Source organism: Triturus cristatus, chromosome 7, assembly GCF_964204655.1.
Source record: "Triturus cristatus chromosome 7, aTriCri1.1, whole genome shotgun sequence".
Lineage (NCBI taxonomy): Eukaryota > Metazoa > Chordata > Amphibia > Caudata > Salamandridae > Triturus > Triturus cristatus.
The window spans coordinates 1102743290-1103031647 of NC_140590.1; positions in this window are offsets into that span (position 1 = coordinate 1102743290).

Genomic DNA, 288358 nt, shown 5'->3' on the forward strand with positions numbered 1-288358 from the left:
ATCCAGGTTAGGGTATCAGAGACCTTTACAATGAGAGCACAGTACGAATGAGACAGCAAAGCATAGCATACAAAGAATCAATATACCATGTTTTGATAAAGTTCGGAGGGTCGTAGCATAGTTCTGAGACCTAGGCTCAGGTCGGGAGGCGAGGGTATCCTTACTGGGATAGAGGAGGCAAGTTTGAAGATGTGGAACTGGAGTGTAGAACTGGAATGGTCCATGTGAGTGTTTATGGGAGGAATTTACACATCAGGAATGATTTTGCTTCCCTTTTGAATACGGGAGTAGAACAGATTTTTCTGATTTGTGCGGGAAGCGAGTTCATATTCTTGGTGCTGCTCCGGAGAATGCTCTGTGATAGGTTTTTTTCTTGCTGAAACAGGAGGGTTTCAGCAGTAGATTATCAGTGCTTCTTGAGTGTCTAAGACCCCCAGATAGGGTGCGTTTTTGGGAAAGGTACTGGGGGAATTGTGGTGTAGCGCTTTGTGAGTGATGCATGCCATTTTCAGGTGGATTTGAGCTTCATAACGTAGTCAGTTGAGCGATTTTAGGTGTGGCGATATGTGTTCATATTTCCTGGATCCAGTTAGGAGTCTTGCTGCGGCGTTGAGACAGGCTTCTAATGGGGCGGTTGAAATTTTGGGTAGCCCCAAGAGGGTGGTGCATCCGTACTCCAGCCTTGAGATGACTAAGGACTGAACTCCATGTTTGAGGTCTTGGTTCTCGATGAAAGGCTTCATTTTTCTAAGATAGCTGGCGTGAACGCGTCCTTTTTTAGCTAACAGGTTAATGTGTGTTTGCATGTTAAGGTTCTTATCTAGGGTAATTCCAAGTGATTTGGTAGAGTCCACCAAGGTTGGCTTGCAGTTTAGAGCAGTGATCAGCTTAGTCCATTCCTTTGTCTCCTGGGAATTATTAGGGGGGGAGGTTAGAACAAATTCAGTTTTTTGCAAAGTTAGCTTGAGGAAGTTGCTCGATAGCCAGTGGACAGTCTTTTTGAGTGCTAGATTCATCGTCTTTATGTCTTCTATAATCTTGATGTAAAGTTGAGTGTTCTCTGCATACATGTGGTAGGCGATGTTTGCCTGCTGTAGTAGTTTGGTTAGTGGTTTGACATACAGGTTGAATAGGGTGGGGGATAAGGTAGAACCTTGTGGTACTCCTAAAGGATTCAGTGAGGAGGGAGAAAGATTTTTGTTCACCATGAATGATTGCGTTCTGTTTTCTAGAAAGGATTTGAACCATTTAAGGACTGTGCCCGATAAACCCATCCTGTTTTCCAGTCTTCTTAGCATTTTGTCGTGATTGGCCGTGTCCAATGCAGAGGAGAGATCGAGCAGGACTCGTAGGCATGTTTTGTTGCAGTCAAGAGCTAGGAGGGGTGCGTCGTCAACTATATGCAGAACGGCCTTTTCTGTGCTATGGGCAGGTCTGAAACCCGATTGATGGATGTTCAGAAGATTGAAGTCCATGATGTGTTGGTTCAGTTGTTGCTGAACACATTTTTCCAAGACCTTAGCTAGCAAGGGAATGTTGATTATGGGTCAAAAGTTATAGGGGTCAGCTTTGTTTGCTGTTGGTTTCCTCAGTATAGGGGAGGCCATTTTTAGGCAATCCGGGATGTGACCTTGTGCTAGTAAGGCGTTGATGGATTTGGTCCAGAAAGTTGAGATGACTTGGTAGATGTGGGGAAGGCAATTTGAGGGGACTGAATCGTTGAAGTGGTTGTTGAGTTTGATAGTTGTTAACGTTTTGGTGATGTCATTGAGATCATACAGTTTGAAAGAGTAAAGTAATCTAGAAATTATCCCAAGGGCCACACTTACCAGTGGCCCACAATGTTAAGTTAAATAATAAGCAGTTGGCAACGTAGAAGGTTCAAGCGTTTATTTGGCCACAATAGAATTCTATATAGAGGAGCCTCATCGACCCTCACCCATCAGGTGCGCCGAGGAAGACTGACGACTTACAGTCAAGACCAGACAGATATACTTTCAGTGAACCCATGAAGTCAGCACATGGAAATCTACAAGTTGGCTCAGAGAGAAAGGAAGGTCCATATATGGCACACATAATTAGCTCAGAGCTGGGAAGGTCAGGAAGGTGCCTCCCTGTTCTATCTCAGGCATGGGAGTCCAGGAACAGGGACTTACAAGAATGTGCTTATCATAGGCTCAAGGCCAGACACGGCCTTGGGCCTCAGAGACAGTTCACTTTCAGCTGCTCTCAGTAAATCACACTCCAAGAGGGGGGGAACTGTGCCATGCTCGGAGCTGCAGAACAAGTGTCTGCATCAGAGGTCTTTCTGCCATTAACAAGCCTCTATTTCTTATAACAGAAACATACAGAAACATCCATATTATAGACTTAACTGGAGGAAAGCAATGTAGCATAACAGGTCTCTTACTGAGAAGGCAAGAATAAGATAAAAGCTTCCACATTACAGAAACAATTCTATATGCCTGAAGCTTGCACATTACAAATATAGCTCAGTGGGTTGCAGCACATGAATAACAAACTGCGAATTCATATTGATTAAACATCATAGATACATTGTGCTAACATTACATTGTATGAACAAACAGAATCCTACAGAACGGCCCTTTTAGCACAATGTAGCTAACATGCCGAATTAATCTTAAAAATACCTTCATCTACCTGCATCATGTTGTATATTTCATTCTGTGCTGATTGAGTACCTATCTTTGCTGGGTTTATTTTAGGTTCAGGGAGGGCAAGACAAATTTGATCAGCACAATAAGAACAGCAGGCAGGTCCACATTGTATGCAGACACAACAGGTGAAAAGGACACCTGTTATTCCTAAGAGAGTCATGAATATTTTCCATCCCCAAGTGGTAAGGAGACCCCAAAACCAACCAGAAATAGACCAGGTACCTGTATCTGCATGAATTTCAGATGCTAGTCAGTGCAGCCTTTGAATGGGATCGGCCCTTTTTGGCGTGATGTAGCCAATATTCAAACAAAAACTAAACAGAGAACACTCCCTCATCCGTAAGTGCCACTGGAACTACGAATCGGACATTCCACTGTCTGCAGAGGGTGAGATCACCACTACTTTGCACTAAACCAACATTCATTTAATTAATCATGTCTCTGAAAGCCAAAGAGATGGCATAAGGAAAATTCAAATTGAGGCCTAAAGCCTAGGCCAACCTATACTCTTGGATGACATATATGGAATGATATGTTCTGCATTATTATATACAGGTACTCAGATACATTTTGTAATAAAGACATTCTCACACTATATACATCTAACTGATTCAAATGAATGCACACATTGTTACACAAAATCACTGCCTTGCTCAAAGGAAACATTCTGCTCAAGGGAAAGAACCAGCATACTCAGTGAGGTTGAACCATTGGAATCCTACACTTCATTTTCATATCTGTTAAGGAAAATTCATGCTTCCCTCATTACATTTGGACAGGCATTTAGATGCATAATACCTTGTTACTGTTCTCTCAAGATCTATCTCTGATGCAATACACTATACGTCAGGACATCTTCATAACCCAATTTACTTCACTTTGGAGCACGATAAATATTTGTATTACCATGATTAGGCCCATCTACCTATACACGTATAACAAGATTAGGGACAAAACCAGATAATCCTTTACTAGACAGAGTGGGAAGCAATCCGTGGACCCTACAACTAATAAATACTATCATTACTCCCTCTGTGGCAGTCTTTGTGTGGAATCAAACAAGTCATAGACATATTCCAGTGAGACAGTGACATTCCTCATTACTATTTTCAGGTGAAAAAGGGGGGTACATTTCATCCTAGGATGAGTTTAACGCTACTTCCACTAATCAGAACACTATTCTAAAACAGTGCCAGCAAAACAGTAAGAATCAGTCTCATAACACCCAACTGCTCGTGCAAATACGACTATGCCCAGAGTCCGTTCGAAGCCTCTCTGGCAGGCTTCTATTGTTCATCCAGTCTGCTTCCATCTTCATATTGGGCCTCTTGATCAGGCCCTCCATGAAAATAGTTCTTCGTAGTATCCATTGGAGTGCCCTCCTGGCAAACACTCACAGCTCACTCGAAAGTCTCAATGTCTCTAGGCAGTGCGCCAACATCTTTCCTCTGTGGCAGGCACTATCATGGACACAGATCATATCGTGCAGAAAGTTTCAAGTTCAGCTACACCCTCAGGCTCCAACACTCGTCATTCAGTGTCAGAGGACATTCGGGCTGCTGTTTCATGGGTACCACAATATAGTGCCTTTTGCCAATCGTAGATTCTCCGGTGCACTGCCTTTCCATTGATACAAAGGAAAAGGGGGTTGGCCAAAACTCAGGCCAAGGGGATCAGGGGACCGCGCGCTGTCAGAGGTTACTAGCACATGACAGGTAGAAAACTGAAGAAACTGAACGACGGCCCTGCCATCAACAACAGGGATCACTCTCCTTCGTACTTTTGCACTGAAATTCTGCGGCCAACAGGCCTTCTCCTTCTCTGATGTCCGACGCCATCCAATGAAGCAAGCGCGATGCTGCAGTTGATGAAGCATTGGCAATCACGGTCCAATTTTACTACTTTCTGGGTGTTGAGACTGTAGGGCCAGGACATGTAGCCCTCATCTGTAGCTGACACTGATGGGAAATTAGGACTCATCTTTATCACCGTTCTGCAGGGTATCATTCTCCCTTTTACTCTGGAAGATCCCGCAGAACCTATTGGTGCAGGAAATGTAACATAGTGGTTAATTTTCTTCCAAGTACAGAAAAACAATTCCTAGTATTTATCAAGGTGACTGAAAGCAGGCGGCCTGCAATCTTTGAGGGAGTGGCCATACGCCATGGGACTAATCTAAAATGTACTGTTTTTCAATTGGGCACTTTATATTATCTTCTGTCATCTAGGGGTAGATAGCTACAGGGGAATTCTATCTGTATGTATGTCTTCACACATAGTAGCATCGTATAATGGGGTAAACATCTCTTGAAATACTACATCTGTGTGCTCCTATAGTTCTTATCTGGAAAATATCAAAAAGGAAACGTATGGAACGACTTATCAGAGGCATACAGATACCTTTCCTTAAATAATAGTGTATTAGGTGCATGATGTAATGCAGGCTGATGATCAGAAATGTGGGAACAAAAGACAAGGACTAGAGAGTCCTGGTATTTCCACTATTGAAACCCATCTGATCCCACCAACATTCAAAACAGCAGGAACATACAGGTAAGAATCAACTGAAATAAGCATTGTAATTATGCCATGTTCCAGAAATAAGCGTAAGGTATTCTCTATTGAGGTGAAGAACTTGTCTACTATAGTCCAAGTGGACATAAACCCATCTGGTCATACAAAAATAATCATACATGATATGGGGGTCCATGGTACATAGCCCTGGAATGCGTACTTGAACAACGTACCAAGGGCCGTAAAAAGACAAAACTGCTTTTCCCTAATCCAAATTACTCAGCTTCTACTAAGGACTGTGAGTGTATTCACACAGACTAGTTAATGAAGAACTAGCCATGTCGCCTAAGATTAGTAGAACGAAAACTACCCACAACTAATTCCCCTTAAAGATCACAATAAAACATGAGAAAAGGGAAGAGCAACATACATATTACCTCGGCTTAATTTCTAAGGGGGCTAGCAGGAAGCTAACCTCCTCCTCCCTCCCCCTGGTATGACAGGAGGAATTCTGAAACAGATTTCAATGCTGTCAACACTATCAATCCTTGTGTGTAGCAACTGGGCATAAGCAAAATTATAGGAGATACATAGCATTTTTGAAATGGCGAGAAATCCTTCTAGCAAAATGTACAAATCTCATTGCCTTAGCTTATAGGCTGGCCAAATGACATCTCATTTGCAAATGTCCCTATTATGTGATACTACACTAACCTGAAGTAAATATTAATGCTAGGAGGCCATAATACGAATTTTAAGCTTCCTAAATATTTTAGAAAACAAATTTTAAAAGCACTTATTAATTTTAATAATTTCATAATTAATAATTTATCTATTAAAGAAACCAATCGTTTTTCTATAATTCCACAAAGGGGGATGGCGGCCCGACACTGGGTAATCCCAAGACGTCAGCGTGCACAGCATGCGCCAACGTCATCAGGAGCAGCCGGGCGCGCTGAAAGCCATTTGCTTCCAGGTGTCCAGCAGGAAAACTGTAAGTTTCCTTGCTCCGGTGGGGTGGGGGAGGGGGCAAATCGGGAAGCATTGAGGCATTAGGGGAGAGGAAAGAGCTTTTCCTCTCCCCTTATGTCTTTTTGCAGGGCATTCCCACTGCACGATCGTGCATGGTGTCCCGATCATGCAGCAGGAATGCCCCCACTAGGCACCAGGGATTTATTTTTTATTTAAAGGAACCGACCCCTTGCGTAAGGGTCGCTTCCTAAAGGAGCATAATAAAAGTTTTCTGCCCCCCAGGGACAGATCGGCTGGGTTTTTTGGCCTTTCTGCCCCTCTTGAGGGCAGAAAAAACCACTAGAGCCAGGGATGATTTTAAAGTAGGATTGGTGGCGATCCCTTGGGCAAGGATCGCACCCCATTTTTTGGGGCAGTAGCTGCTGTTTTTTGCTTTCCCTGGAGGAAATTTGGCCTGCTTTTTTAGCCAATCAACCCCCAGGGGGGGTATAAAACAGCAACAATGACTTAAAGCAGTGATTATTTTTTTGTTTTATAATGGAAGCGACCCCTTGGACAAGGGTCGCTTCCAAGGGGGGGTAACATTTGTCAATGTATTTTCTTCCCCCCCGGGGACAGATCAGCCCTTTTTTTTGCCTTTCTGACCCCAGCGGGGCAGAAAAACCCACTAGTGCCAGGGATTAATTTATATTAGGATTGGGCACAATTCCTTGGGCAAGGATCAGACCCTATTTTTTTGGGCAATGGTGGCTGCCCCTGGGAGAAGTTTGGACCATTTTATAGGCCAATCTACCCCAGGGGGGCAGAAAACAGCAACAATCACTGAATCTGGTGATTGTTTTTTTTAATGGAAGCGACCCCTTGGTCAAGGGCTGATTCCAAGGGGGCGGTAACAACTGTCAAAGTATTTTCATGCCCCCCCTGGGGACAGATCAGCCCGGTTTTCTGGCCTTTCTGTCCCCGGGGGGCAGAAAGCCCCATTAGAGCCAGGGATTGTTTATATTGGGCATGAGGGGATCCCTTAGTCAAGGAGCGCCCACAATGTTTTTTGAGGCACTTTTGGCTGTTTTCTGCTCCCCCTGGGTGCAGTTTGGCCCGTGTTTTAGGCCAATTTGCCCCGGGGGTGGGGGGCAGAAAAGAGTCTCAATCCCTAAATCCATTGATTTTTTATTGTTTTTTTTATGGAAGTGACCCCTTGGGCAAGGGTCACTTCCAAGGGGGTAACATTTGTCTATTAATTTTCTACCCCCCCCCTGGGGACAGATCAGCCCTGTCTTTGTGCCTTTCTGTCCCCAAGGGGGCAGAAAACCTCACTAAAGCCAGTGATTTGTTTTTGTAGTGCATGGAGGCAATCCCTTAGGAAAGGATTGTCCCTATTTTTTTTTATATTTGTGGCTAGATTCTGTCCCCCTCCACCTCCACCGGGGGGGTCAGTCCTATTTGAAGACCCATCTGCCCTTGGGGGAGTAGAACACCCACTTGCACCAGGGATATGTGGCATGGCCCCTTGGGTAAGAGTTGCCCCAATGGGATAGAGCATGAGTTATCATTTATTTTGGCTTTTTTTCTGTCCCCCCTTGGTGGTAGATTGGCCATTTGAGTAGTGACATAGCATGTTATATTGTTAATTGTTTAATTCTTGTGAATTGAGATTGTAATGATTACTTCTCCTTTTTGTTCTAGTTTGAGGCTTTTGACTGTTGTTCCAGGTTGCGGTTTCATCACTGGTGGCTCTGCAGTTTGTGTAGTTGCATGTGTTTGGTAAGAAAATGTTTTTTGTACTATTTACTCTAAATGAGTTTCATTTCCCTGCATGAATGTCTTTTTGTAAATGGTGTATTAATAGCTGAATGTTTAGCTTCTATTTTATTGAGTGTGGAAAACTTTTTGCATTTGTGCTTAATGTGTATTTTGCTGTCTTGTGAGAAATTGGTTTTGTTTTTTTCTTTCTAGTGGGATATTGTTGGATTTTGTTGTGTCCCTGCAGAGTAGATGCTGGTGAGTGTAGCTGTCTCTTGCTAGTGAATCATATAGTTTTTGAGTATATAGTTTTTTGTGATAAAGGCACACTTTTTTTACCTACTTATTTTGCACAGTATTGGTTGTTGTTGACTTGTTTGTGCAGCCTCCTTTCTTAGTAAGGATTATGGCTAGCGGCAGGATTACTGCTAAGCAGGCTATTTGTATGTTTTTTGAGTCTTCCTCTGACAATGGTTCTGAGACTGACTCTGCATCTGAGGCAGAGGAGGGAGTAAAAGATTCAGGCAGTGAGCTTTCTGTCCACGACAAATCATCGGATGATGACGCTACTCTCAGTGCGGATGAAGCTATTCCTAGTGTGCATGAAATGTCTGTTTTAGAGGACATTGATGTGCCGATACTGCAGCAAGAGGCATCTGGCCTGCAGCCTGGGGTTACAAATCTCTGCGTTGGAAGTGCTGACCTCTGGGTTGCCCCAGGCATGGTGCAGCCGGCATTGCCAGACTTTACTGGTGTTCCAGGGTATAGAGTGAATACTGAAAACATTATGCCGATAAATCTTTTTCAGTTGTTTATGGACGATGTATTTTTGGCAGAGATTGTTAGACAGACTAATTTGTATGCGAAAAAGTATTTGGGAGATAGCAGTGCCAGCCTCAGGCCCCACTCTAGACCTGCCTGCTAGACTCCCACAAATCTGGATGAGTTGAAGAAGTTCTTGGGGTTAACTTTTTTGATGGGCTTGCTAAGGAAGCCTTCAATGTCTTCCTATTGGTCTACTAGTCCCTTGAAGGCTACAGCTTCATTTCCGGCAGTCATGAGTCGTGAAAGATATTTGCTTCTGCTTTGGATGCTGAATTTTGTCAATAATGGTTTAGCAGTGCCACAAGATCACCCTGATTGTACCGTCTGTTTAAGATTTGGCCTGTCATTGATCAAACTATGCAGATCGATTTTCTGAGATCTGTGCTCCAGGGAAAGAAATAGCAGTGGATGAGTCTTTGGTCTTGTTCAAGGGCCGCATGGTTTTTAGGCAATACATTCCTAGTAAGAGGGCATGCTATGGAATTAAGATGTATATGCTGTGTGACAGTAGGACTGGATATGTCTCTAATTTCAGGATATACACCAGTAGGGATTCCGAAATTGACCCACCTGGTTGTCCTTCCACTTTTGGAGTGACTGAGAATATTGTGTGGGAACTTGGTAGATGACTTTTTAAGAAAGGTCACCATTTATATGTCGATAACTTCTACACTGGTGTGCAGTTGTTCAGAGAATTGGCCAAAGTGGACACTGTTGCTTGTGGCACAATCTGCTTTAATTGTAAAGGTTTTTCAAAAGAACTTGTTTGTCAAAATCTTGTGCGGGGACAGTGCAGTGCAGTGCATAGCGAGGAACTTCTAGCTGTGAAGTTTTCAGACAGGAGAGATGTCTACATGCTGACTACCATCCATGATAAAAGCTCTTCACTTGTGACTGTCTGGGGTCAGGTTGCTGAAGCGCGCAAACCTGAGTGCATTTTAGATTATAATACGCACATGGGTGAGTAGATCAGAGGTTGAAACCTTACACTGCTCTTCGTATGGCTTACATTTGGTATAAGAAGTTGGCTATCCATCTTTTCCACTTAGCAACTTGCAATGCTTTTGTTGTATTCAAGGATTGTTGTCCTGAGTGAAAGATTACGCTAAGTTTCAGGAGTCTATAATAGGCAGCCTTGTTGTATTGAACAGGCAAGTGTACCTAGAGTTGGAGTGGTGGAAGATGTGGCTATATTGAAAGATCGCCACTTTCCTGATCACATTCCTCCCACACCCTCAAAAGACTTTCCCAGTAGGAGATGTAGAGTCTGTTGGCAAAGAGGTACACAGATGGAGACTTGTATGTACTATCCCAAGTGTCCTTCTAACTGAGCGCTGTGTGTGCCTGCTTGTTTTAGAATGTAGCACACGCAAAATAATTGTTGGGAGCATCAATGAGTAGTAAAGTGAACTGCCTAGTCTGTATTGTTTTATATTTTTTGTTCAATTTCAGGATGGCATTTGTGCAATGTAGTTAGTTTCGGATTTTGTGTTAGTAGATTTGTATCTATTTACAATTTGTTTGTGTTTTCTTTTTTGTATAAAAAAACATAAATGTGATGGCAGTGTGTGTAGGCTGATGCTTGGCTGGTGGTGTGCGTGGACTGGTGCTTGGCTGGCGATGTAGGTGGACTGGCACTTGGCTGGTGGTGAGCATGGACTGGCACATGGCTGGCGCTGTGCGTGGACTGCTGCTTGATTGGTGGTGTAAATGGACTGGTGCTTGGCTGCCAGTGTGTGTAGGATGACGCTTGGCTGGCTGTGTGTGTGGACTGGCACTTGGCTGGCGGTGTGCATGGACTGGTGCTCAGCTGACAGTGTGAATGGACTGGTGCTTGGTTGGTGATGTGCGTGGACTGGCACTTGGCTGATGGTGTGTGAGTAGTGACTTGCTGCTGTTCACTAAACACACTGCTAGACAAACGCCAGTCCGCGCAATCCATCAGCTGGTGTGGTTGCTGTGTCAGGAATGTGGGCATGTGAAAGTGATGGGCCCCATGAATGGCGCTGTCTGCTGGTGTGAGTGTTGTAATGTGATGGGCCCGCGTCTGGTGGTGTATGAATGGCCTGTAAAGAGGTTGGTGCCTTGTCATGGCTTTACAGCTCAAGATCTGAGAGACAATGGTTTAGTTTCTCATCCTTTCAATTATTAACAGTGCATTCATTTTTGTGAAATTTCTTTTTTATACAATTGTATATACTGAACCATCACTCACCCTTGTGCCAAATCCAACCGGTATGTATGTGTACTTGAGGAATAAATGGTTCTGCAGTAATATTTGTCTTTTCTGTCTTTCTCAAGCAGGGTGTACCTTGTCATTTTTTGTGATTGTTGTAATGTGTTAGTTCTATGCCTGGTGGTGTGAATGGTCTTGTGTGTATCACATACAAAAGGTGTGTGAATGTCCTGTAAAAGGAAAGCGGCCTAGACGTGGCTTTACAGCTCATGAGCTGTGAGTCATTGGTTCCGTTTTTTGTCCTTTCAATTGTTGATGGTGCATTTTATTTTTGTGAAATTTCTTGTTCATAAAATGTTATATACTGATCTATCACTCGCCCTTGTGCCAAATACAACCAGTATGAGTGTGTGCTTGAGGAATAGATGTTTGTGCAGTAGTATTTGTCTTTTTTGTATCTCTACCAAGGTGTACATTCCATCTAAGAAAAACCTACCAACTGTAGATATTGTAATAAACTAAACACCCATGTGAGAACATGGTGATGTGTCTCTTGTGGATCCCAACAAGTTATCCTATCCACAATGCCCTGCAAACCTCAAAATGTGATTGTCACATTTTCCTTGCATTACTGTGCCAAACTTTTCATGCTTCAGAAAGAAACAACACATTTCCTACCGCCCAGCATTTCCCCAAGTATCCCGAATAGAAATGGTACCTCACTTGTGTGGGTGGGCGAAGTACCCGCGGTAGGGAAGGCCCCAAAACATATTATGGAGACATCAAAATTACCTATTTTGTACAATGATAGCTCACTTGTGTGGCTGTCCAATGCAAAATTGGCTAAAAACATATTTTTCAAAAAATGTAGCACTTAGAATTCTCGGTGCTATAACCTTAATCCCTATGTTTTGGGCTCTTCCCAGTCACAGGCATTTGGCCCACCCACACAAGTGAGATATAATTTTACTTGGGAGAACAAGAGGAATGCTGGGTGGTCAGACATTTGTGCTGGCACACTAATCCCAAGCAAAAATGTATAGAAAAAGTGATTTTTTTCAGCCAAATTGGAGGTTGGCAGGGGATTCTGGGTAGGGGAACGTTAGGGGATCCATGCAAGCCATAGCTTATTAAACTCCCCAGGGTGTCTAGTTTTCAGAAATGTGTGGGTTTGGTAGGTTTCCCAAGATGGCCGCAGAGCCCAGGGCCAAAAACTCATGGGACTCCCTTAGCAAAACCAGGTTGTTTTGTTATAGGTAATTTTGATGTCTCCTCAATACATTTTGGGCCCATGCCTGTTGTGGGCACATGACCCACTCACACAAGTGAGGAACAATTTTTCTCAGAAGACTTTGGGGAATGTGGGGTAGGTGGAATTTTGTGGTTCCATGCAGATTCCAGAAATTTCCACCACAGTAATGAGAGGAAAATGTATTTTTTTGGGACAAATTCTTAGGTTTGCAAGGGATTCTGGGTAACAGAACTTGGTGAGAACCAGACAAGTCACCCCGTCCTGGATTCCCCTGGGTGTCTAGATTTAAAAAATGAATAGGTTTGCCCAGGTGCCGGCAGAGCTAGTTTTCAAAATACACAGCTAGGCACTTTGAAAACAAATGGTCAGTTTTCACTGTGAAAATGAGGAGTGTCACGTTGCGTTTTGGGCCATTTGCTGTTGCGGGCACTAGGCCTACCCATACAAGTGAGGACACAAGTAGATTTCAGAAATTTCCACCACAGAAATGAGAGGAAAATGTGTTTTTTTTGACAAATTTTGAGGTTTGTAAGAGATTCTGGGTAACAGAACCTGATGAGAGCCAGACAAGTCACCCCATCCTTGATTCCCCTGGAAGTCTAGTTTTAAAAATGTACAGGTTCGCTAGGTTTCCTGGAGGCCAGCAGAGCTAGTGTTCAAAATATAATGGTAGGTACTTTGCAAAAAAAGTGTCTGTTTTCACTGTGAAAATGTGGTGGTTCTATGTTGCGTGTTGGGCCATTTCCTGTTGCGGGCACTAGGCCTACCCACACAAGTGAGCACCATTTTTCTCAGAAGACTTTGGGGAATGCGGGGTGGGTGGAATTTTGTGGATCCACATAGATTTCAGAACTTTCCACCACAGAAATGTGATGAAAATTTGTTTTTTGGACAAATGTTGAGGTTTGCAAGAGATTCTAGGTAACAGGATCTAGTGAGACCCAGTGATGGAGCGGGTAGTTCAACATTTTGTATACACCCCCATTCTGCATGTTTATATTAATCTGAATAATTAACTAATAGTAATCTTATTAATTGGTTTACAGTGGAAGATTTATCAATCATATTAACAAAGAATTACACGTGGGAATTGCAATTTGCATGGCTATATTATTTGTAAACTAACTTATGTACGCATACTAATAGTAGAAAATTAGAAAATTGCATGATATATGTTGCCTTGGTGATGTATTTGTGATTTGTGCTTTATTAAGTGAGTATAAACCGCTTTGAGTGTTGCTTTTGCTAGATAAATACACACACATATGGGTTTTAGCGAAGGGATAACATATTATTAGTCATTTATATGTTTTAATTACGTTTTTGTGTTTCTTTTGCTTAAGTTGACCATTTCGGCCTAGACAAGATGGCTGAACGAGACGTTGAATGTGACTGCCCTAACAAACACAAGGTTCTTGGTGAAGTGCACATGCGTCACCGCCAGCAGCAGTGGCCTGGACCTGACCCCAGGAGAACATGTACCATTCAAGGTCTCTCCGGTAACGTCGCCAGTACCAAAGACAATGACCGATTTAAAAACCGGAACCAGCAAGTGCGATGAGTTCATCTCACAGATACCCTGAGAACTTTACCTCACGACCCCAAGTCGACCAATCAGGACATTCTAAACCCCGATCTTGATGCTTTTTGACATTATTTTCATTATAAAAGTAGGTAGGGAATTGAACTAAAAAACGCTCTTCTTTGACAAACTCGATTTCCTGACGTTATGCTGACGGAGAGGACGGTGACACTGCTGGACAGCTGTTATCCTGAATCTTTGAGAGACTGAATTGCGGCCTAACTTTGCTGAATAAAATTCTTTTGACCTGACTGACTTAGAGGACGACTTAGGTAAATATGATGCTCTGAAATGCTGATGATGATTTCTAACAATTTTTGCAATATTTCTTAGATAAAGAATATTTGATTCATTGACAAATGTGTTGTGTCGATTATTTAAAGAAGAGTATTTAGTTTAGTATGTATAAAGTAGATAAATGATTATCACTAAACCATAGAGAACAACTAAATGATTCATCTTCTTATGAGAGGAATATCTTAGGGGAAGTAAATGTATTAGATATTTGGTCTGTGGCGAAGGGGGAATTTGATGTTCCACGCTGCAACACCAGACAAGTCACCCTGCCGTGGATTCCCCAGGGTGTCTAGTTTTAACAAATGTATAGGTTTATAGGTATGCACAGGTGCTGACAGAGCTAGGGTTCGAAATCTACAGATAGGCATGTTTGCAAAAAAAGGGCCTGTTTTCACTGTGAAAATGTGGTGTGTCCATGTTGCGTTTTAGGCCGTTGGCTGTCGCTGGTACTAGGCCTACCCACACAAGTGAGGTACTATTTTTCTCAGAAGACTTTGTGGAATGCGGAGTGGATTGAATTTTGTGTATTCACGTAGATTCCAGAAATTTCCAGCACAGAAATGTGAGGAAAATGTGTTTTTATAGACACAATTTAAAGGTTTGCAAGAGATTCTGGGTAACAGAACCTGATGAGAACCAGAAAAGTCACCCCATCCTGGATTCCCCTTGGTGTCTAGTTTTAAAAAATGTATAGGTTTTCTGTTTCCCTAGGTGCCGGCAGAGCTAGGGTTTAAAATCTAGGCACTTTGCAAAAAAAGGGTCTGTTTTCAATTGTGAAAATGTGGTGTGTCCACGTTGCGTTTTGGGCCATTTCCTGTTTTGGGCACTATCCCTACCCACGCAAGTGAGGTACAATTTTTCACAGAAGACTTTGGGGAATGCGGAGTGGGTGGAATTTTGTGGACTCACGTAGATTCCAGAAATTTCCAGCACAAAAATGAGAGGAGAATATGTTATTTTGGACACATTTTGAGGTTTGAAAGAGATTCTGAGTAACAGAATGTGATGAGAACCAGACAAGTCACCCTATCCTGTATTCCCCTTGGTGTCTAGCTTTTAAAAATGTACAGGTTTTCTCTGTTTCCCTAGCTGCCGGCAGATCGAGGGTTCAAAATATACAGCTAGGCTTTTTGCAAAAAAAGGGTTTGTTTTCAATTTATTAAATGTGGTGTGTCCACTTTGCGTTTTGGGCCGTTTCCTATTGCGGGCACTATCTCTACCCACACAAGTGAGGTAACATTTCTCTCTGAAGACTTTGGGGGATGCCGGGTGTGTGGAATTTTGTGGATCCATGCAGATTCCATAGCTTTCCACCACAGAAATGTGAGGAAAATGTGTTTTTTGTTGACAGATTTTGAGGTATGCAAGGCATTCTGGGTAACAGAACTATTGAGAGCCAGACAAATCACCCCATCCTTGATTCCTTTTGGTGTCTAGTTTTCAAAGATGTATAGGTTTCTAGATTTCCCTGTGTCCAGCAGAGCTAGGGTTCAAAATATAAAGCTAGGCACTTTGCAAAAAAAGTGCCTGTTTTCACTGTGAAAATGAGGAGTTTCTATGTTTCGTTTTGGGTCATTTCCTGTCACCGGCACTAGGTCTACCCACACAAGTGAGGTACCATTTTTCTCGAAAGGCTTTACAGAGAGGGGGGTGATTGGAATTTTGTGCATTCATACAGAGTCCAGAACTTCCCACCACAAAAATGTGAGGAAAGTAGGTTTTTTGGACACCTTTTGAGGTTTGCAAGGGAGTCTAGCTAACAGAACCTAGTGATTACCAGACAAGTCACCCCACCTTGGATTCCCCTGGGCGTCTAGCTCTAAAAAATGTATAGTTTTCTAGGTATCCACAGGTGCCGGCAGAGCTAGGGTTCAAAATCTACAGCTAGGCACTTTGCAAATATAGGGTCTGTTTTCACTGTGAAAATGTGGTATGTCCATGTTGTGTTTTAGGCCGTTTGCTGTTGCGGGCACTAGGACTACCCACACAAGTGAGGTACAATTTTTCACAGAAGACTTTGGGGAATGCGGAGTGGGTGGAATTTTGTGCATCCACGTAGATTCCAGAAACTTTCAGCACACAAATGAGAGGAAAATGTGTCTTTTTGAACAAATTTTGAGGTTTGCAAGAGATTCTGGGTAACAGAACGTGATGAGAACCAAACATGTCACCCTATCCTGTATTCCCCTTGGTGTCTAGTTTTAAAAAATATATAGGTTTTCTCCATTTCCCTAGGAGCCGGCAGAGCTTGGGTTCAAAATATACAGCTAGACACTTTGCAAAAATAGTATCTGATTTCATTTTTGAAAATGTGGTGTGTCCACGTTGCGTTTTGGGCCGTTTCCTGTTGCGGGCACTATCCCTACCCACACAGGTGAGGTAAAATTTCTCTCTGAAGTCTATGGCGGTTGCTGGGTGTGTAGAATTTTGTGGATCCACGCAGATTCCATAACTTTCCACCACAGAAATGTGAGGAAAATGTGTTTTTGTTGACAGATGTTGAGGTATGCAAGGAATTCTGGGTAACAGAACCTATTGAGAGCCAGACAAATCACCCCATCCTTGATTCCCCTTGGTATCTAGTTTTCAAAGATGTATAGGTTTCTAAGTTTCCCTGAGTCCGGCAGAGCTAGGGTTCAAAATATAATGCTAGGGACTTTGCAAAAAAAGTGTCTGTTTTCACTGTGAAAATCAGGAGTTTCTTTGTTGCATTTTGGGCCATTTCCTGTCACCGGCACTAGGCCTACCCACACAAATGAGGTACCATTTTTCTCAGAAGGCTTCAGGGAGAGGGGGATGGGTGGAATTTTGTGCATTTATGCATATTCAAGAACTTTTCACCACAAAAATGTGCAGATTATTTTTTTTTTACAAATTCTTAGGTTTGCAAGGGATTCTGGGTAACAGAACTTGGTGAGAACCAGACAAGTCACCCCGTCCTGGATTCCCCTGGGTGTCTAGATTTAAAAAATGAATAGGTTTGCCCAGGTGCCGGCAGAGCTAGTTTTCAAAATATACAGCTAGGCACTTTGAAAAAAAATGGTCAGTTTTCACTGTGAAAATGAGGAGTGTCCACGTTGCGTTTTGGACCATTTGCTGTTGCGGGCACTAGGCCTACCCATACAAGTGAGGTACCATTTTCCTAAGTCTTTGGGGAATGCAGAGTGGGTGGAATTTTTGTGGACACAAGTAGATTTCAGAAATTTCCACCACAGAAATGAGAGGAAAATGTGTTTTTTTGGACAAATTTTGAGGTTTGTAAGAGATTCTGGGTAACAGAACCTGATGAGAGCCAGACAAGTCACCCCATCCTTGATTCCCCTGGAAGTCTAGTTTTAAAAATGTACAGGTTCGCTAGGTTTCCTGGAGGCCAGCAGAGCTAGTGTTCAAAATATAATGGTAGGTACTTTTCAAAAAAAGTGTCTGTTTTCACTGTGAAAATGTGGTGGTTCTATGTTGCGTGTTGGGCCATTTCCTGTTGCGGGCACTAGGCCTACCCACACAAGTGAGCACCATTTTTTCTCAGAAGACTTTGGGGAATGCGGGGTGGGTGGAATTTTGTGGATCCACATAGATTTCAGAACTTTCCACCACAGAAATGTGATGAAAATTTGTTTTTTTGGACAAATGTTGAGGTTTGCAAGAGATTCTAGGTAACAGGATCTAGTGAGACCCAGTGATGGAGCGGGTAGTTCAAAATTTTGTATACCCCCCCATTCTGCATGTTTATATTAATCTGAATAATTAACTAATAGTAATCTTATTAATTGGTTTACAGTGGAAGATTTATCAATCATATTAACAAAGAATTACACGTGGGAATTGCAATTTGCATGGCTATATTATTTGTAAACTAACTTATGTACGCATACTAATAGTAGAAAATTAGAAAATTGCATGATATATGTTGCCTTGGTGATGTATTTGTGATTTGTGCTTTATTAAGTGAGTATAAACCGCTTTGAGTGTTGCTTTTGCTAGATAAATACACACACATATGGGTTTTAGCAAAGGGATAACATATTATTAGCCATTTCTATGTTTTAATTACGTTTTTGTGTTTCTTTTGCTTAAGTTGACCATTTCGGCCTAGACAAGATGGCTGAACGAGACGTTGAATGTGACTGCCCTAACAAACACGAGGTTCTTGGTGAAGTGCACATGCGTCACCGCCAGCAGCAGTGGCCTGGACCTGACCCCGGGGGAACATGTACCATTCAAGGTCTCTCCGGGAACGTCGCCAGTACCAAAGACAATGACCGATTTAAAAACCGGAACCAGCAAGTGCGATGAGTTCATCTCACAGATACCCTGAGAAATTTACCTCACGACCCCAAGTCGACCAATCAGGACATTCTAAACCCCGATCTTGATGCTTTTTGACATTATTTTCATTATAAAAGTAGGTAGGGAATTGAACTAAAAAACGCTCTTCTTTGACAAACTCGATTTCCTGACGTTATGCTGACGGAGAGGACGGTGACACTGCTGGACAGCTGTTATCCTGAATCTTTGAGAGACTGAATTGCGGCCTAACTTTGCTGAATAAAATTCTTTTGACCTGACTGACTTAGAGGACGACTTAGGTAAATATGATGCTCTGAAATGCTGATGATGATTTCTAACAATTTTTGCAATATTTCTTAGATAAAGAATATTTGATTAATTGACAAATGTGTTGTGTCGATTATTTAAAGAAGAGTATTTAGTTTAGTATGTATAAAGTAGATAAATGATTATCACTAAACCATAGAGAACAACTAAATGATTCATCTTCTTATGAGAGGAATATCTTAGGGGAAGTCAATGTATTTAGAGTAAGGTATAGATATTCCTTTCATGTCAGCATTTGGAAGCTTATTCCTCTAAGAAAACAGATCAACTGAGTGTGAGTATTGGCGTCATGGGCCCCACCAATGAATGTCTTTGAGTGAATTTGCTGTTGAGATATTTGGTCTGTGGCGAAGGGGGAATTTGATGTTCCACGCTGCAACACCAGACAAGTCACCCTGCCGTGGATTCCCCACGGTGTCTAGTTTTAACAAATGTATAGGTTTATAGGTATGCACAGGTGCTGACAGAGCTAGGGTTCGAAATCTACAGATAGGCATGTTTGCAAAAAAAGGGCCTGTTTTCACTGTGAAAATGTGGTGTGTCCATGTTGCGTTTTAGGCCGTTTGCTGTCGCTGGTACTAGGCCTACCCACACAAGTGAGGTACTATTTTTCTCAGAAGACTTTGTGGAATGCGGAGTGGAAGGAATTTTGTGTATTCACGTAGATTCCAGAAATTTCCAGCACAGAAATGTGAGGAAAATGTGTTTTTATAGACACAATTTAAAGGTTTGCAAGAGACTCTGGGTAACAGAACCTGATGAGAACCAGAAAAGTCACCCCATCCTGGATTCCCCTTGGTGTCTAGTTTTAAAAAATGTATAGGTTTTCTGTTTCCCTAGGTGCCGGCAGAGCTAGGGTTTAAAATCTAGGCACTTTGCAAAAAAAGGGTCTGTTTTCAATTGTGAAAATGTGGTGTGTCCACGTTGCGTTTTGGGCCATTTCCTGTTTTGGGCATTATCCCTACCCACGCAAGTGAGGTACAATTTTTCACAGAAGACTTTGGGGAATGCGGAGTGGGTGGAATTTTGTGGACTCACGTAGATTCCAGAAATTTCCAGCACAAAAATGAGAGGAGAATGTGTTATTTTGGACACATTTTGAGGTTTGAAAGAGATTCTGAGTAACAGAATGTGATGAGAACCAGACAAGTCACCCTATCCTGTATTCCCCTTGGTGTCTAGCTTTTAAAAATGTACAGGTTTTCTCTGTTTCCCTAGCTGCCGGCAGATCGAGGGTTCAAAATATACAGCTAGGCTTTTTGCAAAAAAAGGGTTTGTTTTCACTTTATAAAATGTGGTGTGTCCACTTTGCGTTTTGGGCCGTTTCCTATTGCGGGCACTATCTCTACCCACACAAGTGAGGTAAAATTTCTCTCTGAAGACTTTGGGGGATGCCGGGTGTGTGGAATTTTGTGGATCCATGCAGATTCCATAGCTTTCCACCACAGAAATGTGAGGAAAATGTGTTTTTTGTTGACAGATTTTGAGGTATGCAAGGCATTCTGGGTAACAGAACTATTGAGAGCCAGACAAATCACCCCATCCTTGATTCCTTTTGGTGTCTAGTTTTCAAAGATGTATAGGTTTCTAGATTTCCCTGTGTCCAGCAGAGCTAGGGTTCAAAATATAAAGCTAGGCACTTTGCAAAAAAAGTGCCTGTTTTCACTGTGAAAATGAGGAGTTTCTATGTTTCGTTTTGGGTCATTTCCTGTCACCGGCACTAGGTCTACCCACACAAGTGAGGTACCATTTTTCTCGAAAGGCTTTACAGAGAGGGGGATGATTGGAATTTTGTGCATTCATACAGAGTCCAGAACTTCCCACCACAAAAATGTGAGGAAAGTAGGTTTTTTGGACACCTTTTGAGGTTTGCAAGGGAGTCTAGGTAACAGAACCTAGTGATTACCAGACACAAGTCACCCCACCTTGGATTCCCCTGGGCGTCTAGCTCTAAAAAATGTATAGTTTTCTAGGTATCCACAGGTGCCGGCAGAACTAGGGTTCAAAATCTACAGCTAGGCACTTTGCAAATATAGGTTCTGTTTTCACTGTGAAAATGTGGTATGTCCATGTTGTGTTTTAGGCCGTTTGCTGTTGCGGGCACTAGGACTACCCACACAAGTGAGGTACAATTTTTCACAGAAGACTTTGGGGAATGCGGAGTGGGTGGAATTTTGTGCATCCACGTAGATTCCAGAAACTTTCAGCACAAAAATGAGAGGAAAATTTGTCTTTTTGAACAAATTTTGAGGTTTGCAAGAGATTCTGGGTAACAGAACGTGATGAGAACCAAACATGTCACCCTATCCTGTATTCCCTTTGGTGTCTAGTTTTAAAAAATATATAGGTTTTCTCCATTTCCCTAGGAGCCGGCAGAGCTTGGGTTCAAAATATACAGCTAGACACTTTGCAAAAATTCATTCACATTTTTGAAAATGTGGTGTGTCCACATTGCGTTTTGGGCCGTTTCCTGTTGCGGGCACTATCCCTACCCACACAGGTGAGGTAAAATTTCTCTCTGAAGTCTATGGCGGTTGCTGGGTGTGTAGAATTTTGTGGATCCACGCAGATTCCATAACTTTCCACCACAGAAATGTGAGGAAAATGTGTTTTTGTTGACAGATGTTGAGGTATGCAAGGAATTCTGGGTAACAGAACCTATTGAGAGCCAGACAAATCACCCCATCCTTGATTCCCCTTGGTATCTAGTTTTCAAAGATGTATAGGTTTCTAGGTTTCCCTGAGTCCGGCAGAGCTAGGGTTCAAAATATAATGCTAGGGACTTTGCAAAAAAAGTGTCTGTTTTCACTGTGAAAATCAGGAGTTTCTTTGTTGCGTTTTGGGCCATTTCCTGTCACCGGCACTAGGCCTACCCACACAAATGAGGTACCATTTTTCTCAGAAGGCTTCAGGGAGAGGGGGATGGGTGGAATTTTGTGCATTTATGCATATTCCAGAACTTTTCACCACAAAAATGTGCAGATTATTTTTTTTTTACAGATTTTGAGGTTTGCAAGGGATTCTGTGTAACAGAACCTGGTGAGAGCTAGACAATTCACCCCATCCTGGATTCCCCTGGATGTCTAGTTTTCACAAATGTATAGGTTTTCTAGGTATCCTTAGGCGGTGGCAGAGCTAGGGTTCAAAATCTACAGCTAGTCACTTTGCAAAAATGGGTCAGTTTTCCCTGTGAAAATGTTGTGTTTCCACGTTGCGTTTTGGGTCATTTGCTGTCGCTGGCACTAGGCCTACCCACACAAGTGAGATACCATTTTTCTCAGAACACTTTGGGGAATGCGGAGTGTGTGGAATTTGTGGATCCACGTAGATTCCATAACTTTCCACCACAGAAATTTGAGGAAAATGTGTTTTTTTATGACAGATTTTCAGGTATGCAAGGCATTCTGGGTAACAGAACCTATTGAGAGCCAGACAATTCACCCCATCCTTGATTTCCCTGGGTGTCTAGCTTTCTAAAATGTATAGGTTTCTAGGTTTCCCTGAGTCTGGCAGAGCTAGGGTTCAAAATATAAAGCTTGACACTTTGCAAAAAAAGGGTCTGTTTTCACTGTGATAATGTGGTGTTTCCACATTGCATTTTGGGTTGTTTGCTGTCGCAGGCACTAGGACTACCCACACAAGTGAGGTACAATTTTTCTCGGAAGACTTAGGGAGAGCTGGGTGATTGGAATTTTGTGCAGTCACGCAGATTGATAGGTTTCTAGGTTTGCCTGAGTCTGGCAGACCTAGGGTTCAAAATCTACAGCTAGGCATTTTGCAAAAAAGGGTCTGTTTTCACTGTGCAAATTTGGTGTTTCCACGTTGCGTTTTGGGTTGTTTGCTGTCGCGGGCACTAGGCTTACCCACACAAGTGAGGTATCATTTTTCTCAGAAGACTTTGAGGTTTGCAAGGGATTCTGGGTATCAGAACCTGGTGAGAGCCAGACAAGTCACCTCATCCTGGATTCCCCTGGGTATCTAGTTTGCCAAAATGTATAGGTTTGCTAGGTTTCCCTAGGTGCAGGCAGAACTAGGGTTTAAAATCTACAGCTAGGCACTTTGCAAAAGAAATGTCTGTTCTAATTGTGAAAATGTGTTTTTTTCCATGTTGCGTTTTGGGCGTTTCCTATCGCGGGCACTACACCTACCCACACAATTGTGGTACCATTTTTCTTGGGAGACTTAGGTAAACACAAAATTGCAGAGCACCTATTATTACCTATTGACTTTTAATGCATTTATTCCTTACAAATATAAGACAATGTGTAAGAAAAAAAATGTCACTTCGAAAAATGACCTATAATTCACATGCTGGATCGGGTAGCTACAATTTTGGAGATGTACAAATCGCTACTTTTTGTAAACTCTCTATATATTTTTTTCCCATTACTGAAACACAAAGGTGACTTTCATACCATTTTTTCCCTGTTTATATTTTCTCAAATAAATTGCTATGTATGCTGTACACAAAAAAAAAACATTGCAAGATGCTGCTCAGTTATTGGCTCTGGGTTCCTTAGGTTCCTGGTGAACCTACAAATCCTATATATGTCCACAACCAGAAGGATGCTGCGGATCTAACGTTTTTTTGCTTTCAAACATCTGTCATACATAGTAGAAGTTACAGGTGAAATCGTTGGCCCAAATGGCTCTATTTTTAAACTCATTTTCAATTTTTTCTATTTTCAACTGTTAGTTTCTATACAAAAACCTTGAAGGATATACACAAATGACCCCTTGCTGAAGTCAAAATGTTGTCTACTTTTCAGAAATGTATGGCTTTCCAGGATCCATTATTGCTTTCATACCCATTTTTACCATTAACTTAACATAAATAGGCTATGACCCAGAAAAATGCCAAAACTGTGTAAAAAATGTTGGTTTTCTGACAAAAGTGTGCTAGTCTCTGAAAGCTGGGAAAATGGTGATTTAAGCAACACAGCCCCTTTGCTGATACCATTTGCAGGGAAAAAAACAGACGCTTTCATCTGTAGCCCTTTTTTTTATTTTCCCGAAAAAAAAATAATGTAACTCTATTTTGGCTAATCTCTGGGTCCTCTCCAGGGGAATTAACAAACATTTGGTACCTTTAAAATCCTCATGATGTTGGAAGAAAAGGACACACATTTGGTGTGGATACCTTATGTGGTCAAAAAGTTACAGGGGCCTAAGCGCAAACTACCCCAAATAGCCAAAAAAAGGCGTAGCACAGGGGGGGGGGAAAGCCCTAGCAGCAAAGTGGTTAAACTATATTATCTCTAGTCTTCAGTAACCATTTTCTAGATTCCTGTTTCAAGGACTTTCATACATCAACACTTAATTGATGATGTATCTAAACCTCCTTGAATATATTATTTTTCCTTTTGGAGCTTCCATACTAATAGTAATATGTTTTGCTCTTTTGTTTCACTGATGATATGTACTCTATGATTTTTGTAGATAGAGAGGTAAATAGATAGATAGTTTATTCAAACAATGAAGATCATTCACATTTAAAAACAGCTACCATCATGTATTAGGACATCAAAATAAAAAAAGTTATATTTTCATCAATAAAAACTTTCTGCCCATCATTAAAAAGTAATATATACAGTGTGTATCTGACTAAAATTAATGTAAACCTCATAAAGCAATTTAAAATTGTCATTTTGAAACTTCCAAAGGGGGCACCAAGCGAGTTTGATCACATAAATATTTACAATATTCCTCAGTTTTAAGCGCCTGTTTTCACTGTGAAATGCCTGTTTTCACTGTGAAAATGAGGAGTTTCTATGTTTCGTTTTGGGTCATTTCCTGTCACCGGCACTAGGTCTACCCACACAAGTGAGGTACCATTTTTCTCGAAAGGCTTTACAGAGAGGGGGGTGATTGGAATTTTGTGCATTCATACAGAGTCCAGAACTTCCCACCACAAAAATGTGAGGAAAGTAGGTTTTTTGGACACCTTTTGAGGTTTGCAAGGGAGTCTAGCTAACAGAACCTAGTGATTACCAGACAAGTCACCCCACCTTGGATTCCCCTGGGCGTCTAGCTCTAAAAAATGTATAGTTTTCTAGGTATCCACAGGTGCCGGCAGAGCTAGGGTTCAAAATCTACAGCTAGGCACTTTGCAAATATAGGGTCTGTTTTCACTGTGAAAATGTGGTATGTCCATGTTGTGTTTTAGGCCGTTTGCTGTTGCGGGCACTAGGACTACCCACACAAGTGAGGTACAATTTTTCACAGAAGACTTTGGGGAATGCGGAGTGGGTGGAATTTTGTGCATCCACGTAGATTCCAGAAACTTTCAGCACACAAATGAGAGGAAAATGTGTCTTTTTGAACACATTTTGAGGTTTGCAAGAGATTCTGGGTAACAGAACGTGATGAGAAGCAAACATGTCACCCTATCCTGTATTCCCCTTGGTGTCTAGTTTTAAAAAATATATAGGTTTTCTCCATTTCCCTAGGAGCCGGCAGAGCTTGGGTTCAAAATATACAGCTAGACACTTTGCAAAAATAGTATCTGATTTCATTTTTGAAAATGTGGTGTGTCCACGTTGCGTTTTGGGCCGTTTCCTGTTGCGGGCACTATCCCTACCCACACAGGTGAGGTAAAATTTCTCTCTGAAGTCTATGGCGGTTGCTGGGTGTGTAGAATTTTGTGGATCCACGCAGATTCCATAACTTTCCACCACAGAAATGTGAGGAAAATGTGTTTTTGTTGACAGATGTTGAGGTATGCAAGGAATTCTGGGTAACAGAACCTATTGAGAGCCAGACAAATCACCCCATCCTTGATTCCCCTTGGTATCTAGTTTTCAAAGATGTATAGGTTTCTAGGTTTCCCTGAGTCCGGCAGAGCTAGGGTTCAAAATATAATGCTAGGGACTTTGCAAAAAAAGTGTCTGTTTTCACTGTGAAAATCAGGAGTTTCTTTGTTGCGTTTTGGGCTATTTCCTGTCACCGGCACTAGGCCTACCCACACAAATGAGGTACCATTTTTCTCAGAAGGCTTCAGGGAGAGGGGGATGGGTGGAATTTTGTGCATTTATGCATATTCCAGAACTTTTCACCACAAAAATGTGCAGATTATTTTTTTTTTACAAATTCTTAGGTTTGCAAGGGATTCTGGGTAACAGAACTTGGTGAGAACCAGACAAGTCACCCCGTCCTGGATTCCCCTGGGTGTCTAGATTTAAAAAATGAATAGGTTTGCCCAGGTGCCGGCAGAGCTAGTTTTCAAAATATACAGCTAGGCACTTTGAAAAAAAATGGTCAGTTTTCACTGTGAAAATGAGGAGTGTCCACGTTGCGTTTTGGGCCATTTGCTGTTGCGGGCACTAGGCCTACCCATACAAGTGAGGTACCATTTTCCTAAGTCTTTGGGGAATGCAGAGTGGGTGGAATTTTTGTGGACACAAGTAGATTTCAGAAATTTCCACCACAGAAATGAGAGGAAAATGTGTTTTTTTGGACAAATTTTGAGGTTTGTAAGAGATTCTGGGTAACAGAACCTGATGAGAGCCAGACAAGTCACCCCATCCTTGATTCCCCTGGAAGTCTAGTTTTAAAAATGTACAGGTTCGCTAGGTTTCCTGGAGGCCAGCAGAGCTAGTGTTCAAAATATAATGGTAGGTACTTTGCAAAAAAAGTGTCTGTTTTCACTGTGAAAATGCGGTGGTTCTATGTTGCGTGTTGGGCCATTTCCTGTTGCGGGCACTAGGCCTACCCACACAAGTGAGCACCATTTTTCTCAGAAGACTTTGGGGAATGCGGGGTGGGTGGAATTTTGTGGATCCACATAGATTTCAGAACTTTCCACCACAGAAATGTGATGAAAATGTGTTTTTTGGACAAATGTTGAGGTTTGCAAGAGATTCTAGGTAACAGGATCTAGTGAGACCCAGTGATGGAGCGGGTAGTTCAAAATTTTGTATACCCCCCCATTCTGCATGTTTATATTCATCTGAATAATTAACTAATAGTAATCTTATTAATTGGTTTACAGTGGAAGATTTATCAATCATATTAACAAAGAATTACACGTGGGAATTGCAATTTGCATGGCTATATTATTTGTAAACTAACTTATGTACGCATACTAATAGTAGAAAATTAGAAAATTGCATGATATATGTTGCCTTGGTGATGTATTTGTGATTTGTGCTTTATTAAGTGAGTATAAACCGCTTTGAGTGTTGCTTTTGCTAGATAAATACACACACATATGGGTTTTAGCGAAGGGATAACATATTATTAGCCATTTCTATGTTTTAATTACGTTTTTGTGTTTCTTTTGCTTAAGTTGACCATTTCGGCCTAGACAAGATGGCTGAACGAGACGTTGAATGTGACTGCCCTAACAAACACGAGGTTCTTGGTGAAGTGCACATGCGTCACCGCCAGCAGCAGTGGCCTGGACCTGACCCCGGGAGAACATGTACCATTCAAGGTCTCTCCGGGAACGTCGCCAGTACCAAAGACAATGACCGATTTAAAAACCGGAACCAGCAAGTGCGATGAGTTCATCTCACAGATACCCTGAGAACTTTACCTCACGACCCCGAGTCGACCAATCAGGACATTCTAAACCCCGATCTTGAAGCTTTTTGACATTATTTTCATTATAAAAGTAGGTAGGGAATTGAACTAAAAAACGCTCTTCTTTGACAAACTCGATTTCCTGACGTTATGCTGACGGAGAGGACGGTGACACTGCTGGACAGCTGTTATCCTGAATCTTTGAGAGACTGAATTGCGGCCTAACTTTGCTGAATAAAATTCTTTTGACCTGACTGACTTAGAGGACGACTTAGGTAAATATGATGCTCTGAAATGCTGATGATGATTTCTAACAATTTTTGCAATATTTCTTAGATAAAGAATATTTGATTAATTGACAAATGTGTTGTGTCGATTATTTAAAGAAGAGTATTTAGTTTAGTATGTATAAAGTAGATAAATGATTATCACTAAACCATAGAGAACAACTAAATGATTCATCTTCTTATGAGAGGAATATCTTAGGGGAAGTCAATGTATTTAGAGTAAGGTATAGATATTCCTTTCATGTCAGCATTTGGAAGCTTATTCCTCTAAGAAAACAGATCAACTGAGTGTGAGTATTGGCGTCATGGGCCCCACCAATGAATGTCTTTGAGTGAATTTGCTGTTGAGATATTTGGTCTGTGGCGAAGGGGGAATTTGATGTTCCACGCTGCAACACCAGACAAGTCACCCTGCCGTGGATTCCCCAGGGTGTCTAGTTTTAACAAATGTATAGGTTTATAGGTATGCACAGGTGCTGACAGAGCTAGGGTTCGAAATCTACAGATAGGCATGTTTGCAAAAAAAGGGCCTGTTTTCACTGTGAAAATGTGGTGTGTCCATGTTGCGTTTTAGGCCGTTTGCTGTCGCTGGTACTAGGCCTACCCACACAAGTGAGGTACTATTTTTCTCAGAAGACTTTGTGGAATGCGGAGTGGAAGGAATTTTGTGTATTCACGTAGATTCCAGAAATTTCCAGCACAGAAATGTGAGGAAAATGTGTTTTTATAGACACAATTTAAAGGTTTGCAAGAGATTCTGGGTAACAGAACCTGATGAGAACCAGAAAAGTCACGTTGCGTTTTGGGTTGTTTGCTGTCGCGGGCACTAGGCTTACCCACACAAGTGAGGTACCATTTTTCTCAGAAGACTTTGAGGTTTGCAAGGGATTCTGGGTATCAGAACCTGGTGAGAGCCAGACAAGTCACCTCATCCTGGATTCCCCTGGGTATCTAGTTTGCCAAAATGTATAGGTTTGCTAGGTTTCCCTAGGTGCAGGCAGAACTAGGGTTTAAAATCTACAGCTAGGCACTTTGCAAAAGAATTGTCTGTTCTAATTGTGAAAATGTGTTTTTTTCCATGTTGCGTTTTGGGCGTTTCCTATCGCGGGCACTACACCTACCCACACAATTGTGGTACCATTTTTCTTGGGAGACTTAGGTAAACACAAAATTGCAGAGCACCTATTATTACCTATTGACTTTTAATGCATTTATTCCTTACAAATATAAGACAATGTGTAAGAAAAAAAATGTCACTTCGAAAAATGACCTATAATTCACATGCTGGATCGGGTAGCTACAATTTTGGAGATGTACAAATCGCTACTTTTTGTAAACTCTCTATATATTTTTTTCCCATTACTGAAACACAAAGGTGACTTTCATACCATTTTTTCCCTGTTTATATTTTCTCAAATAAATTGCTATGTATGCTGTACACAAAAAAAAAACATTGCAAGATGCTGCTCAGTTATTGGCTCTGGGTTCCTTAGGTTCCTGGTGAACCTACAAATCCTATATATGTCCACAACCAGAAGGATGCTGCGGATCTAACGGTTTTTTGCTTTCAAACATCTGTCATACATAGTAGAAGTTACAGGTGAAATCGTTGGCCCAAATGGCTCTATTTTTAAACTCATTTTCAATTTTTTCTATTTTCAACTGTTAGTTTCTATACAAAAACCTTGAAGGATATACACAAATTACCCCTTGCTGAAGTCAAAATGTTGTCTACTTTTCAGAAATGTATGGCTTTCCAGGATCCATTATTGCTTTCATACCCATTTTTACCATTAACTTAACATAAATAGGCTATGACCCAGAAAAATGCCAAAACTGTGTAAAAAATGTTGGTTTTCTGACAAAAGTGTGCTAGTCTCTGAAAGCTGGGAAAATGGTGATTTAAGCAACACAGCCCCTTTGCTGATACCATTTGCAGGGAAAAAAACAGACGCTTTCATCTGTAGCCCTTTTTTTTATTTTCCCGAAAAAAAAATAATGTAACTCTATTTTGGCTAATCTCTGGGTCCTCTCCAGGGGAATTAACAAACATTTGGTACCTTTAAAATCCTCATGATGTTGGAAGAAAAGGACACACATTTGGTGTGGATACCTTATGTGGTCAAAAAGTTACAGGGGCCTAAGCGCAAACTACCCCAAATAGCCAAAAAAAGGCGTAGCACAGGGGGGGGGAAAGCCCTAGCAGCAAAGTGGTTAAACTATATTATCTCTAGTCTTCAGTAACCATTTTCTAGATTCCTGTTTCAAGGACTTTCATACATCAACACTTAATTGATGATGTATCTAAACCTCCTTGAATATATTATTTTTCCTTTTGGAGCTTCCATACTAATAGTAATATGTTTTGCTCTTTTGTTTCACTGATGATATGTACTCTATGATTTTTGTAGATAGAGAGGTAAATAGATAGATAGTTTATTCAAACAATGAAGATCATTCACATTTAAAAACAGCTACCATCATGTATTAGGACATCAAAATAAAAAAAGTAATATTTTCATCAATAAAAACTTTCTGCCCATCATTAAAAAGTAATATATACAGTGTGTATCTGACTAAAATTAATGTAAACCTCATAAAGCAATTTAAAATGGTCATTTTGAAACTTCCAAAGGGGGCACCAAGCGAGTTTGATCACATAAATATTTACAATATTCCTCAGTTTTAAGCGCTGGAAATTTCCTCTCTGCAGTATTCATCCACATGACCTAATAAATAACTCAGGACTTAGACCTGAGCCACCAAGTATACAGCAAGTATCTACATATTGTAAACACAAACCACTTAGTTGTGTCTGATCTAAACACATGTAGTACATCTATGGATCGCGTAAATGACAACAAACGACAAGCGGGTATGATCTACCTTTTTAAAAATGTTCTATGGTTTCAGGGCTTAAGCCACAAACCGGGCACAGTGGGGTTAAATTAGCATTCGCCCAGCTCCTTTTCATATTGTAAATAAACAAGGGAACCCAAGTAAGGTCTGCCAGGGACCTCGGGAATTAAGCTATTTTTAAGAACAGTGGTCCCTAGAGAAACAACAGTAAAAAGGGGGGGGGGAAATGAATATAGACCCAGTCAGTACTAAATTTGTATAACTTGTCCAGTTGGACAGAGGTCAGATATTTAATATTTTAAATTCAAATAGAAACAATACAGACAAAACATGCGGCTCCCTCCCCAATTGTAATACTCAAGTTATCACGCCTTCCCCTTTCCATCACTGGATGGGTCTCACTAATACCACGCCATTACTTTTGATGCTGTAAGCGGTCCGGTTCCCCTACACCTCTTATTCTATTTTTCTTGGTCTGGTTGTTCACCATTCGTGCCCTCAGTTCCATATCCATTACTATCCATGCGGGTGTTTCCAACATTTATTACAGGCAATTGCACAGAGGCATGCTTATTCTAAATGTCCTGATGATGATCCATTTATTTTATATATGGATCGAAATACCGTCGAAACCCGATACACCTTTTACACTGCTCTAAATTGTCATTTAATGTGTAAAGGTGTTCTCTTGCAATTTGATTGTTACATTGAAAATTGTGTGTTTAACAAACCTACAGCTTTGCCTGAGCCTATTGTGTTCTTCATTGTTGCTGGGCCAAATTCTCACCCAAATTCTCACCCAAAACCTTCAAGACAGTAGTATGAATGATAGACTTTAGTCCAAGATCAAGACGTACAGGTAGTAATGAGGTGTTAATTGGTAAGTTTAGAATTGACCTTAGACATTTGTTTTCGGCAACATCTAATTGATTAAGTTTTTCCTGTCCGCATAATTCAGCACCATAGAGGGATGTACCCAGCTCTCTAGACCGATGTACTTCTACTGCCGGGAAAATTGGACAGAAAGCTGATGGTTTGATTTTCTTCACGATTGCAATATCCACCTGCTGAAGTTTGAGGGTGCACTTTTGTATCTGTGATGATCATGCCAGGTTGCCAGCAAGTCTAACACCCAGGTAATCAAAATACTTGATCTGATCTAAAAAATTTGAACCCAGCCTCAGTTCCCCCTTGAAAAATGTATGAGAATTGAAAGCCATGACCTTCATTTTAGAACAAATAATTTCAAGGCCTTGATCCTCACATGCTTCTGCAACCCTATTAACCCCTTCCATGCTGCGCAAATTCCGCCGCTGTGCTGACGGAATCTTGCGCGGGCGTGGTCATGACGGAACGGTTCCGTCATGAGCACAGCTCAACCGTGGCTCATGACGGAACCGTTCCGTCATGAGCACCGAAGGGGTTAAAGTCATTCTGAATGCCCAGTGTAGTTTTCGAAATAAGGTGCATGTCATCTTCAAATAAGAGGTAGGGAATGAGTTTTCTGTCTAGTTTTAGAGGGATCCCCTCCACAGTCATATAATTCATAGATATTTTTTTTGTAAATAGCTTTATTAGCTTTTTTCCTTTTATTATTACATACAGTTTGAGTGACAATACCTACTGCGTCAATATCAACATTTTCCGTTTTTACCACTGTGGACTTGAATCAACATGTTACTCGCGCACTGTTTCTAACACTTTATGTGTCCATGGTGTAGAGGTATTTGTACACACATATCTTATCATTAGTAACTATAACTGGCACATGCTGTCATCTCCAATCGGTGGGCAGGTTGCGACCATCCAATGCATCTATACATGTCTACCCCCACTCATATATATGCATAGCATTGTAATTATGAAGCATAGTACTAACGTGCCATTAGGTTTTAAAGCTACTTTTGACACTGCTATATATCAGATATTTGTTTTCCTATTCTTTTATAAACAGAACATTTTAATCACATCTAATAAAATTTAAAGAAAAGGAAAACAAAAAACAAATCAACAAGGCTTACCATCTAGCCGGAACAGTCCGGGTAGTGGTGCCCCTGTCTGAGCCTCGACAGAGCGCCACTGCTAGTTGGAAGACTCAAAATTGAAATGTTCCCGGACTGCTGAGAGCTAGAACCCCCGCTATGGGAAGAGTGGGAATGAGAAAGGAAAACCAAAAAAAAAACATAACTTAAAAAAAATCTTCTATGCCCAGCTTAATAAGCCGAACAATTAAATAACAAGAGAAAAAAAAATACTGGAACTAAGCCCAGACACCCTGAGAGAGTAAAGTCCCCCCTTTTTTTCTCTTCTCCTCCCGTCTTTTCTAATTTCTTCCTGTTTTGCCACAACCTTTTTTTTTTTTTCTTTTTTTCTCTCTTTCCTCCCCCCCTTTCATTAATCCATTGATCTACACTATTCTTTCCCTTTTTCTCTCTTCCCTTTGTAACTTATTCTTCACTTTATTGACCTTACAGATGTTATGGCTATACCCTTCCCACCTTCCCCAGGAAGAAGGGAGACAAGCAGAAATCTGGGGAGATGAAATGGGTCATGCAAGAGAAAAGAAGCCACCCAAGAAGGCGTTCCATCTATCAGACTGAACCCCCCACGGCCCCCCTCATGATCCTAAGTAAATCATGAGCTGCTTCTACTGAACGGATGTTATGCATCTTGTTATTTAACATTATCTTCAGGGCTGCTGGAAAGTTCATCTGCACAGTCGCCCCTAGTTTCCTAAAGGCCTCCATTCTCCTGCCCAGCTCCCATTGTCTGTCTAGCGTAACCGTAGACAGATCAGATCTTACTTGGAAGGTGAAACCAGAACCTGTAAGTGATTTTTGTTTAAGAGCCAGATTCAGGATAGATTCCTTTAAGGCATAGGTGTGGAAATTCACTAGAATTTTACGGGGCTTAATCCTCTGCGAGGAGCGTCTGAATGTATCTCTATGGATCCGTTGGATGTCCGTGGCGAGGAGCTCTTCAGAGTGATCAAAGTTGAGAGACTTCTTTAAAAGTTGGATGATATATGTCTTAATATCCTGCCCTTCGTTACCTTCCGGCACGTTCAGGATGCGGATATTATTTCGCCTCGCGTTGTTTTCCAACACCTCCATCCTGTCTATTAGGGCTGAGTCCACCTTTTTCAATTTGTCAATCTCCTCCTTTACGCGGTCCATTTCTACAGACAACCCTACGACTGTCTCTTCCAGTGCACCAGTCCTGGTCAGGAGGCCATCTATCTTATTGTCCAAGGACTCGCAGTATGAACGGATCTCTTTCTAAATGATCGTAGATTCTTCAAACCCTCTTTTGATGTCGGCAGATAGAATCGAGAACATCGACAATAGTGAGGGGGCTGAGAGATCAGGTGATGTGCTCGCAATAGGGATAGAAGAAAAGGAAGCGGTGAGGGCATTGGAGATCGAAGGAAGAGAAGCCTGAAGAACATTTTGCTGCTCATCATTAGATTTTAAGATCAAGTGCCCCCCTGACATCTGGTGCTCCGAATCTTCACAGAATCAACACCATCATGGCGTATTTCCAAGTTAGAGACATCTGCGTCCTCAACAGCTGGATTAATGAGGGCAGGAAGGATTAATCGTTGATCCTGAGATAGTGCATTATACGTTATCGGATTAGCTGAAAAGCTGGTACTTAAGGTAGAGACTGCAAGCGCTGGAAGGAGAGAGTGTGGTGCCTCAGGTAAGCTGGTAGCTGTGGAGTTAACCTGAGTTGACTCAGACATAGTCATAGAAGTATCTGGGGGGGTAGATACTGTAGAGAGGTTATTCTGGGCCAAATCTAAGACCTGAGGTATGACTTTAAAGTAGGAGCGCAAAGAGGGCGTGATCCTAGAACCAAAGTCAATAACAGGTCTGACAGTTTTCCTGGACTTCTTGGTACGTTTATCCTTAACCTCGGTGGAGAGGTAGGAAGAATTTCTAATGGGCGATGTTATGTCTGATTGAGAAGATGCTTTGGGTGTCAGCTCGTGCCTGGCTCTTGTTAAGTCTTGAGTGGTAGCATGGATGGGTACTACAGCCTCCAATGTTTGCAGTGAGGAGGCTGTGCGTCCATTCCTGTCCTCCTTGTCTTTAACTTGTCTTCCCCCCTTACTTTGCGCCTGACCGCCTCTCTTGATGTTGCTGAAGTCTCTTGACCCACTCCGCCCCCTCCGCCCCCTGCTAATTGTGGGTGTAGGTTGTCTAGGGCATTGAAGTGGGGGCTGTCTGGGGTGAGGGCGAGGGTGAAGGCTAGAGTTGCTAAAAATACTTCCTTCTAGAGCGGTATCTAAGGTAACTTCTGTGGTTACCACACCACTGTGGCCTCCCCACTCACTTAATTGGGAGGGAACCAAACAGGATGACGCGCTATTGGGAGCTGAAAAATATCCGTAGCCTCCTGCTCCCCCCTTGCCTGCACCCGCTTCCTCCCTTGCCTGATCCGTAGGTGCTGCGGATACTTTAAACGCAACTAGTGGGGCTTTTCTGGCTTTCCCGGTAATTACACTCACTTTTGAAATATCTGATGGATCTCTCCGTCGGGTAGAGCTGTCAGCGAAGAGATCCTTCTGGAGATATCGCGCCCGCCTCCCACGGCGAAGCTCCAGGGCGGCCAAATGCCACAGGCTCAATACCTGTGGCAGAGCCGCGCCGACCGGCCGCCAGGCGATGTAAGGTTCAGGGGCAGCTGAAACGCCCTTCTCTAAACACGTTAAACACATGCAACATGGGAAGGGGGGCCAGCGAACACAGCGAAATCTCCAATGCACCAATCTAACAAAATACAAAAGGATTGAGATCGAAATCGAGCTCGTAGAAAGGCAGCGTAGACCCCAGAGAGCGCCGGAGAAAGGTTCACACGCTCAGCATTTCCAATTCACTGCTGAAGGCGTGGCGTTCTGGTGAGAGCTCAGAGCTCGGAGCAGAGTACCGCGACAGCTAGCCTGCTGACGCCATGGGTGGGGGGTGGGGCTCTCTAGGTTTTGGGGGGGGGGGGCAAAAATTCACTATAAAATTTTCCTCATTTTCTGCCAGGCTGATAATCCTCTTCTTTTTACTCTTTAAAGCAAGGACAAACCATATATGTGGTTACAGGGGTCACAGGTCACCCTACTTTCCTATCCATCAGTATCTATTGAGTACGTATGGCTAATCAAAGGATTTTCTCCTGGAATGTTAATGGTCTGTGCACCAAACCTAGAGCAAATAGGATTCTCCAATACCTACGTGATATGGATGCGCAGATCATTATACTCCAGGAGACACACTTAGTTGCAACCGAGATGCTCGAGATCGTAAACAAAAACAGATGGATAGATCAGTTAGTTTGCACGTCCCAATCTTTAAACACTAGGGGAGTTTCTATTCTCTTCAAAAAGGCGAGCAATGCTAGATTAATCTTGCAGAAAACTGACCCCGCAGGTAGATGGGCAATTGTCTCATTGATTATAGGAGGTACATCTCTTACTATAGCCGGGTTTTATGGGCCCAATAGAGACGACCCCTCTGCCTTGGAAGCATTATTTTCTGAACTTCTGCACTTCCCTGAGCCTGTTATTCTAGCAGGGGATTTTAACATCGTGCTTGATCCCTTATGGGATAAAACCCCCTCTAGTCGTCAGCAGGGGATGTCTAGGTCTAGAGTGTTCCTGCTTAAACGCATGGACCAATATGGATATATTGACATCTGGAGAGCAATAGCTGGTTTGAAACCTGGATATTCATTCCGAAATTTTAAATATCGTCATAGTTCCAGGATTGATTTCTTTTTGATTAACAGAGCTCTCTGTGATTCAGTAAAAAATATCAGTTATCTTCCTTCTCATTTGTCAGACATTTCTGCTTGTGGACCTGATCCAATCTTCGACCAGGTCTTGGTCCTTTGATCGTTCCTTTCTTTCGTCACCTGATGATATTACATCTCTGAGACTAGAAACACAGGAATTTCTCCAAGCTAACATTGGTTCAGCCTGCTCCTCTATGGTATGGGACGCTTTTAAGTGTTTTCTGAGAGGGGTTATAAAGAGCAAGACTGTATACCGTAGGAGGCAATACACTCAGGAAGTCTCAAGTATAGAGGCTAATTTGTCATCATTACAGAATGAGTTAGATTCCTGCAGTAATGGCCCCAATTCCAACATATTGGCAAAGCGTGAGAAGCTCGCTGTACTTAGGGGTGAATTGGCCTCGGTGCTCAATCAGCGTATTTACCAGAGGTGGGAAGCAAGTAAACTTGCCCATTTTGAATTTGGAGCATTGGCGGGTAAACTGTTAGCCTGGAAACCTAGAACGGACAGGTCACGTAATAACATAAATTCTATCATAACCAGAGCTGGGAAGGTATCCTCAGACCTAGAGATAAGATCTGCCTTTAAAAATTTCTTTCAAAACATCTATCAGGAGGATAAAAACATCTCCCCTGAGAAAATAAAAGGATTGGCTAAATGGCATTACGTTACCATCATTATCTTTAGAGCAGAGCTCCTTTCTAGAAAGTGCAATCACTGTAGATGAAGTTGTAGGGGTGATCCAAAGCTGTAAGGGGGGTAAAGCGGCGGGGCCTGATGGCTTGCCCGCCGAGATATATTAACATCTTGTGGTAGAGGTTGCGCCCTTTCTTGCAGTATTATTCAATCAAATCCTGCAAGAAGGGGTTCTACCACCCTCCTCTTGGAATAATGCCTCCATCACTCTCATCCTTAAGCCAGGCAAAGTCGCAACCGACTGTGGCTCATACCACCCAATCTCAATACTTAATGCAGATTATAAAATCTTTGCATCACTGCTGGCTAAGAGACTGGGTCAGGTTGCCCCCTCCGTTTTGCATCTTAACCAGAAAGGCTTTATTAGGGGTCGCCAGCTCTATGAGCTGACGTATGACCTTATAGGAGCTATGGACATGGCCACAAGCTCATCTTCACCTCTAGCTATCTTGACGTTGGATGCCACCAAGGCCTTCGACAGGGTCAACTGGTTGTACCTGTTGGGGGCCTTGGAGAGGTTTGGCATTGGTGGCGCTTTCCGCAGAGCTGTAGAACTCCTATACCATAACCCCCTTGCATCCGTTTTGGTTAATGGAGGCCTGAACGATCCTTTTACCATTACAAGAGGAACGCGACAGGGTTGCCCACTTTCTCCGCTCCTTTTCGATATATTTATCGAGCCTTTTTCCCAAAAAATTAGAGAGGATAACAACATCAAATCCTTTAAATATAGGGATTGGGAAAAAAGGGTGTCTTTATATGCCGACGATATTTTGATCATGACATCGGAGATCAGTACGGCATTCCCTGCAATGATTAACTTAGCTTTCGAATTTGGAAGTATCTCAGGTTATGAGGTCAATTCTGCCAAAACTGAAATCATGGCATGGAACAGCGACCTTTCTGGATTTAATGAGCAAATGAGCAACAACTTGAGGTATTTAGGTCTGAGAATTATTAAAGATATAAACAAGATCGCCTCTATGAACTTCTCCATTGTTGCTAAAGAATGCCGGAAGTTAATGGGATCTTGGGTCCATCTCCCCCTAACAGTTTTGGGCCGTGCAAACTTAGTAAAGATGTCCATTTTGCCTAAGCTGACCTACATCTTTAACACCATTCCACTATATTTCGAGGCAACGCTCATTAATAAGATGCAGAGCGATATTTCCTCATTCATCTGGAAAAATGAAAATGTGAGGATAGCATGGAAAAAAATCAGACGGCACAGGGAGAAAGGTGGACTGGCTGGTCCGGACCTCCAGATATATGCTTGGGCCTTTCAAATGACACATGCTCGAATGTTGCTAAAAATTCCGTCATCCCATGGAATAGGGAATGTGTTTTCAGCCTTATTACAGGGTGAAGGAGCTGGGCAGTCAGGTTTTCTATTTAAGTTTGGGGACCCCAAGTTTTAAAAAAAAATCAAATTGAAGGTGATCCATGGCTTAGCTAAAACCTGGTCTAACCTTAGGGCTGCTATCAAACTAGGGTACTTTTCAAATAGATCTCCAATATGGAACCTTCCATCTCCCCCTGGCTGGACTAATGACGCCTTGGTAACTCCACTAAAGGATGCCGGAATTCAATCATGGGGCGATCTGTTCTCGGAAGGGTCAGTGTTTCCTTGGGAGTATCTGCTTAACAAGGTCGGTCCAAACCTTTCTAGATTAAAGTACATACAGATCTCAAGTTGGGCCCAGTCACATCCGTCCAGTGCCCCTCGGAGCTACAATATGGCCCTAGGAGGAAATAGCCATCTTGTGTCAACGTTGTTGGACAGAGCACCTCAACCTAAAGAAGTTTCCCTTTGGTACAATTTAATTCTGGATGAGATAGATGGGGAATTTCTTCTCCCTGATCATCTGTGGGGCACCTTATTGCCTAATGAAAATCTGAATGAACTTTGGCGTATGTCTTGTAACATCATGTGGGACCTGGTTAAGCCTGCCTGGCTCCGCAGAAATCATCTCTTCACGATCCATAGGGCCTAATATTCTCCTCAGAGGCTCTCTAAATTTACTCCGGGTGTTCTGGTGGCATGTCCCCGCTGTGGTTTAGTCGAGGCTTCTGATGCCCACATGTTTTTTGAGTGTACCCATTTGTCATCTTTTTGGGATTCCATCAGCACTAAACTTTCTTCTGCTGTGGGTTTCACAGTTGTTGTGGACTTGCGATTAGTAATATTTGGGATTGTGGATCAGAAGCGAAGTCCAGCAAAAAATCTTGTGTTTTATTTCATCCTGACGGCTCGAAGGGAAATATGTAAGCGCTGGAAAGAGGCATCTCCACCCTCTTTATATGACTGGCAGTCGGCGATGTTACAAATCTCGAAAATGGACCTCCTCAGGTCCGGCAATTTGAGTAAAAGAGCCTTTTGGCACTTACTCGATTGGTGTCAATGACAGACTGGGGCGTTTTTTTTTTTTCCCCAGGTCCTATGATTATGAAGCCATGGTTCATTCTCCCTGCTAATGCCGCATGGCATTGATGCCAATTTTCCTGCGGATTTTAGCTATGGTGGAAGTGGTTGTGGTTGACGTGTGCTGAGTCCACTACAAGATGTTAAGATTGGCTGGACGTGAGACATAGCTGTGGGGTCATGGTCAACATTTATTTTCCTTAAGACCTCTCCCAACTACCCGTTGAGTCAGCTGGTCAATGCCCTATATGCCTTTCTTTCTGTTTTGGCTTACGCAAGTTTCAGCCTTGGTGAAGATGAGGACAAAAAATAAAAAAAAAATTTAAAAAACCAAGGCTTACCATCGAGCGTTTGCAAATATCTACAGCTAGTCTGCGGAGGGCCATAACATATGATTTCAATTGGGGCTGCTCATGTGTGGCAAGTGTTGGCTGCTGTTACTGTTGTGCAGTCTGCTGTTGGGATACTAGAGTAGCACATGGTGTTAACTGTGCCTATATAATAGACCGTGAGGAATGCAAGGTCTGGGGCTTAACCGATCTCAAGTATTGGGGTATCATTGGGGTGTAACATATCTTCTATTCCTGGGCGGCATGTCAGGTATTGTCTCCCATGTGTTGCGTGGGTGCCGCCTGCAGTGCAGCATCCGAACGCACAAGGGCTTTGAGCATGTCATCCCAGGTACCCGCTATAGGATATTTCCGTAACACTGCTGTTTCTTCCCTATGTAGGGAGGTGCTCTCTGCGTGTGCCCAGACCTTCAGGGACATCACCCAGTGTGATGCTTCCGGTGGGTGTCTGCGCTTCCACCTTTTAGTTATCAATCATTTAGCCGTTATGAGGCCTAGGTCCCGGAATCTGGAACTTACTTTGTTTGCCTTAGTGCACGTATAAAACCCCAGGATACAAACCTCCCATGTGGCAGGCACTGCAACCTTAGTGCATTTTGTAAGCGTGTCTAGTACTGTGCGCCAATAAGGCAATAACAAGTGGCGAAACCATAGCATGTGTAATAAGTCAGCACCTAAGAGACGGCATCATGGGCATTCAGATGTATTAATACTAAAATATCTATTAATCTTATCTGGGGAGAGATACAGCCTATGCAGTATATATGTCTGGATAAGTTTAAAGCGTGCATTGCGTGGTGTGTGCGTGGCTCCGGATTGAACGCGTTCCCACTCCTTATCAGTCCAGGGAAAGCCCCTATCTATAGTCCAGTGCATGTGAAGTCTCTGCAAGGGTCGTAGAACATGGGTGTGCATAGCCTGTACCAACCAGTGTATCACATGTGACCCCTCCCCCATTACATGTAGGTATTGCAACAGTTGGTGCGTCGGCGGCTCAGTACCTAAGTCTCCCCATGCTAGTGTCAACGTCTGTGTGATGGAGGCATGCAAGAGGAACTGTCCCGCCAGTAAATTATTCTCTGCCATTAATGTTGCAAAAGGCAATAAGTTACCATCAGCATATAGGTCTCCTAGCGTCTCCACTCCTGCCTCAGCCCAAGGCATCAATGCCGTGTCACTTATAAAGTCTTTACCTCTGGGCGTCCCGGCAATTGGCAGTACTGAGGCATAGGGAATCGTATCTGTCGTAAGTTGAAGGCTTCTCTTGTAGCATCTATGGGCCAGCTTAATATTTAATCACGTGAACAGCCCAAGCAGCATGACACGCTGAGCTCCTCTCCCAAGACTTTCCAAATATGAACTGGGAGTGACTTTAACTAAACTTATTGGCAGCAAATCATTAAGCGCAATTTATACAGCTGACCCTGCCTTTCAAGTTTACACACACGTGATATTCTCACGCTCGTACCTTCAGCGAATTAATCTGGGTGAACTCGTCTACCCTCAGCTGTTTTCTGCAGCCCTCAATTGCTCTTCCTTGCGCTATGAATAATTGCATCAATTCAGCTTGCTCACCTGTTATATGTCCTGATGATGATCTCGAACAGTTGAGATCGACACGCCGTTGACCCTTTACAACAAAACTCTTCCTATTCTAGAAAGTTGTTTGAGGAGTTTTACACTATTGTTGTCAATGCAATGCTGTTATTTTAAACTTCACCATCTCTCTGCACCTCATGCCTCTTTCACTTATTGTGTGAGCACCTGAATTCTATTGGTGTGGAAATAAATGTTTCACATGAACTGACTTATGTCCCTATGTACATTATTCATTTTTTTGCTCCTTTAAAATAATTAATCTTCAACTCTCTAACCATAAGTGCTCTCCTTAGGATCACTTTAATTTTGGACCTTTTGGCCACACCCGAACCATTGTTTTTTTACCGCATCATTACATTTAGCGGCAGAGTCTTCCAGAATTGCATTTGTGCTCTAAGTGCGGAGATGGCACGCACTAAATTGCCCTCTAATATCTGTGCTGGGGACCTGTAGACATATATGCCCAGGTATCGAAACGTATTTTGATACCAAGCATGCGGCGTTTCGTTTAAAACTACGTCCCCAGTAGCCGCATCCTCGTTGAAGGAGTAGGCACCTGACTTAGCCCAATTGACCCTAAGTCCCGACACTTCCTCGAAGTTGTGAAACAATGTTGATATCACCGGCGGTATTTCGTGCAAGCCCCTTATATACAACAGTAAGTCATCCGCGTACAAGGACACCGCATGAAGTCCATCACTCAAGGGAATGCCCCAGTCCACGCCAAAGACTCCATGGCTAGAGAGAAAAGGAGCGGGGACAGAGGGCATCCCTGTCTTTTACCACGCCTAACCCTGATTGTATCAGACAGAATCTTGCCCGTTCGCACTCTCACTGTGGGGCGTTGATACAGTAGCTGCCCCAGTTGTAAATACCCGTCACCTAACCCGTATTTACACAGAGCGGCTGCTAGATAGGGCCATTCCAGCGAATCAAAGGCCTTTTCCAGATCTAACACTAGACAGCCAGATCGAGGCCATCTCACCGTTGCATATTTTTGAAGTCTAAATAGCCTGCGGATGTTCAAAGAAGTGCTCCTAGTCGGAACAAACCCATTTTGGTCAGCGTGTATTAAAGTCGGGACTTTCGGGCTATTCGTTTAGCAAGAGTGGAAGCAAGGATTTTGTTGTCCGTGTTTAACAGAGCCGACGGGTCGATAAGAGCCTAGAAGTTCCGGGCTTCTGCCCGGCTTTAGAAGAGAGATCAGCGTCACCTCATTCTGCGTAGGTGTCAGCGCAGAGTGTTCAAGAGCCGCCTCATACACCCGCAGCAGTTCGGGGATTAAAATGTCTGAGTAGGCCTTGTAAAATTCAACCGGCAGTCCATCTGGACCTGGCGCTTTACCATTCGAGAGGGAATAAATGCTGTCTCTTATTTCCTCCGACAATAGCGGAGCACCCAGTTCCTCTTGTTGATGTCCTGTCAGTTGTGGCAGTGTTATAGCGGAGAGAAAGTGCTGTATGCCAGTGTCTGTAGCCGCCAGATGTGATCTGCATACCATGGAATAATATTCCACAAAAGCATTGTGTATTTCACTCTGGGTGCACACCGGGACTCCCTGTGCAATGTGCAGCAATGTCACTGGCACAATGGTGGCTTCGTGACGTATCAGCCATGACAGTAACCTACCAGATTTGTCCCCCATATGATGGGTGCGTGCGGAGTGTGCCGCATAATTGATATTACGGAGTCGATCCAATCATATAATTCATTGATAAGCCCATCAATATATAGGGTAAACAGGGTTGCACCTATCTTTAGCATAATTATCTTGGTGCAGTCGGACAGGAAGTTGAAGTGCCACCAGGTAGCCCAAGATCCCTAGGAACCGTCCGTAACTTGTGGCGATTAATAGAATCAAATACTGATCTAAGATCAACAAACACAATGTACAGGTGTCCCTTCATGATCATAACTTCCTTCCAAATAAGAATAGGGAAGCGGAACACCTGCTCCAGTGTGATTGGAGAAGCCCTAAAACCAGCCTGCAGATGGGAGGGTATGCTTTTTTCCTCTATCCAACAGTGAAGATGTGTCAGAATCATTTTACTAAAAACTAACATCTATAAGGCTAATAGGATCTATAGTTTGAGGGATCCACTTTGTCCAATTTCTTAAATATGAGATTATTTCTGCAAACTTCCAGGTCTCAGGGATGTCCCCTCCCTGTGTAACGGTATTTAAAACAATAGGGCCGATTACGATGCCGGATGGACTAGAGTCTGTCCGGCATCGCTCTGGAACTGGAACCGAACGACCTCAAGTCGTCGGTTCCAGCTCAGAAAGTAGGATGCGATTGAACTCTGTTCGGTTGCAATCCCATACTGTGCTAGGAGAGCATGCATTCCAAACGGCATGCATGCTCTCATAGCAAAGAGCAGGGGTGCAGTTCATTCCTGCACCCAGCAGCAGGTGACTTAAGGTCCCTGCTACCGGGTGCAGGGATCAACAGGGGGCACCATAAGTGCCCCCTAGGCTGCCATTCAGCAGCCTTGCACCCATGGGGCCCCTGCTGGGTGTCCCCAATTCTGTTTCCCAATGCCTTAGGAAACTGCCATTTTAATCCCTCAGCCAGAAAGAGCCGGCCGGGTGATTACTATGGGTCTTCAGAATGGCAGACGGGCTCTCTGAGCCGGTCATAAGCCATTTGGAAGCCTGATTCAGATTCCCTTCCCACTGAGCCCATTGAAATTGCTCAGTCAGAAAAGAATCCGAATCAGTGATTACAATGCGGGCAGGAGGGCTCTGACCGACGGTCGAAGCCCTTCCTGCCTGCATTGTACCTAAGTGGTGTAACTGGCCCCATATATTTGGCTCAGAGCAATATAAATCTCCCACTATTCTATCCACCCTGGTGCTTTCCATGGCTGAAGTGTGCTAATTGCAGTCACAGTTTAATCTAGGGTGAAGCTGACTATGTCCCATACTACTGTCTCTAAGGGGAATTCCTTCCAACCAATGCATTCTCAGACTCAGACACACAGTCCTATCCTGAATATAATTTACAAAAGTGATCTTCCCAGACATGGGGCTGTATGTAAAAGTCCTCTTTTTTTAACAAATGTGTTACCCCTTTAGAGAGTAAATGCCAAAGTAGCTGGCAATCCTTCACTCTGGAAGCCTCCACTAGGGTGCACCAGTTCTCTACCTCCCAGTTCCTTCTTACCTCGTTCTGCATCTTCCTATAAGTTTTTCTTCTCTCTATTATGTTGCTCCTAATTTGCTTCTTTACAGATGCAATTAGCTCTATTATAGCTTGCCTACATTCCTCATTATACCAAGGTGCAATATTTTGCCTACTTATATTTATTTTACACTGACTTTTGAAGTGGCACTTTAATCTATTTAGTAATTTAGAAAAGCTACTCATAATGCTTCCATCATTTAGATTAGAATTTCCCAAAGCAGTAAGAGTTTGAGCCACCGCTGTATAAATGCCAGAAAGAGACTTCTTATCAGTGGCTACTTGGGGCCATTTAATCCTCCTATTATTTTTGGTAGTAACAACAGGAGCCAACACTGGGTTGGTCTGGGATGGCAAGGTTGGGATACGGGCCAACCTCAGGATCAATGCATTGTGGTCACTATCCTGACGAACAACCATATCAAAAACGTTAGTCCACTGATCCAAATCCACCATAATAAAATCAATCCTACTCTTGTCATTTCCTCTTTTAAAGGCAATATTAACTTCTAGATCTGAGAGTGTCCACCCATTACAAGGTGCACCCCATGATTAAGTGTAAAGGACAAGACTTGATGACCAACCTTTGTGCATGTTTTAATGGGAGATATCTGTAATCTTTTAATTCCTCTATCTAGCTCTTCCGCCTGCACTATTTCCTGGACAAAGTCTATGGGTTCATATGTTGTGTTAAAATCCCCGGCCACTATAAGATGGTACTCTTTTCTTGAGCTCTCCGGAAAGCTAGATAGCAATGCTATTGTGTCTGAGACCTTGTCTTGGCTACTAAAATGATTATTTATAGTAATCAATCTTATATTAAAATTCCCTTTTAGGAGTACCAAATATATTCCCATTGTCTTGTTAGACTATTTCAAGCCTATTTAAAAATGTTCATGCCAAGCTAATCTTAATCCAGATTCAAAAGCCTCCAGGGGTCTACCTGCAGTTCATGGTCTTGTTTCAACACTAAATGTGGTATGCCTCACCCTTCGTGCTTCAGGTCAAGACCTTCCTCCTCACTACTATCATCGTCACTGGGCATGTTAGGATTTGTAGCTGGGGGCTCCTGCTGCTCACCATAATCCTGATTCAGGGAGATCTCCTTGTGCAAGGCCAGGTTGTAGAGCATGCAGCATGTGACTATGATCTGACACACCTTCTGGGGGAAGTAGAGGAGTGCACCAATGTTCTTGTCCAGACAGCTAAAGCTTGCCTTCATGAGATCAAAAGCCCACTCTACTACCCAACATGTCCTCCCATGGGTATCAGTGAAGCGGAACTTGCCTGGCATCCTTCGGTTCCTCAGTGGGCTTAGCAACCAAGACCGGTTGGGATACCTAGTTGTGGGAAACACAGAGGCATAATGTAATTGAAGTATTGAGGAGGAGGAAAGCATGTCACACATATACCACAAATATTGACAGATCTCACCCACCAAGAAGCCAGGCCATCTCTGGATGAAGATTTGCCATCAACTGTGGGATGATGCTATTCCCATTATGTAGGAGTCATGTGCAGACCCTGGACATTTGGCAACATGTACGATAATATCAGATTAGCTTGGTATACCACTTGCACCTTTATAGAATGGTTATTCTTCCTGTTTTGGTAGATGTGCTCCCATGCCTGTGGTGGAACAAGGGCAATGTGTGTGCCGTCATTGGCTCCAACAACATGTGGGATGTGACCAAGGTCATAAAATTCCCCCTTCACATTTGGCAAATCATTGGAAACTGGATGTTGCTGTCCTTGCATGTTAACAATGCAGACAGGACATCATGTAACACCATGCTGAACATAGGTTGAGACATCTCACCTGTGATGGCTACCGTGTACTGAAACAAACCTGAAGTAATGCAGGCTGGCCATCACCTTCACTGTTGTTGTCAAAGCTGTTGGAAAGGTGCACTGAGGCCTTAAATGGGGCTCAAACTGAGTACATAGCTCTTGAAGGGTAAGCCGATTGATATGGAATTTCTTTATGACATCTCTCTCCTCCATTGTCAACAGGTCCGGTAAAGGCCGATACAATGGTGGTCTTCTTCTTCACACTCTGGCAGGGGACACATGTGTGAAAACAGGCAAAGATGAGATGTTGGTAACAGCGCACACAATAACTCACACAAGCACAACATTGGCAGAACTGTTGAATCAGTGTAATGCACAAGTGACATGCATACACAACTTGATCCCCTGCAGTCATTTAGGTAGCTAGGGCGTACATACTAACTACTGTGAATTCAAAATTAGCCTATGTGTCAGGCATGTGGTACATTTCTAAATAATGTGTACCCAGCCCTGTGGGTAGATGACATATCACAGGTGGCAAACAGCATTGATGCAGATTCTATTTAGCTGCTGTCACTTCACAAAATACACCTTGAGTCCCAACAAAGCACAACATCATACCAAAATGCTGCCAGTGAGTGGAAACTGGACAAGACTTGATTAATCCACAGCACTACGATAAACAACAAGAGAGAGAGGGTATGTCCACACTCTTGGTCCCCCAAAAACAATATAACAACAACAAAAGAGCGTGACGCGGTAAAAAAATCGAATATACAATGATTCACTATGTGCTTGGGAAAAGTGTGAAGGAAACAGAATCCATCTGATGAAAAATAAAACCCTCACTCACCAACATAGTTGGTGACATGCTTCATCATGGGGTTTTATCCAGAGTAGCCTTATGCACCTCTGGTGTGCTTCAACGCTTGAAATTAAGGCGGAGCAACAATTTCAGACTAGAATAAAGTGAAGTGATAAGTGTGGAATAAGTGAAAGGGAGAAAAGATTTTTTAAAAATCATGTATCGTACACCAAAACATTTTTAATAGTGACGAGACAGGAATATGTTAAAAACTGTGAAGGATAATTGCTACTGACATTAATTTGGTCAGATTTATCCTATGGGTGGTCAAGCGGTCGACATGTTTCAGCTTATCAAATGTTTGTTCACTAAGCTTTCATCAGGACCTAATTATACAACAGAAAAAGGCACCTTGGCGGTGTAGGCTCGCTAAGGCCTACCCTAACCTCAGGTGCAAAGAACCGATAGACTCACGGTTGCAGTAGAGGTCTCCCACTGTTCTGGAAACAGACCTCGTATTTCTGAAAGAAAGTGTATTTCATTAAGTTGACAGACATAATAGTTGCCTTATATTCATCAGATATACATGAAACCAAGCAGAAGAGACTGAATTAGTCCCCACGTTATTAACATAGTCTATGTAAACTTATAGCCATTTCTATGTTGCAATCAGAACAACTAAATAAATGTGATTACAAAATTTGTAAACATGCCAAAATCCATATACTCAGACAATATATAGATAGAGTATTTTAACAATTTGGTCAATACTCTGGCAAAACATGATTTATAGTATTAATAGCGATCACATGTATCGTAGGCACTGTTAAAAATGCTTTACACCTTCAAGGAAGGAAAGCAAAAATACGAAATGATAAAAAGAAACACTGGTAGCTTACGTATAAAAAAGTGGGTGTGCCCTCCTTGGGCAAGAAGGCAGATTGCGGGACTACAGAACAACTGTGGCAACAGAAGGAGAGAAATGCGGGGCAAGCGTTAGATGTAGCAACACACCGTCCCTCACACAGATTGTTTGCCACATTATTCCGTATAGCGTGATTTTTAGGGATCGCATTTATTGAAAAGTTAGTACTTACATCATCCAAGTCCACAGCCAGCAGTCTGCACCTAAAAGGTCCGCCGAGCCCGGAGGTAAATGCGTAATGGCGGGCTCGTGTTTAAATGCAGATAGTCAGCCGCTGCCGAACCGGAAGTGAATGTGTAAGTCTTTCCCACACGCCTCTGAGGTTGAGACAGTGAAGAGGGACTACATGGCTGCAATCCTCTGAAAATGCTAGAGCGCTAAAGGCTCCCTTCAACCTAAAGCTTTATTCAACAAAGATAGTCGTACATCGGCAAATCAACAAAGGTGGTAAACACCACTTCTGTCGACTACCCTCTGTTACTCAAAGTAATTTCCACGGATGACCATTTCTTTCATAGATTCATTCGCCCAGAGACTCCTCAAAATAAAGGATTTCGTGACAAATCAAAAACCCTATTTAGCCAAATTTATATATGGGACATGAGCAAACTCATCCTCAGAATTTATGATTTGCAAATTCAAGTCAACAGGTCCGGTAAAGGCCGATACAATGGTGGTCTTCTTCTTCACACTCTGGCAGGGGACACATGTGTGAAAACAGGCAAAGATGAGATGTTGGTAACAGCGCACACAGTAACTCACACAAGCACAACATTGGCAGAACTGTTGAATCAGTGTAATGCACAAGTGACATGCATACACAACTTGATCCCCTACAGTCATTTAGGTAGCTAGGGCGTACATACTAACTACTGTGAATTCAAAATTAGCCTATGTGTCAGGCATGTGGTACATTTCTAAATAATGTGTACCCAGCCCTGTGGGTAGATGACATATCACAGGTGGCAAACAGCATTGATGCAGATTCTATTTAGCTGCTGTCACTTCACAAAATACACCTTGAGTCCCAAAAAAGCACAGCATCATACCAAAATGCTGCCAGTGAGTGGAAACTGGACAAGACTTGATTAATCCACAGCACTGTCTATAAAAACATATGCACATTACATGGTCAGACCATCATGCCTGTGTGATGAGTCTGCATTACACACATTTCCATATGCCCAACAATGAAACACAAATCCAATGGAAATTCTTCTACAAGGCCACATGAATGACAGTGGTCTGTGAGGTCGTACAACCAATGTTTTGGAACCCATGTGTAATTCCATTACATGTGTGAGAAGACAAAAGGTAAATGTCACACTCCCCAATTCCTTTACAAGGTGCACTTCATATTAAAAATTGTGGTGGTATTACTGATGCAATTTTCAAATCGAGAATGCAAATGTACAATGTATTTACCCACACGGTAGGTGACAGCCACTGCGTTCACATGCATTGGTCGCAATTGAAAACATGCAGGGAGCAATGGAGACATTTAGACGCCCGCAGTGTGATACCGCCTATGCAAATAACATAGTAGCCAAGCCAATGGGAACTGCCATAGTGGTAGAGCTTTTCTTTTTTTAACATCATGGCAGGCGTGCTCAGCCTCTACCGTTACAGGCATTGGTCCCAATTGAAAAATGCATGGTAGTGGTGGAGACAATCTGACCCCCGCCGTGTGACACCACCTATGTGAATAGCATAGCAGCCAATGGGAACTGCCATCATGGTAAAGTTTTTCTTTTTTTAACATTGCGGTAGGAGTGCTGAACCACTGTAGTCACAGGCATTGGCCACAATTGAAAAATGCAGGGTAGAGGTGGAGACAATCTGACCCCCGCGATGTGACACTACCTATGTGAATAACATAGCAGCCAAAGGGAACTGACATCGCAGTAAAGCTTTTCATTTTTTAACACTGCGGTAGGCGTGCTCAGCCACTGAGGTTACATCCATTGGAAACAATTGGAAAATGCTTCCCAGGCAGACCAATTACCTTAGCAGAATAACCCTGAAACCACCCTAGGGGCCTATATATGTGTTTGAAATGGACATACTTGTCTTTTACCTACAGACACTGCTGCCTGCTATTCCAACCCATCAACTGCTGCTGTACTTCATCTCTTGGACCATTCATAGCTCGTACTGAGAAAATCAGGGCTCGTCCCTTAACTACAGAGGAGCTGGAACCCCTGGTGGATGAGGTCCTTGGCCAGTATGGGCAGATATATGGTGCTCCAGACGTGCTGGTAAGTGAATGTATAACTTCTCTGGAATGATTAGATTGCTGACCCTATGTAACTGGACACTAGCATGTACCTCTGAGAGCAAGCCAATGTATATACCTTTAGATAATGACATATACATGGCCAATACATGATGTACACGTTGTTGCACTTAAGTATGTGGGGAGGATGGCACCATTGTCACTGGTGCAGCTCCTTTGGACACTTCCATCACAGATATTGTTTTCTGCACGGGCAATATTAATGTGTAAGACTCTGCCTTGCAGAATGACTTCCCGGTAATGGTGCGTTGAGCCTTAATCCCCATGATATCTGATGGCATGCAATGAAGATTTGTACATAACAATGTTTAGCAATTGTACTGTTACACTGTTGACTGGAGCATTGTCACTTTGTGCGCCTGTTCCCTGTGGGATGTCATGAAAATACATTAGTAAGTTTACTTTTAAACATTACGGAGATGGTACCTGTTGATTGGGCAGATTTTACAGATTAGTGGACGAAATGAGTTGACAGTGACACTATGGAGATTAGTCTAGTCTGCCAGAGAGTTCAAGGCCTGTATCTGTCTTGATTAGTGGAAACTCACCTCTTACACATTTGCAACATGTACAGTGAACATCTCATCATTGTTTTGGTGCCATAATGTGTTGATTCTCACATGCGTATGTACTGTGTCATCATTCTCATTCCACATGCATGTGAATCTTGTGATGGACCACACTTCTCATCTTAAAATACCCTAAATGCCTGTCCTGTAAATGCACAATGTATAATGGCCACATCACACAAATACTTGGCAATACATATGAGCAGTGCACCCTCCTATTTAAAAAGAGGCAAATAGAGGTATGAAGAGTACACAATACAGGCCTACACCTTGTCACATGAGTGGGAGAATGTAGTGTCAGGGACCTTCCCGTGACCTCAATAACATGTGTTGCTATGCAACGGTCTTGGACTTTAAGGGGTGTGTAGTGTCAGACACAGTGAGTATTTCCAGTAGGTATCAATTACAGTGTATTGTCTGTCAGGCTCACTTACATCATGCATCACAGATGAGGCCCTGTTTCACCATGATGTTAGTACACACCCTCTGCATGAGAATGAGATGCCCAGGTAGTTGGTCCATCCTCATAGATGTTGACAATGTACTCATCAAGCTTGGTCAGGGTGTAGTATGTGACATGGTCTATAGACTCTGCTGTCCATTGATCAATGTGTGTGGTATGTGTATAAATGCTTCTGGACTGGCACACAATGTTCCATGGCATATTGTTTACAAATCCTTATTTTTGTCTCCCATGCCTACAACTTAAGGTCCATTAACGTAAGGTCATATGGAGGGCCATCGCGTGCAAGGGGTGGACCCTGGGGGTCTCCAACCAGTGACAAAACCATAGCCACAAGAGATGGGATTACAGCTGCCAACTCAGCAAAAACATTGCCGAAATGACGCTGGGTCTGGTCCCTCGAAGTGGCAGGTTGGCATGCCCCACTAAAGGCCCACATCCTGGCAGTGACACAGCCAGAGCTGGATGGACGCTTGAGGGCCAAACAGCAACAAGTTGGGGTGAGTATTGGGCTAAGTGGGACTTAGTGCATGATTGACTGTCTTAATCCCAGCCATGAGCAGCCCAGGAACCTCAGAGATGTCTCTGGTGTGATGCAATCGGTTCAAAGTTGCCTCAGGGGTAAAGGGATGAGGTGCTTGATGTGTACAACAGTTGGATTTTCATGTATGAAATACATGACCAGTGTCAGTGAAAATCATCTTGACATGTTCCATTTGGAAAATGGTGTCTGAACTGAGCTATTCCTATGCAGGAAAAGAAGTTGTGTGAATTGTCTAGCTCTGTACGAGCTTTCTCAGTGTCCAGGATGAGGTAGAAGCCCAGAAGACTGGCAAAGCGGCTGACGACTGGTGGCTGCATTTTTTACCTGACAGGGAAACGTGGCTAAAATTAATTTTTGTTCCCCTATTTGAGTGTGTTGCTGGTAGGAGTCCACCTTGCAACCACTGTATTGTTCTTGAAGTATCAGCAAGGTGGAGATACGTCCCCGAGCCCTGATGAAATTGCCAACAAAAAATTGCAAGGCAATGAAACATGTCGGCCGTTCCAATTAAAATGATCTAAATATGGAGTTTTTTTTAAATCTGAGTGAGGTCACTGCGAAAAATAAAGTATGTATAACAGCAAGTGAGCCACAAGTCATTTTAGCTTGGAAAAGCATTTTCCTTTATTCATGTTACGGGGTACAGATGGTTGATGGATGATATAATCATCAACACCATATCTTTATCTTTCTTTACCTTTTCTCACACAATTTTAAGATTTGGGCATACATTTTTCACTTTCCCTTATCTCTTTTGGTCATGAAAGTTACCCACGATGACAAAATTAGCAAACAGGTGAGTACCATCCAGCAGCTCCTTGGGTGATGTTATGTGAGGTACTTTCTGACCTCTCACACCTTTTTTCTCTCTATTTTTGATGTGAGTCTGTGTATGGTGGGTTGACAATCTATAATTATTTTTAAACGCAGGACACTCAAAGTTGGGCACGACTGTTAAGTAAGCGGAGACTGACCTAGGGCCAGATAGATTAGGAAACTGCCCCTTTTTCTGAAATGTAAATCATATTCAAGGTTTGTAGTTTTCTATATAATCAAGTCATTTGTGTAAGGATCAGTGAGTGGAGGGTGACCTGATTACTAGCCCTCTGTTGCTCCTCCTTATTTGATGATTAGCATAGTACACTTGTCAGCCTTGTGTGTGCCCTGTGACTCCCAGAGTATTGTGACTCATGTGATGATGTGCAAGTGGATTGAGACATTGACAAAGGAGGACTCAGGATGATGTGACTTAGCAGAGGTTACTCTTGTCCCATGTGTTATTTGGAGCCAAATAATAAAGATGACAGCATCATAGCAAAACATTTGGCGAATATCAGCAGCATGGCATCACATTATTTCATTTCAAGCCACACTGACAGCAACTGCACACATGCACTGATGGTGCAGAGGTGACGAGTTCAGTGATGCATTGAATGATCTGCATTTGTTCATTGTGCACATGGCAACATGACTTTGCAATGGTTTGACAGTGGAAGGTTGAAGCTATGGAGCAAAATGTGGCTGTTGGGAGATTGTGTTTGCACTAGGACTTTACACAGTTGTATGTGATCAGTATATATGACAATGTGTGATGTATCTGTAGTGTTGTACTTTAACTTATGATAAAAAACCCAATGTCACTCTGAGTGGCACTAATTACTGAGTGTGCATTGAGGAAGGGTGTACATATGCATCAGTGCATGGGCAAGTTATATCTACTGGTTAACATCAGTGAGCGATCTCTTGTGACATTGATGTGTCCTGGGTGTCAGCAGTGAACACATCATAGGAATGTCAGATGCCAGACACTTGCTTTTGGCACACATTCCCTGTCCTTATAAAAGCCACTCAAAGCTTCATCTAAAAAGGCACTCTGATGCCTCGGATCATTGAAGGCTTGCCCTGACATTAAAATATTGTTGCAATGTGACATGTCAACATACGCAAATGTCCTTGCGTCACATTGCCCTAGTCATGCAAATGTGCATTGTCTTTTTGTCAACATTTGTACATGGTGGCTCGTAGCAGTTTATCACTTAAAATGTGTCCATGAGAAGTAGGCAGAGGTGTAAGTCTCAAAGACATCAAGTGGAAGTGAACAGCAGTGAGCATCATGTTAGGGTTCATTGAGATATTTGTGGTGTGCACTTCCATGTCAGTGATGCGTCTACAAATCTGATTTCAATGATCACCAGTAGGTGTGCTGCAGTACTAATAAAGTTTTATGGAAGGATGTAAGGTTACTTACCAATTTGCATGTTTCAGTTTGTATTTGTGGTATTTAGGGAACATATTCTTCAAAGTGAGACAAACACAACACAATTGGATGTGTAGCTCTCTTGACAAAAGGCATGTAGGTGCAGCCTCACACAATAGAATGTGATGTTGAAATGTTGACACATGCACAGCAATTTTGAAGTGTAAATGCATCATGGAGCATCAATGTCCAAAATTCATGTGTCAATACATCATGTAATCAAGACAAAGATTTGGCTTTTGCTGCCTGTACATGTGCAAGTACATTTTTGGTCTTAACTCAAAATCATTCTGTTTGCATTTCATATCATATTTGTGAGCAGGCCATTTTACTGAACCTATTTCTATGGCTCTTACAGCATCTATCAAGGGCAGGAAAGGAGAGGGGCCCGACACAGTTCGGGAAGCAGCTAGAATTATTGGTCCTTGGGAGTAGAGTGACACTAAGGGGACCAATGCTTCTTCATCTGCCACACCCCGTCTTGTGTCCATCCTCCCTGCTGCTCCAAAACTGATATCCGGGCCTGAAAGCCTAAAAAGGGTAGAGTTTCTTTCCCCCTAGGCACTGCTTCCCCTGTCCCTGCCACCCAACTACCTTCAGTGTGGAGACCATAGACGTCCTGTGGCAGCTGACTGTGGGTCAGACTGCACTGCTGGATGCCCTCCAGAATCATGGCAACAAGTTGTTGCATTCCTGAAGAGCATTCATTTGGACCTGGGTGGCCTGTACAGGACTGTCCAGTCTTTGACCTCCACAGTGACGGCAGCCATTCAGTAGTACAACCTTTCAGTCCAGCTCCTGTCACTTCTACCTCCACCATCCCAGTGCCCCCACCTGACCAGAGCACACACATACCAGAGTACTCAGGCACCCAGATATCCACACCCACCACACATCAACACCACTCAAGGCTACACAAACACAACACACCATCCCCAAAATACAAATAAGGCACACATGACACTACAACAACAAAACCATCAAAGGACACTCAGAAAAATAAAGCCAAAAAACGTGCATCCACATCGCATACCTCAGATTCCTTGCCCTCCTAGAGCCTTCCCTTTCCAGCACCTCATTCCAAAGCCCCCAAGACTCTTACCCTGGCTGCCCTGGACCTGTGGCCTGCCACTACTGCCCCCCTCGTAGTAGCGCTACGCGTAGCTACATGAAGTGCACATCGCACTACGCGAGATGCGCGTAGCGCTACGCGAACTGCGTAGTACGCTGTTCTTGATGATTGCACAGTGCTGGATGCTTGTCCGCACTGTGCAATCATTGCAAACGGCATCTTGCACAGTGCAAGCGGTTGTTTTCTGCTGCTCGAGTAGATTTTTACTCGAGCTGCAGCTTTCTCAACGCGGACTGGTAGTTTCTCATCGCGAGCATATGTGACCACTCGCAATGAGAAACCTGACCTACCCACGTTGAGAATCTCACCGGGAGGTTTATTTTCCACACTTGCGATCGGCAATTTGATGTTGCTAATCGCGAACAAGGAAAAAGTCTTGCCGGGATGTCATTTTGCTCGCTCGCAGTCGCCAACTTGACGCTGAGGACCGCGAGCTATCAAAAATGGCAACTACGCTATGCTACGTGATTTTGTACTGTGATACGTGCAATTTGCAGAGCACGAAGTAGCTCAAACTACGCAAACTTCACGATCATAGCGCAGTTGTCCACCAAGGGTTATTGCGGCTACCTCATTCCTCCCTTGGCCCAAGAGGCTTAGTGGATATCAGATACCCAAACTAGTCAAACCCAGCCCTCCACATGCAACATCAACCACTGACCCTCCCCCCAGCATTTCTCTGCCTCCATGTGCCATGCCTCCTCCTGTTCCAGCCAGCTCTCACCCTCCCACATCCAGTGATCCCACTGTGTCAGCCAGTTCTCCCCCTTCCAGGTCCAGTCCTCCCACTACCCCAGACAGTCTCCCCCTTCCATTCCAGTTTTCCCCAATTTTGAACCAGACTCCCCCTTCCCACCCCAATCCTCCCTGAGCGGTACCTGAACTGCCCATTTGATGCCCCTATCCTGGGGAGATTTCCATGGCAGTGGACTGTAGTGCAAGTTTGTAGTGCAAGGTTTCAGGCACACTAGTGCAGACTCTATTTTGGACTGGCCATTGGCCTAGTTGTTTGGCACTTTACTTACAAATACAGAGTTTATATATAAAAGCTTTATTTTTGTTCAGAGCTTTGTCGTTGCCCTTCCTAATGATGTGGAAAAATGTATGTGTATATGATCATCTGTTCCATGCTCTGAATGCAACATTCACAGTGGCATGTACTTAATTTGCAGTTGCAGGTGTACCCAGAGGTTGCAGCAGGTAATGTGTAATGTGCTGATTGTGTCAGAGGGTTAATGGGGCCAGGAAGCTTATCTGTGATGGTCTATTCTTGACCCCTACATTAATTTGTCTGAGGTCTGCTTTTGTAAAAATATCATTTTGGGTCCTCTATATCAACAACAGCTATTGTGATTTACAGGATGACTTGAGGGGTTGACACAGTGCATCATATGTGAGAGATCTATCTTGATGTGTACACCAGCGTAGGTGTAAAGTTAACTTGGATAGGTATTGCTTCATAGTCACATGGGTACATTTACATGTGTGCACTTGACTACTCATGCAGTGTGATTGTCATGTCAAAAGCAGATGTATTATTGTGTATGTGGCCTTGAGCATGACCCTTTCACACATGCACAATCCAGTTTATGAGTTCCTGTTTGTTTGAAAGCTCAGACACATTCAAGAGGATGTGTGCACATGTTGAAATTGTTGCTGGAGCAATGTGCAGTGTGTGAGTATGACCTCACAGTCTTAGGGTACACCTACTTTTGGCCATGCCATTTGGGAGTATGCATAGTGTGTCCATTCAATGTGTTAGGAGAGAGTTTGGGGATCAGACATAGGTCTTGCTTACCTTTGAGATCACTGTGCTGACTGACTGTGGCAAACATACCTACTATGTGCCATTAGCCATTCATTGATGTCACATTACACTTTATCTACTCCACAATGTTGTATTCTAAAACATATCAGTCTTGTACACAAGTCCAGTCTCTGTAACTCCAATGTGTGCTGTTACAGTGCACCTGTCACCACTGTGTGACACTACAGTCACCAGAAGACCATTTGAGGCCAAGACAGTGTGAGATACTCCACTGTGTCATTTTGCTCTGTACACACCTCACATGTGCAATACTCCTGTATACACCAATTTACTCAACAATATCCCACTCTATGCCATGCCAGTGTGTGACCTTCCCCACCACTCCATACTGTGACACTATACGGTGGGAGAATCATTTGTGTCCAAAACCATTGTGCCCCTGAGCACCGTTTTCCAATTCGATATGTGTTATTTGAGTATACTTAATTGCAGTCATAGGTATTCCTGTATTGTACAGTTGATTTTACCACATGGTCCTCTAGTCTTCTACCATGCATATGTGGGTGTCCCAGTTGTGGAGCAGTAGGTGATATTGAAAGTGTCTAGGTGTTTGCTGAGGCACTGCCAACAACCCTGTGTGGGGAGTGATCTGTGGATGTGATGATTTGTGATGTTTGTGATGGTGATTTCAGATATGGGTGTCCCTGGTTTTAGTGGTGTTCACACACTGCTTACTGTGCATGCACTGCTGTCAGCGGCTGATTCATTATCCTTGACAATTGTGAGGCCCCCTTGTGTCTAGCTTAGTTTGCTGTGGGATGTATTAGGATGCGAATAGGTTATGAAGTTGTTGGGGAGGGATGCAGTCTTTGGCCTGTATTGGCTCTTTCTACAAACAAGTGAATGTGTGTGTTATGTTGCTATTGCATGAGATTGTGTGTAAGGAGTGTGTGTCTTTAAATGCATTTAGATGGGTGTGTATTTGATACTGTGCATTTCTTGTGTGCATGTCACATAAGGCAATGTGGAGTCTTGTTTATTTGCTGACTTTGTGCTATGGTCCCCTAACTTTGAGCAGTCACTTGTCAAGATTGTGCCTCAAAATGCTTGGGAGGCACACTGACACCATGGTCCCTTTGTGACCGGTGGAGTGCCTATGGCAGTGTTGCCAGATTTGTCTGGATGCAACAAAATTTGTGGTTATATGTGTCATTTAGTTATGTATAATTTGCTTTGGATGGCTTAAGCAGTCTGTGCAGTAAGACTATATCAGTTCCAGGATGGACTGGGAGCAGATTGGGCTATCCACTCTTTTGTGCACATGGCCCTGCTTGTAGGACTTATTTTGGGGTGTTCTGTGATAAACTTACTGGATTACATCAGGCATCCTTGACCTGGACTCAGAGATTTGAAGGTACAAACCAAGGTGTAGCATTGTGGAACAGGGAACTCATAAGAGTAGATTGGCACCTGTATCAGAGAATGTCCTAGCTGTGGAGCAGGAAAGGAGGTAGATGGGTAGATTAGGAGTTAGTGTGAAGGGTATTTTTAAGTTTGACTGTCAGGAAAGGTCACAGTGAGGCATTAGTTGTGTGCCAGTGGCATAGACATGACAGATTAGTTATGACAAATGAACTGCTGGTCACTGGATGCCTAATGAGAGGTCATCTTACTCTGGTCCAATGACGTACTTGCATTGCTATATCACTGTGATACTGAACTGATGATATCTTTCATATTATTTGAATTTCTCTGCCACACATGGATTAGTTGATGTCCTAAGTCTAGTGTCATTTAGGAGACCTCTTACATTCCATGAACATATGCTACCACTCATTTCTCCAGAAATGTCTTGCACAGGTTCCTCCACTTTTTGATAGTTTACTTGTTCTTATACAGTGTTGGTGACTTATATTTTGCGGAGGAGGCAAAGTCGGAAGGTTTGTAGTCTTACAGAGAGCTGAATCAAGAAGTTGATATGCAAACTAACCAGTTAAAAGGTTTGCAATCTGCACCACAACTCTTTATTTATTCAATTACTCAAATGTATTCACATGAGTGGAAGGCAGGTGTAAGGAAGAAGAGTTTTGTCATAGGTCTTAGGTCAGAGTTCACTGCATTCAAGATGGCCTCTTCATGACACATTGGCATCCAGTCCAGTTTTTTTATTTAGTGCTACATTCGGAGAGGGGGAGTGATGGTTTGGAGGAGTTCAATGGATTGGTAGGATAGTCAGTGTTATTGATGTACAGGACATACCCACATGGGGTCATTTAGTGCAGCATTACAAAAATCAGACAATTGCCCACTGGTGTTCACTTTAAGTTTGCAGTTCAAGTTAAAAGTATTCTACGGTGTTGAATGGTATGGTAGGTCATTATGGAGTATGGTCTGGCATTGTATGGTATGAGCCTGTCTATGTCTGCTAAGGATGTGGGCAGACCTGTGATTATATGGCAGTAGTAACTCTCTTAATGCGTCTTCTGCTTTTGCTCTCTGACTCATCCCACACCTTATTGTACAACTGTGAACTCCGCAAACACATACTGTTTGCTCTTGCCTCATCTGTTCATCCTTGGAACTGGTCTAACCCTGATTTGACTAGAATGATCGCTATTGTCCCTTTCAGGTGACTCTTGTCTCATCCATCAGTCCTGCTGTTTATTCCTTTTATCATGATCCTACTGATATGTCACTGTGAACACTGGGCCTGCACATCACACCTTGCAGTAGATATGTTGTGCTAATTGGAGGTTCTTGCTATCCTGAAATCAAGTGCTGAACTTATCCATCCATATGGGCAAGTTTGGACACTGCTTTACCGCTGCTGTGAAGTGACCCCCAAGGCCAGCCTAGATGGCATCATTTCTATTGAGAAGGGTTCCCCCGATGCTGAGGTGACAATGTACCTTCGTGTGAGGAATTGTTACTTTAACTGTGGTATATATTCCTGTTTCCATCAGGGTGTCTGATGTTGACAGCCAAGTTATACATCAACGGTTGCTGTGTATTGTTGGTGTCAAGGGGTTGCATACAGGCAGATGTTTTGGACTTACCTCTATTGTGGGCCGTAATGGCATCGTATTTGCTGGTAGAGCCGCAGCAGGGCTTATAGAGTAGAATCCATGACGAACAGGAACGTGGAGAGGTATCTCCGACTCGAGTTTCCAGCTCCGTTGTTGACTTTCCGTCATCTCTGATGAGCTGGTTTTACTGCGGCGTTCAGATGGCCTGATTGACACATCGTGTTCTGGTGGGCAGTTGGAGCATCCTTCCGCATGGCTGCCTTTCTCTATTGGCTCCCTCTGGCACCGTTGCGGAAGTAAATTTCTGCCGCATCCGGAAACACTTTGACGGAAGGAAAATGGGCTATCTTTGCCCACTGTCTTATGGTGGTCGCCATGACCACTTCTGGAGTAACTAAATCAACGTTTTCAGTCTCTGCCTGCACCATGGAAGTGCCTATGACCACCATCATAATCAGCCCCTAAATTTCATCATTCAAAAAGGATTCTCCAAAATCAATTTCTCCTTCACTTCCTTTTTTAGCTTTCAAAACCAATACCAGCGCAGTTATCTGTGATGTAGTCCACATATCACAGCACAGTATTACACCAACCGACTAATACCAGCACAGCACTGTGTGAATTCAAACTCACTCCTTACAGTGCCTATCCCTCCTTTACAATCCATCATATGCATTGTCCTTCTTCGCAAAAATCCTTACACAATGCAAGCTAACTACAATAAACTCTGCCTGATATAGTAAAGAAGTTACAAATCCTTTGGCACAAGAAGTTTAACTAGACTCAACATTCTGATCTAATTTAACATACTCTTCAAGTGAAACCTTGACCAGCACAATCTCACCCAGGTAGACACAATTACACCCTGTGCACTAAGAGCAATCATTACAACCATGACCCTCAATCTCACATAGAAAATGTCCTATGTCTTGGTGGTACTATCAATTACATCTCATAAACAACACCTTCGAAACACATAGAGACAACTTACTCATCATCATCATCAATGAAATGTATTTAATCCAAATAAAACATAGATCAAAAGAGTACAATATAAGTTAAAAATATCAGTACATGCAATCTTAGGGTCAAATTATCCTTTCTGCCAAATATAGTCCCAGAAAGTATTTAATAAAATAAAATATCTAAAAATAAATATGGAAAATAATACCATCACATTAAAAAGCCCTAAGACAGACACTGATTGTCTTATAAAAGCAAACATTGTAAAATGATAACAATTCCCCCCTCAGAATATCCTCATGTTAACTTCTATAGAGTGCTGGGTAATAAATTATGCAAATCAATTAGCCTCTATGAGCATCTGCGATTTCTCAACTAGACACAGATTCATCCTTCTCATACAAGCCCAAAGGAGCATGGCTGACAAAAGTTTATTACGGGGCAACATTAAAATTCATTTTGAGCAACACAGCCATCAGATTAAAACCCCTGGACAGGTACTTATAATCTCTAAAGAACATTTATTTTATAACAATACCCCCCTCACAACTGCTCACTAATAATTTGTGTGGGCCAGTTATCCACTTAGAGCATCTGTGGTTTCTCAGCTACATACAATTTCATCCTTCTCATACAGGCCCAAAGAAATATGGACAATGAAAAACATACAAATGGGTCATCAAATTTCTTTAGAAAGTACAGATCAGGGCAGCTTTGGCTAAAATTATATTGTTGCAGAAGAGGTAGAACATAGCTTGATCTTTGTTCCTTATAAAAATCACAAAAGAAGAATAGGTGAAGATCAAACTGCTAAAATCTATTATTACATGGACAGGTTGTTAGTTCAGTGAAACAAAACCTCTTTGTGTAGAAACCCAATATCAAAGGAATTAAATTCATTCGGAGCCTCATCAGGATGAATCTATACTGTGGATTCCCAACCCTTTCTAAATACGAGAACTCTCCTTCTGACAGAGGAGGAGTCAATTGGTATAACTATACTGATGATTTTGCATAATTTTTTTCCTTTCTCTCATAATATGTCTTGAATAAAAATATGGCATTTACTCTCATTTTGTGCAAGCAAAAACTGGGGTTAATAAATAGTTTGTCTTGTCCTAATGAAGTCAGGTTGGTCCTTACATAATGCAGCCATGTAATTTTAAGTACATAATCTAATTGTAAACTTTTTTATTATAGTTTGGGTTAGATAACTGTATCCCTCCTCCAAATTGAATGTCATAGCATGATGGGTGCGAGCCTTATAGTGTCAGTCACATATGGTAAAACAAGCTCTAGATGAGAGATTTAGTTGGAGCAAGAACCAGGAAGGGACACAATATTCTTAACGAATCCAGCCTATATTCTTTGGGGAAAGTTTTTTGGCACCGTACCCCAAACCTCTGCCCCATATGTTGCAGCTGAGATGATCTTGGCAATATAAATATTTTTTTTATGGGGTCAAGTGGTTTTGATCCCAATTTTTTAGCACAGCTAAAACTGGCTGCCATACTTCTCTTCATTACTAAAGCCCTGCTGTCAACCATTTTTGTCCAGGGCTGTTTTTATTGAACAATACCCCTAGATAGGGAAAGGTTTCCACCACATCCAATCTTCAGCTCCCTATATAAAAAGATTGCACTTTTTTGGAGGGTGGTGCCCCTGTTACCAATACAAAAGATTTAGATTAATTTACCCTCAAATCCAATTTTGTCATTAAATTCTCATGGGCCACTGTAAGGTGTGGTAAAGTCACCCCAGTTCAAGCTATTAAAACCGCATAATCTGCGTAGGCCAATATCGGGAGTGTAAATCAGTTAAAAGAGGGACATCCGGTGTAGATCCTACAGGTGCGGCCTCAATCCCATTTGTGTAGATTGAAAATAAAAAAATGGCAAGGACGCAACCTTGTCTAACTCCCCTCGTAATCTGGAAGGTTCATGTACATTCCCCATTTTTACCATAGCGCACACATGCCGTGGCTTTTGAATACGACTGGCGGATAACATTGACTATTCCCGGATCAATGCCCTTTACTTCCATCATACTCAACAGTTTAGAAAGGCTGAAACAGTAAAACGCAGCTGTTAAATCCATAAAGGCTGTAAAAGTCTGACCATCCTTAGCTGTTGTGTATTTTGCAATAGTCAGACTCAAATTCAGGCATTGGTCTATTGTCCCTCTGCCCCTTTGGAAGCCATACTGGGCTGGGATCAAGACGTTATTTGCACTTTCCCACTCCTCCAGCCTATTTAACTGTAGGCAGCCCATCAACTTTGAGGTGCTATGCAAAAGGGAGATAAATCTATAGATCTGAGGATTCCCCTTAGCTCACTTTTTATAGATTGGAATCATTATGCATGTTTTCCAGGAGGTTAAAGGACTTGACTTAAAATTTAGCATTAAATACATTTGTTAGAAATGGGGCCCATTCATCTTGATGCCCTAAAAATCTTTTAATAGAAGCTCATTTGGGCCCTCAACTTTTGCACTGCTACACCTACCCAGCCCATTTCTTATTTCTTCCAAATGGAATAGCAAGTACTCTGTTGGAGCTGGTAATTCTCTATCTAAGCAAACAAAAGGACATGTTAGGCGGAGAACTAACCATTTTTACCCCCAGTCACAGATCTGGGTTTAATCCATCATTGTTCTTTAGCTCACTTCTCCACCCCAGTTCAGACCCAGCCATATGCAAATCAGGCTTGGCTCTGTTCCTTATGGGAACAGTCCAGCCCAAACTGCCGATGTAGGTCTTCTCTGAACCAGAAACAAGCATCCTGCTCTATCAGGTACATTCAATGATTTATCCTTTGCCCCACAAACCTGTTCAAAGTGGGTCACACAGGCATTCATGCTGACATGGTTGTCCAAAGTTATCTTGTTGGAATGTTTTAAAAAGGGGGCATTTATCACATTCCAGATTTCCCTGCTATTCTTGGTGATTGCTGCTGGTGACAATGTTTCCCAGACGGCTTCCCTCAAAATCCTTTTCCTAGATTTCCGAGCAGTCTTATACACCTTGATACCTGCCTTTATCTAGACCTGATCTCTGGTTTGTGCTTTAAGAGCTCTATGCAAATCTTTTAGGGAATTTGAGCAAGCTTGATCCAACCAATGATTTATTGGGGCCTCATTATGAAATTTAAATTGAGTCAAGGCAAATTTAATTTCCCCAAGTAATTCCAGAAACAATAATGGCAATGAATCAGGGCATAGCTCAAGATCCAGACACTTTAATACCTGCTCCAACTTATTAAATAAAACCTGTGGGACTACGTTCACCTTGTCAATGTTATTCACCCAGTTATTCACCCAAATATCTACACCCAGCCCTAAGACACAATACATTTCTGGCACTGGGGGACCTAAACATACATTTTGAGGATACACAATACCAAGAAATAAGGGCAATTTGCAAGGATATGTTGACACTGAATCTAATGCAAAAAGTGGAATCACCAACCCATCAAGGGGGCCACATCTTAGACCCTATTTTGTCAAGCTTTTCTGAGGTTGAAGTTGGAGCACCATGGCCAGTCCCGTGATCGTACCCCTACTTAGTCCCCTTCACAGTACCATCTCATAGAAGGATGGCACAACACACAAAAAAGGATATCACTACTAGAAAGTGGAACAAATTCAATTCTGCATCATTCACTCGAGCTCTTAGGGAGAATAATCTAACGCTGGATAAAGACATTAATCTAGCCAATAATCAGATTGAGACATGGATTACTGATGCGCTAGATAAGGTAGCACCATGGAGCATTAGAATCCCTAAGAGACAAAAAGTAACAGCACCCTGGTTCAATGATGAACTAAGGAAGGCCAAAAAAAGGTGTAAAAAATCAGAACGATTCTGGAGGAAAAGTTATTGTAATAGGTCCAAAGATGATTATAAAAAAGAACTAAAGGAATATTATTCACTAATTAAGAAAATCAGATGTGGATTCTATCCGGATAAAATAGAAAAAGCCAGCAACTCTAATAAAGAAATGTTCACAATTCTGAAATCTCTCAAAAATCAAGAAGAGAATAAGGATATAAGAGCCTCCATAGAGAGCTGTAATAAGGTGGCAGAATTTTTTGCAAATAAAGTAACAAAAATATAAGAGACCTTCCCAATAGAAGTACAGCAGGGCACCAATCTATCTGGTATAAGCCTTGGGAACTTTGTAAGAACAACGCTGGATGAATTTAGAATACAGGATATTGAGGAACTCAAAGCCACAGTGGAAGGAATAAAATCTGGTTCCCCTTTAGATCCTGCACGACCAGAGAGAGTAATGGAGGGGGCAGACATGATCATGCCGTACATCGCGGAACTTATCCTCTGCTCCTTCCAGAGGGGAGTAGTCCCAACCAAATGGAAACAGGCCATCGTCAGACCACTCAGGAAAAAAACATTGCTGGAGTATACAGTATTAGAAAATATTCGCCCAATCTCATTACTACCATTCGTGGCTAAAATCGCAGAAAAAATCACAAACAGCTGGTTGACCACATCAATACTAACAACCTATTACACGCATCTCAATCTGCCTTTAGAATGGCACACTCCTCAGAATCAGCACCACTGATTTCCACAGAGACACTAAGAAAATATGCGGACGAAGGGCAAATGGCCGTGCTGATCCTATTGGACCTTAGCACTGTGTTTGACACCGTCTCGCACCAACTACTCCCCCAAAGACTAGAAGCCTATTGCATTAGGAGGAACACTCTGAAGTGGCTGACATCGTTTTTATCCGAACGGAGCTTCCAAGTTGCACAACAGATGCATCTGTCTGATAGCTTCCCTTTGCCCCAGAGGATCCCTCAGGGATCAATTTTGAGTCCCACCCTTTTCAACCTGTATGTGGGACCACTAGCAGAATGTGTAGAGAAACATGAGGTGTCGATAGTGTCATATGTGGATGACACGCATATAATTGTAATGCTGTCCCAAGACAAAGATCAGGCAGCGATCCATTTCTCTAGATGTCTAGAGGAGGTGGCTGACTGGATATCAAACCATTGCCTCAAGCTAAATAGGAATAAGATGGAGTTTATGGTGGTAGGCAAGACACCAACCATATGGTCATCCGCTTGGTGGCCAGAATCACTGGGCCAAGTCCCTTCCCCAAAAACAGAGGTGAAAAATCTCTGGATCTGGTTCGATTCCAAACTGTCATTTGACAATCAGATTCAGAGGGTAGCTGGTAAGTGCTATGGGGCCATGAAAATCCTGAGGAAAGTTATAGACCTGTCTCCATCTAATGCCAGTAAAACCATAGTACATGCAGTAATTACTTCCCAACTGGACTATGGAAATGTACTATACCTCGGCGTCTCCAAAAAAGCCCTATCCAGATTGCAGAGGGTACAAAACGCGGCAGCACATTTGGTTTTCAGCCTTCCAAGAAGAGCAAATATGAAGAAATCCCTGACAGCCTTACACTGGCTGCAAGTGGAGCAGAGAGTCGTGTTTAAGGCGATGTGCCACTGTCACCGAATCCTCTCCAATAAAAGTCCTAGATACCTTCATCCACTACTGACTAAATACACCCCAGGACGCAATCTAAGATCCATGGGAATGGCACTGGTGTTGATTCCAAGAATACTCAGAGCACGTATAGGGGCGCGCTCCTTCAGGTACTTAGCAGCTAAAATCTGGAATACCCTGCCAATCGCGAACGGAACCAAGCAAAAGTATCTTCCGCAGACATCTGAAGACATGGCTGTTCACAAAAAGTGGAATATAATACAGTTTTACCGGCCATAATGGGGGCAGCAGCAGACTCATTAGATATGTCTCAGTGTGCTCTACAAATGTATAAATAAAATAAATTTTCCATTTTAATTGGTAGCCCTTCTTTCTTGTCAAAATTGGCTTTGGTACCTTTACTGTTGCCAATGAACTGACACCATCCACAATCATTAGTAAAAAGAGAATTGCATGATCACTGAACATTTTGAGTCCATTTGAGTAATCTTTCCTCAGAGAGGTTCAGAAGCTATTGCAAAATCAATTGTAGAATCATACTATTTATATAGAGGTCTTTAAGACACCTCCTGTGTGTGGATCTACCTTATTAATTATTTCCAACTTTCTACAGGATATCATCTGATTTAGGTTATTGCCATATTAGTGAGGTGCAAAGAGATAAATTGTATTGCCCACCATTCCACTGAACCACAAACAATGCCCATTGACTGTTTACATGTCTGGACATTCGAGTCACCTACCCACAAAATATTAAGGCATTTTTTGGCAGAACTCCACTGATTTTGTTAATCTCTTTTTTATAGTGAGGCCAGCACCGATGACATATTCCCACCAAAGTTACTGTTACAGAAATGTAACAGAAGCCAGTCCTAATTGCCTTTCCCGTCCTATAACAAAAAATTGAAGTAGCGATATGGGCTCTCTTGATGGGCAATGTATCTATAAATATTGGGTCGACAGCCCATGTCTCCTGTAAATGTAATATGTCCTGATTCTGCCAAAGGGACATCAAATGTACCTTTAGTCCTATGACCGCAACATTCCAAGTTGCTAATTTTACCCCTTATATACATTCCCCTGTGAACACGTCTGGGGACAATATCTCTATTTGGTTTGTTGTCTCATTACCATCACCCAAGTTATAATTTGGGTCACCAGGGCATAGTCAAACACAAGACTGTAGATCAATGAAAGGGGTTAAGCGATTCTCTACTCCTGGTCTGATCTAACCAATCTGTCAGAACCTAAGTTGCCAAAAGGGCAGGCCATACCAGTAAGGCTCAAAAAAAGATAATAAAGTGGATCTATAAAAATAATCCAATGGGAACACAGAAATCTGGGTACCTGATAAGAAGGCATATGAGAATTCCCTTAGCAAATTCTTGACCACATATTGGTGGTTGAAATTAATGACTACACAATCGCCCATTACCTCTTTTTAGAGCGACCCACCCACCCCATTCTCCTTGCCACGATAATGTGTCTGTCCAAGCCACCACCCCCTCTTGCATGGCTTCTAGTGTGGGTAGTCAGCCAGTGGAGTGCTTTATCCATGAGCTGTCCCATCAGCAGTTGTGATCCCCCAAATCTGGAACAAGTTGCCGGACAAAATGCGTAGGAAAACAATGATACTTCTGTTCAGGAAGGAACTCAAAACCAGCCTGTTTACTGAGGTATTCGGTTAAATCCACCGATCACGCACTGAATATTGTTGCAACCAGGGGACTTCTGGCTCATGGTCCACGCTGCAAGCACCTAGGGACCGTTGATGATTGGCGATCTATAAAAATAATCTAACATCACTTCCCTTTGTCCCTCTCTCAGCTCCAGGGCATTTACCAAAACCAGAACGAATGGTGAGACAGTTGGTGCGAGATCTAATGATTGATACCATTTCTTACTTTGCCCTGCCACTCATGGAAGCCTCGCCCCTTTCACTTTCCCTCCTATTTTCATTTCCACATAGGTTAATATATGGTCTTAATGGCTCTGTTATTTTATCTACTGCATTGGTTTTATCAAAACATGCAAGAGTCAAGGAGGGTTGGAAGGTTTGGATAGGAGAGTCTGGGGCCAGATGCCGGCCTGATAGATTAGGTAGGTTAGAGGCAATTTCCCACCTATGACGTTCCCTTGTGCTTGCAGGACTCCCTAGTTCTGGATATGATGATGTATTCATTTCTCTTTCCCTTCCCATATAATCCCACCATTTATGATCCTTGTTAATCTTTGCAGTAATGGTTGGCGCAATACGGAGACCATGTTTTCCAATCTTAGACATAAGTCCTAATTTTTCATCATCAAGGAGTCTTTATCAGACACAGTGAGGTCCAAGATCTTTGCCCCTTCAATAGTTCTGGTTCTTCTCGTGGCCTTCAAGCTCTTTAACTTCTTCTCTTAACTGCTGACTCTATTATTGAATCTGCTAGTAAAGGGGACCCAGCTTCACGCAAAGTTACTGAGGGGCAACTAGAGGGTACGCAGGAGTCTTTCCTCCCAACCAATCTAGGCCGGGCCTCAGGGAGGGGTACTAACAAGTCTGTTGCTCTTTTGAGCACCTCCAATGAAAGACTGCGCTCTGTCAGTTCCATCTCTTTAGACATTAGACATTAGCAGAACATTAGCTGCCCTTGACAAAAAAGAATCAAGGCTATTGACTATCCCGCCCCCCGGCTGCTGGTTCATCACCTTTGCCTTACACAGTGTGAGCGATTGCCTTCAAGGCAGGTCCAGATTGTAAACTCCCTCAGAGATGCACAGCATAGAGGGAGGGGCCCAGCCCAGCCTCCTCTGGACGATGACAGGCGTGGACGTCCCGCAGGGGAAGATGGGAGCTGCAGTCCACACGGAAGCCAGTGTCTGTGGCACTGCTTCTCCCAGTCCAGGCAAGGCACAAATAAGGACCGTTGGCAGCAACACCAGCCGAGGGCAGACATCATTCGTATGAGCGCATTCTGCAGCAGGGTAAAATGGGAGCTGTAGTCCCCAGTGGAGCCCAGTCTCAGTGGCGCGGCTACTCCCCCTCCAGGCAAGGCACAAAGCAGGATTCTTTGCATAAAGCACATCACTCAAACACGGACTTTAAACACTTCACATAACATCATACAGCCATTTCACAACACAGAAATCTAACCTTAAGCATTCATGATGCGCAACCCTATTGGTAGTCATACCACTGCTTTAAATCATCTTTTTGTACTCTAACAGTACCAGTACTTAATGTCCTTCAGCTGAACATAGAGCTTTGGACTTGGGCCGGGAAGGACACATTTTAAACAGAGAATCTCAATAGGGATCTCAGTAGGGCCCCCTCTATATCAATTGACAGATTATTGTTCCAGCACATACTGGGCCCTTTTTGATCAATTTAGCTTTCTTATCACTATCTCTTTCTAACACTCATTTGGTCCTCAGATGGACATTGTTTTGTGCAGATGAGACATTGGACATACAAGATTTAATATCCAGCTATCCAATGAGGACGAGAGATTGGACAACCAACTTACAAACTCATAATTACATGTATATATATATGACTCTAAAAACCAAACTATATAAATAAAGAATTATCAGTCCTTGTCTGAATCTTCTGAAGAAATTTAGTCAGACCAGAATCATACAAACCAATAATTCTGTTAAGGCAAGGCAAAACATTAACATTATAACATAGTGTTTAGAGTTTTCTCTATTCTGCTCTCTTCCTGTCCTTAATAAATCAATTGGAATACACAATAAACTTGAGGAAATAAATCATGATGAGACAGAATCTATAGTTTAGTGAAAGTCAAAATTATTCAAAAGGGAGTGCAGGACAATCTGATTAGTGTGGGTCTTGTCATAAGGTGAAAAGGAGCTCTGTTAAGTTCAGCAAGGACATGAGCCACAACAGCCTATGGGCAGTGTCCCATTGAGAAAGAGCGTAAGACAGGAGCAAGTAGAGTCCACAAAGTTCCCAAAGGCAGTCTCCAGTGTCCGAGAGTGAAACACTGAATTTTTTATCCAGCAAACCAATTCATAATATGATCTGGTTGTTTCGGGGTGACACCTCCTTCGTCACCTCAGCGTGTCAGACTACTCAGTCCATTAGTCAGTTCATATAGGATGATTGCCATGCAGCATAAAGAAGTCAGATATTATAGAAAGAGGTAGTGCTGATCAAGTAAGTAGTCAGATTATCTGTTATATGTAAACTTACAAACAATGATTCTTTAGCAGCAGGCAAATGAGTGAGCTCAAGAGGATACTTTTTCATAGCAAAGTATTAACTTTGTTGCAATCAGTCCTTTTGAGCAATGGAGAACTCTTCTAGTAAAACACACCTTCCATTCACGTTGTAAGTTTATGAAACCTTCTCATAAGTGTAGGACAAAACAGAGAAGGAAAATGCAGGCCATGGTTAAAATTGATTTAAAAATATGCAGTACATAAAGTAATGGAAATATACGTTTCATTGGGGAAAAACAATTCTAACATTCTTTTCATCTGATAAGCACTCAGAATATATGATTAATTGTGTTGCAAAACTCACGTGTAACTATGAGATATTACTGCATTTTCAAAGTACCAACATGTAAAATTATTTCTAATCTTAAAATATGAATATCATTTTAAGTGGTGTACATTAGTACATATATGAAGATCATAATCTGAAGGTTTTGCTTCTTTTACATTCAATAGGACTATGCAGCACCATTTTTTCTTTTCTCATTTGGTGCACAATTTCAGATCTGTAAATGATAGAAGTCAGAATTAAACCTTTCAATATCACATGTAAAATTCACCGGATTCCTTTAGATGTCATCAATTCTTTATGCACATTACTATTCCAATGAGGATGATTAGTAATTTCATAACAAGTGAGAACATCAATTTAACATTCTAATGCTTGTTGAAATACTATGCTAAGACTGGTTAATAAAATATGAACCTATATTATTCAAATGAATATGATTTAATCTAGTCTACAATCATCTGCATGCTTTACGTTGCTTGCAAACTGCATGCTTTACGATGCAGAAACTAAGACCCTGATTAATAATTTGGCGTAGTTGTGCCAGCGCTCTACCAGTGCGGATGCACGAAAGCCATGCAAAGAACTCATGATTAAGCGTTTATTTTGGGCAGGCAGATGGTCCTACTACCGTTCCCATGGTGGTGCCAGAAAAACAGGCATCACAATGTGAACGGCAAAAAAGTTCCATCTAGGCTGCCGGTCATGAAAGGGCTGGCAGTAGAGGAACTCGTAATATGCTCTGCAGAACTGCGCCATTTCTGCTCAGCGTGTCACATTGGGCCTTTGCGGCACCACCACCAGGGATTGACGGTATTCTTGGTGCAAGAGGTGATCCACATCCTGCATGACTTTGAATGTCGGAATACGGTGGCCCTCCACTTCTGCGCCACCACAAGTGCAGCAGTTGGAAGACTGTCACACTCGTAATCAGGCCTTAAGTTCCTACATATTTATTTCTCACATTTTCTTTAACATGTAATTGGTGTACTTTTATTCATAGATTACTTTAAATGTCTTATAATCAGTTTATGTGTCAACTAAAGGATTTAGCAGCTTTTCAGCTGCACAAGGACAAGTATAAATTCTCAGCAATGATCTCCAGTACATCTTGCTATTTTCTGCTAAACTTATAAATCATTAAAAGCAATCTAATTTGAGACTTCCAAAGCCACTTATGAATGACCGGAAGAAAGAAGGAAAACCAAGCCCAAGCCAAGGAAGTACCAAAGACTAAGTTGTTTCTCTTGTCATGCATCCCAGAGCACAGAGGACACTAAAATGGAGCATGGACTTAAGAAACTGCCCTGTCAGGATTCAACGGAAGAGCACCGCAATTGCATGTCATCTTAGGTAATGTTTCCCTTGTTGGAGCTTAAATTATAATGGCTCAGTAGAATCACCCAATCATAAGAAATAAGTTCACACGAAACCCAAGTTAAGGGCATGCAGAGACAATAATCAAAGAACGGCCTCATAAGCTCTATGGTTCATTTGTTGTGGACATCATATAGGCAGAGTACCGAACTTCATTTAAATCACTCATTCACAAAATGCAATGTGTGATAACTAAATGTGGGTGTAACTTTCGTACATCTGTGTACTGTAATTATGTAAAATTAACTAAACAATTCTGTGAGATTACATAAAATTATGTAAATGAATAATTTTGCATTTAGCTCTATTTTCTTGCCCCTACGCATGAAAAATGGAAGCATGGTTGCCGGGAGAGCAATGCGTTAGGTCAGGCTATGTCTTTTTTATTTGCTCTGGGTTTTTGGTCTCGTGCCACTGAAGCTGGAACTGGGTTTGCGGTCCTCAACCAGGATCGGCAGAACGTGGGGAACTGTCCAGGCAACCACAAATCTGTCATTGCCTTCCACATAGCCAGCTGCAAAATCAGCATTTTTTATAATCTAAATATGGAGGGAGATATTTTGGGATACATGGACTTGATGGTCAGAAAGAGATCACCCTTACCCATTAGGTGGATTTTACATTATTTTTTTTAGGATGCACTAACAGTGTTTCTATATCTCACAACGTTATCGGCAGCATTTTTTCAAGCTGTATGGTCAGCCAATCTGGGGGCTATGGTTCAGCAAATCTGAATCCATGTTTGTGGAATCAAATCGGACAATGGAACAAAAAGCTCCTTCACCCTCCAATCAATTTTGAGTATTTTTTTTAAACCATGAGATTCAGGGAGGTTTGTATGACCAGATTAATGGAATTCAAAAAATTCACATTCCTGTCCTCTTGTAAATGAATACTATTCATGCCCTACCCAAGATGTTTTTTAATTGCCAAAGGCCTTGTGTACAAAGAGTTTTTATCATTTTCGAACCTTTTTATTCCTTAAATGAGCAGTTTTGCGAATGCTACATCCTTTTTCAAATTTACTGATGAATTTAGTAATTTAGAAAAGGTTTTCTGAATTGCTAAATGGGTTTGAGAAATGGTTTCCAAATTGCTATTTAGACAGGGTGTATTGTGGATATCCCTACGAAAAGTCAATTCTGACTGTGATGTATCAATATTTTCTGAAAGTAACCGACTATCATGTCGAGGTGGTAACTGATTTGTAAAGGGGAAGGGTCCCTTTCTGAATCTTGAAAAAAGTTGAGAGCTGTCTGCAGACTACAGGATTACTACTGTCATCTCTCAATGAAACTTTCTGAAAACAATTACTTTTTTCATAACATTTCTTTATTGTTTTATTTTTTAAATTGTCACACAAAATGTACAGTCCCAACATTCACATGCATGGATTAGAAACCAGCGCAGTGGAAAACAAAAAGTAAAAATATCAGACTAATCCATAATGAATCACAGTATAACCACAGTGTTAGCAAGACATATAATAAAACACATCAAATCGTATATTCTCATGAAGCTAAGCCTTCATGTGTCAAATGAAGATATACACATGGAAAAAGAAAAGGATAGGAGAGAATGAAAAAAAGAGAACAGGAAACAGAGGAAAGTAAAAAGAAGAAATTGCCAAGTGGTCAATTTATCTGAGAGATTAAGAGGGAGTGCACAACTTTGAGACCAAAGGAGATATAATTCTTTCAACAAAGTGAGTTTGATCCAAAAGACAGTAGACAACCTGTTCATGGGAGGAAGCCATCGCCAAGTTTTCTACTCAGTCTATATGAGAAGGGGGAATTACCTGCTTCCAGTGGCGAATGATAACCATTATAGTGTTGTATCTATTCAATTCTGCCTGTAATTGTCAAGATCTGCGACTTTCAATCTGTTGTGAAGAAAGATCAGTGTGAGGTAGGGTCACAGATTGAGGCCATTGTAAGCATTCATTGTACCTAGGACCATTGCCAAAATGTCAGTAGAGAGGGACAGGAGTATATCACATGTAAAATGTCATGATACTGGTGATCAATAACTCAAAAAAGTCTGATGGTCTGTGTGTTAGAGAGAGACAACAGAAAAGACAAATGTAAAAAGTGAGAGAGAAAATGTTAAAGCGCTAATTGGCTATAAAGGATTTCCATCAATAACCAGTGATTGGTCAGTATCATCATCTGGATATCCATCCTTCCCACCACAATAAACCTCTCCAACAAGGGGTGTTGCGTGTTGTATAGGTGTCAACCAGAGCACCTGAATGTAACCCGGGAAGGGGGAAAAAAGAAGACAGCAAAGTCACTGGCTTAGTCAAAATAGTAGATATATACCGAAAATGATATATGAACAGTGCAGTGCAAACATGTGAAGGTTTAAAAAAAGGATTTAGAGGAAAGAGGAAGTTTTATTCAGGATATTCCTACTAATCCTTGGTTTAAAAATTGGTGCAGAAACAGCTTTTAACAAATAGGCTGTGTGACAATACGGTCGACATGTTTCAGCCTTCTTGACCCCATGGTCAAATGGCTTTCTTCAGGACCTTATAATCTATTTATATTGCTACTGCAACAATAAATGTAACAAAAAATTTAAATAATAAGTGCGTAAAATACAACCTTCGTGGTGTATGACTCTTCGTGCAACCAGTATATATGAATTATCTGATTAGCACGAGGAGTAAGCCTCACCTCACCCGGTGCTGACTCAGGTTAAGGGAGGCCCCGCCCTCTACGTCGGTACCTCGGGATGTATCTGAGCCGATAGAAAGCATCAAAACGAATAGAAATCATGAATAATGTAGGAAGTAACTTGCTAAATTGAGAATTATGATTACTTATATAATATAAATCCATGTAGAAGTTAGTAAGAAGTTTCTTTGGCAGCTAGATTCTCTTTGAAACCCTGATTATGAAACAAGTAAGCATTACATAGCCTCAGATTATTGTGAATAATATAATTTATTTTCTGGAGCATGATTCCCAATGGTCAGGCTAAGAGGTATTGTGTGGTGAAAGCAGTTGGACCTTCTGAGATGTATATAGTTGGCTTAATCTATTGCTGACTGGCTGAGTGACCAAACTGCTGTTTAGCTCCCAAGAACTTCTTGAGTAGCTGAGCAACTTAGATGCATGCCCCTGAGGCCACCGTGCTTACCATGGCTAACTACGGGTTCCAGCATTTCTGTTGACCAAGGATACATCACTTGCTGGTGCTGAGAGATCCAGCAGGCTCCTGCCCTGAGCGGGGCCCACGAGATGAGTATGCCCCAACTCACAGTGTTAAGCAAGGGCCTGGGTTGTACTGTGTAGTGTTATATTGTGATATTACACTGCAGCATCAAGGAGGTAGTGCGGATCAGCTTCTGGCATGATGGTTTGAGCAGAGCTGCAGTTATTTGCAATTGGCGCACTAATCACACCATTGGTTTTCAATTGAGGCTTTAGTTAGATGCCAGTTGTTACAAGTCTCCACAGGATCAAGAGCATATGACCTTGTGAATCAACAAAAACATGAACTAGCAACAGGAGGAGACCAGGAGCAGACTTTGAGTATTTACTGACCCAAGCATTTGGGAATGAATCACCAGCCATGCTAACACAAAAAAGATATATCATTAGTTGACTGCCTACTACAACCTGCCCCAGCATATTATTCATAATCAAAGTAGACTGCCTGAAATACATTTAAAATTGCTTGCCATAAAGGGCCACCACATAAAGTGTAGATATCTTCAAAATTTCCAACATAAGCAATAGCAGGGTATGTGTTTTTCTTGTGTGCCTAATGCTTATGGGGGTACAGCCTATATATATTAAAAAGACAAGGCATAAAGAGTGAGCAGGCAAGGACATACAAAATAAAACAACAAGCAGAGTCACACGAGTGAGACGTCTAAAAAATCCTTGCTCACACCTTGTTTACCTTGCACTGCTTATATAGATCGTACAATGCCATTGCTCCATGTAGTCGATCACAAAAAGAGTCAACGTGTCGACATATCCAACCTTCTAAAGAGCAATGCAGGGTTATGTGCTGCTGCCATCCTAATTCGAGCTACAAGACTCAAAGCACCCTAAATGTATCTCCCCTATGTCTGAATCATAAAGAATTAGTATGTTCAGGGGACTTGGAGAACATGTTTTAGCTTCGACCTGCCATTCTCTGTTGACCCTGATGCATAGCGGACAACAGATGAGGATATTCCAGAATCTATTATTCTTGAGTTTCTACAACTATTATAAGAAAACAATATTATTGTAGAAGGTGACAACGTTTAAAATGAATCAGAAAATTGGTATGAGCTCTCTGCAGCATTAAATGTGGTGATATATGTACTTTCTATACAAACCTAATTTTGGGGAGAATAACCAAGCACTGCACTAAAAGTGGAAACCTCATTGGCAGCCTTAATTGTAGAACTACAGAAATTGTATCCATGTATATTCCATACACAAGAAGAGGCTAAAATGGTCACTGCACTATGCCTATGTTTACTAATATTTACTAAGCTTGAAAACATTCCAATTATTAAGCTCTTAGTGGTAGAAAAAATTAGTAAGATCTCTAACATCAACCAAGCCACTAGCAAATCAGTTAACTCATATAAATTAGCATCTACCTCTCTAGCAAAGACAACACAAACAAAACACTTTGTAGTCTCAGCAGAGAATCAGAAGCTTCCTACACAGGGCACAATCCTATTGGACCATACTCCTCTTCTAGGGGCACTAAACACTCAGAGGACAAACGTACCCCTGCAGAGTCCATTTAGCATGATCATTAATGTGTTGATGAATGATTTCACTCCATAGGCACGGAACCATACAAAAGCCTCAACAGCCACAAGACAGAAGGTCCTCCACAAGGCCCACGTGTCAAGGACACAGATCCTGGAGAAAGTAATCCTGGTTCCCTTACACTGAAACCCATATTAGAGAGTCGTACTTTTTAACCAAGTCTAGAAAGAGAGACAGTCAAGGGAGATGGTACAACATTGGAAGATGCAGTAGTCCAAGATGGAAAGGAAAATGTTTTTCCATATATTTTTAAAAAAGCATCAAAAAAGATATAAAGCAATTAAATAGAAAAGCAGAGTTTCAATCGTAGAGCTTTAAGGGTTAAAACATGATCCAAAGCTGAAATGATAATCTCTCTTCTTTACTAAGTTCAATTAACTAAAACACAGACCCATCCAAATAATGAGCCAAACACAATTAATTTAACAACACTGAAAGAATCCTCCAATTTCCTCATATTATAAGCAAAGCACCACCAGCTGCATGACTACATGAGACGAGAGAAGGGAAATGATCTAGAGAACAACTTCAACCAACTTCTGAAAGACTTGGAACAACTGCATGATAAACAAGAACTGACTCAATCTACCAAGGTCAAAGACATATTTATAGCAGATAGTAGGTGGTGGCTGCAATCCCTCAATTTCACCCCTCCCTAAAAAAATTAAAAACTCCAAAACTGGTGAAAAAGCTATAAAAAATTACATTCTGGCAGTAGGTCCAATTGATTCTGGCAAGGCTGCAAACCTATCAAGCATTGTCATGACAGGCAAGACAAAACACAATTGGGGCACTTCACAAAGGTAAGTTACACTTTTGAGTAATTTACACATGTCACTTTACCCATTCTTACACTTTTGAGTAAATTTACAACTTTTGGCTACTAAACAAATCCAAGAGTAAAGTTACTCAAAGCTGTAAACTTACATATCACCACCCCTGAAAAGGGGGGAGATCCTAACTTATGAGTGCAAACTACTACTAAGAAAAAGGACAGTAATAAGTCTAGCACTACACATGGACACCTCCTTCTACTGCAAAACCTTTCAATAGAAAAAGACAAAAGCAGGAACTTAAATGGAAACCCAAGGGAAACAATCTTAATTTAAAAGAACAATTTTAAATAGTGATATATATATATTTGATTTAATGTTTAAAAAGTACATATTTTTCTTTAATAATGAAAATATTTTAACAGCCTTTTTACATTGTAAAATTAATGTGAAATTAATGTAATTACATACTTAAATTACTTTCAAATATATGCTTCACTTTTAATAATTAATAATTACTAATGTATAATATAAACTAATTCCAAATATTTAAATGCTTCAATTTTATTAATTATAAACGGTGAATACACATATTGCTTTACTTCAGTTTATTTCAAAATATAATTATTAGTGCTCTAGCATTTTTCTTTAGCTTTATATCTAAAACAAATATAAAACTATTTACATTTATATTAGTGTAAATTAATGTTACAAATTCAATATAAATTTAGAAATAAAAATATTGCATTCTACAGTACTAATAATTTCATTTTGAAATAAATAGTGCATTAATGTAACTATATTAAATTACATTTGAGTTATATCCTCATGTTTAAATTAAATTAAACAATAAATGGGCAACCTAAGTAGAATATAGTGTTCATCAACAAGTATTACAAGTGGTTTAGTTAATAAATTTAAAAGGAATTTAAGTCTATTTAATTACATGTATTTTTACATTAAAGTGTAAAAAAAATATAAATAAATAAATAATATGCAGTACTTTTATTTTTGAAAACATTTAATCATAAACATTTCTGTTTTAACTATGCACAGCCAGTGCTTGGCCTTGTGTGGTGCTGTTCTGTTCACCATGTCAGTGCCAGCTAAATATGTACAGGTTTACAACCTAACCCAATCAATCAATCAATCAAAGATCTTTATTCGGTTACCGTAAAATAACCATAAAAGTACAATGCATATGACAATTGATAAAAGCTACTAATATTGTTTACTTAAATAAAATCACATAATAGTAGATTTATGATAATTAAATACACTTTTTAAAAAAGCAGTGACAGCCGCAATGACATATACTTCATCCAACCTAACTCACTGATCTGCTTGCATCAAGTCCACATTTTTATATTATAATCACAGGGGACAAAATCTGAATTTTTATTCTGAAAGTGAGCTAACAAGAGGCAAATATACAATATGGAAAACACTGACAGCCTCCAATCTTTCACAACAAATTGATCCCCACAACACCAGCCTAATCAAAGTCCTGCACGCAATGATTGGAGGGCATTAAATGGCCTTTCGACTTTTGACATCAGATAAATCTGCTTCATTCACACATACCACAAAAATTGTAGGTCAGTGTTACATTGAACGGTAGTTTCCATTAAGCTTGCTAGCCAATTGTTTTTTTCTCCTAACATATTGTATTGGGATTTATATAACCTCAACTATAGATTAGTTTAGTGACTATATGTTCCTAGGACTGTATGCATTGTATAACAACAATAGTCTATTTTAAAAAAATCATAAACAAGGCATATGTAAGAAAAGAGTACAACAGTACAATAGAAACACAAAAAATATGCATACATGACAGATACAAGACTAAAGCAAAGGAGTTGTTAAATATGTTGTGTCTTTCATTATTCTTCTTTTCAAATTATGGCTATGTCTGCCTTATGAATAGTGCAATATGTAATTATGAATTCTGTGAATTCATAGAAGCACTTTATTGTTGTTTGTATTGTTGTGCATTTCGCAACTTCGACGACTGCTGTGGAGATGTGGGGGCACGTTTTGACATGCATATGTGAGTCTGGAGCTGATGTTTATAAGATTTGTTTTATTAAGCCTTGTGCATGGCCATGGCTTTTGTGGGTTTGTGGGACCTCTTTATAATTTTTCGTTTCTTGAGTCCATGATAAAACAGTGTGATGTTTCCTATTGAACATTGCATGGCAAATCATTAAATTCAGTTGTATTGAGTACAACTTGTGATTTCTTTGGTTTAAGATGCAGGAATCCCTTTTTTGTTGTTTTTACCCATGTTATCGCTATTATTTGAGCTTGGATGACTGAAGTACTCCCCATGACGTACCTAGCACTAATAATGCAAATTTTGCTTCCACTATTATTACAGTTCGTACTAGAGTGAGCATTAACAATTATGCACAGTTACATTTTTCTTGTTATTTTTTACAATGGTATTCAATATGATCACATGCAAAGATGGTGGTCTTTACAGGTTACTGGTCAACACAGTGAATTCACTCATTTCCTCCTATTGTTCTTCATTTGATTTGTTTGTTTTTGGGTACTTACATATCCATTTGGTGTGATTTTTCTGTGGTTCTCTTGAAGTTTCTTGTGTTAGCCAAATATGCCATTTTGCTTTTCTTTTTTCTAGTTTTGACTTTGATTTTAAGTGGTAATACAATTTTCCTTATCAATTTGATATTTTAGTGCAGCTTGGAAAATTACTGTGCTAACAGAATCACATGAATATAGTCAGGCATTTCGGACATTACTTGTCAACTGGTTGAACTTGACCCTCCTGCACAGAATCAAACTGTGCAAGGGATTCATGGGATACTACTACCATCCGGTAAACTTCACCACCTGCTAATACGCTTCCGACCATTGCCTACAACAGCTACATTAGGAGCTTCTGACTGACGCTGGCCCTGTTACCTTACATGCTGGAGATCCATGTTGGATTCCTTTGAACATTCAGGGACCTCTTTGGGAGAAAGGGGTGAAGCTCTGGGAGAGGAAGAACATGGACACTCTGAGTGCCCTGTTTCGGGATGGTGCCCTCATGCCATTTGAACAACTCTGAGAAGATCATAGCTTGCCCGTGGATCATTTCCAACACACCGAATGTTGAGGGACAAACTACAGCAGCTTTGGTTTATCACGGACATGGAGCCGAACACTTATCAACTATAGCATGCACTTCACATGGGTGGTGGTAGACATCTTATTATGTGTTTTACACATGTGATGGCCTCTGCCCCACAGACATTGATGGATTTTACTAAGCTGCACTGGGAATGGAATATTGGCCAGGAACTCACACTGAAAGAGTGGAAAGGATGCTCATATATACACGCAGACTTCCCCGCAACTCAAAATTCCTATCCATTTCACACAGCATTTTACACAGAGCATAACTTATACCAGCGTGAATACTGAAGATACATGGTAGTGAGTACAAATGCCCTACATGTGGCAGGGATGCCGCTTATATAGCGCATATGTTTTTGAAACTGCTTGGAGGTGCAGTTACAGTAGGGGGCAGTTGCAATACCTTGCTGGCATTCACAGGAAGGGGGACCTACAAATTATAGAGGCAGGCCTATTGGGGTTATATGGGAGAAGAAAAAAGGCAGGTGCCACTAATCAGTTTATTGACTTAGCCCTGATTATTACCAGGAGCACCATAGCCATGAATTGGAAGGCTACTTGCCTGCCAGGCATGCCCTATTGATATGAAGTAATATTGAAGTGGAACAGGGACACATCTGTGTCACTCTGCAGGGAGGCGGTCAGAGGGTTGCACAGGGTTTCCATGGCATTGAAATTGGATGCCCTCAAAAAAGACCTGCAGCTCCTCTCTAAGAGGCCAGAGGGAGAGGAAACAAGGGGGGGTTGATGGTTCACTATGAACCCACACACATACCCCATACTGTCCCCCTATCAACTTTCCCTTCCTCTCTCTGCCTTCTCCTTGTGTCCTTCCCTCCCCACATTGTTATTACGGCCCTGATCCTACGATCTCTCGTATACTGTAGCGGGCCCTTGCCTGCCTGATGCTGGAGCGCTGTGGCCTCGAATGCTTTCTGCATGGAGAGTTGGGCTGTGAAAGCTTCCCAGCATGTGTCCTAGACATCTGCTCTTTGGAGCACAATGCACTTGATTGAAAAACTGTTAGTGTCCTGCTAGTTACTTGTGTTTCATATGTTGCTTGTTGCAAATAAGAAAAAGAATCAATATCTCCTGCTACAACTGTCATTGCTGTATATGCCACTCTGACACATTGTGAAAATATGATCTCTGTCTGTACACGTTGTCATAAAATAATAAGAGCATTTTATACAATTTGATCTTATAATCAATGAAAATGACTCAAAAAGAAAAAAAGGAAACTATAAACCTGCCTTTATTCCTCAATACATTCTCACCATCGACTCAACACACTTAACTTGGGTAGAGTGTAAATCTCTTGATAAAGCCCCTTTCACATTTCCCATTAATGCTTTAGAAGAAATGTGTATAAACAGATGCAATTTCTTGTCTTTTCTGAAAAAAATATTTTAGGTGGCAGCTTCATTGTCTCCAGTAAAGAGCTGCAAAATGTGAAAGTGTGATGGGAAATGCCTTGTTTTCTGTTTTTACGTTTACCAGATATGGTATTTCTGATAAAGCTTTTGACTAGCTTCCATTCTATGGATGTACGTCGTTACAACGCACACTTTTACAACGCATGCACTTACAACGCATTTTTTACAACGCAGCATCCACTACAACGCATTCCATTACATCGCAGGACACTACAACGCATTTTTAAAAACTACCTTTACAACGCATTCCATTACATCGCATACTACCTTTACAACGCATACCATTACAACGCATAATATTACATTGCATTTAAGGTAAGTATTGGATAGTATAGGGGTAAAAATTACTATTCTTACTCCAGGGGGTGCAACAGTAGGGTAAATGTTGGATAGTATAGGGGTAAAAATTACTATTCTTACTCCAGGGGGTGCAACAGTAGGGTAAGTGTTGGATAGTATAGGGGTAAAAATTACTATTCTAACTCCAGAGGGTGCAACAGTAGGGTAAGTGTTGGATAGTGTAGGGGTTTTAATATAATATTATGCGTTGTAATGGTATGCGTTGTAAAGGTAGCATGCGATGTAATGGAATGCGTTGTAAAGGTAGTTTTTAAAAATGAGTTGTAGTGTCCTGCGATGTAAAGGAATGCGTTGTAGTGGATGTTGCGTTGTAAAAAATGCGTTGTAAGTGTAGTGCATTGTAAAAGTTGCGTTGTAAAGGTTGTACACCGTTCTATGTCAACCTCCCAGGGTCATTCTTAATAATCACCAAAAATGCATTGTATATGTATTACACTTTCTCCACGTTGTATTATTTATACGATAGAGTCTGTAGGAACTACCCCCCAGATCCCATAACTGTTTTTCCTTTTATGTTGTTATTACTTGGACTAATTTCCACCAAATCACACATTTGTGTGGTCGATTTTAGCAGTAATAATGATCCATTAAGTTATTAAATCTGAAGAAACTTTTTTGGGGACATTGTTTTCTCCAGTGTCAGCTAAAACATCCGTGTCTCAAAACTGAAATCCTGGTCTTCCTCCGGGAACCATTCCAGTCCAAATAATTTCTCTTGCTGGTGGATCACACCCTGTGCAAATATTTACTTTGCCGAGCTTTTGGATTGCATTCTTTCAAAAGAATTTGGAAATGGTGGAACATTTTTATGGGAGGTGTAGCACATTCTGTTCCTTAACCTACGTTTAAAAATTCAAGAGCTCAGGTGATCACATTAGGGTGCCAAAGATTGCTTATTGGAAACAATGCAATCCTGCATAATTCTTAACACCTATGTATACAAAAAAAACACTTAGGTATAACATTGAAAATGTCTTAGTAGAATATTAGAAATGGACAACAACTACACTATATTTAATTTATTTTTACCAAATCAATAAGTTTGCAAGAGAGCTCATTTACCTGTTAAGTGGTTCCCTACCTACACTTCCTTATTGACTAAATGTAATAGGCATTGGGAAGAAGGAGATGTGATAGAATGAGTGGGAAATGGGAGACATATGGAGGGTAGAAGGCTTAACAATAGAATAAAGTCCCTAGAATTTCAAATGACAGTAAAACAATTGTTAAATACACCAGAATGCAGGATCTTGCTGTTATATCACATTTGGTTCATTCACAAAAGTATCATTACTCAAACACAAGTTAGGGGGATAAAAGAAAATCACTGGCAAGGCAAATACAATCCCTAACTAATAAAATTAATCATGTTGGGTTTATGCCTTTCTAAATGGAGTCTACTAACATAATAATATTACCAGTGTGGTAGAATGTCTATGTGTATACATTAACCTAGATGGGATGATATGTGGACATTTTGGAGTTGGTCACCAGTAAAACCTATTCAACACACCTACTTTTGAAAGTCTAAGTCTAAGTTCACGCCTGTCAAGGGCATGATTAATTAATGTTTTGCTGTATGAAGGGGACACCACACCTCATAATGTAAATGGACAATAAGAAGTTTTCTGTTTGGGGAAAACATTGCCCATATTGAGAAAGAAAGAGTTGTAATAGCATGTTCTATCTCATTGCTACTGATTGAATGTACACAAAAACATTGCCATATGTGCAGATACCTTTATCAAGTTAGTACTCTTAAAAATCTGAAAGCGCTACAGATTTGAAGTTTACTAATGAAATTGTCTTTGTTATACAAATATGATAAATAAATAACAGTAGTTTGCTCAAATCTCCGAAATACCCCTACAGAAGCAAGCCTACAACTTTACCCAGAGAGCATTTCTGAACCTAAGACAACAGCAATATATATTGTCTATTCCTCATGTATTAATAATTAGAAAGTATACACAAAGTTTAGCTGTCAATCTACCAGAGATGTGAATTGGAGTCAGGCTGCAAAGCACAGAGAGTTAAGCACAGAGAAATGCCCATTTTCTAAAAGTGGCATTTCTATAATAGTAATGACAAATCCACCTATACCAATAAGCAGGGTTTATCACCACTATTCCAAACATACCAAACATGGCAGTGCTCCTCCTTTCAGATCAGGAAATACCCCTGAAGTGCCTTGAAAGGTATTCCCAATGTCAGATGTTGAGAGGAATAGGATTCACACCATGAGAAAACAAATAGACTGTTTGTCACTAGAATGACATGACAAACAATAAAGGCAAATGTCCTACCTTTAACTTACCCAGGACCCTGCCAATAGGGTTACCTAGGGTCTAACTTAGGGGTGACCTATATGTAGTAAAAGGGGAGTTTCAGGCTTGATAAGTAACTCTAAATGCCACGTCAATATAGCAGTAACCTGCGCAAGCAGGTCCTGCAGTGGCAGACCTGAGTCGGGTTAGAAGATTACTTTGGTGGGTGGCACAAGCAGCACTGTAGGCCCACTAGTAGCATTTAATATGAAGGCCCTGGGTATATATGGAATACCACTGTACAAGGGACTTACAGCTAAATGTATTATGCCATACAGGTGTAAAACAATCATACCACCTTTAAAGGAGAGAGCACATGAACTTTAGCACTGATTATCAATGGTAAAGTGTCCAGAGTTCTAAAGCCAACAAAAACAGGTCAGAAAAAACAGGAGGAGGAAAGCAAAATGTTTGGGGATAACCCTGCAAAAAAGGGCCAGGTCCAACATAACCCCTTCTAACCTAAAGCCAGGGTAGACTAATCAATACTTTGATTGTCTTCTCTCCTTGGGGTGATAAATCATGGACCCTGGCCCTCAACTGCATGGGCATGTTCTACATCTACTTTCACTCTGAACCCACTTGGAGCCCTCTGTCTATCCTCCCGAGATCTTCTAAGCTAACCTAGGGAGATTCCTTAGCTGTCGGTGGCCAGAGCCAGACCCCAGGCCATCAAGGGGTTTCTGATCTCTGGAATCGTTCGGAGTGGGAGGTGGTAGTCACAGGTACATTGCGTCCTTGTTCCACTTCACCTTCTGCCAGTTCAGGGGCTCTACCCTGCCACAGGTCCCTTAAACCAGGGTCTGCAGCTTTAGGCTGGACAGGGGTTTGGAGAGAGGTCGTCCTCCCCTACCCATCCATCTAGGGTTCCACACCATCATCCTTGGAGTGGTACCACCAAAATCCAGAACTGTCAGTCCTGAAAAATTCTCCCATCAGTTTAGGGGTCCTATCCTGCAACTGGTTCCCCTAACCCAGATTTAGCACCATTAGGCTGAGTCTGTGCCTGGCAAGCAAGTAATTCATTGATAGTGCTCCTCCCCTCAAGGGAAACACATTATTCATGTGCTGTGTGAGACACTGCTTGGCACTGGCCTCCCGACCCCTGCCTATCTGACAGAGCAGAAAGACCCCCCAAACAAGAAGTGGCATTCCCAGGGTCATTCCAGGGAGACTCTGACCTTAGAACTGGCACCTGCTACTCTGGTTTTCCTACTGAGGATTGTCTCTCTCTCTCACCCCTCCATCTGGACTTCTGTACACTCCATTCCAGAGTGGTACTGCCAGACATCAGAACTGAAGGGAAGGCTTGTGATAGCTGCCCCCAAGTTCTCCTGACACTATGTGGCCCCCCTCAGCTGAAGGTCTCCCGGTTCAGACTAGGCCCTCCTCCTGGTGCTTCCTCTGGGAACCACCCAGTCTATAATACAGGATTTGGGCATACTGGGCCTCAGTCTCTCCCCACCTCTCCTCCAACCCTGAGAAGGGACATGGGAACCTCTACCCAACCCACTAAACTGAGACTTATCAGGGTTATTGCAACCCTCCTCTGCCCATGGTTTGGGGGAAACTAAGCCACTCCCTTTAGGTTCACTCCCAAATGCCTTTCCATACCCTCTGGCCCTCACCCAGAGGTCTGCCTCCTTTGCATTTTCCTGAGGTCAGAGAACTTACACTCCAACAGGTGTCAGCACAGTCTTGGAAAACAACAATGGAACATGTGCTCTCCGACAATCAGATTGAACAGCCTTTCAAAATTGTTTGCTGTGCTACTCTTTACTCATATCTCTAGTGCTTTGCAACAACTCCTCCACAAGCTCCCTCCAAGACCGATGAGACAGTTTCCTACTGTTCCTGAACCTCAACACATGCGCTTCATGGGTGAAGTCATACCTCCTTATCAGTGTTTCTTTCACAAGGGTGTACCACTGGCTGTTACTCCCTTCTAGGGCTAGTAGGGCATCCCTCCCATCCTCAGGAATATAGTTCTCTGCGACATTTCCCTACTCTTCCTCCGGCATCCTGCACAATACCAGAGCTTCCTCATACTCCTGCAATCACTGACATATGTCATTCCACTTCTTCAAACTAGGCACTAAGGGGCTCATTAGGATGGCGGTCGTAGGCACATCCGTGGTGCTGGCGGTGGCCGAAAACGTCCTTTTCCACACTCCAGCTGCTGTCCTTATGTGCGCCATATTACATGATGGGAAAAGATAGCCCATTTTGCGTCCACTGAGGAGTTTCAGGTTACACCAGAAACTTTCTTCCGCAATGGTGGCAGAGGTAGACAATAGAGCAAGACAGCCATGTGGAATTAAGTCCCGACTGCCGGACAAATCAAGATGCCTCAAACAGCCCATCAGAATGCAGCAGAGAACACAGCCACTCAGAGACGGCGGAAGCACCACTGCAGAGATCAAAACTCGAATCCCAGGCACCTCCATGTGTTTCTGACCGATTTGGATCCAGCTTTTCAAGTCCTTCTGCTGCTTTACCTGATCCAGGTACAGCAGGAGGAGTGTGGCTCAATGATTAGAGCGGCAGACCCTGAAGCAGAGTTCTGGCCAGGGACCAGGGTTCGATTCCCGCCTCGGCGGGGCTCAGGCTCAATTTCCTCGGACCTGTCTATTCTCGCCTCGGTGCCTATTCTAATCACGGGCCCCACGCTGCAACTCTGGGCAATAGCTTGCTTAGCCTCCACACCGGCCCCAACAGCGCTAAGGATGCCTGGCTTCACCCTGGGGGTGCCCAGGAGTGGACACTTCACAGGGAAAGCCAGGAGGAGTTCCACAGCGGTATGAGTATCAGCGCCAGGAAACCGCAAAGGCGACACCGCATGGTGGCCGTCTGGTGACAGTGCGCTCTATAAGTACCTTGACATTTACATTTACATTTACATTCCACTACCAGCAGATAAGACATCATCCTGGTCAACACCGCAGGTACGTCAAAACACATCTCCACATACAACCACAACACACAACTCCTGTGCTGAAATACGGTTCCTGTCCACATCAGACACTCTGCTGGAGACAGGAACATATCCCCCAGTGTACTCGCACATGTCCTGCCTGCTAGAAATCCACACCTCAGCATCCGGGTCAACCATCAACCGCGAAATTACTGCAATGTCGCGGGGTAGTCACTGCAGCGGTGAAGATGCTGGAAAACCTGTGCACAATGTAGTATGCAGGGCCAGGCATGGCAGTCTGGGCAGCTTCCCAGGGCTCCACCGTCATCCTACCCACATGGGCTGCATCAGTTGGCCACAGCCCACACAACGCTTCCCATACCCGTTTCTGCACCATGTGTGCCCCTTCTGTGCCCCCCTCAATGCACAATTTATCAGCCAGGTGTGGCTCGATCTCTCACCTCACACATCAAAGGGCAAGATAGATTGACTGGGAAGGTGGGGGTGAAGATGAACACCCCACACAAAAGGTCAGGGGCTGAACAACCCTCCTCCTCACACCTGCCTTCCACTCATGTGAATCAAACTGAGTATAATAAGAAATGAAGTCTCACACTGCATATCAACAACCACTGAACTGTTCACACTGCATGTCAAGTCCCTCAGAAAGATCCCACACTGCCACTCTGCCACATACACATACCGTAGGTCAGCTGCAATGTAGGACAATAAATAGGCTAGCCCAAAGTGGAGTGCACAGTGCTTGAAAACCATGGAGCGTGCCACATAGCATTTGCACATCACATGCAAGAGGAGGAACATATCACACTAACCTTAGGCCATCAAATCAGACATGGATGGCACAGTGATTGAAATTAAACCAAAGTGACATCTGTGCAATATTTCTGAGATACAGCAATGCAAGCTATGCATAGGCACAGGAATGATAGGAATTGTCAGAAGCCATACAGTGACCCGCCACACATCTGTGTCAACTTACTTGACATGTATATGCCACCAGCATAACACACTTGCCTCATTGTCACACTCCCTGACTGTCAAACCCAAGTCGGACCTTCACACATACCCTCATCTACCCATCTCACAACTGCAACACTCAACACCTGTGAGAAACACACATAAATGTGCAAATAAGGTCCTGTGAGTTTCCAGACAACTGATCACACCCCCTGGCGTGTATCTACAAATGTCAGACTCACACTCAGGGATGTCTGAACCAATGCTGACCAAAAAACAATAGCCAACAAGCCCAGCCATGTGCAGGCAAACAGTAGATAGGCCATGTCACCCTCGACAGAACAGTAATACATAACATTGTCACTCTGGACAAGTGACAGGTCAAATATAGGAGGGCATACCACTATTGTGCACTCAAAACAGGCTTATGAACAAGAATCCACATTGCTGCATGTGACGTACACACAAGAAATGCACACTACACATGCAACACACGTCTGAATGTATCACAATGCACAAACTACTCAATGTCATGCAAATAGAACATCACACACACATTGCACTTGTCAGTAGAAAGAGCCTACACGGGTCAAACACTACATCCATCTACAACAAAAACACAACAGACGCACAGACCAATTCAAACCAATTCATCACATAGCAAACTCAGCTGGACATCAGGGGGGTGCACACCAGGCAAGTATAAGGCGATAGACACTGACAGCACTGCATGCGCAGTAAGTAGTGTGTGAACACCAGCCAAGGAAGTGTAGCAGTACCTTAGCAAACAGACATACAGCTTAGCCATCACCAACAGATGTACAACTCAGGGAAACCCAGATGCAAACAACATGACTAGAGGACTGTGCTGCTCAAACATATGCAAAGCCCATGAGCAACAATGACAGCAAGCAAGTAGAAGAAAATAACACATAACTAATGGTGAAACTGTCCTAAGTGGCACATTGGTCCTATACACAGATCATACTCCCACAGTATAGGATATATGAAGTGGTTGGGAGGGTCACACACTGGCAAGGCATGGGGTGGAAGACATGATTGAAGTAGTGTGTACATCAGTATTGGATAGGGGAGGAGTGTACAGTCCACAAACACATAGAGGAGTAACTCAAAATGTGTAGGCATCAGAAGCACCTATAGGGGATGGTATGACTCCTCATACCACATACTATACTCAACGCACAAATGTGTCAAGTGACAGCAATGCATGAGAAAAGTCACAAATAATGTCAGTGTGGCTGAGCAAGTCAGCAAAGTGAGCACAAACTTAAACAAGACACAGGGCTGATCAACAAACACAACACAGACTCCCCCAGGAGTGCAAGGACACACCGACTCACTGCAGAGTGTTCAACCTACAACTCCTACGTGTGCCCACAATCTGAAACACATGTCAGACAATGTAATCTAACAGGCACACATTACCTGGATCATACATGTGTTAGGTTGGCATGTGCAGGGGCACATACACATCAACACTACTGACAATGACATGCCAATCATACTGAATAACTACTCAAGTGCACACATTCAAATGTACCCATGTCACTATGAAGGCAGGCCTATACAAAATGACCACACATCAACACTGCTGTGTACACATCAAGCAAGAGCCCACAGATATGATGGACCCTGGTCACCCCACAAGTAATCCAGTGGATAGCATTCACCTCTGTTCTGGTATTGCATCCTAACATGACATGTGTACAATTTAGCAAACCTGAGCATAGAATGATTAGAAGAAGAGTAGATCACCACAAACAACCATAATTGCACCCTCAAGCCTCAGACTGAAGAAGAACAAAAGTGCCTGTTACCTCTGGAAACCTCTAAAAAAGTAAAACATGTAATTGCCAATTTGAAAGTGGTATACAGATCATGTGTCTCATTAGCCGAAGCCCATACATAAAACCTTTTATTTAGCAAGGACATTGACAAAGCAGACAACAGGAGTAGCAGTCTTTATTACATAATACCCAGATAGGTATCAAAAGTGCACAACAGCAAGGCCATTGGCCAGTACAAATTCTCAGTATGCACAGGTGTGCATGAGAAACTGCACAGGAAATAGGCATCAAAAGTAACAAACAGCAAGGCCATTGACCAGTCCATAGTTCCAGTCCGCACATGTGTGCATGAGAAACTGCACAGGAAAGGGGCAACAAAGTAAGAAACAGCAAGGCCATTGTGTAGTCCATAGTTCCAGTCCGCACATGTGTGCTTGCGAAACTGCAAAGGAAATGGGTAACACGTCCACGGCTGAGGTAGAGGCATCAGTGGCTGTGGGAGCCTGAAGGCTGCTTAGACCAGGTGGAGTGGAGGCACGGGAGGTGGAGACATGCTGCCGGTTGACACAGTGTGTGAGGGTGAATGTTGAGGGCTTGGTCTCAATTGCTTGTGCATTTGATAGCCCACAAATGTCTTGGCTAGAGTGGGAAATGAGGTGGGAACAACAGCCTCACTCTCCACCAAAGGTGTATGAGGTATAGGTGGCTCTCTCTGTGGGGATTTGCTGGATCTTGTTGTATACTAGGGGTGGCCTTGCCTCTTCCCCTTCATACCCTGTTGTCTGGGTAAACCCCTCACTTTGCTCTCCTGCCCCAGCTTTACAGGGCTGTGAGTGGGAGTTGACATTGTGGGTGAATCTGCCTTTGAAATTTGTTTGGGCTTAGTCGTTGCAGGCACCAGGTTCCCAGCAAACACGGCAAGTGTTTGTTTGTCTTTGGGAGCAGGTGTGGGTTAGGGAGTACCCTTGGATGGGATGATTTTGATAAATGTGATGTTGTTCATGCCTGCTTCTTGGCCCATGAGTGTTACATGATGGGATGTTGGTTTTGTGCTCCTGTGTGACTGTTTTGTGTAATGGGGATGGTGTCTGTGGTCTGGTCGGCTTAGAGTGCTGCTGTTGTGTGCTCTGTGTGGAGGACTTTGTGCCTGAGGGCTCTGGCATGTGGGCACTCTCGTCAGGTGGTGCCACTGGCATGTTGGTTGCTGAAGGGACAGGAGCTGGACTGGGAGTCTGTGACTGCTGAATGGCTGCCGTCACTGTGAAGGACAAAGACTGGACAGTTTGGTGTAGGCCACCGACGTCAGAATGAATTCCCTCCATGAAGGCAACTATCTATGCCAACTTCTTGTCATGATCCTGGAAGGCGTTCAGGAGAGCAGTCTGACCCACACACAGCTGGTGCAAAACCTCTAGCATCTCCACACTGAGGGCAGCAGGGGAGACAGGGGCAGGGGCAATGGTGCCTGGGGGTAGGAGACTCTATGCTTTCCAGGGCTTCCAGCATGGCCAGCACTTGTGGGAGCAACTGCGAGAGTGGACACTGGATGATGTGTGGTAGAAGAAGAGGCAGATGAGAAATTTTCTGTGCCCACCAACATCGAGGAGTCACCGCTTGAGTCTGAAGAAGTGGAGATTGGTGTTTCCAGGTGGGAATCATCCAGGGCACTCCTGTCCCCCTCCGAGGCACTGGTCACATCAGTGAGCTCATGTGTAGCAGTCGTGCCGGAAGCTTCCCCACTGGTGTCTGTCCCCCGTCCTTCCATGCCCTCGGTAGATGCTGAAAGAGATAGATACATAGGTTCAGTATAGTGCCATACTCACAAGCATCATATGCAAGTAAAGCACAAAACTTGAAAATGATACTCCCATGTTGGCCTCCTCCATGTACAGTCAGCATGTGCAACATTTATGCAATCATCAGAAGATGCATGGAAACATGCATAGTTGATAGTAATGCCCCATGTGGCATTGACACAGCCAAATAGCTGGCCCGTATCTTCTTGTAATCTAATATATTATTCTCTGTAAGCATACCTACATGCCTGTAGATGAGATAGATATACATCTAAACATGTTGTCACATATGGAGTCACTTTAAGGGAAGACCACAATTACAAACTCCCAAATGTCCTTTTGCAATGGCCTCAAGCTCCTGATATCCACCGTGTTGTGCTTTGAAGCACAACTACAGTTGCACATTGGTTTCACCTGTGTAGTTTTGTACAGCACACATCTATAAATGCACACTAACATGATGCTCACTGCTGCTTACTGACAGGTGATGTCTATAACACTCATACTGCAGCATATGTCACAAGGCCACATCTAATAAGTCAATGACAAGTGTCATGGTTTTACACACATGAGAAACCACATGTTGTACAAATGCATATCAGCTGTACTCAACACTGAGGCCACTTAGAAGTCATTGCATCACATTAGAGACATCACAGTGCTTCCCACTAGCTCAAGGTTGGGATTCATGCATTCACTCACACCCAAAGTCACATTTAGCTGAATACTCACCCCCCCCAACTTGCTGCTGATGGGCCCTCAAGCATCCATCCAGCTCTGGCTGTGTCACAGCCAAGATATGGTCCATTAGTGGTTTCATGCTCCTGCACGCTAAACTGCCACTCCGAGGGAGCGCCCCCAGCATCATCTCTGCCACATTTTTGCTCAGCTGGAAGATGTCATCCCACCTCGTGTGACAGTGTGTGTGCCGTCAGTTGGCGACACCCAGGGCCTGCACCTTTTATGCAATTTTCCTCCATATCGCCTTACGCTAGTGGACCTTAAGCTGCTGGCATGGGAGACAAGCAGAGGAAGTTTCATTGGCACTGTGTTCTGTACCACTGTATGTCAGTACAGGAGCATGAAAAAACATAGCACACCAATACATAATTGTTGAGAAGAGGCCATACAGCATGACACATAGTACACTTGCATCAAATAATCTCATAAGAAATGTATACATGTATGATGACGGACACAGTACATGACCATCTCATACACTTGCAGAGTGCCAGCACTTAAACCAATGTGAAAAAGAACCTCATCTGTGATGCAGTATGCTGAGTGAGCAATGCATACAATACATTTGAAATGATGTGCCGGGCAGACTCACTGTGTCCAACACTACACACCCCTCAATGTGCTTGGCCAGTGAATGGCTACATTTGTCATAATGGTCACATTTAGGGCAATTATCTTACATTTTAACACACTTCTCAGAGGGTGTATTCCTGTCTTGTGCAATCCTCAGCCTAAGAGAGCTCATTGACAAATAGGGTGGTGGACAACACATATGTTTCACTCAGTCCATTTACTGATGGGCCCTTGTAAAATTGGGAAGTTTCTGTGCAGGCCATTGGGACTCACACTCAAGTTAAACGTGGGCCATCAGAGAAATCACATGCATGTACAATATGAGAGGGCAAACAGTGCCTACACATGCAAGACAGAACACATAATTAAATCAATAGAGGGATGACATCTCCTAATTACATTTATCTGATGTGTAATAGGTGAAATACCACCAAGAGTGTTACACTCAGGCATTTTACTCTTGTGCATAAAGCACTGTATACACATTACCCCCAGGTCCCTCCGTCGTCGCCCCATTCCTCACAAGTGGAGATTACTATCTCCGCGACAGAAAAAAAGAACAGGAGCATGCTGGGATACCTAACCCACTCCCTCCCGCTGGGAGTACATAAGCGGTACCAGCCCAGCATGCAGCCTGTTCTTTTTTTCTGTCTTCCGACAGAATAGGACGTGCTGTTACTTACCTCTGTGTTTCTTCCTTGGATGTCCCGTGGGCTGCTGGGCTGTCCTCGACATCCTGTTTCCGCGTCTCCTGGCCTGCCGGGCATGCTGGGAGTCGCGATGGTGGGCGCCCGGTCCTTTGCGGCTGGGGCGCCGGGTCTCCGGATTTCTTCCGGGTTGCAGCGCGCGTCTTCCTACGGCTTGGCCTGGCTGGAAGATGCACTGGTGTGGCTGTTCTGGGGGTCCAGGGGCTGCGCCGGGCGGTGCTCCTGGTCTCCCTGCCTGGATCGTTGGGGTGCTGCTCACCTTCCTTCCTCTTGGTTGACCCTGCTGTTCTTGATGTTGGTGCAGGGGCGGACCTTGATGGGGGTCAGTGTCTGACCGGTTGCTGCAGCACTCTTCCTCGCCCGGTGCTGGTGTCTTGGAGGGCGCCTGGGCTGGATCTTGGGGGCAGGGCACTTTTGGTGTGCTCTTCCTGCCCCTGTGGTGAGTACCGCATAGCGGTTCTGATTTCTTCACTGCCTGTTCCTCTGGCTCTGTGGTCTGTGCTTTGCCTGCTGGGTCTGGCTGTGCGCAGGGGGCTGCTTCGGCGGTCTTGGCTGGGGGACCTGCTTGGCTGCTTCGATGGTTTTCTCACCTTGCTTGCTGCTGGCGCTTTCTACTGTGGGTCCTGGCATCCTCTGGTCTCACCGTCTGCTGGTTGGTTCCTGTTGGGGATTGTCCGTGCTGGCTTGTGGCACTCCCTGTTCCTGCTTGCTGGGTTGGGGGCGTTGCATGGCTTTCTGCGCTGTGTCTCTGCCTTGCTTCCCGGTGCTGCGGGGGGGGGCTTCCTCCTCCGGTTGTGGGTTCCCTGTCCTCCTTGTTTTCCGCTTGCTCGGCGCTTGTTGCTGGATGGCGTCTGGGTGGGGGGTTGGGGGACGGTCTCTGTTTGGTGGTGTTGGCCTGTTGGCCTGCGGCCTTGGCTCCCTGTTTTCCGCTGCTGGGGGTGTGCCGGGGCTGGCGGGTGCTGTGGCCGTCCGCCCGTTCCCCTGTGCACGCTTCTGCTCTCCTGGGCTTTTTCGTTTTTGGGTGGGGTTCGGCCTGGTTCGTTCCTCTGGCCTGTGGGCTTCCGGCCTTCCTGCTCTGCGTGCTTCTGTTCCCCCTGGTTGGTGCCTGGTTGGATTTCTGCCTTGGTTGCCTGTTGCCCGGCTTCTTCCGCCTACTGCCTGTCCGCCCTGTTGGTTCCTGCCTGTTCTTGTGGATTCGGGCCTGGTGCGTGCCTCTCTAGGTGCCTGCCTGTGGCTCCTGGTGCTGGGCGCTTCCTGCGTCCTTCCGGGGGAGTTGGTGTGGCCCTTGCTCGGGGTGCCTTGTTTCTTCTGCCCCCCTGTGCCTGGCTGGTGCTCTGGGCTTCGCTGGGTGGGGTTTCCTGGCCTGGTCCTGTCTTGGTGTTGCGGATGGGCGCGCCGGTGCCCTTGCGTTTTCTCCTCTCCTGCCCTCCGGCGTGCCCTCCTGCCTGGGTTGGTGGGATCCTTCCCCGGCGGGTTCCCTGTGGGTGAGGTTCGGGCTGGTTGTGGGTCGGGGAGGTGGGCCTGCGGCCCCCCTGTATTCCCCCCTCTGCGGCTCCTCTGCTCTTGCGCTTGGCCCCTGCTTGTGTTTGGCTGGGTTGCTTCTTGCGTCCTGCGTCGGGGTCCTTGGTGCTTCCGGGCTCCCTGTTTCTTGGGTTCCCAGGGGGGGGGGGATGTTGTGCTCCCCCTCTGTCCTGGTTGGTCTTGGCCTTGGTTGGCTGTTGGCTCCGGGGATGTCCTGGTGGGGCCCCTGGTGGGCTTTCCGGCTGGTGTTGCTTCTTGCCTCTTACCTCTTGCCTGGTGCTGTGTTGTGTTACGCTGGGTTGGCTGGTGGGGTTTGGTTTCCTGTTGTGGTTTCCTTTTCCCCTCGTGTCTCTTCTTTGTGGCTTGGGGTCGTTTGCCTCTCGCTGCCGCTCCTTTTGCCTCCTGTGGTGGTTGGGTGTTGTGGGTCTTCCTTGGCTTCTGCCTGGGTGGATCCTTGGTTTCTTGGGTGCGCTGCTTCTGTGCCCCTTCCTGTTTGTGGGTTCGGGCTGCCCTTTGCCCTTCTTTCCTGCTTGTGGGTGCCGCTCCCGGTGTCCTCCTCGCCGTGCCTTCTCTTGGGCTTGGCCGGTGGATTTGTTGGTGGAGCTGCCGGTTGTGGTCTGGTGTCGGCCTCCACTGGTGTGTGGGCTGCTTTGCTGCGTCCCCGCTCCCCTTTTTCGGCCTTGTGCTGGTGGTTGGCTTTGCCTGGGCCCTGGGGCTGTGGTTTTCCCCTTGTGGGCCTGTCCTTGGGCTTGTGCGTTTCCCGCTCCCGTAGGCCTGCTTTCGGCCTGTGGTGTCTCTGGCCGTTACTCCTGCTGGCTCTGCGTGGTTTGTTCTTCCCTTTTTGGGTGTGTTCCCGCTCCCCCCGGGGGTTGTGCGCCTTTGGTTTCTCCAGGCTCCTCTCCTTTGGTTTGGGGGTGCCTGGTGTGTTCCGGGGTGCTGCTGGGGCCTCCGCTCTGCCTCTGTGGCGTTTGCTCCATTTCAGTCCTTGTTTTTGGCCTCCCTTTGCGGGGTCCCTGCCTGTGTCCCTGCCTGGGTTCTTCCCTGGCCGCTCATTCTCTGGTGCTTTTGGGTCTCTTTTTGGCCTCTTGCTGGCCGGTGGTTCTATCCCTGTTGGTCTGGGTGCCTGTGTCCTTTCCTGCGCTGCTCCTTTGCACCTGGCTGGTGTGCTGTGGCCTTTGTGTTGGTTGCCGGTTGTGGCTTGCCGGTCTCCCTCTGTTCCCCGGCTGCTTCTCATCTCTTGGTAGCTTGGCTTGCTTTGGTGCCGGTCCCTGGGCCCCTTCTTGGTTGAGGTTTTTGGGGTTGGGTCGGTTGGCCCTTTGCCTTTCCTTTCGGGATCTGCTGCTCCGTTTTGGGGTCCTCAGGGATGGCTGGCTTGTGCGTTGTCCGGTTGGCTTCTTGGGTCTTCTGGGCTGCCTGCGTTGTTGGGCTGTTGGCCTCCTTGTTTGTCCTTCCTGTTTTGCCCTTCTTGGGGTTCGCCTTGGGTGGTTCCTTGGTATCCTCCTGACCTGTGGGTCGGCTCTTGGTTGGTGGGGGTTCCTCCTTCCCGGTTCAGGGGTTTGTTTTCCCGGTTCTGTGTTCGGCCCTTGGTTGTTCTCTCCTGGCTGTTCGCTGGCCGTGTGTGGATTCTGCTTTGGGTGGCGCTTGTTGCTCTCCCTGGCCTTGCTTGGGTGGGTTCCTGGGTTTGTGTCCCTGTGTCTCCTGCTTTTGGTTGCCTCGGTCCTGGCCTCTGGCTGGTTTCTGTGCCCGGGTTTTCTTCTCTCAGTGTGGCGGCCTTGGCTGCGGCCATCCGGTGTCTCTGCTGGGGTTGGCGGCTTGTCTTTCCTGCCTTTGGCCTGGGCCTTCTGTGGATTTTCTGTGCCTCCGGGGCGTTTTCTGGATGCTTTGGCCCCTTTCTTCCTGGTTGTTGCTCTGGGTCGGTGCCTTTTTCTTGTCTGATTCCTTCTTCTTCGGTCTTTGCGGCTCTGCGGGGGGCTTCCCCTGGTGTGTTGGGGTTGGTCCTGTGGTTGATCGCGTTCGGTGTTTCTCTGAGTTTGGCGTGCCTCTTCATTCTCCTCTTCCTTCCCCTAGCCTCTTGGTGTGGTTTTTTGTGGGTTGGTCCGGATGTGGGTCGCCTTCTTCCCTGTTATGGGGGGTTCGCTCTCTGCCTTGCCCTGCTGTGTTCCTTCCTGGACATTTGGTCTGTCTCCCTGTGCAGCCTGCTCTCGTGCGCTCTTGAGCGTTGGGCCGGGTTGTGCTGTTTTGTCCCTGTTGGGGCGGCTGCTTGGTGGTGCCTGGGGCTGTGGGCTTCTCCCTTGGTGGTTTTCTCCCGGGTTGTTTGCCCTTCCTGGCTGGGTTGCTCCATTGGGGCGCTTCAGCTTCTCCGGGGCTCCCTTTCCCTGGTGGTTCGGGGGGGTGGTTCTCTTTCTGCCCCTCTGGGGGTTCCCTTGGGTCTTGCTTCAGGGTGCAGAGCCTCCTTCGGGCTTGCCTGGGGGGTCTTGTGCTCGTTTGCGGTCCTTTCTTGCTCGTCCCCTGCTTATTTTGGGGTCTCAGCTCTGTCGGCTTGGTTGGGGGTGTGGCTGGTTGTGTACTCCTGCCTGCGTTTTCTTGTGGGCTCCCTTCTGCTTCTGTTGGGTGCCGTTTTTCTCGGTCTGGTGCCCCTGGCTTTGGTGGGGTTCCGGAAAGCCGGGTTCTCTGCTTTGGTATTCTCCACTTGTGAGGAATGGGACGAGGACGGAGGGACCTGGGGGTAATGTCCTATTACTTACCGGTAATCTTCATTACTCCTGGTCCCGTAGTCCTCGTCCCATTCCTTAGTTCCCTCCCTCCCTCCCTGGCGGCCGGCCTTCCGGTTGTTGGCCTGGTATTTTCAGGCTGCGTGCTGGGCTGGTACCGCTTATGTACTCCCAGCGGGAGGGAGTGGGTTAGGTATCCCAGCATGCTCCTGTTCTTTTTTTCTGTCGCGGAGATAGTAATCTCCACTTGTGAGGAATGGGACGAGGACTACGGGACCAGGAGTAATGAAGATTACCGGTAAGTAATAGGACATTCTTCCGTACCCTCTGGATAAAATACATTTGTAATGTCACTAATAAGCATGTGAAGACCTTATGGACTATGACATCATAAAGCACAGGCAATGTTTGTTCAAACTTCGACTGTCTCAAACCAGCAGTGTAAGTCTATGGCTGCAAAAACACTGCATGTCAATCCCATCCTTCAATGCAGCAATGGATCTGTGGAAATAAGGTTACATACCCCATTGACATGAAGTCAGCATGCTAGTCTGTGTATCACACATTTACATTACCCAATCTCAGAACAACGTTTGTTTCTTTTTGCTGAAGAAGGGCTGTAGAAATGTCCATATTGCCATCCTCTCCAAATTCTCAAGTGCAATTCTTTCTAGGCCATGTATGGAATATGGTGTATGAAAAATAAGGATGCATGCACATTAACTTGCACAGGCACATACTACTGCAGAGCAACATCATGTGAGCACTCTGAGCACTCTCAAATGTTATCTCTGAAACACTTACCAGTACATCTGGCAAACCATACAGACTCCCAAACTGTGCAAGGACCTCGTCCACCAGGATCTCCAGCTACTCTGTGGTGAAGTGACAGGCCCTGATATTCTCAGTTCTCGCCATCAATGAGTCCAGGAGATAGGAACAGCAGCAGTTGGTGGTGAAGAATGGCAGGCCACAGTGTCTGAATCCAAGTGAAATGTGTGGCTCTGTCACAGACATTTATAGGCCCCTGGGGTTGTTTCAGTGGTATTCAGCTGCTGCAATTGGTCTTTCTGGTTAGCAATTTTCAATTGTAACCAATAACCGGGAAAACGGTGGTGGTGCACACCTACCAGGAGTTTTTCAAATGTGTAATTCACTAACGCAACTACGGTTCCCATTGGCTGCAATGAGATGGGCATTGGTGGTGGCACACCGCAGGAGCCAGTCAGTCGGTACTGCAATCCTGCATCTTAAAATTGTACCCAAATACCGGGCCTGTGGTAGTGGAGCACGCCTACCATGGGTTTCAAATTTGTAATTCACTACCACGATCGCGGTTCCCATTAGATGCAATGGCATGGGCATTGGCGGTGGCACACCACGGGGGCCAGGCAGTCACCCCACAATCCTGCATCTTGCAATTGTACCCAATGACCAGGCCTGCAGTAGCAGAGCATGCCTACCGTGGGTTTCAAAATTGTAATTCATTACCGTGTTCACAGTCCCCATTGGCTACAATGGCATGGGCAATGGTGGTGGCACACCGTGGGGTCCAAGTGGTCGCAACTGCAATCCTACATCTTTCGATTGTAACCAATGACCGGGCCCACGGTAGTGGACCATGCCTACCACGGGTTTTAGAATTGTATTTCACTGCTGCTATCACGGTTCCCATTGGCTGCAATGGTATGTGCATTGGTGGTGGCACATCGCGGGGTCCAGGCGGTCGCTACCTGGATTTGGCATCTTTAAATTGTAACCAATGACTGGGCCCGCAGTTGAGGAGCTCGCATGCTACACCTATGGACACATTATGCTCTAGAAATGCCAATAGCCGATTTTGATCATTGAACACTAGACCTCCACAATGCATCACAGCACCTGTTTGCAAAATTGAATGCTAGTGTGACATTCAACTCGCTGATGCCTACACATGCCATGTCAGAGCACATGAGAACATACTTTGGCAAGTACTAACTCACATTTCACCTATGATGTTTGTGTGCATGTACACAGATTTGCTGTGTAATGGAGTCTCATATTTATGCACATGTCAATGTGTGAGATGGCTAATCAACACATAGTAATGATGGCCTGACCACATAATGTGCCTATTTCACTGTGTACCTTGCTGTGTTCATTTTGATAGTTGATCAGCTTACACACACTGTGCTCATTGTGTAAAAAAGTTGTGTTCTGTGCGACTTATGCAAGAAGATGTGGTAGATTCAGCATCTACGTAGAAGGCAGCAGTGTTGCTGTTTCCAACATGTGCTGTGTCACCTACACCCAGGTTTGGTGACAAAATATGTATGAGTGTACCATTTAACATTCACATAGTCAGAATCTGTTTTGGAGGTAGTCAGTATGTACATTCTGACCCCATATACAACTACATGAGATCAAGGTGTCTCTGCATGTGACTTGTGCATTAGGCTGTTGTTACAGTCCAGTCATTGTTGGCGCTGCGTCGGTGAAGATGTAAGATGCTTGACACATCTCATAGGGGAATTAAATTGACATGTGTCCCCTTTCATATTATGTAGGAGACGACGAAATGTGCATCATCCGTTTCCAGTGCTGGCGAACATGGAGGATGAGGACATCATAATGAAATTCCGTCTGGATCGCCTTACCCTTCAAGACCTATGTGGTCAGTTGGAGCCCTATCTGCAGCCTCACAGAACTTATCCGACTGCTTTGACGCCAACAGTTAAGGTGATGGTAGCCCTGCATTTCTTTGCAACTGGTTTGTTTCAGTACACGGTGGCCATCACCGGTGGGATGTCTCAAGCTATGTTGAGCATGGTGCTACGTGATGTCCTATCCACAATGAAAACATACAAGAACCGCTACATCCACCTCCCAAGGAGATATGAATTTGCAGGTGTGAAGGGTGATTTCTATGATCATGGACACATACCTAATGTTGGTGGCACCATTGACTGCACACATGTTGGCCTAATTCCTCCACAGGCATGTGAGAACATCTACCAGAACAGGAAAAATGTCCATTCCAATAATGTGCAAGTGGATATGATTATCTCCCATGTCTGTTCCGAATTCCCTGGTTCTGCACATGACTCCTACATACTGCGTAACAGCATCATCCCACAATTGATGGCAAATCTGCATCCAGAGCGTGCATGGCTTGTTGGTGAGTATGCAGAGTCAAGTAGTGTGCTGTATGTGTGACATACTGTTCTCAGCTACTGTTTATATTAGTACATTTCTCTGTGTATCTCACACCTAGGTGACTATGTGTATCCCAACCGGCCTTGGTTGCTGAGCCCACTGAGGAATCCAAGGACCCCGGGTGAAGTCAGCTACAATGATGCACATGGGAGGACATGTCATGTGTTGGAGCTTATTTTGGATTTCTGAAGTCTAGATTCCGGTGTCTGAACAAGAGCGCAAGACAAGTGCAGTACTCTACCCTCCACAACCAGTGTGTCAGATCATAGTTGTATGCTGCATGCTTCACAACCTGGCATTGCACAAAGAGATCCCCCTGCTCCACAAAAAATATGAGCAGCAGTTGCCCCCACTGCAAACCCACACATGCCCAGTGACAATGATAGTGGAAAAGAGGAAGGTGTTGAGCTGCATCAACAGCTCATCGGCAACTACTTCCCTTGAGTGTGAGTGACATTGTACAACAGTGACATTGTCTGTTGTCTTTGAGGGTAGTGGCAAGGCATAGAAGACCTTTTAGACTGCTGGCTGTTGTTGGCTCTGTGCTAATGGCTGATATATGTGGCACAGGGTATTTATATCCAGGTACCTCATGTCTATGTTGATGATGTTGCTCATTGTTATGTGTGCCGGTTTGTGTACGTTGATGACTAGTGGTGTGTTCTACCTGTAATGGCATCACCTGACAAGTAAATCTCATTCTCTTGTGTCTTTCTAGGGCCCTTCACCCTCTCAATGCCTCGTCACAATCAGAGCTTGTAGTACATTGAAATCTGAGTTGACATTGGACATACTGTGATAAACATGGAGCTGACACAAAGACGTACGTGTGTAAAGAGTGTTTATTTACAATAAGTCTTTGTGACAGAGAAGTGATTATTTAAGAAACTGTGCAACGTGAAATTATGAGTTGTCAGTGATGGTAAATGAGACTAATAGAGTAGTCACCACATTGATGTAGTCACACAGTCCAACAGACGCCTGCCATTAACATGGCAATGTGGGTAAGGATAGTCAACAAAGTCAATGTCAAGGGGAACACAGGTGCCATCATGGCTGGCTTAGAGACTAGCGTTTGGATGATGCAATGCCACGTGATCCTCCCCTGGTGTTTCTCGGTTGGACCCTTGTGCGTTTGGCAGGGGGGGCTCTGCTGTGGGCTCAGCAGTGTTTGAGGAGTCATTTTGTTGCTGCTCACCCTCTCTGTGACCACAGCTGAGGTGGTGGGAGTATCAGCATGCGGGATACTGGAGGGGGGGTTGAGCTGTCATTTGAGCTGCATGTCTGTCCCTCAGAGCACCCACAAGCTGGCCCATGAAGTCCACAACCTGACCCATCTGTCCCTGGGCCTGCTCATATGCTCCAAAGACTCTGGTGATGGTGGCCAGGGCTTCGGTCCCAGTGTCCTCCTATATTTGTCCCCTAGTTGCCCACCCACCTGCGCTGCTGACCCAGAACTTTGGCGTTGGCATTCAATGCACCTGTAAACTTGCCCTGGCCTCCTCTGTTTGTGTTGTGGTGTTGGTAACCACTGAGGCAGGGAGAGTGTTGCAGGCAGCAGTGGTGATGGCTGTGGTTGGGGCCGCACAGGTCGTTGTAGCAAGGGTCAGTGCTGTTGTTGTTGCTGTGGTGGTGGTGGTGGTGGGGACAATAATGGCCTGAGATGTGGTGCCCCTGGCAGTCCGGATGGGCCAGGTTGTTGCTCCTCATCCGAGAAACGTAGGGAGTCTGCATCCAAGAGTTCATGTTCCGAGGGGGGAAAACTGGCTCTGCAGGTTAGTGTTGTCTTCTACTGCAGTTGTTTGCGGCTCTCCTGTTGTACAGAGGTCAAATGGTCATTGAAGTGTACTCCACAAAGCTTGGTTTTAGATGTTTGGATGTTACATGTGATATACCACACACTTTACATGCAAACACTTGGTATGGCTGTCATACTGAGCATCATGACATGATGTTGAGGTACATACATTACTTGTCCATGGTGTGACATGTAAAAAGAAACCATGTGCCACGTACAGATAGTGTAATTACAAGGTCATGTTGTCAACTAACGAATTGAGGCATATCAACTTTATGTGATGCGTCTTTTTGGTTTGCTCTACATTGAATCACTTTTGGCTAAGCAAGAACTAGCCATTGTAATGTTAGACACACCTTTTTTCATATCATGTACTTTACTTTGTTTTTCTGATTGACCATGCATATTTTGTGTTCGTATGGGCCTTCATGCTCTGACACCATGGCACTTACACATTGAGTTCTTTGCTGTTCATGATTGGGCCCTGAATTTCTTCAACATGTGACTTGGTGAGTCAAAGCTTAATTTCTGTGACTGTTACATACGCTTAGTTGTCTATAAGCTGAATGTGGCTTTTGGACCTATGCCAAGTTTGATGACATCTGAGGGCTGGTGTGATCATATGGCTCCAAGCCTTTTGAGAAGGATGGCAGGGTGCATGCACTGTCTACCTACCTGTTTGGTGACTCAGTGGAGAGAAATAGCTGTTACATGGTCATGTGTGGGAGGAGTGTACCATCCTGCTCTGCTTTGGGACAAGGGGGCCTGGTGGGAGTTGGAGTGCTGGCTCCTACCTACAAACACCCCTTCCTGTTAAGATGGCTACCTACCTGTAAGTTTGAGGTGAGCAATGCAATGGCTACCACATGGTTGTGGCTAGGGGGAGTGCTCCATCTTGCTCAGCCGTGGGACAAGGGAGCCTGATGGGAGTTGTAGTGATGGTTTCCCACCCACAAATACCCCTCCCTATTGAGATGGCAACCTACCTGAGGAGTGGAGCAGAGGAAGGGTAAAGGATACACATGGCTCTTAGGTGAGGGGGAGTGTTCCATCCTGCTAAGGGGTGAAACAAGAGAGCATGAGACTGATACCTACCAGTGAGTATGAGTTGAGCAATGCAATGGCTGCCACATGGTTCTGGCTGAGCGGAGTGTTCTGTCTTGCTCAGCTGTGGTACAAGGGTGTCTGTTGCGAGTTGTAGTGCTAGTTTCCCACCCACAAACACCCCTCCCTGTTAATATGGCTATCTACCTGTATTTTTTAGGAGAGCAATACAAAGCTGCCACATGGTTGTGGGTGGGGGGTGTGCTCCATTCAGCTGAGCTGTGGGATAAGGGGGCCTGGTGGGAATTGGAGTGCTGGCTTTTCCCACCCACAAACCCCCCTCCCTGTGAAGATGGCTACCTACCAGTAAGTTTGAGGAGAGCAATGCAATGGCTGCCACATGGTTGTGGGTAGGGGGTGCTCCATCCTCCTCAGCTGTGGAACAAGGAGGCATGGTGTGAGTTCTAGTGCTGGCTTCCCATCCCAAAAAAACCTTCCCTGTTAAGACAGCTACCTACCTGTAAGTGTGAGGGGAGCAATGCAATGGCTGCCACATGGTTCTGGCTGTGGGAAGTGGCCCATCCTGCTGAGCTGTGGGACAATGGGGGCTGGTTGTAGTTGTAGTACTGGCTTCCTACCCACAAACAACCCTACCTGTTAGGATGGCTATCTACCTGCAAGTTTGAGGGGAGAAATGCAATGGCTGCCACATGTAGGTGTGTGGGGGAGTGCTCTATCCTGCTGAGATGTGGGACAAGGTGGTCTGGTAGGAGTTGTAGTGCTGGCTTCCCTCCCACAAACACCCCTCCCTGTTAAGATGGCTACCTACCTATAAGTTTAAGGTGAGCCATACAATTGATGCCACATGGTTGTGGGTAGGGGGTGCTCCATCCTCCTCAGCTGTGGAACAAGGAGGCATGGTGTGAGTTCTAGTGCTGGCTTCCCATCCCAAAAAAACCTTCCCTGTTAAGACAGCTACCTACCTGTAAGTGTGAGGGGAGCAATGCAATGGCTGCCACATGGTTCTGGCTGTGGGAAGTGGCCCATCCTGCTGAGCTGTGGGACAATGGGGGCTGGTTGTAGTTGTAGTACTGGCTTCCTACCCACAAACAACCCTACCTGTTAGGATGGCTATCTACCTGCAAGTTTGAGGGGAGAAATGCAATGGCTGCCACATGTAGGTGTGTGGGGGAGTGCTCTATCCTGCTGAGATGTGGGACAAGGTGGTCTGGTAGGAGTTGTAGTGCTGGCTTCCCTCCCACAAACACCCCTCCCTGTTAAGATGGCTACCTACCTATAAGTTTAAGGTGAGCCATACAATTGATGCCACATGGTTGTGGGTGGGGGAATGCTCCATCCGGCTGAGCTGTGAAACAACAGGGTCTGGTGGGAGTTGTCGTGCTGGCTTACCACCCACAAACACCCCTTCCTGTTAAGATGGCTACCTACCTGTTAGGTTAAGGTGAGCAATGAAATGGCTGCCACATGGTTGTGGGTGGGGCGAGTGCTCTGTCCTGCTGAGCTGTGGGACATGGGGGAAGGTGGGAGTTGTGATGCTGGCTACCTGCCCACATGCCCCCATGGAAATATTGCTAGCTACCTTTGAGGTGATTCAGAGGAAGGAAATGTTATATATGTGAGACATGTGTTGGGAAGAGTGTGTTGTACGTAAGTGCATTTGGGTCTAAGAAGTGTAGCATTCGAGTTGTGGAAGACAGTACATAGCAGTGTAATGGTAGACATTTGTTGGTACTTACCAGCCTCTACTCCCCTGGGTATTCCTGTGAGACTCGCAGGATGCAGTGTGGCAAGCACCTTCTCCTCCCATTCAGTGAATGTTAGTGATAGAATGGGAGGGCCACTGCCAATCCTCTGAGCCCATCATGGTTCATGTTGGCATGCTCTTTCACCCTGGTCTAGCGGTCATGCCACCTCCTCCTGATGTCCTTTATGGTGCGCGGGGTGGTCCCTACTGTATTGACTTTGTTGACTATCCTTTTACACATTTGATTTCTTGAGGCTACTGGTGTCTGTTAGACCATGCTTTCAAACAAATGTGGTACTACTCTGATATCCTCATCTACCATCACTGACAACTCATTGTCAGTGAATTTGGGCATCTTCTCCTGTGACATGATGTGTGATGTGCAAATGGGTGAAAACTGCAGGTGTGAAGGTGGTGGTGGTGATGTGTGTGGTTGTGATGGTGTGATGTGTGCTGATTTGCCTCTCCTTTGTGCTGGGTGGTTGTGCCCTTCAGTTCTGGAGTTGTGCAAATGATTCTGGCAAGGGAAAGGGCTGATTTTATTCCCAGCTATGTGGGTGGACCAAAATGGAGTAGTCATGCAAGGTGTGTTGTGGAGGTTCACCTGGTATTTGTATTTTTTACTTGCCACAGAGATGTTTCATTTGGGTGTGTTAGGTGTTTTTTGAGGCTGAGCCAGATAACAGCCACACTTGGTAGCCTTGTTGTGTGGTTGCTTTCAACCGCCATTACTCTTCCAGCGTGACTGTGGCGGTTGGAATGCAACAGCCTTTCCTCTGGCTCTCCCATTCATCATTTATTGCGATCGCGGCTGTCGGAAACAACTGATCAATCCACCGGCACCGCCATCGCTTCGTAATTTCACTTGCGCTCATTCGGCTGGTCGAACGGCAGTTTTGGAGCTTTCTGCAGCAAATCCAACCGCCGCGGACTGATTGTCAGCTGTTCCGCAGGTTCCCGGCGGAGTTGCGTGGAATCCATCCATGGCGGTCGGATTTTTCTGGCGGTGTATCCTAATCTGAGCGCCGCTTTTGCTGCGGTACATGAGGGTGGTTAATTTCGGCTACCACAGCGGTCGGAATGCTTTTCCGTCCACCATCCTAATCGACCCCTAAGTCAGTAGGTATATGTGTGGTTTTCCTAACACTAAAGCCACAATTGCTGCCACCACTGGACTCCACCTGCTTCGCTGGTGAGTCTAGAACGCTCAAAGGTTCACTGACAAAATATCGAAGTAAAAAATGTAGAAGTAAAAATTGTTGATGTAAAAATATAGAATATGTTAAATAATAAAATGAATATAAAAAAATAAAGTAGATTTAATATATATTTCAAAAATATATATTAAAACACGTAATTAAAAGGTTACACATACATACATAATAATTCAAAGACATATTTCCTTTAAAACAATTAATAAACAATTAAATAAAATGTATTTTATACATTTAAAATCATATGAAAATTTAAAAATTGACACATATAAATACCAATAACATAAAATCTAGGAAAAAAGCATTCTATTATAAATTAAAACATTAAAATATTTAAAAAACGTCAAACTTAGATTTCCTACTCCAGTGAGTGCAACAGTAGGGAAAGTGTTGGATAGTGGAGGGTTAAAAATTACTAGTCCCACTCCAGTGAGTGCAACAGTAGAGAACGTGTTGGATAGCGGAGGGATAAAAAATTACTATTCCCACTGCAGTGAGTGCAACAGTAGGGAAAGTGTTGGATAGCGGAGGGGAAAAAATTACTATTCCCACTCCAGTGAGTGCAACAGTAGAGAAAGTGTTGGATAGCGGAGGGGTATACCTTACTATTCCCACTCCAGTGAGTGTAACTGTAGGGAAAGTGTTGGATAGCGCATTGGTAAAAATTACTATTCCCACTCCGGTGAGAGAAACAGTAGGGAAAGTGTAGGATAGTGGTGGGATAAAATGTACTATTCCCACTTCAATAATTGTAAAAGTTGGGAAAGTGTTTGATAGCAGATTGGTAAAAATGACTATTCCCACTCCAGTGAGTGCAACAGTAGGGAAAGTGCTGGATAGCGGAGGGGTAAATATGTATATTCTCTTCCAGTCAGTTCACACTTGAAAACAAACAAAATTTTAACAATACAAATATTTTAAATACAAAATAAATTAAAAAATATAATGAATATGTTACAAATTCAAAAATGAATATATTTAATATTAAAACAAATAACAAAAAATATTACAATGTTAAATATATATTAGAAATACCAACAAATATTACATTATATAAAATAAAACAATTTCCCCAAAATTAAGATTTTTCATTAAATTATTTAGAAAAAAAACATTAATTATTTCATAAATTTACTTTTTTATTTCCTACCCTATATCCCCACACAATTGATAACACACATCCAAATAAAAACATCCACTTCCTCAACTAACATAATTAATTAATAATTAAAGAAATATTATTAATAAAAAAAACTCTTAAAAAGTATTTGACTTCCCACTTTTTACCCCTATAATCACCACAACCCACATTTAAAATTAAACTATAAAAATATTAATTACATAATTAACACCATTTTTCAATAAAAAAAACTAATAGCATTTAACAACTAATTATAAAGTAAGTACAATTATTTTGCTTCCCACTCTATACCCCTATAACAATAAAGCCCACACACAAAAAAATTATAAACAAAAGCCCTAATTAAATATAAATTAATTAACAATAATGACCAACTAACTTTTGAATAATTAAAAAAAATTACTTCCTATCCTTTACCCCAATAAACTCCAAAACCCACACCTAAAATTAATTACACAAATTCCATATTTTATTTTCAATTAATAATTAATAATAATTAACAACTAATTATTAATTAATTAAGCACAGATTACTTCCCAGCCTTTAACGATTACCCACACAACCTACACCTACAATTAATTAGAGTGATTCTATATTTAATTTTCAATCAATTAGTTAATATAAATTAACAACTAATTATGAATTAATTAATAATAAATTACTTCCCACCCTTTACCCCTATAAACCCCTCAGCCCACACCTAAAATTAATAACACAACTTCTATAATTAATTTTCTATCAATTAGTTAATATAAATTAACAACTAATTATTAACTAATCAAAAATAAGTTACTTCCCACCCTTTACCCCAATAAACACCACAACCCACACATAAAAAATTACACAATTACCAGAATTAATTATTAATTTATTAAATAATATTATTTCACAACCAAATAATAATTAATTATAAATAAATTACTTCCCACAATTAGCGCTGTCAAATCTAGAATAAATAAATTAAAAATAATTATGTATTTATTATAATTAAATTACTTCCCACCCTATACCCCTATAAATCCAGAACCCGCTACGGAATTAAAAAAATAGACATTTCTTTTAAAAAAAATCTTAACTATTAAAAATTTAACACATATATTAAAAACAATACTTATACAAAAACATACATCACATACATTTAAAATATAAACTAAAATACATTAAACAATAAAAAATCGATATTTTGAACATCTATATTCTTGCAAACAATATTAATGACTTCTATATTTTAAAAAATGATATTTTTTACCTTAAATTTGATATTCTTGACCACGATATTCTTGCTGTCGATATTTCTGAATCACGATATTGCCAACTCGATATTTGTGTAAGTCGACATTTCCAACACGATATTCTGTCTCAGCACCCTGTCAAACTATGCTCAAGGGCGAGTTTTTACCGGACGAAGGCTCTTTCAGCCTCCGCCATCCTATGCTGAACTAAGGCTCCCTTAACCGCAGCATTTCTCTCCTCCACAGTCAGCCCATCTGCGTTAACTGCAACCTCAGGTACATCTACTAGTGTTTATCTCTGAGCTCTTCAGGGGATAGGGAAGGGGAGCTGACACTGCTCCTGGCACTGGAATTAGCAAAGGACTTCCTATCCATGGGGTTCTCTCTGTCTACTGACGTCCTTGTAAGGTCATTCTCTCCCTCCTCCTCAGAATCAACAGGGTCACTGCCCTCATGTGGTGTTGATAGGAAACCCTCCCTCTCAGGGAAGCAGAAGGAACATTAAGAAAATGACCAATGAGAGAATCAGGAGAAAAACAAAACACGTAATGGTCTTAGTGTAGAGTTTGTAGTGCAACAATGAGTCACTGTGGTATCATGCCAACACAAATCCTATCCTCACTGCTGATCACCAATGTGAGAAATTGAGTTTCTATTTGGTTAGCATATGCAACTAAGCCAGGCATACCCACCACGTTAATTCAGGCAAGTGAGTTAAACACCCAAAAAAAGCCCTGCCTAACCCCTTGGTAGCTGTACACAAGTAATCAGGCTTATCCCAGAGGCAATGTGTTAAGCATTTGTGCACAACACAAACCAGTACCTCAATAAGTACACCAGACAAGAGACCCAGCAAAGGATATATAAAATATGTAATATATTGTAAATCAATCATAGACCAAAATTACATCAATCATAAATACTGTGCACCCTATGCGAAACTGAAGCAACACTGGTTATCTTGATAACGCAAGAATCAAAATAACATACATGACACCATCTGGGCATGAAATGCAACAGGTTATGAACTAAGGAAAACATGACTAGTCACATGAGTGCAAGAACACAAAACAAGCGCATGAATTACTATGAAAACCATAGGTACATGGACCACTATATGGACCACTAAATTCCACGAGAAACACTAAGGGCACCATCCATCCTCCTGGTGCTGGGACCAGCCGCCAGACGTGCGGCTGTCTCGCACCGCTGATCAGGAAGCTACCACGACCCTGGCGGTCGCATTCTGCAAATTTGACATTGCGGCGGGTGCTGCTTACAGCAGCACCCGCCGCAATGCCAAGTTAACATGTTGTGCATTCCCATGCACAATGTGGCAGGCACCACGCGGTGCCTGCCACCTTGTGCATGGGAATGCAGGGGGGTACCATGGGTACCACAAAGCACATCCCCGCCAGCCTTTCCATGGCGGCATCACAGCCTTGGAAAGGCCAGTTACCGCACCCATCCAAATATGGATGGCAGTGCCTGCTAGGCACCACCACCATATTAGTGGCCAAGTCCGCCCGGCCAGCATTGACCGGCAGAAAGTGTCAGACGCACTTTGTGTCCACCGCAATACCTCCTGCCATAATAAATGGCGGGGTAAATCAAGTTGGGATAGTGGGCGGATCGCCGCCGCCGAGCCGCGGGGGCGATCTGCCTGCCATCCAAATGAGCCCCATAGGGTGTAGCGTCCCTGCCCTCCTATCAATTTTTATGCGGTAATTAGGCTTCAAACTTAGAGAATAACAGCACCTGCATGCCCATTACGGGGAATACGGTAATTTTATGATTCCTTACTCAATGAAGTATGGGCCTCTGTGAAGGACTCTCTCTGGAATTGCCACATACAGGAGGGGGAAATGAGCCCCTTGTGTGAGGTTAGAATGCAGCCTATGCAAATGTAAATGCATCTCCTTCCCTCTATAGGCTGTGTCCTAACCTCACATGAGTGGCTTAGTTACCTCCTACTGTACATCTGGAGTTTGACTGAAAGAGGGTGTTGTACACTTCCAAAGCTCTTGTGAAGTCGCCTCCACATCAAAGACAATTTGAGTGTAAGTACAAGTTCCCTGACCCATGTTTATAGACACTGTATGGAATTTTAACCAAACGCCACTGGCTCTGCAGGCTTCACAGTGCCAGAAGGAACTGTTATTCTGCCAGGAAGGTCCGCTATTGGACTGACTTGCTTTTTGTGCTGGTCTGATGCCGACTGATTACTGGGTTGCAGAATACACTGCCACCTTTTATCTGCCCTCATTGTGTTCACCTGCATGCCTGCTTTCCTGGACATTTGTAATCCAAGTGCTCTCCTATGAGTGAGGCTTGTGGTGAGCGCTGTGAGACTGAGGCTGTGGGGCTTATGGCAGGGGATTCTTCCAGTGAAAAGCATGGAGAGCAATTCATTACCACTGCCAAAGGCAGAATGGCTGCTGCTGAGTCCCACCCCGAGGGAAAACTTGTTCTGTGTGCACGGGCCCTGCTTCCAAGGCCAGTCAACGATGGCTGCCCAGCCTTCAGGGGATACTTCTGAGGCCACTTCGGAAAAAACAGAAGAAAGAAGGGAGACCAGACCCAAGTTAAGGAAGTACTAAAGACACAGTTGTTTCTCTTTCCCTGTATCACAGAGCAAAAAGGACACTAACATGGAGGATGGACTCAAGCAACTCTGCTATCAGGATTCACAAGACGAGCACCCCAATTGCATGCCACCTACATGAGATGAACAGATCTTCAATATTCTGACTCTAGAGTGGTACGTAATGTCTCAAGGAGTAGAGGTCTGAATCGTGCTGAGAATCGCCCTACAAAAGCACCATCAGGATAGATGAGGCAACCTTGTATAATTAAGTTGCAACTTGGCAATGAGATCCCCCTTTTGGATGATCTACTCCACTTCCTCCCCACCTTCAGTGAACTTCTTGAGTTTCAGTGGCAATCCTTCACCCAATATTTTCTTTTAGGCTGAGACTGCTGGTAAGTTTTGGTGACGAACTAAATGACCACTGGAAGAACATTTGCTAAGGGTCTCATCCTGAAAGATCAGTGGTCTGAAATATAAGCTGAAGAGAGAATCAGTGCTAAAGGCTGCCAGATACCACTCGCCCAATAGTCCCCTATTATAGGAACCTCATCTAACTGGATCTCCTTATCCATTCCTGGCTCCTGAACACTTGCTTCCCTACTTCTAAGGTACTCACGTTCTCCTTTGTAGCCAATCCGGAAAAACCCTTCAGGATATTGCATCATTGTTTAGGGTCATTAGAGGGTCACATCACAGTTTTCAAATTGTTTATACATATCTACCACAATACACAGTTGCTCTACTTCGCTATTATCTGTCTCTAATAAAGAACTAATCCCTAAGGTTTGCAAATTGTTTTGGCTCCAAGGACCAACATGAACACTGAGTCCCTAAAGGCCTAAAAACATAAAGTAAAGCTGTCATAATGTCCATTCACACACATTCACAGGGGTACTACTCCTTGCACTCAACAGGTGAAGCTGGGTCCAATATTCAACTGCATTGATAATTTTCGTCTACTCATGGAAGGGCGTTAATGTATTGTTGAGAAACAGAAATGCTACAAAGCTCGCAAACTGTCACACTTCAGGTGAAACTGGTTATAACCTCTTGCCTTGTAAGCAACAAACCATCAATGCCTTAGCCGTTGTCATGCCGACCTCTTGCAGCTCAATACAATTGTTGACCTCTGTCACTTATATGACACAAGGCCCATCAGTTTACATCTTCTTGCCCATGATTAGATTAAGAGAGTCCATCTCAGTGCTATGGGGATGACATGTCTGGTCTTGGAATACATCCACCAGTAGCTCAGTCTACGTGTTATACCTGGGCCATTGCCTTTAGGTCCTTTAGGGTGGTACTTCAACAGAAGCCATTCATTCAAGAGTAATCAATTGCTACACTGCCCTAAAAAAAGAAATCATACATGCCAAGAGTTCTAGCCTTGCCTAACAAAACAAACAAATTCAAACCAAGTAGCCCATCATGATTCAGGCTGCGGATTTCCTCACGAATTCCTCATCAACCTAAATCTTCAACTCTGAAAACTGGGGAACCTCGTATAGAATAAAATTGAACAGACGCCAAGGGGTCTATTATGATGGCGGGTGGACAAAGCCCCGGGAAATGGGACCAACCTCTAAGGGTGTGGTGGTCCCGCATGGCCAATTAGGATGCGCCCGCCACACTGGCGGGCGCATCCCGCATTTTTTACATTGCGGCAGGCGGTGCTGTCAGCAGCACCGGCTGCGTACAAAAAGGCATGTGCGCACTTGCATGCACAACGTATCAGGCACCGTGCAGGGCCTGCCACGTCGTCCATGCAAATGTACCCCCCATGAGCCCCCCTACCCCCAATATCCTGGGGGCCCGCAATTGGCCTCCAACTGAGGAAACCACACGCCTTTTTGTGGTGGCAACGCCACCACGGAAAGGTTGCTTCCCGCTGCCATCATAATATGGATGGTGGTGTCTTGCAGACACTGCCATCATATCAGGCCCCTTTTCTGCCCCGGTCACCTGTGTAACCGGCGGAAAACCGGCGGACGGTCTTTCCGTCCGCCGGGGTTCCACCCGCCATACTAATATGGCAGGGGGGAAATGGCATGCAGGCAGAGGAGAATGTCGGGCCGATCGCCACCCCCAATGCGGGCTGTAGCGATCCGCCCAATATTCTAATAGACCCCCAAGTGAGGAGTCGCAGTTTATTTCACTTCATTAAGCATTTTATATTTTAGTTTAAGGACCAATTTAGATAAATCTATATTAACATCTATTAAATGTATGTCTTGGAATGGAAGAAATAATAATCCAAAAGTAAGCACTATGCTTCCAACTTCAGTGAGTTTCGAGTTGCTAAATTCATCCTCATAAAATTTCTTTATTCGATTTTAAAAATAAAATAGAATACAAAACTTATATCTTACATCAAAGAAGTGATGACCTTAAAACAAAAAAATAAAATTAACGATAACATGGTAGCACAATAGTATCCAGAGGAGCTCGATCAATGTAAAGTGCAGCACGTGAAAAGATGGAGTGCATTTGTAAAAGCTAAAAGCAACCACAGAAAATGCAACGAGTGTTACAATTTAGAAGGAAAACATGAAAACGCTCCCTAACCTGCTATAGATTTCGTGTGACTAACAGCCATTTTAAAAAAGCAGCATACACTAGAACAACGTTCAAGCTGCCTAACGACTACAAATACAATAGAGAAATATGACAGTGCTGGAACGCCATTGGTTTCAGGATGTTTTGAAGACAGTTTATGAAGAGAGTTTTGTGAAATTTACAACAAAAAAAAAGAATGCATGAGCGATTGCAATACAGCCCCATCGCAAGGTCAGACTGGTAGATGATTACTCCAGACCATAGGCTTATCAGGGAAATACAATGAACCTCAGATTGTGCCTGCCCTGAATCTAAAGAGTAGCATCCTTTCCCTTCGTGAGAGCTCCAACTGCAGATAATACGCCATCTCTCCTGAGGCAAACAAGATAAAACAATCACGCTGATGGCACTGACTAAAATCCCCTCCCAATCAGCCAAATTCTGTATGGCAAGATTTCACCAGCCCCAAATCAGACTTCTGACAGGCACCAACCCACGTAGGGGGCGGGTGCCTTTAGTGGCAGCAAAGGGCGCAGAACAGGGTAGGATCTCTTCCGGATTAAGCTACCCGGAAGAGCTTGTGTAGTGCGGATCCCCCCTTCCCCCGGAAGCACGTCAGGGCGGCCATAAACTGGCGGGGGGTTTTAAATACTCCGGAGGCCAGCAGGACCCCCTCTTTGTCCCCTCGCTGCGCGGATGGAAGCATCAGGCGTCACGAGTTACCCACCCACCCATCCCTAAGCTCAGAGTTTTGGTTAGGCGGGGTCCTGGACAAGAGATAGGTCAGGGACTCCGGTTGGCGGCGGCTGCTTGGCCCCAGAACGGGGCGTGCAGCCTATTGTGGGCTCTGGGCTGGCAGGAGAGGGGGCTGACCTGCTGGTGGCCCTGGACTCTCTGGCCCTACCCAGGAAGCCGGTGCTAGTTGTCAGCACGGATGAAACTACCTGCGGCTCTGTTGGTCGGTGGGCGGTCAACTCTAAAGAGAGCAGAGTATCTTGGTTGGGGCCTGCTGTCACAACCCGCGGCAAACGACCGGTGGAGAGTCGAATGTAAATACAAATGTAGAGATGAAGATTATAACCGGATATCTTATTGGTGTGCTGTGGTGTATTAAATAAAGAATAATAAAGTAGGTGAAGAGTTTAACAGTGACTGAGCCAAAGTTAAATTGGCGGTAGCATGTTGCAAAATTAATAAAGACTACGCTGTGAAGACCGAATACAGCCTGGTGTGTTTTTACTGGGGATGTTATGCACGGCAGGGGTGCTGGGGAAGAGAAGGGTGAAGATGGGGTGAATTGCACAATGTCTGCCAACTATTTATATTGGCCGGAGCAGTGAGCATTTTAGGGAAGCCAATATCGTTGAAAACCTTACTAATATACCTCAGCCAAGGAACTGACAGATCTCAGTCAAGGCAAAGGCAATCCAGTACAACCTCCCTGTTAAAAGTTAAGCTATCACTGGTCCATATCCTAACCCACAACAAAAGTAGTGCCAACTTAGTTGAGCCTAAAACATACGGCAAACTAAGCTCCAAATGCAGAATAAAATTGGAGCTAGTAAGTGGGAGATTCGGGATCCGTCTGCATATCCAATTTTCCTCAACCTGAATAGGGCAGGGAATATGAAACCCCCACACCCGGCTACATACGTAGCTGTGGGGACACACTGCAATTTCTATATCTTGAAATAGGGAAGGATATGACAATGGCTGGCTTTTCCGCACAAGATTAAATAAAGAACACGCTGCTGACCTGGCTCAGTTTCAAATGTGTGGCGTTTACCTGCTGCTGCCAGGAGCCTGATGTACTAAAAGTAACCTCGAGGTAGCTAAAGTTCTGCACTGAGCTCAAAGACTGGTCTGCAATCTGCGGGGAACCTATGTTCATTTTCCCTGGGCCCAAAGCCATGATATAGGACTTCCGAAAATTGGATGACATGTCTAAAGTGTCGTCTGCATATAGCAAAGCTGTGACAAAAAGATTCACTATTTTCTGCATGTCACTGGTTGCTACAGACAAATGTCTGCTTAGCTAATTCATATAAATGATAAAGAGTAAAGGGGCTTAAATACACCCCTGGCTTAGCCGGCTGGTTAGAGAAAACATCCTCAATGGTTTCCCCTTCACGGCCGATTCGTATCATGGGCCCCATATTCTCATGCAGGGTATGTAAGAAATTTAGCAGGGGGATCTCCACTCCCAGCACTGGTAAAATCTGCCACATTAAATGCTGAATTAAGCAACCTTGTTTGTAAAGTTATATTATAATCAATCAACCCTTGCACGCATCGGATCTCAAGATTGTCTTCTAGCCATAGCTTCACATGTTTATAACTAATCTGCATACATTTTATACCCAGTCCTAACAACTTACAAATGTATATATCTGCCCTGCTTTATAAACATGATGGTCTGTTAAATGATAGAAACATGCATCGGTTTTAGTTGGAGATCACCTCCTGACAATCGAATTATTTTTCTTCAATTCTATTGAATCATACGGAATTGTAGTATTCAGTAGAAATACATTTAAAAGAGCTTGCAGAAGCACAATTATATTGTCGTTTGTAACATGCTTGTATTTTTGGTAGTTGATCGCACTTTTCATATATCTTTCATTAACAACATAAAGGGCTACATTATTTTCTTGTTTGTATTCAGAATTTCCATACTTGTAAACATAATATTATTTAACCCCTTCAGTGCCCATGACGAGCTGGACTCGTCATGGGCCGCGGTTGCGCTGTGCCCATGACGAGTCCAGCTCGTCATAGACCCCGCCCGCTAATGCAACGGCCGGCACGGGGCGGGCACTGAAGGGGTTAAAAAGTTGGTCAAGGATGCAATATTCCATCCTCTATTGCAGCTCAAAACAATATTCCATAATTAATATGGTATCTTTATGCTAATTTGGTTTAGTTTCCTCATCTATGGCCATCTAGCTTTACTTGACATCAAAAATGCAATCTCTTATATAGTCCCAATACTGTTTTTTTCTTTACTTTTTTATTGGTACTGCCACTGATAATCCTCCTTCCAAAGCGGAAAAGGTTCAATAATGGAATTATTTGTTTAATAAAAAAACTATTAGTGTAAATCGATACGGACATCTCAGAAACTAACATAGAAATAAATATTGGTAGAGAATACATAAGGACTAGCTATGTAATTTGGTCCTCTGTTAACATCCAGGGGCCAAACTACGTTTTGGTATTCTTTGCGCCCAGCGCATTTTTGAAAAGGTGCATCGTGCGCAAACAATGCCAATGTGCCCCATTATGGTGAATGGGCAGCCCTGGGGGCAGCTGCGAACTCACGCTGCCCCCAGGGCAGCGTATTCATGTGAGAACACACAGCAGCTGCTCCATGTTTTCACAGTGCAGGTGGCACCCACCTGCACTTTCAAAGGAGATTAAAGATCCCCATGCAGGCAGGTGCAGTCAGTGATTGCACCCGCCTGCAAGGGGAAATCTGGGGAGTCCATATGACCCCTTTACGCCTGCAGAGGGCTGCTTTCAGGGGGTGCACTGACAGTGCGACTCCTTTAAAAATTACGCACCAGCAGTGCACCTCCTGAGGGCTTCTTTGACTCCTGCATCTATAATATGGCACGGGCGCAGAGTCAGAGGAATTTCCTCATGTGCATTGGGCACACTTCAATGCAAATGAGGGAACACCCTCTGTTGATAGCGCTGATATCATAGAAGGGGATGCACAAGCGTCTGCGCCCCCTTCTATAATACAAAGTGCCCTGAGGGCACACAAAGCAGGCGCACACTCCCTTAACGCCCTTTGAGCTCCCAGTGCTCCTTATGTAATTCAGCCCCAGGAGATCTATTAATATCATAATTTTGCAAGACTTCTTTATTGTAATTTAAACACCGATAACATTCAAGCAATAGGTGTATGAGAGAATTTCAAAAATGCGGAACCCCAGTGTGTGCTGGACAAAGTCCAAACATAGGGGTCTATTAGCATGGCGGTCGGAAAACCTCCCCGACCACCATGGAAGCAGAATTCAACCGCCCGCCAGTACCGGGGAAAAACCAGTGGCCACATTAGGAACAACCGCCCAAAAACGTCGACCGCGGTTGAACGAGGCAAAGAAAAATCGCCCGTAGCGGGCAGATATGGCCAAATCCCGTCCACGGTGGTCGGTTTTGCAGCATAAAATAATCAAACCACCACCAGGACAGCGGAGACACCGCATGGAAAATTAGGATATCACCGATGGTCCCGCGGTACGTACCGCTGTTTCTGACCGCCTCGGTCACAAACAGTGAATAATGGGAGAGCCGGCGGAAGAGCTGCAGCATAACCACTGCTGCGGACGCTCTGTGACAAATATGGCAGTCAACAGTAAAAACTCACAACAAGGCCACAAAGTGCACACAGCAAACTAGCCATGCCACCCAAAAACACAGAACACACCCTATTGACACAACCACATGGCAAATACAAAAATACAAATCCCAGGACAACCCACACAACACACCTGACAGCAATACCCCTTTTGGACACACCCGCATAGCTGAGTAGAAAACCAGCACCTTCCCTGACCACAATTCTTTGCAAAACTCCACAACTGAAGGGCCCAACACCAGAGCACAAAGGAGAGGCAAATCAACACTACTCACACCACACACAGCAGCACCACCACCTCCACTTCTGCACCTCTAACCCCCTGCACATCACACACCATACACATCACCACCACCCCCACCACTCATGCCTCTGCACCCATAACCCCTTTGAACATCACACACCATGGCAACACAGAAAATGCCCAAACTCACAGTAAGTGAGTTGGAGGTTATGTTAGATGAGATAGTGGAACCAAAACTGTTTGGTATCCTGGTCCAACAGACACCATTAACCACAAGAGCACAAATGTGGGCAAGGATAGTTGAAAAGGGCAATGCAGTAGGGACCACCCCGTGGTCAAAAAAGGAAATCATGAAGTGATGGCATGACTTGAGGAGGGTTGTGAAAGAGAAGAGGAGCAAGAACCATGAGCTGGCTCAGAGGACTGGCGGTTGCCCTCCCATCCTACCAAAAACATGCAATGCATGAGAGGAGAGTCTCACAGGAGTAGCCGGGGGAGTGGAGGCTGGTAAGTACAAACAAATGACTAACACCATACTGCTATGCACTGTCTTGCACAACTAAAAAGCTTCACCTCCTAAGCCCAAGTACATTCACCTGCACCACACAATCCCCAACACATGTCTCTTAGATCAAACATTCACTCCCTCACATGCACCCCAAACATAGCTAGCAACATTACCATGGGGGCATGTGCACAGGCAGCCAGCACTACAACTCCCACCAGGCCCCCTTGTCCCACAACTCAGAAAGCTGGAGCACTCCCCACACTCCACCCAGAAGCATGTGGCAGCCATAGCATTGTTCTCTTCAAACTGACAGGTAGGTAGCCATCTTCACAGGGAGGGTGTTTGTGGGTGGGAAGACTGCACTACAACTCCTACCAGGTAGCCCTGTCCCGCCCCTGAGCGGGATGGAGCACCACCCCCACCCAGAAGCATGTGGCAGCAATTGCATTGTTCACCTCCAAGAAACAGGTAGGTAGCTATCTTGCCATGGAGGGTGTTTGGGAGTAGGAGGGCTGCACTACAACTCCCACCAGGCTCCCTTGTCCCCCAGCTCATCAGGATGGAGCACTTCCTCCCACCCAGATGCATGTGGCAGCCATACCATCACTACAAACAGAATAACAGGTAGGTAACCATCTTGCCATGGAGGGTGTGTGGGGGTGGGAGGGCAGCACTACAACTCCCATCATGCCCCCTTGTCCCCCAGCTCATCAGGATAGAGCACATGCTCCCACCCAGATGCATGTGGCAGCCATACTTTCACCACAAACAGACTAACAGGTAGGTAGTCATCTTGCCATGGAAGTTGTTTGGGGGTGGGAGGCCTGCAGTACAACTCCCACCAGGACCCCTTGTCCCCCAGCTCATCAAGATGGAACACTTCCTCCCACCCAGATGCATGTGGCAGCCATATGATCATTACAAACAGACTAACAGGTATGTAGACGTCTTGCCATGGAGGGTGTTTGGGGGTGGGAGGGCTGCACTACAACTCCCACCAGGTACCCTTGACCCCCTGCTCATCAAGATGGAGCACTTTCTCCCAACCAGATGCATGTGGCAGCCATACTATCACTACAAACAGACTAACGGGTAGGTAGCCATCTTGCCATGGAGGGTATTTGGGGGTGGGAGAGATGCACTACAACTCCCAACATGCCCACTTGTCCCACAGCTCATCAAGATGGAGCACTTCCTCCCACCCAGATGCATGTTGGCAGCCATACAATCAATACAAACAAACTAATGGTAGGTAAATATATTATGCTTTCTTATACCACCCTTGAGCAGGATGTAAACCTTCAAAACACACACACACACAGATGTGTCACAAAACATAGCCAAATGTGAAAATATAACAGGTACGTAGCCAGTATGTGCACACAATCAGTCCTTTCAAAAAGCATGGTGCCATATGACAACACCAGCACTCTCATTGCCCAAACATACACACAGATCCTATTGCTACTCACAGTGTGCAAACAGCTGAGCAAATGAAACTGTCACAGCAACCAAAGTGTGACACACCGAGGCACATGTAGAAGAAAGTCTGTGCACAATCATGCATGGCACTGAATGACAGGTAAAAGTGCCATGGGGCCAGATAAATAAGGACCATATGAAATCAAAGAAAACATGGTTGGTGGTACAAATCAAGATATGCACATAACAAGACAAAGGTATGCATGAGCTGACAATGGCCAGTTCATGCCCAGATGTAACATCTGCCAGGGCAGAGTAATTAACAAAGGGTCCTCACAGGAAATCTTTGTTGCTCTAGTCCCTAGATGGCAACATGTCCATGTAATCACAAATGATGCACATGGTGCATGGTATGTATTGACACCTCACACCATGGACAACTAATGCATGTACCACAGCATCATGTCAAGATGTACATTAGTGCACATAGAAAACAATGTGATGACTAGTGAACTGTGTGGTGTACAAACAGTTAATGATACACAGCCAACACAAAGCTTGCGGGGTGCACTACAATGACCATTCCCATCTGACCCACAGGTGACCAAGAACTGACTGCAGAGGACAACACCAGCATCCTGCAGAGCCAGTCTCCTGCCCGGAACATGGACTCTCGGAAGTTGACTCCCGGGATTCATTGGACAAGGAGCTCGAATCTGTCCCATCTCGTGTGTCAGGGCGCAACAGGTTCCAGGACCCCATCATACCCCCCACCACATCTGCTGCAATATCAACATCTCTGCAGACCCCTACTGGTACAGCCTGTGCATCCTCCACCATCACCACCAACATCACCACCACCAGTGCTGCCTGCAACACTCCCCCTGTCCCAGAGGATGACCACCCCACCCCAACAACTAAGGCGGGCAGGGAGAGGATGCAGGTGCCTACAGTGGAAGGCAACAGGTCCATGGCAGCAGAGCAGGTGGGAGGGGCAGGGTCACTCACAGACAACCAGAGGCTGGGACCCAATCCCGGGACCACATCAACAGAGTAATTAGGGCCTTTGAACAGACCCAGGGACAAACAGGCCAGACTGAAGAAGTGTCCTGCAAGCTCATCCTGCTGATGAGGTTCATCGACACCCGCATGGGCCAAATTGTGGACCTCTTGGGCCAGCAAGTGGCGGTACTTAGGGACAGGCCAGTGCCAAAAACAACAACTCCACCTCCCCTTCCTGGTCTGAAGGATGACAGTTCACCATCTCCCCTGCGGCCAGAGAGAGGGGTGAGTCCTCAGACCTCACAGGCCCCACAGCAGAGACCCCCACTGCCAAGCGACGAAGGGGCCATCCCAAGAAATCCCTAGGAGTAACCCATGGCAAAGCACGTGCCAAACGGCAGACACAGAACCAGCCCTGATGGCAAACCTCTTCACCAATGTAAATGTTCACCCACCCTCACATGTCACCATTGTAAATAAATACTCCTTACACACATGTTGTTGTTTCTACTCCGTCTTTATTCCAGGATGTGCAGTCTTCACCATGATTACAATGTACAAGGAGTATGGAATGTATGTAGGCAAGGAGAGGTTGAAGGCACCTAGGAAAACACAACAGAACAACATTCACTAGTCTGGGTGTGGCATCACAGACATCACACAGCACTTACCATCAAGATAATCCAACATGCACATATTACAATGGGCAATAAGTGCCAACATACACATCCTGTATATGTCCCTACATAACCTATCCCAGAAAAATAGTGTCAGCCACCACTGACTCAACAACCAGCTGCAGTCACGGATCTCACACACACCTTCACAACAACAGTAACATCACCACACAATGGGTCCATTGTACATTGTCACTCACCTTCAAGTGAAGTAGTGGCTGATGAGCTGTTGACACAGGTCAACAGCTTCCTCCTCTCCACTGTCCTCATCACTGGACACATGTTGGTTTGCAGGCGGGGGCCTTGGCTGCTCATCATCATCCTGGATCAGGGGGATCTCCTTGCGAATGGCTAGGTTGTGGAGCATGCAGCATGCCACTACAATCTGACACACCTTCCTGGGTGAGTACATCAGTGCACCTCCAGGCAGCGGAAACGTGACTTCAGCAGAACTAAAGTACGCACCACTACGCAATGTGTCCTCCCGTGGGCATCATTGTAGCGGACTTCAGCTGGTGTCCCCGGTTTCTGCAGTGGGCTCAGCAACCAAGGACGGTTGGGATATGCAGAGTCACCTAGGTGTGACAAACACAGATAAACATTGCAATGTTGCTGTGGCAGAGGACAGCAGGTTACACACACAGCACGCTATTTGACTAGGCACACTCACCCACAATCCATGCATGGTTGGGAAGCAGATTAGCCATCAGCTGTGGTACAATGCTGTTACACAGGATGTATGAGTCATGGGCTGAGCCTGGAAATTAGGCCCACACGTGCGAGATGATCATATCTGCCTGTCATACAATTTGCACATTTAGGGAGTGGTAATGTTTACGATTCCAGTAGATGTGTTCACGTGCCTGTGGTGGTACAAGCCCAACATGGGTGCAATCAATGGCACCAACAACATGGGGGATGTGTGAAAGCTGTTGGATATGTTCATGCAGGCTGCAGGTGGGGCTCCAACATAGCAGTAAGGGTATGTAGGGTGGCTCTATCCTTATGATCGCCTCATCCTCCATGTCTGCCAGCACTGTGAAGGAACGATGCAGATTCGGTCTCCTCCTAATTGAGATGAAAGTGGACACATGTCAATGCAATACATCAAGAGATGGGCACAGCATTTCAAGTTTTGGCTGACACAACGCCATCAAGTACCTCCCAATCAAACTCGGTCTATGAGATTGTACATAGAGATATGGCCACATTTACCATGGGCACGCCTTTGAGTAAATCATCCAGGATATGTGTAAAAATGCAACACCACTGTCTCATACCTAGCTGCTGTACCTGACACACCTTCAGGCATCAGTTGAACCTGGCACACATCAACAACACAATGACCACAGGCTGAGCGTAAATGACAAGTGTGTGCATGATCAAACATTAGAGGACAGGCAAATCTGAACATTCTTCATTGAGACAAACATCGCTGTGATATTCACTGCACTTCAACACATTGACATGTGTACACATTGGAGAGTCCATAACAACATTGTCCTGTGTACAGGCCCATCAATATCACAAGTGACATGTGAGGGAGTACATGTCAATCTACAAAATCACATACACAAACATGGCATGTGTAGTCAGCAGTGGAGTAAATTGAACATTGGCATTGTGTGCACAATGATGTGCCATTATCCATGTGGCCACTGTGCACTGTTGATGACTGCCAGATGGCCATTGATACAGCATGATGTGTCCATTGATGCTCTCAAAGTAATCCGCCACCCAAATCTCGGCCACCCATATCAGTGTATGGCACACAAATCCCGGTAGCTACTGCCTGGTACCTGCGGTGTGTCACCGCCATGGACCATGACACAATCGTGGAAGTGATAGGAACATATGTATCGCTAAATGGTGGTTGACATGCTCCACCAACCAAATCCCGGTCACCCATATCAATGTATGGCACCCAAATCCCGATAGCTACCACCTGCCACCTGCGGTGTGTCACCGCCATGGACCATGACACAATCGCTGTAGAGATAGGTACATATGTATTGCTAAATGGCGGTTGGCATGCTCGGCCACCCAAATCCCAGTCACCCATATCAATGTATGGCACCCAAATCCCGATAGCTACTGCCTGGCACCTGCGGTGTGTCACCGCCATGGACCATGACACAATTGCGGTAGTGATAGGTACATATGTATCACTAAATGGTGGTTGGCATGCTCCGCCACCCAAATCCAGTTCACTCATATCAATGTATGGCACCCAAATCTCAGTAGCTACCGCCTGGCACCTGCGGTGTGTCACCGGCATGGACCATGCCCTTACAGCCAATGGGATACACAATGGTGGTAGCATGATGCAATTTAGAAAATTGCGGTAGGCGTGCTCCGCCACCGGGGGACAGTCATTGGATGCAATTGAAAGATGCACCACCGTGGTAGTGCTCGCCTGGCCTCTGCGGTGTGTCAGAGCCCGTCATTGGATGTATTTGAAAAAGGCTGACCAGTAAGACCAATTGCAGCAGCTGAAATGACACCAGGGGGCTATATATGTGTGGGAGAGAGCCCCACATTTCCAATGCTCACAGAGCCTGCTGCCTGAGACCCCTCACCTGCTGCTGCTGCCAGCGACTGCTGCCCGAGACCCCTCACCTGCTGCTGCCTCTAGGGACTGCTGCCTGAGACCCCTCACCTGCTGCTGTCTCCAGGGACTGCTGCCTGAGAGCCCTTACCACCCACTGCCGCCGCTGCTGCCTCATGTCCACAGTGATGACAAGGACTGAGAAGATCCGTTCCAGTCTCTTCAGCAGCAAGGAGCTGGAGGTCCTGTTGGACAAGGTGCTCACACAGTATCCAAGGCTACATGGTGCCCCTAATATTGTGGTAAGTCTTCAACAGTGGGGGTGAGAGTGCAGGGGGAGCACACATGTAGTTGGTCTGATGCAGTATGTGCCTGAGGGTGGGGGTTGTGTCATTCACTGCCTAACATGCTTTCTCGAGGGGGAAGGGGGGTGTACCCTATTCCACATGTTTCCCTGCTTGCACATCAAGATTTGAGGGACATGGTTTGTCTTGTCAGCCATATAGTGACACTGCAAGTTGGTAATGCAGGAGTCAGGACAGTGATTGCTTGTGTGAATGGCTGTGTGGGTCTCTGTTTTCCATCTCAGTGTGAGCCCACATGGCCTGCACAGTCACCGCCCAAAATGACAAGGACAGATCACAGAACTTACAGAGTTTTACATGTGTCTTATCTCACTGCACTCCAGCAATGAGCCATCTCAGCCCTATAGATTGTACATGCCAGACCTTGCGAGAAGAGTTTGGGTTTGTGATATCATGTCCCTCAATGTGACATCCATGACACAGTGAGCTATTCACAGGACAAGGACATTGAGGGTTGCACAGTGTTGGACACAGTGAGTTTACCCCCAAACACATGTTGATATGTGATGTATGTCTTGCTCAAGCTAGATATGGACAGTACATGTGGGAAGACTACACATGGCTTTCTGTGATGGCATCCTGCATGTGTATGAGATGTGCAGGTACTGTGTCACCCTCACACCTGCATGCATTTACGTGTGCTTGTCCCATGCAGATGTAGAATGTGAGATGCATTTTTTGTCTCAGAAAAACAGATCTGTGGATTTGGGATGAGTCATTATCATGCTGATGTCCTGAGGGAATGTGTTACATAACACTCTGTCGCTGATGTTTTCCCACTCTTGTCTCCCATGTCTGCAGCTCAAAGTACACCAGCGTAAGGCCGTGTGGAGGGCCATTGCGACCAATGTGCAGGTCTGGGTGTCTCAAACCGACGGCGCACCCACTGCCACAAGAGGTGGGATGACATCTACCGGCTGGCAAAGAACGTGGCGGAGATGACACTGGTGCTGCTCCCTCGCACTTGCAGGTTGGCACGGCGCAGCATGACACCCCTGATGGGCCGCATCTTGGCCATGACACAGCCTGAGGTGGATGCACATTTGAAGGAGCATCAGCAGCAAGCTAGGGGTGAGTATTCTGGGAAGGGTGACTTTGGCTGTGAGTGGCTGCATGTGTAAACAGCCTGGGCCAGTGCTGGCCTATGTGATGTTGGTAGTGTGATGCAGTGGATTGTGAGTGGCCTCTGTGCTGGGTACAGCTGTCATGCTTTTTTCCGACCTGTACTTCCTAATGTAATTTGAGTACTGGGCATTTCCATTGCGTATTGAGTCATGGGCTTCAGTATCGTCTGCATTGGGCTAGTCTGGGAAATCACATGGAAGTGAATGGCAGTGGGCCTGTTCTGAATGTGCTTTCATCAATGCGTGCATTGCCTGACCTCAGATTTGTGAGGGGTAGACATCTGATGCCAATCTGCAACAGTAGTTGTGCCTCAAAGGACAACATGGTGAATGGCATGGGCTCAAGTCCATTTTGGAATGTCATGTTGTAGTCTGTATCTGTATTCTCCCCTCCTGCTCCATCTAGATCTGACAGTTGCAACATGTTGTAGGCTTAATTCTTGCCCCCATCATGGCCCTAGGTGTGCTCTGAGCTATTTGTGTGTCTGGTTGAAAGGAGACAAAAGCAGGCTGTTGTGCTGTGTGGCAATTACATGGCTCACTTATGCCTGTTTTTCTTGTGTACACACACTGTTTGAGTCAATAAAGTGAGTTAGCACAATGTCATTGCACAGGGTGGTGTGCAACATGTAGATTTAGGCATCTTCAGTGATGCTTTCCTTGCATATGTTTGTAATGTTGCTGACACTGAACTGACCCTACTTCTATCTCTCATGGAGCATCTCCTGTGTTCACGGAGGGACCAGGAATGGACACCAGTGGTGGCGAATCAAGCACAACAGCTGGACACGAGCACAGTGACACAGATGTGACCAGCACCTCGGAGGGGGACAGGAGTCTGCTGGAGGAATCACAGCCAGAGGCGCAAAGCTCGACTTCATCTGATGCCAGCAGTGATGCTTCCATGTTGATGGGCACAGGGGATGGGGACTCTGCTTCATCTTCCACCACACAGCGAACTGTGCCCACCCTCCCAGACACTTCCTCTGGTGCTGACATGTTCACCCCAGTAAGAAGGGAAGAGTGTCTTTCATCCCAGGCACCACTGCCCCTGCACCTTTCCCCCATGCTGCTAGCAGTGCTGAGTCTATGGACACTTTACGCCAGCTGTGTGTGGGACAGACAGCTCTCCTCAATGTCTTCATGGACCACGACAAAAAATTGGCACAGGTGGTTGCTTTCATGGAGGGCATTCATTCAGATGTGGGTGGGCTGCACCGGACTGTCCAGGCTTTATCCTCTGCAGTGATGGCAGCCCTTCAACTGGCACAATCTGGTAGTCCAGCTCCAGTCCCTTTGTCCACCCCCCTGCCAGTGGTCACGTCTGACGATAGTGACCACGCTCCACAGACCTCAAGGTCATGATACAGCACATGAAGCACCCAGCAGCAGCCCAAGCGGTCCAGGGCACAGACATGATCCCCACAGAAAACTAAAGCCACCCCAGAGTGCAAAGACAAAAGCCTGTCATGGGACACCAAGGCCCAAAATGCAAAGAAGCAGAGGCATCCCCAGTCAAGGACTCTCCTATCCCAAAAGCGTCTCGCAAAGACAAGCAGAGAGTTTCCATGCCCACTAAGAAGGTGGTGCCTGCCAAGGGTGTACATAAGAAGGGCTCAAAAGGCAGATTCACCCACTACCTCGACTCCCGTTCCAAGCTCAGTGAAGCAGGGAAAGGAGGGCACTGTAGGGGGAACACTTGGTAAACAGGGGTTGGAGGGGCAAAGGCAAGGCCAGGCGAAGCATACCACTGGATCCAGCACATCCCCAGAGGGAGGGCCAGTGTCTGCACCTGATGCAGCTTTGGTGGTGAGGGTGCCTGTTGTGTCCACACCACTTCTCATTGATCCCAAGTCAGGCACGCCATTTAAAATCACCAAGAAGTGGAAAGGCACCCCTCCACAATCTCGCACCCACACTGTGTCTCACGTCTGTATGACTCCACCTCCACGTGACACTACACCACCTGATCCAAGAAGCCCTCTGGCTTCCCAAGCCACTAATAGCTCTACCTCATCAGGGCCTCTCTCTCCCCGGTAAAGTGCTCCAACTGTCCCCGACACACAGCCAGCTCCCAGTCCAACTGACAGCCAAGTCTGAGTGGAATTCATCCTCACACACCTGTCTCTCTCACAGTGGTGCCAGTATTGCCCATTTTTACCCCTCTGACTGTATTGCTCATCATGGTCTCACTCTGCACTTTGTCCTGCCTACTGGCCTTGTCGTTCACTGCTGTGTGCCCTTTGCCTGTGCAGCTTCTCATGGACTCACTCTGCACTTTGTCCTGCCCACTGGCCTTGTTGTTCACTGCTGTGTGACCGTTGCCTGTGCAGCTTCTCATGGTCTCACGCTGCACTTTGTCCTGCCCACTGGCCTTGTCATTTACTGCGCTGTGCCCCTTGTCTGTGAAGCTTCTCATGGACTCACTCTGCACTTTGTCCTGCCCACTGGCCTTGTTGTTCACTGCTGTGTGTCCCTTGCCTGTGCAGCTTCTCATGGTCACACTCTGCACCTTAGACTGGCCACTGGCATTGCTGTTTAACCCTTGCCAGTGCAGCTTCTCATGGACATACTCAGCACCTTGGACTGGCCACTGGCCTTGTTGTTTTCCCCTTGCCTGTGCAGCTCCTCGTGGATATACTCTGCACCTTGGACTGGCCACTGGCCTTGGTGTTTTCCGCTTGCCTGTGCTGCTTCTCATAGACATATTGTGCACTTTGTGCCTTGCTATTCTCTAATCTTGGTGCCTATCTGTGCAATATGTGAATAACGACAGTTGCTCCTGTTGTCAGTTTTGTAAGTGTCCTTACTAAATAAAGTTTTTTTCTGTGTGTATATGGTTTATTGTGCCACATGCTCTGTGTGCCACTTCAACATTGTCAATGGCTTGTCTCACTTATTCTATGTTTTCCAGGGGTGACAGGGACTTCAGGTCTTCCTGACTCTGATACTTGTGGGTGCAATTATGTTATTTTTTATTGACATACCGTTATCATTTCCATTCTTTGTTCATGTTGGCTATATTGTACACATGTCAGGTTTGGGGGCACTGCCAGCACATTGTGGGATTATATCCACAGGATTGCAGGCAGGCTGTCCAGGGTCATCATGTATGTGTTTTCTTGCTTTCATGTGTGCCCAGCAGTGTAGGTGTCTGCTAATCTTGTGATGGTCAGTCATCCTAGTCACATGGGTTGCTTTCAATGTGTGCACTTGGATGGTCAAGAAGTGTGCAGTGTGAAGGGGTGACTTTGTCGGGAGTGTTGATGTGTGTGTGCCCCTGCAATGTCAACTACACACATGTCACCCATGAGTTGGTTGCCTGTTGTTTGGATTGTTCAGCCCTGTGATTGCGATTGTGTGCACATGTGTGAGGTATATGTTGTGCACTGTGCAGTGTGTTGGTGTGTCCTTGCAGTTCTTGCTGACTCCTACTTGTTCTTTTTGGCAATTTTGTGAGTATGCAGAGTGTGCGACTGGCAATTCAGTGTTGTGTTTTGTTGATCAGCCATTTGTCTTGATACTGTTTGTACTCACTGTGCAGACCTGCTGATCCACACTGACATTGTGGGTGTGTTTTCTCATGCATTGCTGTCACATGGTGCTTTCTTGCCCCCAGTATGGCATGTTGTGTGTGGTGTTATACCATCCCCTATCTGTGCTTCAGATGCCTACCCATTGTGAGTCTGCACTCCCTCTATTTGTGTATGATACACTCCTGCCATGTCCACTACTGATGTGTACAACACTTCACTTTGATGTCAGCTGTTCCCTTTGTTTGCCTGTGTGTGTGCTTCCCCATCACTTCATTTTTGACACTGTGCTTTGTGGTACAGATCTTTTCCCAGGAGCAATGTGCCACTCGGGAAATTTTCCCAATTGGTTATATGTGATGGTCTTGTACTGTTTAGCAGTCATGGTTGCTCATATGCAGTTCAACTGTTTGTGCTGCCCAGTCCTCTGGTCAAGTTGTTTCCACTTTTGTGTCCCAGACTTGTGAATCTGTGGGTGCTGTGTTAGGTGTATGTGTGTATGCTGAGGTACTGCTTGACTACCTGAGTGTGATGTTGTCAGTATGCTGTTTTGACTGTTGTTGTGGGTGTTCATGGTGTGTCACTCATATCTGTGTGGGACTGTTATGTTTTGTGTGCACACACTGCTTGTTGTGCAAGCAGTGCTGTGGGTATATGTTGCCTTGTCCTTGCCTGGTGTACATCTCCTGATGTCCTGCTATATTTGCTATGTGATGTTTTGGCCTGTGCATCTGTTGTGTGTTGGATGTGGCTGTGTTGTTCTGTGATGGTGCACGTCTTTTCTGTGTTGTGGTATGTTGTCTGTGCATTGTTCCTGACTGCTGAGGTTGTGCACTCCTGTTCTGTCTGTGCTCCCATTGCATTTCCACAGTTTTGCTGCACAGGTCATGTCTGGTCTTGTTGTAGTTCTGTGTGTGTTTCTGATGAGTGTTGTGTCTGGCTGTTGTTTTGTGCACACATTGGTTCTGACATCCCTATGTGTGTGTGATGCTTGTGGATACCCCCAGGGAGTGTGATTGTTTGTCTGTGTATTGACTGGACAATTATTGACATCCTTCTGTGTGTCTGACACTGGGGTTGGGTGCTACAGGTGTGAGGGGGGATGTGTGGAGATTCCTACTTGTGTTTGACAGTCATGGAGTGTGTCAATGGGCCCTGTGGGCTGTGCTGCTGGCATATTCCTGTGAAGTAGTTGTATACATATGTATGGCTGTTCACACTTTGACTTCAGGGCCTTCCTTTTATCCCTGTGCCTATACATGGGTTGCCTTGCTGTCTCCCTCAGTTTTTGGACTGAGGTGACTGTGGTTTTACTTCACTCACTCGCCAGCCATGTGTGCTTTGATGGTCTGAGGGTGTTGTTTTCTGTTCCTTGTCTTGCAACTGATGTACACATGCTTGGTGGTTATTTCCTTGGCCTTCTATTTGTGTGCACATCACTTTGGCATCCCAATATGTTGTGCTCCATTGCTGCTGGCATGTGGTCTGTGTATGAGGCTGTGTGTCAGTGTGGGGTATGTCTGTGTGACTTGTCAGGCTGTGTGTCTAGTGGAGTGGTTGTTCATTATCTGTGTGTGTTCATGTTGTGCTTAGTTTCAGTTTTCTTGCAATGTGTGTGGTGTTGTGGTGGTGTGTGTGTGCTGCCCTGGTCCTGTGCTTCTGTACTGTGCGTTCCTCTGCAGCCACTACTGCTGTGGCTGTCTCCTTAGTTGTTTGTTTGTGGTGTAGGGTGTGGATTCACCTAACTGCACAGGAGGTGCACATGGCATGTCCCTTCATGTTGGGGGGCCTAGTGTATGAAGGGTGGAGTTGTGGCCCTGTGGTCTTTGTGCACTGCCCATGCCTGGCGCTGGCCCTGCCTTCTGCATTGTGCGCATGTTTTCCCGCGTCTTTACCGCTGTGGTGATGTGACCGGGATATTACTTCATGATCGTGGTAGATTGGTGACCTGGATAAGGAGGGGTGATTTGGTGCCAGATAGGACATGTGTGGGTACACTTGTGGATGTATTCCTGTCCCCACCAGTGTGTCTGGTGTGGACAGGGCCCCTGTATTAGCCCATGAGTTGTGTGTTGTGGTTGTGTGCGGTATTGTGTTATTGCGTACCTACGGCAGCGACCACGATGGTCCATGATTTGCTGGTGATGTATCAGGTACAGCAACTGACAGACGTGTAGATCTGGATCCATGGCGGTCAGGACCGGGTAGAAGGGACCGGGACTCTGGTATCGAGTTCGGCTGTTGACCTTCCGCCGATTCTGGTTGGGCGGTTTCTCCGCTGCGGTGCAACTGGCTGTTTAAGGCATCCTGATTTGTACAGCGGAGCGGACGTCATTCCGCACGGCGGTGAATCTCCATTGGCTCCCACCGCCGCGGTGCCGGGTGCACTTTGATGGCGGTTCACGTCGCAACGTAGCAACAGGAAATGGGCTATATTTGGCCATGCTAATATGGCGGCCGTGAGGACCGCTGCTGCCGTGTGGAAATAAACATTTTCTGCCAGCACAGCGGTGGTGCCACCGCCCGCCATACGAATAGGCCTCATAGTATCGGTGCTACCATGCCATTTTCAAAAATAGCATGAACCAGCAGATAATGCCAATATCAAAGGGCCAAAATTAAGAGATGACAGAAAACTAGAGGATAAAAACAACAAAAGAGCATATAACCATGGGCATTGCACTCAACACCAATTCAAAGGATAAGGAGAAGGATGGATCCTGTATGTCTGATCTAGAAGGAATGGGTTTGTATGTCATCCTTAACTACAATACTGGGCTACAAAGTCAAACAAAGGGAAAAGCAGGAATCAAGCCACAGTAATAATTAAGCTTTGAAAAGTAAAGTTGGTGTCATTAGAAATCGGTGCATGTCACATTAGCTCACCAAATAGCACAAGCCATACGTTCTTGCAGTGGAAAGAGGTAGAGTAGACAATGTTTCCATTGTTGGAGCCTAATTGATAATGGGTTCAGTTGAATGGTAGCATTACCCCACCATGAGAAATAAGTTCACACAAAACCCCGAGTTAAGGCCATGCAGGGACAGTGATCAAGGACTGGCCTCAGAGCTCTATCGTCCATTATTGGGGACATCATAAGGGAGGTATCCCCAATTTCAGTTAAATCACTCATTCATAGGATTCAATGTATGATAACTAGGGCTGGGTGTAACTTGCGTTCTTCCGTGTAGCGTAGTTATGCAAAATTCACTAAATATTCCACGGATCACATATAATTATGCAAGATAAGTAATTCTGCATTTAGCTCTACATTCTTAGTGCAAAATGCCGCTTTGCATTTACAATGGAAGCATGGTTGCCTGGAGAGCATTGCTTTAGGTCCGGCTCTGTCTTTTTTGTTTGTTCTGTGTTCTTGGTTCCATGCCCTTGAAGCTTGCACCAGCTCCAGAACTTAGAAAACTGGGCACCACATGTCTGTCATTAGTTTCCATGAAGCCAGTTACAAAATCAGCATTTTTTATAATCTAAATATGGAGGGTGTTCCTTTATGATAAATGGACTTGACGATCAGAGTGTGCTCACCTTTACCACTTATAAGGCTTTTTTCAGGATGCACTAACCAAGTCACCATATCTCATAATGTTAGCGTCAACATTTGTTTAAGCTGTTATTGCCACTCAATCAGGAGGCTTTGGTTACATAAATCGGAATCCAAATTTGTGGAACCACATTGGTCAATCAATCAATTTTGAGTATTTTTTAAATTGTGGGATACAGGGAGGTTTGAAGACCAGGTTTATGGAATTCAGTAAATTAAATTCCGGTCTTCTTGTAAATGTAGCCTGTTAATGCCTAATCCAAGGTGGTATTTAAAGTCCAAAGGCCTTGTGTACAAAGATGTTTAGCACTTTCAAACCCTTTTATTCCCTAAATAGGAAAGTTTTCAAATGCTAAAACCCGTTTCCAAATGTACTAACTCATTTAGCAATTCAGAAAAAGTTTTCTGATATGCTACATGTGTCTAATATGGTTTCCAAACTGTTATTTGGACAGGGTATGTTTAATCTAGTTCCAAAATATTGAAAAGTAACAGACCACCATGTTGAGGTGGAAACTGATTTGCAAAGGGGAATGGTACTTTTCTGAATCATAAAAAATGTATTAGTGAAAATTGTCTGCAGTCCACAGGATTAATTTCATCTCTCAGTGAAACTTTCTGAACATAGATAACTTCTTAAAATAATATTTCCTTTTTTTAGAAATTGTTATACAAAATGTACTGTCCCAACATTCGCAAGTGTGCAGTAGAGTCAGTGCAGCAGAAAACAAAAAGTAAAAATATCAGAATAATCTGTAACAAATAACCTCCATAAAATGAGTCCACAGTGTCAAAAAGACATATAATTAAACAAATCAAATCATATATCCAAATTGAGCTAAGTCCCCAGGTGGAAAATAAAGATAGACACATGGAAAAAGAAAAGGAAACGGTGAAAAGAAGAGAACAAGAAACAGAAAAAAGAAGAAAGAAGAAATTACCAAGTGGTAAACTTATCTGGGAGATTAAGAGGGAGGGACACCCTTGAGATCAAAGGAGACATCATTCTTTCAAAAAAGTGGGTTTGATCCAAAAGAAGGTAGACATCCTGCTCATGGGAGGAAGCCATTGTCATGTTTTGCATCCAGTATATTCGAGAGGGTGTTGTTGCCTGCTTCCAATGGCAAAGGATAGCCATTATAGTTGCTGCAAGTGTCAATTGACTCCTTCCTGTAATTGTAAAAGTCGGCAACTTTCAATGTGTTGTGAAGAAAGATCAGTGCAAGGGCCACAGAGTGAGTCTAATGCAAGCATTTATTGTTCCTAATACCTGTTGCAAAAATGTCTGTAGATAGGGACACGAGTATATCAAATGTAATATGTTGCCATGCTTGTGATCACAACACCAACATTCCACTGTGAAATTCAGGTTAGCTGCCTTGAGCCGATTTGGAGACCAATGCCAATCATGTAGCAATTTGAAGAAACTAGACTTTAGTTAGTCCTTGTGGATGCCCTTGTTATGTGGGTCCAGGAGATCAGGCCACTCTGTGTCTGAGGACTGCTTGCCCAGTCGATCCTTCCATTTTTCTCACAGTGATTTCCAGGGAGAGAAAGAGTGTAGTTCATCCGGCAGCATCCAATACAGTCCTATTTTGTGAGGTGCAGCTGTACCAGCAAAATATGCTTCAATATGAAACTAAATGAAGAAAGATTGAGTGGAAAATCCAGGATAGAGATCATCATAAATCAATAATGTATTATGTATAAAGTAACCCGCAGAATTGAAAATTAAGGATGTTAATATAAATCCATGTGGAAGTAAGGAAGAAGTTACTATGGAAGCTTGAGCCTCTCATCCTCTCTGAGGCACAGATTATGAAACAAATGCATGCTACATTACCTTAGATCATCTTTGAATAACATAATTTGTTTTCTGCATCATGATATCCAATGCTCAGGCTAAGAGGGATGGTATTGTGAAAGCAATTGGAGCTTCTGAGATGTACATAGTCAGCTTAATCTATTGCTGCCCCTCAGGCCACCTTGCTCACTGTGGCTAACTATGGCTTCCAGCACATGTGTGGACCATTACACTTTTAACTTCACTATGAGATCCAGTGGGTTCCTGCCCACTGTGGAGCCCATGAGAGGAGTATGCCTAGCTTACAGTGGTAAGTGAGAACCTGGATTGTGCTGTGCAGTGTTATATTGTGACAATGTACTGCAGCAGCAAGATGGCAGTGCTGGTCTGGCTAAGCATGTATTTGCAATTGGCTCTCTAATCACACCATTGATTTTAAATTGAGGCCTTAGTTAGATGTCATGCGTTACAAGTGCCCATGAGAGCAATAGTATATGATCTTGTGAACCAGTGAGAACATGAGCTAGCAACATAAGGAGACTAGCACGAACTTCTGTGTAATTACTGACCCAAGTAGTTGGGAATGAATCACTAGCCATGCTAATCCACAAGTAACATATACAATTAGTTGACTGTCTGCCACCACCTGTACAAGCACATTATTCATAATCAAAGTGGACCCTCTCAAATAAATCTAAAATTGCTTGCAATAAAGGGCCACCATATAAAATGTAGACATCTTCAAAATGGCCAACATGAGGAAGAGCAGGCTATATATTTTTTCTCATGTCTCTAACACTTATGGGGGCACAGTCCATATTTAATAAAAAGACAAGACAAAATAGTGACCAAAACAACAAGCAAAGTCACATGAGTGAGATGTACTTAAAATGCAAGATTATGTGTTGCTGCCACCTTAATTCGAACTAAAAGGCTCAAGGTACCCTAGATTATATTTCCACTACCTCTGAAGCATAATAAATGAGGACGTTCAAGGGGACCCCGAGAAAAGGGCATAATATAATCTAGTATTCTTGATTTTCTAGAACCATTAGAAGAAAACAAATTAAAATGAATCAGCAAATTCATAAGAACTCTCTCTGGTATTAAACGTCATGATATATGCACATTCCATACAAACCCTTGTTTTGGACAAACAACTAAACACTACACTAAAAATGAGAACGTTATTGACAGCCATTAACGGAGAACTACAAAAATTGAATACATGTATATTCCAAATGCAAGAAGAGGCTAAATGTGTCACTGCACTATGTCATGTTTACAAATATTTACTATGCTTGAAAACATTCCAGTTATTCTGCTATCAATGGTAGAAAGATTATACAAGAACTCTAACATAAACCAAGCCTCCAGCAATCCGGTTAACTCTTATATATTTGCATCAACCTCTCTAGCAATCATAACACAAACAAACATGATTGAAGTTTCAGCGGAAAATCACAAACTTCCTACACAAGGCACAATCCTATTGGACCTCACTACTCAAAAAGGGGCACTAAACACTCAGGGTACATTTACAAGAATTGCAACTAACTAGCGTTAATGTTAGTTAGCGGCAATTTTCTTATAGGGGCATATCGGCGAAAACTATCGCCATGGTACCGACGCATTTACAATATGTCACTACATAGCAATCAGATCTTCTGGCGGCGGCAAATGTTGTTGATAACACGAACACCATGACGGTAAAAATCATGCTGCTAAAAAGTGACGGCCGACAAGTCAGCTGCCATAAAACTCATGTTAGTCAGCGTCACATCCCTTTTTTTATGCTTAGCGGGAAAAATAAACCACAAAAAGCCCGCGAAGCACCAAAATAAATACCGGGAAGCAAAATAGGGCAGGCTGTATCCAGTTCAGCAGAAGAAAACAACTCCCCTAACCACCCTAACAGCCATGATAACCAGCCAGAGTCCCAGGGGAAGAGGAAGGAAAAATAACAGATTCAGTCAGCATGAAAATGAGATCCTGATTGCGGAGATGACGGAGAATGAACACCTGCTCTTTGTCAGCTCCAAGGTGTCATTGGGGACCAAAAATGCCATTTTGCAGGCCATTGTCAGCAAAGTGAACGAAGTAGCAGAAGTCAAGACGACAGTAACCGACTGTAAGAAGTTCTAGCATGCTGCCAAGAGCAAGACTAAGCAGAAACTGGACAGCAATCATCAGGCAGCATTGCAGACCGGAGGTGTGAGTCCAGCACCACATTAGGAGCTTGATGCCTTGGAGGAACAGGTGTCCACAGTCATCTGTGAGGAGTTGGTGGTTGGAGTCAAGGAACAGAATAGTGCTGAATATGACCAGCCACATTAGCAACAGGGTAAGTATGGTTTTATTGTTAACAACGTAAATATATATATTTTTTTAAAGAAAGGTGGAATCAGGTAATCGCGGCCCAAACAAAGACATAAAAGAGCACCCGGATGGGCCATACATTATATTACTTGTCTAGCGCATTGCACTTACTACCTCTGGAACAAGCTTTTACTAAAATAGTATAGGGTCGTACGGCTTGCTCTTTTAGCCGCACAAATATATGCTATGCACATGCACTTTTTTCCTCCCCTTTTTTTGAACCCCACATGTTTTTCTTCTTGGAGGGTTGGATCTTTTTACAAGGCCCGGGGGTGGTGGTATCCCATTGTCTGACTCCACCTAAGATGAATCATCACAATGTTTATCTGTTATCCTTCCTATTGTATTTTTTGTATGTTTTTATTGTTATGGTCATTTCAACTCTTCAAATGGTGGAATAAAATGGTGGAATTAGGTAACTGTAGTCTATTCTGAGGGGTAGCTCAACATTTGGAATGTCTAGGATCACATCACCATTTAGCACATTGTCGAAATGATAAAACAACTGTGTATTTGTTTTTAAAAGTGTTTTCTTTTTATTTCTTCAATGGCAATGGATGTTGAAATAAAGATATATGAAATAACAACCAGGGACATGGGGTTGGGTGGGGGAGTAATGTTGTGTCTGTCCATATAAATATGTCTCAGTGACCACCCACACTGTGTGCAGAACAAACGCCAGATAAATAGGTACTTGGGTGTATATGTTCATGTCACTTTAGCTTTTGAATATAAATAAAGACACATAATGACGGAGTGAGTGACTTATAAACCAGCACACATGCACACATAAATATGTAAATAAATAGGTAATTGACCACAAATGTGTCTCCTACGTCTGGGCTACATCAACAAGCAAAGGGGCAATTGACTAGAGCAGTGGTAGAGCGTTGCATTAGGCTCTTTGACTCAACACCACGCTCTGTCAATTCGGCAATACAGGGCTGCACCTCATTGACAATATTATGATGCAGCCCTGCATTCCACCGTGTGATGTGGAAAAGTTAGCAGCCTTCCACCAATGCAGGCACCATCGCATCATGGTGCAATGGTGTTTGCATCGAGGGGAAGAATGTCTATGTGTAGAAAGGTCCCCCTTCCTTCACATAAGCAATCATAATACAATATGCTGTTTTGCAACTTATATGTGTGCTGCATCAATCAGCACACATATAAGTTTCAAAATGGATTTAAATCTTGTTTAGTGCAGGAGGGGGCACATTCATTATATTATTGTCATCATGGTCCTGGTTTTGAATGTCCATGACATGCATGGAAACTGGCCATTAGGTAAAGTTAACCATGGCAGTGAACAAATGCATAGCTATTGATGTCTGTAAACATCCTTCCACTAACAATGGCATCCAATTACACAGAGCAGAACAGTATTATCATCTATGTGTCCATCCCTGTGAAGCACTAAAATATCTGCTGTGCAACAAAGCACAAATTTCATAAGCATGCCTCAAAGTCCAATGTCCTCTGCCTTGCATCATATTACCTTTGCAAATGTACCAAACTGCAAGAGGGACTGGATAGAGGGAATGACTGGCAATGAACAAGATGGTGTCCCTCCCTGCACATCAACATCCAACAATGAATGACATGAGTCAATGTGAATGGTCCACCTCCAAACACATAGACAGTATGTGAAATCAAGCACATCTAGTTGTCATCTAATTGTGTACTTCACTCTATCCCTGATCTCAAGTGCATGATTGCACTCCCTATGCCACACTACTAATTAGGTGGCAGTGCCAACATCAAGGTGTGGAGCTGTCTAATCTACACCATAAAACCTAGAGACTAAAACCAATATGTAAGCTTGATTGAGAAAGGGTGACTCATCCACACTGCAGTGTAAAGACACATGAACAAGATTGTTTACGCATTGTCAAGAATGTGAAACAACCAGCACCACTTTCAGTTTTGAGCAAATGATGTAACAGGTGCAGCATGGGCGTAGAAATATGCCCCTCGCTGTTGGCATACATGGAAACTGTCAAAATCCACGATCAACCTAAATGTTACATCCATGTTGTTGTACACATATTTACATAGCCACATCTAATAGGTGTTACATGTAAAAATAGAGAATGGATATTGTCATGCACTTTGATTGTCAACTGCTTAAATGCCTGATCAAAGTGGACAAACACATACAACTGTATCTTCCCTTTACATTGCAGTGAAAGAAACATCACCTCCTGGTTAGCTGCCTGTCCCACTCTTTAGGAAGAGGAAGAAGACCTCTCAACCATCGCCAGGACACCCTCCAAGTGGTTGCTCTACCAGCAGCGCAAAACACACACCATCCACTACCTACCACCACAGCTGTTTGCCAGGACCTTGATGACCCACTGTTGCGATTCAAATTCTGCATGAGATGGCTGGCTGGGTGGGGTTGGAAATCCCAGTGGTCAAACTGAATGGGATCCATGGGTGCCTCAGTCCCATTAAGAACCACCTAGAAGCTATTTAAGGTACCCACAGTCCGCCCCATGCTCTCCAGCATTCCATGGATGACATCGCTGATGTCCTCACTCAGAGACAATAACAACTATCCAGTCAAAGTGGCACCAGCGATGTTGCCAAGGAGTTGCATGAAATGCACAAGATCATGGAGAACATGGAGCAGAAATATTATTCCCACATGGCTGGCATGGCTGCCTACCACAGAGACACTGCTGGAGGCTTGCAAGCCCTGCAGATCATCATCACTGCAGTGATGCCTCATCATTTGACATAGATGAATTCTGCAGCAACTTCAGCATCCACCTCTAACCACCTAATGTATCACTGCCTCCCAGTGCTTTCACCAATGCACCATCACCCTCACAAGGGGCACATGACACATCAGAGGAGAAGGATGTGGATGAAACAACATTCAGAAGGAGAAGTCAGTGCTAGCATTCATCTGTCAAATGGGCAGTTTCTGCTTAGCCTTGTGCTTACCATCAGGCTTTGGAGCATCATCTGTCATTGTCCTCAGACTGACTCTGCTACAATCACCTTGAACTTTTAATAGGCTGCCAATGTGGCCATTGATTCCCTTTCACAATACAATCAGACACCTAACTGAAGTTTTCTTCTTCCTCAGCATGTTTCTAGACATGTTTTCCCCAAGGACTCTGTGTGGACCTCCACCGGCCATGTACACAATGTGGGCGATGTTGTCATAAGAACTGGGCCAGTCAGCTAACTCCTTGAAATCACATGTAAATAAAAGCACTAAAGTCAAAAAGATGTGTGTTGCTTGTGACCATTCAAGATTCAACGTGTCAACAATTCCTGGTCATTTTAGGATGCACAACAAATACACAGGGTAATTTGGGAAAGGGGTACCGCTGAGTCTGTGTTCCTGATAGGCAGTGAGATGACAGGATATGTGTGAATTAGCCAATACTTCATATCCCAATGACTACATTTTCTCAGGGTATTCACATTTCCCTACTTTCAGTATGTATATAGGTAGGCCTGGGCCAAAATTCCGGTCCGCTCACGGAAATTGCGATAATTTTGCATTTTCGCGTTCCGTGGAAAGCGCGAAAATGTCAAAATTTCCGCAACCCGTATTATACCGGTAATTTTTTTCTTGCTCGCGCTGTAAAAAAATACATTCTCGCGTGCGCGCGATCGCCTTACCTGAATCCCTGCGTTCGCCAACAAGTTTTCCCGACCCAGTCGTGTTCTCCACGAGATGTTGGATTGTTGGTAGCCATTTTGTGCTGTCTCGCGACAGTTCGTGCCCGCAATAACGTCATTTGTCACGCGATCACGTCATTTATCGCGCGATCACGTCTTTCTTCTCGCGATCATGCACCGCGAGAGTATGAGAAGATTGAGATCTCAAACACGTCATTCTCCACCGCGAGCGAGAGCGTGAGGACACGGGCACGTCATATCGAACGTGAAAAGGAGAAAGAGACCCCGAACACATCATATCCAATGCGACAGGGAGCAAGAGAACGCAATCAAGTCATTTTGGACACGCCATCGACTTCCGGCGGAAGTAATGTGAAGCTCAAGAACTCGAACATGTAAATTTTTCAATTTGGAGAAGAATATCAGCTCTAGCAGCATGAAACCTTCTGCAAATGATGATTTTGGATGAAAACAGCTCCTCAGATTGACATTTGGCTGTCCTTTTTTGTTCAAGGAGTCCTTTTTTAAAAAGGTGGGGAGAGGGAGGCAGTGCCACAGAATCTCCAACTTCCTGTTCCTGTCCAGCAGGCTCCTGCCAGTGCTTTGTCCATCTCCTGCTCATTCTGCCTTTGGATTTTGAGCTAGAAAGATCACTCTTTTTGTCTGCTGCATCATTGCAATTGGATTTGAGGATTTTGTAATTGGATATTTTACAAGTAAGTGGTTGTTGTATCTGTTTGATTGGGGGCATTGCAGTTGTTGTAACTACAATTTATTTTTGGTAACTATCATCATTCCTTTTTTTTAAAAAAATTTGTGGGTAGTAGTAGTCAGTAGTAGGCCCGAGCTAGTCATGGCCTCATGGGTGTGTGCATGATGAAGCAACTGTTCCTTTGGTGTTTTTTGAATGTATTTCATTTTCAAGCATCATTTAGGGCCTGGATGGCATTGGATTTAGTTGGGAAATGTGTTTTTTTGGGGTGGGCTTTCTGTTGTTGGGCCTGGCCTTGTGGCTGGTGGCCATTTAGAAGCCTAGGCCTGCAAGCTTGTCTGTCCTTGTCTGCCAACAGGCCTGCTTTCATCCAGTAGGATCAGAGCAGGTAGCCACAGCTTTATTAATCAAGTGTTTCTGTGTGGTCTGTTGAATTTAGACATTATTTAGGGCATGGATGGCATTGGATTGAGTTAGGAAGTGTTTTTTTTTGGGGTGGGCTTTCTGATGTTGTTGGGCCTGGCCATGTGGCTGGTGGCCATTTTGAAGCCTAGGCCTGCAAGCTTGTCTGGCCTTGTCTGTCAACAACAGGCCTGCTTTCATCCAGGAGGCTCAGAGGCTGAGCAGGTAGCCACAGCTGTATTAATCAAGTGTTTCTGTGTGGTCTGTTGAATTTTGACATCATTTAGGGCATGGATGGCATTGGATTGAGTTGGGGAAGAGTGTTTTTTTTGGGGTGGGCTTTCTGATGTTGTTGGGCCTGGCCATGTGGCTGGTGACCATTTCGAAGTCTAGGCCTGCAAGCGTGCCTGGCCTTGTCTGCCAACAACAGGCCTGCTTTCATCCAGTAGGCTCAGAGGCTGAGCAGGTAGCCACAGCTGTATTAATTAAGTGTTTCTGTGTGGTCTGTTGAATTTAGACATCATTTAGGGCATGGATGGCATTGGATTGAGTTGGCAAGTGTGTTTTTTTGGGGTGGGCTTTCTGATGTTGTTTGTCTTAAAGACATGCTTTTGTTGTGTGTGTGTCTGGTGTGTGTTGGTGTGCAATGCATGCACCCTGCAGACCTTTTTGGGGCTATGAATGTTCGTATTTGCATTTTGTTGCATTAAAAAGGCAGAGCAGTGTGCTTTAGCATGCATCCTTTACCTGGCTTTTATAGGCCTTTTGTCAGCTCCCGGTGTTTGTGATTTGTGAGTGGCTGGTGGCCTTTTTTTGTGTTGGGAGTTATTAGTGTCCTGCTTTTGCAATATATAGGCCTGCATGGTTTTCCTATTGGCTTACTGCTTCCATCCATCCACCCCCTTTGCCAGCAGCAGCTCCATGGATGATGGGATGCTCAAATAATTTAATGGCAGATAGGGTCCACCCCACTTCCATTACATTTTTATTTTGGTGGTTCTTATTAACTTTCCTATCGTTCCTGAGAGTGTAGTGTGTGACTGTACACAGTAGTATGACATAGCCCTTGTTGAAAAAAAGTCATAAATGGCTAGACTATATCTTTTGTTTGCACTAGTACAGTAGTAAGTAACTGAACCACAACAACAAATGCAACATTTCACTGATGTTCTTCTCCTGGCTTATTTGCTTTTAGGTGCCCAAAAAGCTAGAGGAGGAGGTGTCTACATCATCACCCGGCTACCCGTTGTACTGCCAGCCAGACAGAAGTCCTGCTGCGCATCACGTCCACGTGTGACCAGAACTTGTTGTGCATCTGCATCCTGCCTGACATCTGAAGAAGATGGCCCCAAAGAAAGGTACCAGGTCCAGTACCAAGAAAGTTGCCGGTGAGAAGAAGGAACAGAAAAAGGAAGTGCCATTTACCACGACTGGTGAGCCGGCCAATGGTTTTTTTGGCACCAAAAAAGTTACGCCTGCAGCAGCGTTGTCCGGGAACGAAGCTGGGAGCAGCAACTCAGCATCAGCGGTTCAACTCCACCAACCTAGGCCCAAGGGCTTTAGTGTCGCAGAGGTAGCCAGTCTACTAACGAGCAGCGATGTTGAAATGTCATTATCGCAAAGTAGTACACAATCAACGCAGGGGGAAACTCAGCAGATAAGTGTGCAGCCGCAACAAGAACAGCAGCAGCCGCAACAAGAACAGCAGCAGCCGCAACAACAGTCCACCATAGTAGTTGTTGCTCCTGACGTAGGGGCATTTCAGGAAATCGAGCTTCCTGCAGACAAAGTGGAGCAAACCACTGTTTCGGAAGATCTATTGTCTTCCAGACCACCAGCAAGGAAAAGGAGGCTTAGTCCATCATCTTCTTCTTCAAGCCCCGCTTCTGATGATCGTGATGTCACTTGGCATCCACCAGCTCAGTCTGAGAGTAATGCATGCCACAAGACAATGCTTCTGAAAAGGAAGGTCCCAAAAAAACTTAGAGTTATGGAGGTAGATGTAGAAGAGGGGGGTGATGTTGATGAAGACGAGCCAGTTTTGCAGCAAGGTTTTTGAATGGCTGCCCCCAAGAGGGCTTAGTATTGGTTTTGTTGTCACAGACAATGGCAGTAATGTACTTAAGGCCATGGATCTTGGTTCCTACTTCAGGGTTCCGTGTTTGGCGCACTGCATAAACATTATAGTTCAAGACTTTCTGAAAAAAGAACCTATAGTCAGCAATTTACTGCCCATCTGCCGAAGAATATGCACTCATTTCAGCCATTCTTTTAAAGCTCATAAGCAGCTGAGGATCATTCAATGTGTATATAGGATGCCAGTCAAAGCACTCATCCAGGAGGTGGCAAAACGTTGGAACTCAACGTATTACATGCTTGATCGTCTGTTTGAGCAGTACAGGCCACTCAATGAATATGTCTGGAAAAGAGGGGATGCTACTGTTAAAGGCATGAACCTTCAGATGGAGCAATGGAGCCTAATTAAATGCCTGACTGAGATGCTTCGTCCTTGTGAGTTCTTCACACGTGAAGTCAGCAAGGAGGACTGTACAATGGGCCAAGCTATCCCATTATTGCAAATGCTAGAGCATCAGCTGAAGAAGGTGTCTGAATCATACAAAGGTGTAGAGGATAAAAGGGAAGCCTATGACTTGGTGGAGAGCTTAGCCCGTCGCTTAGCTGAAAATACAAGGATAGAAAATAAAATTTTGTCACAAGAACATTACATTTGTGCCACAATTCTGGATCCACATGCAAAATTGGGACTGAAGACATTCTTTGCTTTTTCAGAGATTGATGTTGCCCGCTACAAAACTTGTATTGCTGAGGCAGCCAGTAAGTTGGAAAACGAACGGCTGCTAATTAAAAGCCCGCAAGATCAACCCACAAGAAGTACTGCAGCAGGACATGCAGCATCAAGTGCAACTTCGTCGGCTGGGGGCAGTGCGTTTGGATCACAACACTCACCATCACTATCAACAACAGCAACAATAACTGGATCATTAGGCCCAGTAGAATTGTTAGACGATTGGTATGTACAGTTAGGTATTAATAAGCACAGTGCTGATGCACAGAGAAAAGAGCCCGAAAGCTTACCAGCAGTACCCCTGGACATTGAGCGGATGGTCCAGGCCTATCTGGACGACCCAACAGAGGTGTACATTGATCAAAACCCATTGCAGTATTGGTATAGGAAAAGGTCTGAATGGCCCCTGCTCAGCAGGCTGGCGATAAGCTATCTGGCTTGCCCTGTCACAAGTGTCTCTTCCGAACGTGTTTTCAGTGCTGCTGGTTCCATTGTAACAGTGAGAAGGACCAGTCTCTCGCCCAAAAATGTGGAGAGATTAACAATGATCAAAATGAATTAGCACTTCATACCACCGAATTACACAATCCATGAAGCAATGGAGGAAGATGAGGACAGCGGCTCAGGTGACGGAAGTAGTGTGTCACATGATTACCTACTACTGGCTGAACTCCCAGAGTTTGAGGACGAGCTATACTTCCCTGACAATTAGTCTTCCTCCCTTTTTTTCCCCTTTATTTGTGTGTCTGTCGTTCCGGTTACAAACTTGTGAATCACAACAAATCCATTACCACCGTCTTCTACTCTTCTTATTTAATATACAAGTTTCAGGTGTCTGCAATTTGACAGTACAGCCCTCCGAATCCAGCTCCTCCGCTCCATCATTCTGATTTTCCAGCCTAAATCTATTGCCCTCATGAATGATGATTGGATGATGGAAAATAGAAGAAAAAATAAAAACTTTACTAGTCCCGCCAAAAGAAGTGGCAGATGACTACTATAGCTATCCTCCTTTCAGATCCGAGAGAGACTGTCCATTAACTGAAAATGAGATGGAACAGGTAATGATTGATGCCAAGCATTGGACACAGAGTCGCAGACTGAGTGATTTTGTGTTTGTTTGTTGTGCATGAAGTTATGTCATTGTGCACTAATCATCTTTCTACAGTACACACTAAACGCAACTCAAGGTGCCCTTCTTGCAAAAAAGAAATTTGTACTTCTCCTGCAGCTTGATACATTGCTTTTAATTGAATACAGGAAGGGGACTCAATCTGCACACTGAGTATTATTGACAACAGCACCGTCCATGATGATGATGGCAAAAAAGATGGCCTGTTAACTTAAGGTGAGAAGGAACAGGTAATGCCAATTAATGGCATGCATTGGACACCTGACTGGTGTTTGTGTTTTCATTGTTTGTTTGTTGTGCACGAAGTGAAGTCAAAGTGTTCTAGTAGTCTTACTGTACACACTAAAGAGTGACTCAAGTCAATAATATTTCTACTCTTGTTGTGTAATAACAACATTTTGCTTCTACTGCAGGCCGATCTTCACAGTCAGTCAGTACAAGTATCGGAGATGATTGATGGAATAATGACAAGTCAGGAGGACGTTTCATGAGTGGCATAAAAGCCTAAAGGTAAACACGTCAACAACAACCACAGCAGACCCAAATATCTGTGTAGAAGTGGAGTCGAGTGTAGCGGTGGGATGACTGCGATGCATTGATTTAGTAACTTAAATTGTAAAATGCTATGTTTGGAATGGATATGTGCTTTGCCTTTGTCCAACTCTTTGAAAAAAAAAAAGTACTCTAAACATAGGATGTGCTAAGCAACGTGCCGTCAGGCCTGTCACTGTGGGCCTGCTCTCTCCTGTTGTTGTTGAAGGTCAAGGCTGGAAACAGACTAGAGTAGAGATGGTGCATACATGCCGCCTCGGAAAGTGTTCTTGTTGCATTACACCATAACTTGTGCATTTGTTTCAACTTTGTTTCTCAATATCCCCTTTGTTTTTCCATCTACAATTGCATGCCGGTCTTGCCCTATATTTGGGAAAACATTACAATGCACACTTACCTTACCAATAAATCAACATTTTTTTCCAGCCGGGCAGTGGCGACACCCATGATTAATGGACTAGAGGACCAAGAGGAATGCCGAGATGCAAATCCAGTCCACATTTTTGACCAGGATAACACAGTAACAGTATCAACTTTCATCTTCTTTTAAATAATTTGATTCATTTTTTTGTCTACAATCTTTACAACAGTGTGTTCTTGTTGTAATCATTAGGTTTGCTCTCTGTTTACAATTCATCCCTACCAATATTTAAAATTTCTATTTGCTATCTGTAAAAGTATTAAGGCCGGAACAACAGAACAAGAAGTGCATGTTATCCGGGTCACCTTCTCAATCATCAACATGCATGCATTTCCTGAGCGGGGCTGTGGCAGACCAAACTCCAGGCGTCACTATGAATGAGTTGGCAGCTGTAGTCACCAGTTTGCAACATGAGCTTCAGGCAGTAAAAAACGAGAATTTGCGATTAACATTAGAACTGAACACCCTTAGAGAACTAAGACAGCCAACCGGCAGCATCCCTGATAGCACGGTTAAACAAAAGAAGACGTATATTCTGCCTGTCCGGTTCCACATACCCTCTCTTTCCCCTGACCTCACTACGGGCATATCTGCAGCACCGGTGAACATCACGGTTATTACCCCTCCTCAAACCCCTCTGGCCATCCCCGAGAGGTTCAATGGAGAAAGCCACAGATATGCGGTATTCATGAATCAATGCCAATTACAGTTCTTATGCCGAACCGCTTCTTTTCCCGATGATGCACCGAAAATGGCTTTTATTATATCTTATCTGTCAGGCAATGCAGCTTTATGGGCGGTCCCTTTAGTTGAAAATGATGATCCTATCCTGTACGATCTGTCACGCTTTAAGGAACGCATGAAGAATCTATTTGCACGTCATGCCTATATGCAGGCAAGTGATAATGAGGTATTAGGGCTAAAACAAGGAACCAAAGACCTGGTAACATATATCCCTACATTTAATCGTTTGGTAACCGAAACGCAATGGCCAGAAGAGAAGCGAACTTCCCTATTTTATAGAGGGTTAGGGGATGACCTGAAAGACATCATCTCACAGATAGTGGACCCCCCTGAGGACTGCGCTTCTTTCATAGACCTCGTAGTCAAAGTAGAGCACCGACTCAGTGAGAGGAAGGGAGAACGCATAAAAGGTGTCTTTCCTCGCCTTCTGGTGACTCGTAGCGACAGGAAGGAGGGGAAAGAAGGGGTAGAACCTATGCAGATTAGGGGAATCTGAGGCCCGCTAAGCAAGGAGGAAAAGGATAAGCGCAAAAGACTTGATCTTTGCTTTTATTTTGGAAAAGGGGGACATTATGCCAAAGAGTGCCTGGCCAAACCTAAAAGTAGCCCTAGACCTGTTGAGGGCAAGATGAGCTTGTCGGTTCAGTCGGAAAACTGACAGACTTGAAGAAAAAAGAGACCAGTTCTTCAAGTCTTAAGACTTCTCAGGTCTCCATGTTTTTGGCCAACACGTCCGTTTTAACGCCCAGACACTTGACCATGTCCGTGAATTTCATCCTGTTCCCCCATGATAAAACCACTCTGTCCCTTATGTTGGATTCAGGGGCCACTGGGAACTTCTTGGACATTGCCCTAGCTAAGACTCTGGGAATAGAATTTGTTCCCAAGACACATCCCGAGACAGTAAAGGCTGTGGATGGAACAGATTTGTCGTCTGGTAGAATAGCTTATCAAACCCTGCGCTTGCCATGGTGTGCGCCAATGGACATACAGAGAATGTAAAGTTCGATTTAATAGCAGCCCCCAATTTCGGTGCTATTTTTCGGTATACCTTGGCTCCAGAAACATAACCCTCACATCGATTGGGTTACGAGAAGAGTTACTCTTCGGTCTTCCTATTGTATGCAGCACTGTTATGCTGAGGTCACTCCCACAACTCCTTCTGTTAGTTGTGCCCTCACGGATTCTGGTCAAAACGCTTTACCTATAGAATATCAGGAATTTGCTGCGGTATTTGATGAGGTCAAAGCAGTAGACCTTCCTCCGCATAGACCATTTGATTGTCGCATTGACCTAATCCCTGGTGCCGACTTACCAGTGATTAGAGCCTATGCATTAACAGAACCAGAAAGCCAGTATCTACAAGACTATTTGCAGGGTATGCTGCTTCATACGTCACTCGACTTCTCCTGCATCCTCCCCGCTTTTCTTTATACCAAAACGTGAAGGGGGTTTGAGAGAGTGCTTGGACTATAGAGCCCTCAATAAGGTAACAATCAAGAACAAGTATCCTCTCCCTCTAATTTCCAGTCTCTTGGACCAAGTCCGCAAGGCACGAATCTTCACCAAGCTTGATTTAAGAGGAGCTTATCATCTCATTCGGGTGAAAAAAGGAGATGAATGGAAGACGGCATTGCGCACATAATTCGGACTCTATGAGTATTGTGTAATGCTGTTTGGGCTCTGCAACGCCCCGGCGGCATTCCAATTTTTTATTAACGAAATCCTGAGGGAATACCTGGACGTGTTCGTCATCATCTAAATTGATGATATCTTAGTGTATTCACGAGACGAACAGGAGCACGTGACTCATGTTAAAAAAGTACTCCAGAAGCTCCATGACAATCATCTCTTTGCCAAATTAGAGAAATGTCTTTCATGCATTAAAAGTAGACTTTTTGGGGTTTTTGATTATCCCCAAAGGCATACATATGGACCCTGCTAAAACATCAGCTATTACCCAATGGGCTAGTCCTGCTTTTGTTAAGGAGGTACAATCCTTCCTGGGATTTGGCAACTTTTACAGGCGCTTTATTGATCATTTTTCGGACCTCATTACACCCATTACCCGACTGTTAAGAAAGGGAGTGCCTTTCGAATGGGATGACACAGCGGAAGGTGCCTTCCAGGCCTTGAAAGACAAATTCATTTCCGCTCCTATTCTAAAACACGCAGACGAAACACAACCTTATTATGTTGAAGCCGATGCTTCTCAGTATGCGGTAGGAGGAGTTCTGTTGCAAAGAGACCTCGTGTCGGGAACACTCCATCCAGTGGCCTACTTCTCAAAAACCCTTGCCCCTGCTGAACAAAATTATACGATAGGGGAGAGGGAACTTCTAGCTATAAAGTTGACCTTTAAAGAATGGAGACACTACTTGCTGGGGTCCCCTCATGTAATCACGATATATTCGGATCACAGGAATCTTCTCTTGTTTAGATCTGCAAAGGCTCTCACTCCACGTCAGATGAGATGGGAATCCTTCTTTTGTGAATACGACTTTGTCATTAACTTCAGACCAGGGGCTAAACATGGCCGAGCAGATGCCCTATCACGAATAGGAAAAGAGAGTAAACACACGATTGAGACACCATTGCCGATAATCCCTGCTAACAAGATAGTGGCTGTTGGGCTAGGGCGGAAAGAAGCAGACCACCATTTCCTTCACAAACTACTTAATACACACACCTCACTTAGTACCCAAGAATGGTTGGCAGATCCTATGTATAAGATAGAAAACAACCTATTTTTCCACGGTGAGGCACTGTATGTTCCGACTAAGGAGTTGCAGATGGACATAATCGAGTGGTGTCATGCGCTTCCCCTTTCAGGACACCCTGGGGGAGAAAAAACTTTACAGCTATGCAAGCGGTGGTTTTGGTGGCAGACCAAGTCACCAGACACACATGAATACGTAAAGGCTTGTCCTGTGTGCGCTAGACAGAAATCTCTTCATGGTGCCCCTGTAGGGCTAATACCCCCTTGCCCATTCCCCAGGTCCCTTGGTCTTCCATTAGTATAGATTTTATCACTGACTTACCACAGTCTCATGGCTTCACTGCCATCCTAGTCATAGTATACATGCTTACAAAGATGGCACATTTTATACCACTCAAGAAACTGCCTTCAGCTAAAGATATGGTAGACACGTTTGTATCACATGTCATATGCCTGCATGGATTGCCCTCTATTATAGTTTCCGATAGAGACCCACAATTCATATCCAAGTTTTGGCAGGGGCTTTGCACAGCCCTTCACATAGATCATCGTCTCTCATCTGCATACCACCCGCAAACTGATGGGCAAACAGAACGCACTAACCAGACTTTAGAACAATTCCTCAGATGCCACCTTTAGCACTATCACAGGAGACTGGCTGCAAGCACTCCCTTTGGCAGAATTCACCTACAATAACACTAATCACTCTGCTTCGAAGATTTCGCCTTTCTTTTTTTCCTATGGATACCACCCCCGATTATTACCCTTGTATCTACCCTCGTCTGTCTCACAATTCCCCGCAGTTGAGGAACACCACACCCTTCTTACACAGATCTGGAAACAAACCATACATGAGCTCACAGAAGCTAAAGACCGAATGAAAAGACATGCAGACACACATAGAAAACCCACTCCTGAGTATCAAAAGGGCGACCAGGTCTGGCTGGCTACAAGAAACCTGAGGTTGCCTGGACCCCGAAAGCTTCAACCCAGATATGTGGGACCTTATGCGGTCCAACAAGTAATCAACCCTGTAGCTATGAAGTTAAACCTTCCGTCTGAAATGAGAGTACATCCAGTGTTTCATACATCTTTGCTTAAACCCTATGTTGCCCCTTCTTGTTCCGAGCCTCCACCCCCTCCTATCCTCATTAACGGAGAAGAAGAATACAAAGTAAGGTGTATTCTAGAGTCTAGGCGATATAGAGGGAAATTACAATACCTAGCTGATTGGGTAGGATATGGTCCGGAGGACAGAACATGGGAACCCGCTGCACATGTACATGCCCCTGCCCTAGTAAGAAGATTTCATGCTTTGAATCCCAACAAACCCAGGTCTGTGGGACGGCCTTTAGGGGGGAGAACTGGTACACTTCAGAGTTAGGTCCCGTTTCGCGTGTACACTACATTACCCAGAATGCAGCAGTAAGGGGAGGTGGTTGTGTGTGCTCACAGTGATCACGTGTCTTGGGAGGAGCATATAAGTTTCACACGATCAAGCACAGGTGCTTGACAACCTCCCTGAGCACGAAATCATTGATTGCCTGCATTTGGGGAAAACTACGAGGAGCTTGTTGCTCCCTTCCTACCTTGTTCCAGCATTCTTGGTCTTTGGTGTGACGCCGGATCGCTCTTCCCTGATCCTTCGTGCCGCTACTGCGCGGCTTACTGGATTTGCCTGCATCAAAGCACGAGGAGTTCGCGTTTGTCGCGTGCCAGCGGATTCCTGGTTTGATTTGCGCTTACCGCATTCCTGTGGATTCTTGGTTTGTGACGGTGTTGTGCTGCAGACACTCCCTCTTGCGCCCAGCAGGTAGCGCCCCTGCACCTTTTCCTTTGTTAGAGCTGAGAAGTAGAACGTCTGAAATCAGACGCTCGTTTTTCTTTTCTTGTTGTTGGACTAAACGCCGTACATTGGGCTGCCTGGCTCCCTTTGCTCCTGCAGAGCATCTTCAATTGTCCTCACTTTCAGGTGGCATTCCCCCTTGAGAATACGAGTTGAGACTCTACCAGGACTCACTTCAGGATTCATCTCTGCTCACCTAAGGCTGCCAGTAACTCAAGCCTCAGCGAACTTTGATTTATCAAAAGACTTCATTTGTGGTGCACTCTCGAATTCCTGACTCTCTCCCAGTTCTACTTTCTGGCCACATCGTAAAGAATACAACGGTGAGTCTGGGAGAGCACAAAACCGGGGAGTGGTAGCGGCATAGGGGGAGTACTGTAGGGCTGAGTCAAATACATCAATATTTGGGGTTCACATTCTTGTTATTAGGGTGACCTTACTTACCTGGTGTCCCTCTTCTTTTCTTATAGGATCCTCTCACACCCTGAAAGTCCTGTACAAGTTCCGTGTCTCGTCTGCACCTGGTGGTCCTACGCAGTCTCTTCTCTCCCATCAGGGTAGTTGACAGAATTTCGAGTGCAATTCGAGTTCAGTGGTGCCCTGGGGGAGAGTAGAGATAATTCTTCGCTCCCGAGGGTTTGGATACCTCCAACTCGGAGGTTGGACCCTGACAGTAAGAGAAGTTTGGGGGAGGCAGAATTAATACTGGATATGTTTTCATCAAATTCAATTTCACACACCCCAGATAAAGAATGCATAGACTAGAGGAGAGACTGAAAGTGCTAGTAGGACCAGTCAATCAGTGAGGGGTGTCGCATCTATCTGTTCGTGTCTTACACAGTCAGCCAATTATTTAAATCAAACACTGGCTATCGGCGGGCCTGCACCAGCAAGGAAACAGTGTGATGTAAAACAGTACCCCCACCTACAAAACATTAACAACGTTGCATGTAACGTAGAAAAATAGATTTAATTAACTCTAACAAAAATAAACTAAAAACCCACAAAAGCTGACCCACCCCCTCCCTAACCCCAACCAATGTCCGTAAGAAAGTCCAGAAAATAGTCCAAAAACCCAATGCCCAAACCAATTCCCACCCACCCAAACAAGAATTAAAAAAGGGGCAGAAGACAGGGACTAAGGTGTGGGGCGGGATTGCAGGAGGACACGCATCTGCTCCTCTAGAGGGGCGACGCGGTGTCTGAGGGCACGGCAGTTGCAGCCACAGTGGGGGGGCACCAGAGATGTTATTGCGGTGGCAGCAGGCAGCTGCCAGACGGTGGCGCCGAACCGCTGGAGGGCGGTGGCTGGGGCCCGGGGCACTGGAGGAGGCTTGAAGTGCTGCTGCAGTCTCCTCCTCTGCCAAGACCACCAGCCGCCGATATTCCTGCTGGATTGCCTCCAGCTTCCGGTGCCGTGCCTTGGCTGCCAACTCCTTCCGATTGACTTCGGAAGGAGTAGCTGTGTATCAAAAAGAAAAAGGCTGACAATTGTAAAATATACTCTTAGAAAAACAGTAAGACAAGTTAATTATACACATAGTGGCATGGTAGAGTAGCACTATAAAGCACAGTACATAACATTTTAAATCTCGCCCGTCCTTCTTCCTTCCACCCGTCTTTCACTTTTTAGTTGAACAGTGCACCAGGTGATCTGATCTGACATTTAGTCTTCTCCATAAAACTTTCATAGCGGAGTTGAAATCAGATAGATGAGGCCATTGGTTACTCAATACTCCCGCCCCTATGTCAATTAAAGGGTGTCTAGTCTAGTTCACTCTTCAAACATTCACAACAACTTACTTAGGTCATCGGATGGCGGGCGGACTTTGTCCGCCCACCATCCTCACGCAAAAAAGGTTGGGGGTCCTGTGGGGACAATTAGGATGCGCCCGCCACAGTGGCGGGCGCATCCTGTTTTTTTTACATTCTGGTGGGCGGTGCCGAAGCAATGCTAAAAATACATGTTGTGCTTTTCCAAGCACAACATGACAGGCCTCGCGCGGAGCCTGTCACGTTTTGCTTTGAAAGGCAGGGGGGTACCATAACATAGGTACCCTCCATTGGGGCCCCCAAGCATACTCCACATGCCTTTCCGTGGAGGCCAGCAATGCCACCACGTAAAGGCATTCCAAAATGCAGATTATATGGCTGGCGGTGTGTTCAGACACCACCACCATATTGAACCCTTTTCCGACATGTGGGGGGTCTGACTCTTTTCTACAGGGATGGCGGGAGGTTTGCCCCTGTGGGGTCGGGGGTGACTACCGCCGGCCCGGCGGGGACAATCCGCCCGCCATCCTAATGGGGCCCTAAGTCTCAACAGTGCAGTATACATACAGTACACCCTTGCAGTGAGTGTAGTGTCAACAATAGTTAAGGATTAGGAATCTAACTTACCACCGCCCGCCACTGGTGCTGGCACTCCCCCTACCACGCCATCGTCGGTATCAGCTGCAACTGCCGCATCCTCTCCCTCCGCATCGCCCTCGCTGGCCCCGGCAATGGTGGTCGGTAGTGCACCTAGAAAACATTACACATTTATTAGGCGTCATATACACCTCCCCCTATTGGTCAGTAGCAAGATTGAAAAATGAGTTAATAGTATATAACATACATCACTAGTACAAATCAGGTAGTAGTAGAGTAGACACAAATAGTTATATATGGTACCCCCTAGTGTCATTCTAGCCTTTGCTTAGTTAGCCCGAGCCATGCAACCATTTTACCTTTGGGTCTTTTATTTTTGCACATGTGACATTACCTTGCAGCTTGTTGTATAAGACACCTTTGAGCCCACATGACCTGCCTCACACTGCTACTGTCTACGCGCTGCATACAAGCGGTCAACAAAAACATTAACAAGTCACTTATTTATGAAGTACTGGTGTACTGTTGGTCCATATTGCTTATCCATAAATGCTACAATTGTTGGCACGGCTGTGAAATGCTTGCAAGTTGCAATATACTAACGCGCACCATTTCATTTTTCGCATTACAGATGGAAGATTCTCTTCTACGAACCAGAGCTTTGCAGAGCTTATGATGCAAGCACTACCAGTACTAGGTTCTTCTAAGGTGAGGGGTCCCTTCACTCAGAGATCTTCATTCATAAATGTATATAAACTAAATTCCAAGGGGATGGTGGTGCTGCCTTATACCACTGTTCAGTTACCATGATTTAATTCCCAACTGTAAGTAAGTGTGATGCAGGGCGGAATGCAAAATCCCTCCCTTCGTCACAGATCATAGATCGCACAGACACACTCAATCACTACGTTCGCTGGTGGGGCCCATAACACCAGCATTCATCCTCTATTAACCTGTTTCCAAGGAGGTGATGGTTCCATTCGCTGTAATGAAAGGAAGTACCCACTTATCCCTAATGAACAATAGGTTTCCCTACCTTTCTCTATTTATTAAGGCCTAAGCTTCACCTTTTAGTACTCCTCCGATGGATAGGCAATGAATCAGCTAGCTGCTGGTTGAAGTGATAACTAATCTATAATTTATTTACATAAATACACTTTTCATAATAACGACCCAACACAGTTCTTGTAATAAATCTTAAATCTTTATCTAAATAATTGAAAATCGAATCATTTGTTTAATCAAGCAGTAGACCATCATATTTACCTATTCTGGATAAAAGTCGTCCTCTAAGTCAAAATCATGGTCATCAGTACAAACTGTCAGAGTCTTAGCAAACAGCCGTCCTGCAGTGTCACACTCCTCTCCGTCAGCATAACGTCAGGAAATTGAAATCTTCTGAAGGGTCTCGCTCCTAACCTCTCTAATCTATGGTAATTTATAGTAAAATTACATTCCAAAAGTAACGAGTAATATTTTTGTATGTCTCTGATTGGTTGGTGAGATCTGTTCCACCAGTTTCCCATGCGGAAAATGTGTCTTTAGATATAGTTCATAATTTCTTCGGAAAAGTATCTTTTATTGTTTCTTTCAGGGCAGCTGGCTGATAGCCCAGAGCGTCCTTGAGTGGCACAGTTGAGTTAGGGTCGCGTAGAGGCCACTGCTGCTGATGGTGACGCATGCGCTCTTCACCCAGAGACTTTTACAATGGAATCAACTTGTCAAATAGGGACGTCGGCCATTTTATGGCCACTCCAAATGGTCAACTTAAGCAAAGAAACACAAGAAACGTAATTAATACATAGAAATGACTATTAAAATGTTATTCCCTCTCTAAACCCTCTATGTGTGTGTATTTATCTAGCAGAAAGCAACACTTAATGCAGGTTAAACTTCTTTTATAAAGCACAAATCACAAATACATCACGGAAGCAACATATAATATGTAAAATCTACTTATCTATTATTAGTATGCGTACAAAATTTAGTTTACGTATTAATTAGGCCATGCAAATGCAGTTCCCACGTGTACTTCTTATATTAGTAAGGTTGGCCAATCAACACAGCAAACAATTAGTACGATTACTATTAATTAATTATTCTTTTTAATGTAAACATGCAAAATGGAGAGGGTATACCATTTTTTAAGAAAACCCCACTCCAGCAATTCCCCCTTTGGTGATTTTATCACCACCACATCACTAAATGTCTTCACCCTTTTTACGGGAAATATTGAAATGCGTTCTTGCTCTTTATTCATAATTCAGTTTCTTCAAAATCATCTCTTTTTGCCTTTTTATACATACTCTCTTTCCACTCTTCTAATGTTATCTCTTCTAAATCTCTGTCTGGGTCCTTTTCTTTTTAGTTTTTCTCTTTTTATTTTATTCTTTGTTTTCTTGTTTTTACAGCACATGCAACCTAATCTTAATAATAATTACACATGTTAATGGAAATAATATCTTACCTATAAATGTACTACCTATTTTTACAAAAAAGTTTTCAATAGCAGCTATTTTCTTCCCAATCTTTTCCCAAACACCTTCAACCTCCAGTGAAGTTAACCAATAAGAATCCTCCAGCGGTGCTTGTTGACAAGCGATCCGCCGCTGTTGATAGTTTTCTAATATTGTTCGCATTCAGAGATATTCCCACTGCTGGTATCAATGCTCCAAAAATGTCACCTACAATCTCTGCCCAAGATTCTCTTTTACTACGTACTAAATGATTACCTAAATATGTACACCATCTTTACCTCTGTCCATGTGAAAGATTTTTGGAAAAACCAGGCCTACGTAACATGTGCCATACCAGTGGTCTGGCAAACGATAATATGCCTTGTTCCCACAGATAAAATAAAGTCCAGTGAAAACTGGATCTCTTCCACCTTTAAATCCCCATTCACTCATGATTCGGTATGTATCATGGAACTCACTATTCCCTAGAAAATGATTGTCATACGCCGTTTGATTCCTTCTTATACACAGTTTCCCTCTCTGAGGCCAATCTAAAGCCAAAGTTGGATTAGGCTCTCCGTTCATATATTTTTCCATTTCTACATCCCAGACTGTTTTCTCCCCTTTTCCTTCAGATGCCTTTCTTTGCATTTTCAATCTCCTTTCGTCGACCATGTCTAGGAATGTATTTTCTTCTTTCTTTAAACTACAAGTCAAATGATTTTTAAACATATACTCTAATGTTAACTCCTTAGTTTCTAAGAAAAATTCACCTAATACCTTAGCAGGTCTTACTTTGTTTAGTGTGTTATTAGCAGGCACTTGCGCAAAAATGTTATCTACATCTGAAAAATAATATTCTAATTTACCTGTCTCATAAAATAAGCTAGCTATCACACTACATGCTATTCCATACGTTGCTGGAAGGTGATGATAAGTCACTCCCTCTGACACAGATGCAGGTAACTGCATGCATACATAGCATACATAGCAGTCCCTTACGTCCATAGTCTTTACATATTCATACAATAATTTAGAAAACCCATTATTTGAAAAAATCATTAATAGACCTATCTTTATGTAAATAATTATTATCTATTCTAGTCGGAACTACCTTTTGAATCTTCTTTATGTTAGTAATGTTTTCAGTGTGTCCTTCTAGTGTATCTATAGTAACCTTAAAAGAAATCAGAAGAGCAAGTATGCTCCATAGAAGCATTAATAATCCTGTACAACAACAACATATTTTACACCATCTCTTCATGAATGTACATCTACTTTTGCTACCATCTATGTTAGCCATCTTTGTTAATTTGGACTGTGCCTTTTGACTTAGCCTCTTTTACTTCACAACTAGTTTTCTAACCTTAGGCTCTAAGGCCCTACTTGGTTCTACCAGTATCTATCGTTTGACTCAATTGTTATTCCTTCATCAGTAGTTTTCAAGATTTTCTCAGTTTGGCATTTCATCATTTTTCACTTCTTTCAAGTACAGAATTTCCTGATCTTCCGTTTCTTCTTTTCCGATGTCAGATAAGATAACTCTCAGGATTCCTTTTTTTTTTTTTTTTTATAATATCTTTATTAAGATTTTAATCCCCCATTAGCCATGAGAGATCAGTGCAGGTATATAATATCATACAGCAAACACATATCCACAAAAAATATTGTCATAAGGCTGATAACATCTTAAGAAACAAAAAAGGTGTACATATAACAAATAGAAAAAGGAGAAGGAACGGGGAGCAAAAAAAGATAATAAAGTAAAATAAAACATTCCTATAAGGCTGAGAGGAAAAGCCTAATTCACCCTTCTTATCAACCATCGTTATCTTGCTAAAGAAAATACATAACATTATATTGATTCCTTCCATTCTATTAAAGGTGCCCAAATGCTTTTGCCCATTAATTTCGATTTTATTCCCTTCCTTTCATAGATTGCACTTTCTATTGTATATATGGAGAGTAAGCGAGCTAGCCATTGTTGAAATGTAGGGGGAAGGGGATCGAACCAGGCAGAGGCAATGTTTATCCTTAAAACCGCCATAGCAACAAAAATAAATTGATAAGCAGTTTTATCTTGATTTAAAGAACTTACTCCTAACAAAATGATTTCATGGGTTAATATTATTTTTACCCCAAGTGTATGATCTAAGTATTCCATAATTGAGTCCAACAATGCCTGCAGCTGCGGACATGAGGCAAACATATGCACCAAATCGTCTTCCAATCCCCCACACCGTGGGCATACAATCCCTGTAGAGCCGCCCCATTGTGCTATTTTGGCCGGGGTATAATATAAAGAGAAAACCGTTTTAAAATGTTGTGCTTGAAGCCCAGCCAAAAATAGAACTGACTGACCCAGCTTTAAAGATTTCACAACTGTTCCGGGGGCAGCCCCAACACGCTCAGCCCACTTACCCTCATGTTTAAGTAAATCATCTTGTTTCAGATTAGTCAATTCTGCATAGATTAGCTTAATCGTCCCCTTAGCATCATTTTTCATAATATCAATTATGCTATTGCTAGCGAACCCCCATGCCCCACCAATTTTCTTACAGAAGAAACTACGAAGTTGTAGATACTTAAAAAAATTACAGCTTTCCAACCCAAAGTCCTTCTGTATATCTATGAATTGTCAAAAACCTTGCTCTTCTATTATATCCCCGGCTTGATAAATACCCTTGCTAGCCCATCCAGCCATAACTTCTTCCGAAAATACCTCGGGAAGCATTGGATTTTTAAACAAAACTGTATAGAAATTAAGCCTCCCTAATCCAATCTTTTTCTTTAGTCGACCCCAAATCTTAAAAGCAGCAAACAGCGTCTTAAATTTTGTACGTTTGTAGTAACTGGGTTCTGTAAATTTAAAAAAACAATATTCAGCATTTTGGCCCAATAGTAGTCTATAGACATCCGGGAGATCATTTTCCCTTTCAATTTCCCCGGAGCACGGCCCAACCAATATCCTCATATATTGCAGAGCAGCTGCCCAATAATAGTTACGAAAATCCGGAACCGAAAATCCTCCTTTCTCCCGTGATAAACACATAAACCGAAGAGCCCGCCTAGTTTTCCCATGTGCCCAAATAAACCTATTAACTGAACCTTCTAAAATAACAAACCAGGATTTTTGAAATTCTAGGGGAATTGACCTAAAAAGATACAGTACTTTTGGTAAGAACAGCATCTTAATGAGATTGCACCGACCCACAAGAGAGAGATGGAGGTTATTTAATCTAAGAAAATCCACCCTCGCTTTATTGATTACTGGCTCCATTTTAGCGGCCACCAATTTCCCAAGATCTGAGGTGACACATATCCCCAAATAAACTGCCGAATCAACAACCCGAGTGTCTTCAAAATTAATAAAACGATTCTTAATAACTTGAGTCTTAGTTTTATTTAATGCGTATCCTGAATAGATACCAAACTCACTAGAAATTGACTCAACCCTTTCCAAAGCCGATTGCGGGTCCGCTGTAATAATAGCCACGTCATCAGCATATGCAAGCACTTTAGTTTCTATCCCCTGGCATATGACTGGACGAATTCCACTATTGGCCTCAAATAATTGTAACAGGGGATCAATATAGATGGCAAACAACAATGGAGACGAGGGACAGCCCTGCCTGGTCCCCCTCTGTATATGAAATGGAGAAGTATAGTTACCATTAATCTTCAAACGAGCTGTTGGGGCCAAATATAATACCTGTACAGATTTACTAAATCCTTCTCCCAATCCGAACCATCTCATGGCCTCCCAAAGAAAATCCCAGGAGACCCTATCAAATGCCTTTTCAGCATCTAGAAGTAACACTGAGATAGGGTCCCCTGAGATCCCCGTTACATCAAAAAGGGTGATCAATCGCCTTATATGTTGCGTGGTTCCCCGGCCCATAATAAACCCATGTTGACACGGATGGATATTTTTTCCCAAGATTCCATTTAATCTCTTGGCCAAGATTTTTGAATATATTTTAACATCACTGTTCATTAGAGTGATGGGACGATAGGAGCCAGGATCCTTATCTGATTTATCCTTTTTCAAGAATATAACAACATCAGCCTCCGCCCAAGACTCGGGGGTAGAGTCCCCCCTTTGTGCCGATAACATAACCTCCACCAGATCCTGTCCTAGTAAATCAAAAAAATTTTTATAAAATTCCAACGGAATCTGATCTGGGCCGACAGCCTTACCGGATGGTAATTCTTGTAGAGCACCCCTTACTTCTTCCTGTGAGAAAACCCTCTCGAGTTCCTCCCTATCTATAGGATCAACCTTCTGACTGGGTATATTATCTAAATATTCACGAATACCACCAGGTATAGCGGCAGGTCCACCGGTGTATTTTTGCTGATAGAGTAATCTAAAAACTTCCCGAATACCTTCTGTATCAGTAATAACCTTTGCTTGCTCAGGTAGCGGGCCAGGGGGTGGCAGTGGAATAAAGGTGCCAACAAGTCAGGTAGTGCGCCCTCATCACCAACGTTGGAGCTGCTGTACGCAACACTAAAGCAAATGCAGACTGAAGCCCGGCAGGAGAGTAAGAGATCTCAGCTTGCCACCAAAATGTTACAAGGGGCAATTCGCAAAACAAATAAATTGTGTTCTGACATGTCTGAGCGGATAACTCAGGTTGAAGCAAGGACTGTTGCCGTAGAGGAAGATGTAGAGAAATTACTTGTGGGTAAAGGTGCTCAGGAAAAGCGATCAGAGGATGTAGACTGGAAACTCGAGGATTTTGAAAATCGGCAGCGCCAGAATAATATCCGACTTCTTGGTTTGGAGGAAAAAGTGGAGGGGGAGAATACGCTGAGTTTTGTGGTGAAGCTAATGAAGGCAGCTTTCCCTGATTTGGATCACTGGAACTGGGAGATGGAAGTGCAGAGGGCACACCGTTTCCCAATGTTTAGGAATCATCAGCCTAATAATCAAAGAGAACATCCTAGAGCGATCCTTATTTTTATTGGAAATTTTTTGTTGAGACAGGCAATTTTGGACCGTGCTAGACCTGATTCAAAGATAACAGTGGAGGGGCATCCATTCTTTGCTCGGCTGGATTTTTGCCACACTACGGTCGAGCGGAGGTGGAGGATGCGCCAGCTGATATCTGCATTTAAAGAGGCAGGATGTGATGCCTTTCTGCTGTTTCCCGCAAGACTTAAGGTTATTTATAAAGGTCGGGCGAGAATCTTTTTTTCAGAGATTAAAGCCCAAGAGTTTCTCAATGATCTGATCGAAACACGTGGGTTGAGAGTACTGTCTGGCACGGGGGAAAGTAATAAGGGCAATAAGGATGATCAAAGAAAAGTGTGATGTGATTATTTAAATGTTGATTATACGCTGAGATTTTTTTCTATATGGTTGGATCTATTTGGTGGTGATATACACTATTGTTGGGGTTTATATTGTTTTTTGGGAGGGGGGTGTCGGGCGCTGCCCTTACGAAAGCCGTCTCGGCCATATTTAGGTCTGGGTGACCTAATTGCCTGTAAGGGAGGTGAGGGGGGGGAGGTGGGTGGGAGGGTTGCGGGTCAGGCTGTAGGGGGTGGGGTGGGATCACTGCAGGTCAAGGTGTTTCATTTTGTCAGGCAAATAAAGAGGCAATTAAAGAAGCAGAAGAGCGGTGTTAAATGTGTGCTGGATAGGATAATTGGTAAGGTTTGGAAAATAAAAATGAGTACAGGTGGCAAGGCAAGGTCTGTCGGACTAGCAGTCAGATGGGTCTACTGTGCAAATGCAAAGAGAGAACATTTTAAATCTAAGACATGAATCTTCGTATTTTGACAATTAATATCTGTGGGCTAAATGATCTGAGAAAGAGGAATAAGGTAGCGATCTGGTTGAAATCTTTACAAATAGATGTAGTATGTATTCAAGAAACCTATATAGAGGGTAATAGAGCTTATTTGATGGAGCACTTTGGTTTTAGATTGATTGCATACACCACACAAGGAGCTCGAACTCGCGGGGTGGCAATCCTCACTCGGAGAAGCGATATAAGAGTTCTTCGTAAATCAGTTGATCAATGGAGTCGATGGGTAATAATTGAATGTCTGGTTAATAACTCTAAATTTACAATTTGCTCACTGTATGGCTCAACCGGTGATGATCCGGAATTGTTAGAGTATTTAGATGGAGGATTGGCATCATGGTCTGTCCCAGTTGTCTTATGTGGAGACTTTAATATTAAAGGCTTAGGGGTATAATGGGATAGTCAAGAGAATAACTATTTAGGAAGGAAAAAGAAATCTAGCACTGCCCTATATAATCTAGTTCACAACAATGGTCTGATAGATGTTTGGGCTCATTTAAAACCTACTGATTTAGGTGGTACCTTTTTTTCAGCACCTCATAAAATTATCTCTCGTTTGGATTATTTTTTTGTATCTAATCAACCTTTTGTTAATCTGTGTATCGAGAAGCATCCACGTATCTTATCAGATCACAATCCCTTAGTTTTGACAATCAATATTAGTCTGATAAAAAAAATTAGAACATTGGCTGGACCTTTGAAAGGAGGTTATTATATGATCCAGACTATATAGTCAACATGAAGGGGTGGGTTAAATAATTTTGGGAGTTTAACTGAGGGAGCACATAGGTTGGAGTTGTGTGGGATGCCTTTAAGTCAGGGGTTAGAGGGGAAACTTTAAGTTTCAGCTTACGGCGATGAAAGATGGAAAGATTAAGAGAAAGAGAGATAAGGGAGGAATTAAATCATCTTGAGGGAACCTTAGCTACAGCTATCAGCACCGGTGAAGGAGTAGATAGGATACTTTCACGACTGGCTATTAAAAAGGCCAAGATAGGCGAACAATTGGCTAAAAAGGCAGCAGAAATATTTTTGGCTAAAAAACAGCACTGCAGAAAACCTCGGCCAGGACGATCTCTAGAATCTATGATACTAGTAAAACTCTCAGGATTCCTGCGTCTTCTTCCTCTTCAACCACTTTCAGTACAGCCTCCTCTGGATTTCCTTGACTATCTGCCTTTTCTTCTGTTTCAGGCAGAGCCACGTATGTCCATTCCGGTGACTAATACTTGTGGTTAGGTTTCCATGTTCTTTTTCCCTCTTCCTTATTTTGATTAGTCTCTTCTTCTTTCGATTTTTCTTGGCTTGTCACTTCATTCACCTGATCTGCCCTTGGCAATTTCAGCCGATATCTTAATCTCTTTATTTTGTTTGGCCACACTTCGTCCTTCTTAACTCTTTTTTGTTTACCTTCTTTATTATTCTTTTCTTCTCTCCAAGCCCTTTTTCTTAGAACTCGACCTTCTGGTATTTCATTTTCACTCTCTTCAGATTCTGTTTCAACTTGCTTTTTCTTTTCAACTCCTTCTTTTTCCACCACTTGTTTTGTTTTTCCTACTTCTGTCCCTCCTCGGGTCTCCGACACGCAATCTTCCTGCAGGCTACTTGTCCCTTCACATAGCTGGATGTTGTAGTTCCCTACACCTCCTCGGGGGTCTTCCGCAATCTGTCCCTCTCTCTCTGTACCTGTCCCTTTTTCACTTTGATCTATTATTTCAGGTGGAATTTCTCTTGGCCTTTCATCTGAAACTTCCTTCTCTTGAATTTATTTTACTGCTTCTTCGTTGTCTTTTCCTTTTTTCTTTCTGTGTTCTTTTCTGGGACCTTGTCTCCCTTGTTCATCTTCAGAATCTGAACTGGTATCAGAAATCTGCAATCGTCTTCTCAGAGAGATACTTCTGGGGACTAATATTTTCAGGATTTTCTTGTGTTTTTGGCTCTTCATTATCTGATTCAGTACTTGACTCTGATTCGTCATAGTACTCTTTTCGTTTGCTGTCAACTGGATTTGGCATCCTCAAAGTATGGCTGGCATGGATCCAGTTTTTCACTCCAACACACTTCACAGCTGTTGTTGTGGTCAGAATGACTTGTCTTGGTTTTTCCCACCTTGAAACCAAACAATTTCTTCTTCTGTGGACTTTTATCCTTACCCAGTCTCCTGGGCTCAGATCATGGGCTGGCTTCCTTTCAAGAGTGGTGTCATCTGCTCCAACCTGATGAAACACAGAATGAACTGCGTCAGCCAGGCCTTTACAGTATTCCAACACCATGTCATCAGTTATTGTCATCAGCTTGTTGAGTGGAATGAACACATGCCTCATCGCTCGTCCCATGACTATTTCATGAGGACTTAACCCTGTGGTTCTGTCTGGTATTGCTCGAATTGTCATTAATACTAGAGGCAAGACATCAGGCCATTTCATACCAGTGGCTAAACACATTTTCCCAATCCTGTTTTTGATTGTACCATTCATCTGTTCAACCACACCAGAAGCCTCTGGTCGGTAGGCACAGTGTAGTTTCTGTTGTACATTCAATGCTTCACTAATCAATTTTACAATCTCGTTATGAAAATGTCCTCCTCTGTCTGATTCAAGAGTCACTGGAAACCCAAACCTGGGGATGAATTCTCTCAAAAGTAGCTTAGCCACTGTCATCCCATCATTTCTTCTTGTTGGGAATGCTTCCACCCACCTGGAAAATAGGCAGACTATAACCAGAACATACCTCAGTCTGTTACATGGAGGCATTTCAATGAAGTCAACCTGCATTCTGGTAAAAGGCCCTCCTTCTCGGCCTATGGTTCCTAGACTCACCACTGTCTTTCTCCCGGGATTGTATTGCTGACATATTAGGCGTCTCTCACATAGACTTTCTGCTACAAGTCTGAATTTTGGATTGTACCAGGTCTGCTTAAAAGACCTAATCATGGCGTCACTCCCTATGTGTCCCTGGCCATGATACATCCGTGCCATGGTAGACATCATGCTATCAGGCATCACTGGTCTTCCATCTCGATAAACCCACACACGGTCCTTTTCTCTTGGTGCACACCCTGCTTTTATCCACTGTTTCATTTCCTCATCTCCTGACTCTTCCTGCAATTGTCTCTTTTCTTCCCAAGTTCCCACAACGTTAGTAAACATTACTGAGCAAGAAGATATTTCTCTTTCCTTGGCCCGATTGACCGAATTTTGATTTCTTGCACAATACTGTGCCATATGGTTTGCATACCTGTTTCCGTTAGGGATGTAATCACTACCTTGACTATGGGCAGCACATTTCACCACAGCCAATTGTCTAGGCAGCTGTATCGCCTCTATCAATTTTCCAACAAATTCAGCATTCTTAATAGGGGTTCCACTTGAGGTCAGGCAACCTCTTTGTAGCCAAAGCTGGCCAAAATCAAGGACAACCCCGAAGCCATACTGGCTGTCAGTTATCACAGTCACTCTCACACTTTTCCCGATTTTGCATGCTCTGGTCAAAGCAACAAGTTCAGCTACTTAGGCTGACCTCACTCCTTTCAAATAAGATGCTTCCATCACTGCTGCAACGATGCATACTGCATATGCTGCGCTTAGCACTCCTTCATCTGTTCTCAAACATGACCCATCAACGAACAACACAAAATCACTTTCTGGCAAAGGTACATCTTTTATATCTGGTCGTGGCTTTGTGCAATACTCAAGCATGTCCAAACAATCATGATCTGCTTCATCTCTCACTTCCACATTTTCAGCATCTGGTAACAATGTTGCAGGATTCACATTCAAACATCTCGCAAGGCTCACATTTGTTGCACCTATTATGACCTTTTCATCCTTAGTCAGCCGATTATGTGTCATATACTGAGTACGACTCCTTGTCAAGAGGATCACCACATCATGAGGTACAAACACTTTCAACGGATATCCCATCACAATACCATCACTCTGCTCCAAACTTCGACATGTTGCAGCCACTGCCTTCAAACACCCAGGTAAAGCTGCAGCCACTGGGTTAAGCATTGATGAAAAATATGCAATTGGTCTCCTCAACCTTCCATGTTTCTGGATCAATACAGAGTGCACATCCATTTCTCTCACTGCAATACAACTCAAACTCTTTCTCGTAATCAGGCATGCCTAGTGCTGGTGCTTCACATAAACCCTCTTTCAATCGTTTGAATGCTGCCAATTCTTCTTTGTTCAATTCAAGGGGATCTTTTACATCACTTCTAGTCAAACGTACCAAAGGTTTTGCGATCAGGAAAAAATTACTTATCCACTGACGGCAATACCCCACCATTCCCAGAAACATTCTCACCTCTCTTTGGGTCATGGGGGCTCTCATTCCTTTTATAATTCTGATTCTGTCTATTCTTATTTTTCTCAGTCCTTTCTCGATTTTATGTCCCAAATACTGTACTTCCTTCTTACAATACTGCAATTTTGCTGGTGACACTTTCAATCCTCCGTCTGCCAAATGATTCAGTAGTGCTATTGTGTCTACCTCGCAAGCTTCACGTGTTTTTGATGCCACCAAAAGGTCGTCGATATATTGCACTAGTAATGAACTTTCAGGCATTTGCAGACTTTCCAAAGATTCCTTTAACAATTGATTGAATATTGAGGGGCTTTCTTTATACCCCTGTGGGATTCGGCACCATGCCAAAATCCGCTCTCCAAAACGAAATGCAAAAATTTGCTGACTGTCATGATGCAATGGGATAGAAAAGAAAGCATGGCATAGATCAATCACTGTATACCACTCCGCATCATGGGGAATCTGGTACAGAATTACTGATGGGTTTGGCACAATGGGATAGCATGACACAACCATTTTATTCACTTTTCTCAGGTCTTGCACTATTCTGAATTTCCCATTAGGCTTTTTCAGTCCCATTATGGGTGAATTACATGGACTACTCATTATTTCTCTTAGAATTTCTTGCTTGATCATTTTCTCAATTATTGGAGTTACTCCTTCAATTATCTCAGGTGTCAATTTATATTGCGGGACATTTGGATAGCTCATTCCTTCCTTTACAGTTATCTTTACTGGATCTATATTTCTCATTAGTCCTACATCTTCTCCAGTAAAATCCCACACTTCTGCCTTCACAGACTCCTTCAGTTCTTTAGGTAATTCATCAGGGTTGAATATTGCATAAGTCTCAGTAACCTCATTTTCTCTGTTAGCTATGGTCATTTTATACAGCACATCCTCATCTGGTGTTTCAAATGCTATTCCATCTGGAGTACAGAATATAGTGCAATTCATTTTGCACAACAGGTCGCTACCTAATAAATTCACTGGACTGGTGTCGCACACAACAAAGCGGTGCATCTTGAAAATTTCCCTATACTAACTTTCACTGGTTCTGTCAGAAATGTATTTATCTGTCTGTTGGACACATCAACTACTTGGATTGTTTCATCCAAAAGAGGAAGATTCTTAACATCAGCTGATCTAACAGTTGATCGAGTACCACCAGTGTCCACTAGGAAAGTAATATTTTCATCATTAACCTTTCCATCTACAAATGGTCCTGTCTGGTCTACTTCTAGAGTTGCGCCGAGTACGCACTCTTCTTCCTCCTTTCGGCACCATCAATAGCTTTCTTCTGAGTCACTCTCATCGCATTGCAGCCAATACTGTGAAACAGCGCGAGCGCGTGGCGGTTTATTTACCTGTTCTTCATTGCAGAATCCCGATTCATTACTATACTTCAGAGTGTTTCTGCTCTGCGGGAAAGGTGGTTTTGGCTCCTGATTCTGTGAGGTAACCACCTGCTACTGTTGCTGCAGTTGACCACTCACCTCATTCTGCACCTGCGGATTCAATGATGCATTTTCATTATTAGTACTTGGAGGAAATTTACACTCGGATTTCCAATGCCCTAACCTACCGCAATTATGGCATGGGAACTTCTTTTTAGCTTCTTCTATATTACCTTTCCTTTTTCCTGGGCCAAATCTCAGTCTAGTTCCAGGGTTATTTGCTTGTTCGACCAACTGAGCTTCCTGCCTTTCAGCTACCTTTTCTTGTGCCCACATTGCCTTTTCTTTTAATTTTCGCTGTTTGGCCTCAATTTCGTCACTGAAATATTTAGCATGTCTCAATACTTCATCTATTTTCTTATTCTGCCAATCAACCGTATGCTGTTTTATCATGTCACCAATTTCTGGGCGTAAACCATATACAAATCTGTATACAAAATGACTCAAATCCTTATCACTCAGGTTCTCATCTCCACTGAACTGCTTAAAAGCTTGAATTAGCCTCTCATAGTATGCATGTACTGATTATTTTCCTTCTTGATGTGTTCGATCAATTTTTACCCAACCTGTCTCTTTAGAGGGCACTTTGTTTCTCAAAAATTCCATAACCTGTTCATACTTCTTAATTACCTCAGGGTCCGGAGCTCCTGTCTTAGGATCCCTAGGGTACTCTTGAGTTGGCCAGTTGATCATCAACTTGCACTCTGTCCAGAAATCTGCCGGTACTATTATATCAAATAGACTATTCAAATCTATCCATAATTCTTTTGACAAATTTACAAATCTGTCTACCTGCCGGTACCACTCGACGGGCTTTTCGCGTAGTCGAGGGAAATCATTCGTAAATGACAAAATGTCCTGTCTTGTCCATGGGACGTGTACATATCCTCCTCCTGGAATCTCCCTCATGGGATATTCAGTTACTGCCTTTTCTTTCTCTCTAACAGGGAATGTCGAAACTGTCTTTTCTAAGGCATCATTACATTTTCTATACCATTGACTTCCCCATTTATCCACGTCTCCCCATTTTCTCAATAAAATGATTATGTCCTTTATCTGATCTATCTGTCCTGTGGTATTCAGATTTTCAATGTCCTTTTCAGTAAAATCAACTCGATAGGGTTTCTGTAAGGCTTTTACCTTATCAATATCTATACCCATTTCATTCGCAACTTCTCCTAGTCTTTCATGCAGATTTTTCGCTCTCCATGTCACGCTTTTGCATAGGAATAACAACTCCACATCCTGATAATTTTTCAATTTTTCTACGGGAATAGTCCCTACAATTAATTCTTCCAATACCATTCGTAATTTAGCCACATCTATTGACTTGGATTCTTTATCTTGTTTCTGTAACCCTCTTAACTATTCACTTAGTTTTTCCACAGAAGGTCCTACCGGGTTTTCTATGCTACCCTGTTCTGGATTTCTCTGGGGTTCCACCAAAGTTTATACTGTCGTTCTACTCTTTTCAGCATAATTTTGATTTATAAATGGATTATTTGAAACATTTGGTTCAAACATATTTATTGTCGGTCCCCATGGATTCTCAACTTGACTCCGTTCTGAACTCTCAATCAAATTATGATTCCGGTATGGTACTGTCAAGCAATGTTCGCTATCCTTTTGCTTCTCAAAAATGGGCATTACTGGACCTATGGTCACTGGAACTGTTAAAGCTTCTAGATTCTTAGTCAATTCTCTTATTTTCTCTGTTAATTCTAGAGTTGTTTTGGCCAATTCCGCTGAATTTTCACTATTTATTCTATTCACCGACTTCTGTTCTACTTCTCTAGTGGAGTTTCTCTTTTCTAAATCTGGCGACATAGTCTCAGTCTTGATAATTCGTAATGTTTCTCTCATTGGGGCGTTTGGTGCCAACATTTCTGGTTCTGGTCGGTACGGTGGTGGATTTTTATAAAACACATCATCCAGCACATCATCATCTGATTCATTTGCTCCGTAGCCTCTTAATTCCACATTATTCCTTTTTTCCACACATTTTCTTCCTTCATTCTCTCCTACCTCTCTTACCGGAAACATACCCTCAGTCATACTTGCATTCTGCCATCTTTTCATTCGATCATCATGTGTTTCATGTCCATATGACCTGCCAAACAGATTTCTGTAACTTCTACCATTTCTTTGCTTTTCTCGCTTATGCATTTCGTCTTCCCACTCCGTCAATGCTTCAAACTGCGTTGGTCTAGGTCTTGGGTCTAAATACATCATCTTCTCCCTAAGATTCCTTAAAACGGCCAAATTAAAGGAACCATGTTCTGGAAATGCCAGGACTCCATCGTCTTTGGTATATTTTACCCAATTATCTAACCAAATACAGGTATGATATCCATATTTCGCAATCATTAAAGATACGGGAGTTTTCGGTGGAGGAAGTAACTGTCCTTCCTTGGTTTTGACCTGTTTATCTTTCTTAAACCACTTCTTAATTTTACCAAACCAGGACTTCTTTTCCCTATCTGGTGGCTGGTAATACATTTTCTTGGTTCCTGTGTATCGCTAGTCTTTTTACAGCTGTACCGCTATTCTGTCCACTCACAGCGCGACTTCACGCTAACGCACCAATCAAGAGTGACTAAGTCACTGTCACAGTCCTCTAATCCCAGCGCGACTTACACTAACGCACCAATGAGGAGTGTTTACGTCACCCTGTACTTCTCCAATCCTAGCGCGGCTTTACATTAATGCACCAATCTGGGGCGTTTTACACTTCTGACCGACTGTCCAATCCCAGCGCGGTCATTTTGACGTCAGCAGCCGCTGTGGCAGCTCTGCTCCTGTCTACCCCTCCTTTACAAGTCCGCTCCGTGAACTTTTATTGCAACTATTACAATTCTATTAGTAACTACACTGAAACATCTCCATTGTCCCCTTCGCTAACCAAAGAATAGTAATAGACCTTTCTCACGAGAATTCCGTCTTTCCAGAGAGCAGCGCTTACCTCTGCCCTACTACGGAATCGTTACTTCCGTTGATAAAGTAGCACATCCCTCTACCATACCCTTCTAACAAGCATCAACTAATCGCTTCTCTAGAATTAAGACACCTAATTAGAGACCCAATGCTCCTGAGAAAAAACACTAGAGTTTCGCCATTAATCAGAATGGCTTTTTCATACACACACTGTCATACAGGGAAAAATGTAGACCATTTTCACAGACTTCTGTCTTTTCCGAGAGCAGCGCTTACCTCTGCCCTACTACAGAATTATGACATTCTTTAACAAAGCAGCGCTTCCCTCTACTTTGTCCTTCTAACAAGCTCAGAGAACACCTGCTACCTTTTCAGTGATAAGCGTTATCGGTATGCCATTTGGTTTCCTGGTACTTAAAGACCAACATTTCACAGGTAACCTTCGCTATCATACACACTTCTCTTACACAGAGAATATTTCTAATGGCACCACACGACGATGCTGCCGAATCGAACCCAGACTGCTCTGCTACGAAACTGTTACAAACTTCCGACTTCCTACATCCCAGAAGCCATGCTAACAACATATAACTCAACGTAACTCAACATATATTGTTAGTACATAAATCAATACCAATCAATAATCAATAAGCTATTTACAAGCAATGATCACTAAACCAAAACAATAGCTTACCATATCTCTGCTAACAAGAAAACTGATGCAGCGCGGAATGCAAAATCCCTCCCTTCGTCACAGATCATAGATCGCACAGACACACTCAATCACTACATTCGCTGGTGGGGCCCATAACACCAACATTCATCCTCTATTAACCTGTTTCCAAGGAGGTGATTGTTCCATTTGCTGTAATGAAAGGAAGTACCCACTTATCCCTAATGAACAATAGGTTTCCCTACCTTTCTCTATTTATTAAGGCCTAAGCTTCACATTTTAGTACTCCTCCCATGGATAGGCCATGAATCAGCTAGCTGCTGGTTGAAGTGATAACCAATCTATAATTTTGACCCAACACAGTTGTGGTAATAAATCTAAAATCTTTATCTAAATAATTGAAAATCGAATCATTTGTTTAATCAAGCAGTAGACCATCATATTTACCTATTCTGGCTAAAAGTCGTCCTCTAAGTCAAAATCTTGGTTATCAGTTCAAACTGTCAGAGTCTTACAGTGTCACCGTCCTCTCCGTCAGCATAACGTCAGGAAATTGAAATCTTCTGAAGGGTCTCGCTCCTAACCTCTCTAATCTATGGTAATTTATAGTAAAATTACATTCCAAAAGTAACGAGTAATATTTTTGTATGTCTCTGATTGGTTGGTGAGATCTGTTCCACCAGTTTCCCATGCGGAAAATGTGTCTTTAGATATAGTTCATAATTTCTTCGGAAAAGTATCTTTTATTGTTTCTTTCAGGGCAGCTGGCTGATAGCCCAGAGCGTCCTTGAGTGGCACAGTTGAGTTAGGGTCGCGTAGAGGCCACTGCTGCTGATGGTGACGCATGCGCACTTCACCCAGAGACTTTCACAATGGAATCAACTCGTCAAATAGGGATGTCGGCCATTTTGTGGACACTCCAAATGGTCAACTTAAGCAAAGAAACACAAGAAACGTAATTAATACATAGAAATGACTATTAAAATGTTATTCCCTCTCTAAACCCTTTATGTGTGTGTATTTATCTAGCAGAAAACAACACTTAATGCAGGTTAAACTTATTTTATAAAGCAAGAATCACAAATACATCACGGAAGCAACATATAATATGTAAAATCTACTTATCTATTATTAGTATGCGTACGAAATTTAGTTTACGTATTAATTAGGCCATTCAAATGCAGTTCCCACATGTACTTCTTATATTAGTAAGGTTGGTCAATTAACACAACAAACAATTAGTACGATTACTATTAATTAATTATTCTTTTTAATGTAAACATGCAAAATGGAGAGGGTATACACTTTTAAAGAAAACCCCACTCCAGCAAGTGTAACAATGTTTATGGTTTTAATGTTATTGATTTTCCTGTTGGTGCTGCATTATATATTAGAACAATGTACAGAGCTTCTCAATTCAAAATAAACATTTTGAACTTACATAGACTTGGAGGTATTTGGTGTGGACTTACACGAGTGCACAAATTAAAGGAAGGGTGTGCATGTGCATTGCTTCCACGACTGAGAGGTTGGGTGTGTTATGTTCTGGGTTGTCTACTTGGTAGGTATCTTGGGGGGAGGGTTCGGAGACCTAATAGTTATGACAGGACACTACCATAGTAAGGCAAGGGATTGTGGTGGGTTCTGAATTTCTGATTGAGGTGTGTGAGGAAGGTCCAAACTACCATCACCAACATACTATTTTCTTGTGCAAAGGTCTGTATGTGCAAGATCCCTACAACAGTAGTAGTATGTCCTATAGGCTATCATATCAAAATAGTAATACAGCTGGTTGTGCATTTGTTGGTGTGAATTGTCAAAGCCTCAAGATTAACAAAGACTTAAGATCAATAAGACTCGAAGTAGTACAAGAGGACGACCCAAAGGACTGGACTCAATGGCTAGAGCTACTGGTGAATCTGAGTTTTATTTACAACCTTTCAAATAAAGAGTGGCCAACTGGGCAAGCTTAGCTACTACAGTACCGACAGACTGATAGTAGTAGTAGTACAGAGAGTCATCATAGCAGAGGCAGGGATAACAATATTTTTGAAACCGTACAAAACGAAGGATAATTGTTGGTAAAAAATAGCATTGGGAAATTGAAAAAATAGTTCGTGAAAAGTATGGTGCAGTAAAAGTTATGGAATAAGAAATATTATTAAAAACAAGAAGACTTACTAGGGCCAGCAGAGGAGCCCTCGTCGGCGTCCTCCTGGTGGTGGTGTTCTCCCACCGACTGCCCACTCCCTGTCTGCCTCCCCCTGGGTGCTGATGAACAGGAAAGATATAAGAAAGAGACAAACAGTGATGGATGGTGTCAAACAAATACAATATTTTGAAAGAACGGTCAAAAAACACTTATGTAAACAACAATTGCAAGAACTAAATTGACCGATCTCATCTGGTCAACAAGTAGTATTGGGGGATTTGCGGATCGACTACTTAAGTTACTATTTATCAACAGTAATCCAGTCTTCCATTCTGATTCCAGAATACTAAGTTACAACTAAGCCTAAGTACGACGTACCACCCGACCTAGCCCACCTATTCCAGGCGTGCCAAATGAACATTAAGTATGCATTTCCACTTCTTTTAGTCCTCAACAATGCATATGGTCAAATGGAGGACACATGACTTCATTTTTTGTATACACCAAATTTTGGGTTGATTGATTGATGCTGATGTTCTGATATTGCTAAGCCAATTACCACCACTCATTGAACAAACTAGAAAAGGTTCTAATAAAGACTGGAGTACTAGCAGCACGTGACGTAACTGAGGGGGCATCATGCATACGACTAAAAAATTACAAACTCATACAAAGTACCTAAACCTAAGTATCAATCCGCCCCTATCTCTTAGTGACAGGACAAAGTAAGGACTAGAGTTACTGTAGCATTACGTAACTTAATTTCTCTAAAATAAACTCTTACAGAATCACGCTAAGCAAGCGCAAACGCAAAGTTGCAAACAAGTAAGATTAGTAGTAGCGCAGAGGAGCACCTGTGTAATAACAATCACAGAAGACTTTTAAACATAATTAACCTGGAATGTAAGCAGCAACATTCCAGCTGGTTGGAAGAAAAAAAAGATATTCGCAATATATAACACAGAGCAGAAGAACAGACACAAAGCAGTAATAATTAAATAGTTACTCACCAAGACCCGGGACCTCCACTCCTAGCAGGTCCAGCAGGTTCTGTTCACGGTCCAGGATGTCGGACCACCGGTGCGTCAACTGCGCCTGTGTGCGCCGGACCCCAGAGCAGCACAACACTGCCCGGTGCACCTTCCACCACCGCTGTCGACACTCCCGGAGGCCGTACCCGGACCCATGCCTGCCACCTGCTTCCACGGTTGAGGGGAGGTGGCGCTGCGCAAAGAAAATGAGTGCAGCCAACTCCACCTCCCCAAATAAGGCCCGTGCCTGCACCCCTTGTGGGCACCGCCTTCCACAAGGAAGGCGTTCGCGGCTCTGGCTGCGACGAGCCCTACCCTTTGACATGGTTCTGGGACGGGGCGGGAAAGAAAAGGTAATAAAATTTAAAAAGTAAGTAAAGGAAATAAATAGCAGGCAATAGAAAGAGTGAAAAAGCAGCTAAAAAAACAAAAATAAGTAGACAAAAAGCAAAAATATAGAAGCAGGAAAATAGTTAGAGAAATAATAAATAAAAAAGATAAAAAAAAAGTGGCTTCAAACAAAGGATTGAAAAGATGCAGGGAGGATTGAAAATCAGGCCCCAGAACCATGCAATAGAGTGAAAAACAAGATGGCCACGCCCATTGCGACCACGTGCGCAAGTTCGCGCAATATTTTCTCCCCGAGCTCGCAAAAAGCAACGCAAACAAGTAAAAGCATTCGCGAACAGGAAATACGTACCGCGAACGGGCGCAAGCATGCATTGCGTGACCAGGAACAGGAAGTAAGCATCGCGGGAGGGCGGGACAAGTGAAAACAAGATGGCCGCGCCTGTGAGCAACCGCATGGATAAGTTGGTGAGCCGCGATCACACAAAAAATACCGCAAACAGGCGGGAAAAATACTTCTGCGTCTTCGCGATATTTCCGGTGTGTTTGTGGAGATTTTCAACATTTTCGCGATAGTTTGCGAAAGTGAATTTCGCAAATTCCGCCCACCCCTAGGTATAGGGACTTGGTTCAATAATCAAGTCAGTGTCATGCCACAATAAGTGCTTTCAGCTCGCTGCTATCAAGTTATTCTTGGCAGATATACTTATAGTCAATGGTGTGGCCAATGGCTGTTGTGATGGGTATCATGCCTTGCCATATCTCAAGATATGGCCCTCACCCTTGTGAAAGGCTCATCTTGAGCTCAGTCAGTGGTATGAACGAGGTGAAAAAAGTTCCAGAGGGGACCTTTAAGTATATGCTGGTGCGCGTGCAAGGTGCCTGGACGGGAGGAACACAGGGACATTGTGCATAAACTTTGCAAAACTACACCTGTATTTACCAAAGAGTATCTTGAGTTATCAAGGCTTGATCCTCGTGCTCGCTTACTGAATCCAGCCACCGGAGATTTTCTTCCCTCTTCAGTGCCATTTTCAGAACCTCATAGGAATTTAATGTATCTTGAACTATTTGGATCCGTTGTCGGTTCTGAGCCGAACGCGTCCTTAATAATTGCTCCATCGAATGGTTTAAACGGACGCTATATACATAGTTAAGGTGCATTTATATGTTCCACACAATTTACACATCTATGGCCCTGATGAAGGTGTAGCCCCTCCTGGGCTGACACCGAAAAGCGCGTTGGCGTTTAATTTCTTGTGCTTATTTGGAAATTCTGCCTCCTTCGACCATTGGGAGGAAACACGAGACTCATTGACCTTCTCGGATCTCGATGATTTTAGACTTTTTTATGAATTATTGTGTATGATATTTTTGAGTAAATGCTGAATTAATGAGTATGTTCGGGTGTATGAATGTCGGTATGCCTGACTTTGTGTAGTGTTTAGTGTGGGACTTATATATCACTTTTGTTGTATTATGTATTTATTTCACTGTTATGAGAAAACAGATATAAATTGAGGTATCTTTTTGGGATTATTATATCCAAATAAATTATTATTGTGTAATCTATATTTCGTTTGTAACTTTGATTTCTTGCCCCATTGTCAGCTTTGGTGTTGTTTTGCATTTATTGCTCTGACCCAATTTTGGGCTCATATATATTCTTAGTTTAGTAGGCAGGTGGTTATTTCCTAGTAGTATTTCGACATGGCCCTCATCCATTCACAACGTTGATTAAGCATAATGTGTTTTACAACTCCGTCAATTCCTCATGAAATTTTAACTAAATCTGCAGACAAAACCCCAATGTAAGGTCAGAACTCAACTTTGCCAGCCTAAAATCCATGCTTGTTTCAGATCACAGTTCAACAGCAGTGTAACAGCAGCCTTACCCTAAAAGATGATGTCATGACCACACTTAGACATCCAAATGCTTGTTTTGGAAATTAATATGTTGTATTCAACTTCAAAATCACTAATCCATGAAATTGCTTCAAACATAAGTGACAGCACAAATCACAAAGCACTAACAATGTATTAATCATAAAAATACAACAGAACATAAACTACTACTATTTACCTATCTTAACCTAATCTAAACTAAATTATAATATTGAAATTGTTCCCTAAACTAACTACTGTATCTAATACTATACATTCAACAACATATATGAGACATTAGAACATTGGAATGTGGAGCACTCCATTGTAGACAATGGAGTGCTCCATGCTTTTACGGGCCGGTAAAGGCCCGCAGAGCAACATTCCAATGTTTTACAAAAGCCTCTCGAAGCTCGAGGGAATTTAAATCCCCTCGAGATTCGAGAAGCCTTTGTTCAATTTATTAGAACATTCTGCCCTCTAGTGGCAGAATGTTCTAATAGCCTTATAGCCCTTCGTAGCAGGGCTATACCGCTATTAAAGTCCCGCTGCTTTTGTTAAAGTCCCTCGCCTTCGGCTCGGGCCTTTAACGCTGCAGCGGGCATTTAATAGCCGGTATAGCCCGCTACGGCGGGCTATAAGGCTATATTAAACCACCTCCCCCTTAAAGCACCTCTCTAGACGGGACAAAGACAGCTTACTCTAAACATGAACTAACTATACATATAGCCTAAACAAATATATAAAGTTATGTTCCAAGAGCTAAGCGAACCCATCGATGAGAGACAATGAGTGGCATATGATTAAGACTCGTGGAGTCGAAACGCGTAATGCCTGTTTTGTCATGGATTCAAGCATTTTTAACCAGCGCTATTGGTGTGGCCTGTATTATGTTGCTGGAAGAAGCGTGTGTTTCATGTGGAATATGAGAGGTGTCTGACACACCTGAAACAGGCCCCGACCCGAGAGACAGCGGGCCTCCTTTTGTCAGGATCATGTTTTGGAGCTAACGCTTTTTAGGAGGGCCCTCCGGCTGTGACATTGAACATGACTGAAGTTTTGATGGAAGGGCCACGTTGAGAGGCCCACCAAAACTGAGAGAATGAACTTTTAAACAGCCAGGGTTTGCTGAAGGAATTTTTCCCGAGCACTTTGCGCTTGACAGAATTTGCTTGAAAGGCGGATTACGAACATAAAAACAACTCGGTGGTAGCGAGACTCACCTGTGATACACTGTGACCGAGGTATGGAAATTTTCCTTTAAACTAAGTATTGCACCAGGCACACAGTGAAGCAAGTTGAAGTGCTGCCAAGATCGACATTGAACACTACAAGTAAAATAAGCAGGCAGTTATGTAGTATTATGGGAAATGTAGTCCCGGTAGGTTTATAAAGAGTTTCATAATAGGAACAATGGATAACTTCTATTGGATACCATTTGGGGGTTAAATGTTGAACCTGATATGAAAGAACAGTACTACCTTCGCTACATGAAAAAGAATTGTGAAAAAAACTGTACAAATAATGAAAATTAGACTGCCTCTTCAAAAGTTTTAAGTGGACAGCTGTCCGTTTTCATTGTGTATAAAGTTACGTTCCAGGAGCTAAACTATCACATCGATGAGAGACAATGAGTGGCATATGATTAAGACTCATGGAGTCAAAACGCGTAATGCGTGTTTTGTCATGGATTAAAGCATTTTTAACCAGCGCTGCTGATGTGGCCTGTATTAAGCTGCTGGAAGAAGCGTGTGTTTAATATATATATATATATGATGGCGGCTAGCCTGGTCACGAGTGAAGCCCTGCCGCCATGCGGACCTTTGCTGCCGCCAACCGACGACAGCGTTTAGGAGTTGGAGGAGCGCAAGTGCAGGCAATGAGCATACAGCCTTCAATGTTCAGGACAATGTACTTCAACCCACTGGGGTTTTTATCTGTCTTTATTTTTGGCACTCTACGAGCAAACTCACTGAAGTAAAACTGCCCCAGCACTACAAGGACCATCAGGCAGCTGATGCTGCCACGCCCACTGAGGCGAGCGTCACTGTGTTCAACAGGTGCGGGTAATTGACTCTGTGACTGCCTTTTGAAATCGGCCCGTGATCAAGTGCTTAACGAGCATGAAACGCGTTGGGCTTTTGAAGAAGGAAGACACTGCCCCGACTTGCAGGCTGCTGCTTTCACCTTTATTAAAATGCTGAAACCTTACCTCTGGCTATGTGGCTTCTCTCTTAAGAGGGCAACCTTGTTTTGGATTTGATGGCGGCTAGCCTGGTCGCGAGTGAAGCCCTGCCGCCATGCGGACCTTTGCTGCCGCGAACCGACGACAGCGTTTAGGAGTTGGAGGAGCGCAAGTGCAGGCAATGAGCATACAGCCTTCAATGTTCAGGACAATGTACTTCAACCCACTGGGGTTTTTATCTGTCTTTATTTTTGGCACTCTACGAGCAAACTCACTGAAGTAAAACTGCCCCAGCACTACAAGGACCATCAGGCAGCTGATGCTGCCACGCCCACTGAGGCGAGCGTCACTGTGTTCAACAGGTGCGGGTAATTGACTCTGTGACTGCCTTTTGAAATCGGCCCGTGATCAAGTGCTTAACGAGCATGAAACGCGTTGGGCTTTTGAAGAAGGAAGACACTGCCCCGACTTGCAGGCTGCTGCTTTCACCTTTATTAAAATGCTGAAACCTTACCTCTGGCTATGTGGCTTCTCTCTTAAGAGGGCAACCTTGTTTTGGATTTGATGGCGGCTAGCCTGGTCGCGAGTGAAGCCCTGCCGCCATGCGGACCTTTGCTGCCGCGAACCGACGACAGCGTTTAGGAGTTGGAGGAGCGCAAGTGCAGGCAATGAGCATACAGCCTTCAATGTTCAGGAAAATGTACTTCAACCCACTGGGGTTTTTATCTGTCTTTATTTTTGGCACTCTACGAGCAAAATCACTGAAGTAAAACTGCCCCAGCACTACAAGGACCATCAGGCAGCTGATGCTGCCACGCCCACTGAGGCGAGCGTCACTGTGTTCAACAGGTGCGGGTAATTGACTCTGTGACTGCCTTTTGAAATCGGCCCGTGATCAAGTGCTTAACGAGCATGAAACGCGTTGGGCTTTTGAAGAAGGAAGACACTGCCCCGACTTGCAGGCTGCTGCTTTCACCTTTATTAAAATGCTGAAACCTTACCTCTGGCTATGTGGCTTCTCTCTTAAGAGGGCAACCTTGTTTTGGATTTGATGGCGGCTAGCCTGGTCGCGAGTGAAGCCCTGCCGCCATGCGGACCTTTGCTGCCGCGAACCGACGACAGCGTTTAGGAGTTGGAGGAGCGCAAGTGCAGGCAATGAGCATACAGCCTTCAATGTTCAGGACAATGTACTTCAACCCACTGGGGTTTTTATCTGTCTTTATTTTTGGCACTCTACGAGCAAACTCACTGAAGTAAAACTGCCCCAGCACTACAAGGACCATCAGGCAGCTGATGCTGCCACGCCCACTGAGGCGAGCGTCACTGTGTTCAACAGGTGCGGGTAATTGACTCTGTGACTGCCTTTTGAAATCGGCCCGTGATCAAGTGCTTAACGAGCATGAAACGCGTTGGGCTTTTGAAGAAGGAAGACACTGCCCCGACTTGCAGGCTGCTGCTTTCACCTTTATTAAAATGCTGAAACCTTACCTCTGGCTATGTGGCTTCTCTCTTAAGAGGGCAACCTTGTTTTGGATTTGATGGCGGCTAGCCTGGTCGCGAGTGAAGCCCTGCCGCCATGCGGACCTTTGCTGCCGCGAACCGACGACAGCGTTTAGGAGTTGGAGGAGCGCAAGTGCAGGCAATGAGCATACAGCCTTCAATGTTCAGGAAAATGTACTTCAACCCACTGGGGTTTTTATCTGTCTTTATTTTTGGCACTCTACGAGCAAAATCACTGAAGTAAAACTGCCCCAGCACTACAAGGACCATCAGGCAGCTGATGCTGCCACGCCCACTGAGGCGAGCGTCACTGTGTTCAACAGGTGCGGGTAATTGACTCTGTGACTGCCTTTTGAAATCGGCCCGTGATCAAGTGCTTAACGAGCATGAAACGCGTTGGGCTTTTGAAGAAGGAAGACACTGCCCCGACTTGCAGGCTGCTGCTTTCACCTTTATTAAAATGCTGAAACCTTACCTCTGGCTATGTGGCTTCTCTCTTAAGAGGGCAACCTTGTTTTGGATTTGATGGCGGCTAGCCTGGTCGCGAGTGAAGCTCTGCCGCCATGCGGACCTTTGCTGCCGCCAACCGACGACAGCGTTTAGGAGTTGGAGGAGCGCAAGTGCAGGCAATGAGCATACAGCCTTCAATGTTCAGGACAATGTACTTCAACCCACTGGGGTTTTTATCTGTCTTTATTTTTGGCACTCTACGAGCAAACTCACTGAAGTAAAACTGCCCCAGCACTACAAGGACCATCAGGCAGCTGATGCTGCCACGCCCACTGAGGCGAGCGTCACTGTGTTCAACAGGTGCGGGTAATTGACTCTGTGACTGCCTTTTGAAATCGGCCCGTGATCAAGTGCTTAACGAGCATGAAACGCGTTGGGCTTTTGAAGAAGAAGGACACTGCCCCGACTTGCAGGCTGCTGCTTTCACCTTTATTAAAATGCTGAAACCTTACCTCTGGCTATGTGGCTTCTCTCTTAAGAGGGCAACCTTGTTTTGGATATATATATATATATATTCACAGAAAAAACCATAGGTTTCAGGCACGTTATAGTTAGGAATTAGCATTTAAAAAACCTCAGAAATTCACTAAAAAAAACATAGGTTTCAGGGGTGTTATAGTTAGCTGGACTTTTCACTCGTACAAAACCATTGAAATTCCCCCGTTATAGTTAGTTCAGCTAACTATAACTCACGCGCCCGCAATGCACTGCTGATGACGTCACATATTACATCACTCATGACATGGTCAGTGACATCACTCATGACATCACTGATGACATCTCAAATGACATCACTGATGACATCACTGATGACATCATCCAGTGAATGTGTGTTTTTCTGAAAATTAAATATGTTTTCTATATGTATATCTCAAGGTCGATGGAAGAATAAATGGGTATATAAGTGTCTAAATGGATGATTTGTTTTTGAAAAATTGATTGTGTAACTGACTGATTAAGTGTATCATAGTGAATACATGGCTTAGTGAGTAATGTTTAAATATGTAAATATCTGTATCAGTCTCTCACTTTGTGTATAAGTGGCTGCATGGGTTGGTGAGTAGCTACATGGGTGTCTATATAGGTTATTAGTTGGTTTTTTGAGTATCAGTCTGAGTGTCTGCATGGTTCGGTGGGGGGTATTACGTAGTGCATAGGTGCATGAATGAGTGACTCACTGTTTGTATGTGTTGAACACAGCATGTGTGCAGGACTGTATGGGTGGATGAGTGTGTGTATGGGTGTGTTAGTGAGTGAATGACTGTCTCAATAGTGTCTTTATGAGTAACTACATATGTTTTAAACTAGTATATGTGACTATTGGTGTATATAAGAGAGAGTGAGAGATTGAAAGAGTTCCTGTATGAATAAGTATGTGTTTCTATAAGTGATTGTTTAAAAGACTAAGTATGTGTAAGTTTCCGTAGAAGTAAGTATGGTGGTGTGTGTATAACTGTATATGCAAGTAAATGTATGTTTGATTCTTTATTAGCATGAGTGACTATGTGTGTGAGTAACTCTATGGATGAGTGGCATTGTGTAACAGGATGTATAGGTGTATGAGTACATATGATGAGTGAGTACATGTATGAGTGACTGTATAGGACTGTTGGTGAATGAGTGGATGTGTATGTGGATCTTAGAATTACTGAAGAGGTTGTTGTAACTGGTATTGGTATGTCCATTGTTTTGAAAATTTTAGTCTCTATTTTTGAATGTGTGTATCAAAGGTTATATTAGGGTGAGAGGAGGTCTGCCACTCTATCACAAGGATGATGTCATCAGTGATGTCATCAGTGATGTCATTTGAGATGTCATCAGTGATGTCATGAGTGATTTCACTGACCATGTCATGAGTGATGTAATATGTGACGTCATCAGCAGTGCATTGCGGGCGCGCGAGTTATAGTTAGCTGAACTAACTATAACGGGGGAATTTCAATGGTTTTGTACGAGTGAAAAGTCCAGCTAACTATAACACCCCTGAAACCTATGGTTTTTTTAGTGAATTTCTGAGGTTTTTTAAATGCTAATTCCTAACTATAACGTGCCTGAAACCTATGGTTTTTTCTGTGAATTTCAAAGGTTTTTTAAATGCTAATTTCTAACTATGCCTACAGAGATAGGACATGTGAAGAAAGAAGAAAAAATGCACAGAAAGAAACAAAAGAAGTGCAGAAAGAAGCAACAGAAGTCCTCAAATACGCAGATAAGTGCAGGAAGAAAGATAACGTGCAGAAAGAACAAAAAGAAGAGCAGAAAGAAGCCTTGTTGCAAAATCATCCTGTACCCTCAACTTTTTCAGACGGATACTGGTGGTAACTGAGTCTGACTAACCAGTCCTAGAGCCAGTGCTATGTTAAAAGACACTTAGAATACAGTGAAAACACCTACATACACTAGGGAACATTATGCGTTGGGGTCCCCCTGTGATTAGCATGACCTCCTCTGTAAGCCCCTAGTGTAGAATAGGGCATGGGGATTAAAACTACCTCTTAAAACAGGCCACAGGGCGTTTTTGCACACGTTAACTCAGGCCCCGTCCCCTCCCTTCACCACTGTGTAAACACGCCCTGTGTCCATTTTTAGTTGGCAGATTAAGTTCATTTGAATCCTGAGGGTCCCTAGGGTCCAACTAGCCCACTAGGTACCTCCAGTAAGTGCCACAGAGCTGCGTTGCAGAGAGGTGTAAAAAGTGGCACGGCCTGGACCACCTCTCTGCAATGCAGCTCAGTGGCGCTTACTGGAAGCACTTGGTGGGCTAGTTAGCCCCCAGGGGCCCTCAGTATTGAAGGGAAATTATATCCCCAATTTAAAACGTGCCATAGTGCGTGTTTGCACACGTCACCTCAGGCCCCGTCCCCTCCCTTCACCACTGTGTAAACGCGCCCTGTGGCTGTTCTAAGTTGAGAGATTAAGTCCCCCTGAATCCTAAGGGTCCCTAGGGTCAAACTAGACCACTAGGTACCTCCAGTAAGCGCCACAGAGCTGCGTTGCAGAGAGGTGTAAAAAGGGGCTTGGCCTCAGAACACCTGGCTGCAGCGCAGCTCCCTGGTGTTGCAGGGATTCTGCTGATACACAGAACTATGCGAAGAACCCCAGGACCTCAGTGAATTGTGGTGTACCAGAAACTCACCTCAGAACCCAGAACCCAGTATCCGGCTAGCATAAGTGTCCCATTCGTTATCCGAGATTTAGCTCGGCGGTCCCAATGTGTAGACAACCCAGAACAAGCGACTCAGTACATACTCAGGAATGGTGGGAATCGGAAATACCTGTTCGTATATTATTCTCACATCAGTCCACAACAATAATCAACAGAGACACGTTGTAAATAAAAGGGGTTTATTTTTATAGACCACGTGTCCTAAGATGCAGTACTTTGGCTAATACAAGCAGACAAATGATTAATATCAAAACCAGCAACATAGTTACAATACCATAGAATATAAAAGGGGTGATCATATTATAATGACAGTGGATACTACCACCTTCCCTTTACTAAGAAGCTAATATTATTATTATGCTAATAGAAGGTCTCTTAGGCTTGAATAGGGGACCCCATACCTCAAAGATCAGCTTAGTGAAATCACATCACAGGAGCATCAGGAGACTTCTCGCAGGAAGGCTCGTCTTCGGTCTGAATAATAAACATGATGTCTGTGATACTAAAAGCACTAATTTTCAGGCATTTGCAGCTGCGCGTGTGTTATGGCTAAATAGTGGGCCGATCAACCTAGAGTGAAAAACATGCATTGTGTAATACCCCAGACTGTTTGTCACACCATGTACAGACCAAGGTCGCTGCGCAGAGCTTGGGATAGTAACAACAGATCGCGCTTGTGTGAAGCAAGTCTCGAGTCAACAGTCTGTTTTAAGAAATAACATGTAAACGCAGTGCCGTGTGCAAAAGCAAAAAGATGGCTTTCTAACATCTAACGTGGTTATGCTAACTTAACAATGCCTGTACGTATTCAGAGAGAACTCACTACACGCCCCCTTGATCGAAGCACTATTTAGTAGGCAAGAAAAGAGAGAACGCAGAGTTCAGTTTCGTCAGAGCAGAACAAGGCGTAACCAATTCAAAGGTTCAGAATGAGTTAAAGTCTGAAACGAAAAAAATTGAAAAGCAACAGGGGAAACTGTGGAGTACGGAAAAAAATATAATCAATTAAAAAAAAAAAAAACTCAAAACAACCATCAGGGAGAAAATAAAAAAGTGTATATGCCGCGGCAGGGTGCTGTCCAGGAGCGACAGGCGCCAAGGACGATAGTTCAGTCAATCCATGAATGTATAGGCAGCATATGTGGCAACCGCTTCCAACAAAAAAGCATTTGCAGGGCCAGCGAAAGTCTCAGCCATCCAATCCATCAACGAGAAGGAACACACGTGTTCTTCAATCAGCGGAGCTTCCAGCACGATCAGAGGGCACCCGGAATGTTCCTCCAAATAGCTCATAGCCAAGAAGTTGTAGGCAGCTGTAGAGATGTCCCAATTACCCAGGATCCCATGTGCTGCTCCACAAGCCATTATCCGGACACCAGAACAGGTCAACTCGTGAGACACTAAGGGCCTCATTAGTCGATCGAAATCCGGCACCGGAGACACCAGGCTGGTCAAGCACAAATCCAAAGGCCATTCAAAGGGGCAATCCAGGCAGTGTAGCACAGGCTGTACGCAGGTGAAGTAGCAATACCGGAAGGACAATCCATACGCCAGGCTTAATGTCGCCAATGGCAGAGTTCCATAAAAGTCAAGCATCCTATCCCGAAGAAGCTGCAGGCGGGACAGGTGCACGAGTGGCACAGATGGAGCAGCCATTTCGTAGTATGAAAAGGAAAAGCAGCACACCTGCCACTAGCGCCAGAAGTAGCGGAACACCTCCAAAGATGCTCGAGAAAAGGGAATGAAAAAAGCCCGGAACCACACCAAAAATAGTTTGGAAAGAGGTCACGAGACCCGAGCCCACAAGTTTAAAAAAATGAGCCAGGCCGGTCGTGGACGAGGCATTGAAAATAGTTTGGATCAAAGAGCCGAAATGTAGGGGGAGGTCAGTATTCAGAAGCGCCTGTACCTCTGTGCGCTTATTAGCAACGTGAAGGTCGAATGTTTCACGAGAGGAAGTCAAAGACACCTCTTTTTGGGACAATAAGGCTCTTATTCTGCTCAACTTGTTGAACTCTGCTTTCAAGGTTGGAATCGAAGGCCAGATGGAAGCATCCAGCCGCCCATGCGGGGGTGGAAAGAGAACATTATTGCAGCAGACCACTTTCTGCGAGACAGTTACAATATACGGGATTCCCACTAACATCCCACAGCAAGCTTCACTATTCAAAATCAAATAACTACCGTTAGCAAGCAGTGTGAAAGAAGGCGTAATCACAGGCACTGGGACACCCCGCAGGACGCATGCTAAATTCGGTGCTTGTACATTGCATGCGCCGTGTAATTGAATGTGCCTACATACCAAGGAATGGTCAGGTGACGTGGTACATTCCTCGCCTTTCAAATAAACCTCAGTCCCGTCCCTAGTACATCTATACGTAAAGGGGAGGGACCAAACCTCATGTATGAAAGCGGTGCCCAGCGGTTCATATCTACCCAAAGCATAATGTTTCATACAAGACGTAAACTTAAAAAGCGCAAAAGGGAGAGTTATCAATCCGTGGACTAACCACGTAGCCGAATTGATCTCCGCTACAGAAAAAGGCAATGGTTCTAATTTTTCAATATGTAACAATGAATATGTAGCATCCTTCATGGACATAAATCGCTGCTTGTCAGTAAGGTTAAAGGGAAGGAATAACGATGTAGTGTTAAGATAGTCCCAAGGGACTCTCCCTGCCTTTAGAGTTTGCAATGTCCATGCAAACTGCATAACAGAACGCCACTGGTTTTGACCATGATATAACACAGACATATCATCATGCACAATATCAACTACTGATGAAACAATATTATCTAATGTATAAATCCTAGAAGAGAGAGTGCTTATGCTGTTATCTATAACGGCTAAAACCTTTTCCATGTTTGCTTGGTCAATAGCTCTCAACCTGGAAGCTGCCTCAATCTGCGACAACTTCCAGACTTCGTTGTAAATAGCATACGCCCACCTCTTGGTTCTGCCACCCACAGGACCCTTAACAAAATCATTCAAATCTATTTTGTCATGTAACTGTGATAAATGATCTTTGACAGATGCCAAAGTGGAATGTCGCAGCCAAGATTGACATAACTTTCCCACAGAGTATGTAGTTACAGTATGTGACGACTCAAACCGAGGGTCTACGCGTTCCTGAGTATACCCCGTTTTCAGCCCCAGAAAACGTCGTTGACAGATATCTGAACTGCTTTGCCAAATTAACCAACCCTCACTATTAACTTTCGAAATATTGAAAGATGTATTTGAAACTAAGGATTGCAAAGCAGCAAGGGACAGATCTGTGTGGTTATCCCAATTGGGATAAGCGCCCAGATCTGGCACAGAAGGTGACTTTAATTGTTTAGAAGTAGCCAATCCAAAACAGGTGGTTTGGAAGATGGATGAATTTAAAAATAAAATATGATTTGGTATAAGACAGGCACGATGTAAAGCCTCTGTACCCTGTACCTGCCACGGCTTGGAACCCCAAACCGACTTCAGATCAATAGTAGCCTTCCATACATCATAACCTTTGATTGACAACTCGTCCATAAAGGACTTAGAATAAAGTAGCTTCGTGTGTGTCAGTCTAACCTTTGCGGCAGACTCAGGCAGCACCTTAAAATAAAACGCTGCCGGGTTGGAAACACTGAAATCGGTAAAATATGAATACTTGCTAACTAGTGTTTGTGAACTTCCGAATTCGGGAGTAGGACAGTGTTCCCATTGGGTAAAATTTACAAAATTTCTAAATGTATTTGCTTTATGCAGGAAATGATTGCCATAATGTTGAAAACAATACTGTTCCGCATAATTAGCCGCATTTTCGTATAAATCTTCAGCATCAAAAGCGGCATAATATTTCAAATCAGAAAACAGTGATTCAATGGCGTGTACATCCCAATCATCAGAACGTATGTTCTGCCTAACCACATCACCCATAGAAACACGAAATACATTAGGTACATTAATGACCTCTGTAGGCCCATGAATTTGAAATTTAACAGCATCCCATGCGATTCCATCCAAGACGGGCCAGGCAGTAATATTCACAAAAGTCTGGTCCCTCTTCATGACGTGGGACGAGGAGTGGGGGGCCAAAGTTCCATTGATAAGTCGAATTGTCGATCTCTCACTCAGATAGTGGCCATCCACAAGACGGAAAAAAACTATTACAAATCCAATGGACATAAACAAAAAAACACTGAAAAGCAACAGCCAAATGTATGTCCAAGGGGCAATCAAAAAATGTCTCTTAAACCAGCTGAAAAAAACTGCAATGTTCGATGGGGGGCTTGTGGGCAATGAGTCAGTGTCAAAGGAGAAACGGGACTGGCCAAGTGCTGTAGATTGTAAAACAGGCGAGGGACCACGCGTAGGATAAGCATACTCAGTCTCTTCGGGCAAACCACCAGCCGATGGTATCAACAAGGGATCAGTAACCGATTGCATCTCGATGGCAACATCAGGCAAGGTGTCAGAAGCAAGAGTCAACATTGAATTTCTTTGCATCGTCAGGCATGAAACTGCTGGAGTCACACTAAGAAGTATCGGCCACTCGCTGAAGTTTGACATTGTCAATAGAGATGTACCTGTTTTCTTTGCGACCAGGAAGTGGAGGTAAAATGACTGTTCTTGTACCCTGCACTCCAAGCACTGGAACTGGTGCACGATAAGAGGGGCCGAACTCCTTCTTGTTCTCCACCTTCTCACGGACCAGATCACCAACTCGGGGTAGCCAGCCGACTACCGGAATCTGAACTTCAGCTTCAGATGTGGAGGGCATGTGTTCCTTCGATAGAGTGTCTCTGGCTTCTTGCAGAGTCTGTAAAACAGCACAGTGATCATCTACGTCAAAGGGTGCGGTTGACGCCGCCATGTCTAGACCATCAAGGTCTGGTACAAACATTCTGATTCCGAAGAGCATCATGTACGGGGTCCGCCCACCCAGAGACCTTCTAGGGAGATTATTAAGTGCACGTTGAACGTTATACAAATGGGCTAGCCAGTTCCGGCCTGTGCCTAAAACACGGGCGGTCAATGATTGCTTTAAGTCACGGTTCATTCGCTCCACCACACTATTACCCTCAGGCCGGTAGGGGGACGAAAATTTGACTAGGACCCCCAAATTTCTCATAGCCTCCTTGTAAGCCTTAGAGGCAAACGCAGGGCCCTGATCAGAATGGAAGGTACCACACGCAAAAGTTCCCACAAAGACACGCAAATCTCTGATGACAGTCCGCGAGTCAGCACTCCTTTGTGGCCATACCCACAGAAAACGTGTGCACGAATCCACTGCAACCAAGATGTACTTGTACGCAGTATCAGAAGAAAAAGGACCGCAGTGATCCAAATAAACACAACCAAATGGTTTATTGGATATGTACAACTGTGTTTGTGATGGGCGCGCAACAGTAGAAGGTTTAATCTGTTGGCAAATGTCACAATCGAGAACATAAGCGCGCGCTTGTTTATATAAACCGAACCACCAGTAACGTTGTTGTAGCAGAGATATAGTGGCTGACACTCCGGCGTGGGCTGACGCCAACCCCTCATGAGCAGCCAGAATCAGTGCGGGTCTGCAGTCCGCGTTGGGAATAATTCTGTCACCAACGTCGTTAATCCTCACTAATGGGACATTGTCAGGACTTAAATGGTAAATGTAACGAGAAGGAAAACCCTTCGGGTAATCGCCTCCCTTTTCTGTAGCAGCAATAGCTGCCAAGATGTCATCATCAATCTTACTCTTTGATCTGGTTACTGCCGCCACTAAGTATGTAGCCACTGCTGTTTTTGCTGCCTCGTCAGCCAAGCCGTTGCCGACAGCATGGACACCAAGTCGTTGGTGACCAAGAGTGTGAATTACATTCACGAGTGGGAGACGTTCTTTAAAGTCTGCCACTCGAACCCAAAGCGTTTTATGCTTAATTGTGCCACCTTTTGTGTCTCGATAATCATTCTGAGACCAGAAGTGTAAATTGTCATTATAGGACTGGACACAGTAGAAAGAATCACTCACAATTAGAGTAGTGACTCGGGGATCGGCAAACTCCAGTGCAAGCACTAGAGCCCGAAGCTCCGCCAATTGCGCGGTACAATCGCCCAATGACTGCGTATGCACTGCATCAGATTGGAATTCACCATTTACGAAAGTACCTACGACAATTGCGCAAGCCGCTGAGTAGGCGTGCTTTGATCCAATTGCGGGCTGCGCAGACCCGTCAGTGTATATGACACAATGGTATTCTTCGAGCGGGCGCAAAGACAGAGGAGCCGGATGAACGAATTCATACTGCAAGAACTCTTGAGTCTGTAATGAGGCATCAAAGATGTAGGTGACGTCTGGCGACGTCAGTGTTGTGGCCCATTGTATCCACCGAGGATGCAAAGCTTTAGAATTTGGTACACTTGCCTTTGTCACCGCTTCTAAGGCGGGATAGGGTGTTACAACCAGAATCTGTTTCCCATGTGACAGTGCGCGTTCTTTAAGGATCGCCATCTGTACAGCAGTCAGAACTTTTTCGACCGCGGAAAAACGTAATTCAGCAGAGGTGTACAAGTGGGATTTGTACGCAATGGGGACTGTATCGCCCTCATTAAACGTCAAATACGTGAAACCCACGGCGCCTGGCACTATTCTTATTACCAGGTTGGTGCGGTTATCACGTGTCAGCAAATATTGTGAAGCAAGAAGGTCAGCCTGTAAAGACTGTAAAATTTTAGAATGTTCCAGCTGCCAGCTAGACTTCGAAAATGTGGGTTGTACCAAGGCGTAAAGCGGCTTGATACGCTGGGCATAATCAGGAATGTACGTACGGCCGAAATTCAGAAAGCCCAGTAGAGATTGTAATTTCTTTAGTGTCGTTGGCGCACTCAAGCATGCGCACTTCTCCAGAAAGTGGGGAGCTAACCCCTTTCCTTCATTATTGAGCTCGTAGCCCAAAAACAACACTGTATATTCCGCGATGTGAGACTTCGCAAAATTGAATTTGTAGCCATAGTCAGCAAAACTCACTACAATATTGTCGACTCGAGACAGATGCGGCAACAGCTCGTCATCCGTGAGGTAGATATCGTCAACATAGGAGTATGCCTCGGGGTCTATTCTTTCTAAGAGGGAAACCACGCGAGCGGAAAAGACGCCAGGGCTATTTTTGTAGCCCATGGCTAATCTCGTAAACTGTTTTTGTTTACCGCCCGAAGTAAACGCTGTCCACTGGCTACTCAGTGTGGACAGGTTATGGCTAAAAAAGCCATTGGAAATGTCAAGTGTCGTTTTTAAATCGTTTACGCACGAGACTGTCGACTAGAGCCGAGCTATGTGTATTTTGTACCGCGCAGGTCCGGCAATGGGAGTTTAGGTGCCGGTAATCCAAAACTAAACGGTACGAGCCGTCAGGCTTCGTCACAGTGAATAAAGGGTTATTCATAGGGGACACACAGGTTTCAATTACACCCTGATATTCCAATTGTTCAAGGATCGCCGCGACGTGAGGTCTAGCTTCACGACGCATGGGATATTGGGGCTGTGGCTGGGGCATAGACCGCAATGGAATCTCATGGCAGGGGGACAACCGGTCCCAACCCACCTGAGTACGATACACCGCTGGCGCAAGCGCCAGCGCCCACTCACCAGCGTACATTTCAGCTTGGTCCTTAGGCACCGTGTGCGCAAAGGACGGGAGGATTTTCTCCTCCCCTCTAGGAGCTTCCAAAATGAAGGCTGGGGGCCAATCTGCCTCCGCTAGGAGGATATCATAGGTGGTGGTCAGATTATCCCAAAAAATCCCTTTTATAGTACGTTGTATGTCACCCTCTATTAATAAGACTATTTCAAAAAGTCTATCAGGGGGAGCCACTCTGGTGTCAGCTGTTTCAACAGTAACCAATACATCAGTTGCTGTCGCCGCCAGAAATGGACGCAGAGCTTGACGGACTATGGTAATTTCCGCCGCGCTGTCTAGTAGCGTCAGCGCCCATGTCCGGTTCTGAAGCTGTGTCCGCACTATCTGAGGCATATTTTGCCGTCAGAGCCGCCACTTTCTTCTTCTGAAACGGGGGTCTTTGTCGAGCAAACTCGTCCTGCTTGCCTTTACCCTCAGTCTGTCGGGGTTGGTCACGCTGTTGTGGAGCACCCCGACCTTTGCCACCGCCTCCGCCACCAGACTGTGTAGCCGATGTTTCCTGTGAAGAACGAGGAGAACGCGGTTCAGAAACCTGAAATCTATCAGGAGACTTAATAGTAGCACGATCTCGCAGATCATAAGTGCGTTCACTACTTGACTGTACGGGAGAGGCAGGCCGAGAGCCCTGTTTCTGCTGCTGCTTGCCCTGTTGTTTAAACGGCCACTTTTGTTTTGGAAAAAAGGGACGTTCATCCTTACCAGAAGTTCCTGCCTTACCCTGCTGCTTAGAATCGGGATTCTTGATCACAGGCTTAACTCCTAAAGAGCTACGACCCAAATCACGATATGCTTCTGCGATTATTTTAGCAAATTCCTGCGGCTTGTCCTCTTCAGCAACCTTCTTCAGTTCATTACGAACCTGAAAGTGCAACGCATCACCCTTAAGGTTTCCCATTATCATGGTAGCCACCAGGCCAAAATCTCCGAGGAGCCGCATCCCCAATTCTATCGCAGACTCCGCTCCATGGTCCTCTTGAACCTGTTTAATGATGGAGGGCAGCTGTAACATAGACGGAGTGCCGAAGCACTGCGCGTACGTCGCAGCAAAAATCTTACCCCAGGATACACAGTCATCTATATGGGGAACTAAGTCTTTAGGCAAACTAATGGTGAGGATCCTGTGTTTTTCCACAGGAGTTGTATGCGGATAAACCGCCTCTATTTGGTCAAATTTTTCAGCAAGCCAAAAAGGATACTCATCCCTTGTGAGGGGGCGCTTGCCCACAACAGAATTTACCATAACAGGACTAATGACCACCGCATGACGATCACTAGGTTGTCCCGCACTAACAGGCGCCCCCGCCTGTACAGTGCGCGACACATACTGCACCAATGCCCTATATACTGTTATAAGGGCAGTGTGTAGTACACGCAATTCATCCACCGTCACCGTGAGGTAACGGGGATGAGGCGTAAATCCGGCTAGTACCGGCCAAGTGGCCCCCGCAATTGATAAAGGGCCCATTCTCGGCGGTATAACCACATGGGGGAGGGCGCCATTAAACCAAATCTGATGTTGCCAAGCAGATATTGGTATCTCCTGTGTCCTATAAGGCGCATAGGCGGCAGGCACGGCAGTGGCAGTGTAAGAATGAAATGTATTATCATTACCACTGACTGCCGGTATCGTCACCCAAGAGTAGAACAACTCAAAGGGGTGAGCCGCATCGGCTCCCACCACAAAGATGACGTCCATGCCCGCGTCCGGCACCCCATACTGCGTCAAGTGACGTTTCAGGGCCGCACGGCTATGCGCCGCAATATTAATTGCCATAAGGACAAGCTACACTTCAAGTATTCAGTAGCACAAGGGTTCAATAACCTTTTTAATAATCAAGCTTGAAGGAACCTATATCAATAGAACTAGGTAGGTTTGAAATCCGTCAGACTTGTTATCCGGAAACAAGAATGAGGGTGCTGTGGACTAAATGTAAGCACTACTAAGGCGTTTCAACTCATAGACCAAACGTTAGGTGCGCCATGTTGCAGGGATTCTGCTGATACACAGAACTATGCGAAGAACCCCAGGACCTCAGTGAATTGTGGTGTACCAGAAACTCACCTCAGAACCCAGAACCCAGTATCCGGCTAGCATAAGTGTCCCATTCGTTATCCGAGATTTAGCTCGGCGGTCCCAATGTGTAGACAACCCAGAACAAGCGACTCAGTACATACTCAGGAATGGTGGGAATCGGAAATACCTGTTCGTATATTATTCTCACATCAGTCCACAACAATAATCAACAGAGACACGTTGTAAATAAAAGGGGTTTATTTTTATAGACCACGTGTCCTAAGATGCAGTACTTTGGCTAATACAAGCAGACAAATGATTAATATCAAAACCAGCAACATAGTTACAATACCATAGAATATAAAAGGGGTGATCATATTATAATGACAGTGGATACTACCACCTTCCCTTTACTAAGAAGCTAATATTATTATTATGCTAATAGAAGGTCTCTTAGGCTTGAATAGGGGACCCCATACCTCAAAGATCAGCTTAGTGAAATCACATCACAGGAGCATCAGGAGACTTCTCGCAGGAAGGCTCGTCTTCGGTCTGAATAATAAACATGATGTCTGTGATACTAAAAGCACTAATTTTCAGGCATTTGCAGCTGCGCGTGTGTTATGGCTAAATAGTGGGCCGATCAACCTAGAGTGAAAAACATGCATTGTGTAATACCCCAGACTGTTTGTCACACCATGTACAGACCAAGGTCGCTGCGCAGAGCTTGGGATAGTAACAACAGATCGCGCTTGTGTGAAGCAAGTCTCGAGTCAACAGTCTGTTTTAAGAAATAACATGTAAACGCAGTGCCGTGTGCAAAAGCAAAAAGATGGCTTTCTAACATCTAACGTGGTTATGCTAACTTAACAATGCCTGTACGTATTCAGAGAGAACTCACTACACTGGCGCATACTGGAGATGCCCGTTGGGGGCGCGTTTGCAGAGTGCTGCACGGAGGGGGCATGGCCTCCGGCACGATGCCAGTCTTTTATTTATTTTAGCTTTTTAAGAAGGGGGGCTGTTTGGTTCCCCTTCTTATTCTAATTTATTGGCCCTGATGACCCCATCCCCCAGGGCCAGTCTCCTAGTTATATTTTTTTGACCCCAATCCCCAGGGCCAGCCACTGTTTTTTATTATTTTTAAAAAATATATATTTATAGACACACCTAGGACATGCTGGACAAACCGTACGTACCTATCACCATGACGATTTGCGTGATATTCATTAAAAGGCGACTATGCATGCAATGAATCCACGTGGAATGTATTTACACCACTAGTGAAGCTCTGACATGTCTGATGCCCTACCGTGCCTAATCCTGGTAGACACCCTTGTCGTTTATTTATACAAATATGGGTAGCTATTGACGGGCACATTTAATACACATGCACACCAAGCCATTCAAAGGGGATTCGACAAAAATTCGACCAAAACTATGCAAGAAACCCCCCTCACGGTTAATAAAACACACATCCACTGCCGGATGTGTAATACTTTTTATTTTACTCTCTGGAAAGGGGACGAACATCACTTGAGAGTCACAGCGTGCTCCTGACAGAGCCCAATGCTGTGTTACACCCACCATTGCCTGCCGAGTGCCACACACCTCTGTGTTGTATTCCACTAGCTAGTGCATATGCTATGACACTCTCTAGCCCATGTGCACTGTAACACCACCCCGTGAATATGTCATGCCACACTTGTCTTCGCACGGGTTATATTGCCCCATCTAACGTGCCTTTCTCGATGCCTATGTTATAACGCACAGTGCTATGCCATACATATTACAATCTGGGATCCATATCTTTGTCACAGTGCATATGCAACGTTACACTCCCCAGCACATATTTTATATTACAACTTTGGAGACTAGTTAGGTTACACAACACTGCCCTGTGCATATTACACTCCAAGGCGCATATCGCATAGCACGCGCTAGTGCCTGTGCTATCTCGCGCTCTCCAATGAATCTGTCATTGCGCACAATGTATTGCATATTATATTTCACGCCCGGTTCATCTTATATCACACTTTTTGGTGCATAGTTTATACCATACACTATATCTAGTTTTCATTTTCAATCGTGCTCTCAGGACTATGTTCTATATAACACTGTGTTCACCTACCCTTTTCACGGGCATTACATTTTGCGATAGGGGTGGAGGGTCAGGGGGTGTTTCTGCCAAGTGAGCCCGGAGTCACAGTCACAAACGTCCTCTTCTTCCTGAATAAAAGTGAGATTATGCTGCATACTTGTTCATATTTTAAGTAGTTCGCACAGACACAATGTTTTAAAAACAATAAAGTTCCTAATACCCGCCTTCTCTGAACAGTTAGCTTGCTGCCCCATCCCCTTCCTCCCTATCCTCTGTTGTGTGAATCCATGGACTAGCCTCCTCCCTCCTGCCATGCATGGTCTGATGTGCTGCCACTGCCCTCAATTTAGTATGATGTACCAGTCCTCTCCTCCTGCCCTCCATTGCCCAATTCTATGCCCCATCATTGACCTCCTGCTTAAACTCTGTGCTTAGCTTGCTGCCCCTATTCTCCTTCCCCCTGCCCTCCGATGTCTTTGTGCATGCCCCTGCTCCATCCTTTTTGCCCACCATGTCCCATGGACCTGCCACTCCTATCTACTCTGAGTGTTCTGTTGAGCTGCCACTCCCCTCCCACCTGCCTAGCATTGTCAGATGACTGTAACCTGTCCCTGCCACCTCCACCCTGCCTGTCCACATGCCATGCCCCTATCCTCTTCCTCCTGTCCTACATGGTCCATTGTACTGCCACACCCTTCTGCCCTCCCTGGTCTGTTGTGCTGCAACTGCTCCTCCTGCCTGCCCCGTGTGGTCTGTTGTGAGGTCCCTTCCCCTGAACTTTCTTGTCTGTGCACAGGTCCTGACCCTTCCTTCTATCCTCCATCGTCCTTTGTGCATGCCCCTCCACCCTCCTTCTTGCCCATCATAGCCATTGTGCTGCCACTAACCCTCCCACTTGCCATGCATGGTCTTCTGTGCTGCCATGGCCCCTCACACCTTCCCTGTGTGGTCAGTTAGCTGCCCCTGACCCCCTCCCACCTTCCCTCCATGGTCTGTGTGTATGCCATCACAGTCTCACTGTTGCTCTTCATGGTGTGTCTTGCTTCTAGTGCCCATCCTGCCTGACCTCCATGGCTATCTTGCTGCTCCTGCCCTGCCCCCTTGCCCCCAGCCCTACTCCCTCCCTCCTGGCTTGTCTGTTCCATTGTAATGCCCCTGATCCGTCCCTCCTGCCCTTTATGGTCTGTTATACTGCAGCTTTCTCTCCTGTCTGTCCATTATGGTCAGCTAGCTACCATTGCCTCTTGCCCCTCTGTTCTCTGTTGTCCATGTGCATGGTCCTGTCCCCTCCCTCTTGCTTTCTATGGATTGTTGTGCTGCACTCCCGTCCTGCATGCCCTGTGTGGTGTATTGTGCTGCTGCAAACCCTGATGCCTGCCCTGCAGGGTCAGTTTGGTGCACCTCTCCATGTCCCTCCTGTCCTCTGTTATCCAAGTCCATGTCCCTATCCCATTTCCTTCCATGATCCAATGTACCATACTTGCGAACATTTTGAACTTGGTAAGAGGGAGATTTTGAAAAAAAACTGGGGTATTGATTTTCCCCTTTGAGTTACATTGAAAAAGAGGATATTGTAGACAGGAGACAGATCAAATAAAGCCCATTTGAGCTTAAAAACATTGGACGTTTCCTGGCTGAATCGGGTCTGTTGGCATGTATGGTTGTACTACCATTGCCTCTTCCTTCTGCCCACAATGGTCTATTACATTGCCACAGCCTTGAAGGAGGGTAGATTTTGTATCACAGGGGGCCCCTGGCCCGTTCTGTCCACACCTGAAGTATGAGACCCTTGTCCTTGCCCTGCCAGCTGCATTTGTAGGCCGTATTAAATTGACCAGCGGGTCCTGTGTTGCTATATAATTATCCTGAGACATCCTTACCACTCAGCCAGCATAAAACCCCTGGGTAGGCCCTTCTGTTCAATATGTAGGCCTCTTTGTTAAATTGACCATAGCTCTGCAATTTTAGTGTATAGCAGTCTGAAGGCAGGTCTGCGAGGCCTTCTGATCCAAACTAGTAGCCCCCACCCTACCCGAGTGCTCCGTGCTCGGTATCAAAGTTCAACATCCCCCTGAAGCTGTCGACATACAGTAGGCTGCATCCTGGACTGGTACTTGCTTCCTGGGCAGGTTTCCCGCTTTTAAGGAAGTGGCAACCGCAGAGCGTCGAGTTAGGAGAACTGAGGAGATTTTATACATGAATATATTGAATTCCCGTACAATACCCATTATTTTCTGCTTGCTCTATGGAACTTACGATAAGCGATTGGCCTGAAAGACTGACCTTTTCACCCAGTCCATTGTCAGCATTAAGTGGGTAAATGACGAAATGTCTGGTAAAATCTGCAGACGAAGCTTTTGGGTAGCATACGTAGGTAGATGTAGCGTGCAAAGGAGCCCACAAAATGATATAAAAAGGGAGCACCCACAGATATCGACGGACTACCTCGCCGTCTGTATGTAGGTTAACAGGCAGTGCAGGTTTTCCCCAAGAGCTGGGAGCTCTTGTCTTCCTTTGCTTAAAATGTCTTGCTCTGCTTTGCTTGAAGTATCTTATTCTATTTTACCTATATGAAATGTCATGTTATGTTTAACCATTGTTCTCTTTACTTTTGCATTTAAAAGATTTTGTATTGTAATTGCAGGAATGCTTGCTCTAAGAGTAAACGTGAGTGTTCCTAGGTAACATTTTCCTTGGTGTAACTTGTTTCTCATGATGCATTTATAGATGTGTTTTCTCTCTCTCTCTGTCAGTACATTAATTGAGACACAGAGAATATTATGACAGCTGTATGATTATCTGGATTCTGTATTTTGTACTTTATGTCTCTATTCTGCGGTTTCTTTGAAGTTGCATCTTCTCATTAAACTGCCATTGTATTCTGCCTCCAATTCCATGTCTCATATGTCTGTTTTCTTCATTTTTGGAGCAAGCGTTCCTAGGCACCCCGGCTCAAATTAAGGTGCCCCTTTTGTCCCTGACTCACTCTCCTGCTCAGTTCTGTGGTGGCTCCCGGGGATCTGGGGACCGCCCCTAGCTTCCTTGACCCGTAATAGATCTTCCCTCCAACAGCCTCTCTTGCAAGTCCTGTATTGTTGGTTTGTTGCCCCTGCCCCCTTTCCACTGCCCTCCATAGTCTGTTGTGCTTCCACGGCCCTTCCTGCCTGCTCAGTGTGGTTAAATTGTTGCCTTTGCACCCTCCTACCTGCCTTCAATTTTCAGAGTCCGTGCCCCTGGCCTCTGCCTCTCAACAGTATCCTAATGAACAACTAGATTGCTAACATTCTATATTTATTACAAAAGTGTGGAACGCCTGACATCATCTTGATGTAATAAAAACTGTAATACCTAGAGCATTTCCTTTAGAAATTACATATATGAGAGGGTCTTATTGGCATCAAAATTATGGTTAGTGCTCTAAAAGACTAAAATAAGGACATATTTTCTGAGTTTTCAAATAGCGACAAAGCACTTTTAAATTATTTGTTATCTTTATGTTTTTTTATCCAGTTGACCACTTGATTAAATGTTGCACTTAGGGGAGAGGATGTGGTGTTACTTCCAGAACTGCAGACTTTGCAACTGGGGAACCAGGTTGAAGTTTCTGCTTCAGCTCGACATTCTGTGATTCTGGTCAAATCACTTAGTCTCCCCATGTCTACAACCAAAATGAATTTGTTCTTGTGTGATGTAACCAATGCTCATGTAAAGCACTCCAATACCTGACAAGTCTGCACTATATAACACTGCAAAAACACAAAATAATAAGTGTTTTGCACACTTCTGTCATTGGGCTATATTGGGGCTACATCTGGGTGATTTTGGGCTACATTTGGGCTCTTTTGTATGATTAGTGCTGCAGAAAGAAAAATTAGGGCACATTTTGAGTGACTTCTCAAATCCTCTTCTATTTCATTAAAACATTCTGACATGCAGACTGAAACATGCACTTTCAATACCAGCAGCAGTTTTCCCTGGTGAGCAGTAGCTTTACTACAGTGATCTAATGAGCAAAAAGAGTGCTAACATTCTGAATTTATGGCAAATGTGTGACACATCTGAATGCCTTCTTGATGGAATCAAAGTAAAAAACTGAAAGTATTTCCTACTGAGGAGACTGCAGTAAATGAGGAAATTAGGAAACTTCATAACAAATAAGTCTCCCAAGATGGCCACCAGAGACAAAAGAGCCCAAATGGAGCCCAAATATCACCCAGATGTAGCCCAAGTATAGCCCAATGACAGAATGTCCCAGAATGTTCTTAAAAACAACTAGAGCGCTTACTGTCTTCATTATGACAAAAGTAAGGCACACCTGAAACCATCTTGATTGGAATAAACTTGTAACACTTAAAACATTTAATTTAAAAAGGAACACAATGAGGAGGTTCATTTTGCCATAGAAATTATGATCACATTTTGAGTGACTTCTCAAATCCTCTTCTATTTCATAAACAAATTCTGACATGCAGACTGAAACATGCACTTTGAATACCAGCATCAGACTTCCCTGGTGAGCAGTAGTTTTATTACAGTGATCTAATGAGCAACTAGAGTGCTAACATTCAGAATTTATGGCAAATGTGTGACATATCTGAATACCTTCTTGATGGAATCAAAGTAAAAAACTGAAAGCATTTCCTACTGAGGAGACTGCAGTAAATGAGGAAATTAGGAAACTTCATAACAAATACATCTCCCAAGATGGCCACCAGAGACAAAAGAACCCAAATGCAGCACAAATATCACCCAGATGTAGCCCACATGTAGCCCAATGACAGAAGTGTGCAAAACACTTATTTTTGTGTATTTGCAGTTTTATATAGTGCAGACTTGTCATTGGTTACATCACACAAGATCAAATTCATTTTGGTTGTAGACATGGGGAGATTAAGTGATTTGACCAGAATCACAGAATGTTGAGCTGAAGCAGAAACTCCAACCTGGTTCCCCAGTTGCAAAGTCTGCAGCTCTGGAAGTAACACAACATCCTCTCCCCTAAGTGCAACATTTAATCAAGTGGTCAACTGGATAAAAAAACATAAAGATTACAAATAATTTAAAAGTTCTTTGTCGCTATTTGAAAACTCAGAAAATATGTCCTCATTTTAGTTCTTTAGAGCACAAAACATAATTTTGATGCAAATAAGACCCTCTCATATATGTAATTTCTAAAGGAAATACTCTAGGTATTACAGTTCAAGATGACGTCAGGTGTTCCACACTTTTGTAATAAATATAGAATGTTAGCAATCTAGTTGTTCATTGAGATAATGTTGAGAGGCAGAGGCCAGGGGCACAAATTGAAGGCAGGTAGGAGAGTGCAGAGGCAACAATTTGACCACACTGGGCAGGCAGGAAGGGCAGTGGCAGCACAACAGACTATGGAGGGCAGTGGAAAGGGGGGCAGGGGCAACAAACCAACAATACATGACTGGCAAGAAAGGCTGTGGCAATATAATAGACCATTGTGGGCAGAAGGAAGAGGCAGTGGTAGTACAACCATACATGCCAACAGACCCGTTTCAGCCAGGAAACGTCAAATGTTTTTAAGCTCAAATGGGCTTTATTTGATCTGTCTCCTGTCTACAATCTCCTCTTTTTCAATGTAACTCAAAGGGGAAAATCAATACCCCAGTTTTTTTTCAAAATCTCCCTCTTACCAAGTTCAAAATGTTCGCAAGTATGGTACATTGGATCATGGTAGGCAGGAGGAATTGGGGTAGGGACATGGACTCGGGTAACAGAGTCCAGAAGGGACATGGAGAGCTGCACCAAACTGACCCTACAGGGCAGGCATCAGGGTTTGCAGCAGCACAATACACCACACAGCGCATGTGAGACGGGAGTGCAGCACAACAATCCATAGAAAGCAATAGGGAGGGGACAGGGCCATGCACATGGACAACAGAGAACAGAGGGAAAAGAGGCAATGGTAGCAAGCTGACCATAATGGACAGACAGGAGAGAAAGCTGCAGCATAACAGACCATAAAGGGCAGGAGGGACGGATCAGGGGCATTACAATGGAACAGACAAGCCAGGAGGGAGGGAATAGGGGTCTGCACATGGAAACAGAGGGCTGGGGGCAAGGGGGCAGGGCAGGAGCAGCAAGATGACCATGGAGGTCAGGCAGGATGGGCACTAGAAACAAGACACACCATGGAGAGCAGCAATGAGACTATGATGGCATACACACAGACCATGGAGGGAAGGCGGGAGGGTTAGTGGCAGCACAATGGCAATGATGGGCAAGAAGGAGGGTGCAGGGGCATGCACAAAGGACCATGGAGGATAGAAGGGAGGGTCAGGACCTGGGCACAGACAAGAGAGTTCAGGGGAATGGGCCTCACAACAGACCACAAGGGGCAAGCAGGAGGAGCAGTTGCAGCACAACAGACCAGGGAGGGCAGAAGAGTGTGGCAGTAAAATGGACCATGGAGGACAGGAGGAAGGGGATAGGGGCATGGCATGTGGACAGGCAGGGTGGAGGTGGCAGGGACAGGTTACAGTCATCTGACAATGCTAGGCAGGTGGGAGGGGAGTGGCAGCTCAACAGAACACTCAGAGTAGATAGGAGTGGCAGGTCCATCAAACATGGTGTGCAAAAAGGATGGAGCAGGGGCATGCACAAAGACATCGGAGGGCAGGGGGAAGGAGAATAGTGGCAGAAAGCTAAGCACAGAAGCTAAGCAGGAGGTCAATGATGGGCCATAAAATTTGGCAATGGAGGGCAGGAGGAGTGGACTTGTATATCATGCTAAATGGAGGGCAGTGGCAGCACATCAGACCATGCATGGCAGGAGGGAGGAGGCTAGTCCATGGATTCAGACAACAGAGGATAGGGAGGAGGTGGATGGGGCAGCAAGCTAACTGTTCAGAGAAGGTGGGTATTAGGAACTTTATTGTTTTTAAAATGTGTGTCTGTGCGAACTACTTAAAATGTGAACAAGTATACAGCATAATCTCACTTTTATTCAGGAAGAAGAGGACGTTTGTGACTGTGACTCCGGGCTCAGTTGGCAGAAACACCCCCTGACCCTCCACCCCCCATCGCAAAATGTAATGCCCGTGAAAAGGGTAGGTGGACGCAGTGTTATATAGAACATAGTCCTGAGAGCACGATTGAAAATGAAAACTAGATATAGTATATGGTATAAACTATGCACCAAAAAGTGTGATATAAGATGAACCGGGGCGTGAAATATAATATGCAATACATTGTGCACAATGACAGATTTATTGGAGAGTGCGAGATAGCACAGGCACTAGCGCGTGCTATGCGATATGCACCTTGCAGTATAATATGCACAGGCAGTGTTGTGTAACCTAACTAGTCTCTAAAGTTGTAATATAAAATATGTGCTGGGGAGTGTAACGTTGCATATGCACTGTGACAAAGATACTGATCCCAGATTGTAATATGTATGGCATAGCGCTGTGCGTTATAACATAGGCATCGAGGAAGGCACGTTAGATGGGGCAATGTAACCCGTGCAAAGGCAACTGTGGCCTGACATATTCACGGGGTGGTGTTACAGTGCACATGGGCTAGAAAGTGTCATAGCATACCCACTAGCTGGTGGAATACAAGACAGAGGTGTGAGGCACTCGGCAGGCACTGGTGGGTGTAACACAGCATTGGGCTCAGCCAGGAGCACGCTGTGACTCTCAAGTGAGGTTTGTCTCCTTTCCAGAGAGTAAAATAAAAAGTATTACATATCCGGCGGTGGATGTGTATTTTATTAACCGTGAGGGGGTTTCTTGCATAGTTTGGTCAAATTTTTGTCGAGTCCCCTTTGAATGGCTTGGTGTGTGTATTAAATGTGCCCATCAATAGCTACCCATGTTTGTATAAATAAACGACAAGGGTATCTACTTGGAGAGTACCCACTGGCGGGGGCGCCGGGATTAGGCATGGCAGGGCGTCAGACACATCAGAGCTTGACTAGCGGTGTAAATACATTCCATGTGGATTCATTCTATCGCCTTTTAATGAATATCACGCAAATCGTCATGGTGATAGGTACATATGGTTTGTCCAGCATGTCCTAGGTGTTTCTATAAATATATATTTTTTTAAAATAATAAAAAACAAAGGCCTGCCCCGGGGGATGGGGTCCCCTGGGCCATAAGTGGCCTGAGGAGGGGGGCAACACAGCCCCCACCTAAAGAATTTTTTTTAAAAAGGCCATGATCCAGGGGTTGGGGTCCCCGGGGCCGATTAAGGCCTTGGGAGGGCCAAATTTATTTTTTTCAACAAAAAAAATGAGGGTGCATGCCCTAGGGGATGGGGTCCCCAGGGCCAGTAAATTAGAAAAAGAAGGGGGGGCCACACAGCCATCCTTCTTAAAAAAATAAAATAAATAAAAGACCGGCATCGCGCCGGAGGCCACTCCCCCTCCTTGCATCACTCTGCAAACGCCCTGGCCTGTTGTAAGTTGGGTAATTAATTCCCCTTCAATACTGAGGGTCCCTGAGGGCAGACTAGCCCAACAGGTATCTCCAGTATGCACCAGGGAGCTGCGTTGCAGACAGGTGTTCTGAGGCCACGCCCCTTTTTACACCTCTATGCAACGCAGCTCTGTGGTGCTTACTGGAGGTACCTAGTGGGCAAGTTTGACCCTAGGGACCCTTAGGATTCAAGGGGACTTAATCTCTCAACTTAGAACGGCCACAGGGCGCGTTTACACAGTGGTGAAGGGAGGGGACGGGGCCTGAGGTGACGTGTGCAAACACGCCCTATGGAGCATTTTAAGTTGGGGAAATAATTCCCTTTCAATCCTGAGCGCCCCTGGGGGCTAATTAGCCCACCAGGTGCTTCCAGTAAGCACCACTGAGCTGCGTTGCAGAGAGGTGGTCCAGGCCGTGCCACTTTTTACACCTCTCTGCAACGCAGCTCTGTGGCGCTTACTGGAGGCACCTAGTGGGCTAGTTGGACCCTAGGGACCCTCAGGATTCAAATGAACTTAATCTCCCAACTAAAAACGGCCACAGGGCGTGTTTACACAGTGGTGAAGGGAGAGGACGGGGCCTGAGTTAACGTGTGCAAACAAGCCCTGTGGGGTGTTTTAAGTTGGGAAAATAATTCCCCTTCAATCCTGCGGGACCCTGGGGGCCAACTAGCCCACCAGGTGCTTCCAGTAAGCGCCACTGCGCTGCGTTGCAGAGAGGTGGTCTCGGCCGTGCCCCTTTTTACATCTCTCTGCAACGCAGCTCTGTGGCGCTTACTGGAGGTACCTAGTGGTGTAGTTGGACCCTAGGGATCCTCAGGATTCAAGGGGAATTAATCTCCGAACTTAAAACGGCCACAGGGCGTGTTTACACAGTGGGAAAGTGAGGGGACGGGGCTTGAGGTGACATGTGCAAACACGTCCTGTGGCGCGTTTTAAGAGGTAGTTTTACTTCCCTGCCCTATTATATACTAGGGGCTTACAAAGGAGGTCATGCTGATCACAGGGGGACCCCAACGCATAGTGTTCCCTAGTGTATGTAGGTGTTTTCACTGTATTCTGAGTGTCTTTTAACATAGCACTGGCTCTAGGACTGGTTAGTCAGACTCAGTTACCACCAGTATCCGTCAGAAAAAGTTGAGGGTACAGGATGATTTTGCAACAAGGCTTCTTTCTTTTCTTCTGTTTGTTCTTTCTGCACGTTATCCTTCTTCCTGCACTTTTCTTTGTCTTTGAGGACTTCTGTTGCTTCTTTCTGCATTTCTTTTTTTCTTTCTGTGAGTTTTTTCTTCTTTCTTCACATGTCCTATCTCTGTAGGCATAGTTAGAAATTAGCATTTAAAAAACCTTTGAAATTCACTGAAAAAATCATAGGTTTCAGGCAGGTTATAGTTAGGAATTAGCATTTAAAAAACCATAGAAATGCACTGAAAAAACCACAGGTTTCAGGGGCGTTATAGTTAGCTGGACTTTTCACTCGTACAAAACCATTGAAATTCCCCCGTTATAGTTAGTTCAGCTAACTATAACGCGCGCCCTCAATGCACTGCTGATGACGTCACCTATTACATCACACATGACATGGTCAGTGACATCACTCATGACATCACTGATGACATCTCAAATGACATCACTGATGACATCATCATTGTGATTGAGTGGCAGACCTCCTCTCCCCCAATATAACCTTTGATACACACATTCAAAAATAGAAACTAAAATTTTCAAAACAATGGACATACCAATATCAGTTGCAACAACCTATTCAGTAATTCTAAGATCCACATACACATCTACTTCAATCTCTCACTCTCACATTTACTCACTTATATACACCAATAGTCACATATACTAGTTTAAAACATATGCAGTTACTCATAAAGACACTATTGAGACAGTCATTCACTCACTAACACACCCATGCACACACTCATCCACCCATACAGTCCTGCACACATGCTGTCTTCAACACATACAAACAGTGAGTCACTCATTCATACACCTATGCACTACGTAATACCCCCACCGAACCATACAAACACTCATACTGATACTCAAAAAACCAACTAATAACCTATATAGACACTCATGTAGCTACTCACCAACCCATGCAGCCACTTATACACAAAGTGAGAGACTGATACAGATATTTACAAATTTAAACATTACTCACTAAGCCATGTATTCACTAAGATACACTTAATCAGTCAGTTATACAATCAATTTTTCAAAAACAAATCATCCATTTAGACACTTATATACCCATTTTTTCTTCCATCGACCTTGAGATATACATATATAAAACATGTGTAATTTTCAGAAAAACACACATTCACTGGATGATGTCATCAGTCATGTAATCAGTGATGTCATTTGAGATGTCATCAGTGATGTCATGAGTGATGTCACTGACCATGTCATGAGTGATGTAATATGTGACGTCATCAGCAGTGCATTGCGGACGCGCGAGTTATAGTTAGCTGAACTAACTATAACGGGGGAATTTCAATAGTTTTGTTCGAGTAAAAAGTCCAGCTAACTATGACGCCCCTGAACCTATGGTTTTTTCAGTGAATATATATATATATATATGAAATATCAAAATCCTGTTTTGCCTGGGATCCCCCAAGAAACAGGTACGGACCACAGCGTGTTGTTGAAGATCTTTAAGTGCAGTTTATTGCAATCAAATTAGCAGCATATTCAGCATTTCAGCATTATGCGTTTCGACAGTGAAACACTGTCTTGATCACATGACATGCTTAGGGCCAATCCGCATTATGTACTGGTGAAAACAGTGAAAAAAGACTTAAATACACAAAGTCTCTGTTATAGAGATAGAAGAAACATTTCTACAACTCTCTATATACAAAATGTTTAAATTCACATTTCGTTATGTGCAAATTTGCAAATATAAATAAATAAATATGTGAAATAAAGTGCAAGGGCAATGAATCATAATAATATTCACCATGTATTTAAAACGGCATAACTGTTAAAAAATGATATAATAATATTCAATTTGAGAAGCCTATATGGTGTTGTAACGTATTCAAGTGTTTATGTATAAATACAGCACATTTCCAATCATAATCCCCCTGTGGATTTTGAGCAGAAAAATGTTTTCTCTAACCTTCCATCGATCTCAGGTTCCCCCAATGAATAGCAAGTGCTAAAATGCAAAGTGTTCACTGGGAAATCCCACAGAGTATATGTTCAAACTCAAAAGAATACCCAAACATAAGTCATAGATACTTCAACAATAAATAAGAAAATACCACTTTACAATCAGCCCAAAATAAATATTCTCGGTTCTCACCCCATAAAAAGACTGGCTGAATCAAAGGTAAAAAGACCGGAAGCTCCAGTTAAGAACCCATGATAAAACCACATCTAACAACCGGATAAAAGGGACCGTCGAATAAAACAAGGAGTATCTAAAAAAGTGGTTGAATACATTTACAGTTCAGGTTATTCACACATAGTGTAGTTATAAAAAATGATGCAGTTCCTCTCCATTGTTTAAACCCTTGGGCATTTTGGTATCGAGAGTTAGTATGTAATGTGACTCTAGTTGTCTAAGTTCCTTTTCTCTGTTACCTCCTCTGATTGATTTAGGTACTGTGTCAATAACATAGTAACTATGTTCTTTTAGGTTGTTTTTATGCACATGTTTAAAATGTCTAGCTACTGGGTAACTAGGATCCGAGTTCACTATAGCTCTCAGATGCTGCAAAATGTGATTAAAAGCTTGCAATTTGGTACTTCCCACATATCTCAATTTGCAGCTACATTCTAAAACGTAAACCGCAAATTCTGTACGACATGTTAGCATTTTGGTAATCTTCATTGGGTTTGGATCAAATGCTGAAGTTAACTCACTTGTGTTTTACCAAATTTGCAAGCTCTACAAGAGCTACACTTAAAGAAACCCATCTTCTTAGACAGCCAATTAGAAGTCTTTATAACCTCTGGACTAGATCTAACCAGTGCATCCCTCATTGAGGGAGCATGTCTCAAGGTAATATTGGGTAATTCAGGCACCATTTGAGACATAGTAAGATCTGTTTTAATAATGGGCCAGTTTTTATAAATGATCTTTCTAAGTTGTTTCTCTTGTTGGCTGTACGCTGTAATGAGTCTTATATAGGCCTGGGCGGTAAATTCCGTTCCGCTCGCGGAATTTGCGGAATTTGGGTAATTTTGCGTTCCGCGGAGAACGCGAAATTGCCCAAAATTCTGCTTTCCGCAACTTCGCGAAATTTTTGCTTCTTCGCGTTCTCAAAATGCGTGTTCGCGAGATATTACTCCCCGAGCACGCAAACAGCGATCGCGAACTGGAAAAAAGCATTGCGAACAAGCAATTCCGCCTGTTCGCGGAATTTCTGCGTGTTCGCGGAGATTTTTTACCGTTTCGCGGAGATTTGCGTAACGCGATTACGCAAATTCCGCCCACCCCTAGTCTTATAGTGTTGTCAGGTTTAGTCGAGTTCCTGTCATTACGTGTATTCATAGTTGTTTCCTCGCCTGTAGTTGAAGTGTTAGCTTTATTCATGGCTACCAGTAGGTCATTCTCTTTGTATCCCCGATTTATGAATATTTGGAATGCCCCCATTTGGCAATTCTTACGGTCATTATCTGAATTACAGATACGTTTAATCCTCAAGAATTCCCCATAGGGGATATTTTTAATCAAATGGTTAGGGTGAGAGCTACTGGCGTGTAGTACCGCATTGCCTGCAGTACTTTTTCTGTGTAATTTAGTGTGAATAAGATTGTCTTTGATGTAGATCTCAACATCCAAGAACTGTTTTTTCTCCTCACTAGCTTCTGCTGTGAAACTTAGGTTCAAATCATTGCTGTTGATAGTATTAACAAAATCATATGCTGTTTCTATAGTGCCCTCCCAGATGACGAATACGTCATCTATGAATCGCCTCCACTGTTTCACATGTGTTTCAAACAGCTCTTTGTGAGTGGCCCTGAGGACATGCTCCTACCACCAGCCAACGTGGGGACACACATAGCTGGGGGAAAAACATGCCCCCATAGCCACCCGCGAAGCTGCTGAAACACCTCTTTATTAAAGATAAAATAGTTATTGATCAGACAGATGTTGATCATGTCTAGAATCATTTCATTGTGTTGATGGTATTCACTGGAACGTTTAGATAAGAAGTGTCTACTGGCCATTATTCCATCAGTATGGCGTATACTAGTTTATATTGAACTTATATCCATGACCAAAAGGATATATTCATATTTCCATTCTACAGATTGTATCTTGGATAGGAAATGGCCAGTGTCACGAATGTAGGAAGGTAATGTCTCTACATAGTCATAGAGAAAATAATTGACATATTTAGACATAGATTCTAGTAGTCTCTTTTGTGCTGATATAATGGGTCTCCCTGGTACTGGAGTTATCTTCTTGTGTACCGTAGGAATGAAGTAAAGTACTGGTGTGATGGGATAATCATTATTTTAAAAATCAAATTCATTTTTACTTAATAATCCCATTCTTCTCCATTTTGATAATTCCTTAAATACCAGTTCCTTGATATGTTTTAGATAATTGAATGTTGCCTTTCTATAACATTCAGCATCTCCTAGATGTGTTTGTGCTTCCTGCATGTAAAGCTCTCGAGGCCACAGGACTATGTTGCCCCCTTTGTCCGATTTGTTGATCACAAGATTCTCATTTGTTTGTAGTTTACGCATCAATATAGAGTATTGCTTATCCTTGTATCTTCTTTGTTTTTTTTTTTGCAATACTTTTCTATTGAGTTGTTTGAGGTCTTCTATGACACATGCACTAAAAATGTAAATTGCATCCTTAGGCATCATGGGTATAAATGATGAAGGTGGTCGAAAGGGTGTGGACTGCTGAGATTACATTGCATACCCAAACCTAGCAGATCCTCTTGTGTAGAATTGGTTGTACCAGTTTCTTCTTGAGCTAAAGCATGCAGGGAACGGAGTAAAGGAATGTCACAAACTTGGAAGAATTCGTTCATTGCAGTCGTGGATTCCGATATATTCACTCTTTCAGTCGCTTTGTTGAGTTTGAAATGTTTCAAAAGTTTTAGTTCCCTAATGAATTTGAAAACGTCCACTCGTGTTTGAGCATATTTGAAGTTGCTGCCCGGACAGAAAGATAAGCCTAGTGATGAAAGTTGGAGTTCTGCAACAGTTAATTCAATGTTGGATAGATTGATAACCGTTTTATCTGGGGCTACTTCTATATTTGCTGTTATTACCATTTCTTGCCCCTGCCCCCTCTGCCTCTGGATTTTTTTCCTTTGTTTTCTCCTGATGTTGTTTTTTCGACATTTGTCCTCACTGGATTGTGTGAGCGCAGAGCGTGGCGGCGATCTTCTATGAGAAACCCCAACTCCTCTGATGGAGTATAATCTGTGGGTAGTTTAGTCAGATGGTTATTCGAAGCGCTGTCATCCGATTCATAGCTATTGCTTACAGAGCTTGTGTCTGAACTTGACGGGTCGATACTGTCCTGAGCTGTGTCATTCGTGATTGTTTCTTTTGTGGTTAGTGATTGCCTTTTAGCATTTTCAAATTTTTTCGAAAAAGTGAACACTCTTCCGGTTTCATAATCGGTTTTATCCCGAGTGAATTTCCAAATTTTGCATGTCTTAATTATTTCCTCATGTTTTATTAATCTTGAATTGATATCCTTAGAACCTTTTTTAATGAGCTCCTTTAGTTCATGGGCATCCAGTACACCATTCAGTTTGTCGATTTCCTTTACAATTTCTTGCCTATCGATCTCAGCATATTTAATTAAGATCGACACCATATTCATGGATACTTCAAGGTTGTTATTAGCCCATTCTTTGAGCATTAGCGGGTTGGGTTTTTTAAAAGACGGCGCAATAAGTACTCTGAGGCCACGTGGTACTCGACCCACTTCTTTATATTTTTCTAGGTTTTTTTCTCCCACCAATTCATGAGTTCTGTTCTTTGGAGTTTTTCTAAGGTTTTCAGCATACTTTTAACATCTAGATTGGGGCTCAATGTATCCCTGCTTCCCCTTTGTACTGTGTTGGTGACTGGGAGATTTAGGAATAAAGCATCTGCTATGGCTTCTCTGGCCCGAAGCACGTCTGCTGATGTTGCCATGTGCTTGTATTATTTGTTTGTTTGATAGTACAATAAATGTTTGTTGTTGCACATTTGCGCCCGTTGCTTTAGTAAAATTACTGTTGGGGCAAGTTTACATTTGAGAACACTATCTCATTCACCCGCGTGATTTTTAGCAATTGTGAGGTAGAGCTATGCCCGCTTACCCAACCGGAGTTAGTCAACTGCTCGTCGGCGTCCTCCGACCTCCTTCAAGTTGTCGACTGCTTCCAGGGATCGCTGGGTTCCGCTCGTCTCCTCTGTCCGTGCTGCGGGGAGCTGGCTTGAAAGAATACTCCTTTTCGGGGTTTGCAGATAAACACAGCTGTGTTTGTCGGCTGTTTGATTCCACCATCCCGTTGCGATGAGATGGTCCGTATATATATATATATTAATTATACATGTAAAAAACATCAACCCCCCACACAAAGGAAAAGGAAACTTACCCCATAACACTATATAAATGGAATAAAACATCTAAAACCTTACCCAAACCTTACAATAACTATGCCTGCTCTAAAACTACTCTTGAAAACACCTTAAATCCTATACTAATTAATAAAAAGTGTTTGACATAAAAGAGAAGTCGGTGCACCACCATATGAACAATATATCAAATTACAAAGTTTGTGTCCAAAGTTGTTCTTCAAGTCCTCTTTTTTATTTAATCACAATTTGATCTGAACATATCATGTAACATGTAGAGTAGACCAGCCAACGCATTTCATCCAATTCATTGGACTTCTTCAGGGCATGTACGAAGTCATCATACAGATTGAGCCACTGTATCTGAGGCAAATGCAGATGATCAGCATATAGCCACATAACTGGGAAACAGACAGAAGGATCACACTGTCTACGGTATAAAATAATTATAAGCAGCTGTGTGCTAGTGTCAGATGCTTGCATTTTACGGTGCATCAAAAGTAGAAAACTGCCTGGTCACATGCAATTATGGTGGCCCAAGGCAGATAAAATCATGTACTCAGCACCATGGTACCCGCTGAGAAATGAGTGCAAGGGGGAGTCTACTTCCGGATTGTGCTCAGGAAAAGATGCTAGCTGCTGCAGGGTTTCACTGTCAATTATTACATGGTCTTAAATAATAAACAGTACTTGATTTGATACCAATGTAAAAATACAAGCGAATAAAAATCCTGATCACATCATCAAAAATTCCAGGTCATTTAGTACAGAAAAACACAGTAAAAAGGTATTCAGTCATCTGCTACAAATCATAGATACGATTTGTCATTTGTATTTTGACATTGATCAAAAGTTATATAAATCGAGTTAAAAAAAAAAAAAGATACCAGCTCTTTAACCATTATAATAAGCTTTTCTAATTTTCATAGCATTCAAAATAAAACGTTCAATATTGTAGCACAAAAGGGATTGCCCAATGTCACACAGTACTTAATGCCACTTTATAAGATCTGATATGCTGAGCAACAATCAAAGCTTTCAAATACAATACCCTAGGGTGCCGGTACAGTTTGCCGAACAATAAAAAGTTCAAAGTGCTCTATTTGCTCGGTCCATCACAAGGATAAAAATATATATCTGGAGGGCAGAATCTCATGTGGGGAAAGGCTACAAGGTGATGTGAAATTCCACATCTCAGCCTTGGCAGCGCAAATCAGTGCTGCATGATAGCTACATATATCAGGTCGTTTTTATCTCCCTTCTCCTTATTCAGGGACTTATAGATTATAAATGATGATTTGAGCTTGTTTTCTGACTCTCGTTTATTATGCCTGGTTTGATAGAATATACTTTTGGACCTATTCTTAGAAAGTGATGTAAACCGAATTGGGATCAGACCAAATTGCCAAATTAAACAATTTGCCAAAGCACAAGTTAATGTATGATAGCCAGGGTATATACAGTATTAAACAACGAATAGGGGGACTGTAAAAGGGGGAGAACCACTATGTTGGGGTCTCAGAGGGTGAACTCCAGGGCACCCTTGATGTCCTGTAGTTGGGTGTGAATGTCCGATATGTCCCGCTCAACTTGGGCCAGTCTGACATTGATGTCCATTAGACAATGACCATCCCTGTTCATGTAAAACATATTGGTTGACTGGGGTGCAGCTGGCAGTGATGTAGTGACTTGGTGGTGAGGTCATGAGGGGGAACCTGGTTGCGTGCATGAGGCAAGTGCAGCAGTTTGGACAGGTGGGGCCTGACTGTGACCAGCAGCTTGGGGATGAGATATTGATCCATGTCTGACATCTGAAGGGCTTGGCATTGCTTCTGTGGCCCTTTCTCCACATTTCCATGCAAATTCAGACAGTGATTTCCAGTGCCCTGCTGCCCAGTCCTCTCCGTACCGCCTCGCCATAGCATGATACCCCTTGGGCACATGACTGATATGCATGTACCATTCCTTCTTATCTTGGAATTCATGGGCATCCTCAGGTGACATGTTGTCTGAAAAATGATACATATGACAATATTTGAGATCCAAGAGAAATGACAATGTTCACCATGTAAGCTTAAAACACAAATGCATGTAAACAAGGACTGTACAGTCACCTCAAATGTTTGGTACTTCCTACATGACCTGAACTATGCAATGTGAATGAAAGGACTAATTACAACCTGATAGTGATACCGACATGTCAATGTATGGCATGGGACATATCAAGTTCAGAGTAGAGTAACAACATTAGCAGATTAACAGAGAGAAATGATGGTGCGGACACAGACTCGGACTGAGTTTACCAGGGGAATGACTTCAAGGAGACAGATTGAAGACACATTGCAGAGCCAAGCAATGTCATGTCAAGAAGAAGACATAGGGAATCATGACAAGGAAGTGGCAGAGCATGGTATTGGCCTCCTTGTCTCAATGCCACACCCGTGCCATATGTACAAAAGTATGGCGCAGACCTGTGTTTACCGCTGCACTGCTACAAAAATTAGCAGCCTTGTGCCTTTGCAGGCACCCTTGCACCATGGTGCAACGGTGTCTGCGTTGATTGGAAGATTGTTTATGTGCCAGGGGGTGCTCCTTCCTGCACATAAACTATATTTTAATGACTTTTTGTCACTTCTATGTGTGCTGCTTAATACAGCACATATTGAAGTTACAAAATGTTAATAAAAAAAATGATTATGTGCTGTAATGCTCATCTTCCTGCACATGAACGACCAATGGTCTCTGGCTGTTTCCATGTGTGCCATAAAATGCAGCAGATATTTGAATAGCAGAGATGATGAATGAATAAACTGTTCTTATTGCTGTGCCTTTATTAATATATATTTGCCAGGGTGTTACACATTACCCAGTCCAACATATTCACGCAGGGCTTGAGGATAGGGGCCAGATTTTAAAAATGTTGGCTGTGAAGGTAGACATTCGCCCACAATTTGCACCCAAAATATGGTTGTAAAAGGTGCTTTAAAGCACTATTGTGCATTAATCCAAGAGGGTTGGCTTAACACTGTATTGTGACTAAGGCTAAGCCACTCTTGCTACCTCAATGTTGTAAAGTGGGGGAGGCAATGGTGTCCTTGTAATGTGCACAATCATGTCAAATATACACTACGTTAGAGTCAGTACAGTGACTATAGCCAGGAATTAAATTTTGGCAGCTAAGAATCTCTTACAGTGAGGTTGACTCCTCCAAAGGAGGTATTACTCTGTCTGATGACACTCAAACTAATTTCTCAAGTACACAAGCTTTCATCTTGTGTAGGAGAGAGACTCTTGACTGATATACGTAACTGACAAGTGTTGCAACAATGAATTTGTCATCGTTGACAGCTATCTTAGTCCAGTCTGTACATGGATTCAATGTCTGGTCATACCCTTCATCAACATCACACACGTTTCCTTTTCTGTGTGTACACTGTGGAATTCACATGCTTTGGCTGGAGTGACATACCCCCGTGTGAGTTCACTGGTTTCAATGACTGATTCAGTCAGCACACACTGACAAAATGACATGTCATCAAACAGTTGCCATGAAACGTGAGCCTAAGCTGCCACATACACATGATGAAATACCAAAAAGGCATCTACACTTAGTGATTTAGACGTACATTCACACCTGATATCACAGTATTACCCATTTTGCTGGCACATTGTGTAAAAGTTCCATACAACATTTATCTGGAAGTGAGCACCCACAGCCAGAGCAAACAAAAAAAGGACAATGTTGGCCACAAAGGATACCACAGTTTCACACATCCGATGGAACATATCTCAGATGGGCACCCTTGGAAATGGATGTTGTATTTTAATGACATAACAATATCTCAGGTCTGACATGTTGCTAATGCATGTAGGCCAACAAGGTGCGATGATAATGTAGCAACACTATTTTGTATACACAACAGTGTCTATGTAATATGGCTAGCATCAAAGCAGGCACCCTTGCACCTTTGTGGCAGAGTGCATACATGTTTGGTATGCCGAGAAAATTACTCAGAGACAGGGGAAAGGCCAGTGAAAAGCATGATATTTGTTAATACAGTACAGAGATGCTTTTGACAAACTGGGGATGTGCAACGTTAATTCAATAAGTCAAATGCTGTGCTCCATCATTACATCATATATTTGTGCATACATCTCAATATACGTCTACCTCATCACACTAGAGGTGAGATCCATGTGATACACACACAGACTATGTTCAATTGCATACCGGTGTATTTCCATCTAATCTTCACATCTCACAAAACACTACCCATATATGAAGGCCCTCACCACAGTGGTGTGTGGGTCCATGAAGGCATCTACCTCACCCTGAGTGATCAATGGACTTCCTGCTGTGAATTATGAAAAACCTTGGGTTCGACTTTCCACTTGTGTCATGTTCAACATCAAATTCATTTACATTCAATTTGATGGCCTGAAACAGTTCTGTCCATTTTGCATACATGAAGGGATCTGCATTACCTGTCTGACACAAAACCTTACAATTGCAGCTTTGTGGACTAAAATACATCCCTGCAAGTATATGTGAGTTTTTTTGCACACACTACTTGAGTGACACAGTCATACGGCCCCGTTTCTAGCCCCAATGTCAATCTCTAGACGATGGGCAGTCAATCTGCACTTAGCATAGTTTACAAGGGTGTGTTTAGACAATTGCCATGTCCTAATCCCACATTATGTATGAGGCAGACCTACACACTGAAAATAGTGACAAGCGTTCCAATGGGAATGAGTTTTGCGATGAACCTCACACAACTACACCCATGCCATATTAAAACGTATCTGAGTTACAAGTGTCGCAACATGTGATCCAGCTCCTACATTGGGAAATGTTAACAAATGCTAAGACCCTTGCACAAAGGGGATAGACAAATTAGTCCATCAGGAAGTGTGTTGTGTCATGTGTGCAGCATTGTGCAGCTCATATGGGTACTTCATGTTTGTTGCAAGTCCTCACACACATATATCCTTAAACACTATATTAATATGCTGCACTGCGCAGCACACATTGAGACGTGACACAGCATGTCATGATTTTTTATGTGGGAACACATTCCTTCACATGTCCAAACATCATCATCAACACTGTTACACTTCCCCAATGGTGCAAGTGGGCTTGTTTTGGAGCTAGGCAGCTTAGCTTCACTAAAACCTGGATGGCATCATCCTGTAAAGTTTATTACATTGTGCCACTGACAACATTTTTGACGGAGAAAACACACTGCGGTTTTATGAAACGTTTGTGAGGTACTTACCACCTTACCTACCAATGATGATTCCCAGGTGGTTTAAAAGGTCTCCCTCAAGTCCCACATAATCCAATCCTGCCATCTGTGCTTCCATTGGTGGACAGTCCTGTCCACCCCAAAGAGCGACCCTTAACCCTGTCACCAGGCAGGTCACTCCCCTCACCGCTGCACAGCCCCCCTGTGTGCCCTGAGCCCGCTGCTGCTGCCGCTCACATTTTGTTGTGTCCCGCTTCCCAATCGCCTGCATTCCGTTCTGATGTAACTATTACTGTGTTTTTCTGCTGTTTTCTTATGTGCCCCTAATTGTCTCCAGCTCTGTTGCCCTTCCCCCTTGCGCCCCCATTTTGCCCAGTGTCCACTTTTTGCCTTCTGTGACCCCCTCCTGCTCCCCATCCGTATTTCCTGCCTCTGTGTCCCCTGCGGCCCTGCCCCCCTGCTTCTCATTCGCCACATGACTCCCGCCTCCCAGCTGCTCCTCCCTCCCTCAGCCCCACATATGGAGGCTGTGCAGCTCCCGCGCAGCAGATGCCCGCAGCGGGCGCACCGCTGGTGCGCCAAAGGCGCGCCTAAGGCAAATTCGTCTGCGCCCGTCCGCGTCTGGACCGTGCCCAGTGCCAGGACCACTGGTCCCCGCGAACACCATGATGCCTGCCTCTGCTCAGACTCCAACACCCTCCACGAACTCAACGCCAGACGATCACGCACCTGCTGCCTGGTGCCCTGAAGCGCACCCAAGGACCCTTCTCCTGCCGGAACTGCAGCTTCACCAGCATCCAGCCCTCCAACCCACCCACCAAAGAACCCAACTTCCTCAGATGCATCCTGCTCAACACCCGGTCCCCCCGCAAACACGCCGTTGAACTCTGGGACCTACTCGACACCAATGCCCCAGATGTCGCCTTCCTGACGAAGACCTGGCTGAACCTCTCATCAGCACCCAACATCTCCATAGCCATTCCGGAAGGCTACAAGATCACCTGCAAGGACCGCACGAACGAACCGCTGCTCCATCGCCAACTTCATCAGCACACACGCCCTCGCCTCCACGGACTACATCCTTCTCGGGGACCTGAACTTCCACCTCGAGAATAACAACGACCCCAACTCTTTCACCCTGATTGACAACCTCGCCAACCTTGGACTCAGACAACTCGTCACAATACCCAACCACTCCGCCGGCCACACTCTCGACCCCATCATCTCAGCAAGCACCCACGTGTCCTTCAACCGCACCATCGAACTCCACTGGACAGACCACTGCTGCATCCACTTCACCTTCCGGAAAGCCACCACACACCACCACACCCAACAGATACCTCGCCGCAACTGCAGCAAGGTCACCAAGGACCAGCTAACCACCGCCCTCACCCAGAGCCCACTCGCAGACCCGACCGACCCCGAGCCGGAGCCTGCAGCCTCAGACAGTGGATAGATGACTGCGCCAACACCCTCGCCCCGCTCGAGAAACCCCCCAACACCCACACCAGCAAGAGAGCCAGCTGGTTCACTGAAGACATCCAGGTCTCCAAGCAAACCTGCCGAAAATTCAAAAAGAACTGGACACGTGAACAAACACCGGAAATCTACACAGCTCACAAGAACGCCACCCGCAAACACCACCACCTCATCAGATCTGACAAAAGGACCTCCTTCAAAGACCGCCTAGACAACAACGCACACAACAGCAAAGGGCTCTTCAGCATAATGAAGGAACTCTCCAACCCCAGCTCCAACACCAATGACTTCCCACCATCTCAAGACCTGTGCGACTCGCTGGCGACCATCTTCCATCGCAAGATCGCAGACATCCATGACAGCTTCAACGCCGTCACCACCCCAGCAACCGCTGAGACCCCCAACTCCCATGACCACCACCCGCACCAACCGCCTGCTGGCCTGGACCAACATCAACGACGACGACACCATCAAGATCAGGAACACCGTCCACTTCGGATCCCCGGAAGACCCCTGCCAACACCACATCTTCAACAAAGCCAGCAGCACCATCGCACCCCACCTCCATAAAACCATCAACATCTCCTTCGAGACAGCGACTTTCCCGGAGAGCTGGAGTAACGCAGAGATCAACGCCTTACTCAAGAAACCCAAGGCAGACCCCAAGGACCTCAAGAACTTCTGACCCATTTCCCTACTCCTGTTCCCATCGAAGGTCATCGAAAAGGCCGTCAACAAACAACTGACCAGCTTCCTCAAAGAAAACAACATCCTGGACCAGTCCCTCTCCGAGTTCCGCAGCAACCACAGCACCGAAACTGCCCTCATCGCCGCCACCGACGACATCAGGACCCTGCTTGACAATGGAGAAACCACGGCCCTCATCCTCCTGGACCTGTGAGCCGCCTTCGAAACGGTCTGCCACCGCACACTAAGAACATGCCTCCACGATGCTGGAATCCAAGAGAAGGCCTTGGACTGGACCACCTCCTTCCTCTCCGGCAAAACTCAGAGCGTCCGCCTCCTCCCTTGTCCACTCCGAAGCCACCAAGATCATCTGCGGCATCCCCCAAGGCTCATCCCTCAGCCCAACGCTGTTCAATGTCTACATGGCTCCACGTAGCACGACGACACGACCACAACATCATCTCCTACGCCGACGACACCCAGCTGATCCTCTCCCTCACCAAAGACCTCCACACCGCCAAAACCAACCTCCACGAAGGAATGCAGGCCATCGCCGACTGGATGAGAAACAGCTGACTGAAGCTGAACTCGTACAAGACGGAGGTCCTCATCCTTGGACCCACCCTCTCAGCCTGGGATGACTCTTGGTGGCCGACTGCACTAGGAGCCCCCCCTACACCCACAGACCACGCACGCAACCTAGGGGTCATCCTCAACTCCACCCTCTCCATGACGAAGCAGGTCAATGCCGTCTCCTCCTCCTGCTTCAACACCCTCTGCATGCTTCGCAGGATCTTCAAGTGGATCCCCACCAAAACTAGAAGGACGGTCACCCAGGCCCTTGTCAGCACTAGACTAGCGTACGGCAACACACTCTATGCAGGAGCCTCGGCCAAACTTCTGAAACGGCTCCAACGCATCCAGAACGCCTCGGCCCACCTGATCCTTGACATCCCTCGCCGCAGCCACATCACACCCTACCTGAGAGACCTGCACTGGATCCCCATCAACAAGAGGATAACCTTCAAGCTCCTCAAGCACGCACACAAGGCACTCCACAACAACGTACCTCAACAGCCAACTTAGCCTCTACACCCCAACCCGCCAGCTCCTCTCCGTAGACCGTGCCCTCGCAACCGTCCCCCGCATCCGAGGAGTGACCACCAGTGGCAGATCATTCTCCCACCTCGCCGCCAAGACATGGAACAACCTCCCCATCCGCCTGCGGCAGACCGAAGACCTCCTAACCTTCAGGAGACTTCTCAAGACCTGGCTCTTCGAACAGTAGCAGCATACCCCTCTCCAGTGCCTTGAGATCCTCACGGGTATGTAGTGCGCTTTATAAATACTAGGGGTGGGCGGAATTTGCGAAATTCGCTTTCGCAAAGTATCGCGAAAATGTAAAAAATCTCCGCAAACACGCGGAAATATCGCGAAGATGCAGAAGTTTTTTTCCTGCCTGTTCGCGGTATTTTCTGCATGGTCGCAGCTCGCCAACTTACCCATGCGGTTGCTCGCGGGCGCGGCCATCTTGTTTTCACTTGTCTCGCGGTGCATGATCGCGAGAAGAAAGACGTGATCGCGTGACGAATGACGTTACTGTGGGTGCGAACTGTCGCGAGACAGCGCAAATGGCTACCAACAATCCAACATCTCGTGGAGAACGCGACCGGATCGGGAAAACTTGTCGGTGAACGCGGGGATTCAGGTAAGGCGATCGCGCGCACGTGAGAATGTATTATTTTACAGCGCGAGCAAGCAAAAACTTTTTACATTTTCGTGCTCTCCGCGGAACGCGAAAATTTCAAATTATCGCAATTTACGCAAGCGGAACGGAATTTTAGCCCAGGCCTAATAAATACTATGATTGATTGATTGATTGATCCACATCATGTGGTTGCAGAGATGCTCCCACCTCACCTTCCGAACATGCACACAGGATCCATCCCCCACCCTCCACCATCAGTGGCGGGTAAAACTTTACAACCAGAGGAAGCCCTCGATGCCCCTTTGACATCCTGCCCTGCCTAACAACACCCAACATCTCCTGACACAAACCTAACCACTCTATAGAAAAATAAAACCAAGGAAAATTACCCTAAATGTTTTAGAAACACAAATGTACCCATTTGGCCAAACACCCGACAAGATAAACAAACAAAACACAACAGACACGTAAAGACTGTACCACAGGATTGGACTTGGAAAGCACATTTTAACCACTAAAGGGCTATGCAGAAGTTTTCAAGGTTGTAACATGTATTTTGCGGTTATTTTCAATGGCGCTTATGAAAAAAATATCACTTGACGAGGCAATATTTTTTATGCTAAGTGCAAGTTGGTCATCGGATGTACCATATTACATGAATTTCGATGACTGATGACACCATATGATTGTGGGATGTGATCTGTGATGTGCCGGTGACTTCAGTCATTCTAACATGTCATGATATCAGTAATCCTGAGCTGTCAACATGCCCTTGTTCCACACAATGATGCCTATCCACATCTAGTCATGTGTGACTGTAATTGCATGCATCAGTGGTAGTCATTATGGTTAGCATAGGTGGAATGTGTAACCAAATATAAGACTGTCACATTAGTCATTGATGTAATGTTTGTACCTGTTTAATGGGATTGAACATGTACATCAGACATTCACTACTTGAACAGATTTGAGATGCAGAAAACAACACATTAACAATGGGCTGTGAAAGATCACTCATGTGCATGATTAGTACAGGTTGTAAAACTCAGTGGAGAGTTTGCAAAACTGAAATTATGTTTTAACATGTTGCAGGGATTCTGCACATACACAGAACTATGCACAGGAAACCAGGGCCTCAGTGTGGTGTACCAAAATACCCACCATATTGTCCAGAACCCCAATCCAACTAGCTATAGTGTCTCATTCATTCTCTATACTACAGCAAAGCTACCAATGATTAGACATCTTACAACATGCCACTCCATCCCTCTCAGGATACGTGTGAACAAGAACACTCTTTCGTTCAAACTCTCGTACTTGTCCACAACATGAGTAAATGGAGCCAAGGAATAGTTTAAAATGTTTATTTTCAGTAACGTGCTCTTTAATGCAGTACACTATCCAATACTAGCAGCAATATGCATAAGATCAAACAAATAAGCATTGTTACAATTCCATATAGAACAAAAGGGGAAATCATATTATAATGATGGTGAAAACAGGACTACAGTGCCTTGTCACCCTCCCCTTGCAAGAAGCTAGTTTATTATAATTATAGAAGACCTCCAGGCTTTGTCAGGTGGACCCCATACCTCCGACTTCAGATGCAGGAATTTACATCACCGGACGAGCACAGCTCTTCTATCCTGGAAAGGGTTTCTCCAACTGTCTTAACATGCATGCAAGGCAAAAGTAAAAGCACCAGATTTCCATGTGTGCAGCTGTGTTCTATGTTATGGCTAGAGACGCGAGACTGACCAAAGCAAATCAACAGAGCTAATTTTTTTTTTACCTTGAACACGCTGTAAAGACGAGGAGCAGAGTGTTAAACTAAATATGTGAAATGCAGGTAGTTCTCATGTGAAAGCGAGCAAACAAAGTGTTTACGAGAATTGTGGCATGTAGTAACATGAGCAAAAGCGGCAAAATGGTGGCCAAGCATATACTAACTCATGCTAACTTAGCAATGTCAGCAAGTGTGTCCATATCCTCACTACAAACAGTGTCTATCAAGCAGATCCATTGTCATGTTAGCAATATATATAATACGTTGTTAGATGGAGTTAGGAACAGCTTGTGTCAGAAACAATTGCCCATCAGTCTAGCATGACAACGATACACATCTTGAAGCAAGGGAAGAAAATGATAGGACAGCTGGACATATAGAAGACAAAATATCTGATGTGAGTAAGCACGTCATCTATTTATAGCCTCTGTAAGGTACAGGAGCTTATGGAGGTTTCTCTGATGTATTTTTCAGAAATGTTGCACCAGAATGAGGAAGGGAGCAGCCATGACCAAAATATGCAGAGGTCCACAAACCACACAAAGCAATGCAAAAACATGTGGAAGACGCATAAGGACAGGACACTGTTGGCTGGAGACAGCAATTCAGCATGTTACAATGTGCACTCCTTGCAACAGCATGGCGTTGAATGTCGGTAAGTGCAGACAGTCCCCATGGACTTGAGACCACACTGTGCTTCTGTATGAGACCCGTAGTGGTAAACACAAGTAGTGCAGAGTTTCTGCAGACTGATGTTGAAGTCAGCGCCTGCATCATGCGCAAGCATGTGTGCCCTGGTTGTAGACATTGATGCGTCTGCAATGACGCTTACCTGGTGGTAAAGTCTGGCATGTCAGATGTAGATACATTGCTGAAATAAGAAGCCTGCATGTTGCACCTTGTAGTAGTGAACAATCAAGGTGCTCCTGATCAGGAACAAGAGGTAATCTGCATTGCATTATTGGCACCAACACTATAATGGAGTGACAGAGGAGACATTCTTTATAGTGCTGCACCTTTCAACAACATAACGTTGGAGGAATATGTGCTGTATGTTAGCTGTGGAGGGTGAGGTCCTTGATCTGAACAAATCTTGTGTGGCAGAGGATCAGTGACTGGAGAACTTGGAGGGACTATTTGCATCTCCTGCACCTGTGGGTTCCCCTGCATATTCAGAGTACTCTGCCATACCCAGGTGTTAGACCTGGAACCTTGGCGTGGGTCTCCCTTCCATTTTTTGCTGTTGCTTCATGTGTTTTTGCTGGTGTTAGATGCTTTGGGCACTGTGCCACTTCCATCCGGTGCCACAGTGCAAGTGCTCCCTATTGTAAATTGATGTGTGGATTAGTGATTCCATGATTTGCTGATTTGGTTTACTTGTCAGACCCTAGTACAGTGCACCAGGAGTGCCCAGGGCTGGTAATACAAATGTTGCTAGTGGGCTTGCAGCACTGGTTGTGCCACTTACAGAAGTAGCCTGTTAAAGTGTGTCTAAGGCTTGCCATTGCAGAGCCTGTGTGTAGTCTGGTACTGCAATGATGACTGAGTCAGTGCACCCACTTGCCAGTCCCTAAACCTTTCCTTTTCTTCATATCAGACACCCCTATGGTAGGCCCAAGGGCAGGGTGCATTGTAAGTATAAGGTAGGACAAGCCCTGATATGTGTGGCATGTCCTAATAGTGAATTAAAGCCATTTTCGTTGTTCACTATTGCAAGGCTATCTGTTTCCCATAGGCCAGAATCGGCAGTTTGATTATTACATCTTGTAATGCTAACTGTCTAAGGGAACTAGGTAGAAATTCGAGTTTAGTATGCCTGAACTCAGAATGATAAAATGCATCTTTTAGTGAAGTTGCTTTTAACATTCTGTGTTTGAAAATACCGCTTTTAGAAAGTAGGTATTTTCTTGTCTAACCATCCAAGCCTGCCTCTGCTAGGTTGTGTATTCCTTGTCTGGACTTTGAGTAACAGGGGTTGGGGGATTCCAAGAGACAGGGTGAGTCAGCACAGGGCTGAATAGAGAGATCTGCATCTAGATGGGTGGAAGGAGTTGCACCTGGGACCTGAATAGGACTGTGCCTTTCCTCCACAATGCTGGCTCCACCTCCTGTGGTGCGTCTGAAATCCCTAGCCTGTACTCTGAATGGAAAGAAGGAGTCATGTAAACAGAGTGCTCCAGGACTGACCAAAACTGGTTTGGACTAGGCAATGGCCTCTCTGCCTTCAAAGAACAAAGAGAAACTGTGTATACAAAGGGGAACCCAGACCCCAGAACTTTAGATCACTCTGGGAAATAAGAAGAAACCTTGGCTGAGGAGAGGAACCAGAGAGACTGAGGAGAGACTATCCCTAAGCTTGAGGGATTGGCCTGCAGTGGTTGCCAGACTGACAAAGAGAGCAGAAAGGAACTTTGTGTGTACTTTATTCAACTTGTGAAGGATCTCCAAGGGCTTGAGAAAGGAGCTTGCCTCCTGCTGAAGTCTCAGGGGCAACAGACTTCACTAACCAGCTCCCCAAGAGTGATTTGGAAGTGACTGGGTGTCACAAAGAGCTAGAAGCGCGACGCGGAACTGCCGCTGTCACTTCCCAATGCAAAAGCGCCTCGCATCAGCGGAGAAGAGGATCGACGTCAAATCAGATGCACCCGCATCACCGGGAAGCATGTTGCAGGGCCTGTCGTGGCTCAGAAGAATCGTTGAGTCATTATAGGACCACCAAAGCGCCAGGCATCGCCGGAGAGGAGGATCGACATCGCATCAGATGCCGCCGCATCACAGGGAAGCGTTGCAGGCCCTGTCGCGTCTCAGAAGAATCGTTGAGTCACCGCAGGGCCGTCGCATCGTGCCAAAGCGTCTCGCATCACCGGAGAAGAGGATCGATGTTGCATCAGATACTGCCGCATCACCGGGACCGTGTCGCAGGGCCTGTCGCAGCTCAGAAGTATCGTTGAGTCGCCGCATGGCTGTTGGACGTGCACGCATCGTGTCGCATCAAGAAGAAGACGCCATCTTTGTCGCATTGTACCGGATCTTCATCGCATCACAACGTTGTGGGCCGCATCGCCACGGAAGCGCAGTAAGAAACCGACACATCACCTCCCCTCGCAGAGAAGAACCAACGCATCCCCTACGCAGCAGTAGGGACCTGACACATCACCATTCTTGCATGTAAGGGACCGACGCATCACCTTCCCTTCAACACTTTCATTGTATAGCGTTACGCATCCTAAGGTACATTGAACTCAAAGTGTCGCATTTTAACATCTAAAGAGAACTAAGCTAATTCTACCATTTTAAGTACAGTATTGGTCATTTTTTGTCATTTATGGTCCTTTGTTAAATCTATTTAAAGGATACTTATTTTTAATATACAACTTGTGTGGTGTCCATCTGTAGTGTTGTCACTGGGTTACTGTATGTGGTCACAAATGATTTACACACTGCCTCTGAGATAAGCCTGTCTGCTCATGCCAAGCTACCAAGGGGGTGAGCAGGGGTTATTTTAGGAGTATACCTCCTTACCCTGACTAGAAACAAGGGCCCCTATTTGGACAAAAGAAACTACCTCTGCCAACTAGAGACCCCAAATCTAACACCAGGCTTGTGCAATTCAGACTACAGAGAATTCAGCTGGTTGAGTCACTTATTAGGAAAGGGTGCTGCGTTTTAAGGCCTGGTGTTATTGTCCAGGTTGTGAGATGGTAAGTTGTGAGGTGGATGAGGCTCAGGGTTGGTATCTGCCCAAAAGTCATTACCATACTGCTTGTACATCCCACATGTATGGGTGGTATGTTGAGCATGCATACAGGAGGCAACCAGGTAGTGCTGCTTTTCCTCAGCATATGTTATTGTGCTCTTGGGTGTACGGTGGATTTTCCTTGTTGCTATATGGACAGAGATTTCAGTCTGACACACGCCTGACTGGAGTTGAGTGGCTGGTTGGCCACAATGGACTGCAACACATGCCATACATGTTGGCTGGCCATCCAGCACATAAATGTGTTTTCAGGAATATGTTGTACATTCCTTGGGAGATGCAGCAATATATGTGACATTGACATCTCTTTTCAGATGCATGTTTGTATCTGTGTTCAGTTGAGCCTGCAGATGTGTAGCTATTTTGATTAGTAGAGTTGTGATTAATCCCGGAATTACACACATCAAGCATTTGACATTTTTTTACCTGACGGGACCTTCCAGAGAGAGGCGGTGCAACTTCATGGTGCTTCTATTTTTTAGGTCTGTCTAAAAAAATACATTTTCCATTCCTAATTTAATTGTTTACATGTTATTTGCGTGTTTTGGCTGTACTTATTGGTTTACCTGTTGCACTTCACTCATATGTATGTCTGTTCTCTGTTTTGGGGTTATCAACACAGAGTATGTGTCATTTGATGAGGATGTAGCCAATTTGTCACCTTCATTAACATGCCACAACCATGTTGTTGTGCATGTAACTTCAACACTTTCTGGCCATTGCATTGTCATATATGTAGTCCTACACTCATGTTAATTGAAAATACCTTGACAGTTTTTTCATGGCTGACACATGTGTCATTTGTATGTGTTTATGGAACTATAGCATTGTGAGATCATTGCAGTATTGATAGATAAATCATGCACAGTGTTAAAGATGCAAGACATGTGCTTATTTGTCATTCCAGTGACACATGGGTCAGCTAGCTAGGTAGTGTCACTTGGTAATGTGTAATGATTGGGTATGCTTGGTGTTAGAAGCATTCCCGGCACAGTATCGATTCATCCATTAGTCTGGCTGTACAATCCTTTTAATTTTCATCCTCCACACGTAAGTGGAGCCAGTCCACAATTGTCATGCATCTTTGTGACTGTTGCCAGTGGCCAGTGGCACAGAATTCACATAGCTGCTGTCTTTCATTGTTTATTATGGTTTGAAACTATGGCCCCAGCTACAGAGATGCATCAGACACACATTGTATGCTGTACTAAATTCTTGTGTGAAAACGGACCTAAATGTGTTTCTGTGAAAACACAGCACACAGCTTTTGAATCAGATGCTTGGTTTGTGACTTCACAAGGTGAATAACCATGTAAAGAAGAATTGTTGAGTCACCGCAGGGCCGTCGCATTGTGCCGAAGCGTCTCGCATCGCCGGAGAAGAGGATCGATGTCGCATCAGATGCTGCCGCATCACCGGAACCGTGTGGCAGGGCCTGGCAGAAGTATCATTGAGTCACCGCATGGCTGTTGGGCATGCACGCATCGTGTCACATCAAGAAGAAGACGCCATCTTTGTCGCATTGTACCGGATCTTCATCGCATCACAACATTGTGGGCCGCATCGCCACGGAAGCGCAGTAAGAAACCGACGCATCACCTCCCCTCGCAGAGAAGAACCGATGCATCCCCTACGCAGCAGTAGGGACCTGACACATCACCGTTCTTGCGTGTAAGGAACCAACGCATCACCTTCCCAGCAACACTTTCATTGTATAGCGTTACGCATCCTAAGGTACATTGAACTCAAAGTGTCGCATTTTAACATCTAAAGAGAACTAAGCTAATTCTACCATTTTAAGAACATTATTGGTCATTTTTTGTCATTTATGGTCTTGTGTTAAATCTATATAAAGGATACTTACTTTTAATATACAACTTGTGTGTTGTCCATCTGTAGTGTTGTCACTGGGTTACTGTATGTGGTCACAAATGATTTACACACTGCCTCTGAGATAAGCCTGTCTGCTCATGCCAAGCTACCAAGGGGGTGAGCAGGGGTTATTTTAGGAGTATACCTCCTTACCCTGACTAGACACAAGGGCCCCTATTTGGACAAAAGTAACTACCTCTGCCAACTAGAGACCCCAAATCTAACACCAGGATTGTGCAATTCAGACTACAGAGAATTCAGCTGGTTGAGTCACTTATTAGGAAAGGGTGGTGCGTTTTGAGGCCTGGTGTTATTGTTCAGGTTGTGAGATGGTTAGGTGTGAGGTGGATGAGGCCCAGGGTTGGTATCTGCCCAAAAGTCATTACCATACTGCTTGTACATCCCACATGTATGGGTGGTATGTTGAGCATGCATACAGGAGGTAACCAGGTGGTGCTGCTTTTCCTCAGCATATGTTATTGTGCTCTTTGGTGTACGGTGGATTTTCCTTGTTGCTATATGGACAGAGATTTCAGTCTGACACACTACTGACTGGAGTTGAGTGGCTGGTTGGCCACACTGGACTGCAACACATGCCATACATGTTGACTGGCCATCCAGCACATAATCTTGTTTTCAGGAATATGTTGTACATTCCTTGGGAGATGCAGCAATATGTGACATTGACATCTCTTTTCAGATGCATGTTTGTATCTGTTTTCAGTTGAGCCTGCAGATGTGTAGCTATTTTGATTAGTAGAGTTGTGATTAATCCCGGAATTACACACATCAAGCATTTGACATTTTTTTACCTGACGGGACCTTCCAGAGAGAGGTGGTGCAACTTCATGGTGCTTCTATTTTTCAGGTCTGTCTAAAAAAAGACATTTTCCATTCCTAATGTAATTGTTTGCATGTTATTTGCGTATTTTGGCTTTACTTATTGGTTTACCTGTTGCACTTCACTCATGTGTATGTCTGTTCTCTGTTTTTGGGTTATCAACACAGAGTATGTGTCATTTGATGAGGATGTAGCCAATTTGTCACCTTCATTACCATGCCACAACCATGGTGTTGTGCATGTAACTTCTACACTTTCTGGCCATTGCATTGTCATATATGTAGTCCTACACACATGTTGATTGAAAATACCTTGTCAGCTTGTTCATCGCTGATATATGTGTCATTTGTATGTGTTTATGGAACTATAGCATTGTGAGATCATTGCAGTATTGATAGATAAGTCATGCACAGTGTTAAAGATTCAAGACATGTGCTTATTTGTCATTCCATTGACACATGGGTCAGCTAGCTAGGTAGTGTCACTTGGTAATGTGTAATGATTGGGTATGCTTGGTGTTAGAAGCATTCCCGGCACAGTGTTGATACATCCATTAGTCTGGCTGTACTATCCTTTTAATCTTCATCCTCCACACGCAAGTGGAGCCAGTCCACAATTGTCATGCATCTTTGTGACTATTGCCAGTGGCCAGTGGCACAGAATTCACATAGCTGCTGTCTTTCATTGTTTATTATGGTTTCAAACTGTATGGCCCCAGCTACAGAGATGCATCAGACACACATTGTATGCTGTACTAAATTCTTGTGTGAAAACGGACCTAAATGTGTTTCTGTGAAAACACAGCACACAGTTTTTGAATCAGATGCTTGGTTTGTGACTTCAGAAGGTGAATAATCATGTAAAGTCATGTTAACTAAACAACAGTGACATGCAAATCACTCAACTAGCAGGGGACATGATAGCAATTAAATAAACACTGGGAATGGAACAATGTATTGGGCAACTGAACTTTTGACTGTATATGGTTTGTCATCCCATTTAGGGGCTGATTCCGATCCGGGTCGGACAGCTCTCTGAGAGCTGTTCATAGCCTTATCATGCGACCAACTTGAACCCAGAGACGGTCCGTCCGTTGCAATGAAGTACGATGCGCATAACTGACACAAATCCGACCGACATGTAGGCTGTGATTCAGGCTTCATTCTCCAACCGAGACGTACCGCCGAACGCCGAACCGAGTTGCCCGGAAAGCAGTATCCACAGCAGTTTCCGGCCGGACAAGTACGATGTGCAAATCATATGTGCCGGACGGGTCGCTACGTACAGCACATCACAGCATCCGGAAAAGAAGCATATCAGGTACGATTGGTGCCAGAACACAATCCACGGCTGCGAAACGGACCAGCTAGCAACTGGTATGAGACGGAGCAACAAGCAGCGTGTAAGAGACGAACACATCATGAATCCCATCGCGCAGGTCATACCAGTACTGTACATCTGTGACCGGATCAAGAACAGACGCGGAAGGCGCAGACGGTAAGTCAGACACCCACCACACAAACAAACGACACGTACCCACCAAATGTCACACACACCCAGGGGATCCATATCCTGGCCACTAGCAACAGGCCACCATAGGGGTTGCATGGCTAGCACCACTACCACCTCCACTCGTAGGGCTTATGTTGCCCATCACCACTGCCACCCCCACTCATAGGGCTTATGTTGCCCATCACCACAGCCACCACCACCCATAGGGCTTATGTTGCCCATCACCACTGCCACCCCCACCCATAGGGCTCATGTTGCCTATCACTACTGCCACCCCCACTCATAGGGCTTATGTTGCCCATTATTACTGCCACCCCCACACATAGGGGACCTGTTGCTAATCACTACTGCCACCCCCACTCATAGGGTTTATGTTGCCCATCACTACTGCCTGTAATGATTGCGTGGATGTTCTGCAGGAGCGTCTGGAACCTTGGAGAAAAGTCCGCAGTCGTCCCCCACGTTCTTCCGACTCTATCAGACTCTAGAGTTCGGAGAACCCGCTGGGGGAAAACAGGGAAACAAAACAAGGATAGGTGGGGAGACAGGTAGGTCTTGATTGATAGATCCTGGCAGAAGGAACGGCAGGGCCTTGATGGATCCTGGCAGGAGGAACGGCAGGGCCTCCCAGCTGTAACACAAAGTTGGATTAAGGAATATCAATGTTCCACTACCCTTAACTTTTCTAATCTTCAAACACCAGGAACCTACCAAGGTTATCATTTAGCCACTCTGGTAACAGTCTGCGTGAATATCTGTGTATCACTCTATAAGAAAAACCTTTGATGAGTCCCAAGAGTAATACTTAATCTCCCTCAGAGTACAATCCTACACAGTGAAGATAGCTGGCTCACCCCGATTGTATATAAGTGTAATAGATGGGAGTCTCAGCAATCGTCTTCTTCCACAACTCTCTATGCGTGAGTAGTCACCTTTAGGGCTTCAGAAAACAGATAAGTATAGATCACAAACAAAAGAGGGCTAATATTTCTCACATTCTTTTAGGTATTTAAGAAAGACAGGTACCGTGCTTCTTAGGTAGGAATATGGGAAACCTAACCCACTGCTCAATGGTCCTCGCCAGTAATCACCACCTGATACGTGTTCAAGAGAACTTAGGGTAGGGATACAATGTGGAGAGGCCTTATTCTTGGCATAAGCAAGTGAAGTAAGGATAAGTAATAAGTGATAAGAACCAAAAGTAAGACTCCAACAAAACAAAAGACCTGGAGTCGCCTTAACAGCAGGCTGCACACGTAAAAACACAAGCCTGTTAAGGCTCGAGTTAGTATCTGGATCCAGCGAGAGGAGCAACGAGGGGAGTGGGGACCCACAAACTAAATACCAACATCTGGTTCCACCAAGAGGAGCAGCGAGTGGAATGGGGACTCACAAACTACATACCAACAGGCAGACCTTACTTGGGAAATACTCGAATGCCGCCACACCAACCAGAGGAAAATTGCGCAACTAGCGCCGCCGCTTCTGTGGACACAACAACACCAGCGCCATGATTCACTGGGACGAACACAGAAGCCGGGACTCGTCCGCTGCAACTCGGCCGCGACACGAAAACAGGAAACAGGAAACACCCGTCAACCGGAAGTCAGGCATACACCTACGGGACGGAAATGGGGGTGAGTGCAAGAACGCTAAGCAGCGTTTGCACGCCCTTAGCCCTTTAAATACTCTCTGCTCTCTGGGGCATGACCGCGGGGCATGACAATGCCACCCCCACACATAGGGGACCTGCTGCCCATCACTACTGCCACCCCCACTCATGGGGCTCATGTTGCCCATCACTACTGCCACCCCCACACATAGGGGACCTGTTGCCCATCACCACTGCCACCCCCACCCATAGGGCTCATGTTGCCCATCACTACTGCCACCCTCACCCATAGGGCTTATGTTGCCCATCACTCCTGCCACCCCCACTCATAGGGGTCCTGTTGACCATCACTACTGCCACACCCACACATAGGGGACCTGTTGCCCATCATCACTGCCACCCCCACCCATAGGACTTATGTTGCCCATCACTACTGCCACACCCACTCATAGGGCTTATGTTGCCCATCACTACTGCCACCCCCACACATAGGAGATCTGTTGCTCATCACTACTGCCACCCCCACACATAGGGGTCCTATTGCCCATCACCACTGCCACCCCCACCCTTAGGGCTCATGTTGCCCATCACTACTGCCACCCCCACCCATAGCGGACCTGTTGCCCAGCATTCCTGCCACCCCCACCCTTAGGGCTTATGTTGTCCATCACTACTGCCACCCCCACTCATAGGGCTTATGTTGCCCATCACTCCTGCCACCCCACCTATAGGGCTTATGTTGCCCATCACTACTGCCACCCCCTCTCATAGGGCTTATGTTGCCCATCACTACTGCCACCCCCACACATAGGGGACCTGTTGCCCATCACCACTGCCCCCCACACCCATAGGGGACCTGTTGCCCATCACTACTGCAACCCCCACTTATAGGGCTTAAGGTGGCCATCACCCCTGCCACCCCCACTCATAGGATGGGTGATGCACCACACATCCATCATACACCAACATTAGGTATGTCAGCAAAATACATCCGCCCTAACATCGTGACAACAGTGTGTAGTCTGTGACAAATGCCCACAACGGTGATTATGACTTCAAACATACAATGTAACTACCATCACATGTGTGACCAAAATCTGAATGTGGCCTACACAAGGCAAGCATCAGTATAGCACTGTGGCAATGTAAAACTAACACCCCCTCACTGTGTAGAACAAAAGTTAAGTGTTGGGTTCCAAACTGCAGCAAATGTTGAGCATTGTGGTGATGGAGTTTAAAACACTCCTCATCACAGTGACCAAAAGGTAAGTGTCATCATGGTCAAAGCTGTAAATGCCAAACAGCATGTATGATTCCTGGTCCCAACACATGAAACACTTTTGTGGCAAAGTAGTGGTTGTGTACTATACCCACAGAGATGTGGTGAGGCTAACAGTGCTGTGAAACCCAAACATACTCTCGGCCATGTGCAGACAAGCACCACCCATGGAGGCTGACATTCCATACAGTGTACAATAGCACAAAAGCAGAAGTGACCATCACAAAGCATACACACATCTCGAAAATAGACACACAAATCAAAACATCTTGTGTAGACTGTAGGTGTCAGGTCACAAACTCCCATTCCATGACAGCAATGGGACCTAGCAACCAGGATGAATGTGCAGAATGATGTGATATGACTCACAGGGACAGCAGGGAAAATCACAAAAACAACATCCAGACCATGGCCCACAACAGCAATACCAATGCACTGGTGCAGATGCACAAACAGGCAACCTCACACTGCACATCTGACACAACATGTTTGTGTGTGTCTCAGTATTAAGGGTGGGCGCAGTGCTGCCTACTTCGTGCTTCGCAAAGTAGGCGTAGCAGGCAGACTACGCACACGCCACGGCGGAGCAGTGTTGCCCGCCACCCGACTCCATCCCGCCCTCATTTTCAAATTACTTAGAACCTTACAAATAAAGAAAATTACTTACCTGAGCTGCCGCGTCCCAGGACTCCATCTTCCTGCTTCCTGGCTAGCTTCTTCCTCACAAATGCGCATGTAAGGTTCTAAGTAATTTTAAAATGAGGGTGGTAGGGAGGCGGCGGCGCATAGTGGGGCTACGTGGAGTGTGCGGGTGCGCGTAGATTTGGGCACACTCCTTGATGCTCCGCATAGCCCCACTATGCCCAGGGTTACTCAGTATCCCCAGGCAACTACACAACACATGAGGGGGGCTGAACCACAGTGTGACAGATGTGGACACAGTGCCATACAAAAGTAACCCATCATTGGGCCCCCTTAGTGGGCAATCAGGCATTGTGAGATGCGAGGGAGCACAACAGACACATATGACACAAGCTGGAAGGAACAGCAACTAACACAGCAAGAGACTGACACACAACAGTAATACCCCCAGGGACCAGACATTGGGGTGACAAGCATGCATGACACCTCCACTGTGATGACAAAGGTAGATGTCGTGCAAACTGTGAAACCCAGACATGTGTCCTGTGCCACAAACGTACATCACACCTACACAAACACAAATCCCTCAGCATGGCCCATCATCCATTGACAAACGGGAGCTAGGGGCCCATCCATGCAAACATTTACATCAGTCCACCCTCAACACCACACACCCTGAACTGCACCAATGTGCATCTGTGAAGCCCACATGGACAGGTGACTTTGCACATGCACCCATGACAAACACAGTAATGTTCGGAGGAAATAAGGTGCACAGACTCATCACACAAGGACAGTCTACAACCCTGATGAATGAAATACATACTGCACAGTATGCGGTACATGGCCATGATGTCAAAGCTCCCGTAACCTTTGGAATACCTGCCACAGTCCCAGGACAATGCAGAAGCCAAGGAGAACCACAAGGCACACATGCTGACACCTGCCCACATTGCAGCCCTGAACCGGACGAGTGGGAACAGTCACACACACATACACATGTCTCAATCACTGAAAGGTACCACCTAGGGACAGCTACATGATATTGCGAACAAAGAAGTGCATTGGGGACCCCTGACTGTGTCCCATCTGCGTCTGACCACATCATCACCACTCAGAACAGACAAATCCCAATGATGAAACACCATGGCAAAGATGTGGGATGAACACAGTACAACTCAGCAAGCATCAGGAACATATCAAGGGAACACTGCCTGTGTATGAAAATGGATGTGGACACACACACACATGCTCACACAACACACACCATTGGCCCAGGTAATGTCACGGAACAATACATTTACTTGAGGGGACTCAACTCCTGTGGAAGCTCAGCTGTGCCAAACATAGTCCCAGCAGGTCTCAGTCATGTCAGCAGAATACTTGGTCAGTCAGTCATCAGCTACCACACAATGAAGGCTCTGGTCACAACAGCCTGGGTATGGGAGTGTCCCTTAAGTCATCTGTACATACTCAATACATATGTCCAGCAAGTTGCACAGAGGACCCAGTTGCTCCTACACCAATGATGCCCACACCTACATGTCCAGTGGAGATGCGCCCACAGTCAGGGAAATAGACACATTGGACAATGGGAAGCACATCATATGTGCATGGATGCAAGCCACAGATGTGACCATGCAAATGAAATGTTCACAGAGATGTCCACAAATAGTTGATCCTGGCACACCCAGGTAGCTGCAAAGGATGACATGGATACCGACCAGAATAGGATACATATCTCATGGACCACATGGAGTACCTCACATCAACACCTCAGTATTCAACATTGGAAATCCAGCATTCCAACTGCAAGGTCGTGCTAAACATCATCAACATAATGTAAAGCTGAATCAAATTCACAAGGATAAAGAAAAATGCTTTATCTAGCAATTTTTAAATGCAAAGTCCTTTCAAAACAAAGGCCAATGACCAGTCCATATCCAAATGTTAACAATGAGATTTGAGTGACAACTGTCACACGTTGCTTGCCTGCACTGGTAAGGACAGGGGACATCCCCTCGGAGGGGCATACATGGGAGCAGGCCAGGCACTGCAGGGACAGGATAAGGGCTCAGCAGAAGGAGGCAGTGAAGGGGTGGTGGATGCAGAAGGGTCACTTTCAACTGCAGAGGAGCTGACTGAAGTAGTGGGTGCAGTCACAACTGTGGAGCACAAGTCAGATGGGGTGGGTGCCAGCACAACTGCAGTGGGCAGGTCAGAAAGAGTGGACTGGGTCCCCACTGCAGTGCCCAAGTCAGACGGGGTGGTCGTGGACTCTACTGCAGTGCCTAACTCAATGGGAGCAGAATGGGGTTCAGGTGAGGTCGGCAGGACAGAGGGAGGACACGGTCCCCACATCAGTGGCACAAACTGTCTGACCGGGGGTGGAAGAGCAAGTGGTAGGGGGGAGGGCCTGAGCATTTTGGGGATGGTGTATCTTTGGGTGGGGGAACCTAGAGCAGGGTGTGGCAGGGGAACCTGTGGAGTGGTTGCCTGGGGGATGGAGGATGGAGACTTTGTCATGGAGCTGCGGGGCGAGGGTGGAGTCTTGCTCTTCCGGCTCTGGGGGGACTTGCGGGTGGGGGCCTCAGTCTGACTGCACCTCGGGGAGGGTGTCCAGGTGTGAGGGGCACTCCCCTCTGGGTGTGGGGACTTCCTCTTCCCCTTGTAAGCTGGATCTTCTGGGTCGGTGGGGAAGAGGCCAAGGTTACAGAGGAAGAGCTTCTTGGGAGATGGGGTTGCAGGTGAGGCAAGGGAATTGGGCTGGGAGGGAGAGGTATCAGAGGACTGCGGAGTGGTTGTGGATGCCTGTGTGTGTGTTTGCAAACCATCCCCTGTGAGCGTGGTATCAGTCCCCTGAGGTTGCTTGTGTGCACATCTAGCCCTTGATTTGGGTGTTCGTGTGCTGCCCGGGTCTGTGGGTTTTGGTGAATGTGCTGGTGTGTGTGTGCATGGGACAGGTAGGGTGCTAAGAATTGTGGGTGGGGCAGGGGAAGGAGGGGTGTGGGACTGTTGGAGGAGGGACATTGCTGCCGTCAGGGAGGAGGCCACGGACTGATTGGTCCTCTGTAGGGCAGAAATGCCCGATGAAATGCCCTCCATGAACGACACCAGTTGTGTCAACAGACTGGTGTGTGCATGGAGGACACTCAGCATTGATGTCTGCCCTACATGGATCTGTCGAAGCAAGTCCACAGACTCCACACTCAGGGCAGCAGGGGACACAGGGGCAGGGGGTGCCGTGCCTGGCACAAAGGAGACATGCTCCCGAACACTGGAGCCTCCAGGGACCTCTGGGATGGAAGCCGATGGGAGGGTGGTGGTGGTGGTGGCGGTGGCGGGGACAGCCTCACTAGCTGGGGTTTGGTGGCTGCTGATACCTGCCTCCACAAGGGAGTCATACTCCAAGCTGCTGTGGCCCTCAGATGGGGTGGATGGTGCTGAGGACTCCTCGGTGTGGCTCCACTCGCCCTCTGTGCCACTGGGTTCCTCTAACTCCTCGCCTTCTGTCCCATTCAGGTTCTGTGGCTCCTCCTGCTCCTTGGAGCTGTCCCCTCCTGTGGCCGTGGACGTATCTGGATAGAATTAGGAAAAAGAACAACATCAGTCACCTGCACTGACTGCACATACCATAGTGCGTACAGCACATCACAGGGCAAGCCCTGGCATCATCAGCTGAACACTGCTCAAAGTGCTCACACTGTTTAGAATAAGCCAATTGTCAGTCTCAGCATCAACTTTGGCACTCATATCCCTCCTGGACTTGCACCAATATGTTAGTTGCATGTTGGATGCTAATACCCCAATGTGCAGACATGTACCACCTACACATTTGTTGGACATGCAAGTGAACATGCAGGAGTATGTCACTATACACACATCAAATCTCTTGCCACTGACTCAGTACAGGTGTCAGGATGAAGGGATGGCCGGAGTCTCATTTCACATGCTTGTGATGCATACCAGCAACACACACTATGATGCTCTCATGTCCTGATAGTCAATGCCACAATGGGGTGCATGGAGCACATTTGACCCCAATGCAGGATCACTCATAGCAAGTTAAATGCCATGGCACTGGCATGCCTGGAAAGTCAGTCATCACTGTCTCCTTTCACAGGGGCAGGGCATCCAGACAATAACAGTATGCACTGTGTCACAATCATAACTCATGGGTAAAGCAAACTCTGCAGATGACAAGTGCACTTGTCCATCCCCTACAAACAATATATCCTGGCCCCAGAAGACCCCACATCATACAAAACAGACATATGAGTTTCTGTGAACACAACTCCCTGTACACGAGCACATCACAGTCTGCTGTGCATGAAACACAGCTACCTGAAGTTGCATACACCATTGTGCACTGTCAAGTGATCACACACCTATATGTCACACAGGTCTTGTCTCTCATTGTCACATCTCAGATGTCCTGCTGAACCTCAAAATCATGAACACCCCAGTTGTCCGGAAAAGGAAGCCTCACCACAATGACACAGAGGCAGACACCTGAAGTCACATGTCACTAAGCACAACATGTAAGTTGATACACAGGAGTGGGATTACAGAGTGTTTCTAAATGTCCTTGAGTAGGCATGACTGCCCAGGTCTATGTGAAACAGTGTATAGCCCTGGACAGTAACCAGGTGGCTAAGCAAGTGTGACACACTTGATATACATACTCCTGAGGCCCACAAATTGGAATCCCCTGCTGCATGTTTGTGTTTAAAATACCCCAGGCACATGTGGCGATTCAGACCAGCAATTGGAACACATATCAAGGACACACACAGATCAGATGTCAGATCTCGGGCATTGTGTAAAAAATTGACCCACCCATGAAACCCACAACAGAGTCACGGTAACAGATGCTGTCCGGAACATGAAGCATTGCAGACTGCAGGGACACAGTGTCCTAGTGACACAAGCCACAGACTGCAGGGTCAACAACTGTGGATCAGATGAGCAGGGTGCATCACACAATTGAGGGACATATGTTCTGGACTACAAGACCTACATTATGTGGAAGTGTGACCAGGCCAAAAGACTGCAAATAGCATGTCAGACATAGTACACAGATTAGACATGGACATACCCTACTCCTTGCTGCTGTCTGGCCTTCAGCTGCCCATCCAGGTCCAAGAAGACGACCGCCAGAATCCTGAGCATGTGGGGGTTCAGGGTCCAGTGTCTGCCCCTCCTGCCAGCTTCAGCTGGACCCTTGTGATTCTCCGGGTCCAGCCCCAAAGGTCATGCCACCTCTTCTGGCAGTTGCCGATCCGGCGCTTGTAGACCCCCACCAATCGAACTGCCCGGGCGATGGTCAGCCATATCTCCTGCTTCTGGTGGGCATCAACCTGCAGGATGACAAAGTTAAAAGTCCATTAACACACATGCCCCATATTTGTGCTGCACACAGTTGGATATACATCTTGTCATCACAAAGTACAATGAGTTACACAAGTAGTGGAACCATGGAAATGGACAAATGCCATGCATGTCTGACATGTTAACAATGCCTGGGAAGTGTAATCTTGCACAAATGCACTTTAGCTGTAGAACACCAGTTCATTACATGTACCTACACAATTTGGGGGATGAAAGTACTTAGTGAGTACGCTTGCCACTGGTGTACACACTACTAGTACTGCTAGTTAGACAATATGCACAATTAGGAAGGCATCGGACTGCACACTCACCTGCTTCCCTGGTTTCCCATACAGCTTGCTGTACTGTGGAAGGAGACAGTCCAGCAGGGCCTGGTTCTCCTCCTCAGTGAAAGCTGGGGCCCTCTTCAGAGTACGTGCCATAGCAGTAGCCAGAGGATGCAGAGACAGCCGCAGTGTTAACAGAGATGTGGTCCAGTAGCATGTAGTGCAGGCAAGTGAGCTCTCTGGGGGCCATCCAGCCTTATATCTGTGCTGCAGAGGCAGAATCTGTGCCATGTGTCCCAAGTGATAGGTCCAACACAGTTGCATTCTATGAATCTGGCCAATCCATGGAATTGTATGACTCGTACATGTCTTCCGCATCGTTCAAATCTTCACCTTCATAAAACACTAGTAATGGCAACATTGTTGTAGGCATCCAACTGAATTTCCAGCGCGCAACTCGTACAAGTTTTGAATCCGCATCCATCTCAATGACAGCCCAGAGCCAATGGGTGCGCACGGCTCGGTCAACTGACTGTACAACGCATAGTTTGAAAATACACACGCACCCGTCTCCATACGATTCAATGGCCAAGGCGTACACAGGTCTCGGTCCATGCCTGCACGATGCGTATGCATGATAGTCACTCGCGTCGGTTCGCATTGCAGTCAATGGCTAAGTGTACGCACGGCTCGGTCCTGAACTGTGCAATGTGTACGCATGATAGTCATCCGTGTCGGTTCGCATTGCTGTCGATGGGTAAGCGTACGCACGGTTTGGTCATGAACTGTGCAATGCGTACGCATGATAGTCACCCGCGTCAGTTCACATTGCTGTCAATGGCTAAGCGTACGCACGGCTCAGTCCTGAACTGTGCAATACGTCCCTGTAGAAGTCACCCGCATCAGTTGACATTGGTGTGACTTTTTAACGGCTTCCACACACAATTACTTGCCAGGGACTCAGGTACACACCTACCACACTACAGCATGTGCCACACTGTGTCCCATGGCATGTTAGGCTGCATTACCTGTATGTTTTGGTGGGCAAAAATGTTGTTGGTTGTGTTGCACTTTTGTGCAGCCACTCCCAGTGTCGTGCAGAGGTGGGTATCACTAACCTTTCAGCCGGATACAGCGGGAATGATGAGTTACTAGATAATCCCTTCCCCTAAGCGGTGATACCCTGGCGTATATACATATATCACGACACGGATAACACCACTACCGGGGAAAGGGAAAAAAGGGACAAAAGAAACAAAAACGATGTAGCTGCCAGTCTTGAGAAAGGGATGTTGTCAGGTGTGGCGAACCTCCTCTCCTACAATCCACCCCGGGGACCCTGTGAGGGAAACACAACATACACGTATGAACAATCGTGCTCTAAGTACCTCCTCCCCTCTCACCTCTATGTGTGAGTGCACTTACATGTACTGCTGCTGTACATCTCCCAATCAGGCAACTCCAAAACATAAAAATAAAAATAGAACAAAAACAAAGATATACAGTTCAGGATACGCACAAGTATGAGATACTTATCAAACTGTAGAGTGTTCTATGGTCCATTCTCCAGAGTTCTCCCTCTTGCTGGAGCCCAAGGAGCGTGTGGTGAAGAACAATGAGCCTGTGGTGTTGCTTCCGCCTTGTTCTTTAGTGGAAATTGCCTAAACAGTCCCAATTCCTAAGCGCGTCTCAGCGCGCGTATGCAGCCGGTCCTTCCGCGTTCTTCCAGGCGGAGGGCCGACCTCAAAACAAAGACACGTCCTTACGCGCGTTACAATCTGGGTCTTCCCTTCAAGGTACAAAAGTTAAAGTAAGAGGGCTTCGTAGTGCACACGCGAGCAACCAGATTCCGGTCTTACCCGCAATGGTCTGTCTCTTGGTGGGAAGCTGAATCTTTGTAGCGGAGCGCTGATAGGTTCTCAGCCTCCGTATGCAGTATTCAGCTTGGCCGCTCGACCGTTGGAGCCGCCTCAGGCTTCTTCGTAGAATTGGCCGCTCGGAGCACTGGAGATGCTCGGCAGCCTCGGGGAAAGCCTGTCTCTGTAGAACGTGCAGAATGCAGCCGTTCACATTCCGTAGCTGCGCAGCCCTGAACTTCTTACAGCAGGGGCGGCCCGATGTCCATAGAAGCAGCGTACACCCTCCTCGTCCTCGAAGAGTCAGTGAGTGACAAGCCCCAAGCACCAGGAAGGTGGGGCTTAAATAAACCGGTCACGTGCTCTCCCTCCCGGGGTTATGGGAGATGTAGTGCCTACCCCATCAGCCATACAGAGTTACTGTGTGCCTAATCTTGGACGCCCCCTCCGTCTAGCCATGACACCCAGGCTGTGCACGTGTTCATGGGGACAGAATCCTTTGTGTGTTGTGCACATTACCACTGTGATGTGCAACTGTACAGTTAAGGTCATGAGTCATGGACACAGTTGCAGATTGGATATGTTTAGGACATGTTGCATACGCTCTGAGTCCTGGGTGTGATGGTAAGTATGTCACAGTGAGACCTATAGCCCCAATTCTGATGCACACCCACAGTCTGTGTGCATGTTGTGTCTCAGATGTGGCTGATCAAATGTGACCAATGGGAGACAGTCTCAACATCCATGTTGTTTGTGCATCAACATTGATGGTGTGTGTGTGTCTACGAGACGTTCATGTAGGGCCTGCAGAGAAAACAGTGGCCACTATCTGTGGGACTCACGGTTGTTTTCTGGCATGTACATGATACGCCATGTCATGCTAGTGTCCATGTGGCAATACAGGGACCCTGGGTAGCTTCATGTCAGAGAGCTGTGATGCCTGGGAGACATCAGGCCTCACTTGTCACTGTGGTGTGTGTTTATAACGTGACAGCAGTACATAGGTACTGTGACAAAGCCCAATGATTGGCCATTGCACTACATGGAACTTATGTAGACATGTGGACTTGAGATGTGAGGTGATGTGCATGTAGGTGACATATGTGTCCATACTCAACAGCACACACCTCAGTACATTGTGTATTGTCATGATGTATCATGTGATATTTTGCTTGGTCATAGCCACATGGGTGGATAAATCGACAATCTTCCTTTGTTCATCTCTGTACTGCAGGGCATCAGCTGTCCATAGACCGTTCCCAGACCTTGAAACCATGCAGGAACGCGACTGCATCTGACGGTACCACTTCACCACGCCATTGATTGAGGGAGTTGGCAGAGCAGTTGGCGCCACATCTGCTACCTGGCCAGACAAACCCAACAGCACTGACCCCAGAGGTGAAGGTGATGTCAGCTCTGCACTTCTTTGCTACTGGTACCTTCCAGTACACTGTGGCTACTGCTGGTGGTATGTCGCAAACTATGTTCAGTCGTGTGCTACGCGATGTCTTGGAGGGGATGTTGCATTTCCTTGACCTGTACATCAAGTTTCCTAGCCCAGGTCAACTCACTGAAAAAAGGACTCTTTTTATACACTGGGGAGGATGTTGAATGTCATCGGATCTATTGATGGTACAAATGTGACCCTGGTACCATCATGGGCACATGAGCAGGCTTACTGGAACAGGAAACATTTCCACTCCATCAATTCTCTGGTGGTATGTCTTGCAGACACGTTTCCCCGGTTCGGCGCACAATGCCTACATCATGAGGAGTAGTCGCATTGCAACGCTGATGTCACAGATGCCAGACCAGTGTGCCTGGCTTGTCGGTGTGTACTGACTGATTACCATTGTGTGTGTTTGGCAATGTTGTATTCCACCCTCTTTCAAAACTCAGCCAATTGTTCAATTGTTTGTATGTAGGTGACTCCGGATACCCCAACATGCCGTGGTTGCTGACACCCCTCAGGAATCCTGTGACACCAGCCGAGATGTGCTACAATGAGGCACATGGTCAGAGCAGGAGGCTGATTGAGCAGACATTTGGTCTCCTGAAAAGCTGCTTCCGCTGCCTGGACAAGACCGGAGGGGCCCTCCCATATGACCCTGCAAAGGTGTGCAAAATTATCCTTGCATGCTGCATGCTACACAACATGGCAATGCGGAAGAAGTTACCTCTCATCCAGGATGACGATGATCTACCTCCGTCACCTGTGGAGGATCCAGGCCTGGGCCACGATACCAGTGATGATGATGATGATGATGAGGGTGACGTACGCACAACTTCTTCACCTGAATGTGAGTTTACAGGGTTGTTATGTCAATGTATTGAGTTAGCCTGAAATGTGTTGGGGCTGCTCTGTTGCTGTTTGAGTGTGTCTGTGTGCCACTTGACTGGATGCGTGCAGTGATGTGTCCTTTCAGCTGGTCTGTACTCCACAATAGTGTCGAACTGCTAACTTATTTATGTGTGTTTATTTTGACATGTTTTGTACATGTATATTGCATTTCTCTCTTGCTCTGCTGTACTTTTGACTGTGTCTTGTGTCTGTCCTTCCCAGGGTACTTTTCCTGTTGTTTGGTCAACACTGACCCCCAACACCCAGAATCCAACACCAGTGTGGAAGATGTCAATTACCATCAAGTGATGTACCACACACCCCTGGACTTCAATTCTCTGACACTTTGTGACCGTGTGTCCACTGTAACATACAATTACCTTGCAACTATTGTGGAATTAACATGTTGCTGATGTGTAATGAACCTGTGCTATGCTTTGTTAGGGGCGTTGTCAGTCTTCCCACAACTGACTGACATTTGCTTACCTCACCTGTGGGATTGTTACCACTGACTGTGGATAGGCGTGGTGTCTGTGCATTCCAATATATTTCAGGTCAACATCATTGTGTGGGATGAGTTACATGGACATGGTGAGTATGTTTTGTGGTGCCATAGTGGTGTGTCTCCCTCACAAATGTCACATCACCATGACTCACATAACGGTGATTACATTGTTGTAGTATTTGGCATGCACTGTGTTGTTTAGCAGATCAACATCTCCATGACACATGACAAGTTGGAATCACAACAGAGGCAAGTATAGTGTACTGGTCAGTTTATTTACAAACATGTGTGAGGATAGTGGACAGGATGGTGGGTGCTGTACATTGGGTTTTGAATTCAAAGTTCACAGTAGAGTTGGAAGTGTTGGTAGCTGAAATGTCCAGAGTAAAGTCCACAGTCATCTGCTACATTGGACGAACATGAACACCCCATGCCATGTAGGCGAATTGTGTTAGATACGACAAGGTGAATGGTTTCGGCACAAAGAACATTGTCCAGAACAGGTTTAGAGGCCCTGGGGGATGTGCATGGACATCTGCGTCTCACTAGTCCTTCTTCTGACGACCCCTCTTTTTTTCGGGGGGGATCCTCAGGTGCAGGTGTCTGCAGTGCAGAGGACTCTTTGCCAGAGTCATCTGCCCTCCCTGTGGCACTGGCAGATGGTGCGGCAACAGTTGTTGTAGCCAAACAGGGAGGTGTGGATATGTTGGTGCTTATCGGGTGGAGGCATTGGAGTATGTCCCGATGCACCGCAGTAAGTGCATCCCACTTTGCCTCCATGTGGGTATGATGGGCAGCCTGCTCCTGTTGCATGTACTTGAGGATCCCAACTACCTGGCCGAATCCTCCGGTGCTATCCTGCCAGTTGGGGGTCATCATGCAGTCCAGACCCCTCTGCAAGGCGTGCCTTCTGCCTTCCACCCCCCCAGCACCCCTATCCACATGGGCAGGACCTGCGGCGGCACGCACAGGTGACACTGGGCCCCCTTGGGTGCTGTTGCTGGTGGTGTTGTCCGTAGCTTCCTGGGGGTCCTGTGTCCCTGTGCTGTCAGTGCTCTGCGGCCTTGGTCTGTCCGTGTTGGCGGGGGTGCCCTGTCTGTTGCCAGATGCTGGAGGCGTGGGTATAGGGGGTGCAGATGTTGGTACTGCTGGTGCTGCATGATGACTCACACCAGAGGTGCCAGGTTGTTCGTAGTCATCCTAAGAGGACAGAGACGGATCCACACCAGAGAGCTGAGGGTCCACCAGAGTCTGAGAAAGGGACTCCTCTTCATTAGCTGCTGTGTCCCCAGCACCACCTGTGTTTGGAATAGACACACAATGTAAATTATGTTTCTACAGGCATCAATGGTTCACATACATGACATTTTCTACTGTACGTCAGGATGTGTGCCTGTACGCAGCTTTGTCCAAGGTTGTCACGGACAGAAATTGATATTGTTGTGGCACATTGCCCAGCCAAAATGAAACATTTCAATGTGCATGTCGAAGTGTGTGCATACACAGCTCATGTATATATTTGGCTGTACATGGCAATTACTACTCAAGGACCATCACGTTGCTAACACAGGTGTGTCATCCCTGTACACATTTGAGCTTTAAAAAGGACATACGTGCAATTCCACTGAGGAGATGTTGTAAGATTGGGTCATGTGTGGTAGCAGCTTTTGCTAGTCTTTGTGTGTCACATTGGTGTAGTGGTACGACATGGTCACAGTCCCGTATGCCTGTGATCTCTTGGGAGAAAGTGTTTTTTTACAGTGTTCCTGGTTCCCATCTCATTTCATACAAGTGATGATGTCACCATCGTTAATGAGTCTGGTGCTGAGTTTTGTACATGCATATGTGATTTGACTTGTCAATGTTCTCATGGTGACATGGATTGGGCAAGGTAGCACTCTGGCTTTTCAATGCTCATGACAGTGAGAGCCGGTGGTGTGTGTGTTGCGGTTTGGCTGCTGTGAGTAGCATGTCTCCTCCAATGCAGGCCAGGTTAGGCCTTGTCTTTACAGTGTCTATGTCAGTGAGTGGTGTGTTGTGTGAAGGATGCATATGTTGTAGCACGATGTAGGAGTGGAATGCAGCTCACAACAGCACCAAGTGTGAATGGGACCATGCTATTGTGTCGGCTATATTGCTGTGTCCATTCCATTCACTGTCAGATGTCCCCTGTCAATGATGTATATGTGAGTTCCTGTGTGTTTTGTGCAATGTACTATATATGGCTCTCCACACTTGTCATATGCAAGACACTACTCCACAGCCAGGCCAGGGGGCGCCCCTGGAAACTGCATCCCCAGACAGTGAGTTTGAACATATGGTTGCAATGGCTGTGTGTGCGACCATGTTTGGTTTGGCCAGTGCATATGTGTGATTTTCAGCCACATCATTTATCAGGCCCATGTGTCAGACATCTTATCCGGACATTTACTTTGTGAGTGACTGGTACCATGTGTGCAATGTGTTTTAGAATAGAAGGTGTGTGTATGGCCAGCATTGGTGTTATTTGTTTTCAAGTCAGGACCTCCTTCTCCCCCAGGCCAGTTATCCCATCATGAAGCATGCCACCATTGCTGTGGGTGCATGTTAACTTTCAGGATGTCAGTCAGTGCAGTCCTGGTGTTTGTTGGTGCCCAATTCCCAGCATGGCCTTGTGCTCCCCACAACAGAGCACAGTGTCAGACATCTAGTCAGTCCATTCCCACTCCCTGTGAGGTGAACATGGTTCAGTGTGAGCTTGCTAGGCCATGTGGGTGGGTGGGGAATGTCTGTGACTGCAACTCCCATCATGCTTTTGGCTACACCCCCCTTCCCAGCATGCCCATACTTCCTTCCTTTTGACTCTGCTTCCCTGTGAGGGGGTGTGACAGCAATGGCAAGATGACTGACTGTTCAGTCCTGGTGCTTGTTGGTGCCCAGTTCCCAGCATGGCCTTGTGCTCCCCACAACAGAGCGCAGTGTCAGACATCTTGTCAGTCCATTCTCACTCCCTGTGAGGCGAACATGGTTTAGTGTGAGCTTGCTGGGTCATGTGGGTGGGTGAGGAATGTCTGTAACCTCAACTCCCATCATGCTTTTGGCTACACCCCTGTAGGAGAGTAGGATCTGCTTCACATGGGTACCCCCACTTTTTGCTAGTGTTTCACTGTTTTTCGACCTTAGTCTGGCTGTGGCCCTGCTAATCAGGCCACCAGCCTGTCTGCTTCCTCTCTAAAATGGTTTCCATGTACATTAGGTACATTTCTAATTGGATTCTGGAGTGCCTTATTAGCCCCTAGTATATGGTATACTACGTACCTAGGGCATAGGTACCCCAGAGGCCTACCAGGGGCTGAAGCATGTATTATGCCACCCCTGGGAAACACTCCAAAATGACACCACAGGTCTGCTACTGCAGCCTGGGTAAGGGTGTGCTTGCACCCCTTACTGTGGTATAGGCTACCTATATCATGGCAGGCCTTAACAATCCTGAAGGCAGAGTGCTTGGTTTTTAAGTGAGAGGGTGCCCCTGCATGAGCAGAGCACCTCCTCTGATGCTGTTTGTGGTGCAGCCAGACCATATACTCTCAAGTGCATTATAACCTCGCGGTAAAGGCTAACTTTGGGATGGCTGCACAGAAACACGTCATGTTTGGTGTCAAACGCTTTGGAATACTACCCCGCCACCAGCTCTGGAGGCGGGGGTAGCATTCCACCCTTCTAGAGGGAGAGACATGTTCACACTGGTCTAACCCTGTAGGACTTTCTACAGCCCTGGCATCACAAAATGGATGCCCCTGCCACAGACACAGGTCTGGCCTCCTGCTGCTGAATGAAACTCCGGCAGGGGAGGCCTGGACAATAGGTTTCCTCTCCCAGGGAGGTGTAACCACCTCTCCAGACAGGTAGATGTGTATTGGGGCTGGGCTGGAGCACTCTTTGGTGCTTTGAAGTCCTGCACTGGGGGCACACTTGGTGTCCCTGTGCATAGTCCAGTTCAAACCAGTTGCAGGGGCTCCCTGCCCCTGCTCTGGCATGAAACTGGACATAGGAAATGGGTGTAGCCACCCCTCTTTCCAAACCCTCCCATAGGTGGGTCCCTAGAGTATGCCCAACCCCCAAACTTTGTATAAGTATGGGAACCCAGTCCTTGCGACTTTATATCACCCTGGATGAAACTCTGCAATATATATCCTGGACCTTCGCTATTGGCTTAGAAGACTGAATAAATCTCCCTTGGGGTCAAGGAGTGACTCCCCTGCTTGGCTTGCACCAAAGAAGCAACTGACCGGTCTGCATCGCTGAAGCTCCCGCAGGACGCTGAAGTCTTTGCATCACCAGAGGTGGATTTTCAGACTTTCCTGAGTCCACAGCAAAGCTGAGGCCCGTGGCTGACGTGGGTGACATGGAACCGTGACCCCTGGACACTATGATCTTTTACAGCAACATCCTCTTCCTGGTCTTCCTCAAAGTTGTGCTTTGGGCTCCGAGTAGCCCTAGCCTTGTGCATCTCCTCTACCAAAGATTTCTGGCCTCCACTCCACGAGTGAATCGAGGGCCAGTTTCCAGTGCGACCGCTTGAGGCTACTTCGCGATCGCTAGCCCGTTTACTAGTAGGTCCCCACAAAGACAACTGCTCTTCTGATTGGGCTTTCCTGGTTGCTCCAGACATGCCCCCACTTACCCTTGCTGCGTGAGTCCCCCAGACCTCGCTGGTCTGCACACCCATCCTTTCTCTGATTCCAATTGACTTGTCATTGCCATGGCTTGTTGGGTCCAATCTGGTCGCCGACACCGCTGCACTCGACAGCCTCTGTGGTATAGCTTGAATCCAGCTCCTGGTTGTCATCGGCACCTCCTGGACCTCATGGCTGAAGAGTCAAGACACCCGTCAACTCACCTGAAGCACCCGATATCTTTGGGCATTGGTCTTTGTGCCCTTGGTCATTGGTAAGTGACCCAGACTCTGTCCCCTCTGCTTTCAGTTTCCTTCCATCCTAGATCCAGGTTTGGATCACTTCGGACACTTCTCCTGTTCACGGCAACAGCACTTCTTCGCCAGCTTCCATTGAAATCGATGACGCGACCCGACACCAAAAGACACCTATGCACCCGGCTTCCCTGGGGTAGGTGACACAAGTACTCTGGTGCTCCCGTGGGTGCTAGCCCTAGAACTTCCTAAGTCCAAAAGAGTTTGGTCCTGACTCATTTCTAAGTGTCCCTAATCTTTAAATTCCCAACCGCGACATTGCCCATAGAAGCTAACGGTTACCCGTGGCTGTGTTCACACACTGCACACGGCCCCCGTGGGTCCCCTGTGTCACTACCTTGGGTGGTTCCTTGGGGTTCCAGTGATTCACCAGGCTCTAGGCCTTGTGTCTAGTTCTGTTGTGGTTCTTATTTCACTTTATTGGTATATGGTTTGGTACGGCCCTAGGGTCCAAACGTGTATTTGTGCTATTACTGTTGATTGCTAACTTGTAAATTAAGTACTTTGAATTCCAGTCTCATAAAGAGACTAGAGGGGGGTGTTTTATTTAAATACATATATTTTAAATATATACCTGGTGTGGTTGTCCTTTCATTTGGTCATTCAAGAGATTATAGTACGGTAAAACAAGCTGCTTTACATTCCTTCAAGACTTAGCCTGAAGGCTGCTCTCCATAGCTACCACTAGGCTAGCTTTCAATTAAGGTTGTCTTTAACCTATTCACCATAAGGGGCTGTTTGGACTGATACAGGGTGCCAACTATAAATAGTGGACAGCATATATCAGGCAAACTTCTCACATTGGTGGCAGCGGTGGGATTCCAGCTTGCTATAGTTTTACCACATAATCTCAATTGAACTGATCAACTGAAAACCACTAAAGGTACCTTAGGTACATATAATATCAAGTTTAGTATACAGTAAGTTCTACTGAACTCCCAGAGTGGGAAAACAGTTTGTGGAATAGTGGACGAAAACGGTGACCCGATAACTCACTTTTCTCATACGCTACCTGGGCACTCTCTGAATGAAATTTTGTGTGGATTGGACCTTGCACTTGTAAACGATATGGTGAATCCTCCTATACCCGTTGTTCCAACTTTTGTTGGTAGAGGCAGGCCAACCACAATTGATTTTATCTTTTTTTCCACGGCAGCGGCCAAAGACCTATTCACTTGTAAAACCCACGATATTGCTATCAGTGATCACTATCCAATTAGTCTTACTTTAAAAATTCCCAAGAAACATGAGAGGCTCAACATCAAGGCGACCCTAAGCCAAAACAATCTAACAATAGATAGACTAAACCAATACTCTCTAAGGTGGGAAAAAGTGGATCCGACGGGAATCACAGCATCTTTGGTTGCAAAACTGACCCCAGCGATTATCAATTGCCTTGACCCAGCTACTTCTAACGAGGGAATTATGGAAAACTTTGCTTTGTTGCTAGTAGCAATAAAGGAAACTTTACTTGTAAAACTCAAGAACGATAAAATCAAACCTAGGGGATGGTTTGATTCTTCTTGCACAGAAGCTTATCAGAACCTGAAAGCAGCCCTCCACAATAAGTTTAGAAATAGAAAGGAGATTGCAGTCTTTAGAAAAAACTATAAACAGGCCCTAAAATGTAGGAAGAATAATTTGAAAAAAGACCTCTGGGATCAACTGCACAAAACTACAGCGTGCTCTCACGAAATATCACACCTTTATGGCCAACCTTGACCTGAAGATTAACATTAAAAAAACTTTTGTAATGTCTGTAGGGTCAAGGAATAAGAATAAAAAGACCTTTTTCGTTGATAATCAAAAAGTAGAGAGCACCTCCATGTATCCATACTTGGGCATTGTATTTGATCATAAATGCTCCTGGAAAAGTGCTATCGAGTCTAGGAAACTCACCTTTGCAAGAACTACAGCTGCCCTGGTCAACTTTGCTAACAAGTTAGGCAGACGACCCACGGTTGATCTTTTGGAGATCTACAGGGCAAAATGCATAGGCAGTGTTATATATGGGGCTGGTGTTTGGGGTTATGCCAAAGTCGAGGAGGTCCAAGGTGGAGAACAGCTTTTTAAGATTCCTTCTGGCTGTCCCGCGGTCCACGTCGACCTATGTTTGCCACTTAGAAGTAGGTCTGCCTTACCTTACAGACCTGATTAGGATTCAACCTCTATTATTATGGCACCGTATTTGGTCATCTAATGCTACTACTTTCTCCCAAGGGTTCATTAAGGATTGCATTGCTTTAGACCGAGCACATAAGATCGGATGGATCTCTTACATAAAGAGATTGCTCGGTGACCTGGGTATGGCACAGTTCTTTAATTTTCCCTCGTCAATAGTCAAAATACCTAGGAAACAATTCAAAAAGCTATGTATGGCCCACTTAGAATCTTTGAAAATGACTAGTGAGCTCCACAAACCTACTGTGCAACATTCGTTGCTGGTTCAAACTACCCTGTCAATTCAGCCCTATCTAACTTTTTACTTTACGGATTTTGAGAGACTTCTCTTAACAAAATTTAGTCTAAATATTTTCCATCATTTGGTTACTTTTCCCAAATCCAATACTTGGGAAAAATCTCTCCAACTTTGCCCTTGTGATAAGAGCTCTCCTCAATCCACGATACATATAGTATTGTTTTGTAAATTCTATCAGGATTTGAGGAAACATTGGCTTATCCCGATTTAAAAAATTTGGGGCCTGCGCAGGTGCCGTCCCGCTTTAATGGCCCTTCAATATTTGGACGGCGAGTTATTTGCCAAACTGATAGTTACTTTCTTGAAATTAGTTTTAAGGCACAGGCAGAACTTGTAGTTATCTCCTATCCCATTTACTCCAACAATAGCCGTATATTTTCTTTCTCTGTGCTGAAATCTTGTTGATGAGTTATATGTACTTTAACAAGAGGGAAATGATTGCTAGAGATGTTTCGTACTGTGGCGAGTTTGTTTATAGCTTGCTGATTTTAATACGTGTTGGGTATTCTGTTTTTTCTTTTCCTGTAAGCTGTAATGTTTTGCGCTTTTATGGTTGTTTGTCTACACCCGAATAAAGTTTGATTTGGTTTGATTTGATTTGAGTCCCAGTAATCTTGGCAAATACAGACAACAACCTTTAATAAATGGAGTAGAGGCTTGGGCATTCAGGGACACAGGAGCAAGTGTCACAATGGTGACAAAAGAGCTTGTGGATCATGGGCAGATTATACTTGGTGAAATGTGCCAAGTGACCAATGCTAACAAAGTCAGAACAGACCATTCTCTGGCAGTTGTTAACTTCTCCTGGTGAGGGGTAACTGGCCTTAAGAAGGTTGTGGTAAGTGCAGACCTACCAGTACAGTGCTTGCTTGGCAATGATCTAGAGACTTCAGCTTGGGCTGAATTGGAGCTCAGGACACATGCAGAAATGTTAGGTGTCCCTGCTCATGTCTTTGCTGTGACTAGGTCACAGGCCAAAATGTCTAAAGCTGGACAGGCCTTGGATTCTGGAAAAATGGACCAGATGCCTCACAAGAGGAGGAGCAGTAGGGTTAAGGCAGAGCCTTCCGACCTGACTCAGAATGCTGATCTGTTTCCTCAGGGAGATTATCTTGAGCCTGGAGAAGGAACTGTCCCAGAGGAGCTTGAACCTGACCAGGTTGAGTTCTTGGGGTCAGGGGGCCCTTCCAGGTCTGATCTGAGCCAGGAGCAGAAAACCTGCCCCTCTCTAGAACCCCTCAGAAAACAAGCTGCTGATGAGGCTGCTGGGAATGCTAGTGGCAACCATAATGTTTATTGGGATGATTGACTCCTTTACTTACAGAGTAGAGACCCCAAGCATGGTGCATGCAGGAGGTTGGTTATACCTCTGAATTTTAGGGGCTTCCTATTGGCACTAGCCCATGATATTCCCCTAGCAGGACACCTGGGCCAGAACAAGTCTTGGGGCAGAATTTTTCCTCACTTTCACTGGCCCCACATGTCTGAAGACACTAAGGAGTTTTGTCGCTCCTGTGTGACCTGCCAAGCCAGTGGCAAGGCAGGTGGAACCACAAAGGCCCCCCTGATACCACTACCTGTGGTGGGGGTTCCCTTTGAGGTGGTTGGGATTGACATTGTTGGTCCCATGGATCCTCAAACAGCATCTGGGCACAGATTTATACTGGTGGTGGTGAATCATGCCACCAGGTACCCAGAAGCAATTCCCCTAAGGACCACCACAGCACCTGTGGTGGCAAGAGCTCTCTTGGGTGTATTTTCAAGAGTAGGCTTTCCTAAGGAGGTAGTATCTGACAGGGGTGCAAACTTCAAGTCTAGTTACTTGACTGCTATGTGGAAGGAGTGTGGAGTGAACTACAAGTTCACGACACCCTATCAGCCACAGTGCAATGGTTTAGTTGAAAGGTTCAACAAAACCTTAAAGGGCATGATTAAAGGACTGTTATCACACTAAGAGGGGGACCAGGAGCAAGAGTTAAGAAGAAGGTCCTGTACCAGCGCTCCTAAGATAGCTTACTACACAAAATGGTATCAGTTCCTATGATTGGCAGTACCAGAGTGGTGAGCTGCCTGAGGGGTTGGGAAGATAGTGGTGGTAGGTAAGGTTCGTGGTGATGTCTATGGTGTAGGCCAGGTACTCCTAGGTGGTTTTCCAAGTGCCCTCACACACCCTTGCGGGTGCAAAGCATCATCATCGGGCGTTGCTCCTCGTGGGGGTGGCGCTGCAGTCCCTCACGGGCCCTTCTTCTCTGAACACCTACGTGCCTCCAGGATCGCCGGTAGGTGTTCAGAGAAGAATTCCCGGGGCTTAACTGGCGCCCCGCGCCCCAGTTGATCTTTATCCGGTATAGCCTGGACCCTAATTCCTTTGGGTTCGCGCTTAGGGACTCGAACTACCTACCTTTCCCCCTACTTTTCCTGAGTACTATTCAGGCATCACTCCCCGTTAGATTTTAACCAGACCCATAGGACTCATTAATAAACTACTTGGGGTTCCTATAGGTCTTTTTAGCCTCACCACATCACCCACCATCCCCACACACCCGCACGCACAACTACGGCTACTCCAATCAAAAGATCTCCGAAAGAGAGCCCTCTTGAAGGGCCCGTGAGGGACTGCAGCGCCACCCCCACGAGGAGCAACGCCCGATGATGATGCTTTGCACCCGCAAGGGTGTGTGAGGGCACTTGGAAAACCACCTAGGAGTACCTGGCCTACACCATAGACATCACCACGAACCTTACCTACCACCACTATCTTCCCAACCCCTCAGGCAGCTCACCACTCTGGTACTGCCAATCATAGGAACTGATACCATTTTGTGTAGTATGATTAAAGGACTCCCAGAAAAGCTTAGGCGAAGATGGGATATACTCTTGCCCTGCCTTTTATTTGCATACAGGGAGGTGCCTCAAAAGGGAGTTGGTTAAAGCCCTTTTGAACTTTTGTTTGGTCACCCTGTCAGGGGTCCATTGGGTCTGGTTAATGAAGGATGGGAGTTACCTCTCAAGCCCCCCAAACAGAACATAGTGGACTATGTACTTGTTCTCTGCTCTAGGATAGCTGAGTATATGAAAAAGGCAACCAAAAACCTTGAGGCTAGCCAGGAACTGAAAAAAGTCTGGCATGACCAAAAGGCTGTACTGACTGTTTACCAGCAAGGACAGACAGTGTGGGTGTTGGAGTCTGTGGCCCCAGCAGCCCTCCAAGGCAAATGAAGTGGCCCCATACAATAGTTGAACAGAAAGGGGAGGTTACCTACTTGGTAGACCTTGGAACCCCTAGGAGTCCCCACAGGTTACTTCATGTAAACAGACTTAAACCATATGTTGACAGGGCAGACATGGGCCTGCATATGGCTACTGATGAAGGACAGGAGGAAGAGATTTACCCACTCCCTGACCTGCTTTCTCAGAACCCCGATGATGGGTCAGTTGATGGTGTAGCCTTAGCAGGCAGCCTCACTGCCCAGCAGCCAACTTACTGCAGAAACCTTCTCAGTCAGTTCAGACATATGTTTTCTCTGACTCCAAGTCAGACCACCTGGTGCACTCATGAAATGGACACTGGGGACCATCTACCTGTGAATAATAAGATCTACAGGCAACCTGACCGTGTCAGGGACTGTATAAGGACAGAAGTCAAAAAGATGTTGGATTTGGGAGTGATTGAACCCTCAATTAGCCTTTGGGCAAGTCCAGTTGTCCTGGTACCTAAACCTCACACCACACATGGCAAGAGAGAAATTAGGTTGTGTGTCGACTACAGGGGGCTCAATGCAGTCACAAGGACTGATGCCCATCCCATCCCCAGGGCAGATGAGCTAACAGATACTTTTGCCTCAGCCAAGTTTCTAAGCACATTTGACCTGACAGCTGGCTACTGGCAGATCAGACTAGCTGATGATGCAAAGCCAAAGACAGCATTTTCTACCCCTAGTGGGCACTATCACTTTGTGGTAATGCCCTTTGGTTTGAAGAATGCACCTGCCACTTTCCAAAGGTTGGTGAATCAAGTCCTTACAGGCCTGGAAGACTATAGTGCAGCATATCTAGATGATATTGCTGTCTTTAGCTCCACCTGGGAGGATCACCTGGTCCACCTGAGGAATGTTTTGGAGGCCCTGCAAAAGGGTGGCCTAACTAACGAGGCTACTAGGTGCCAGATAGGGCAGAGTCAGGTTTTGTACCTGGGCCACCTTGTAGGTGGCGGTCAGGTTCAACCATTACAGAGCAAAATCCAGACCATAATGGACTGCTTTGTTCAATTTCCCAGACTCAGGTGAGAGCCTTCTTAGGTCTGACTGGGTACTATATGAGATTTTTCAAGGGGTATGGATCAATAGTGACATCCCTGAATGACTTAACTTCTAAGAAAATGCCCAAAGAGGTTCAGTGGACAACTAGATGTCAAAAGGCATTTGATGACCTGAAGTAGGCCATGTGCACTGCTCCCATTCTGCAAAGTCCTGACTACTCCAAGAAGTTCATTGTCCAAACAGATGCATCTGAATTGGGGGTAGGGGCTGTACTGTCACAATTGAATGATGAAGGTCAGGATCCGCCAGTAGCATTCAGAAACAGAAGGCTGACCCCTAGAGAGAAACGTTGGTCAGCCATTGAGAGGGAGGCCTTTGCTGTGGTTTGGGCTCTGGAGAAGTTGAGGCCATACTTGTTTGGTACTCACTTTCTTGTTCAGACAGACCATAAGCCCCTCTTATGGCTAAAACAAATGAAGGGTGAAAATCGCAAACTGCTTAGGTGGTCCATTTCCCTACAGGGGCTGGACTTTACAGTGGAACATAGACCTGGGAGTAACCATGTCAATGCAGATGGACTCTCTAGGTATTTCCACTTAGAACATGAAGACTCAACTGGCCAAGGTTAGTTTAATGTCCCTGCGTTTGGGGTGGGGGGGGGTATGTAGGAGAGGAGGATCTGCTTCACATGGGTACCCCCACTTTTTGCTGGTATTTCACTGTTTTTCGACCTTAGCCTGGCTGTGGCCCTGCTAATCAGGACTAACCCTGGGCGTAGTTCACGTAGTCGCGCTTCGCGAAGCTTCACGAAGGTGTCATTGCACTACGCGACCTTCGCGAAGCTTTGCGAGCTTGCGTAGTTGCTTGTGGCAACCTGTTTGCGATGGCTTTTTCTTGTTCGCGAGCGCGGTAAGCATGTTTGGGGAGCTGTTTGCATGCTCGGGCGATATATCTCGCGACCTTACCCATGTGGTCGCCAATGGGCGCGGCCATCTTGTTTTTCTATAGTCCCGCCCGCTCGCGATGCCTTATTTTCTGTTCCGGGTCGCGGATAGCGTGTTCGCGATGTGCATTGACGTGTTCGGGAGCGCATGTTACTTGTTCGCGATGAATAGTACATGTTCGCGAGAAATATCGCGCGAACTTACCCACGCGGTCGGGAATGGGCGCGGCCATCTTGTTTTTCACTCTATGCCATGTTTCTGGGCCTACTTTTGTATCCTCCCTTTATCTTAGCAATCCTTTGTCTTTAAAGCCTTTTTCCTGACTTTTTTTAGTTATTATCTATCTCTCTGTTTGCCTCAGTTTATATTTTGCATTTTATTTCTACTTTTACTGTGTTTTTGTTACTTTTATAAAGTTCTTTCTATCTTCTTCCCCCTAACTTTTTTTCCCCTTCGGACTTTTCTTTTCCGCCTCCCACCCACCCCAGAACCATGGCCAAGGGCACACCAAGTCCCAAGGGCAAAGGACCTGCAGGCGCAGAGAAGCGCCGCCTGCCTTGCGGCAGAATGCGTCCTGCAGGGGTGCAGGCCCGGCAACTGTTTGGGAAGGAGGAGGTGGCGGCTCTTGTTTTCTTCATCCAGCGCCTCCTCCCCTTGACCTTGGCAGCAGGCGGCAGGCCCGGCTCCGGGTACGCTACCCAAGAGCGGCACCGTCGGTGGGCGAAGGTGCGCCGGGCCGTGTTCCGGTGCACTGGGATCCGCCGCACCCACAACCAGCTAGCCCACCGGTGGTCCGACATCCTGGACCGGGAACAGGACCTGTTGGACCTGCTAGGTGTCGAGGTCGTCGGGCTTGGTGAGTAACTGATTGTGTATATTAAATTAGATGAACAACAAGATTACTGCTGCGTGCCAAGCGTTGCTGGTAAATTACGTTCCAAAAAGCAAAATGTTCTTTGATTTAAGGACCCAGGTGCACGGTGGTACTCTTACTTGTTTGCAACTTAGTTTGCGCTAGCTTGTGCTGATGCTGATTATGTAAGAGTTTACTTTACAGAACTGAAGTTAGGTAATGCGATTTGCTAGAGATACTCTAGTCCTTCCATTGTCCTACTGTGAAATAGTGGTGGATGGATATTGGATACTAGGTTTAGTTTGTTAGTAGTAGTTACTAATTGTTTTATGCGGTCTGCGTGACGCATCCTCTGTCACTGAGTGATGCTTACCCCAGTCCTCCGTCGAACCTTTTGTACTTTGTTTAGTGAGTGGTAGGCTTAGCATGGTCAGTCAGTAGCAGAACTAGATCAGAATTATGCAACCAACCCACAATTTGTTGTATGTATGCACTAATGTATGTCCTCCATCTCATCTATGCATTTGATGGCTGAAAAAAATTGAAGTGCAGACTTAGTGAACAATTGGCCCGTCTGGAATAGGTGGTGTAGGTCAGGTGGTACTTACTAGGCTTTATTAGTATTTGGAATCAGAATGATCATGGAACACTGGAGTGTTCATAAATAAGTAGACGATCCATCTGATTAGATAGGTCAATTTTATTGCACTTGTTGTTTCCTAAAATTTTCTGTGACTTATTTTTCCAAATGATTTATTATTTTTCTCACAGCACTCCTTAATGTTGATCTCTTTCTTTATTATATTTTACATGATCATCAGCACCACCCAGGGGCAAGAAGACGGGGTCGGAGTCGGCGGGGGAACCCCAGGACCGCTCCTCTACTGAGGCTCCTGCAGCTGGCCCCAGTAAGTCCTCCATTGGTTAGATTGACATTTATATTTCCCTAAATGTTATGTTACTGCATCTTTTTTTTCCCAAACTCTAAATTATGGTTCCACTTTCTGAATCTCTTTTTTACAAAAGTTTACTTCTTTGACCTTGACTATCTGTTTACTAATTCTGTTTATCCCTGCCTCTAAGTTGCTTCTAACTCCCTCTGCTATGACTCTGTACTACTAATACTACTACTACTATTACTATTTTTACTCTGTGTGTAGCGAAGCACAGTTGCCCACTCTTTAATAGAAGGTTTTCTTTGCAACAATAAAACTCTGATTGACCAATAGCTCTAGCCACTGGGTCCTGTCCTTTGGGTTGTCCTCTTCAAGTCTTCTCAATGTTGAGGCTTTGACAATTACCACAAACAAAATGCCCAACCAGATATTTGACTAGTATTTTTGATCGGATAGTACATGATACTACTATTGTCTAGGATTCTGCCGAGCCACATACAGAACTATGCACAACAAAATAGGATGTTGATGCTGATGGGAGGTTGGATCTTACTGATCACACCTCAGTCCGAAGAACCCAGGATCCCCTGACCGACTAGCTATAGTGTCTCACATTAGGGTCCCACTCCCGACCCCCCCCCCCCCATGAAGACGATACACAATGTTGATGATGACTGAGACAGAGACAACCCAGAACATAATAACAAACACCATTTTGCTCACACACTTGTGTAAGTCCACTCCACCACACCAAATACCACAGAGTCTATGTGTAAGTTCAAAAGGTTTATTTGAAACAAGTATCAAACTCTGTACATCGTTAATATGAAATTTAATTTACTACAGCCATCGTCAATAAGCCAGCAAAAAGCCTAACATTAAAACAGTAAACATTTACAAGTGCATGATTGACAACAAGAACAAGAGCCAAGATCTTTTGATTTCTGGAAGACCCCTCACCGTAGAACGTAGAAATACTGGTTACATCATCTTGCATCCAATATGCTCTGTAAATCTCTGGTTCGTAGAAGGGAATCTTCCGCCTATGATATATGAGAAAATCGCTGCGAGTTAGCCGTTAGATAGTATACTGGTGAATGCTAGCATTTTGCAGGCATGCCAAAAAGTGTAACATGTATGTGTGCTGGCTAAGCAATATAAACTAAACAAAGTCAATAAGTTGTTTTTTTTTCGACCTCTTCACTTGTACGCAACAGTCAAGTGGCCTCAAAGGCATCTACTGCACATGTCAATAAGCTGGCAGGTATAATATGCACCAAAAGAGTAGAAGTCGACATGATGAATCTAAAAGGGTTACTCATGGCTCAAGCTAACTCTCAAAAGAGTAGAGTAGGACTACATGACCCTAGGAAGTGGAACCATATCCTACTAGTGTCTGTCTACTGACTGTACTTACTGTCTAGTGCTTATGTATGTTGCATCGCATTCACTTTTTTTTCAATGTTCCAAGTGAACACTTAAAATAGGGGGAGGTTTACAGGCATCTAAAAAATTTGTGATGCTTTTTTCTAGGCACACTACCATCCACCAGTGCCGTCGGGGCCAGCGATGCGGCCATTCCGGAGGGGGCAGGCGAACTGGCGGCACCTGCAGGAGACACAGGGCCCAGGGGGGATCCAGCAGCAGGGGCCGGCGGCGGTAAGTTATATTCATTACTTCTTGACATTACAGCTAGATGGAACTGTGTTCACTATTTCACTGTACTGTGGGACTTATTATACAATGGTTGAAGAAGACACCCTTTACGTAGCATTACCAGCGTGAGTAGAGTAACCAATGGCCTCTTCTATGTGACTCCAAAATCAGCTGTGAATGTTTTATGGAGAAGACAAACTCAGATCAGATGACCTTCATGGATGTGTTGAACAAAGAGGGAAAGCACTAAGGGTGGAAGGACGGGCGCGATAAACAATATGCCTGACTGGCAGAGAAGGATATGTTGTTGGAAGCATGCATAGGTGGCTGATAGTAATAAGATCAGATGCATGGGTTGTTGAAGGATGGGTGGAAGGTGAAAAAATGCCTGCCTGGGTGGGCGACACAGTATGGGTGGATAGTACTAGATAGCAAGAATCAGCGGTGTTTTTGGTTCAAACTCAAAGCCAAGGCAAGGAAGGAAGGAGCAGAAGCATGGGTGTTTGTTGGTGAAACCAACTAAGGTTTGTTAAGAGATATATAAAAAAGGATAGACATTTACTTTAATGGATGTATGCCTGGATGTACTATCACCAAGAAGAGACAGTATAGGTGGAAAGTGTCACTGGAGATTCTTACTTTGAAGAAAGTGTAAAAGAAACTGCGCGACAGTAGCAAAGCCTAGGGGAATCAAGGTAGTATTATGAGCATACAGTACACTTGCAGTAGTTTGCAAGCACGTCATATATTATCAAGCGGAAACCCCTTCCTCCCACTCTGGGGACCACTCCCTACCTATTATTATTAATGTTTTTTCGATTGGGGCAGCCAGCCTGCAAAGGGTGGCCTATCTGTTTATGGATATTGGTTACACAATCAATGAAAGCAAAGTACCCTCTGCAGTAGCGGTTGGTGGTGGGATTGTTGGCGGGCGGTGACATGGGGAGGGGATGGGTGGGTGGCACTTGCGAATGCAGGTAATCAACCTAAAAATAAATAAAATTATTTTCAAGGTGCGCACTGCACCACCGAATGCGATGCAGTGTGTGCTACTGTGTGCAGCAATGTTTTTTTTTTTAATGTATTCTTTAATTACCTGTGAATGTCCTTAATCCATCATTTACTATCCCCACCCGGCACCTTCCCACGTCACCGACCGGCAGCACTCCCACCACCGACCGCTACCGACCTGATGTCGTATATCGTATTAGCACTAGCAGCATCTATAATATGAATATAAGCAATGATCGTTGGATCCGATAAATAGTCAGCCTTTTTGTAGTACCCATGGCAGGGTGTAAGTGAAATTGTGCATGCCATTTGCCCTCATGTAACAGAGTATGACCAGTGCCAACGGCCGTAAGGCGTCAGACAAAAAGATGAGCTTCCCCACCTGCAGACAGTAGTAGTAAATACAACTAACGTGAGTCTGCATCATGTGGCTCATATCTGTTTCTCTTGGGTGCAAGCTTAGCTGATGGACCTGGCATGCCGCCTACAACAAGGTTATGTAATTGGGCTAAACTACAGATAAGAACAGCACGACTGGTGTACCGGAGTACATACATAGTACGATTATATTTATAAATAATGTCTGAAACTGTCACAAATGTTAGAGTCCAAGGAAGTAGGATTAGAGATACTTACCCCACCACCAAATCACAAATGTTATGAACTGTGCTTGCTAGTGATACTGTGACACTATGTGTTAAATGATTTTAGTGTTCCTGTTTTGCTAAGAGTATTGGCTCCAACATGTTCTTTTTCTTTCTTGATATAGATGATACTCCTTCCACTAAACCATCAAGGAAGGAGTTGGCCGCTAGGGCCCGGTGCCGGAAACTGGAGGCCATCAGCCTCCTCCAATGCCCCGGGCGCCAGTCAGGCCCGGCCTCCACTTTCACGGCGCCGTGGTCCGGCATCCGCCTGCCGCCGCGCCTCTATTTCCAGCACTGCTGCCCCCCACCCTGGATGTAACTGTAGAGCATTTCGCCGCCAGCTGCTCCGCCGGATGGCCCGCTTGGAGGAGAACATGGAGGAGCGGGTAAAGATCCTGGTGGACAAACACCTTAAGGCCCGCCGACAATAGAGGACCTCGTCGTTTGCCCCTTTTTTAATTCCTTTTGTTGGTGGGTGGGTTTATGGGAGTTGGGGATTTCTACGGACATTGGGACTTTGGACTTTCGTTTCGTTTCGTTGGGGTTAGGGAGGGGGGTGGGTTAGGTCAGAGAGGGATAGTTTATTTTTGTTAGGGGACATTAAAAATATACTTACTATTTATTTATACGATGTTAATGTTTTGTGGTGGGTTACAGTTTTCCGAATTCAATGTAAGTTACATGGTTGTTTACTTTGTTTCCGTGCTGCTGCATGCCCACAGCCAGTGTTTGATTTAAAAGATCTGCCGATTTTATAACACACAAACTGATAGATGCAGTACCCCTCACTGAGTTATTTTTAATTGTCATAATAGTACTGTCAGTCTCTCATCCTAGTCCATACCTCCCACCAAACGTATCTTACCTGTGATTGATGATGAAGTTCGGCACACTGATGGCTGCATGGTTGGTTTCCCAAATTGACGGAGTAGACGCCATTATTGTGGTGGTAGTAGTTGACACTGGCAATAGCGTTTGAAAAAAGAAAGAGAAAGTCACTTGACAGACTCTGGGAGGAGTAGTAGAACAGAACACAAAGTAAACTACAGCATGGGTGGTCAAGCAGAAGAAGATCCTTGCCCTGCCTTAGTTGAAATTCAATTAGTGTTGCTTTCACCACATCTGCCCCAGCAAGCGTGTGATCAATTGGCGTACATAGTCATCACATCACACCTCAATATAAATCACACAGCCCGGGGGAAGAGGGTTAGGGATTGATGATTGGATGGGAAGTGGGGTTTTGGGAAAGGTTTGAGAAAGAAAAACAGACAATATGCATGGACACAACAAAAGTAAAACACAATCTTGTAAGACGACCATGATCCATTATCAAAGAAATCAAAGTATGAAGTGAGAGAAAGCAAATGCATGCATGCTGAGGAGGATAACTTGATGGTTAATGATAATGAGTTGTACTATAACTACTATGACCCAATGAGACAGTACAGTCAGGGACGAAATTGAAATTTGCCTTGCCTGTCTGCCGCCCTCAGAGCTCAGACCGAACCCAATTACATGCTGTACCGGGCTTACTTTTATTTTTCAAGCTAGCTAAGGAAATTAAAAAAAAGTTGGATCAATTAACAAACAAACCACAACACACAGTCGTAATGATTGAAGAGAAAAAGCAAGCAAATGAATGTAAAGACGAATGATGATACTAAAGTTACTGTATTATCCTGGTCCAAATGTGGAGTTGCATCATTCTCGTCATTCCTCTTGGTCCTCCCTTCCATGGACACTCCGCACATCAATCTTGGGTACCACTGCCTGCCTGATGCGGATTGGTAAGGTACGCGTGAGTCATTTCTCCCACTGTAGCACAGGGTAAAGGCCGGCCTGTAAGTGTAGATGGAAAAACAAACGGGGTCTTGAAAAATTACAGCATTTACAACAATAAACTCAATTACAGTGGAGTGCAAGACAACACTCTGGAGAGAACACTTTCAGAATGAGGCAGCTTGGATAGGCTACATAGTGTCTACTCTACAGCATTAAGGTACAACAACAACGGGACAGGATTGAGGAGCCAGCACAGCCACAGAACAGGAGAACTGCGGCACAGGCCAGGCACCCTACCCCTTACTTACATTTTGACCGAGCCAGAGAAATGTCATATGCACACCAGCAACCTAGAATTTTCACAATGAAGTGACTAAATCAATGCGCCACTGTCCGTCATACCACTACACTCTACTCCAGTCCACACCACTACACGGACATCTAGCCTAGGTCTGCTGTGGTTCTTGTTCAAATGTTTTACCTTTTCATTCAGCCCATGAAACGCCTGATGCGGATTGGTAAGGTACGTGTGACTGTGAGTCGTTTCTCCCACTGTAGCACAGGGTAAAGGCCGGCCTGTAAGTGTAGATGAAAAAACAAACGGGGTCTTGAAAAATTACAGCATTTACAACAATAAACTCAATTACAGTGGAGTGCAAGACAACACTCTGGAGAGAACACTTTCAGACTGAGGCAGCTTGGATAGGCTACATAGTGTCTACTCTACAGCATTAAGGTACAACAACAACGGGACATGATTGAGGAGCCAGCACAGCCACAGAACAGGAGAACCGCGCCACAGGCCAGGCACCCTACCCCTTACTTACATTTTGACCGAGCCAGAGAAATGTCATATGCACTCCAGCAACCTAGAATTTTCACAATGAAGTGAATAAATCAATGCGCCACTGTCCGTAATACCACTACACTCTACTCCAGTCCACACCACTACACAGACATCTAGCCTAGGTCTGCTGTGGTTCTTGTTCAAATTTTTTACCTTTTAAGTCAGCCCAAGAAACGCAGTTATTCCATCAATGTTCTCCAATCCAACTGACTGTGTGCAAAGACAGTATGCTCAGCATCCTCATGATGGTGACCGTGTGGTACGTATTCTCCAACACCAACTCAGTCTGTAGTGACTGATTAAGTTTATAATATATTCCATATTACCAAATTGCAACGGATATTGGCCGGCACCTGCAGTGGTAGGAGTACAATGTGGTCATTATTAAACAACAAGGAAACATTAACTGTCACCACACCTGAGTCACTTTTACTTTGTCGATAAACTACTATAGTTCTACTTCATGGCATGCACAATTCTTCGTAGTCAGCCAGCATCCAATGCAATGCATGCCACCATCATTCACAATAATCACTCATTACCTGTCTTGGTGTTCTCTTTGGCTGTCTGATCTGATGCCTGCCTAGCCTTCTGCCAGTCAGTGATGAGTTTCTTTCGGATTGGAAACAAAATGGAATATAGGTGGAGTCACGTTTCACTTCTTATGGAGGGACTGTTAGAGGCAACCTGTATTGTACTATTCTCCATCTCCATCCAATGTCTGACTTGCTTGAAATGTACTTAGGGAGAGTAAGGAACATGGAGCAGGACCCTGAGGATTGAAGTGGACAGTTATGCACAGACGTGCAACTCCAATAGGGAAATAAAAAGAGGAGACTGTTGATGGATTTGTTGTGAATGTAGATTTTGAACCAGAAAAACAGATACACACAGTCACACACAAATAAAGGAAGGGAGACCAATTTGAAAGCCTACTTGTCAGGGAAGAGGAGCTCGTCCTCAAACTCTGGTGGTGCGGACAGAAGTACGTCTAACAACCCACCACTTATGTCATCAAAGTCGCTCTCCTCTTCCTCCTGTGATTCACGTATTTTGTAGTCTGGTGGTATAAAGTGTTGATTCATTTTGATCATGGTTAACCTCTCAACACTTTTGGGCGAGAGACTGGTCCTTTTGACAGTAACAATGGCACCAGCAGCACTGAAAACACGCTCTGAAGAGACACTTGCAACAGGGCAAGCCACATACTTAATTGCCAGCCTGCTGAGCACTGGCCATTGGCTTCTTTTCCCATACCAATACACCAATGGGCTTTGCTCCATGTAGACCTCTGTTGTGTCATCTAGATAGGCCTGAACCATCCGCTCAATGTTCAGGGGTGTTCCGATTTCCTGGGCCTCTTTTGCCTTTGCATCAGTCATGGATGTGCAATACCCTTTCCGTAGAAACCAATCACCTGCCGTTTTTGTAAATGTGCCTGATGATCCTGTTGGTGCTGTTGATGTTATTGCTGGCAGTGTTGTTGACTGCTGGGAGGCAGACGCACTGCTCTTGGCCTCTGAAGTAGAACTTTGTTCTGGGTGCCCTGCAGTACTTTTTTGGCCCTGGGGGGGCGGGCCTTTACTGGAGATCCTTTCGTTTTCAAACTCAGTGGCTTCCTCAGCTATCAAAGTTTTGTACTGGGCAACATTCACTTCTGAAAAAGGAATGACTTCATTACTGCGCAGCAATAATTTGTAACGTGGATCCAAAATTGAGGCAGTAATGGAATATGGATGTGACAGAATGTCATTTTGAATCCTTGTATTGTGAGATAAGTGAGCGGATAAGGTGTCTGCCAAATAATGTGCGTCTACTTTGTCATCCACACCTGCGTACATTTCTGACACCTCCTTCAGCTGTTGCTCTAGCATGTACAACAATGGGATAGCTTGGCCCATAGTACAGTCCTCCCTGCTCACTTCACGTGTGAAGACCTCAAAAGGAAGTAGCATCTCTGTCAGGCTTTTGACAAGGTCCCATTGGGTCATCTCCACTCTCATGCCTTTCACTGTAGGATCCCCTGACCTTTTCATGACATAAGCATTAAGTGGTATGTACTGCTCAAACAGACGCTCAAGCATGTAATACGTTGAGTTCCAACGTGTTGGCACCTCTTGGATGAGTGCTTTGACTGGCATTTTATGGTCATGTCGAATGACCCTCAGCTCCTTCCGGGCTTTAAAAGAATGGTTGAAATGTGTGCATATTCTTCTGCAGGTGGTCAGTAAGCTGCTGACTTTGCTTTCATTTTTCAGAAAGTCTTGAACAACAATGTTAATGCAGTGTGCCAAACATGGCACCCTGAAATAGCCACCATCTTTCATGGCCCTAACTACATTACTGCCATTGTCCGAGGCAACAAAACCAATGGTAAGACCTCTTGGTCGCAGCCACTCAAACACCTTGTTGTTAAACTCATCCAAAATGTTAACAGCAGTATGAGATTTCTCCATAGCAAACATGGCTAAAGTTGCATGTTTGCGAGTGTCTTTAAAAATCTCAGCGGTGTCAACAACACCGTCCGATATCTTATCTTTAACACCCGAAAAAGAGACCCAGTGTGCAGTGATGTACATGTAATCAGTGGCTTGGCAACTGGTCCACATGTCTGTTGTCAGGTGTATACTCTGAACAGCACTCTGTTTTAATGCTTTTCCAAGCATTTCCAGCACGTCGTGATGTAGTGTTGGAACAGCAACTCTTGCGAAATAGTAGCGGCTGGGAACTTTCCATTTTGGGCAGAGGGTGGTCACAAACTCAAGAAAACCCACCCCTTCAACAAAAGAAAAAGGGAGAAGGTCCAGTGCTAACATGTTTGCCAGCTCTGCATTGTACAAACGTGCTATTGGGTGGTTGCGTTCGTACTGCCCCTCCGGCCTACCAAACATGCTCAGAATGGTAGGCTGCATGGTATTCCTTCCTGTGGTCAACGTCGCACTTTTTGGGCAGCAGTGCTCCTTGGTGTCTCAGGCTGACTCTTACTCTTGTGCCAATGAGATGTGGCTGAGGATGTGGGCGTTACCACTGCAGTGCTGGGGAAAGGGCTACTTTGTGTACCACTACCACAGAGAATGTCTCCATCTTCTTCCTGTGCCACCGTGAGTGAACTTTCTACTCGTTTAAGCCCAACACCAATGGTTCCAGTTTTGATGAGCCTAAGGTGCTCCTCCCACTGGATTGCGTGGTGTTTTTTCAGATGGGTCATTTGGCCTCCGGTACCATAGTTTGTACCAAGCTTTCCACGACTAACAGAGGTTTGACAAACGGAGCATACAGCAATGTTCTCCTCCTTTCCGCTAACCGTAAAGAAGTCCCACACTGGGGAGCTTAACTTTTGTCTCCTGCTGGAGGTGCCACTCCCACTCCCAATGCCGGATGAACTGGAGAATGTGTGTTCAATTTGACTCTGTGCAGGAACACTACCTACTTCTGCTGAGGTGGTGCTTGTTGTGCTGGATGTAGGACGCTGCCGGCCCTTTGCTAATGTAAATATGGAAGCTGGAGGTCGTGTTGGTGTTACCTGTGTTGGAGGTATGCGTGCTACATCCCTCGCATCCATTTTGGATAGTGTAAAAATGTTGGTCTCCATCTCCTCAGGCCCGGGAGTGATGTTTGTGATGACTGGCTCATCATCATCCTCATCATCCTGCTCTTCTACATCGACATCCATAAGTGTAAGGCTTTCTGGAACCTTCCTTTTCCCATGCCTGCTCTTGTGATGTGTTTCCCTCTCAGACTCAGTTTGTGGCTTCCAAGTGACATCTAGATCATCAGAAGGGGGTCTTGGTGAAGAACTTGATGTACTAACCCTCCTTTTCCTTGCTGGCGATTTAAAAGGCAATGCAACTTCTAAAGGAGTGGCTTCCTCTTCTTCCTCTGCATGAGGCTCAATTTCCTGAACAGCCCCTACTTCGGGAGGAACAACAGCTACTATTGCGGGCGGTGGCTGCGGCTGTTGACCACTTATCTGCTGTGTTGATGATGTTCCCTCCTGCGTTGATTGTGTACTACTTTGAGATAGCGATAAGATTAGTTCAGGCTCAGCATCGCTGCTTTCCACCATAAGGCTGGCTACCTCTTCCACACTCATCTGCTTGGGCATGGGTTGGCGGGTTGGGCCCACTGATGTGGAGGTGCTGCCCCCAGCTTGGCCCCCCGACACCGCTGCTGCAGGCGTCATTTTTGGTGTACCAAAAAAGGTTTTGGGAGGCACACCAGACTTAATTGACACTTCCTTCTTATTCTGTTCCTTCTTCTCCATGGCAACTTTCTTGGTACCGGAGGACCTGCTACCTGCTTTCTTTGGGGGCATCTTCAACAGATGTGAAAACAGCACTCAGTTGCACAAGTTGCAGAGATGCCTGGTCAGGTCACTGACACGTCACGTTGTGTACAGCAGCAGGATGTAGGTCTGGCACCACAACAGTGGATGATGATGACACACCTCCTCTGTCTTTTGTGCACCTAAAAGCAAAAAAGCCAGAAGAACATCAGTCAAAAAACCCATAATTTAATATATAACTTATTATTGTCTGGTGGGTGGTCAACACAATTATTACATTTTATGAAGTCAGTGAACAACATCACCAGTATAGACAGCCATTAAGACTCTTAAGAGAATGACAAGGCCAGGGATCCTGTTGTATTTGTACTGTGTACACTGAGTAAGAAGAAGAGCAAGGAACAAAAACATAAATGTAGTCTAGCCTGTTTGACCTAAATAAAAGTGTGAATCTTATGGGATGGATGCAGCATCAGGGAGCAACAACACAACGAACATATACACATAAAAACTAAAGGCATTTATTTACAACACCCAAAAAGTGAAATCTAACCCCGTAAAAAAGTATAGGCCACATTTTACAATTCAATCCAAAGCCATGATGTTGAAATTCAATGCACAACACAAAAACAGTTGTTTACATTCCATGCACCCGCCGTGATGATTGCTGAGTTGTACCCCTGGGCCTACTGTACGACTAGGCCACAAGTTTGGACGCCTATGGCAAAGGCGCAATGCATGCCTTCCTAAAATGGCCGCGACACACATGCTCAGCCCACCCACCACAATAATAAACAAAAAGTGATTGCAAAGGACAGGAACAGGAAGTTGTAGTGTCTGTGGAACTTAATCCCTCTCATAAAAATGTTTTCCAGACAAATAACAGCTTCTCCCTGCTCCAAACCTAGAGATCAATGACAGCCTGAGGAGTTTTCTGTGCAGAAATGCACAAAAAAGCGTTTTCGAGAAGGGTCTATGTTGCTCGCGAGATATTGTTTGCCAGATTGCAAAAGCTGCGTGTTCGGGATCGCGAACTGTACAAAAAGGCTTTCTCGCGTGCGCGAACACGCATATTGCGAGCGCAAAAATGACGAAAACTGTAAGTCCGCGTTGTCGCGCTGTGCAGAGTTACCGAAAGTTCGCGAGCTGAATCCCTTGCCTTACATGCTGGCCAAAAAAGCCCAATTTGTTGAGCACACACCCAAAAAATGCTATTGCACCCCAAACACACCTTTTGCAATAAAATCCAAAGCCATCCATGGAGTAAAGGAAAATCACCAGACAACACCAACTGTACATTTAAATCACGCACCACAGATTGGAGGCTGACTACCTCTGGGCCTACTGGAAGACTACTACTAGGCCACAAGCTTGGAACCGGATGGCAAAAGCAAGCACACTGCTTGGATGGCTCCACAAAATGGCCGCCACACACCCACAACAACCACAAGAAATGGGAGACAGTCAATGGACGCCTATGGCAAAGGCGCAATGCATGCCTTCCTAAAATGGCCGCCACACACATGCTCAGCCCACCCACCACAATAATAAACAAAAAGTGATTGCAAAGGACAGGAACAGGAAGTTGTAGTGTCTGTGGAACTTAATCCCTCTCATAAAAATGTTTTCCAGACAAATAACAGCTTCTCCCTGCTCCAAACCTACAGCTCAATGACAGCCTGAGTAGTTTTTTGTGCATAAATGCACAAAAAAGCGTTTTCGAGAAGGGTCTATGTTGCTCGTGAGATATTGTTTGCCAGATTGCAAAAGCTGCGTGTTCGGGATCGCGAACTGTACAAAAAGGCTTTCTCGCGTGCGCGAACACTCATATTGCGAGCGCAAAAATTACGAAAACTGTAAGTCCGCGTTGTCGCGCTGTGCAGAGTTACCGAAAGTTCGCGAGCTGAATCCCTTGCCTTACATGCTGGCCAAAAAAGCCCAATTTGTTAAGCACACACCCAAAAAATGCTATTGCACCCAAACACACCTTTTGCAATAAAACCCAAAGCCATCCATGGAGTAAAGGAAAATCACCAGACAACACCAACTGTACATTTAAATCACGCACCACAGATTGGAGGCTGACTACCTCTGGGCCTACTGGAAGACTACTAGGCCACAAGCACACACATCCAACAAAGGTAAATCACACACACACACCAACAGTGAAATACACCACAGCCACGTTTAGCATTTCAATCCTATGCCATCCATGCCCTACATGATGTAGAAATTCTACAGATACCACAAAACATGGACCCATGGGTACCCTACTGGCTGAAATTGCAGAGAAAAACAACTAGGCCCCTATTGAAAGTAGTACAGGCCACCCACCACAACAATAATTTTTAAAAACAATAAAAATCCCAGAAAAATGTAGGTACAAACAAGCCCCAATGAAACAAACACACCAATTCTCCAACTTACTTGTAGTAAATTAAATCTCAAATCAAAAATTCCTCAAATCAATCCAATCCAATGGTATGATGCAGCAGAGAGACACAAAAAGTGATCCTTCCAGCTCCAAATCCAAATGAAAGTGAACAACACATGCACAAAGCACGTGGGAGGAGCCTGCTGGACAGGAACAGGAAGTTGTAGACTCAGGGGCACTTCCTTCCTCTTGAAAAAAAAGAGTTAAAAAAATTAAAGGACTCTTTCTTACACAAAAGACTACAGCAAGATCACAATCTGAGGAGTTTTCTGAGCAAAATGATCATTTTAGAGGTTTTATGAAGCTCGCGAGATATTCTTTGCCAGATTGCAGTTTTTCCATGTTCGGGATCGTGATCTTACCAAAACAGCCGCCGGAAGTCAGCTCGCGCGCACCAATGACGTGTTCGGGGTCGCACACTCTCGCGGGCTTGGGCAGCCATGGTACAGTCGTGGCGCTCGCGAACAGACAGAAAAGCAAGTTGGCGGTCGCAGAATCAAGGTAAGACGTTACCGCGCGTGCGAGAATGAATATTGAGCGCGCGAGGAAGCAAAACTACTACGCTACGTGCTAGATTGCGTAGCAATCTGCAACTTCGCGCTCTACGCGAATCGCGAAGTTACCTAAACTTCGCAAGCTCCGCGAACGGAGCGTAGTTCAACGCCCAGGCTTAATCAGGACCCCAGCCTAGCTGCTTCCTCTCTAAAATGGTTTCCATGTACATTAGGTACATTTTTTATTGGATTCTGGAGTGCCTTATAAGCCCCTAGTATATGGTATACTATGTACCTAGGGCATAGGTTCCTCAGAGGCCTACCAGGGGCTAAAGCATGTATTATGCCACCCTTGGGAAGCACTCCAAAATGACACTACAGGTCTGCTACTGCAGCCTGGGTAAGGTGGTGCTTGCACCCCTTACTGTGGTATAGGCTACCTATATCACTACCATTGCACACACATATAAAACCCATAAGTCACTCCTATGGCAGGCCTTAACAATCCTGAAGGCAGAGTGCTTGGTTTTTACGTGAGAGGGTGCCCCTGCATGAGCACAGCCCCTCTGCAGCGTTCGGAGTACCTCCTCTGATGCTGTTTGTGGTGCAGCCTGACCATATACTCTTAAGTGCATTATAATCTTGCGGTAAATGCTAACTTTGGGATGGTTGCACAGAAACATGTTGTGTTTGGTGTCAAAAACTTTGGAATACTACCCACCCCCGCCAGTTCTGGTGGTGGGGTAGCATTCCACCCTTCTAGAGGGAGAGACATGTTCACACTGGTCTAACCCGGTAGGACTTTCTACTGCCCTGGCATCACAAAATGGATGCCCCTGCCACAGACCCGGGTCTGGCCTCCTGCTGCTGACCGAAACTCCGGCAGGGGAGGCCTGGACAATAGGTTTCCTGTCCCAGGGAGGTGTAACCACCTCCCCTGACAGGCAGATGTGTATTGGGGATGGGCAGGAGCACTCTCTGGTGCTTTGAGGTCCTGCACTAGGGGCACACTTGGTGTCCCTGTGCATAGTCCAGTTCAAACCGGTTGCAGGGGCTACCTGCCCCTGCTCCCGTGTGAAACTGGACATAGGAAATGGGTGTAGCCACCCTCTTTCCAAACCCTCCCATAGGTGGGTCCCTAGAGTATGTCCAACCCCCAAACTTTGTATACGTATGGGAACCCAGTCCTTGCGACTTTAGATTACCTTGGATGAAACTCTGCAATATATATCCTGGACTTTCAATGTTCTACTTGGCTTAGAAGACTGAAGAAATCTCCCTTGGGGTCAAGGATTGACTCCCCTGCTTGGCAGGCACCAAAGAAGCAACTGACCGGTCTGCATCACTGAAGCTCCCGCCGGACGCCGAAGTCTTTGCATCACCAGAGGTAGATTTCCAGATTTCCCTGAGGCTACCCTGAGTCCACAGCAAATCTGAAACCAATGGCTATTGTGGGTGATGTGGAACCGTGACACCTGGACTTGGTGATCTTTTGCAGCAACATCATCTTCCTGGACTTTCTCGAAGTTGTGCTTTGGGCTTCAAATATCCCCAGCCTTGAGCATCTCCTGAGCTGAAGATTTCTGGCATCCACTCCACGAGTGACCCGTGGGCCAGTTTCCAGTGCGACCGCTCAAGGCTCCTTCATGATCGCTAACCCGTTGGCTAGTAGGTCCCCACGAAGGCACCACATCTTCTGATTGGGCTTTCCTGGTTGCTCCAGATGTGCCCCAACTTACCCTTGGTGGGTGAGTCCCCTAGACCTTGCTGGTCTGCACCGCCGTCCTTTCTCTGATTCCAAGTGACTTGCCGTTGCCAAGGCTTGTTGGGTCAGATCTGGTCGCTGACACCGCTGCACTCGACAGACTTTGTGGTATAGCTCGAATCCAGCTCCTGGTTGTCATCGGCACCTCCTAGACCTCATGGCTGAAGAGTCAAGATACCCGTCAACTCACCTGAAGCACCCAACATCTGTGGGCATTGCACTATTGTGCACTTGGTCAATGGTAAGTGAACCAGACTCTATCCCCTCTGCTTTCATGTTCCTTCCATCCTAGATCCAGGCTTGCATCGCTTCGGGCACTTCTCCTCTTCACGGCAGCAGCACTTCTTCACCAGCTTCCATTGAAATCGACGACGCGACCCGGCAGCAAAAGACACCTATGCACCCGGCTTCCCTGGGTGCGGTAGCACGAGTACTTCGGTGCTCCCATGGGTGCTAGCCCTAGAACTTCCTAAGTCCAAAAGGGTTTGGTCCTAACTCGATTCTAAGTGTCCCTAATCTTAAAATTTCCAACCGTGACATTGCCCATAGAAGCTAACGGGAAACGGCGGTTGTGTTTACACACTGCACACTGCCCCCGTGGGTCCCCTGTGTCACTACCTTTGGTGGTTCCTTGGGGTCCCAGCTATTCTACAGGCTCTAGGCCTTGTGTCTAGTTCAGTCGTGGTTCTTATACCACTTTATTGGTATATGGTTTGGTACGCCCCTTAGGCCCAAACGTGTATTTGTGCTATTACTGTTGATTGCTAACTTGTAAATTAAGTACTTTGGTGGTGAGGGATGTGTGTGTGAGGGTGCAAGTGAGGGTGGGTGAGTGTCGGTTTTGCTAGGTGTATGTGTGAGTGCTTTTGATGAGGTGCTAATGTTGTGAAAGTTGTGTGATGGGTGAGTTGTGAGTGTGTCTGTGGTTGCTGTGTGATGGTGTTCTCTGCTGGCTGTTGTCTTCAATTTGCAAAGGATCATGGTAGTGTTGGTGTCCTTTATATCGGTGCAGTTGTGGGTGTGTCTTTGTTCAAAGTTTTTTTTGTTGATATTTATTGACTTTGTCATTGCTTGCTTGGTCCTTTTTTTGTATTTTTTCCTTTGGGTTTTCTAGGCATGAAGGAGATGTTCTTCTAACCGAGACGGACGGCTTCTCCGGGTCTTTACGCTGACCTTCTTCTGTGTTTCATACGCGTCGGTCGTGGAGATCTCTATTGCTTCAGGTCCCTGTTTTCTGTGCGTGTCGGTCATGCTCATTGGGCTCCGTGCGAGTCGGTTGTAAATCACACGCGTTGCATCGTAATGCGGGTCGTACGCCGCCGGTCCGTGTCGGTTGGTCTTCGTTCTGGGTCAGTGTCGGTCAGCACGTTTTACGGCCGGAAACGGCCCCTTAGTGCTGTGCCTCTCAACAACATAATGTTGGAGGAATTTGTGCTATATGTTAGCTGTGGACGGTGAGGTCCTTGACCTGGACAAATCATTTGTTGCAGAGGATCAGTGAATTGAGAACTTGGAGTGGCCATTTGCATTTCTTGCACCTGTGGGTTCCCCAGCAAACCACGCAAGTCATACGTTCAGATGCCCAATACATTGTCCCATTCCCGGTGTTTCTTCAATTGCTGTCATGTCCCCTGCTAGTTGAGTGATTTGTTATGTCACTGTTGTTTTTTTAACGTGCCTTTACATGATTGTTCACCTTCTAAAGTCACAAACTAAGAAAACAAGACATTGTTGTAGTGATATTTTATTTTTCAAAATAACAATCTGGAGACTTTGCTCTTAAGAAATGCTGGTGACGGGACATTTGTTAATTGTGATTAGGTAAAAATAAATTGCACAACAGCAAGATCAGCTGCAGAAGCTGTGGTGTGTCTTGCATCAGCTTCATCGTACTAGCCATCCTCCATATTGTCCTGCTCCTCCTGGTCTTCTGGCAGTGGTGTGTTTGTAGGTACACAGATGTTGTGCAAAATGCAACAAGCCAGTAAGATTTTACTGACCAGTTCAGGCCTGTACAGGAGTCTCCCCCCTGAAATGTCAAGGCACCAGAATCTTGATTTAACTATTCCTAAGGCCCTTGTGCATTCCAGTGCAACATTGTAGTCTCTCCTGGCCTGTGTGTGTGTCACTTTAATGGGGATCCTCAGCCATGGTGTCAGTGCATATCCTTGATTGCCTGAAACAGAAAATGGAGAAAAGTGTTCATTAGTATTTGTGCTTGCTGTGTTTGCAGAGCGTTTTTTTATTTTGTGTCCATTGTGCAGCTTTGTACTCTCTACTTCATCATGTTGTGGTACATACAATTGACCTGCTTTGCTAATATGGAATTGCCTATACTTTGCAGCGTACACATCAGCATGATGCCATTGTCCAGGTCCTGTGTATAACTACCATGTTGTAACTGTCAGGATGTCTGTGTACCTCAGAACACCTTGGGGGTTATTTACAGGCCCCTTACACCAACGGTACATCACTTTTGCCCATATTGAAAATGATGCACCGGTGGTGCATGAGGCTTGTAAAGATGCCTCCTTGACTTTTGGCAAATTACTATGCATGTGCATCAGCAGGATAGTTCATTGTGAGTTACTGTGGTTTGGATAGCTGGCACCATAATTATTTGGATGCAAAAAGCTGTACTCATTGTGGGTTAGTTACATGACCCTTGCAAATCATGCAGGTCACTGTTTGAGATGCAGTGGCTCTGCTACCTGGTGCACTCAACCTAATCGGACATGTCAGAACAACGCACATGTGTATTTATCTCCTGAGGCATATTTTGACTTTGATTCTGCTTCTATGCATATTGTGGACAGGCCATGGATATTGCTGTGTGTGTTCCCACTCAACACTAATTTCTTTGCCTACATTTGTGCAACTGGTATTCATTTAACACCTAAAATGCCTCATATTGATATACCTCAACAGGGGAAACATAGGGATGCACAACATGGAGTGAGATTTACATTTCTCTTGTTTGTATGCTCTTTCTTTGCATGCTACCTTTTGACCTAACCCAGTGTGAAGCTAATTCTACATTTGTGATTGCTTGTATGCAGCTAGGTGCCCTTCATGCAGAAATACTTTCCTCCCCATTAAGCAGGCACCCTTACACCACGGTGCATGGGTGCCTGTGTTTGTGCATGTCAACTAATTGAACACAGGCACATGAGATAGCAGAGTGATCTGTCATCTTGTTGTTCAAATGGCATATATCTGTGTTTGAAAATTAATTGACAACAGCACAAGCATATTTCCTGTGGTACCTGCTGCATTGATTCCTTGCAATTATTTTCATGTAAGTTCTGCAAGATTTGTATTCCTAGAGTTAGTTAGTGGTTTGTGTGACTATTTCTGGTCTACACCCTTGTTGGGACAACTTACATGCATGTTGTTCTTTGGCCTCAGGTGTTTGTGTATAGTAGTTGGCGCAGTTACAATGTGTGCATGATTCAATTAGCTACATGTGCATTCTCACTTTGTTGAGCTACATGATTGGTGACTTGAGGTGTGTGGTGTGTTCATTTTATACTTATCAACAAGCAGTTCATTTCCACAGATGCCATTCTGGAACTGCTGGTTGATGATAGATTGGTGGATGATGTATGAGTCATGCACACTGCCTGGAAACTTGCCAACAACTTTGACGAACAGGCCCAGGTGGTCCACAATTGCCTGCATATTCATTGAGTATGTGTGCTTCCTGTTCCTTTATATGTCTGCAGTGTCCGCAGGAGGCACAATTTTCACATGGGTGCAGTCAATTGCCCCCAATACATGCAGTAAACCAGCAATGCATAGAAGCTTTACTTGTTGGCAAGATGTTCTTGCACAGTGTTGGGGAAGTGTAGGTGCTGCGGTGTCAGGCTCACTATGGCATCCATGGTTGGTTGGAAGGTACCAGAGGCCAACATGTGCAGCACTGCAAGTAGCTTTGTCTGTTGAGCGATGTTTGTGCAGCGCTGGGATGGTGCCTGCAGCCTTGATGCTATATGAGTGAGTAGCCGTAGGATGGAGGACCTTTTTAGCCTGTAATGGGCTGTCACCTCCTCTGGCTGGAGGTGTATCAGGGTGATCCGTTGGTGGCAGACCCACTCTCTTCTTTGGTGCTTCCTCTGTGATAGTGGTGTAGTTGGGGCTCCAAGCTGAAAGAGTAGTACCTCCATGGCATCAATCAGATTGCCAATGAGAGTTTGGGATTGTCTTCCTTATATACAGGTGTATTAGCACCATTTTTAATACCACCTATTTTTTGGTGACGTACAGGATTTTCATTGTAAATATCGTAAAGTGGAGCAATTGGCAGTTTCTTCGCGGGAATGCCTACCTTGTATCGCATTTTAGTTAAGTACTGCTAACAGAAGTGACTATCCTGAAAATTGACGTCCTCGCTGGAAAAGTGCAGCTAACCACAGTTAGTGTTACTTGTAAATGTGGCAATAAAAAGATACCGCTTTAACCTCAAAAAAATGATGCTACGGCGGCATTAACTTCTAGTAAATATGCCCCTCAGAGTCCCAAATTGGTCAAACTGCTACAACCACTATCATTCTGGTAGTATGTCCTACTGATCCTGACAAGACTGCAAACCTATCAAGCTTTGAGCATTTTCATGACAGGCAAGACAAAATACAATTGGGGAACATCACAAAGGTATGTTACACTTCTGAGTAATTTAAACGTTTAACTTAACTCATTCTTAAACTTTTCAGTAACTTGACAACTTTTGCCTAGTAGCAAAATCCAAGTATAAAGTTAGTCAAAGGTATAGACTTACACATCCCCACCCCTAAAAAGGGGGAACATCTTAATTTCTCAGTGTAAACTACTACTAAAAAAGAACAGTAATAAGTTTAGCTCCACACATGGCCGCCTCCTGCAAAACCCTCCAATAGATAAAAAAAAAGGCAGGGACTTAAATGTAAACCCAAGGGAAACAATCTCAATTTAAATGAAGCATTTTAAATAGTTAAAGATATATATACATACAATTTAATTTTTTTAAGTACATATTTTTATTTAATGATAAAAATATTTTAACAGCCTATATACATTTTAAAATTAATGCAAAAATAAATGTCATTAAATACTCAAATTACTTTCAAGTACCTATATGCTTCATTTCTAATGCTTATTAATCTATTACAAACATACTTTCACATATTTAAATGCTTAAATTGTATTAATCATAAAAGGAGAATAAAACTATTGTTTTACTTCTGTTAATTTCAAAATATAATTATTTGTACTGTAGCATGTTTTCTTTAGTTCTGTATCTAAAAGAAATATAAAACTATTTACATTAATATTGAACCTAAAAGTATTTTTCCAAGTGTAATAAACTTTTTTTACTTTTTATGTTAAAAATTAACTTAAATAAATGTTATATTTTTAATATAAATTTAGAATTAATGATAACACAAGCTACAGCACTAATAATGTAATTTTGAAATAAGTAGACCATTCATGTTTTAAAAACCTAACAGTACACACTAATTTGCTTGTATCAAGTCCACATTTCTATATTATAATCACAAGGGATTACATTTGATGAATTTAAATTAGGAAAGCCAGTGAACAAGAGGGGAAGATGCAGCATGGAAAATACTGACATCCTCCAATCTTCCACAAATAATTGATCCCCTCAACACCAGCCTAATTGAAGCAATGCAAGCGATGAATGTGAGTGCCATATATGGCCTTTCGACTTTTGACAGCAGATAAACCTGCCTCCTTCACACATACCACAAAGATTGTAGGCCAGTATTACATTGAACCATAGTTTCAATCAAGCTTTGCCAATCGATAGTTTTCATCTCCTAACATATTTTTTTGTTATTTATATAACCTCGACCATAGTTCATTTTGGTAACCATACATTCCTAGAACATTATGCACTGTATAACAACAAATCTATTTGCAAGCCATGATAAAAAAGTCATTAATAAGAAAACAGTACAACAGTAAAATAGAAAAAATAAATACAAATAAAATGCATCTATAGGAGGTAAAAGACTAAAGCAAAGGAGTTGTTAAAGACATTGTGTCTTAATGAACCTTCTTTTTAAATTATAGCTATATCTACTTTACGAAGAGTCCAAATTTTGATTATGGAAGATTCGTAATGCACCACTTGTATACTTAGGGGCAGATTTATGACGACTGGCGCATCCCTGCATATCAGCAGGGATGCGCCAGTTATTATGCGCCACAGCTGCGCCACCATGGATGCGCCGCATTTATAATGCGGCGCACCATGGGGCAAAAACGGCACAGATGCGTGACGCATCTGTGCCGAAAAGTGGCGCATTGCTGGAGTTGCGTCGCAAGCGCGACGCAGCTCCAGCAATGATCTGGGGGGCCCTATCTGTACAATGCTGCGTCAATCCTTACGCCTGCTTCAAGCAGGCGCAGGGTTTTGACGCAGCATGGGCCTAAAAGTGACTGAGTGAAATCTTGTAGATTTCACTCAGCCACTTTTAGGAGGCGTTCCTGCGCCGGAACGCCCCCACCTGCCCTGGAACGCCTACATGTGGCGCAGGGCTTTACAACGTGACGCATCTGGGAGATGCGTCACGTTTGTAAATGCCCCGCACCATGGCGCAGGATTTGCGCCGCAGCTGCGTCACAGAAGTGACGCAACGGCGGCGCAAAAGTGCCACAAGTGCAACATAAATCTGCCCCTAAGTTTTTACATAATTAGTTAGGGTTGTCCTCGGGATAAATTCCATTACGAATTCTTCTTATTTATTTGAGCATTTTATTGTTGTTTGTTTTGTTGCATGTGCTAAACCTTCAATGAGTGCTGTGTAGATGCTGGGGTACCTTTTTGTCAGGCATGCGTGAGTCTGGAGCTGAGTTTTATAAGCTGTGTTTTATTAAGCCTTGTGCGTGGTGTAATGGCAATGACTTTTCTGGGTGTGTGAGATCTCTTTTTATTTTGTGCTTGCTTGATCTCATGATAACGCAGTGTGGAGCTTCTTTTTGAACTTTGCATGGCAAATCATTACAATTTAGTTTTGTTGCGGATAACTTGTGATTTATTTGGTTTAAGATGTGAGAGTCCCTCATGTTTGTTTTTGTTTTTACTTGTGTTATTTCTATTATTTTAGCTTGGACAAGTGAATTTTTCACTCTGATGTACCTAGCACCAATATTGGAAATGTTCCTTCCACTATTATTACACTTCAAAGTATTTTCCTGAACAAGGCACTAAGGTATTTTGTGCACCAGAGTTAGCATTAGCAATTATACACGGTTTACTTTTTCTTCTTTTATTGTTCTTTTTTAATATGGTAAACAGTATGATCACATGTGAAGATGGTGCACTTTTCAGGTCACTGGTCAACACAGTGAATTCACTTATTTCCTGCGGTTGCATTTTTTTTTTTGGGTACTTACATGTCCATTTGGTGTGATTTTTCTGCAGTTCTCTTGGATTTTCTTGTGTTATCCACATATGCCATTTTGTTTTTCATTTTTCTACTTTTGGCTTTGATTTTAAGTGTTAATTCATTTTTGGTTATCAATTTGATAGTTTAGTGTACCTTGGAAAGTTGCTATGCTTACGAAATTACACAATTATAGTCCTTTTGGGGAAATTACTTGAACTGATTTATAGTAAGCATATAGATAAGTATCTTGTGAGGCATTTTTCATTCTTTTTGTTAAACTACTTTTGGAATAGAGTTGGGCTTTGGTACTAGATATGCGGTAATTAACTCTTTTTCGCTTTTGTCTCATTCTTTCCCTTGTTTCTTTTTTTCTTTTCCATTTGTCATTTGATTGCACTTCTCTGTTTACATATACATGAAGGTGTGTGTCTTTGTATTGTTATGATTTGCACTTTTCGGGCACAGCTTACAAAGAAATGTTTTCCTATTTCTTATGGTCCCAGGATTTTGTTCCTAAGTCCTCAGAGAATCTGGAATCACACAATGTAGATTTCACAAAAAACATTAACCATATGGTTCAGGAAGGGCTTGGTAACATTGAGCTGATGCTGGATGAGTTCTGGCGAGCCACCTGCATGGGAGTGCATTGGGCCAAGACCTGCCTGTTCCCTGTGTGCCAAGCATACCCTCAATAGTGCCTCATGGTGGGACCACATCAGGTGCAAAGGTAGCGGTCCACATTCTGATATCCTTGTATCAGAATTTACCAAAACACTAGAGACTAAACACTTTCGCTGCTAGGCCTTTTCCCCTGCTGTGCAAAGTCTTTTTTTGGCTATTTGGGGTAGTTTGTGCTTAGGCCCCTTAGTTTTTTGTCCACATAAGGTATCTGGGCCAAGTTTGTGTCTTCTTTTTCCAACATCATGGGAGTTTTAAAGGTACACAGGATTTGTGGATTTCCCTGGAGGGGACTCAAAAATGAGCCAAAATACAGCAACATTTTTGGGAGGGAAAAATGGAGGGAAAGTGCTGCAGAAGAAAGCATCTGTTTTATTTTTCCTGCTAACAGTATCAACAAAGGATTTGTGGTGTTGAACTCTTTATATTCCCAGCTTTCTGGGACAGGAAGAGTTTTGTCAGAAAAGTTTTATTTTCTGCACAGTTTTGGTATTTTACTGGGACATATCCAATTTTGACTATTTTCTGTGTGTTCAACCTCCTTCCAGTTAGTGGTAGAAATGGGTGTGAAAACAATAATGTATCCTAGAAATCTATACATTTTGGTAAATTAGAATAAATTCTGAATTGATCAAGGGGTCATTGTGTCGATCCTTCAAGGCTTTCCTATAGAAACTAATAGTTGAAATAAATGAATATTGAATTTGGGTTGAAAAAAACCAGCTATTCATGCCAATGTTTTCACCTGCAACTTCTTCTACCTATATCTGATTTTTAAAGGCAATATACTGTTATGTCTGCTAGACCCTTCTGGTTGGAATTGTAGGTTTACCATAAACCCGAGGTACCAATAGATAATAACTGAGCTGCGCCTAGCAATGGGTTTTCATTGTGTACCGCATATATAGCAATTCATTTGCCAAAATATATAAAGTGAAAAATAGGTATCACAGACACCTAGGTATTTCCGAAACAGGAACAAAATATATAGTTTAGAAGCAGTAGGTATTTGCACATATCTGAAATATGGGTATCCATACTAGCATGTGAATTAGAGGACATTTATCAAACTGACTTCTTTTTACACATTGTCTTATATTTGGAAGACAGAAATGCATAGAATCTCAATAGGTAATAACAGTTTTTCTACAATTCTGTGGTCCCTTAAGTCTCCTGATAAATGTGGTACCTCACTTTTGTCGGTAGGCCTAGTTCCTGCGACAGAAAAGGCCCGAAACCCCAGATGGACATATCACATTTATCTAGTGAAAACTGACCCTTTTCTCAATGTGCCTAGCTGTGGATTTTGGACCATAGCTCAGCCAGCACATGGGGAAATCTAGCAAACCTGTACATTTTTTAAAACTAGGCATCCTGGGTAATTCAGGATGGGGTGACTTCTGCTGCTCTCACCAGGTTCTCTTACCCAGAATCATATGCAAAACTCAAACCTTTAAAAAATAAAAAGATGTTCCTCAAAGTTCTGTGATGGAAACTTCTGGAACCACAAACTTCCACCCACCCACCATTCCCCCAAGTCTCCCCATAAAAATGGTACCACACTTGTGTGCGTAGACCTAGTGCCAAAGGAAGGAGATGGCCCAAAGCGCAACGTGGACACATCACATTTTTCCAGTGGAAAGAGACCCTTTTTAGCAATGTTCCTAGCTGTGGATTTTGGATCCTAGCTCAGCCAGCACCTGAGGGAAAACTAGAAAACCTATGCATTTTTTAAAACTAAACACCCAGGGGAATCCAGGATAAAGTGACATGTCTAACTTTCCCCAGGTTCTGTTAACCCGAATTCCTTGCAAACCTACCTCAAACTTTGTCAAAAAACACATTTTCTTCACATTTCTGTAATGGAATGTCCTGGAATCTGTGTGGATCTACAAACCTCAGCCCACTCTGCATTCCCCAAAGCCTCCTGATAAAAATGTTACCTCACCTGTGTGGGTAGGCTTATTGCCTGCAACAGGAAATGACCCATTACACAACGTGGACACATCACATTTTCCAGTGGAAAAGGACCCTTTTATTACGATAGCCTAGCTGTGGATTTCAACCGTAGATCAGCTGGCACCTAGTAAAATCAGACCTATACATTTTTTTAAACTTGACACCAAGGCAAAATCAGGATGAGGTGACTTGTGGGGCTCTGACCAGGTTCTGTTACCTATAGCCCCTTGCAGACCTTAAACTTTGTAAAAAAAGGCAAATTTTCCTCAAATGTCTTTGAAGGAAAGTTCTGGAATCAGAGTAGAAACCTCCACCCACCCAGCAAACTTTGGGGATCCAAGCAAGCCATACCTCCCTGGACACCCCCAGATGTCTAGTGTTCAGAAATGTCTGAATTTGGTTGTTTTTCCTAGATGGCCCCCACGGCCAGGGCCAAAAACCCAGGTGACCTCCTCCTTGTAAAACCAGGTTGTTTTATGATTGGTAATTTTTATGTCTCCACAATATGTTTTGGGCCCTTCCCTGCCACGGGTACTTGGCCCACCCATACAACTGAGGTACCATTTTTATCAGGAGACCTGGGGGAACGCTGGTTGGTGTAGAATGTCTGTCAGCCCGAGGATCCCACAACCTCCCTACACAGAAACGTGGGAAAATGGGATTTGTTTCAGCTAAATTTGAGGTTTACAGGGGATTCTGGGTAGGAAAATGTTGAGATCTCCATGCAAGCCATACCACCCTGGACTTCCTTGAGTGTGTAGTTTTATGAAATTTTGGGGATTGGTAGGTTTCTTGAGATGGCTGCCAAGTCAGGGGCCAAAAACCCAGGTGACCCCCCTGTAAAATCAGGTCATTTTGTGATAGCTAATTTTGATGTCTCCACAATACCTTTTTGGCCCTTGCCTGTCGCGGCTATTTGGCCCACTCCTCTAGGTGTCTAGTTTTTAGAAATGGTTGGGATTGGTAGGTTTCCATAGATGGTCTCTGAGCCCTGGTCCAAAAACGCTGGGAAAGATGTGGGATCATCGCATGGCAGACATTTCTTAACGATCAGCGTTCCCCTCAGTCTCCTGATAAAAATGACACCTTACTTGTGTGGATGGGCCAAGTGTCTATGACATGGAAGGACCAAAAATGTTTAGAGATTGAGGGGGGACCAACAGGGCAGTTTGTTTCTATGTTTTTAGGCTGACACTACTTTGGGCACCCACACAAACGAGGTATCATTTTTCTTGGGTGACCAATGGGAATGCTGGGTGGTCAGAAACTTGTTCCTGCACCGTAATCCTACAACTTACCCACACAGAAATGTGAGGAAAATGTGACTTTGAAAGTAAATTTGAGGTTTTCAGGGGATTCTGGGTGAGAAAACACTGGGGGATCCATTCAAGCCACACTGCCAGCCAAGAGTCAGTCCATGCACACCACCAACTACTCACACCACCAGCCAAGGGCCATTCATACATACCGCCAGCCAAGCACCATCTATGTACACCACCAGCCAAATGCCATCCATGCATACAGTCAGCCATGCTCTAGCCACGCACACCTCCAGCCAAGTGCCACCCACGCACTCTGCAGCCAAGTGCTAACCCCACACAGTGCCAGCCAAGCAGGACCGGACTGGGAACAGCAACTAGCCCTGGCAGATTGCTGCTCGACTGGCGCTAGGATGGGGGCGTGCTAGTAAAAAATACCACTCCCACTTTTGTTACTGGGGACCGATATT